Raw genomic sequence first — 288,358 nt, 5'->3', positions numbered from 1 at the left:
TATTAAGAAAATTGAATACGAAATTTTAAACCTCCCCAAATGACTCTCCAGGCTCAGATAGTTTCACTGGAAAATTATACAAAACATTTAAAGAATTAACACCAATTCTACATACACTCTTCCAGAAAATGAAGAGGAGGAACACTTCACAAATCACTTTATGAAGTATTACCTTGATATTAAAACCTGACAAAAAAAAGTACAAAGAAAATTATATACCAATATCCCTCGAGAATATAAACACAAAATCCTTAATAAAATATTAGCAAATAGAATTCTCAATATATAAAAAAAATATATACATTATGACCAAGTGTGGCTTTTTATAGGGATGCAAGGCTGACTTGATATTTGAAATCAATCAATATAATACATCATATTAACAGGATAAAGGAGAAAAATTAGGTATGCATATCAATTATTTCAGAAAACAAATTTGAAAAGTTTGACATCCATTTGTGATAAAAATCCTCAGAAAAACATGAATAGTGGGTAACTTCCTCAACTTGATAAAGTACATCTACATAAAAACTACAGATAACATTATACTCAACAGTAAAAGAAGTGAATGCTTTTATCCAAGGTCAGGAAGGTGAGGATGTCTACTGTCACCATTCTTATTCAACAGAGTGCTAGAAGTTCTAGTTAGTGCAATAAGGCAAGAAAACAAATACAGAAAAGAATAAATAAAACTATCTGTGTTAGCAGATGACATGATTGTCCACACAGAAAATCCCAAAGAATCTTAAAAAAAAAAAAGCCTCCTAAAACTCGTAAATGAGTTAAATGAGTTCACCATGATCACAGGATGTTTCATTAAGCTTCAGGCTCCTCAACTGTTAAATGGGGGCAATAATTCTCATTCCCTGGGATGTCATGAAGGGTGACATGAGATGAGATAAGTCAGGTCCTGGCAGGACAATCTCACAGCACCAGACAGCTGTCACGCTTCACCACTAAAACAAGATGCCCCATTGTTCCCTTGCAGCAACCACACAGCACTTATCTGGTGTTGTCCTACCTTGTAAATTATTTTCTTATTTATCCGAGTTTGACAGTTCTCTTAGGAAAACTGTTTTCATATTCAAAAGCTGAAGGAATTTTGCACATAGTAAGCATTTGGGGCTGCCTTTATGATTGTGCAAGTTGTGCCTGCGTCAGACAGCCTGACCAGGGGGTCTGAAATCCAGCCTGCACTGAAGAGAAGCTGGCACCCACAGAGCTGAATCCACTATGACTGGGGTGGGGGTGGGGTTCTTTGGGTGGTAGGCATTCATTCTCACTTCTCAAGGTATAGGTGAAAGTTCACCTCCCCTCTGCCTACCTCTAAATGACACACGAAGTTATGTGACAATCATTGGTATGTGTGTCTCTCCTAGTGAGATTGAGTTTATTGGGAGCCAGTACTCTGTGTCCATATGGTCAGTTCAGGCACCTGGCACTCAGGAAAGTGTTCTATAATGGTTATGGAATGAATGATGGCTCTTGAAGGAAAGTTCGATAGGGAGGTAGAAAATGTGCAAACTTAGGACAGAGTTACAGATGAAATGCAGGAAGGAGACTAGAAATGGTAGGATCTCTAAGTGGAACCATTATAATGCTAGATTGAACAGAAGGTACAACAGATGTACAAAGCAGAATCTTTGCATCTCTGGATTACTATAGACTGACTGAAGCTTGCTCTATGCTGGGCATAAGACAAGTGAAAAGAACTGACCCTCTCATGGGAAAGGAAGCTGTTTTATAGGCTGCAGGAGCTCATGTTGCACAAAGGCTTTATAGTTTAGAAAAGGAGGAGCTTAGTTTCCAAAATTTTACTACTGGAGGTTCCACCAAATCACAACCTGTTACTCAGTCTCACCCCTCATATGATTCCCATTATTTAGTTTTTTGGTGGAAGTTCTAACAAGCAGTAAAATTGCAGCAAATCAAGAAAAAGAAAAAAAATAAAGCAAAGAGTCTGGATTTCCTATTACAAGGATAGCCAACTTCTGCAAAATGGAGTTTCAGCACTGAGCCTTCTTTCCCAGAGCAGGCATTTTCTTCTTTTTGGAATTCACTAGGTCTTAATTGTTCTCGAGTATAATGGATTAACTTTCTGTGGTACGTAGATTTGAGGAATAAATGATAGGAATTGTGTAAGTGACATGCTAACTTTTAGGTGCCAAAATTTCTTGGTATGTAAATGGGAATGTACAGAAAAAAAGCAGACTACACACACTCAAGGAATCTGTAAATGCAAGTCCTGCCAAAAGCCAGGAGAATTCTGTGAATTTAAAGACTCCATGCCAGGAGCAGAACTTATAATTCCTTGCTCCACATGGTGTTCTCTATACTTTCTAATGCACATAAGAGAAGGGAACTGAGATAGTGACTGGGCCATTTCCTTTCCTAACAATATTTTTTGAAAAAGTGATCCACAAAATACCAATTCTGAGGACCTAATTAGTTTACTTGCAATAAAACTGCAGACCAGGGACAATCTTTTGTCCCTGCTTTTAGCAGTCCAAATGTTTCCTGGTGTTTCACACCCAGAACAGTCTCAACCTTAACACCTAGCCTGGAGCAGAGGTAAATGGGTCAGGTGTAGAAAGATGATTTAAATTCCAGTTTAAGGTTCTTCTACAAGTGCTGTTTTAAACAAGGTCATTGCTCAACTACAACAGTACGATAATGCAAAAATGGCATGTGCGACGGGAAGAAAGCCCAGTGCTTTGAGAAGCAGAAAAAGCAGTTAAACACAAGGCTTTGCGTTTACATTTCAAGGGGGATTAGGGCCTTTTGAGGTCTAATTTTTCTATGCACAAGAGCAACTGAATACTGTCCTATGTGGCTTTATTCTACTTACACCTCTGCAGTAAATGCCTTTTCTGTGAAGCCATCAGGATGTTGGTGGCACTTCCTAAACATATTCTGAGTGAGTTTTAGGACTCCTCAGTGACCTCAAAAGGCAGGCTACCTAGGGGATAGCCAGGCCCTGAGGCAAGAAGGTTGTACATTAACGTTGCTCAGTGCCCATAGGTTGTATCTTTATTAGATTAGATATATTATATGTTACATGGCTGTTAAGCAAATAAATACGCATAAGGAAATGATAATCCAAATAATTACATGACTAGTTTTAACCACCACTCACCACTCAGAGTGATTAGATTTTCTTCTGCCTACGCCAGTGCAAAACCAGCTGCTCTGGCGCTGTCCATGGGTGTAAGGATCCCCTTTACTCTGAAAAGCTAATCAGGAACAAACGGCAAGTAACAGTAACCATGAGAGCCCACAAACATGTCAGAGTGGCTCAGGGGGGTTTCCAAAACGATTTGTTGGTCCTGTGCCTCATACTCGGGTAACAACCCTCCTTCGGCCTTGGGCTCCAGGTGGGGTGGCTGGGGAGAGAGATAGATGAGAGGTGACCCACCGTGGTCCCCGAGCGGGACCTGCTGGCGGACAGAGACGAGCCTGGGGTGTTCAGGAGGACGGAGAAGACAGCCAGGGCTGGGGGCCACGGCGCGCCGGCCCCTGCGCGGCGCCCCCAGCGCAAGTTTCCGCGCACGTGGCCGCGGAGCGGGCCGCGCTCCCCCTCGGCGCGGGCTCGGGGAGCGGCTCCGGCGCGCGGCAGCGGCGGGCGGGGGCGGGCCCGCGAGCAGGGCTGCTGGCCGCTTTCCAGGTCCGCGCACTAATACGGGCGATGAGGCTTCGCGGCTCCAGTCTGACTGACGCCGGCTGGGGCCGCCGCCGCCGCTGCAGCCGCTGTCTCGGTCCCCGCCGCCGCCGCCGGGCCCTGCAGCCGCCGGGCGCGCGCAGCCAGGCCGTGAGTGCGCAGCGCTCGGAGCGGGCTGCCGGGGACCCACCGCGGGGGGCGGGGGGCAGCCAGACCTGGGGAGGGGGGAGGGATGAGTGGCACCGTGGGGACAGGTAAGAGATGCCCTCCCTGGCGCGCGTCGGACGAGTGCGTGCGTGTGTGTGTGCGTGTGCGGCTAAGTTTTTCTTCCACAAGGAAGTCTTTGGGGCTCTTGGTGTGTGGCTTGGTTTATTTGTACTCTCGGTCTCCGGGTTTCTTGGTGGAGCCTGTTTGGATGGGAGTGGGTGGGGTGGGCGAGGAGCCCGAGGGGACAGCTCCGAGGAGTTGGCCGCGCGCCCTCCTCGAGGCCGCACGCTCGGCTGCAGGCACCTGGGACCTGTCAGAGGATGCTTGTCCCACGACCGGGACTCCGGCCGTGCAGGGCTGTGGCCCAGGGTGTGGGCAGGGACGCGCGCTCGCTCTTCGCTCCCGGGTCTGGGCACCACACGGGGGCCGAGTACCGTGGATGGGCCCCGCGGAGACCCGGACCCGGAGCCGAGTAAACGTTTGTTGTGGCCGGAGTGGGGAGAGGACAGTGACAGTAATTGTGACTCAGCTGGTCTCCCTGGCTTTCTGTGTCATAGACTTTTTACTCTGCTACCTTTGAGGCACGCGAAGTGAGGGGGTGGGGTGGAGGAAGAAAGTTAGGAATGCTGTTCTAGTGTCTCTGGGCTAGCGCTTGGTTTGTGTCGGGAGCTGGGATGTTTGTCTTTTTCTTCGCCTGCCATTCGGTGCCAGCTCTCCGCAGAGGGGAGGGGGGCGAGGTGGGGAACAGATACTGGAGACTGACTGACGCCAGCATTGTGATCGGAAGGAGGAGCGCGAGGAAAACATTTTTATGGAGGGCTAATCGCTGACAAGTCTTCCCGTTACTATTCCTTCCTCCTCCCACCCTTGACTGTGTAGAATTGAAATGACACTTTAGAAATATTCTGTTGACTTTGTCTCTGAGCTAGAACTGGCACCCCTGAGAAATAACCTACAAATGATATAAATCTAGTGTTGGAATAAAATTGCATGTAAATTCTTTACCCAGTACAGTGTTTTTAAGAAAATAAGACCTAATAGGAAAATAAGCCCTAGCATGATTTTTCAGAATGACATCCGCTGAACATAAGCCCTACTGCGTCTTTTGGAGCAAAAATTAATGTGAGACCTGGTCTTATTTTCCGGGCAACAGGGTAATTCACAGTTAGATACACACCCTCAGGACACTGTGATTGTTTTTAATGAATCCACCTTAACAAGTACCTTTTCAGTGCCTTGCCTGATTTCTCGCGTGATCTTTTGGAAGTCCTAAGGCATTTAATAATACTACATCCTTGGCCATAACCAAGCGGATCATTTGGGGCATCCTGGGTGAGTGAAATGGTAATATTACAGGCTTATCTTCTGCTTTAGGATTCCTGTCGGTGTGTGGGAATGCCATTGGATGTTTACATTTTAAAAATAGCGATCTATATTTAAAAAGGAAGTAAAAGTAAAACCCAAACATTCTCCTAACTCCAAATGGACAATTAAATAAGTGATTTTTTCCTATGCTTGTAGGAAACCATGAACATGATTTTGGACCGATTTCAAGTTTGTGGTTATCCAAGAAGGACACTGCAGATAAGAAAATGATGTAATAGTTTATAAATACGGAGCATTTTAAATATAATATGACAGAAGTTTCAAATAATAAAAATAACCTAGTGATAATAATTGCCTTAACTGATGGCAAGACAACTGTCTTTTTAACAGACAACCTTCCACCTCTTAATCTATTCTGACACAACCAACTCCCATTTTTATGCTTGACTGGCTATCTTTGTCAGAGTTGTTTTATGGTTTGGCTCTGTGGTTTCAAGCTATGTTTAAGAGAATGCCAACATATTCTTGATCTGAGCAAACTCATTTTTCACCAGCACAGCATTTACTAAACATCAAAGATACAAATAAATTTTAGGTTAAACTTTAGGTTAAACCTTACAATTCTCACGCCTTTGTCATTAATATGACAGTGACAGTCAGCATAAGCTATTGAGCTATTTGACTTTTCTCCCCTTAAAATCTTTTTATTTCACTTATATATCCCCAGTTAATGAATAATCAGAAAATATTCACAAATGTCAACTACTGCATCTCTGATTGCCTAAGACAAGGAATTAGAAAGAAGAGCTTTGTTTTTTTAATGAAACATTGCCAAGGATATCTATAAGTAATAAACAACTGGTAAACTTGTTGATTCTTGTTAATCATGTGGTAGGTTGGAGGAGGAAAAAAAATCTGTCAAGATATTATTTTATAAAGATTAAAATACTTATTTTCAGTTTTACAAATAGTTTTAATTCTGATTAATGAGAGTGCAAATGCCTTTGCCAAAGTGGAGAGATGTGTTTAATAAGTGGTCACTATAGCACTTAGGCAACTAACTGGTTTATATCCGACATTCCTTCTACAATAAATAGAACAGAAATTTCATCACATTCTGCTATAATATGTCCAAAATAATACTTAGCAACAGGATGTATTCTGATTTAAGGGAAGGTAAAGCGTATGAAAACTAAAGAAGTTTTTTTTTTTTTAATTTGCAAAACATACTACATTAAATTATAGAGCTCTAATGAAGCTTAAGGGCCCATTTTCTGTGTACTGCTGCTCGTAACATTTAGAGAGGAATTCAAAACAGGGAAGTGTCCAGAATAAAACAGTAAACATTGAAAGCAAGAATCTCTTCTAATAGTTGTAATTCTAGACTGTTGGATTTATATTTCCTTGGTTACTATTGCTAGTAAGTTGAAAAGTTATTCTAAGTTAAAAAAAAAAAAAGCAAGCAGTAAATTCATAGTAGTTATAACAGTAAGCGTACTTCAGTGATTTTTTTTTTTACAGTTTACCTAGTGACTGTCCACATCATGAATAGGGACAAAACAAAAAACAAATATCACTTGGCAATAAACTAATCTTTTAAAATTAATATTCCTATAAATTCTATCTCTTAAGGAACATATACTAACTAAGGTTGTTGAGATTTCAGATAGTTGTTAGCGTTAGGAGCTGTCATCCCCGTGAAAGCGGGATGTTCACTTTGCCGGTGGACTGTGTCCCGACACTTCCACCCGAGCCAGCCCAGGTACCACATACAGCCTCAGGCTGACCCAGACCACCTTTCCAGGCTTATCTTCCCACTCCTTCCATATTTTATGCTGCAATTAAAATATGAATTATAATTTTCCACGCATATCCTGTCTTTCCTCTCTTCTGCACCTTTACTCGGGCTGAGGCCTAGAGCTAGGCTTTTCCTGCTTCCCTGCCTCTCACCAGAACCTCAGACTCAGCATCTTCCTGGTCTTTTATGGCCCTGGCCAGGGCTGCCTTCCCAGACCTTTCTCTGATGACCCTTATCCCAGGTGTCCTTGGAGCTCCTGTGGCTCTTTGCATTTCCCATTCCTGCCACATCTTGTCTTGTATGAAGTTACTGATGTGCTAATTTATTTCTTCTCCAAAGATGATCCTTTCAAAATCTGTGAAGGAAGGGACCATGTTTCATCTGTCTTTTTGTTCCCTTGATGCTGACCACAGCGCCCTGCCTAGTACTCAGTCAATAAATATTAATTAAATAACACATTTTTTACTGAACCCATGGTCTCTTCTGAAATAAAATCTGTAAAGGAGTTTCCCCCATACAATAGGTCTTAACAGTTCATCTTTCAAGAAGCCAGTGTTGAACTTGAGCTGAGGACTTGCTCAGAGGCTGTGGAGAGCTCGCCCTGAAATCCTTCCAGTCCAGCTGAACCTCCTTCTCCTGAATATTGTGGCTGAGCATTACGGTCAGGGAAGCTTATATGAGACTCTTATTGCATTAGCAATTTTCCATATCAGATTCACTAAATACACAATGGAAACCATTTAGTAAAAAAAAAAAAAAAAAAAACAGATTTTAATGTGATATGGCTACCACAATGAAACTCTAATGTGATTCCACAGAAAATTGCTAACACGATACGGTGACCCCACCCTCCACCAGTAGCCACATAAAAATTGATACTGTTTTTAGTGTATATGTTTCAAATTATGCTCACAAAAGAAAAAGACTGCTACTGAGATGAGCTTCTGTTTTGGTCAGGTTGGAGGTTTAAAGGGTCTTCGTATCAGTCTTGTCAGAAAGCTGAATCTCCCTTGTGTGCCTTGATCATTATATTACCAAACAATACTAAATCACATCTGAAAATGCATCATATTCTGTTAAGTGATTCAGAATTAATAAAATGTAAAAATTATTTTGGTATAAATATCATGCCTATATAATATATTTGATTATACAGTTTTAATTGGGAAGTCCAATCAACTCAGAACCAGTCTTCTCAGAATCTGAGGCTGACACAAAATTTAAATTCAAAACTTGAAATGCATAAATATTAACAAACAAATGATAAACGTGAGTATACAGAACTGTGTCACTTTAGAAGTCATAAACATTAAAAAGATTTTTGGTTCTTTCTTCGTTCCCTAACCCATATTTAATTCAAAGACAAAAATATAACCCATAAAATAAGTGTAAAGGAGTCCTACAAAGTTCTGATTTTTTCCTACAAAAATAATTTTGATTTTCTTTTTTTTCTTTTAAATTAAAGGTTATTGGGTGACAATGGTTAGTAAAGTTACATAGGTTTCAGGTGTACAATTCTGTAAATACATCATCTATATATCACATTGTATGTACACATCCAGAGTCATTTCTCCCTCTATCACCACATATTGGATCCCCTTTACCTTCATCTATCCCTTTTCCCCCTCACCCTATGGTAACCACTAAACTATTGTCTGTGTTTATGAGGTTTTATTTCTTTGTCTTGTTCCTTTGTTGTTTTCAGTTTTATATCCCACATATCAGTGAAATCATATGGTTCTCAACTTTTTCTGTCTGACTTATATCTCTTAGCATAATAATCTCAAGATCCATCATGTTGTCACAAATGGCACTATTTCATCTTTTCTTACCGCCGAATAGTATTCTGTTGTGTATATATACCACAACTTCTTTATCCATTCATCTATCAAAGGACACTTCGTTTGTTTCCATGTCTTGGCCACCATAAAAGCTGCAGTGAACATCGGAGCACATATATCTTTATGGATAAATGTTTTCAGAATTCTTGGGTAGATACCCAGGCGAGGGATTGCTGGGTCATATGGTAATTCTATTCTTAATTTTTTGAGGAACCTCCACACTGCCTTCCAAAGCGGCAGCACCTGTGTGCATTCCCACCAACAGTGTATGAGGGTTCCCTTTTCTCCACAGCCTCTCCAACACTTGTTACTGTTTGTCTTGTTGATGATAGCCATTCTAACTGGTGTGAGGTGGTATCTCATTGTGGTTTTTATTTGCATTTCTCTGATGATTAGTGATGTTGAGCATCTTTTCATATGTCTATTGGCCATCTGTATGTCTTCTTTGGAGAAATGTCTATTCAGGTCCTCTGCTCATTTTTTAATTGGATTGTTTGTTTTGTTGAATGAGTTCCTTATATATTTTGGATGTTAGCCCCTTATCAGAGGTGTTGCTTGCAAAAAAAAAAAAGCCTTTTTATTTTGTTGATGGTTTCTTTGTTGTGCAGAAGCTTTTTAGTTTGATATCCTCCCATTGACTTATTTTAGCTTTTATTTCCCTTGTCTTTGAGGTCAAATTCATAAAATCTTCTTTGAACCCAAGGTCCATAAGTTTAGTACCTATGTTTTCTTATAAGCAGTTTATTGTTTCAGGTCTTACATGTAGGTCTTTGAGCCAATGGAATAGAATTGAAAACCCAGAAATAAACTCACATAAATATGGACAGGTAATTTTCAACAACGGAGCCAAAAACACAATGGAGAAAAGACAGCCTCTTCAATAAATGAGAATTGGAAAGCCACGTGCAAAAGAATGAAACGAGACTGCTATCTGTCACTGTGTACCAAAATTGATTTTCTTTTTTTGGGAGAAATACTAAATATGAAAATCTTTCTCTCTTTTGGTATTCTGATTAGCTGATGTCACTGGTGGGATAATATATGATTTTCCCCTTGCAGAAATTTAATATTTAATATCTGATCACTTTTTCCTTTTTTCAAATTTACCTTTGAGTGGCTATAGCTAGGAAATGTGTATTCCTCAATCATGAAATAGGTGTAGTGCTGTGGTAGTGAAATGCAGTCTTTTATTTACAAACACTTAGATTACCAGAGATGACCATTCATTCCAAAACTTCAGTCCCTAGCTTTCTACCACTGGACAAATAGTCTGGAAATAGCACATGTGCTCTTGGGCTCACCCACATACGGTGATACCATTGGGGATTCCCTGTGAAACAGTTTAGAGAGGGTTTGGAAGTAGTGGGAGTTGAACACTGTGAGGTGAGCCACGTCTTAAACTCGCTGATCCTGAGAGCGTGGCCTGTGCGCCTTCCAATCCCGTGAGTATCTTCTTCCACAGCATAATATTTTTCATTTTTAATCTGTTAAACTGCTTGGAAGATGATCAAATGTATATTTGTTTTGGGGTGTGTATGCATTTGTATGGTTTGATTTCTTTTTACAAAAATGCAATAATTGTGAAATGGGCAGGAGATAGATCTGGAACTGTAGATTGAGGCAGTTTACTGAAAGCCTGAGGATTTTGTCCTAAGTACTTGTGGCCTGTGGAAGGTTTAGAGCAGATTCACAGATATTAGAGCAGATTTCTAAAGGAGGGTTTGATGGGTGATAGAGTTCATCTGAAGTGCTAGGGGTTGCTTTCTGAATTCTTGTGTCTCACTTGAACTGACTTGGCAGTAACACGTTACAGAAAATAACTCAGAAAAAGGATTCACAGATTCCATCAGAGTTTTCCATCTCATGGTAGAATATATGAGACTTCTGTTATTCACACTGCATTACAAATCTATTTATCTAGACTTTTTTCTTTTCTAAGAATCACATGAGAGCATCGGACTTTGGTTGGAGGAGGAAGGAGAAAGAGTAGGTCATTTAAAAGTTTATGCATTTGGGCAATTATGAGGATTCAAGGCACCTAAATTTGGACATGGGGGTACTGCAGAAAGCAGGTTAGTAGATACCAAAAGTAGACACCATGCCTTTGGGTGAAGGTTAGCAGTATTAGAGGCCATATATTTACGAAGAGGTAAGAGTTTCTTAGTGGGCTGGCTAGGGAACATATCAGCACTCAGAACACTGTTTCTACACTATCCAAATCCCACTATCCAAATAACACAGAAATGAGCACAGCTGGTTCCTAAAGTGTGACCAGTAGTGATTAATGATATGAGTGATTATTATTAATGATATGAGTGATTATTAAAAGCCAATGGTTTTCTTTCCCTTGTTGAGGCATTCGTATCATTCTCTCCCTGTTTTCTAGTGGTAGTAGTATTTCATTTTTAGAGCAGAAGCTGGGTCAGATGTTTTTCAAGACAAATCTTTGTGTATATAAGTGCTTCCCTTTGGGCCTATTGGTTATCTATGTGTTTACACAAAGCAGTTATTAGGTATTGGCTGAGTTTGCAAACAATGGCAAGTTGGTGGTTGGTGCTTAAATATTATTTCAAAGGAGTGGCATCTCCATTCTGTTGTCACTGATCTAAATTTATTGCAAATATGTACTTTTAATTATTTTCAAAATATTGATCATGTATTGGGGTTTTGAAATGTTGTGATTTTGCTCTAGAAAGTGGGACCTATCAATTTTGGGGATTTTATATAGGTTATTCATTCAAACATTATTTACTCTGTCCCTGTTGTACCTACACTGTGTATGAGGCCCCAAACCAGGCCCTCGGGACCACAACAAAATGAAGTAACATAACAAAATAAAATCCTGGTCTCCAGGATGTCATAGCCTAATTAGAGAGAGGTCAGGAAAGCGATTATCAGTGTTTACCCAATAATAAGATTTCTTATGTTAAAAAAAAAGTAATCTATTTGGATTTGTCTGTGTTTTTCTTGATTAGAATTCCATTTTTACTGTGTGTGAATTTTGAGTTACTCTTGACAGAGATAAATTAGAATGATACATTTGGGGTGTGGGACTCCAAATAGAGGTGAAACAGAAGGCATAATGGGAATAGAGATTCTTGCCGGACGTCCTTGTGAGAACTTAAGGTTGCTAAGGCCGGGAATTGTATTATTGTGTCTGTCAGGAGGAAGAGCTGTTGATTCTGATTTTCTGCTTTATTCTCTATGGTTCAAGAGTGAGTTTGTGTGGCCCCTCTCGGGGGGAAATCTCCCTAAAGCCGGTTAATAGCAGTTGTAATAGTGTACCTGTCACCTGTCTGGTAATAATGTGTTTAGATTTCTGTCTCCCTCTGTAGACTGTAATATCATAGAGGGAAGGGAACATGTCTTATCTTGAAATACCCAGCACCTAGCATAGTGTCAGGCTCATCATTGATACTTGATGAATTTCGTTTCTTCCTTCAGCTACCCACCTTTCTCTTCCCTAAGGAAGGTTGGTGTTTTATAGGGCAAGGGAGAAGGAAGGAGAAGACATTTAGATTTTAGTCTGGAGAGCTATTACATTTTAAACCATGGTCACAGAGAAATATTAAAAGGTTTGAACAGAAAAAGCACATAATCAAAGGGGTATTTGAAGAAGAGTAACGACAAGTTGAAGTAGTATGATGCTTCAGAATGGCCACATTCACACCTAGGTGGTTGACACACCATCTCCACTGCTTCATGAATGTCTTTGGTGGTGAAAACTCTGAGCTTCCCAAACAGGAGTCCGTAACACGGTTTATTAGTGACTCTTCTCCATCGGTGTATGATCTCCATCCCTCAGGCAGCCTTTGGCCAGGAAACTCAACCTCCCACAACACACACATATCAATACAACTTTAAAAATTGACCACGCACCATTTTTAAGAAAACATTTAAAATGTTATTTGTAATCATTTAACACTGCAATTATTCAAGTACATGTTGGTGGTCTATATCACATCACCTTAAGGAGACAGACGATTAAATGCACAGGAAGGAGGGAATGCATCATGTGAGTCTGCCTTTCAGAGGCATTCATTGTATCACATCAGCAAAGCAATGGGCTTTAGGTCAGAAGTTAGACTAATTACATAGGGCTTAGTAATACAGTGGCTAATGTTATTGATTAAACTGGATTTTACCTTTATTCATGCAATGTTTACTGTACACCAGCCCTGATGTTAGGCAGTACAGACCACTCTGTGCCATGGCCTGGGGCCTTTAGAAGGAGCTTGACATCTCTGGGTAAACAAAGAATAAACACAAGGAGTCGAGTGTGTTGTGAAGGTATATGCTACCGTGTTTCCCCAAAAATAAGACGTAGCTGGACAGTCAGCTCTAATGCATCTTTTTGAGCAAAAATATAAGACTCTGTTTTATATTATATTATATTATATATTAAATTATATGTATATAATATGTATCATATAATGTAATATATATTAAAAACCCAGTCTTATAGTAAAATAATACCAGGTCTTATATTAATGTTTGCTCCAAAAGACGCCTTAGAGCTGATTGTCCGGCTAGGTCTTATTTTCGGGGAAATACGGTAGGTGCTGTGGCAGTCCAGACAGCTGGGGAGAGCTGGTTAATGCTGCTGCCTGGGGGCCACAGGGAAGGTTTCCAGGAAGCTGGCTTCCGGTCTGCCTGCAGGAGAAGCAGGATGTAGCTGGGCAAAGGCCTCCTGGGCAGAGGGGAGGGTGTGCAGGGCAAAGGAGGTGAGATTGATGAGGCTGGGAATGTAGATTGGGGAGGCCACAGACTGCTTTGAAATTGATTTTAAAAGCATCAAATCATACTCCCCATGCTATATACTGTTTCCCCCCCCTATAAATTATACAAATCCATGTGTATAATAGACATTTGGAGAAAAACATTTTAAAGCTCAAATAAAGCACTTTTAATCCCAACCCGTGGAAATAGTGACTGTCCCATTTGGCTGCAGTGTCACAGCAAGGTGTGTGGCTTAGGAATGTGACAGGATCAGCTCTGGATTTGGGATGCCATCGCTTGAGGGGCCCAACAGGGAGGATGCTTTCTGGGGGGGTGGGAGGGCATGGGATCTGGTGAGGGGAAGCACAGTAGTGTGTGCACAGAAAAAGAGCTTTCCTCCCACCTTACTAAGTTCCTCTGGCTGGGCTTATAATCAGACCAATCTGAGACAGATGAACAGGAGAAAAATGTCCAAAATTTATTACGGATGTACATATGGGGTTGCCAGAAGAATGCGGGACCATAGAAGAGGACACATGGGGCAGTTGAGGCTTATATGCCCAGTTCTGAATTAAGGAGAGGGAGGCAGGGGTCTGGGATTTCCAAGGGAAAGTCAGCAATTCACAGGTAGATGAGAAAGAGCAAATGTATAAACAAATTCTCGCTGGGCCACCCAGACAATGAGACACAGAGGGAAGTCCAACAGACGGACTTGCTTGCATCCTCCCTGTCTGCCTCCGGAATTCATATACTCATATGCTGAGCTAAATATGCTAAGGTGAATAGCTCCCTTCCTTTAAGCAGATTTTTCTGTCTGAATCTCTTAGGCAGGTAAACGGGGAAAGTCAAAGGTTCCTTCTGAGTCTTATTTCTTAATAACCAACTTAAAATCAATATCCCAAAAGGCATATATTGGGGTGGCAAACTCTGGTCTGCCCTCAGTGTAGGATACAGCTGCCTGGAGTGGAAGAGAGTCATTGGGGGAGTCTGGGTTGGGACATATCGAAGAAATATGTGGTAGGAGTTGGTGAGTTATTGGAATGCGCGATTGAGGAAGAGAAAGGGATCGAATTTCCATGGGCTGGTTCTGAATCAAGGGTGGCATCATGATCTCTAGCTTGGGCAGGTGGTTAGTGAGTGGAGCTACCAGCAAATAGGGAATGCAGGAAGAAAAAGTGTTTTAAGAAAGCTAATAGGTTCCATTTCTCTCTCTTTTTTAAAAAAATAAGCTTTATTTTTTCAGAGCAGTTTTAGGTTCACAGCAAATAGTGAGTGAAAGATACAGAATTCCCATATACCCCTGCCCCGCCCCACATGCAGAGCCTCCCCCACTGTGGACAACCCCCACCAGAGTGGTCATTTGTCACAATCGGTGAACCTACACGGACACATCATTGTCACCCCAATGTAACATTAGGGCTCACTCTTGGGGTTGTACATTCTATGGGTTTGTACAAATGGATAATGACACTTAGCAGTTTCTCCTGCTCTGACAATCCTCTGTGCTCCACCAGTTCACCCCTCCTTCTCCCCAGCTCCTGGCATAGATTCCATGTCTACATTGGCGCATATTGCATTTCAGGATCCTGGAGTGTGGAAGTCAGTGGTGGTCAAATTTTCATTAACTGTTTTTATTCTAACAACAGGGTCCTGTCATCAGGGAAGCCTTCCCGAGGAAGGCTGAATGAAGAAGCGCCGCTCTGCTGCAAGGTGGCATCTCAGAGGGACGGCCTTGTGCGTTGGCTTCCCCCTGGTGTCCAACTCCTCCCCACCACGCGCTTGTCGCTGTGTCTGAGGCTCTGCCACCTCCGAAATTCTAAGGACACCCTGGAAACTGCATGGTAAGCAAGTCTGGAGCTCAGAGGAAGGGTTGGTAGTTCCCAGATGCAATGACCTTAAACTCTTGTGCTTTTTGAGACCTGGTGTCTGTTTTTTAATAGTGGTTTCTTTTGTTTTTTTGTCTTGTTTGTTTTGGTCCCTTTCCTTGGGGTCAAGCTGCCAGCTTCAATTTTGCTTTGCTATGGTTGCACCTGCTGATAGCATCTCCTCTCCCTTCTCCCAGTTTGCTGCTCTAGTTTGCTACAAACTTGGAATCATATAAACACACTTGTTTAAACTGAATTGAAAACGGTTGTAAGTAGGTGGCGCATGATCTTTTCTGTGCAGACTTGGTAACGTCTGTTTTGGCAGGTGGAACCCTTGTTTTGCTTGTTGGTTGTTTTCAGTTATGTTTTGTACAAATGCAGTTGATGGATAGTCAGATTTTTGTACAGTGATCACGCCATTTCTTTCAGGGTCCAGTTATCCTCTCACCTACTCCCTCTTTCTGTCTGACCCTGAAATTATATAGAAACTGTATAGTATGGGCTCAGAAATTTCTACCCACCAGCTCTACTAGGTGAATACTAGCAGTTAATGCTGATTAGGAAGAAAATAATGCCACAATTTTAATTCCTAGTGAGGTGCTAATATGTGGCAATACTTGAGATACTGTTTTTTTTTTTATGTGAACCTTTAGCCCCCCCCCCCCCTTTTATTTCCTTCTTTGCTTCTGATCTGTTTCTGAGATTATTTTTCTTTTTCCTTTTTTTTTTGGCATCTTTTCTACAATGAGGCATGCAGGAGGAATAAGCAGAAGTAAACCTACTTGTTAATAATAAGAAAAACAATATCCTTACATTAGCTTAGTTTTCAAACTGTTCTTGCACACATCCTCTCGGAATGAAAGGTAGTGATTAGTGTTTCATATTTACACAGTAGAGGAAACAGGATTGAAGTGGTTAATTACTCGAAGGTCACAGTGATGGAGCTAGCATTCAGAGTCACGTCTTCTTCCTCCAAATCCTGTGTTTTATCCATTGCATCATGTTGCCTCTTGTTCATGGAAGCGCTAGTTAAATTGTGGGCCCTTCCAAACTTGAATAATAAAATGTGGGTGGTGTGCAGTATTTCCAAGCATATACTGACAATGCAAAGAATATAGATTGGAATGCTAGAAACGTATGTCATAATCTTCCCAAGGTATTGTTGACATTCTCTTATAACAGTATTATGAGTTGCTCACCCTTAAAATGTTCAATCATGTTCTTAACATGCAGAATAATACATGGAAAAAATATGTAGCATTCGAAGCACCGTAAATGTGACCCAAACAATGAGGCATGTTCTTTAGGTTCCCTCTTTGCTACTCTAATGCCTACTCTGCTTTCCTTTCACTACATTTGGCATAAATAAAATATCAGACAGGCAATGGAATGATTATTCCATCTCCAAAAGAAGTGGTAACAGTAAAAAATGTTATCTCTTTAAAATCTTATCTCTTTAAAAAATAATTCTAGATCTTCACTGTGACTTATGAAATGATGTCTAATGAACATTGGCATTCTAGCTGAAAACAGCTGTATTAGTGGCCAAGGGACGTGTATCTCAGGGATTTAAGTGAACATAGATCGAGTCTCCCCAGTGGCTTATTAAGCAGAAATTCCAGTGACATCAGTTTACCTTAGCACTCAGATCATGAGTACAGGCTACCTACTCTAACTAAGTCTTGTTTTGGGCAAAATATATTACTTTTACTTAGGGTCTTTTGTTTCATGTGAAATTCAGTATTAATATGAAAAGAAACCAAGCTGTTATTGGAGGACTTCTATTTTAAAGTGAGCTTGTGTATATGCTTTATTCACTGATAGGGAGTTTATAAACTTCTGGGCTTTCCAGGACGAAACTCAAGCGATCATTATGTCACTTCCTCCGGGCCACAGTGTACCCAAATCCAGGAATGATGATTAAAAGTATATTTTAAAACGAACTTAAAATATTCTTGTACTTAGTTGTGTATTGTAAGGTAAATTTGTTTAACCCAATATAATTTTTATGTGGTAGATCTATGGTATTCCTATTTCAGGAGGGACCATAAAGTCAATTTTATGAAAGAATGAATTTCAAATTGTGTGTGTACCTTCCAGTGGATTTGAAATCAAAGAGATTCTGGAGTATTAGTAGGTTTTAACACAACTTTAAATATCAGATGTGTTAGTGTGTGAAAAGAAATTTATATTTCTGCTTTCTTTCAGAATGCTCACAGTCATTGAATCTATGGATGTTTGTTAAATTTAATTACTTGCTTTGACTGAAGGAGTTTTGTAGATTGCATTATAAGAATAACTGATTCCAAGAAAGTGAAAATAATATTGATTAATGGTATGTAACATTGCTCTTGGTTGGCTCTGACGTAGAAAATAGGTCTCATTAAAGAAATAATCTTTCTATAGATCATTCCATATTTTTCTCTTTTTCTTAGTGTGGAAGCAAATGTTATTTTTAAAACAGTACTTACCCCTCCCCCCAAACTACCACTGTCAGAGAAAATTGATATGTTTACATGAATCATCATTAAGTGGAAGAAAGGATCTGAAAGGCTGGCAGAAAGCCAGGGATCCCACAAAGCTATGGCCATCCTTCCGTGACTGTGGGCTGTTGAAAAGAGATTAACCTCTGTAACGGGGCCTGGGGTACACGTGAAGATTTTGCAGCATTTTATGTTATCAGGGATTCTAATTTCTTTCAAGCCTTCCATGTACCAGTGGCACATTATTTTCCATCTCAAAATTAGAGTTTTAAAAAACCCTGTAATTTTGGCAGAGGGAGACTGTAAAATCCCTGGAAGGTAGCGATGAAGCAAATTATTATAACATTTGGAATGAGATTTTTCTTTTGTACAATATACATTTAATTTACCATTTTAACCATTTTAAGTGTATAATTTAGGTGCATTAAGTCCATTGACATTGTTGTGCAACCACAACCACTCTCCATCTCCTTCTAGAACCCTTTCATCCTGCCAAATTGTAACTCTGTACCCATTAAACAAAAACTCCTCATTCCCTTTCCTTCCAGTTCCTGGTAATCTTTATTCTCCTTTCTGTCTCTATGGATTTGTTTATTCTAGTTACCTCATGCCGTGTTTCCCCGAAAATAAGACCAAACCGGACCATCAGCTTTAATGTGTCTTTTGGAGCAAACATTAATATAAGACCCAGTCTTATTTTACTATAAGACCAGGTATAATATAATATAGTAAAATATAATATATAATATAATATATAATATAATATAATATAATGCAATATAATATAATATATAATGTAATATAATACCGGGCCTTATATTAATTTTTGCTCCAAAAGATGCATTAGAGCTCCAAAAGATGCATTAGGCTAGGTCTTATTTTCAGGGAAACATGGTATAAGTGGAATCATGCAAAATTTGCTTTTTGTGTTATAAGTCATTTCATTGGCATAGTGTCCTCCAGGTCAGTCATGTTGTAGCACATGTCGGAAGTTCTTCCTTTTTAAGGCTGAATAATATTCCATTGTATGTATATACCACATGTTGCTTATCCATCCGTCCATAGACATTTGGGTTGTTTCCACCTTTTGGCTGTTATTGATACCATGAACACTGGTATACAAGTATCTGAATTTTCAGCTCCTTTGTGTATATACCTAGGAGTGCAATTACTGGTTCATATGATAATTCTACATTTAATTCTTGATAAGCTGCCAAATTGTTTTCTTCAATGGCCGAGCCATTTTACATTTCCACCAATAGTGCACAAAGGGTTTAATTTTTTTCATATCCTTGCCAACATTTGGCAGTTTCTGTCTTGTTGATGATAGCCTTCTTAATGGGTATCTCATTGTGGTGTTGATTTACATTTGCCTGAAGACTAATGATATTGAGCATCTTTTCCTGTGCTTATTGGCCATTTGTATAGCTTCTTTGGAGAAATGTCTGTTCAAGTGCTTTGCCCACTTTTGAATTGGGTTGTTTGTTTTGTTGTTGTTGAGTTGTAGGAGTTCTTTATATATTCTGCATATTAATCCCTTAACAGATATGTGATTTGCATGGAATGTGATTTTTAATGGAAAGTTTCTAAAAAAATTTTGTATCCACATTTTAAGAAAGGAAAATACTGTATTAAAATTGTAATACAATGAATGATGCTAGCGTTCCTTTGATTAATGCCACCTTTTGAGCAAACATCTCACATTGCTATTGTAATTCAATTCAACTTTGAAAAGTAATACATAGATAACATCTCTTAAAATGTGTACTTTTTTTCACACTCCTGGTGTGTATGTGTGTATGTGTGTTCCACCTATTTGTCTATATGACTTTACACATTTAAGAATTAATTTTGTAGCATTTCATAACATATGGTCATGTTAATAAAAGGAGTCAAATATTTTTTAAAAATTCTTTGTTTCTAAAACCCACCAATCTTAGGTCACATTAATTTTAAACAAATCACAGTTAGAGGATATCTAGCCAGCATAAGAGATAACAATCCAGTGTGTTATATAACATTCAGTGACACAGCATTTATTCTGCAAATGAAATTAGAAGGGCCATTTGGTCTTGGTAGCTCTAGAAATTTGAATCATTGAAGAAAAATTAGCTGCCATTCCCCAGTGTCTGTTTTATTCCCCCTCAGTGTCCTCCTCATTTAAAAGCTTTCCTTTGAGTTGAGATTTGTAAAGCAGATAGATTAGATGTAAAAAATTTTTTAATTAGTTCCAGTTCTGCTTTTGACATACTGATATTTTGATAGTGTTATAAATTCAGCAGCAACTCATAACTAAAAAGCAAAGATATTTTAAACAGTGCAAAATTTTTGAACAGGATAAGGACTATAAAGATTTTTAGTCTCATTTATATGTTGTATCTGAAAAAAAAAACAGCTCAGATACAGAGAACGGATTGGTGGGGAGCGTGAGATGTAGGCAAAATGGATGAAGGGGGTCAAAAGATACAAACTTCTAGTTAGAAAAATAACTAAGTCATGGAGATATAGTGTACAGGTGACTATAGTTAATAATACTGTATTTCACATTTGAAAGTTGCTGAAAGAGTAGATCTTAAAAGTTACGATAAGAAAAAACATGTTGTATCTATGTATGATGATGGGTGTTAGCTAGACTTACTGTGGTCATCATTTCCTAATATATACAAATATTGAATCATGTTGTACACCTGAAAGTAACATAATGTTATATGTCAATTATACCTCAATTTAAAAAAACATTTTTTTAGGAATAATAGATTAGAGGAGAGACAGAGTAGGAATAGAGTAGAATGACCAGGAGTCAGTTTCAAGAAATGAAAATCTAGGTCAGGGTTTCTCAGCCTCGACTGTACTGGCATTTGGGGCTGGATAATTCTTTGTTGTGGGGGGTTGTCCTCTGTGTTGTATGATGTTTAGCAGCATCCATGGCTTCTACCCACTAGATACCAGTGGTACCCACTCCCTTCAGCCCAGTTATGGCACCTGAAAATATCTCCAGACATTGCCAAATGACCTGTTGGGGGTGCAAAATCAACCCCTCTTCTCTCATTGAGAACCACTGGTCTCGGGTGATGAGAACCTGAGCTGCCTTCTAACAGAATGGTGATAAAAGGAGGAAAACAAGTGAAATTTTGAGGAAAGGAAGAAATTTCTGATAATTAATATTTAGTAAGCACCTACTATTTCCCAGGCTCCAGCACTAGGTGACATAGTCATTTAACATAAATAATAAGTATTTATTAAATGCCTATTTTATGTGAGGGATTGGAGCTACATCGATGAGTAGAGTCACTGTCCTCAAAGACTTTGTTGTTTAATAGAGGAGACATGTGAACAAACACATCACGAACTAAAGTGAAAATAGTAATGTGTATAAAGTACTGACTGAGAAGACATGCATCTGGCAAGTCACAGGCCTCAGCTAATGCCTGAGCTGGATTTGAAGGATGAATAGCCGTTTGATTCCTGGAGTGTGTTTTGCATTTGAGGTGGTGAATTGACCATGGTTTTTTACTCACTTAATTGAAGACCAAGTTGAGGCAAAGCTTTCTCCAGGCTGTCACCTCTGCCCAGGGAATAAAACTCCCAGATCATATTTAAACCTGAGATGACTTCCTGGTGCAATAGTACATTTTCCCTGAGGAAAATGTACATTTTCCTTGAGTAGAGTGATTAGCACCTGGCAAAATAGTACATTTTCCCTGAGGAAAATAGTACATTTTCCTTGAGTAGAGTGATTAGCACCTGGCAAATCACAGCGCGATGCAATCGTAGTGACAGTTTATATACTTCACATATTGTTTTGAATCATTAGCAGTGCAAGGGGACAAGGAGATACATATCTAACTCCCATAATACATCAAACTCTCTGACAAATGATATCTACAACACCTTGTTGATTTTGAAAAAGTTAAATAAGAGGCATATTTGCATAATTATTCTGGTTAATAGTTTCTTTATTAACCAGTGGGTGTATTGTAATGAAACATAGAAACAGATGGGACCATATGGCTTAATTTGTGGAGTGGCAATGTATTGCTTAACCTCACAGCAGCAGTATTTGCCATTATGTAAGGACAATATAATTATTCAGTGGCAGTTTACATAACATATATGTTCAACAGTAGTGATGCTCTTCATACTTCCTTCATTATTTACGTTTTTAAAATTTTACATTGAAAAAGAAAGTAATGAGCATCAAAAGAAATTGCCAATGCATTTATCTTCAACTACCTCACATGGACTCTAGCTCTGCTTTTTCTTCACTGCTTTCTGTCCCATTAGTAACAATAGTTTTCAGACTTGCTGAGGTCACTACTCAGTTATTTAGTTTGACTACATGTGATAAATGTATTTATTTAAGATTTTGTTCTGAATTTTTTAAAAAAGGTCAGTATGGTACTTTTGCATTGCAAGGTATGTTTTCTGATATGATTGTAAAATTGCATTAACTTATCACCAATAATTATTTACATATACTAAAAGCTGTGGAGACTCTTGAGATAAGATGCAAAAGCTATTTTCCCTCTCAGTTCAGAGAAAATAATTCATTGTTATTCATTCTACTTCATCTTATCTGATGTTCTGTTTTTGAAAAACATAAAATATTTAATGTGATAGTAACTAAATGATTTTTAGTTTTAAGTACATTTGAATGACTAAAGCCTGACTCACATACCAGAATGGCTGCTGCTGCTCATGTGTCCTGCCAGTAATGTTTTGAGAGTCCCTTGGCACTGTAGCCCAGGGCCTAATGCACTCCTCCTTCTGCCATTTGAACTCTTCTCTGATGACAGTTGCTCAACCATGGTACCCTTTTCCTCCCCTCACCTCTTCTCCTCCCACTTCACCCTTACCTCTGAGCTATAGATGACTCTGTGACTCTGTCTTCACAGGAGCCCATTCATTCATTTAGCAAGTATTGAATACCCATTGTCCTCTAGGCCCTGTTCTATGTGCTAGAGTACCGGTGAACAAAATGGACAAAAATCCATGTCCTAGTCAGCCTATGTTGTGACGGGGAAAAGGAGACGATAAACAATAAAAATAATACAATATAAAAATCTTGAAAAGGAAGAACAAATTTGGAAGACTCACACTTCCCAGTTTTAAAACTTACTACAAAGCTACAGTAATCAAAACCGTGAGTTCCTGGCATAAGGATAGGTAGAGATCAATGGGATAGAATTGAAAGTCCAAAACTAAATCCAAACATCTATGGTCATCTGAGTTTTGGCAAAGGTGTTAAGATCATTCAATGAAGAAAGAATAGTGCCTCTTAAACAAATGGTGCTGGGACAACTGGATGGCCACATGCGGTAGAATGAAGTTGAACCCCTACTTCACACAATATACAAAAATTGACTGAAAATGATCAATGACCTAAATATAAACGCTAAAATCATAAAACTTTCAGAAGAAAACGGGTAAAACTTCATAACCTTGGATTTGGCAATGGATTCTTAGGAATGACACAAAAACCATGAGTAACAAAAGAAAAAGTAAATAAATTGGATGTTATCAAAATTAAAACCTTTTGGACATCAAAGAACATTCTCATGAAAGTAAAAAGACAACATACAGAAAAGGGGAAACATTTGCAAATCATATATCTTGCTATCTGTATATTTAGAATATATAAAGAACTCTTACAATGCCAATACAAAAAGACAATGCGATTTGAAAATGGGCAAAGGACTGGAATAGACATTTTTCCAAAGAAGATATACAAATGGCCAACAAGCATATGAAAAGATGCTCAACATCATTAGTCATTAGGAGAACGCCACTTCACCCCCTATAATAAACAAACGAGCAAACAAACAACAGAAAATAACAAGTGTTGGTAAGGATATGGAGAAATCAGAACTCATATATTTCTGTTGAGAATGTAAAATGGTTCAGCTGCTGTGGAAAAGAGCTTGGCAGTTTCTCAAAATGTTAAACATAAAATGACCATGTGACCCAGCAGTTCCATTCCTAGGTATATATACTCAAAAGAATTGAAAAATGGACCCAAACAAACACTTGTGCACAGATGTTCATAGCAGCACTATTCACAATAGCCTGAAGGTGGAAACAGCCCAAATGTTCAAAAGTTGAATTAATTGTATGTATGTATGTATGTATGTATATGAAATGAAATATTAGTCAGTCATAAAAAGGAATGAAATACTGATACATGTTACAATAGGGATGAACCTGGAGAACTTTATACTAAGTGAAGAAGCCAGATACAAAAGGTCACATGCTGTATGATTCCATTTATATGTCCAGAAGAGCTAAATCCATAGAGATAGAATGTATGTGGGTGGTTGCCAGGGATTGAAGAGGGGCAGGAGCAAGGAATAGGCAAAAACTGCTGAATGGGTATGGAGTTTTATTTTGGAGAGGTGGAAATATTTTGGAACTAGATAGAAGTGGTGGTTGCATAGTAAGTGTCCTAAATGCCACGGAATTGTTCACTTTAAAATGGATGATTTCATGTAATGTGTATTTCACCTCAATAATTTTTTTAAGTAAAATATATGATAGGTCAATGATAAGTCCACTGCGGAAAAATAAAACAGAAAAGGGTGGTAGGAATAAGGGGAGTTGCAATTTAAATTAAGGTGTTCAGGGAAGGCTTCATGGTGATGACCCTTGAGTAAACTTGTGAAGAGGAAGGGGGAGGCAGCCATGTACATCCCTGCAGGAAGAGTATTGAAGAAACAGAAACACCCTGAGGTAGTTGCATGTTTAGCATGTCCAAGAGAAAGGAAGGAGGCAATTGTGGCAGAAGTTGAGAGAGTAGAAAGAAGAGAGGTCTAGGGAGATAATGGGCAGATGCTCAAGTGAGGGTCATTCTAATGTGTTACCAGGGTTGAGAAATAGTGGGGTAGGGCCTTGAAGACCATTGGAAGGACTTTGTCTTTTACTTAGAGTGAATAAAACCATTTGAGCAGAGAAAGATCATGAAATGGTTTTATGGTTTAATATGGTCAACCAGTGTAGACAAAGAAGCAAGTGAAAAAGCAGGGAGAGGGGTTACAATGTAATGGCTGTGTGCTGTGTCAGAGGGGTAGTGGATGGGGGGCGGGGGGTTGTCACTGTGTGAGGGATATAAATGATAAATGTCTAACTATTAAAAAAATAAAATAAAAACATGGAAAAAAAGGAATAAAAAAGAAGATAAAAGAAAATTATAAGGAAGAGAAAAAAAATTCAAAAAAATGTTTTTGTTCTGCTCCTGCTTTTGGAATACTATACAGTCTCATCCAAACTATAGTTTCCTTTTCCCCTTAAATGCCCCTAAATTTGTAACTGCATCACTGTAGTTCATCCCTGCCCTCTGAGCTCCAGCTCCATTATCTTACTGCCTACTGCATTCCACTTTTTTCAATTTATTTTATTTTATTTTTTTTTAAAGATTTTTATTAAAATATAGCTAACACACAATATTATATTACTTTCAGAGGCACACCATAGTTACTCAAGAATTATATATCTAAAGAAGTTATCACCATGATAAGTCCAGCAACCATCTGACACCATACTATGCTATCACAATATTTTTTATTATAGTCCATTTTGTACATTACATCCCCATGACTTATTTGTTTTATACCTGGAAATTTGAACCTCTTATTCCCCTTCACATTTTCCCCCACTTTTAAAATTTTTCAATTACGGTTGACATTCAATATTATTTTTTATTAATTTCAGGTAGACAGCATAGTGATTAGACATTTATATAATTTAAGAAGTGATCCCTCTGACTAGTTTAGTACCCACCTGGCACTATACATAGTTATTACCATATTATTGACTATATTCCCTGTGTTTTACTTTACATCCCCATGACTATTTTGTAATTACCAATTTCTACTTCTTAATCCCTTCAACTTTTTCACCTTGCCCCCAACCTCCTCCCATTTATCACCCCAACAAATCTAGTACCCATCTGCACCATACAGTTATTACAGCATTATTGACCATATTCCTTATGCTATACCCTACATCCCCATGTCTACTGTGTAACAACCAATTTGTACTTCTTAATCCCTTCCCATTTTTCACTGACTCCCACCCCACTCCCATCTGGCAACATTCAAAATGTTCTCTGTATCTATGAGTTTGTTTCTGTTCCATTGGTTTATTTTGTTGTTTAGATTCCACATATAAGTGAAATCACATTGCATCTGTCTTTCTCTGTCTGACATACTCCACTCAGCACAATACCCCCAGGTCCATCCATGCTGCCACAGATGACAAGAACACATTCCCTTCCATGGCCGAGCAATATTCCACTGTATATATGTATCTTTATCCATTCCTCCATTGACGGACACCCAGGCTGCCTCCATATCTTGGCCATTGTAAACAATACTACAAAGAACATATGGATGCATATTTCCCCCTGATGCAGTGTTTTGGGTTTCTTCAGTTAAATACCCAGAAGTGGGATTACTGGGACCTTTGTCTCTTGGTATAGCCTTGGTTTTAAAGTCTATTTTGACTTGTGTTAAGTATTCCTACCCCAGCTTTTTTTTTTTCCCCTCATTTCCACTTTTATGAAACATCTTTTTCTATTCCTTTACTTTCCGTCTGTGTGTGTCTTTCAATCTGAAGTGAAGCTCTTGTAAGCAGCATATGTAAGTATCTTATATTGTTATCCATTTGGCCCTCTTATGTCTTTTGAGTGGAGAATTTAATCCATTTACATTGAAAGTAATTGTTAATAGATATGTAGATATTGCCATTTTATTATTCATAATTTTTATCTGTTTTTTTCCATCTTAAAGAAGGCCCTCTAACTTTCCTTGTAATACTGTTTTGGTGATGATGAACTCCTTTAGCTTTTTCTTGTCTGGGAAGCTCTTTATCTGTCCTTCGCTTTTAAATGATAGTCTTGCTAGGTAGAGTAATCTTAGTCATAGATCCTTGCTTTTCATCACGTTGAATATTTTGTGTCAATCCCTTCTGGCCTGCAAAGTGTCTGTTGAGAAATCAGCTGACAATCTTATGGGAGCTCCTTATAAGTTACTAGTTGCCTTTCTCTTCCTGCTTTTAGGATTCTCTCTTTGTCTTTAACTTTTGCCATTCTAATTATAATGCATCTCGATGTGGGCCTGTTTGGGTTCATCTTGTTTGGGACTCTGCGCTTCCTGGACTTGTATGTCTATTTCCTTTGCCAGGCTAGGAAGTTTTCCTCATTATTTCTTCAAATAAGTTCTCATTCCCTTGCTTTCTCTCTTCTTCTGGTACCCCTGTGATGCGAATGTTGTTACACTTGATGTTATCCCAGAGGTCTCTTAAACTACCCTCATTTTTTTGGATTCTTTTTTCTTTTTGCTGTTTTGATTGGGTGTTTTATCTTGTCTGTTATCTTGTCTTCCAAATCGCTGATTCGATCCTCTGCTTCATCTAGTGTGCTGGTAATTTCTTCTAGTGCCTTCTTCATTTCAGTTATTGTATTTTTTACTTCTGACTGGTTCTTTTTTGTGGTTTCTGTGTTCTTTCTTATGCTTGCTATCTTTTTGTTGAAATTCTCATTAAGTTCCTTGAGCATCCTTATAATCACTATTTTGAACTCTGTATCTGGTAGGTTGATTGCCTCCATTTTGTTTAGTTCTTTTGTTGGATTTTTCTCCTGTTCTTTCATTTGGGATGCATTTCTTAGTTTCTTCATTTTGGCTGCCTCTCTGTTTGTCTTTATGTATTAGGTAGATATGCTATGTTCCCCCATCTTGGCTGGGGGTCCTGTGGGGCTCTGTGGCACAGTCTCCCTGGTCAACTGTGCCGGGTGCTCCAGGAATGCCCCCTTTGTGGGTTGTATGTGCCCTCCTATTATAATTGAGCCTTGGTTGCTATTGGCATGTCGGTGAGTGGGACTGACTCAGACTGATGGGCTGTGGGGTTTGGCCATTTCCATAGCTTACAGGCTACTGTGCAGGGGGCTTACCCCACTAAGTGGGATTCACCCCAGTGGGCTCTGGTGCCTGTTGAAACAGCTCTTTGGGAGTGCCACTTGTGGGCTAATTGGGCAGTGTTCTGCAGTGGTCTGAAGCCAACCTCCAAGTGTGTTGGTTCTGGGGCCTCTTGTGAGGGGCTCCAGTGCAGGCCCAGTTCAGCCATTGCCTGTGACTGGCTGGGAGCTAACTGGTAGGAGCTGCAAAGTGATCCATAGTTTTTCATTGCCTCTGCTAACCCTGGAGGCATGTGGCAGAAGTCCACACTGCACACCAAGGAGATCTGCCACCAGTACCAGACCTAGGGTAACTCCAAAAACTACTAGTACACCCTGAGGCCTGCTACCATCTGTCAGCTCCCTTAAGGTTCAGCCACTGATAAAGCCTCGTGAGGTACACAAGTTGGGTAAGGCAGCATCTCAGGGAGTCACTAGGAGGGAAAAGTTGTGGTTACCAGGTTAATGTAAATTCTGTTTTGGTGCCAGTGCTGACCCTGGAGCAACTCAGCAAAAGTCTCAGAGCATACTGAGGCTAGTCATCACCCACCTGGGGTCTGTTGGACTCTGATAATTTTTCAAGAAAGATTGCATGCAGGCAGGGCTGGCTGCTTGAGGAGAAAGTGCTTCCAGCGTTGGGGAAGTTGGGTAGAGCAGGTTCCCAGTGAGTCAGCAGGATGGATCAGCTGAGCTCACCAGACCAATCAGATTCAGATTTGGCCTGTAGGGGCGGGCTTAACACAGGAAAGATGGCACCTGCCTGCTGGCTGCACAGAAGGAGGACCTCACAGGGAAATGGCGATTGTCCTCCAGCTTTCAACCTGAACCAACACCACTTAGTCTGCCTCCCGTATGTCTCTAGCTCCTCCTCCGTTATTGTCCCTTCGCTGGAGCCCAAGGTGAGTGCCTGGGAATGACAGAGTCTGTACGCAGGCCTTTTAAGAGGATGCCAGTGTTTCCCCGCTACCTTGCATCCCACCTGGATGTTCGGAATCCTCACTATTTTTCACAACCAGATGTTGTGGGGGCTCCTCTATCTGGCACCAGTACTCTGCGCTGTGGAGGCCAGTGTGGTTTTCTCGCTCCTCTGGGGGGAACCTGCACGGCCAACATATCTCTCCTGGTTCTCAACCACCACACGGAGTTTAGGGCTTAGCCAGTTCTGTGTCTCTGCCCCTCCTAGCTGTGTCGATGTGGCTTCTTCTTTATGTCCTTGGTTATAAAACTTCTATTCAGCCAGACTTCAGATGGTTCTTCAGGTTGATTGTTCTATAATTTAGTTGTAATTTTAATTTGTTCATGGAAGGAAGCAGGCAGTGTTTACTCCTCTATCTTGGGTTTCTTCTCTGCATTCCACTTTCATGTCATGCTTTCCCCAACCCTCCACCCACCTTACCACCTGAGATTCAGTATATCTAAAATAGATTTCATTGCATTTGTCTTACCCCCAACTTCAGTTCCTCCTGAATTTGCCATTCTAATGACTGGCACACCACCACCGAGGTGCTCAAGAAATTTGGACTTTTTATAGTTTCATGATCCTAGTTGTCAAGATTTTTTTATATTCTAAATTCTATACTTTTTTGTGTAAATTTCAAATTCACCCTGTCAATTTATACAAAAACTACTACTGCGAATTGGTCAAAATGGCATGGAATCTATAGATTGATTTGGGGAGAATGGAAATCTTAACAATATTGAGTCGACAAATTTGTGAACATGATATAACTCTTTTATTTGGTGTTAAATTTATTCCTAAGTGTTTTATGGTATTGTAAATATTTTTATTTATTCGTTTTCCACTTGTTTGCTGCTAGTCAGTGGGAATATAATTGTTTTTGTACTGTTATCTTATATCCTGCAACTTGCTAAATTCACTAGTTTTAACAGGTTTTTTTTGGTATATTCTTTAGGATTTTTTTTGTTATTCTTTCTGTTGTCTGTGAATACAGTTTTATATCTTTTCTATGCTTTATGCTTTTTTTTTTTTTTTTTTTTTTTTTTTGCTTTGCTACAGTAGCTAGGATATTTGGTATAATGATGAACTGGTGAAAGTGGATTTTCTTGCTTTGTTTATAATCTCAGTGGAAAGTATTGAGAATTTCACCACTAATTCTGATGTTAGTTATGGATTTTTGTAGTTAACCCTTTAAAGATTGTTGAAATTTTTCTCCTATTTTAGTTTACTGAGAGTTGATAATATTTGAAAACTCATGAGTGAGTAGTGACTTCTGTCAAGTGCTTTTTCTGTCAAGTGGTATTTCTCTTTTGTTTTGTTAACATGGCAAACATTGATTTATTTGATTTATTTATTTATTTTTAAATGTCTGTAACACCAGTCTTGCATTTCTGTGATAAATCCCACTTGTCATGAGGTAATAACCTGTTTTATACTGCTGGATGTGATTTGCTAATATTTGTTAAGGATATTTACATATGTTTCTGAGTAATTTGTCTATGTTTTCTTTTCTTATGATATCGTTATTAGATTTTTGAATCAGGATTATGCTGGCCTTATTAAATGAGTTGGGAAGTCTTCCTTCTTTCTTGATATTCTGAAGAGTTTTTATATTTTTACTCTCTTAAATGTTTCATAGAATTTGTCAGTGAAGTCATCTGGACTTAGTAATCTCTTCTAGGGCAAGATTTAATTGTGAATTTAATTTCTTTAACAGATGCAAGTTCATATTTTCAACTTTTTTCTCTGTACATCGAAAGATCAACTTCTGTGTTGCATACATCTGTATAACCCACACACTTTTTTTTTTTTTTTTTTTAAGATTTTATTGGGGAAGGGGAACAGGACTTTATTGGGGAACAGTGTGTACTTCCAGGACTTTTTTCCAAGTCAAGTTGTCCTTTCAGTCTTACTTGTGGAGGGTGCCGTTCAGCTTCAAGTTGTTGTCCTTTCAGTCTTAGTTGTGGAGGGCGCAACTCAGCTCCAGGTCCAGTTGCCGTTGCTAGTTGCAGGGGGCACAGCCTACATCCCTTGTGGGAGTTCAACCGGCAACCTTGTGGTTGAGAGGACGTGCTCCAACCAACTGAGCCCTCCGGGAGCTCAGCGGCAGCTCAGCTCAAGGTGCCATGTTCAATGTTAGTTGCAGGGGGCAGAGCCCACCATTCCTTGCGGGATTCGAGGAATTGAACTGGCAACCTTGTGGTTGAGAGCCCGCGCTCCAACCAACAACTGAGCCATCCGGGAGGCAGCTCAGTGCCATGTTCAATCTTAGTTCAAGGGGGCAGAACCCACCATCCCTTACGGGACTCGAGGAATTGAACTGGCACCCTTGTGGTTAAGAGCCCAATGGCCCATGTGGGAATTGAGCCAGCAGCCTTCGGAGTTAGGAACACAGAGCTCTAACCGCCTGAGCCACCAGGCTGGCCCTAACCCACACACTTTTTAAGTCATAGGACATTTCCATTAACTCAGAATGTTCCCATTGATGAACTTTGTATAAATGACTTTCTGTAAGTTGGGGTCTGTATGAATTGAATAATTATAATTGAAAATGCAAGTGTAATATATCTTCTTTTACCCAATCATGTATTAATTTTATTTCATTAACATTTATAAAAAATAGACATTTTTCTGTATTCTACTTTTATTGAAATTAGGTTATCAAATTCTGCATTTTCTTTTTTATTATTCAGGGCAAAGGTTATTTTAGAATTTCCTCTCAAGATATCCCACATTCCTTAAGTTGATGCTAGTTTTCAAATATATGGATATGAACATGTTTTTGATTTCCTATGCAGTGGTAGACTCTTTTGAATGGCAGGTTGGGCTTAAGCAGAAAAAGGCTTTGTCATAATATGGCATATTATGCAGCAGTTGAAAAGAATGAAGTAGATTTATATAATGTTAAAATAGAAAAATACCCTCAAGCAAGTTACAGATTAAGTAAACATCTTTAAAAACTCAAACTAATGCTGTATATATATTTTTTGTGAGGATCTATCTGTGCATGATGAATATGTAGAGTAAAATATCTAAAAGTAAGGCCAAACTTGTAACAGTAGTTATACCAGGAAGTATATGAGGATTTGAGAATTGTGGTTGATGATGAGATGAAATTATCTATAATTTTTAAATTTTTGTAAGAATAATAACTAAATGTAAAACTTACGTATCTAGAACTGTAAAGTGCCCTGACAAACTTAGGGTTTTTTTTTGTTTGTTTGTTTTTGTTTAGCAATTACTCTGAAATTGCTAAAAATCTGTACTAGAAGTGCTCTAAATCTGTTTTTTTTTTTCCTTCAAATTATGGCACAGGAAAGTATTACAAGTGAATTAAAAATGCAACTTGAAACTAAAATTAAAAGTCAAATATTATTGTGGTTACCATAAAACTTTAAAGACAAAATATTTAATAACATGAAAATGCTTATATACCCTTCATTGAAATGGACAAAATATGTTATCTCTATAAACTAATCCTATTTTAAATATATGTTTACTTAGAAAAAAATTTTTTAATTCACATAAATATTAATAGTGATTATGTCTGTGTGGATGAACAGTGGTTATTTGAATCTTCCTTTTTAGGAAATTTTCCTAGCTTTTCTTTTTCTTTTTTTTACATTTTATTTATTTATTTAGACAGTCAGTATTATTTTATATTAATTTCAGGTGGACAGCATAGTGGTTAGACATTTATATAATTTAAGAAGTGATCCCCCTGACTAGTCTAGTACTCACTTGGCACTGTGCATAGTTATTACCATATTATTGACTATATTCTCTATGCTGTACTTTATATCCCCATGACTATTTTGTAACCACCAATTTGTACTTCTTAATCCCTTCACGTGTTTCACATTGCCCCCACATCCCTCCCATGTATCACCCTGATAAATCTAGTACCCATTTGACACAATACATAATTATTACAATATTATTTACTGTATTCCTTATGATATACCCTATATCCCCATGACGACTGTGTAACAGCCAATTTGTACTTAATCCCTTCCCCTTTCTCACTTACCCTAATCACCCCCAGCAGACAACCATCAAAATGTTCTCTGTATCTATGAGTTTGTTGGTTTTGTTTGTTTAGTTTGTTCTTTAGGTTCCACATATAAGCGAAATCACATTGCATCTGTATTTCTCTTGTCTGACTTACTCCACTCAGCGCAGTACCCTCCAGATCCATCCATGCTGCCACAGATGGCAAGAACCCTCTCCCATCCATGTATTCCATTGTGTATATGTACCATCTTTTTTTTTTTTAATTTAAGTTTATTGGGGTGACAATTGTTAGTAAAGTTACATAGATTTCAGGCGTACAATTCTGTAATACATCATCTGTATTTTGTTTCTTAAATTTCTACCTGCTGAGAAATACCACTGTGGTTTTTTGTTTGTTTGTGTGTGTGTGTGTGTGTGTGTGTGTGTGTGTGTGTGTTTTTCTTAGATTTATAATTTGATCAGTTTAAAAATTGTTTTTAAATTTTCAATTACAGTTGACATAAAAATATTAGTTTCAGATGTACAACATAGTGATTAGACATTTATACCACATACAAAGTGATCACTCCGATAAATCCAGTACCCATCTGATACCATGCCTAGTTATTATAATACTACTGACTATATTCTCTATGCTGTACTTTATAACCCGATGACTATTTTGTAACTACCAATTTTTGCCTCTTAATCCCCTCCTCCCTTTAACCATCCGCCCAACTCCTCCAATCCAGCAACCACCAAAATGTTCACTGTATCTATGAGCTTGTTTCTGTTTCGTTTGTTCATTTATCCTGTTTTCTAGATTCCACATATAAGTGAAATCATATAGTATTTATCTTTCTTTGTCTAACTTACTTCACTCAACACAATACCCTCTAGGTTCATCCATGTTGTTGCCAAAAGGCAACATTTCATTCTTTTTTATGGCTGAGTAATACTCCATTTTATATATGTACCACTTCTTCTTTATCCATTCGTCTATCAATGGACACAAAGGTTGCTTTCATATCTTGGCTATTGTATATAATGATGCCGTGAACATAGGGCTGCATATGTCTTTTTGAATTAGTGTTTTGGGTTTCTTTGGCTAAATACCCAGAAGTGGAATTGCTGAGTCATAAGGTAATTCTATTTTTAATTTTTTGAGGAACTGCCATACTGTTTTCCACAGGCTGCACCAATATACAATCCCACCAACAGTGCACAAGGGTTCCCCTTTTTCCACATCCTGACCAGTACTTGTTACTTGTTGATTTGTTGATGATGGCTATTTTGACAAGTGTGAGGTTGTATCTCATTGTGGTTTTAATTTACATTTTTCTGATGATTAATGACATTGAGCATCTTTTCATATGATTATTGGCCATCTGTATGTCCTCATTGGAGAAATGTCTATTCAGGTCCTCTGCCCATTTTAAAATCAGATTGTTTGTTGTTTTGGTGTTGAATTGTATGAGTTTTTTATAGATTTTGGATATTAACCCTTTATCAGAGAGAAATACCAGTTAATTCACAATAGGGACCGTGTTATACATGTCCTCTGAGATTTTTGTTTTAAGTATATTAAAATATTTTATGTAATATTTGACACTTCCAAAAGAATATGTGGTGCATGTATAAAAATTATGATGGGATATTTTAGTAGTTAATATATGACAATATAATATAAGGTGCAACATTACTAATGCCACGTCTTCCTGTTGCGCTATTCATCTGCCTCAAGTATTACTATCTTGAATTTTGTTTTCAGCACCTTAATGTTTAAAATATAATCACATATGTACGTATCTTTATGATATTTAAATTTTTTTAATTGTTTTTACATTTTATAAAAATGTTCATACTCTGTGTAGTCTTCTAGGTTCTACTTTGTTTTTTCATTTAACATTGTGTCTCTAAGATTAATTATTGTTGGCTGGTATAGTTAATATATTTTTATTACTGTATAATAAATTTATATAGTAATTTTGAGATTATTCCATTAGGAGATTATGCCATCATTTATTTATTTATTTATTTATTGTCTAGTTGGTGAATGGATTATTTCCAGTTTTTTACTATTTTGAATAATGCTGCTATGAATACTAGAGTGTCATTAGGGCAGTGCCTTTCAAAGGTTTTTGTTTTAACTATAATCTAACAGGACATATACACAAATATCTGTTTTTCTATTTCTCTCTGTGTCTATCACTTTAAAAACTCCAAGATATATTTAGGCAGTCAATATTATTTTATATTAATTTCAAGTGTATAGCATAGTTATTTATATAACTATGACATTTATATAATTTACACATTTATATAATTTAAGAAGTGATCCTCCTGACTAGACTAGTGCTCACCTGGCACTGTGCATAGTTATTACCATATTCTTGATTATATTCCCTGTGCTTTACTTTACATCCCCATGACTATTTTGTAACCACCAATTTGTACTTCTTAATTCCTACTCTGAGCAGTGACTCTAGTAAAATCTAGTCTATTTTTAAAAATGCTTATAGAAACCCAATAAATTGGTTTCATTAATCATTTCTATCTAAGATTTGAAAACTACTCTAAGATACATACCAGGTTGTGGAATTATTAGGTGTTATGAAATGCTAATTTCAACCTCACAAGATGATGGCAAATTGTTTCCATAGTACTTGATTCACCTGTTCTTACCAATTCTTGTTTTTCACATTCTTACCAAGACTTGCTATTGCAGACAAATTTAGGTTTTCAGCAAGAAGTCTATTAACTTATAAATCAAATGAGGACATATTAATGACTTTTACTTATGTTCTAATTTTATAACTAAAAATGTTTAGTCAAATAAAGTGCCAGGATTTCTAGAAGAAGGAAACCAGAGAACACTGAGTTGTCCTGTATTCTGTTTGAGATCTTGCTTTGGAATGTCTTCACATTTTCTTTGCTTAAAAATACAACTTGTTTATTGTTCTGTTTGCTTTGCTGCTCAAGTGTACGACTATTTTTTTTATATTTGCCAACAGCTTTGTTCAGTTTAAGTGAGTCTTTGACTATTTTAGGATTAAAATATTCTATGCGTTTCGTCATATCTGTGGTGCTAATCAAGGAATCTATAACACAGTTACTGTCTTGAAAAAAGGGACTAAGCACTGGGTATAAGATCCCCTTCCTGTGCCATTTGTTCCAGGTAAAGTATGTGGTAAAAGGGAATTAACCACATTGTGGGTCTAACGGAGCAAGGGTTGTGACCAGAGGATGAGCAGATGGCCAGTGTAGTCTTCCACAGTGGATCAGTTTCTTCAAGAGTAGTAATGACCTTCATAGGCTGGGTGATTGGGTGTACACCTGGCACACAGTAGTTAGGGTCATCCCAATGATTTCAGCAGGATCAATACATTGTATTTCTTTAGCATATTCTGACCTAGGACATCATTCAGGATGTTCGGGACTTGTTTTTACCCAACTGTAATAGTAGTGGGTAATTTTAAATATTTAGGTGCTGTGGCAAAAACTGAGATGTTCCAACCTGATCCCACTCAGCTATGGGGGAGGCAGTCAGTGGACATTTCCAGCAGTTAGCTCTTTCAGGATGTCTCAGCTCCAGGAGACCCTTTATCCTTCCCAGAGCCACCCTACCCTGTGGCTAAGTGAGGCAAGGGTAATAAGGCCAGGCCATTTTGGCCCAAGGTGGGTCAGCTCTGATGGGCAACATTGGCCCAGACTTTGTGCATTCTTCATTACAGTCTGACTTCGCTCACTTTCCAGAGCTTTCAATCCCTAATAAACATCTTGAATCCCAAATTTCACCTCAGTGTTTGCTTCAGAGAACCCAACCTGTGACAGGTGCCCATGGTTTCATGAATATAAGTGTATTTTTCTCATAATAAGACAAGAATTAAAATAGAATATAGGACGATTATCAAATATGACGATGATAGTAAGAAATTAGAATATACATTTATATATTTTGCTTTTTACTTAGGACTTATCCAAGTTTTGAACATCCTTTTGCTTTTTAACTGAAAACACTGTTTCTTTGATCTTCTGCAAAGTATAGGCATCTTCTGGATATTAACATATGACTTTTCTGGAATTGGAATAATTTTCATAAATCAACTAATTTTATTTTTATGATTCTTCTGTATCTGTGCATTTCATTTAAACCAAGTCCTTACTGATCCAATGTCATTTACTTCTACAAAAATTGTAATAATTAAGTCATTCATATTGAAGCCCTCCTGAAAAACTACTAGAATTATAAGAAAAAGTGAATATTCCATCAACGAGAAGGAGTCAAACAAAAGGAGAGACAGATGAACATAATTGGCATGAATTAATATGAAATAATTGTTTGAAAATTAAGTATTAGGAAAATTTGGGGTAAAATGGGGGCATATGTCTTAAGTAATGAATTTGTGAAGAGGTAAATTGGATAGCTATTTGCATTAGTCAGCTAGGACTATAGCAAAGTACCACAGACTGCGTGACATTTATTTCTTAACCATTCTGGAAGCTGGGAGGTCCAAGCTCATTTGGTTCTTGGTGAGAGCCCTCTTCCTGGCTTGCAGAGAGCCTTCTATCTTGTGTCCTCATGTGGCAGAGCTCACGTGTGCAGCTATTGGTCTATCTCAGTCGCAGCTTCGTGCTGCATTATTTTAAAGTTAAGCATCACTGAGAAACTATCTGCTAAGTAAAACTTAAACCTACTGAGAACACAACTGGGTTGTCCTTGATGTCGTATGACACATTTCATTCTAAAAAGCCTGGAATTTTTATGGACAGTGGTGATGTCAGTTTTAAAGCTCAGAGGGTTGGTTAAGTATCGTGTTTCCCCGAAAACAAGACCTAGCTGGACCATCAACTCTAATGCGTCTTTTGGAGCAAAAATTAATATAAGACCCAGTCTTTTATATTATATTATATATTATGTTATACTATACTATACTATACTATACTATACTATACTATACTATACTATATTATATTATATTATATTATATATAAGACCGGGTTTTATATTACAGTAAAGTAAGACAGGGTGTTATATAAATTTTTGCTCCAAAAGATGCATTAGAGCTGATGGCCTGGCTAGGTCTTATTTTTGGGGAAACACGGTATATAAGCAGGCTGTTTGACGGAACGTTTTGGTTGATTTTGTCAAAATGTGGCCTTTTGTAGAGTCATCTGAGGCTTCATAGTAAGAACTTAGTTGCTAGTGGTGGGTCTTGTCATCATTTTTAAGGTTGAGAATGTCTTTCCTGTAGTTTATTTACATTTGCTAGAGCAGTGCCTCTGTATGCTGGTGCATCTCTTGGCTTTTGCTGTGTTTTGTGACTCCTTAGCATGTAGAAATCTCATTAGTCTAGATTCAGTGACTAAATCTACATAGGAAGAATTTTTGTTCTTCACAATGACTGACTTCATTATTCATAGGTGTCCTCCTGGTTAATGGGTGATCAGCCATAACCTTGGAAGGCGCTTTCCTTGTGTCTGTCTGACCTGGGAGGCTCCAACAGGAGGTAAAGTTCCCTCCAATTTAATCTTTGAAGTCAGTGGTACCATCTAGCCTAATCACCCAGCAATGCCATTTTGGTATATATTTCAACAATAGTATCATCATCATTGACAAAAATATTTCCAACCTGATCTGACACTCTGTCATTCTTCAGGGTGTGTGTTTTTCTGGAATGAGACTGTACAGAGCTCATTACCTTGGACAAGCTCATTTTCACTCCTATACAGGTTCAGTTTTAGTTTCTTTTTAGTTTCTGGAATTCTTTCTCAACAGCGAGAATCCACACTGGAGCTCTAAAGAGGTGCTTGCTTGCACAGTGGGAAAGTAGAGTAGCAGTTAGCAGATGCCATATGGAGTGGAAGGAGTAGATGAATTTACAGTGCAGAAATATTTAGACTAATTGGTGTCATTTTCTCAGTTACACCATATCTACATTTTCAGAAAGTTTCACCTGGAGAAAAATATAACAAGTTGGAGCAACGCAAGTTCATGCCTCACAGTCCATCCAGCTGTGGTCTAAGGAACAGGGATACTGTCCTGTGGGTGCCAGCTACTGATTGTGGGTCTCAGAGGGCCTGGTAAAGAAGAAAACCCATTGCTGCTGGGCTGGTCCAGTTTCAGACTCTCTTTGTTTAAAATAAGAATAAAACAAAGCCCAAAATAGTCCCCCAAATATAATTTATTACATTTTTAAGATTCTAAATATTGTGAAGCGGATTAATGGCATTTTGACCTGACTTAGATTCTTTTAATTCCTTAAGTAATGAAGATTTTGAATCTGGGTTGAATCTGGGAAGCTATTGTTCAGTTTTAGCACTCAGCACAGCAGCCAACACACGGTAGAAACACAATCAGTATTTGTTGACTGAGTCAAAGAATGAAGGAAAATGTTGAAAATTACTTCAGGATGGTTCCCCAGAGGATATTTTTAAGGGTTTTTTTTAAAGAAATAATTCCTCCTCCTTACAGTGCATCTAAGCTCAAGTGAAGATAGTAAAATATTTTTAGTGGTCACTGGCAAATGGTCATTCTTCTGAATATTTGCGTTTCTCAGAGGACCAAAGTGGGAAAGAGGAAAAGCGAAGCGTTACGTGTGTTTAGAGGCTGGAGTTATGGAAATTAATAAAAAAAGGTTTTCTTGAGTAAACCCCAAGTATATTACTTGTGTGTTAACATGTGAGAAGTTCTGAATGGAAAATAGGGAAAGTTTTGAAACATACGTTTTTATCCTTTGTGTGGTGTGGTGATGCACTGTTCTTGCTAACATTCCAATTTTGGGCTGACCTGCATTTGTGTGTTTGTTGACTGTGCGTGTGTGTGTATGTGTTGGAGGGGAGCTCGTTTCTATTGTTCCTTAACACTCGTCAGGGTAAGAAAATGACATCCAAGTTGTCCTGAGGTGACTTTACAATAATGAGAAGGTGGAAATATACCTAGTTACCTACAAAATCAACCTTAAAACATCTCTTTTTAAAAAAGAGAAATATCCCTTTTCCAAATTTGAGCTAAGCTGTTCTTCATGGATATTATCTGATATTTGGAACACTACAGCTTATCTGTTTTCTGAAGGACATGCTGGGAACACTTTAAAAAAGTGGTTTATTGACGGCACCTGTAAAATAATACTGTATTGCTTACCAAAAAGCTGGAACGGTTGTAAAATTCTTAAAGTTTTAAGGATGTTTGGTGTTTTGATGGGCCAAGGGTTTATAAGATAAAGTGTCCCCAAACTAATGTGATTTGTTCCACAGTTCGCTAACAATGGTGTTTTTTAGTGTCTAACGAAAACAAGGAGAGAAATGGCCAGAATACATTTTTAAAGTTAGAATTATATTTTAGAATTGGAATGTAAAGTGAGGCCTCCTCATTCTACTAAAGAGTCCAGATGATTTCTGACAAAGAATTAGATCCATCTTTAAAAGCAAAATTTGTAAAGTTTGGCAGTTAACTGTAGCAACTGTATTTGGTAATTCAAGTACTTGGTAAATAATTATTGAACAAAAGGATATTTGTTTTTGAAACAGTTGTACATGTTTTAGATTTTTGTAAGTTAAATCGTACTTTTACATTTATTGTGATTCATTTCGTAAGACAAATAATCACTCCCAAATTTATATTATGGTAAACCCAGATTTTCATAGGTCAGAATTGCTGCGAGTAAGGACACCTCTAAAATGCCTTCCTTGCATAGGATCTGGTTTATTCTTTTTGAGGTTGCTAAGGTACAGAAAGTTTGTTTTTTAAAGGTAACAGTTATTCACCAGTTTATAAACAATTCAGTAAAAATAGATTTCTAAGGGTCTTCAATTTGTAATTGATAAATCATGCATGCTGAAATAGTTGGCCTTGATTCTTATTCTCCTTGAGAATGTAAAATGTTTATCAACACATCAAGATTTACAAATATAGGAGAAAAGAAAGAATTGCACTGTCAGTAATATGAGGATATACATTTCTCTCAAAACGCTCTAACGTAAATAATAAAGTGTGTTAGAAAATTTGGTCTAAATTAAGAATAGGATCTAAGAAACACATAGTCTACTTTGTTACAACCCTGTTTGGGTCCTACTGTGAGTTAAAGGCCTTTTTTATTTCTATTATATTGTTTGTCTGCTGAGTTCTGGCTATATAATTAAAATTTCAGGAGAAGTAAGCTCCTGGTGAATGGGGTGTCTCTGTAAGATGTTTGCTACCTACTGTCTAAGTGGGAATGCAAGACTTATCTTGAGAGTGAAAAAAACGTGGAGCCATATTTGAGAGTAAATCACACTACTTCCTGAACGGATACTTGAAATCCAGTCTTCCTGTAGTTTTAACAAGAGCTGAACCAAGATCTCTGGGTACCTCAGAAAGACTAATCACATGGCATTGCTTCAAATTGTGTTGAGGAATAGTAGGGGGAAAAGTCAATCTTCGTTAATAAAAAGTTTATGCAGAAAGAATTTCAAGTATGATGCAGAATGAGTGCTTAGAAAAACAACAGACAAAGTATTCCCTACTTTTTTGCAGTTCTTCCCTGTCTTCTATTGTGATCTTTCTGACTCTGGAGGTACTTTTCAGTTGACACAAAGTTCACAAAGTACAGAAGTAACATAACATGTCTTCCACCTTCTTCTCTCCCACCACCTTTCCCTTTCCAAAAGCAACTAATGTTGTCAGTTTTTTGTGCACCTTTTCAGAGTTATGAAAGTATTTATCTCCAGCCTCTTCATCTAAGCTATTATATTAAAGCGCTCAAAGGCCAAGTGAATCACTTGTTTCTATAAGGAACATAAGTACTCTGTATTACCATTTCAGAATTTCTTCTGACTTCGTAACTTCCAAGCACTGAGTGGTATGCTCATCACAAAAAATATTTAGAAGTGTTACTTTTTCACCCACTTGAGGGCACTGCCTACTTAGTAGGAATGTGACCAGCTTACAGTTTGAGTTTATTGCAGTGATATATTTGCGACTCAGAGATAAGTGCCCAAGTACCAGTTTGGCTATCCTGCTTCTTTATCCAGCTCTGGTCACCTGTATCATCAAGGAAGAGCCCAGCGGTAAAGGACCCAGGTTTCGGACTCAGCAGTGAGCAATCCTCGTTTTCCAAGAGTAGAGTTACTTTTTCTGAAGCTCCTCTGAGTGGGACCTTAGAGTGGCTTTGTTGTCAGCCATATTGACTGACAGCCATATGGTCCCTGCACAAGCTTGCCTTTTGTTTTCTATCCAGCATTTCAGAACATGCTCCCGCTTTCTCACTCTCTCCCTACTTCCCATCTTTTCTTTGCTCCTCAAATCTCTCACTCTCCCTCCCCACAGTCTTACTCAAATTTCTCGAGCTATAATCTTTAAGAGGGAATACTCTCATCTTCCTGTGACCAGATGGACAAAGCTACCTGTATGAGTATCTGCCCTCATTCTCTCCTCTTCCCTTCTGTGGTTGCCCTTCCTCTCTCTATCTTTTGCAACATGAATCTTTCCTTTTTACTGAATAATTCATCTTTATCTGTAAGATGCTTTCTAGAAGCCTCCATCTTAAAACAACAAAACTAAACCATGCTCCACTGATCCCCCTTCCACAGCAGCTCCCGCCCCTATTGGTCTCCCATGGTCTCACCTGTACTTTACATACAATGTCTTCCACTTGGGTCTCCCTACTTGTCGCTCACACCACCCTTTCTCCACAGAAGCAGTCAGTGGGATTGTTTTAAAATATGTCAAATCATTTAACTTGTTTTTGCTTTTAAAACCCATTCAAAGGCTCCCCTCTACACTTAAAATAAAATCCATTTTCCACATTTTGCCTGCAAGGTCCAGTGTGAACTGCCTCCAGCCCAACCCTCCTGCCTCACCTCCAGCTACTCACCTCCTTGCCTACTTCCTTGGCCATACAGGCTTTTCTTCGGTTACCAAAAAGCACCAAATTCTCCCCATCCCTATGCCACCCTCTTAGAACTTTTGCCTGGCATTCTCATTCTACAGCTTCCGAAGGGGCTGGCACGTTCTCTTCCTGCTGGTTTAATTGTTACCTCCTCAATGAGTTCTTCACCAGCAGGTCCAAGGAGGTCCTTCACCCCTGCTTGTCTCTATCCCAATGCCATGTTTGTTTACTGCCTACTACTCCATAGTTTGTTAACATTTGCTTGTTTAAGACTCTGAGGGCAAGGACTATGTCTGTTTTGCTCACCACTAGGTAGTACCTGGCACATAGTATGTGTTCCTGGTACCTTTGTTGAACGAGTGAGTGAATGCTGTCTCATAAGCGAGGCCTAGCTTGGGTTAATCCGTTCCGTTAGAACAGAGAGCCAGTCCTTCAGTTGGGCTGCACGCCCCTTTAGAATCACAACATTTTGGAGATTGAAGAGACATTGCAGGGCTTCTATCCCACTTCTGCCATGTATGTCCCTCCCCCCATCGTCCTGCACTTCCGTATCGCTCAGACCCAGGCTTGAGTTCAGGGGCTCTCTTGCTCTCAGTCTCAGCATGACAGGGAGGCAGCCATTACTCCTGTCTTCTCATCTCCTTTGGGAGCAGGAGTATGGCGCAGTGGCTGAGGCTGTGGGTCTGGAGCCAGAGAGCTGGGGTCTGAGTCCTGTCACTGCCACTTACTAGTTATGTGATCTTGGGCAACTTATTTAACTTCATTGTGCCTCACTTTCCTCACATATAGAGTTAATCACCGTACAGAGTTGTTGCGATGATTCAGTGAGTGAATGCAAGTAAAACATTTACCACAGTAATGCTCAATCCATGTTAGCCGTAAGCCTTTCCTATCTCTACTTTGTTTTTCATTATCTCCATTAACTCTAGTCTTTAAAAAAAAATGTATTGTAGTAAAATATACATATCAAAATGTATCATCTTAACCATTTCAAGTATATAGTTCGGTGGTATTAAATACCAGGGGTGCCAAAAAATGTGTATAATCTTTAAGAGGTGTTATCTATGTATTACTTTTTGAAGTTGAATTGAATTACGTAGCAATGTGTAATATGATGTTCACTCAAAAGATAGCGTTAATCAAATGAATTCTAGTGTCATTCATTGTATTACAATTTTAATATGATTTTTTCCTTTCTTAAAATTTGTATGCATTTTCTTGGCACCCTCTGTATATTCATAATGTTGTGCAACATCATAATGTTCGCAATCAGCCCCACCACCCATCTCTATAGTTTTTTGCATTTTGTAAAACTAAAATACTATACCCATTAAACAATAACCCACCATCCCCGTCCCCAGCCCCTTGCAACCAGCATTCTACTTTCTGTCTTTTTGAATCTGGCTACCCAAGGTAGCTCAAATAAGTGGAATCATACAGCATTTGTCCTTTTGTGACTGACTTACTTTACTTCTCATAATGTCTTCAAGGTCCGTTCGTATTATAGTAGGTCTCAGAATTTCCTTACTTTTTAAGGCTGAATAATATCCCATTGTATGTATACATTACATTTGTTTATCCAGCATTCAGTGATGGACATTTGCATTGTTTCTACCATTTGGCTGTTGTGAATAATACTATGAACAGTGATGTACAAATATCTGTTCAAGTCTCTGCTTTCAGTTTTTTTTGGGTATGTACCCAGAAGTGGAATTGCTGGATCACACAGAAATTCTATTACTAGTTTTTGAGGAGCTGCCATCCTGCACCATGCTGCTGCACATACAGCAGCTGCACCATTTTATGTTTCCACCAACAGTGCACAAGGGTTCCAGTTTCTCTACATCCTTGCCAACATCTTTTTATTTTCTGTTTGTTTTTATAGTAGCCATCCTAATAGATGTGAGGTGGTATTTCGTTGTAGTTATGATTTGCACTCCCCTAATTATTAGTGATACTGAGCATCTTTTCATGTGCTTATTGGTCATTTGTATATTTTCTTTGGTGAAATGTCTATTCAAGTACTTTGCCCATTTTTAAATCAGGTTGTTTGGTTTTTTGTTATTCAGTTTCAGGTCTCCCCGTATTCTGGATATTAAACTCTTATCAGACATATTATTTGCAAATACCTTCTCCCATTCTGTGGGTTGCCTTTTTTACTCGGTTATAGTGTATTTTTATTTTTGTTGTTGTTGGGGAATATTGGTGAACAGTGTGTTTTTCCAGGACCCATCAGCTCCAAGTAAAGTCATTCTTTTCTTTCTTTCTTTCTTTCTTTCTTTCTTTCTTTCTTTCTTTCTTTCTTTCTTTCTTTCTTTCTTTCTTTCTTTCTTTCAAAGATTTTATTGGGGGAGGGGAACAGGACTTTACTGGGGAACAGTGTATACTTCCAGGACTTTTTTCCAAGTCAAGTTGTTGTCCTTTCAGTCTTAGTTGTAGGGGGCGCAGCCCACCATCCCTTGCGGGAGTCGAACCGGCAACCTTGTGGTTGAGACGACTTGCTCCAACCAACTGAGCCATCTGGGAGCTCAGCGGCAGCTCAACTCAAGGTGCTGTGTTCAATCTTAGTTGCAGGGGGTGGAGCCCACCATCCCTTGCGGGACTTGAGGAGTCGAACTGGCAACCTTGTGGTTGAGAGCCCACTGGCCCATGTGGGAATCGAACCGTCAGCCTTCGGAGTATGGAGTATGGAGCTCTAACCTCCTGAGCCACCAGGCCGGCCTAAAGTCATTGTTTTCAATCTAGTTGTGGAGGTTACAGCTCACTGGCCTATGTAGGAATCGAACTGGCGACCTTGGTGTTATGAGCACTGCGCGCTAGCCCACTGAGCCAACCAGCCGCCCTATAGTGTCTTTTGTTGAGCAAATTTTTAAAAATTTCATGACGTTCACTTTGTGTATTTTTTTCTTTTGTTACCTGTGCCTTTGTTGTCATGTCTGAGAAATCACTACCAAATGCAATCTCATGAAGTTTTGCCCTACGTTTTCTTCTAAGAGTTTTATAGTTTTAGGTCTTACATTTAAGTCTTTGATGCATTTTTGAGTTGATTTTTGTATATGGTGTTAGATAAGGGTCCAACTTCGTTCTTTTGCATGTGGCTATCCAATTTTCTCAGCACCATTTGTTGAAAAAATTGTCCTTTTCCCCATTGAATGATCTTGGTACCCTGTCAGAAATCATTTGACCATCTATGTGAGAGTTTATTCCTGGGCTCTCTATTCTATTCCATTGGTCTAGATGTCTGTCTTTATGCCAGCAACACATTGTTTTGACTACTGTAGCTTGGTAGTAAGTTTTGAAATCAGGAAGTGTCAGTCCTCCTGCTTTGTTCTTATTTTTCAAGGTTGTTATGGCTATTCACGGTCTCTTGAGATTCCATATGAATTTTAGGCTGAGTTTTCTATTTCTGTAAAAGGCTTCCTGGGGATTTTGGTCAGGATTACGCTGAATCTGTAGATCACTTTAGGTATTGACATCTTAACAATATTGTCTTGTAATCCAGCAACATGGGATGTGTCTCCATTTATTTATGTCTTATTGCTTTCACCAATGTTTTCTAGTTTTCATTGTAGAAGTCTCTCACCTTTTTGGTTAATTCCTAAATATTTTTGTTTTTTGATGCTATTGTAAATGGTATTGTTTCTGTAATCTCCTTTTCAGATTGTTCATGGTTAATGCATAGAAATGTAACTGATTTTTGTGTGTTGACTGTATGCTTCTACTTTGCTGACTCTGGTTATTTGTTCTAACAGTGTTTCTTTTTGGTTGGACTTATTAGGGTTTTCTACATATAAGATCATATAATCTACAAACAGAGATAACTTCCCTTATTTCTTTCCAATTTTATGCCTTTTATTTGTATTTCTTGCCTAATTGTTCTGGCTAGAATGTCAGTGTTATGTTGAATATAAGTGGCAAAAGTGGGCATCTTAGCCTCGTTCCTAATCTTAGAGGAAAAGCTTTCAGTGTATCACCGTGGAATATGATGTTTCCTGTGGATTTTTCACAGATGGCTTTTATTATGGGTGATAGTTTCCTTTCATTCCTAGTTTATTGAGTGTTTATCCTGAAAGGGTGTTGAATGTTGTCAAATGCTTTTTCTGCATCAATTGAGATGACAATGTGTTTTTGGATTTTTTCCCCCTTCATTCTGTTAATGTGGTCTATTACATTGATTTTTGTAAGTTGAACCATCTTTACATTCCAGGACAAATCCCAGTTGGTGATGGTGAATAACTTTAATATGCTGTTGAATTCAACTTGTTAGCATTTTCTTGAGTATTTTTACATCAATGTTCATAAGGGATATTGGTCTATAGTTTTCTTACAGTGCTTTTGTTTGGCTTTGATTTCAGGGTAATGCTGGCCTTGTAGAATGAGTTAGGAAATGTTCCCTCTTCTTCAATTTTCTGGAAAAGTTTGAGGATTGGTATCAATTCTTCTTTAAATGTTTGGTAGAATTTCCCTATGAAGCCATCAGGTCATGGGCTTTTCTTTGTTGGGTGATTTTTGATTACTTATTCAATCTCCTTACTAGTTATAAATCTGTTAAGATAGTCTATTTCTTTATTATTAAGTCTTAGTAGGTTTTGTGTTTCTACGAATTTGTCCATTTTGTCTAGGTTATCCAATGTGTTGGTGTATAGTTGTTCATAGTACTCTCTTACAACCTTTTTATTTCTGTAGAATCGGTAGTAATTTTGCCACCTTCATTTCTGATTTGAGTCATTTGAGTTTTTTTCTTAGTCTGTCTAGCAAAAAGTGTGACAATTTTGTTGATCTTTTCAGAGAACCAACTCTGGGTTTCATTGATATTTTTTCTGTTCTGTTTTATTTATCTCTGCTCTAATTTTTATTATTTCCTTCCTTCTGATAGCTTTGGGTTTAGTTTGTTCTTTATTTTCTAGTTACTTACTTGTAAAGGTAAGTTTTTGATTTGAAGTCTTTCTTATTTTTTAATGTAAGTGGTTATAGCTATAAATTTCTCCCTTAACACTGCTTTTGCTGCATCTCATAAGTTTTGGTATGGTGTATTTTCTTTTTCATTTATCTCCAAGTGTTTTTTTTATTTCTCTTGTCATTTCTTCTGTGAGCTATTGCTTGTTTAAGAGTATATTGTTTAATTTCCGCAAATTTGCAAATTTTCCAGTTTTATTTCTGTTGTTGATTTCTAACTTCATCCTGTTGTGGTTGGAGAAGATACTTTGTACAAAACCTATCTTTTTAAGCCTTTTGATACTTGGGCGGCAAGATGGCTCAGTTGGTTAGAGTGCGAGCTCTTAACAACGAGGCTACTGGTTCAATTCCCACATGGGATGGTGGGCTGTGCCCCCTGAAACTAAAAATTAAAAACAGCGACTGGACTTGGAGCTGAGCTGTGCCCTCCACAACTAGATTGAAGGACAATGACTTGGAGCTAATGGGCTCTGGAGAAACACACTGTTCCCCAATATTCCCCAATACAAATTTAAAAATATAACTAACTAACTAAATAAATAAATTTATTGAGACTTAAGTTTGTGGCGTAACATATGGTCTACCCCAGAAAATGTCTCATGTGCACTTGAAATGATGTGTGTGCTATTGTTGTTGGGTAAAATGTTCTGTGTATGTCTATTAGAAATAGTTGTTTCATTGTGTTGTTTAAGTTTTCCATTTCCTTACTTGTCTTCTGTCTGTTCTATATATTATTGAGAGTGGGATATTGAAGTCTCCAATTCTTATGGTAGTGCTGTCTCTCCCTTCAGTTCTATCAGTTTTGCTTCATATATGTTTGCCAGTCTGAAGTGCGTAAATGTTTATAATTGTTATATATTCTTGCTGTATTGAGGTTTTAATTAATACATAATGTTCTTTATGTGTTGTAACCTTTTTTTGACAGTCTATTTTGTCTGATACTAGTATAATCACCCTGCCCTTTTTTGGTTGCTGTTTGCATGGAATATCTTTTCCATACTTCCATTTTCAGTCTATTTGTGTCTTTGGCTCTAAAGTGAGTCTCTTGTTGACAAAATATAGTTGGATCATGGGCTTTTACCCATTCTGCCAATCTCTGTCTATTATTTGGAGAGTTTAATCCATTTAGGTTTAAAATAATTAATGATAAGGAGGGACTTCTGCCATTTTGCTGTTTGTTTTATATGTACCTGATAGCTTTTGTCCCTTATTTCCTGCACTGTTGTCTTCTTTTGTTTTCTAGGTGAGGAGACAGATTCCTGGTGCTTTAATCTCTGCTATCTTACCAGAATCCACTGACTCTAGTTCTTTTTTTACAGCACTCGTCCAATAACTGATTTAGTCAGTTTTAATAGTCATCTATTCTTTGGTTTCTTCAGCTTGTTCTCCTTCTCTCTGTCACTTTCTCCTTTTTTTCTTCTTTCTAATTCAGTGGGTTTTTAAAAAAAAAAATCTTTTGGAGGTAACAGATTCTTTTAAGAATTTGAAAAAAAAATAATCTATGAATTATCTCGCTAGAAAAATCCATATATGCATAATCACCAAAATAAGCAGATAATTCAGAGGTCCATAGATGCCCTGATATCTCACCGTGTCCTTCTTGACTGGAGTCCCTATTAAAAGATGCATCTCTGTCATCTTTCTTTGTCACTATGGGCAGAAGACAGCAACCCTGTCACAAGATGCTCACTAGGAGACTGGTGAATGCGAACTGTCCTCTCTGAATACAGCCAGAAAAGCCTCTTTCCCAGAATATGAAATCATGCTACCATTTTCATGTTTATCCAGCTGCATGCCACTAAACTCATACATGTTTGAGGTAGTTATTTATACCTTACAATACAAACTTGTGATTGCTACTCATTTGGAATATGTAGGGATAACAGACTAGTTTAAGTGAGAACAATTTGAATTAATTAAATGTGTGTGTGTGTGTGTGTGTGTGTGTGTGTGTAAGCCTGGTTTCCTTTCAAGAAACCAGTATAGCAATAAAAAATAATACATATGTATGTATATGCCAGTAGTGATAATAACAGTCAACTATTTTCTAGATGGACATTCTTTCTTTGGGATCTCTTTTTACACTTTAAAAACACTTATTATTGTCATATTAATTATTGGTGTACAAAAGTGTTGCGAAAGTCAAGGAAACAATCTGGTCCTTTAAGGGAATTAAGTGTTTGTTTGGCAAGTGTTCCTTTCAAATTCTAAATTTGGTTAGTAAACTAAGTTTTATAGAGGCAATTGTAGCATTAACAGCAGCTGAGAGAGTCATGCAATCCCATGTGGCAGGTACAGCCAACAACCATGAGTCATGGAACCATTGCCCAGACAGACCCTCACAGTGAAGCTCAGCCCCTCTTGATCTGCAGATGAGGAAATAAGGTGGCCCAGAGAGACCACATGACTTGCTGAAGATCACACAGTTGATTTATAACAGGGATTCATACTTTTACTATAAAAGTGAGAATTTAACCATAAAAGATAATCAGAAAATTCTCCTAGTCCACCAAGTTAGTTTATTTTTTAACTGATTTAAGTCCCTCCAAGTACAGCGCAGTTGTCATTCCGGAATTCTCCCAGAACCCCCTGCATTGGCTGAGGACTCCTCCTAGACCACCGCCTGCATCTCTCTTCCATAGCTCTTGCTATATATTTTGTTTCGTTCTATTTTTGTACTTGTATAGGAATGGAGTAACTACAAGCAATATCAACATCCCTTCCTCCTATTTTTGCTACAGTTGAGTTTTAATGATCTCTGAGAGTGCTTTTTTTAAATTATTATGGTGAGCCTGGGCAGTGGTGTTTTCAGGATGTCATGGTAGGTTAAAGCATATAGTCTATGGGCGTTTAACTTATCTGACAGTGGAAAGCTGTCTGAGCCAGGCTGATACTACTGAACAAACTTGGGCGGGGTGGGGCCTGCACAGTTGATGGCAGAGTGATGGCCAGCTGGAGGTGAACAAGCACCCTTTGTTCTAGTAGCTAAAACATAGGAATGAGAATGGAATCACCTTTATGAACCTTAAACTGCTCCCTAGGCCAAATAGGGACTACTAACACACATAAGAACCTGAAACCTTAGTGATAGTGAGATTCCATCTTTGATTCATTTATTTTCTCTATTTAAACTATTATCAAACCTACAAACCAGAGTAGAGAATAATATTTTGAACATCTGTGTACCCACCAGTCATCTTTATTGTTATTTTCTATTCTCTTCCTTCCCTACCCAGAGGCCACTATTACGAATTTGGTGTCTGTTACTCTGAGATTCTACATTTGACTCCTTGGGGCTCCCTCCTGTGTATGGGGACAAGAGCTGTGTCTTGTGGCAATAAAATCATAGTTTTGGAGCCATTGTGAAACTTACAAAGATTTGAAATGTGGCAGTGAGATCAGACTGCAGAGCCAAAGTTTCTCAGACCCTGGATTCTTGACTACAGTTGACCCTTGAGTAAAATGGGTTTGAATTGCGCAGGTCCATATATCCATAGATATGTGGATATTGACTTTTTTCAATAAATACCTGTACTGTTTTCAATCTGTGGTTGGAAGTTCTCTGATTCATAAGGCCAACCGTATGTATTGATGTATACCATTTTTTTAGGTAGGGGACTTGATCATTCGTGGATTTTGGTATCCGTGTGGGGGTTGGAATGTCTTGGAACCAATTGCCCGTGGATACTGAGGGTTATTAAGTTTTTAGGAATCAAGATTTGTTTATAGATTTTTTGACTGGGGATGGGGGTTGGTGCCCCTGATCCCCTTGTTGTTCAAAGGTAAACTGTAGTTGGGATTTCTTCAAGGGACAGAGGGATGGCGGCCTCTGAAAGTCACTCATCGAGGTGAACCTCAAACAGACACAGTTTGAGGAACTGTATGGGTTAGGGTAGTGCTTTTCAAACTTTTTTTGGTTGTAACTCCTAATAATAAATAAATTTTGCATTGTGACCTTGACACATGCACATGTATACACACACAGAATATATAACTTCCGAATAAAAAGTTTTAATGAAATAATAGTTATTGTTTCTTTGTTAGTTACACTGCCATATAGTGTATTTTGTTATTTTTACAAAAGCATTGTCTTCCGATAAATCAATTTGCATAGCTATGAAACAACAACAAACTCTAGAGAACTGTTCTTTGTTTCTTGGAGCCAAAGTTTTTAAAAGGTATATTTAGTTTAACATTGCTGAACATTTTAATAAAAAGCCCTTTTCTACCACGGATCTAAGCTTGAAGATTTATGCTACAATTTACTAATAACAAATCCCATGTAAAACTAAGCAGAATTCAAAGCGCTGTTGGAATTTAGATGATTCTGTGTCATGCTACTTCTCCTCTTTAAGGCTCCCAACCCTCTGCAACCATTGCTTTGAGGCAGCCTGTCTAGATTAAGTAAACAGAACTTGAACACAGTGACTTAGCTATACTTTATTAATTCGTGGTTGTTAAGCCACAAAATCAACCTTTCCAAATAAAACTGAGTGTAAGTCAAACTGCCAAGTAAAAAAGAACAGCTATCAAGCCCTCAACTCTCCTTTTCACCATAGTTTACCTTTATGTAATGCTAAATGAAATGACGTGTTGCTTCATATGTATTAAATGTCATCAATTTTTGTGTACCCAGGCTGTCCTCCTCCTCGCATCAGGTGCCTGGTCTTGATCAATGTAGCAGGGGTGCATATAACACCTTTGTTCAAAGACGTTTATATAATTGGACTCAGAAAGATACAGTTTTTGCCTCTAGGGAAGCATAGGAGGAAATTATGTTTAATGTATATTAAACAAGCAGTAGTTGGAGATTATGAGCTAGACTGATTGCAAGATATGAAAAGGAGTCAGCTTGCTTCCAAATGTTAGCAACAGCCACTTTAAACATTAATAAGGTAGCTGGTTTCTAAAATCTGGGAAGAGAGGATTTTGTTTAAGCCAACTATTTTCACAAAAGAGGAAGTGCAGTTCTACCTGAGGAAATTTAAATGGGACTGTTGAATAACTAGGAAAGAATGTCTCTTTGGGACGAGAGGGCAAAGAAGAGTTCAGTGGATTTTCAGGCAGAATAACAAATGTGACAGCAGTACTTTCTGTGTACGCATTTATGTATGTGACTTTGTGTAACTTCTGCAAAAGAAGTTCTTAAACTTTGGTCTTACGACCTCTCCCCACTTTTAAGAATTACTGAGCATTCCGAAGAACCTTTGCTTATGTGGCTTATATCTATCAATTTTTATGATTTTAGGAACTAAGACTGAGAAATATAAAAATATTTCTTGATTCATTAAAAAAAATAATAAACCCATTATATACTAACAGGAACATATTTTTCTTTAAAAAGCTGTATTTTTCAAAAAATTCAGTGAGAAGAGTTATTGTTTTCTGTCTTTGCAAATTTCTTTGATGCCTGGTTTGATAGATGGCACTTGGATTCTCATACTCACTCCTGCATACAATCTATTGTGATATGTTGTTGGGTTGAAGTACATGAGGAAAATCTAGCACACACAGATAAGTAGTTGAGAAAGAGAGGAACTTGCAGCCCCTATGAAAGGGACTCCAGGACTCCAGGCGTCCTTGGGTCACACATTGAGAACCGCTATCCTATAAAGTAGTTTGGAAGAACATATGAGTGGTGAGATCATTAGCGATCCTAATTTTTTTTCATTTATATGTATTTTCTACAATGAAGATGGATTACTTATGCAAACTATAAATGAGAGAGGAAAAAGCATGAGTATGTTGAGGAAAGATTTTGGAGGCCTTAGAGACAGAGGCAGAGAAATTTGTATTTGGGAAACCAAGGAGACACTGTAATTTCTTAAATAGGAGAATGACCTGTTAAAAGTTGTATTTGGGAGTAAATAGATTAGAATTGGAAGAGAGAAGCTACTTTAGAGGTTGTTGCAGTAATCTAGGTTAGTGGAGAGGTGGGCCGTACCTCAGATATTGGTGGAAATGGAAAGTCTCAAAATCTGAAAGAAATTTTGAAAGCAGAAACACTAAGACTTGGGTCTAGGGAATAAAGGAGAGGGAAGAGTTTTCAAGTCTAAAACACTTGAAGAATATTTTCTCCCTTAGGTTCAACTGTAACCTTTTCTGAAAATTATCCTGAGTAAGCTGATTGAAGTCTTGTCTTGTGTTTCAGAGCTGGCCAGTCCATTCCAGGGCTTAGGAGAAAGTCAGCACGCTTCCCACCTCAAGACAGTCACGGTTACTACCAGAAGAAAAGGGGGACCTATGACATCCCTGGAGAGTTACCTGCCGCTCATTTCCCATAAGCCCTGCAGGCAGTGAAGGGCTGTCTGTCCAGTCGCTGTGTGTAGTGGACGCCTGCTGTCCACCTCTTATGCACTCCAGCACCCCCATCAGCTCCCTCTTCTCCTTCACCAGCCCAGCAGTGAAGAGACTGCTAGGCTGGAAGCAAGGAGATGAAGAGGAAAAGTGGGCGGAGAAGGCAGTAGACTCTCTAGTGAAGAAGCTAAAGAAGAAGAAAGGAGCCATGGACGAGCTGGAGAGGGCCCTGAGCTGTCCAGGGCAGCCCAGCAAATGTGTTACGATTCCCCGGTCCCTGGACGGGCGGCTGCAGGTATCCCACCGCAAGGGTTTGCCTCACGTTATTTATTGCCGAGTGTGGCGTTGGCCTGACCTCCAGTCTCACCATGAGTTGAAGCCCCTGGAATGCTGTGAGTTCCCCTTCGGCTCCAAGCAGAAAGAGGTGTGCATTAACCCCTACCACTACCGCCGGGTGGAGACACCAGGTGAGTTTTCTTCGCGATATCACGGTTTATTGTAAAAGTTAACAAGGTATGTCCCAGTTGATGGAGAGTCATGGGGTACAAGCAAGACAAGCACGCCTCCCCAGAGAGAGAGGGGTGGGGAGGGGAGGTTCAATGTTTAGGGTCTAATCCCAAATTCTATAGTCAGAAAAATCTGGAAAGAAGAATTTTCATTTCCGTATACTTGCAAGGTCTGTGTGATTTTTGAAAACTTCAGTTTTATTTTGATGTGTTTGGGAGTCATCATCATCATCATGCTTTTCCAGTTCTGGGGCCTTTGAAGGTCTCAATGTGGCCTCATATGATTAACTGTGAACAGTCAGCATCCTCCTCCCTGACTCCTCTCCCTCAACTCCACTGAACTGAGCTGAACTAAAATAGACAAGGTTTCTTGGCTGTCACTTTCCCCAAGCTCAGGTAAATGGAAGCATCTCATTTTTGGGTCTGAAAACAGCCTGTGAAAGAGTTGCTGGAAAGCCTCCGAGGACTGAAAGCAATGGAGGTTGGAGGACGATTGGTCATTGTTCTTCAATGTGGCTTTAAATATAGGAAAGTAACGCCCTAAAACTCTTCACGTTCCCAGGTGCATAAGCATGTGCAGACAGACATACAGTTCCCCCAGCCTCCCCTTTGGAGAAGTCTGGTATTGATCTTCATTCCTTCACACTGGCTGTATGTAGCAGTTTGATTGCATTTCTCTTTGGATGGTGTGTTGCTGCGGCTGTAGGGATGCAGTTGTTATTGGAGCTTCCCTGGTTGACCATCGGCCTCATTCCAGGAGACCTAAGGGCCAACCGGAGCTAGGGAAATGGCCACGTCCACTGAGACGGTTCTAAGGAAACAGCTGTGGTAGGAGTGCAGGCTGTGGTAGGAGTGCAGCCTGCCGCAGGGCTCCAGGCTTCAGTTAACCTTCCAGCAGGGCTTCGTGCCCGCCTATGACAGGCTTAGCGGGGCAACTTTTCAGGCTCCCATGTAGCCATCGTGTTGTAAAACTGTTGTCTAGGAAGTCACCTGCCAGGGTGTGAGTGCCTCTCAGTTACTTCATCCCGGGATTGAGTCCCTGTGCGAAACTGTGATGAGAAAGCCCCACTTTCCTGGTGAATCTGATACATTTTCCCCAGATTGTGTAGGTCTTTGCTTTCTTCCCTTCTTTCCTGCTTCTCTCTGGGCAGTCTTTCATACTTAAAAAAAAAAGAAAAAAGTCTTTAGTGTCTGAGTTTATGACAGAAACGACTTGATTCTTTCGTTGTTGTAAAGATTTGAGTTCTATTAAGCATTCAAAAAAAAAAAAATACACCGAACGAAAAAAGTGTTCATTAAGAAATCACATCTCTCTTCCTGAGTAGTAACGTGGTAAAAAGTATCTTGTAAAATGTATCTGAGTTTCCCTTTGAACACCTGAAAACCTAATTGTAAAGGATTATTTGATATTTTAGTTTTTCAAACTATGTAAGATTCTTTTAGGAATGATAGTGTAAATGTTTTTATGTATGGCAGGTAGATTTCATATCATTATATTTTAGGTTTGGGTTCCCAAAATGAAAGATGGGTAAAGATTGTATTTTTAAGATAATATTTAAGCCACACAGGTTTTTAAATTCCTAACTTGACTTTTTTAATAGAAAAATGAATTTTATGTGTAACTTTTTTGGCCATGTTTAAAGTAAATACCAGGGGTACCCAAAAATATGTATACACATGACTTGTATTCATCTTTACTTGTTGGCATATATTGAGTATTAAAATTTTAATAAGGTTTTCCTTTCTTAAAAATGCACATACATTTTTTTGGCACCCTCTGTATTTTGAGAACAATGAAGACGTCAATGTTAAGCAAGTCTGCTGGGTCCCCAGTTATTGTAAAGCTTATGTTTTGCCTGTGAAATCTCTCACGTTTTGACCTCGCATTTTAGGAACATGGAAGCGGCATTCTGATTTTCTTTTTACCCACAACCACTTAAGTAATATATTTCAGTCCTTCTCAAACTATCTGTGAAGGACCAGCTTTATTTTTTAAATCTCCAATCCTTCAAAAATTGATACTTTTACTAGGCAAATGAAATTTTAAAAAGACTTGCAAAATACATTTCTTTTTTTGTTATTAATTTCAACAGATATAAAATTACGCTGTCAAATTTCTGTTAAAGTTTCTAACCATTAATTCTCAGTTTCAATACTTGTACTGTCATAGACTGGCACCCAACAGTTGGTGAAGTGTCACCTGTCTTCAGGACACTCTGTGTGATACAGGTCTGGTAGAAGCTGTGCACAAATGTTTTTGTGGCACATAATGGTTTCACTCCACGTGACTGAAGGTGATATCAGGAGTGTAATTTCTCATTTATGCAAAATCCTCATATTCTATCAAAACCACATGATATTTGAGAAATACAGAAGCTTTCTTCAGCTCTGTCTTTCACCCACACATATACGCAGTAACTCCTTCCACTATTTTCCCCTATGTAACACTTATCTATTAAGGTAGTGTGGTTTTTAAAAGGAGGCATACAACTGAATAAATGTCTGTAAGCTCACTGAGTCATATCTGCAAGCAGCAGGTGAGATGTGGAAACAGAATTTAGTAATTAGGGGTAGTTACTCCTATAGATTAAATGCCTGTGTCCTCCCAAAATACATGTGTTGAAAACCTAATGCCTAAGGTGATGTTATTAGGAGGCGGGGCCTTTGGGAGGTGATTAGGTCATTAGGCCAGACCCTTATGAATGGGATTAGTGTCCTTACAAAGAGACCCCATAGGGCTGCCTGGCCCATCCACCATCCACCGTCCACCATGTGAGGACACAGTGAGAAGATGGGAATCTTCAACCCGGATGAGGGCTCCCACCAAAACCCCACCATGCATCACCCTCACCTCAGGCTTCCCAGCATCCAGGACTGTGAGAAACACATTCCTGTTGTTTATAAGCTACCCAGTCTCAGGTGTTTCTGTTATGGCAGCCCAAATGGACTAAGATAGCTATGTTTCTAGCAAAAGGATTTAAAAGTATGATCAGTGCAGATCTAAGGTAACTGAGTCAGTCTGGCCAAATTACTACCAGGAAGATACCATCAGTTTTCTTTACAAATACTCATTGCCTTTGGTTTTACCCAGATGGTAAAAATATATTATTATCAACTTTGTCTCAATAACGAAAAACATATTCTTTCCCTTCTTTGGTGCCTCAGTTCTGCAGAATGCAGAAGAAATAGAAGTCTGCATTCAGGAGGGTGTGCAGCATCATGTTTATCAGTGGTAGGAATACACTGTAGCTATCTCATATCAAAACTGAAGACACAGAGATTATTCAAATTCCTGTTCATCCAAAAAAAGGAAAATGATTGTTTATTTGAACTTTATTAACATTGTGATGAAGTGTTATTGAAAAGAAGCCATGTATCATTTACAGTCAGCCCCTCACTTTCAGACTATTCATGAGGCAACTCATCTTTTTATTCCTGCATATTCATAGGATACATAAAAGGAAATTCAGAGGCTTATTGTCCAGGTCAGTTTTGCATGTTGAGTGTTTATTCTCTAACGTCATAGGCAGTATATTCTTAAAGGAGGAAGAAATCATTTGTTTCTCTGCTACTCTCCCTTGTCGTGGTTTTGTTTGAAACTTTTCATTTACCTGTTTTGAGTTTATTTTCTACATGTAGAACTGAAAATTTTTGCTTGTTAAGAAAGAGACAACTGTATTATGGTAGGTAAATGGTAGACTTTGTGGTTGATATTATTGTTGTCTGTTTATTATTGCTGTCTGTTTACTTCATAACTTTTTATGAAATTTTTTTATCAGTACTTGCATGTGTTAAGAAATCAATAGTGTGATTGAAAACAAGAGCTACCTTATCCGTCTCCAGGAACAACCTCTTTTAATTATTCTTGCTTTGTCCTTGTCCTAGTTCCCTTTATTATTACTAAAAATCACGGAGGTAACTCTAGATAATATGCTTGTACATCCATTTCCAAATTTATATCACCTTTAGATAATTTCATTGACTAACATAAAAGATGAGGATTTAGCTAATTTATATTGCTTTCTTCCTCTTCTCAAACCTTAATATTTGTATTTTGGCTTATAGTTTATATTATTTTTTGGCAATTCTATTGGTCTCCATTGTGGGATTTGGGGATAAGAATTATTTTCCCTTAGAAGAGCACTGGTCCATTGCATTCTAGCTTCCAGCATTGGTGATGGAAAGTCGTAAGTCTGTTCGATTCTCATTTCTTTGTAGGTGACTTTGAGGTGATCCGCTGGGAGCCTTTAGAATATTCCAGTTGTCCTGATGTTTGAAATTCAAGATGGTATGACTAGGTTTGGATCTTCTTTCATTAATTGGATTGTGCACTCTGGCTCTCTTCAATCTGATGACATAGATCCTTCTATAGTTCTGGGAAATATTCTTCAGCTATTTCTTTGATCACTTCCTCCTCCTGTTTTCTTTGCATCTCTGTCTGCACTTACATTCGTCATAGGTTGCACCTCAACAACACTTATGGAATACCTTCTTTCCGCCAGGCATTGTGACACATTAGAAGAGAGTAGAAGCTACGAATGTCTGGACAATGCTTGACCTTGAGAAGCGCATCGATTCCTAAGTTTTTGTATAGAATTATGATCCAGAAAACTCGTGTTCTTTTTAAACTGTGAAACCCAGAAGGAACACAATAAAATGAACAGGCTTTATTTATACGTTCTCTATTACTGCTTACCTTTTATTTATTCACTTTTATTATTCCTCACTGTTTATCTTTTACTTAATAATCTTTAGTTGCCTTTAAATCTTTCTGGTAAAGACAGGTAGAATGTTTTTGCTTTTTGCTTTTTTTTTTGTAAGGAGGGCGCAGCTTACAGTGGCCCATGCGGGGATTAAACCAGCAACCTTCGTGTTATCAGCACCATGCTCTAACCAACTGAGCTAACCAGCTACCCCAAAGAATATTTTTGCTTTAGCAATATTACTGAGCCAAAAATTTAGTTTGGTCATCTAAATAATTCATCATGGTATCTGAAGGAAAAATATTTTGGGCATCACTTAGGGTTTTATTGAAACCTATTTTGCCTTTAAAAAAACCTAAACACTTTATTGGCAGAATCAAAGGAAGACGTGAGCTATTAGGTCATCAGAAAGGTATAGGGCAGCTCTGGTAATTTCTGTGGTAGGAATGAATAGGCACTTTCTCATTAGAGTGCTGACATCAGAATGCTTCTCCTGTAAGTTTTTTGTTAATTGTGACATTCTGCTTAAGATTCAGGCTGCAAGGACTGAAACCATTGTCTTAGCTTCATACATAAGCTCACTTTTTGGGAAGAGATGGTAAGACCTTAATTGACCATTTCACAATCAGCGCAAAGAATGGTGAAGCCGCACGTCCCAAAGGAAAAAGGGAGTTTTATCATCGAAAATGGACAGACAAAACCCAGCAAGTTTCCACTGTTTTATGCCAACGAGCCAACATTCACAGCTAACCTGCTCTTCCCTTTCTCGTTCTAGTGCTGCCACCTGTACTGGTGCCAAGACACAGCGAATATAACCCTCAGCTCAGCCTTCTGGCCAAGTTCCGCAGTGCCTCCCTCCACAGTGAGCCACTCATGCCGCACAACGCCACCTACCCTGATTCTTTCCAGCAGCCTCCGTGCTCTGCCTTCCCTCCCTCACCAGGGCAAGCGTTCCCGCAGTCCCCGTGCACAGCCAGCTACCCTCATTCCCCAGGAAGCCCTTCTGCGCCAGAGAGCCCCTATCAGCACTCAGGTCAGTACGAGCTGTCGGCCCACGTGGAACACAGCACAGTTATCTATGGTGTGACCATCATGATTAGGAACACTGTACCTTACGTTCATATAGGGCTTTAGAGTTCACGCGGCAAGCTCCTGTGGTCCCCTGGACCCTGCCCAGCCTGAGATGAACAGGGCTAGACCCACTCTGGAGCCGTGCTCTGGAGCCCCATGTCTTTGCTTTGCTTTCTGGTTCTGATCCTCTAGAAGCTCTCAAAAACGAAATGGATTTGAACAGCATCCATCCTGGGAATTTCCAGGGATTTTTTTTTTTTTTAAAGGCAGTAGCAATACTATTATATAAAAGACTTCTCTAAGCCGAGCAGGAAGATGTGGCCCGAGAGCAAGCAGTGTGAAGGATCAATGCGAGGCCTTTTCTTTGGCTGCCTCTTTCAACAATCAAAGGGAGCCCCTACCAACCAAAGATGTGTGCGTGTGTGTCCGTGGGGCAGAGGGAGGCCCCAGCTCCAGCCTGTGCGTTCCCCGTTTTCGCTATGGGAAGCCAGCACGGCTTCTTGAGGGTAGACCTAGACAATCCAGACTTGCTGAACTGAAAAAGTGTGTGGAAGGGAGAGGGCGAACCAAGCCCATTGTGATAAATGCATGGAACACCACACGTATAAAGTGGATATAAGTTAGAGAATGAAAAAAAGATTCTGTGTACCTCATGGGGGTGAGATAAAGAATATCCTGAGCTATCAGGTTCCTGAAAGCATGCAGACATGCATTTGGTGATCTGCCTCATTCATTTCTTCATATAGTCACTTGTTTAACAGATATTCATTGAACTCTCACTACATGCAAGCATTGCCTTAGGGTGCTGAAAGGAAAATTAAAAGATTAATAAAAATCGTCCCTGTCCTCAATTCGTAAAATGTGGGAAGACAAAGAAGGAGGTGCCCCTTTCTTTTAGAGTTAATTCAGTTCTTCCTTTTGCCCCCTCAGCAGTACATCTACTACTTTACATATACATCTACTGTTAAACTTACCACACTATTATGTAATTTCTTGTGTCTGCTTTCTCCATTCAGCTGTCAGTTGTCTTCTCTTGTATGTCTAGCACAGAGCCTAAAATGCGGAAGGTGCTCATTAGGTGATTACACAGGCATTTGGAACTTGGGAGTAGAGCTCAGAGTCATAGATACAGGTTTTATTGAGTCAGTAAGTAATGACTGGTCACCTGCTAAGTGTCAGGCGCTGTACTAGTGCTCAAGGTACAGTGATGATCGATTCCAGCAGTGGTCTCTGACCTTCCAGAGGCCATGACTATTGAGAACAATCATAAATAACAAAGTGTGATAAAGGCTGTAGCAGTCCAGGCTATTCATTATAAGGACTTGAACTCAAGAAGGGATGTGGGGATGGAAAGAAGGCGTTGAATTTGAGAAGGTAGAATTATCAGGACTTGATGTGGGATGAAGGCTGAGATGTGGCCCAGGGGTCGTTCATACAGAGCGGAGGAGATGGTTGAAATCTTCCAAGTGGCCGAACTCACTGAGAAAGGGACACAATAGAGAACTCATTTGAGGACAGAGCCCTAGTTAAGGGACAGGAGGATAATTATGTCGCACAATACATACAGAGGGTGCCAAAAAAATGTATACACATTTGTAGAAAGGAAAAAACTGTATTAAAGTTATGCTGATGGTAACCACTTTGAGCATCTCTTGTAATTGCAGAAGTAAAACGTGACTTGTAGTCATCTTTTGTTATCAGTATATCTTGAGTATTACAATTTTAATACAGTTTTTTCCTTTCTTAAAATGTATATACATTTTTTTGGCACCCTCTGTATTTACTTAAAACACATTTGTGCTATGAAGATTTTCTGTACTGACGTTGTGTTCCTGACTGGTTAAACTAACAGGTTGGTGGCTTTCTTCCCTCTCCCCTCCCATGAAAGACAGATCCCATCACTATGCAGAAGTTGGTTAGTTTCTCATGGTGGGAACAGCCCTTTTAATTCCAAAGAAAATAATTCTTCTCTGAATGATTAACAGCAAAATTCCAACCTGAATAACAGATCTATGGACAAAAAGGACTAGAAGGAACTTTTGAGTTTAACTGGTTCAGCGTCTTAACCTTTTTAAAACAACTTTATTGAAATATAATCCACATGTCATGCAATTCATCCATTTAAAGTGTGCAATTCCATGGCTTTTCGTGTATGATATTACATTTATAAAGTTGTGGTAAAATATACATCACACAAAATTTGCCATTTTAATCTTTTTTAAGTGTACCATCCTTTAAGTACATTCACAGTGTTAGGCAACCATCGCCACTATCTATTTCCAATTTCTTTTCATCACCCCAGAGACTCTACCCATTAAGCAATAGCTCCCCATTCCCTGCCTCCTTCCAGCCCCTGGTAACCTCTAACCCACTTTCTGTCTCTATGAATCTGCCTCTTCTAAGGCACCTCATGGAAATGGAATCATACCATATTTGTGCTCTTGTGTCTGGCTTATTTAACTTAGCACAGTGTTTTCCCAGTTCATCCATGTTGGAACACTTATCAGTTACTTCATTTTTTTAACTGCACAATATTCCATTACATGGATATACCACATTTAAAAAAATCTATTTATTAGTTTATGGATATGTGTGTTGTTTCCACCTTTTGGCTACTGTGAGTAATGCTGCTATGAACATTGATGTGCAAGTACCTGAGTCCCTGCTTCTAATTCCTTTGGGAATATGCCTGGGAGTTGAACTGCTGGATCATATAGTAACTCTGTATTCAGACCCTTCATTTTACAGATAGATTTACTCCAGGACCTGCAATAGGATCACCTTGCTTTATATCTTTTTCACCAGGGTTATAGTTCATTTTCTCACATGGAAATGCCTTATCCATGCTTATGAGGTGTGGTCAGCGGACCAGCTCAGTGCCTGTTAAAACATACTGGCTACATCCAACCCCTGATCTATAGACTCAGCATTTCTGGGGGTGAGGCTAGGAATCTGCATTTTTCACAAGTTCCGCTGGCGATTTTTATGCACACTTGAGTGTGAGAACTACTTGAATGGACAAGTCAACAAAGGCAGACTGATTCAAGCTTTTATGCTGTTGAAGTCCACTGCTAATATGATGAGGCCAAACTGACATTAGGAATGTATACAGAAAGAATCAGTTCTTCTGAGGTCCTCACTAAAGAGCTTTCCTTCTGCCTCAGGAGTTTTTATTGTGTTACGAATTCATTTCTGATAAGATATTATGTACTTGAATACATGCCATTTTTCTAACCATGATCACTATCTAATCATACAACTGAGATCTGGGGAGAAGAGCCCTGCTCAGCATGCCTTGGGCTCAAGGTTATAACCAGGTTTCAGCTGTTCTGTATTTTGGGGGCACGTTTTCAACCATCTCAGAGACAGAACATCCCTGTGGCCATTGTATTATACAGTCCATGGCAACAGAGGAACTGAAAATTCAGCTCATTTCAAAGAAGGTTTAGCTTTCTCTGTTTTGAAAGCCAGATGACAGACTCTTCTGCTCTTGAGAAAAGCTAGGAGAAGAGCTCCTAGATTTGAAAATCTTATCCTGAAGCCATTTGAACTCAATAATAATTTATAAGTCACAGGGAAAACTAATCAACCCTTTAGTGAGGAGCTTAGGACAACCCACTTCTCCTGTAGGACACTCTATGTCACTTCATAATACTTACTTATTATGTTACTGGTCTCTAGCAAAAACACTGTCCACCAAACCCAGGAGTTTAATGGCCAAAAAGATTGGATCAGAGTGTCTTTGTGTAGTTTTATCAGTTTGACATGCCTTTGTTTTACTGCTTTCTTTTAGTTGACACACCACCCCCGCCTTATCATGCCACAGAAGCCCCAGGGACCCAGAATGGCCGACCTGTAGCAGCCACAGCTGATAGTCATTTAGTGCTATCAATGCATAATGGAGGTAACTTTGCAGAAGAACAGCTAAATGTAGCTATTTTCCAAGAGTATTTCCTATTACCCTGAAACAAAACAAATCAAAACCAAACCGAAACAAAATGTGCTAGCCTGCTCTTTCGCAAGCGTTTTAAGGGACAGACAGCATGGCTTTGCATTTTAACTCCAGCATTCCTCAGTACCGTAGAGTAAATGTTTTATCATCCTGGTAACTAGAATACGTTAATTTTTTGTTTTAACCTAACATTTAGAATTTTGTAGTTCTTGATGTTTCGTGTGGAACTGAATTATTTAAGAAGTTAGCGATGTTGTCCCACTTGTGTTTTCACTGTCGATTTAGAGGGGTGTCTTTCATTTGGCTTGTAGGGGAAGCTCTTCGAAATAGATGTAAACAGGGTCTTTACGAAATATTATTTGTATCTGACAACAGGCTAGAAAAATACTGCTTCACTTTAATGTTCATACAAACCATGTGGCAATTCATATAAATGCAGATTTTGATCCAGTCGATCTGGGGCTGGGAAGAAGCTGCGTTCCTGACAAGCTCCCAGCGATGCATGGCTGCAGTTCCAGGAACCACACCGAGTGGGGGTGGGGGTCCAGAGGGGTTTACAGTATACTTAAAGTATCCCAGAGTGAATTCTTTCATAAGTTAAGAGCCTTTTGTCAATCAAATAACCCCCTAATTTGTTTTCTAAATTTGTATTTTGTGCATAAAGGAACACATGGGTGAGTCAGTAGGTTCTTAGAAAACGGTACTTTTGCTACAAGGATTCAGTTTGGCACAGTGGCAGTAATATTCTAGCTTTCACGTGGAGAGGTGAGGTGACCTGCCAACTTCCTTTTATCTGTGGTTCCTTTAGGGGTGATGAAGTGTACACAGATCTGTTCATAGCATTGTTTGCCCGACCCCCTCAATACTCATAAATTTATAGATGTACAAACTCTACATATATAGGGTGAGTCACTAGGCCTGTGGCCTCTATCAAAGGGGCGTTACCCGGATAAGCTCACCACAAAGTTTCCACGAAAGTAACAGCTTTGAAATGATGGCAAAGCAGCGAACTTGGTCTTGCAGCCAACTTCCTGCTTAACAGCATTAATCTAAGTGTCCCGATGCAATCAGGAGATGCGCAGCCCAGGCCCGACGGTAGTGATGTGCTGTCTGGTTCGTTCTCTTGCAGACTTCCGGCCGGTTTGCTACGAGGAGCCGCAGCACTGGTGCTCAGTCGCCTACTACGAACTGAATAACCGAGTTGGGGAGACGTTCCAGGCTTCCTCCCGAAGTGTGCTTATAGATGGATTCACAGACCCTTCAAATAACAGGAACAGATTCTGTCTTGGACTTCTTTCTAATGTAAACAGAAACTCAACAATAGAAAATACCAGGAGACACATAGGAAAGGGTAAAAGAAATATGTAATTTCTCTATATGTTCTTCTAAGCTAAAACCTGGAAATAGAAAGAAGCCATGTATTGGCACGTAAGCTAGTGGGATGACCGCAAGGCTGGTGAGCTGGGGAACCATGCTGGGTTACTGCTGGAGAACGCCCATGGGCTTCCAGCAGCTTAGCTTTTTAACGCTGAGATGGCATCTTCTGTGGGGTGACGTGGGTGGGTATTATGAAGACAAACAAGGTGATAAATATGAATGCAGGATGCAGTTATTGAATCAGCACAATATGAATGATTTTTGAGTTGCCTAAAGATAAGATAACTTCTGAAGAAGAGGCGTTCTGGCTGGCTGATTATTTACATAAGGTAGTGTTACCTTTGGAGACTTAGAAGCTAGGGAGTCCTGAATTATTTATGTTTGGAAGCGATTGGGGTTCTCCTGTGTTCAGGCATTGTTACAACAGCCCAGTGGGCACAGGCCTCACTGGGGTCTGGCCAGTGACGCTTTTGAAGCCTCTCTTACCGGTGTGATCGATGGTACTAAATCCCAGCTGACTGTGAGGCCTGGTTGAGGACCTTTAAATCATTTTATTTTAGAATAGTTGGTAGTGCCTGAGTGACCGCTGGTTGTCCACTATCATGTCAGATTGCTCCGGAATCACAGGTGTAAAGAACCTTCTGAGTCATTTGATCTTTTCCGTCCCCATCCAGCACCTGGGGAAGGAAGCCACACAAGACTTTTCTTTCAAATTTCCAGAGAAGACTTATTATTTCACTTGATGATTCATTCTAATATCTTTCCCAGCGTACCTCCTAAGTGTCTCCTGTTGTAGTTAACCTACAAGCCGTTGATTAGAAACAGGTTGAGTTCATTCATGGATGTTGACTCAATGGTGGCAGTTACTGTATGCTCCCACAGTGGCTTTGAGGTGAGTTACGAGAAACCTTGGCAGTGAAATGATAAATGAAAAATAGAAAATCAGAAACTAGGGGTGAAGGGGAGGAGAAGAATACAAGTGTGTCATCTGTGAGGGTTAGCATTGTGATTATGATTAAAATGTCACTCTGGGTTTTCTGACAGGGAGATCAGAAAACGGACACTCAATCTGTGATGTAATTTTTATGCCAAAGGGGGAAACATAGCTGTTCTTCATAGGAAATAATACTTTTACTTTGAATTTTTAAACAAATTTCTCAGGTGTGGTTTTACTTTCAAATGTTTTTTTGTGGTTTGTTTTTTTGTTTTTGTTTTTTTGTTTTTGGATAAGGATCTTCAAGTGCAATCTAAAGGCAGAGCATTAAAATGTAATGTCGTGGAGCTGTAGGGGGCTTGCAAGTTGGTCTATGTATTAGACGTCTGCTGATGATGCCACTTGGTCCAAGGATAGAATTGAATATTGAAGGAGTGTTGAATACATTCTAGGAAGCTTTCTGCAAATAGCTTGTTCTGGGTGCTCCTGACACAGGCATGGAGAATGGGTGTTTTGTGTTACTGGCTGAGAGCTAATCCACAGAGTTAAGAAACCACAGGAGGAAGAGCTTAAGAAAGCTTAACCAAATGCTCACCTGGATGGAAGGGGACTCCATCCTCACGTGGTCCCCACGACAAAGCCACAGTTTTCTCAGAAAGCTGCTTTGGAATGGCTTTAATGTGAGAAAAAAGGTTTTTTTTAGAGGAACTACAAGCCATACCATAAAGCATGGCAAAAAAAAAAAAAAAAAAAAAAAAAATGTTGGCTTGGAATGTTTTCTAAAGCAAGAACTCAGTCTTCTGTGAGGTCAGGGGACTGGTTTTCAGGTGCTCCTATGGATGATTTGGTTCAAAGCAGCATGGCTTCCAGCCTGAATAAGTTTATCTAGGAGTGCATTGCATCAATGCACTCCCAGATCAGGGAATAAATCAACTTGCTCTGTGGAGTTCATTAATAGAGATGCTTAGATTTCAGAGACACACGCTCATCACGTGATAATTTATTGAGCATCTACTTTTAGCCAGATTGTTGTGCCCCTAGGGATGCAGCAGTGGGAGTAAAACAAATTGAAAGCAAAACCATAAAAAAAAAAGACGAAAAATTCCTGCCTTCATGGATTATATATACAAAGGAAGGACAAACAAGAAATAATAGTATAATATGTCAAATCATAGCGTTTAGAGAAAAACAAAGGAGGGGAAGAGAAGAGGGAGGGTATGTAATAATTTAGGACAGAATAGCCAGCGAAGTCCTTCCTAAGAAGGTGACACGTGAGCAGGGAGCTAAAGAGGGAATGAGCAGTGCAGATATTTGGAGGAAAGTTCTCCAAGCAAAGGGAACAGCAGGTGCAAAGTCCCTGCAGCCTTCCTGCATACCAAGGGACAGCAGGACAGCCATGGTGATGGGACAGCGAGAGTAAGGAGTGGCGGAGTCCTAGAGGAGGAAGCAGAACGAGATCCTGTCTGTTTTGAGTGCTTTTGCTCTGACTCTCTGAAATGGGAAGAAAGATTAAGTTGAAGTGTTTATAGATCTGAGTTTTCACTTTAAAAGGATCTCCTGGCTGCTCTATTAACATTAAACTATTGGAGGGGGGCAAGGGTGGATGGTTTCTACCAAAAATAAATAAATAAAAAATTTTTTTTTAGCGCTAATGATGAGCCATTTCTCCCCTTGATGGTTTTCAATGAGCTTTGAGGCTACTTCCAGTATGTGTTTCTTGCCTCTTAAGTTAACTCCGATGGCTGGTCCTCCTAAGGAAGTTAATGCCACCACCCTCACAGCAGAGCATGTACTTTGAGCTGTATTTTCTCTAGCGGTGATGGTTTACGCTGACTCACTCACCCAAGGCTCTTTCACCCCACTTTCCATCTAATAATAGGACACCACACTGTGAGACGGTGGGGCTAGTACAAAGCATGTATTTGTAGCCTTGCAGCAGTTAGCTGGTGCAAAGGGAATTGAACCTATTACTGTGACCTCACTAGCAAAGTCTTTTAAATTGCCTTTAGCAAGTTAGTGCTAGCATACCAGAGGCTACCACTTAAATATCAGCGGCGATACCCCAAAGAACCTGGAACGCTGCATTCTAATATAAAGTCTATCGTATTCTTCTCTGAAGACCAGGCAAACCACTCGAACTCTTTCAAAGGACTGCTAGCTACCCCCACTGATTACCTCGTCTGTGTGAGGGATCCTGGTGTGCACTTGCATCTATTATTTTTATAGTCACCTTACAAGTTAGGTTTTCTTAGTCCCATTTCACAGATGTGAAAATTGAAGCTCAGAGTTCAGTAGCTGAAACATGGCCACACAAGTGATGCCAGGAATTTGCACCCTCCGCTCTGTCTCCCAGGCCCAGTTGCTCCCCTATGCGGGAGGGGAGGGCCCCTCCTGCCTTTTTGTTTTGGCCCCCCTCAGTATTGTTTGAAGAGCTCAATGTTCTGGCATGGAAGGAAAACACCCATCATATGCCACAGCAGTGGTGTGTCACAGTCCGCTTTGAGATATTGAAATGAGGCCCTACTAATAATAAAGGGCTTGAAGTTTATAATGATTTACTTTAAAAATGTAAATCAGAGATGATTTTATGTTTTCCTTAAAAAATATAGTCTAGAAAAGGAGTACTGCGCTGAGAGTTAGAATAATAAGGATCTTTATAGAAAAAAGAACTACTGACATAACAATACCGAGATGTGACTGCACAAAATAAAGCAAAGGTCATTTCCTGATGGTTTGGGAATGATGCAAGAGCCAGGCTAGGTCATGGGAGTGTAATACTTGCCTGCTTTTTTAGAGGGGCTTTTAGGATGGCCCTCATTTCCAAACAATTAGGAAAACCGCAGTTTCGTGTCGTTTTGAATTGACTGCATGAGCAGTGATATGCTCTTAAGATAACTGAGGTAGGATTGTGTTTCTTTGAAAGGCATGACTTAATATAATCAATAGTGCAGTCATCTCTGAGCACCTATGATCTGTGCTGTGACTGAAGTGAGCTCCTCTTACTAAGCCTGGAACAGAGTCTGGGTATGAAAATGACACTTGAGCAAGACGGGCACATTTTTCTTTTGCGGGTGTAGACAGGTTACACTTATCCTGTTAGATGTTCATTCTTCCCCTAGTTAGTGGGAGAAAGTCAGTAGTTATGATCATTTCTGAGGTATTAGCCCCAGTTATTGAATTCACTGAGGCAAACCAAAACCTTCCTGAAAAATCATCACATGTTTCAAATCATTGAATTGTTTTGGGGGTTAGTCTTTCACCTTGTTATGAATCTTTATTTTCTTGCCTATCTCAAGTTCTGTATAATTCCAATAATTCTTCCTGTTTTATGAAAGTAATTATCCAGGGGCCAGGCTTTGGTTTGTCAGTTCCTTGAAAAGAGGGTTTGCACTTCCTCAAGGTGATATTGCATTGCTTCCTTTCCCAATAGATTTAGGTTCTGTGTGTCAAAATGCTCTTTCTGAGCTACCTTGGAACATGTGTAAGGCTTCTCATTCTTAAAAAAAGCAAATCCTAAAGAAACTTTCAATATAATAGAATGTCATACTATTGCAGTCATTAAACTTGATGTTGCAGAATACTTAATATCATGAGAAAATGTTCACAATGTGTTAATAAATGAAAAAAATGAAAAGATCCTGTAGAGTATGATCCTAATTTTGCTTAAATGCACATAAAAAAAGGAAGATAGATAACAAATGTTAGCTTTGATTATTTCTGGGCTGTGGATTTGTGGCTGCTTTTTATTTTCAGTGTCTGCATTTTTCTAAACTTTCTCTAGTGGGCTTTCATGCTCAGGTGAGGATGGGGTGGGCGGGGGTGTGTGAGAGCTGTCCTATTGGCCGCAGCCCAGCCCCCCCCGCAAAGTCGCTGAGGTGTGAGTGGCACAGGTGGGGCACTCAGTGTAGGTCATTTGGGCCTAAACTCGCTTGTGCATCACATTGGCCGTAGAGGCTTAAATGTTTTTAAGTACAGATTTGGGGGACCCACAAAAGGGCATACAAAGGGGCGGCTTTGTATGAATTCGGAGCCCCTTTGTTAAAAGAAGTTACTGCCACCTGCTGGAGAAGTTTTGTAATAATCAACGTTTGCAAACCTAGGAAGACAGGTACACCCTGGCGGTGTGCGTGCGCAGCGGTAGAGACAGCCCTGTGAAGGGCCCACCTACATCCCCTGAACCAAAGCCCTGGTGTGCATCTGGAAATCTGTACTTTTATTTACTTTTTATTGATTGATTAAAACATTTTTTATTTTGGAAAATTTCAAATATACACAAAAGCACAATGTCGTGTAATGAATCTTCATATTATCATCTCCAGCTTCAGTAATGAGTCACGTTCTGTGCCATGCTTTTCCTCTATCCTCCATAATATTTCTACGAGAGTATTTTAAAGGCCATCTCAAACTTCCTACCCTTTCTCCCATATATTTGAGTACATGTCTACTTACATAAAGAATTTCTGAAAATATCATTACACACAGAAATACGCACTTTTGTAAACCTCCAGATGATCCTGATAATTAGCCAGATTTTAAAATAGTTGTGCAGAAAAGAGGGCAAGGGGCAGGTCCGTTGCAAGGTCCAGGGAAGGTGTTGAGTTGGTGCAAGTAAGTTTAGGGTGTTTTCTAAGGAGAGGGGAAAGGCCTCAGTCTGAGTGGGCGGTGGGGTAAAGAAATCTGCTTTCTGCAGTGCTATTTTTCCCTCGCTCCCAGTCAGGACGGGATCCATTCACATTCCTTCCACTTTGGGACACTGATTTCCTCCTCTGACTCTTAGTAGATTCCAGAGCATCGGAACCCTCCCAGCAGCCTAATTAACCTGCCCGCCTCCCAGTTTCCGCTCTGTCATTTAAGGCAAGGGGACTAAAAGGGAGCACACTTGCAGCCAGACACAGCAGATCCAAATCCAACCAAGATGTGTCCGGTCCTAATTACGCACAATACAGGACCCCCAAGTCCCTAATCTCAGGACAGGTGGCTGGCAGTCACACACAAAAGGAAAGCTCAGATAAAGTAAGATGCGTCCCAAGAAGAGAGGTAGTCCAAGGTGCGGTTAGAACTTGCCTGAAGACTACACTGCCTCGGTTCTCTTCGTCATCTCAGATAGCACTTGCTTTGGTCATTTATCCTTACTGCTACTGATCTCTATGGCGACCTAGAATCTAATACTGGGGGTGCCAAAAAGTGTTACACATTTTAAGAGATGTTATCTATGTGTTACTTTTCGAAGTTGAATTGAATTACAGTAGCAACGTGTGTGTGACGTTTGCTCAAAAGATGGTGTTAATCAAAAGAACGCTAACGTCATTCATTGTATTACAACTTTAATAGTATTTTTCCTTTCTTAAAATATGTATACATTTTTTTTGGCACTCTCTGTACATATGGTTTAAAGCCACCATTTTGGCCTATCATATGACTACAAATAAAATCACTTGCCTACTTGACCCTTTTTTTAGATGCTGCTGTCTCTAGCCAAAGCCTGCCTCCTTCCCATTTGGGTTGAATTCTATCCTTATCCTGGTACTCAGAGCCCGCCCAGGTTTCCACATGCTCATCCCCTTGGCTCTGTCCCTCTGCTGGTTCAGGATGCTAGGCTACCACCTACTTCCCAGGCTCCTCTCTGCTTTGTTATTCTGCCAACTGTGCTATGGTTTCCGATAAGACTAACAGGATTGAAAATCATTCCCTAAATAAAGACTGGTCAGATAAGAAATCTTATCTATTCTACTTAATAGGTTTGGGAGGATTATATATTTGAAGGTCATTCAAATCAAATACACACTAAACACTTAGCAGCCCCACTGTCTGGCTGTTTCACTCCCTGCTGCTACCCGGCTTTTGAAACATCACAAGCACCACAGAGGCAGGCCCTCCCCTGGGAGTTCACAGGGTTTCGTGGTACCCCTTCCTCACCTCTAACATGTCAGTCCCGCCAAGTAACTCTGTCCCAGCCAATGAGGACCATCCTTCTGCCTACCCCTCAGGGCCTGGGCCATGGGTATCAGACCCCAGGCCATTCAGGGAGAGTGAATAATGGAAATGAGAAAGGAAAGGGAGAGGCTGAGAGAAGGGCAGGAGACCTCTGATCTGGGAAGGGAGGCAGAAACCTTGGCCTGAGTATCAAGAGCTGTGCTTTACCTATATGGCTCTAGATCAATTTCTTCCAAGTGATGTGATTGGAATACATAATCCTGAAAATTATTCTTTTCTAAAATTGTATTAAGGGAAAGAAGTTGGGAATGGGAAACAAAAACGGTGGCAGGTAGTCACATAAAATGCCTCCAGTGCTACTTAGAACCTGACAAGAAAACTGAGCGGCTATCTCAGCAATGGCTCCTAAATGCAAACTTATGCAAATTTGGGTCTCAGAACCCCAGAGGTCTATAAATTCTATTTAACATTTTGTATTTTCATTTTGAGGAGATCCAAAATATATCACTGGATGTATATTCCGGTTCATTTCTACGAACACCTTGTAACTGCAGGGTGATTGTATTTACAATCATGTTGACAACAAGTAGTGGCGAATTTTGCTTCCGCTAAAAGGTTGGAGGGAAACTATTCTGGTGTTTAATACTCACTGGACTAGAACTTCTTCATTTTATCTAACCCCAGTCCCTTGCTATAAATTTCTGTTGAATCTCAAACCCAGACATTTGGAGGGAAAGAATCAACTCAAATTTAATTTGGAATAAAAGTAGTGTGAGCAGCAGCGTTCTCAGGATGCTCATTTTTGCCTTTTAACTCCAAGAATGTGAGATGAAGTAACAAGCTACATTTTGATTGTCTATATCTGAAAATGTGGCAAGAATTTCATTGTTCATAAATAAAAAAAAGGCATATGTCTGTGATCTATATTAGTAGGTGATAAGCTTTAAAATGAATTAGGTCTCTTTGAGGTATTTATTGAGAAGTGGATTTATAATTGTTGGCAAAATAAAATTTAAACTTCATTGTTTCCTCTGAAGTGAGTTTAGTATATACACATAAGTAGCATTTTCTACCTATGTCCAGTATTAATCTTTTTATTTATATATATGTCTGAAGGACTATTTGATGTTTTCTGCATCATGTGTTTATTTTGTATCTGCTGTTATGAGCTCTTGCTTTTAGAATGAATGAGCGTGAGATTGAGAAAGTAATGGAAGGAGTAGTACATATATGAGAGCCCACTTATTTGTTCTTGGCAACGATTGTAAACATGGGTTGCAATCTACTCTTAAATGGACTCATGGAAAAAACACAGATTATAATGAAAATGAGTCAGCATTTGGGTCACACATCCTACTATTCTATTGGTGATCATTAAAATTAACCTCACAGTTGATAGTCACATCTTTTGTGGTTACAGAGGTCAGTTAGAAGAGAATGGTGTTGCATCTGAGCTAAAGGTGGTGCTGGTGTTTGAAGACTGTTTTTGCCTCATAGGTGTGCATTTATATTACGTCGGGGGAGAGGTTTATGCCGAGTGTGTGAGTGACAGCAGCATCTTTGTTCAGAGCCGGAACTGCAACTATCAACATGGCTTCCACCCAGCCACAGTCTGCAAGATCCCCAGTGGCTGCAGCCTCAAGGTCTTCAACAACCAGCTCTTTGCTCAGCTACTTGCTCAGTCAGTTCACCATGGATTTGAAGTCGTCTATGAGCTAACTAAGATGTGCACTATCCGGATGAGTTTTGTTAAGGTAAGGAGTGCTTGTCCCAGATTGTAAGACGCAAAATGGAAAACAAAACCAAAAGCACTCTTTGGTAGATGTTGCAGTTATACAGCCAGTTCAGGTAGACAACAATTTTTTTTGCAAGTCTATGTAATTGTCTTTAGGAAGAGCTTCTCTATGAGTATGAGTTCTCCTGGTTAGCAATTATTAGAAAATTCTTAAGCATAATACTTTTGGAGGAAAAGCAAGTTAAGGTAGTGACCTGATTTTTTTTTTTAATGCATAAGATAAAGTGACACTCATACTTTTATTTTGACATTCAGTATTACTTTATGTTAATTTCAGGTGCACAGCATAGTGGTTCGACATTTATATAATTTATATAATTTGCAAAGTGATCCCCCTGACTAGTCTAGTACACACCTGGCACTATACATAGTTATTACATTATTGACTATATTCCCTAGGCTTTACTTTACATCCACATGACGATTTTATAACTACCAATTTGTATTTTTTAATTCCGTCACTTTTTTCACTCTGTTCCTCAATCCCCTTTCACTTATCACCCCAATAAATCTAGTGCACATCTGATACCATACATTGTTATTATAGTATTATTGACTATATTCCTTATGCTATAACCTACATTCCCCAAGACTACTAATTAACAACCAATTTGTACTTCTCAATTCCTTCCCTTTTCTCACCCACCCCAATGCCCCAATGCATCTGGCAACCATCAAAATGTTCTCTGCATGTATAAGTTTGTTTCTGTTTTGTTTGTTTATTTATTTTGTTTTTTAGATTCCATTTATAAGTGAAATCATATGACATTTGTCTTCCTCTGTCTGACTTACTACACTCAGTACAATACCCTCTAGGTCCATCATGTGGCAATGGCAAGATTTCTTTTTTTTTTTTTTTTTGGCTGAGTAATATTTCATTGTATATATGTACCATCTCTTCTTTGTTCATTGATCTATTCAGGGACACCCAGGTTGCCTTCATATCTTGGCTATTGTACATAATGCTTCAGTGAACATATGGTTGAGCACATCCCCTTGATGTAGCATTTTGGGTTTCTTCAGACAAACACCTAGAAGTGGGATGACTGGGTCCTTCTTTGTCTCTTGTTATAGCCTTTGTTTTGAAGCCTATTTTGTTTGAGATAAGTATTGCTACCCCAGATTTTTTGTTTGTTTTCATTTTCATGAAATATCTTTTTCCATCCCTTTACTTTCAGGCTGTGTGTGTCTTTAGATCTGAAGTGAGTCTCTTGTAGGTAGCATATGTAAGGGTTTTGTTGTCTTATCCATTCAACCACTCTGTTGATTGGAGCATTTAATCCATTTACATTTAAAGTAATCGTTGATAGTTATATAGTTATTGCCATTTTATTAGTCATAATATTGATTTTTTTTTTCATCTTAAAGAAGTCCCTCTAACATTTCTTGTAATACTGGTTTGGTGGTGATGAACCCCTTTAGCTTTTTCTTGTCTGGGAAGCTCTTTATTGGTCCTTTGATTTTAAATGATAGCTTTCCTGGATCTTGGTTATAGATCTTCGCTTTTCATCACTTTGAATATTTTGTGCCAATCCCTCCTGGCCTGCAAAGTTTCTGTTGAGAAATAACTGACAGTCTTATGGGAGCTCCCTTGTAGGTAACTAACTGCTTTTCTATTGCTCCTTTGAAGATTCTCTCTTTTTATTTAACCTTTTGCATTTTAATTATGATGTATCTTGGTGTGGGTTTCTTTGGGTTCATCTTGTTTGGGACTCTGTGCTTCCTGGGTTTGAATATCTATTTCCTTTGCCAAGTTATGGAAGTTTTTTGTCAGTATTTCTTCAAATAGCTTTTCAATTCCTTGCTGTCTCTCTTCTCCTAGTATGCCTATTATGCGAATGTTGGTACGCTTGATGTTGTTCCAGAAGCCCCTTAAACTGTCCTAATTTTTTTGGATTCCTTGTTGTTTTTGGTGTTCTGTTTGGGTGTTTTCTGCTACCTTATCATCTAAATCATTGCTTCATTGATCCTCTGCTTCATCTAATCTGTTGATTCCCTCTAATATATTCTTCATTTCCATTGTTGTATTCTTTATTTCTGACTGGTTCTTTTTTATGTTTCCTATCTCTTTGTTTAAGTTCTCACTGAGATCATGAAGTATCCTTATAACCAGTGTTTTGAACTCTGCATCTGGTAGATTGCTTGTCTACATTTTCTTTAGTTCTTTTTTTGGAGCTTTGTGCTGTTCTTTTATTTAGGACATGTTTCTTTGTCTCCCCATTTGGCTGCTTCTCTGTGTTTGTTCGTATATATTAGGTAGAGTTGCTATGTTTCCTGGTCTTAGTAGAGTGGCCTTATAGAGTCGGTGTTCTGTGAGGTCCAGTGGCAGTCTTCCTGGTCCCAGAGCTGGGTGCTCCAAGTGTTTCCCTTGTGTGGGTTGTGTGTGTCCTTCTGTTATAGTTGAGCCTTGATTGCCATTTGCAAGTCAATAGGAGGGATTGACCCTTAGGCTCATTGGTTGTGAGAACGGGCAGTGACTACAGTGGAGTTGATGTGGTGTGGGGGCTGACCCTACAGAGCAAGGTTCGCTTTAGCAGGGCTCTGGTGCCAACCCAGTCTGCTGTTTGGGTATGTCGTCCTTGAAGATAGGTAGGTGATGCTCCAACTCAGTTGGAAGCTGGCTATGGGGTATGCCAGCCCCAGAGCCTCTTGGGAGGAGACCCACTGCATTTCAAGTTCAGCCACAGCCTGTGCCCTGCCTGGGGCCACCCACAATGAGCCATAAGCAATCCACAGATGGCCACCGCCTGCACTGTGCTTAGAGGGGCCTCAAGAGGCCAAACCATGAACCAATGCTGGCTGTCACTAGTGCCAGTCTTAAGGCTGCTCAGCCAGAGGTACAGGACGTGCTGAAGCTGGATGCTGCTTGTTTGGGTTTTGTGAAACTTTGAGAGATTTTATGAAAGTCTGCAGCATGAGCCAATGCAGGCTGTTTGTACAGAAAAACCACTGGAAACAGCTTGGGTTTGCCCAAAAGTTGGGTGGGGCAAGGTCTCAGAATCACCAGGGTGGGGTGAACGAACAGTATTAGCTAGGTTGATGGAGATTCAGATATGGTGGTCATCTGTTACTGCACATCGGGAAAGGAGAGGGCTCAACAAAAAAACAATGGCTTCCGCAAGCTCCTCCGTCTGGGAGAAAGCTGCTCCCTCAGCCTCACCCTGACGCCAGACAACTCAGTTTTCCCCCTGTATGTCTCTGTTGCCTCTCTAGTTGTTGCCCTAACATTGGAGCTTAGATCCAGTGATTCCATCGGTGGGTAAGTCTGTGTATTGTCCCTTTAAGAGGAGCGCCTGGGAGTACAGCCACCCTCTGTCTCACTCAGCCACAATCTCCACTGGTTTTCATAGCCAGAAGTTATGGGGACTTCTCTTCCCGAAATTGAAACACTGGGCTGGGTCGCCTGGTGTGGAGCTGGACCCCTTACTCCACCAGAGGGGATCTCTGCAGCTGAGATATCCCTCTCAATTTTTAATGGTCACACACAGGTATGGGACCAGCCCATTTTGCATCTCTGCCCCTCCTCCCAGTCTAGAGGTGGCTTCTTCTGTATGTCCTTAGTTGTAGGGCTTTGGGTCAGATAGCTTCAGGTGATTCTCAATGATGATTGTTCTGTAGTTTAGTTATAATTTTGATGTGGTCATGAAAGGATGTAAGAATAGCATTAACCTACTCCACTATCTTAATGACAGTAATACTTTTAAAGGACTTGATGCTACAGAGATTTTTCTATCCCTCAAATTGCGGAGAACTGTCATTCAATAAATGTCAGTGTACTTGCCTGAACGAAATTAGATATTCTTACACTTAGAAAGCATACAGGTAAATGGAGGAGATAATATTTATAAATAAGCTACAAAAAAGAATTGACTCTAATATAAGATACTATAAATTAAGTGCTGTCATAAAAGTCTAAACAAATTAGGATAGAAACATTATGTTGGGTATGATTAATTCTGAAAGAGCACTGATGTTCTGTTTGTGAATATTTATTGAATTTCTCAAGTTAGATCTTGTTTAAGTTGATGTGAATGTTGGAGCACTGAGGAAGTTACAACTGGATTTGCACATTGAAGCTAAAGGCCTCAGTTTCATTATCTGCTATTTCATCTCTTGCAAAGTGACTGCAAGTAATTCTAATATTTCAAAGTCTTAGTTTATTTATCAAACTATCTGGGCATAAGTGACACAGTTTTCACATTGTCACATATCCATCCAAGGAATCGCTATGGCTTGTAGATTTTTTCAAAGTAAAACTTATTAGTCCTTTAAATTTACCATGAAAAATCATTGTCCTATTTTTCATACTCAAATTATGTTTTTATTGTACTTATAATTTTAGTAATTATTTAAAAAAATATTCAAGAATACAGTTTCCAATTTAATAAATAGCTTCTTGAAACTGTTTCTCCCTCATGATGACAAAACAGTTTTATTCAAATTTACTGGTAAGCTTTAAAAAGCATTTTTACATTGTAAAACAATTAACAAATACCTGGAATTTTTTTCAAATGTTCTGATACCTTAGAGCCAGCAGAGGGCATTAAATTGCCATTACTGAGCCATCATTTGACTTGTACAGTTATTTTTTTCCAGGTCTGTGTTTTTAAAATTAGAATGAAATGCCAACATCTCAGAGATAATAATTTCACTATAATATATGGTTGCATAGAAATCTGATTTTCCTAAAACCAACTAGATATATTGATCAGATGTACAACATTTAAATCATAAATCTGGACAATTCACAGAAAACAAACTACTAGGAATATTGTAGGGACTTTTTGAAAACTAAATCCTTAGCAAATATAACTACAGGTGATCAGTTAAAAGAAATTTAAAAGTTATCATCACATGAAAAGAAATGTGTAACTATAGGAGGTACTATAGTTTAGTTTAGGTACTATCTTAACTAAACTTACTGTGGTAATAATCACTTTGCTATATGTACCGGGGGCGCCAAATAAAATGTATACACATTTTAGGAGATGTTATCTATGCTTAAGCAGTAGTTTGCCATAATCAGAAGTGTCTGGATGCTGATTGTTACCACTATGAGCACCTCTTGTAATTGCAGAAGTGAAACGTGACTTGTATTCATCTTTTGTTATCAGTATATACTGAGTATTACAATTAATGCAGTTTTTTCCTTTCTTAAAATGTGTATACATTTTTTGGCACCCTCTGTATACACACACACACACACACACATACATGCACACAGAGGGTGCCAAAAAAATGTGTATACATTTTAAGAAAACTGTATTAAAATTATAAGAGGTGCTCAAAGTGGTTATCATCAGCGTCCAGATACTCTGATTATGGCGAACTCTACTGCTTGAGCAACGTTGATCAAAGTGTCCACTTGTATACATTTTTTGGCACCCCTGGTGTATCAAATCATTATGTGGCATATCTAAAACTGATACGTTATATGTTAATGAAAAGACAGTACAGATGAAAAGAGTATAAAATGTCTTATTAATAATTTCATATTGATTACATGTTAATATAACACTTTGACTATATTGGGTTGAGTAAAACAAATTATTAGAACTTTTGAAAATAAAAATAAATTATAGATGACTAAACAGCAGTGGCTACTACTGTGGGGTAATGGACTAGTTCATCTTTAGGGTCTCTTTCAGCTCTAATTTTTACTAATTCTAGGATTCATTCAGTCAGTCAACAAGTATTTATTGAACACCTACCATGTACCAGGCCAGGCGCCACTCTAGGCATTGGAATACGTCAATGGTTACTTAAAGACCTCTGCCCTCGGGGAATCTGTATTCTAGGAGGGAGAGAGACAATAAACAAGTTATAATAAAGAGGTTGAATGGAAAGAGAAAATGTAGAGCAGGGTAAAGGGAAGTGGAGTGCTGGGTGGGGGTAGATTGCAGGTTTTAAAATGTGGGCAGGGGAGTCCTCATTGAGGTGACACATCAGCAAAGACTCGCAGGAGATCGGGCGGTAGTCATAGAGATATCTGAGGGGAGAGCAGTAGATGCACAGGGGAGAGCAAGCCCTACAGCGAGAGGCAAGAGCATGCCTGGGAATTTGTAGCAGTTTAGAAGCCACTGTCACTGGCACACCGTGAAGGTGGGGATGTGATCACAGCAGTAGCAACGAACCAGGTCAGTGCTTTGTCAGCCACTGCCAGGGTTTGGGCTTTTACTCTAAAGAGAAGGGGAACTATTGCAGGGACTTGAGCAGAGGATTTTCATGATCTGACTTAGGATTTTAAAGGATCACTCTGGTTGCTGTGTGGAGAACAGATATTATGCAGGCAAGGTTGGAAGTGGAGAGACCAGTGGGAAGACTGTTGCAATAGTCAGATGAGATGACGGTTGTTCCCACTAGGAGAGTTCCGGTAGAAGCTGTGAGAAGGGGAAGCGTTCTGGATTGTGAAGGTAGATTTGATGTGGGGTATGAGGAAAAGAGAGGAGTTAGATGAATTTGCCTTCAACCAAGATGGAGAAGATGCAGGTAGATGAGGTTTTGATACAAGATTAAAAGTCAGTTTTAGTGAGAATAACTTTGAGATGTCTGTCACACATCCGAGCGGAGATGCTGAGTAGGCAGTTAGATGTGTTAGTCCGGACTTGGGGAGAGAGGGCTGGGTGGAGATGTAAATTTAGGAATTGTCAGCGCACGGACAGTATTGAACTCCAGGAGCCTGGATGCGATCACCAACAGTTTGAATTTAAACAGAGACGATAAGGGATTCTAGGGTGGAGCCCTGGGACACTTCAACATTAACAGATGGTGGAGAAGGGAAGGAACCAGTGCGGATGACGCTTTGAGGGTATTTGCTAGAAAGGGAATCAAAGGCATAGGGCAGTAATCTGTGGGGGCAGCAGGGTCACGAGAAGTATGTTGGAGATGGGAGATATGTATTTCAGCATGTTTGTACATTGATGGGAATGATCCAATAGAAAGCAAAAGATTGCCTGAAAGAACAGAGCGATTTTCTGGAATGCTGTCTCCAGTGCACAAGTGGATGGACTGGCTTATTTGGAAACAGAGAGTCTATGGTAAGAGACGGAAAGACCAAGTCTGTGGGTGCAGGCACTATGGAAATTCTCTTGTGATTATTTTATTTCTCTAATTAAAATAGGAAAGAAGATTGTCTGTTGTAAGCAGGCTGGGGGAGTAGGTGAGGTAGTCATTTGGGGCGGGGAGGGGGCAGAATGGGAGAGCGAAGGGACTGGGGGAGTAAGGTACACTTTCCAGGTGGCATCAAAGGTTCCTGGCCAGGAATGTAAAGTGTGATCAGGTAGCATTATTGTTTGAAATCAAATTTTTAAATAACTCCACAGAGAACCAGTGTTCCCAGTAACAAAACTAATTTGCTTGACTGGATCTAGCTTCATTTTTAAAATAACTTTTCATTGATGTGTAACGTATAGAGGAAAATGTACATTTGTTTGTTTACTGCCTCTCCTATGAATGGTAATAAATGGGAAATTGCCAAAAGTGAGCCAGAAAGCGAGAGGAGAAGCAAGCTTTGTTAATCAATCCTGAATAATCAAGACCACCTTCCAGTTCTCTTTTTACAGTTTTCAGATCCATCCGTGGTCTGTAGTAACATTTTGTGCAAAACACTGTCTTCAGCATTAAGTGGGTGAATGTAAGGTCAAGTTTCTTTCCTTGTGGAAGGGAATATGATTTGGCAGTGTTTCTGACGTGACTGGAGCCCAGACTACCTCTAGATCCATGTATTTAGTTGTGGACCCAGAGGGAAGGCATCTTAGAGTGTCTGGTTCATACAAAAGATGCCATGTACTTACAGGAAGGTGGAGTTCATATTCTTTCATGAGTCTTGGGAACTGTTCTGGTGCGTGGGCTCTGTGTCCACTAAGCTCTGTCTCGCGCCTCTGGAAGCTGGCTGGAAAGTCTGGCACAATCACTCTTGGCTCCACTCTTGCTTTTCAGGGTTGGGGAGCTGAGTATCATCGCCAGGATGTCACAAGCACACCCTGCTGGATTGAGATTCATCTTCACGGCCCACTGCAGTGGTTGGACAAAGTTCTGACTCAGATGGGCTCTCCACACAACCCGATTTCTTCAGTGTCTTAATAGTCATGTCTTAATCCACATTTCCGTAGGATAGACGCTATTGCAGGCAGTGGCTTGTATCATTTCAGATTTGCAACTAAGTGATGTGTCTAAGTACATGTGTAAATACATCTAATATATACTATTCATCTATTTTATCACCATTTGTTTTGTGCTTTCCAGTTAACCTGATGTCAGTACAATGCGATTAGAAAAGCAGGTTTTTCGTGCCTATGACGTAAGAAGCAGTAGCTTCTTTTGTTAGAAGAAACATGAAAGGCAACTGTGTCAACAGTATTTGAGGGTGTCAGCAGAATGAAAGGCAGCGTTAGTCAGCCATGTCATTATAAGGCATATTGTGTGGCTGACCAGAAAAACATGAAAACTGTTTATATAGCAAAAATCAGGTACTAGCAGCACTAGAGCAAATAACACTTGTAGGTAAAACAAAGCAATCAAACCCATATAATTTAAATGATCTCACTTTTAGTGCTATTGGCAAGAAAAAAAAATCAAGCTTACACAATCAATTATGTGAGATAAGCCATATAAGCTTTATTTTCTTTCTGAAGTTGAAATAACTCTAGCTGGACTATTGTGCTGATATTAACGGTACCTTTTAAACAGACTTAAACTGTGAAGCTGAAGTCATGTTGCCTCATACCTTCCACTGTAAAAAAAAAAAAATTCTGATTTTAATGTGGCAAGATAAATATGAAAATAGCATGAAATGAGTTATATTCCCAACTCGCAAGATGAGACCAGAACTTAGCCCAGGAATCTCCCAGGGACTCCTGCTTCCCACATGGGAAACCAGGCCTGTTTTCCTGGTTACTCCTGTGGGCAGTCCTGCAGACTTCTGAGTCCCCACAGTGAGCTCTGAGCCCACGTGTGTTAAGTCCCGTGTGGGGAAGAAGCAGGTAAAATCAGAGGGTTGGACAAAAAGAATCAGATGTTTACTTATGTCTTCTCACATTCCCACATTAAAAGTCTCCTGGTGAGGGCCCCCTTTTGCCATATTTTCCTCACCATATTTGTTGGCAAATAGTAATGATTTATAGGTTGCTAAAACAGTAGTGATGACTTTTGAGAAAAGATACACTGTTAGGATCAAATTTATGAATTATTTAACTTAGTGTCTCTGTTGAATAAATTATCTACTGGTCAAATCTTGTAGCCTCTTAATAAAGCTTAAGTCTCATACCTGGAAATAACTTCCCAAGTAAAGTGATACTAATTTCATAATCTCTATAATTTCTGGGGAACAGTGGTACTGACTAATAGCACATTTAAAAATACACAATGTTAAAAACCTGTTCTTCTTTACCCTTGGATGATAAAGAGAAGACAATCCCCCAAATTTATAGGTAATCTCATGTATGTATATATAATTCCCACCCATAAAACACAGTATTGCTTGGAAAAATATTTCACACCCTCTTAAAAGTGTATAATTTAAGAAGGTAATTATGCTTGTAACAGAAGGTACTTCAGTAATTCAAGAGGTTTCTTCATTTATACATTCTGTCTCAACTCTTTCTAGCATTAGTGCACATAGTAGTTGTTTCCCATTAAATTGTATTCAAGGTAGAAATGATCATATGAAAAAGATATATGAGTGAGCTACTACTGTCACATGTTGTAATGACTAGTGTTATCTAATAGAAACTTTCATATATACAACAGAAAATAATTATTACATTTCACATGAAAACTAAGTGACCCATTTAGTGTTTAGAAAACCCTGTAGTTTATTGGTTCATCAACTATGTATTGTGCACTCGTATGTGCCAGGTACAGTGATAGGTACTGTGCAATCCAGTGTAGAGAGACAACCTCAGCCCTCTGGTGCTGAGAGTCTTAGAGTAAAGCTGCTTGTGTAGACATCTTCATGTTTCAGAACTTGTATAACGAAACAAAGTACGTGATCTTTCCTTAGCTCGAAACATATATAATTGACTTCTTAATTATCTGTATCTTGAAATTTATTTCCCTTCTCTTCTGAGCAATCAGGTAATGGGTGAAAACTTCCTTGGATAAATGCTACTTTTCTTCTGGATTGTCCTAAAGTTGTTTTTCTTCCTCCCCTTGCTTCTATTTTCCAATGATTCTCCATCTCCCCTTTTCTTGGAAAAGGCATTAATGTGGTGAGTCTTCCTCATGCGAGTATCGTTCCAGGAGAGAGCAGCAAGGACACGTGGTTTCTGCTGCAGAGATCAAACACAGATTTCTTGATCAAAATTATTCTCTGGTAATCTTCCACCTTTACAGAATTAATCAGAACTGGTTGTTTATAAATGACATTTAAAAAATAGGATTTTCATCGAGTGTTGCGAAACCAGGACAAAATATTCCAGTAGACCTGAATTATTTCTTTGAAAAATAAATGATTAAAATGGTACATACGCATCATCATCAGTCATGTCTCACCAAAAGCCTTTATTATTATGATATGTATGAAATTCAGAGGTTTTGGAATTGATGAGAAGTTAACCCTTCGGTCATTGTAACATAGTCACATTTTAATCAGCCTTTTTTTTTTTTTTTTTAATTTTTGCTGGTAAGAGATGTCAAAGTTGTAGTGCAGTATTTATTCCCATTCATTCCTTGATGTAGACTATCCAAAAAAACAACAACAAAGTAATGGCATTCTTCTGTAGGATAACTAGCAAAATGGACGTGCTGAGCCATTCAATCCATCAGCGATGCCAAACATGTTCAAGGTCGCCACAGACAAGGGTTGTACAATAGAGAATCATAACGTTTTGGCTGCTCTCAAGGCCCAGGACATTGATCCTGTTGTGCAAGCCTGTTTTTTATTTTTTCTTCTTAAAAAATTGAGATGTGAAAGTTTTAGTTAGATGATATTTTAGTATCTGCCAGTGCTTTGGAACTATAAAGATGTCATTGTTGTACACATTCACTTTAGGGTTTCTGTGTGTTGACACTCAGTATAAATCAGGAAAAGCTGGGCTACAACCTAGCATTTAGAATCCCCCTTTCTTTGTCTTCTGAGGAACTGAATATCCCATAACAACACAAGCATTTTATAAATATCACTTCCCTGACTTTCAGCACCTGCTTAACTTTAATGTGTCCTGAATATTTGCTGTGTATATTCAGTAAATAAAGCAAAATATAACATGCATTCCAAATTTTGTCTTTTTGTGTTATAATTTAACAGCTGAATTGTATGGCAAGATTAGGTGATCTGGCAAATGTTAAGCGTAAGTTCAAATTAGTGTAAAACAAAACAAAAAACAAACTACTTCTATTTAAGTAATGCCTTTGATGATAATACCTAGGCTTCAACTATCCATCAAATGCACAGTTACCTGATTGTTTATAATAAAGATACTGTACCTGTATGTCTTTTGGCTCATTGTTCCCTGTGAACATCATAGCAGGATTCATTGCATGTGGGTCCTTAGGATGATCTTAAGCCATCTCATTTTGAAAATAGAATGTTTTTAAAGTCCAACATGCTATAGAGAAATTAGGTAATGGTTTTATTTTATTTTTTTAATTTATTTTTTTTTAAGTTTTTTTTTGTTGTTGTTGTTGTTTTTTAATATTTTATTGGGGAAGGGGAACAGGACTTTATTGGGGAACAGTGTGCACTTCCAGGACTTTTCTCCAAGTCAAGTTGTTGTCCTTTCAATCTTAGTTGTGGAGGGTTCTGTTCAGCTTCAAGTTGTTGTTCTTTCAGTCTTAGTTGTGGAGGGCGCAGCTCAGCTCCAGGTCCAGTTGCCGTTGCTAGTTGCAGGGAGCGCAGCCCACCATTCTTTGCGGGAGTCGAACCAGCAACCTTGTGGTTGAGAGGACACGCTCCAACCAACAACTGAGCCATCCGGGAGCTCAGCGGCAGCTCAGCTCAAGGTGCCGTGTTCAATTTTAGTTGCAGGGGGCGCTGCACACCATCCCTTGCGGGAGTCGAGGAATTGAACTGGCAACCTTGTGGTTGAGAGCCTTCACTCCAACCAACAACTGAACCATCTGGGAGGCAGCTCAGCTCAAGGTGCCGTGTTCAATCTTAGTTGCAGGGGGCAGAGCCCACCATCCCTTGTGGGACTCGAGGAATTGAACTGGCATCCTTGTGGTTGAGAGCCCACTGGTCCATGTGGGAATCGAACCGGCAGCCTTCAGAGTTAGGAGCATGGAGCTCTAACCGCCTGAGCCACCGGGCCGGCCCCCGGTAATGGTTTTAAATTAAACATCTTGGGATAGCTGTTGTTAAATGTAGAATATTTAAGATATTTAGCTGTAATTTTACAGAGGATATGCGTAGAAGTATTAAATAATGCTGCAGTGTACAGGAAAGAATGAACAATTTTATTGTAAACATCTGTATGTTGCTATATATTACCTATTAGAAAGATGCTAAAGAAGGCTAGTGAGGAAAAACTAAGATGAAATCCAGGAGGATCTCTCAAAACATACATTCTTAATTACCTCCATTTAAATTTCCTTCCTGTCCTAAAATAGAGGGAAATATATGTAACAACTATTTTGAGAAAATAGCCATCTCATTAATTGATCAAGGTTTTTCCTTTGTGTGTGTTTTTTTTTTTTAAAGAAATGGAGCCCTTAATTCAAAAGAAATATTTTGTGGAATTCCAAAGCATAAGCAAAAGAAAGAGTCATATGCTGAGTCACATATACATAGGAATTAAGAGACCTCCAGTTTAGGCCCTAAGTTCATGGAGAGCAGTGCTTGTGTCTTGTTTGTTTTTGCATCTCCTATGGTTCTTGTATCTACTATTTGGTATTGGCATTTCAAACACTAACTAGTACTTAGTTTTAATGTATCATGATACAGACATAAAACATTTTCCTTAAACATAAGTCCATTTTAGAGAAGGAGTATTTTCATCATCTTAGAAACTTCCACACATTCGCTTATCAGATGGGTCTTATGCATCAGTTACTACTGGGTAAGCACTGAAGATAACAATGACAACAGTTTCTGCCTTAAGCTTACGAGTTTGTGGGAAAGGTGAACAAGTAGACCAATAAAGGTCAGTGTGCTATCAGTTTGACAGGCTGCTGGGGGATCAAGGAATGACATCTCCATCTGGCCCTTGGTGGGTACCCAGGAAGGCTTTATGGTTGAGCTGACTTGCCTGCCTTCCCATCAGTTGCCTTAGCAAGTCATTGCAGACATTCCTAAACTAGTTAGATGCCTATTCTCTGTGTTCCCTTCATAAGCTGTGCTCATCAATGGTTAGTTATGAATTCCTTCACCATATTGTTTGCTTGTCCATCTCCCTTCCAGGCTGGGAGCTCTTGAAAGGGCAAGGGTTGTATCTATTCATGTTCACTTTCCAGTAATTATTTAAAAAAGCATTTGGATTCACATTGTAAAGGCAGTAATGGAAACAAATTCTCCTTTTTAAAAATCAGCAAGTATTTAATTCCTCCTCTTCAAAATAAAAATAATTGCAAGTCTCCAATTTCATGGTCAGTGGTGACCATGCTGCAGCTGATGGAGATGAGAGAAGCATGCTTATGATTTAGTTTGGAAATACAGTTCACCCTTGAACAACACAGGGGTTAAGGTCACCAATCCCTGGACAGTCAAAAATCTGCATATAAATTTTGACTCGCCCAAAACTTAACTACTAAGAGCCGTCTATTGACCAGAAGCCTTACCAATAGCAAACAGTTGATTAGCACATATTTTGCATATGTATTATATATACTATTCTTATAGTACAGTAAACTAGAGAAAAGAAAATATTATTAAGAAAATTATACGGGAGTGACATCAGCATGATGGCCAAGTGAGAAGACTCCTTTATTTCTCCTCTTAAATCTACAAGGTGGACAACTACAACACAGTAAAGGATTCCTTGCTCAACACATAAACATGCCCGAGAGATCCATACATAGGTGCATGTTCGGCACCTGCCGCAGCACCAGGTAGCACGGTAGCTAGCGGTGGAGAAGTCTGGCTGCAACCCTCACACCGGCCTGGAGAGTAGGAGCATCAGAGGCAGTTTCTCTTTGGGAAAAGGCAACTCCCTTCCCTCTTCACCATTGCAGCAGAGCCCTGTAGACTGGTGTGTCACTCTAAACAGCACAGCGATGCCGACGGCCATCGGTGGCAGGGGGCCAGAGCTGTGAAATCATGAATTTGCCTTCCTTGCCCTGCCCACCCCCACAAAGCTGGATAGAGGTAGTGCGGACACCGCCAGCAACACACAGCGGGGCCATGAACAAGGAGGCAATGCTGGGAGCTTGCAAAACCAGTTCTCCACCACCTGCCACATTCCCCCACTATGGAGGTGATGCCCAGTAACTAAGGCAAACTGGTCACAGAGGGGACACCAAACACCCCAGTGGGCATATGGCATTTTCCTCAACAGAAGTGAAGCCTTTTCATCATCATCCCAGAGGCACAAATAGCACTGGGTAGAAAAAATAAAAACTTGTGCTATACCACCATCTACTGGAAAACAAAAGAAAGTACCCTACCTATCAACTTGTTGAATTGCTAAGAGCAGAACAATTAAAAAGAGTTCACTACCTCAAATGTAGTAAGAGTTCACTACATTAAAAAGAGCAACATAATGCTCAGAGAACCTATCCATCAAATACCATGAACAACCAAGGTAACATGGAAACACAGATAGATAATTAAAAGTCTCCAGAAACCAAACTGAAAGTCATGGACAACTGCAATTTAAATGACAGAGAATTTAAGATTGTGGTTATGAAGAAATGCAATGAGATTCAAGAAAATTCATAAAGGTTATTCAATGAACTCAGGAACAAAATTCATGAACAAAAGGAGTATTTTACCTAAGAGATGAAACTATAAAAAAGAACCAAGCAGAAATTCTGGAGCTGAAGAATTTAATAAATGAGGTGAGGAATACATTAGAAAGCACTGGAACAGGAGCAAACCAGATAGAAAAGAGAATAGTGGGCATGAAAATAGAAACCTAGAAGTCATCCAGGAGGAAGAAGAGTGAGAACAAAGAGTTAAAAAAAGGAAAGAGAACTCTATGAGAACGATCTGACTACATTAGAAAGAGCAACATAAGGATAATGGGTATACCAGAAGGAGAAGAGAAGAAAGACACAGACAGCCTATTCAAAGAAATAATTGATGAGTGTCCCAAACCTCTGGAAAGAACTGGACTTTAGAATACAAGAAGTTAACAGAACACCTAATAATCTCAATACAAAAAGGACTTCTCCAAGACAAATTTTATTAAAACAGTCATATCCAGACTGTAACCTACAAAGGAAACCCCATTAGGTAACCATCAGATTTTTAAATAGATGCATTATAAGCCAAGAGAGAGTGGAAAGAAATATTCAAAATACTGAAAGAGGGAAGGTCAGCACAGGATAATACATGCAGCAAAATTATCCATTAGATAGGAAGGACAAATAAGTCTTTCCCAGAAAAACAAAAGCTGAGAGAATTTACCACCACAAGACCTGTATTACAAGAAGTGTCGAAAGGAGCTCTTCTACCACAAACAAAAATATAAAAGTATATAGAACTTGGAATAAGATGACTAACAGACAGAAGTAGGTAATTGCAACTCTGCTTCGGAATAGGATATTAAACAATTATGTAATGGTGAAAGGTGAATAAGGCATTAAAATAACTATAGCTACTGCAATTTGATAATAATGCAAACATAAAAAGAAATATTTGTGACAATAAAAGCATAAGGGGAGGAAGAAAAGGACTGAATGTGTACAGGTGAATGAAGATAAGATGCAATCAGAAGAAAAAGGACTAATGTGTGTATGAGACATTTTACACAAACCTAATGGTAACCACAAAACAAAAACCCAGAGCTGAGACATGAAACATAATAAAAGGGGAAACCGAGAGAAAAAATCATAGAAAACCCCCAAATTAAAACAGACAGAAACACAAGGGAAAAGAAGCAATAGAGACACAGAGCAATCATCAAACAAAAGATAAAATGGCTGTTGTAAGTCCTAATATATTAATGATCACCCTAAACGTAAATGAACTGAACTTACCAATCAAAAGGCACAGAGTAGTGGGATGGATTAAAAAACAAGGACCAATTATGTGTTGCCTGCAGGAGACTCATCTCAGCTCCAAAGACAAGAAGATGATACTGCAAGCAAATGGCATCCAGAGAAAAGATGGTGTAGCAGTCCTTATCAGACAGTAGATTTCAAGATAAAAATGGTAATAAGAGACAAAGATGGACATTTTATGATAGAGGAGACAGCTCATCAAGAAGACAAAACATTTATCAATATATATGCAAGCAAACTGGGAGCACCAAAATGTATAAAGCAAATACTAACAGATCTACAGGAAGAAATGGACAAAAATGCAATTATAATAGAAGATGTGAATGCCTTGCTCACAGCAATGGAAAGAGCATTTAGAAAGAAAGCCAACAGAAAACACCAGCTTTAAATGACACATTAGTACAAATGGACTTAATTGATAATTATAGAATTTTCCACCCGAAAACAACAGAATACCCATTCTTCTGAAGTGCACACAGAACATTCTCAAGGATAGACCATATGTTGGAGCACAAAACTAGCCTCAACAAATTTAAGATGATTTAAATCATACCAAGCACATTTTTTTTTTTACCACCACAGTATGAAACCGGAAATTAAATAGAAGTAAACTGGAAAAACCACAAATATGCAGAGATTAAACAACATGCTACTGAACAACTACGGGGTAAAAGAAGAAATAAGAGATCAAAAGACACATACAGACAAATGAAAATGAAAACACGACATACCAAAATATTTGGGATGCAGCAAAAGCACTAAGTACTTTTCAAAATAATAAGAGGGAAGTTTATAGCGTTACAAACCTAACTAAAGAAACAAGAAAAATGTCACATAAACAATGTAACATTACACCTTAAAGAACTAGAAGACGTACAAATGAAGCCCTAAGTCAGTAGAAGGAAGGAAATAATAAAAATCAGAGTGGAAATAAATGAAATAGAGAAGAAAAAGACAATAGGAAAATAATGAAATAGAGCAGGTTCTTTCAGAAGATAAACAAAATTGACCAACTTCTGGCTAAACTCACTAAGGAGAGAAGAGAGAAGACTCAAATAAATACAATCAGAAATGAAAGAGAAGTTACAACTGACACCACAGAAATACAAAGGATTATACAAGAATACTATGAAAGGCTACAGGCCACCAAATTCTATAACCTAGATGAAACGGACAAATTCTTAGAAGCACACAGCCTCCTAGTCTGAATCATTAAGAACTGGAAAACCTAAATAGACTAATCACCAGCAAGGAAGTTGAAACAGTAATAAAAAACCTTCCCCAAAACAAAAGTCAAGGACCAGATGGCTTGACTGGTAAATTCTATCAAATATTCAAAAAAGATTTAATACCAATCCTTCTCAACTTCTTCCCAAAAAGGAGTCACCTATAGACATTCAGCGGCACAGCAGCAGTAGCAAAGATAGCTTTGACAGTTAAACAGTTAAAATTGTTTTATTCTGAGCACTTACTTATTTTCAAAATGTGAATTTTAGCAAAGACGAAGCATAAGGAATATGATGTTGCAACACCAAGTTAACAAGGACGATAAAAAAGACTCCAATTCTGAAAGTTTATCTCTGCATGATCATTGATGGCTCCAATATTTGCATGCATCTGATAAAAATGTTTAGCATGGCCTCAGAATTATTCAGTGATCTGAAAAAATGATGTTAAATGGAGTAAATATAATGAAAGTTATATTCAGTTTGGCTTTTAAGCCAAAAATTACTCACACCTGCAATATGTTATTTGGAGATAATGCTTGCAAATGACAGGCTAACTTCTCTCATCATTTAGAAAGAAAACAACCTTAAAATTTCCAAAAATAACCCACTGCTGTTTAATGAAGAGAAGTCTGTGGAGAGAGAGAGACTCAGGAGCAGAGAGAGAGACTCAGGAGCAGCGGTCAGAAGACTTTTTTCTATGAAGGGTGAGATAGAAAATAATTGCAGCTTTGCAAGCCCTGTGGCCACTGCAGTACAAATGCAGCCACACAACATGGAAGCAGACAAGTATAGCTGTGTGCTGATAAAATTTTTGGACACCAAAATTTGAATTTTCATGTAATTTTAACATGTCATGAAATATTTTTCTTTTGCTTCCCCCCACCCACCCAACCATTTAAGAATGTAAAAATGATTCTTAGCCTGTGGCATCTCCCCTGGGGAGTGGAGCCCTAGTTTGCCAAGCCCTGCTCTGGAGGCAGAGAGGCCATCTTGAATGTTCCAATTGCAGCCATGCTCCCATCTCAATGCAGCCTCATAAGACACCCCAAGCCTAACTGCCAGAAACCCTCAGCTAAGTTCAGCCAACCCACAAGATTGTAAGCAAACAAAAAGGTGGTTATTTTAAGCCACCATGCTGTGTGTGTCTCAGTTTTAAGTTCTCATTGCCTTCAGGATGGACACTTTCCAATTGCTAACAAAGCAGGAAGTGTTCAAGAAAGTGAGATGTTTGATGGACTTTATGCCTCATTTAAAGACAGCAAATGTTGAGGACTAGTGAGCAAAGGGCAATTTGATTGTTGCTGGCACTAAAGTAGTGAACGAGAAATAGAAGAGACAGAGGAACATGAGGAAAAGAGAAGGCTCCCAGGTATAAGGAATGCTTGGCTCTTTTCAGACAGCATATCCCTGGCTACAAGAGTCCACTGACTAGCACGGAAGTCCAGTGTACATGCCACGAAGGCTTTGCAAGTATAATAGGAGCCTGGAAACAAGGGTCTCTGAACACTACCCTGCGAAAAGCAAACTTGAGTTTCCATCCTAGCAAAAAACTTTTTCTGATCTTAGAAAAATATTGCTCTAAGATTCAGGTATCCTCATTTTCTGAAAGGAAACAATGCTGTCACAATCACCCTCAGCACCCCCACAGATGAGTCTGCTCAAATGATGGAGAAGTGCAGGTATGTATGTGTTTTATGATTACATTACAATAATAGTAATAAATTTTGTGCAAATATTTAATATTAATTAATATATTACTATTAATATATCCTGCTTCTTATTAGATTTTTTGAAAGGCAACCGGTATAAAATCTTATTAGTGCTGACAGTGGTCTCCAATTTGAGGACAGTAAATGATACCAGGTACAATTATTAGAGAGGAAAACAAACAGAAAATCTCACTAGTCATAACTTCTCAACTTCTCCTCTGGTAGTTTTCCTTAGCCCTCTGTTTTTGTTTTCCTGCTGCATATACTTGTGGGTCCTCTAAGCCCAAACTACAAATAGCTCATAAAAATCAGCATCTGTGCTTAGTGAATACACCTTCAGAAAGGCTGCATGCATTTCTGTTTTACTAGGGTAAAGCTGTGAAGAGGAAAGATATATTTATTTTGCTGCAATAGATAATAAGGTTCATCTCCAATGCTTTAGAATAGCACAAATGATTATAATGGGGGATGGAGAAAAATATGTCAAAGATAATACGGTAAGTGACCCATGTCCTGATTAGATGAAATCAACTCACCTAATTATTAAACATGCATATATTTGCTCTGTTTTAAAACCGTTGGTAATTTTAAACTCAGTAAACTCAGTATATTAATCATCTTTTTTCTATAGCGAGACAAGTCTCTTATTAAACAAATGACAGTTTGGCCCATTTTCAAATAATCTGCTATCTGAACACAGGTCCTAATGTAGTACAATTCAACAGCATCTGTTGTCATAATGTTCATTTTTATAGCTAAAGAAAGTTAAAACCTGAGGGAGTAATGATAAAAAAGAATACTAAAATTTCCATGTCACTTAGGTACACAAAAGAAATTAGGACTATTTGAGAATATCCATATTAATTATATGTTCTAATTTTAGAAAAAGAAACAGGAAATTATAAATCAATAATCATTGGAAAGATCCCCAGTTGAGACCTTTTAAACCAACACTGGAAACACAGAAGCAATTAAAGAAATGCTAAGACATGTTGAAATATAGAAAAATTAAAAACTTCTACGGCAAAAGATACCATGAAAAAAAGTAAATAGACCCATTTTAGATTTAGAAAACAATGAACAAAAATGACATAGGGTTTTTATAATATTCACCAGTCTTTTGCAGATTGCATAGAAAAAGGGAACCTAATGAAAAAATAGACAAAAGGCAATTCACAGAAGAGCAATCTAAATAACCAACAAGCATATAAAAAGGTGCTCAGATTTACCAGTACTCGGGGAAATGCTAATAAATATAACAACTAGCAGTATATATCTATTAAAAAGTCAAAAGTTAAAAAAAACAAAAACAAAAAAAACTCCTATCGCTGGCAAACATATGAGGAAAAGAAATTCTCCATTGCTGCTGGTGGACATGTGAAGTGGTACAGCTTTTTGAGGAAAGGAACATAGCGATACCTATTTTAAAAAGGAAGCCTGTATCTATATATCTGCCTCCACCCAGCGAGTCCCATTTCTGAGAATCTAGCCGAAGGCCACAGAACTACCAGTTCACACTGGTACATAAAGACACATTACAAGGCTGTTTGCCATAGTGTTGTTCATAGTGGCAGAGACCTGGACACCAAGGGAATCCCTGCCAACTGTGGAATGTTTGACTGTGATGGTCCATTCACACCGTGACTCTGCAGCCATCTAAAGGAATGAATCAGAGCTACACAAGTGACTCACGGGGCTTCTACACAGCACTGATGCGTAAGAAAGCAATACACTGACATGTGGTATAACATGCTCACAAGTAACAATGACAGTTGCAAAATGTGTATATGTGTTTATATAAAATTACATGAACATGGAAAAAATAAGGAAGAATGCATGCTGGATAGCTGACATAGGTTACCTAGAAGTTAGGCAGTGCATGGAAGACATATGGTGGGAGAACCGAAACAAAGAATAAAAGGGGGAACTAACCTAAACAAACACCCCTCAGTAGATATGAGGTCGGACAGTTAAGTTCACAAACTTGTTGCAATGATGTTCCTAACTTTTTTTGATACCAGAGGGATTATTCATTATGAATTTGTACCAACTGGACAAACAGTTAACCAAGTTTACTATTTGGAAGTGCTGAAAAGGCTGCGTGAAAAAGTTAGACAACCTGAACTTTTCTCCAACAATTCATGGCTCTTGCATCATGACAATGCACCAGCTCACAGGGCACTGTCTGTGACGGAGTTTTTAGCCAGTAAACAAATAACTGGATTGGAACACCCTCCCAACTCACCTGATCTAGCCCCTAATGACTTCTTTCTTTACCAAAAGATAAAGGAAATATTGAAAGGAAGGCATTTTGATGACATCAGGACATCAAGGGTAATATGATGACTGCTCTGATGGCCATGCCAGAAAGAGTTCCAAAATTGCTTTGAAGGGTGGACTAGGCACTGGTGTCGGTGCATAGCTTCCCAAGGGGAGTACTTGGAAGGTGACCGTAGTGATATTCAGCAATGAGGTTTGGAGCACTTTTCCTAGGTTGAGTTCGCTAACTTAATTGTCTGATATTGTATCGTTATATAAAATTATATACATGTGTGCATGAAGAAAGTTGAAAAAATTAGCATTTACTGAAGTGCCTACTGTGCTCAGAACTATATGCTTAAAGGTGTCAGCTTCCACTTCAGCAGCAACATCCTACTGTGGCAAAAGCATCATTTATGGAGACAGAAGATTTAGGTTCAAATCTTGGCTCTGCCTCTAACAGCAACACCTGTTTTATAAATCACTTCTCTGAGTTTCTTTCCTCATCCAGAAACAGGGACACTAATACTTGCCTGGCCGTGTTTTGAGGTTCAAATGAATGAGTACATAGGAAAATGCTTTCTAAAGGAACATAATTACGGTTGGTTTAAATAAACTTTTGTATTTTAAAACACTCCAAACCTCAAGGCTTAATACACAAAGGATTTCTTCTTACGGCCCAATGATGCTGTGGCCATAGTCAAATGAAAGCTCACGTTCAAAGTGCACTGGCCTTACCATGATCACTCACAGGGACCAGCTTACAACCGTGTACGGGAAGTAACAGCAATCAGAGGCCTGGATTCAAGGCCAGTAGCTGTGCCATCCTGAGCAAACGACTTCACCTCTGCGCGCTGCCTCCCTCTGTTCCTATCAAATAGTAAGTGTGGTGTGAACTCGTACACTATGGGATTGTTGTGAAGACCAAGTATGTGTGTATGCAGAACTGTTTTGAAAGTTATAAAGTGCTAGAAAATTGGTATCATTTTGTCATGTTGTCTTTAGATTACACTTTCTTCACACACCTCCAGTAGAGAAGTAAATATTTTGGGCCTCAGAATAGGTGATAAGAAACTCCAGAAAGGAATCGCACTGTAAGTTAAGTGCTACGTATATGGAAATAAAGATTCATTAGTAAAAACATATTTCTTCCCATAAACTGAAATAGAAAGCAAAGGAAAAAGCATAAACTATCTACTCTTCTCAATTTGTAACAAGATTTCAATTTGTAGTAAGGAAAACATTTTTGAAAAGGTCATATATGCATGGTAAAAATTCAACCAGTACAAAGAATTATTTTGATAAAAGATGGTCTCCCAACCACTGAGCTCCCCGTGTTCCTAACCCATGCGACCAGTGCCCCAATTTTCCTTTTTGGAAGCAACTTTCAATTTAGTATACAAGCATGTATGCATGTACTTTATATATAATTTTTGATAACATTAGTTATGATCCTTTGTATTTGCCTATTTATAAGTAAGTCTTGAACTATAGTCCACTTATAATTTTTGGCCAATAATGCCTTTGATGGATACTTCATTTGAGGGCCACCTGGTTGTCTCCTTTTTCTTCAGGGTAGTTTGGATTAACTACTCCTGAGGCAAAACATCTTGTAAATAGTTTTCTTTCTTTCCTTTTCCATTTTTTATCACTTTTTAGCAAGTTTTTGCAATACTCTAGAGCTGCTGGTTGATAAGCTGAAGCAAAATCTCTGGGTTTCTCCCTGAAGTGAGCCATTCCAGAGTGATTTTTTCTGTCATTAAATCCAACAGGCTTGTTTATTTACTCCCTCCAAATCACACTCATAAGTGTAAGCCTCGGAATAGTTTTATAACTGAGAATTTCAAAGAGTTTGATTTACATGCTGTTGTAGAGTTTAATAAAGATTGGGGCAGTCGCTAATTCATTGTAATGAGAACCATTAGTTTTCTAGCTCAAATATATCATGCTCTCTCATCCTCCCTACACTTGCTCTGTCTACAGTGCCTTCAAAAGCTCCATGCCATTAGCCTCATTTCTTTTCTACTAGAACTCCATCTTCTCTTACTGAAAGTACTCTCTCAAATGCATCCTAACTTCCTCATTCTCTTCTGCCACTAATGAATCTGAGATCAAGCTTGCAATCTACCTTTTCTACTACTATGGCTGGTTGAGCCCTGTGAAATAGTGTCACATAACTGCAGCTTGTCATTATAGAGTCCTGGTTTCCAGAAGGCCAGATCTTTAATGCCACTCGCCAATCCTTTTACCTATAGTATTATTTAGGAACAGGTTTCTCTGGATGTAACAGGGACATCATTGTAACTATGGCAGACACAAAATATTTCTCTCTCTCTCTCTCACACACACACACACACAAAGTAGTCCAAAAACAGGGGGTCCCAGGCTACGATGGTGGCTCTGCTCCCTGAGGCCATCCAAGCACACAGGATCCTTCTATCTCATCCCACTTTCCCCAGTGAACTACCTTCATTTGGCCTACAGATGATCTGCTGCTTTGACCTACTCCAAGCTGAAGGATGAAGGAAGAGGGGAAATAAGGTGTCTGTTCCCTTTTTCAGGGCATCAGCTGGAAGGTGCACACATCATTTCTGCTCACGTCCCATTGGTTACAACCTACTCTTGTGGCCACACCCAGCTGCAAGGGCAGCTGACAAATAATCCTACCTAAATTTTTAAAAAATTGAAATAAAAAATATATACTGAAAAGTGCAAAAATCAGAAATGTATAGCTTTCTGAATTTTCATTAACAGAACACACATTCAGAACAGCATCCAGTCCAAGAACAGTATTACAGAACCCCACAATCCTCCTTCTAGGCTCTACACCCTTCCAAGGGTGACCACTCCTCTGTGTTCTAACAACAAGTTTCACCTGCTTTTGTACTTTATCTAAATACAATCACCCACAAATCATTTGTCTCTGGATTCTCTGGCATGCTCTTATGTGAGAATCAGCTATACTCTTGTGCAGCTGTGTTCCCAACCAAAAATCCTATTACTATGAAAGAAGAGAAAAATGGTATTAGGGGACTATTAGCCAGTTACTAGCTACTAGTTATTTGTCTTATTGACTTTAGTGTATCTTCCTAATTGTTCCCTTTTTCTTGAAGCCTTTTATTATTGACTCCCCCACTCCGTATCAGCAGATAACTTGCTGGAAAATGGAATCTGAGAATTCCTTTCTGTTCTTATTACTATAAATACACAGCATCTATACTTACGATCCCTCCTTTCCTCTCACCTCACGTGAACTAGCACAGCATCACTTCTGCCATATTCTGTGAAAGCAGTCACAGGGCCTGCCCAGATTCAAGGGGATAGAAAACAAAATCCAGTTCTTAATTGGCCACATTGCCTAAGAGCATGTGGGGTGTGAGACTCTTTTGTGGCCATCTTTGGAAAGTGCAGTCTACCACACCTAGTTTGAAAGCATTTCGACAGCTATTTAATACAAAAAGTATCATATACAGAGCTATGAGAAATTATAATAAATTGTGGTTTTAAGCCACTAAATTTTGGGATGAATTATTATGCAGCAGTAACTGTTAAGCTAGGTGTACCGGTTACCTACTGTCTCAAGAATGCCACGTAACAAACCACCCCAAAACTCTGGCTTACAATCATGAGCACCTAATATTGCTCACAAGTCCACCAGTCAGCTGGGTGGTTCTGCCAATCTGGCTAGGCCTGGATGATGCCAGTTGGGATCAAATTGTATTTACATACAGTCAGCTGGCAGGCTGGCTGGGGGATAGCTAGTCTATCTTGGCTTCATTCACATGTCTGGCTGTTTACTGGGTACTGGCTGGTGCAACAGAGGTGACTGGGCCACATCCAACAGGCTAGGCTGGGCTGGGCTTGTTACCATGGTGGCAGGGTGGAGTTCTAAAAGAACAAGTTGGAAGTGTTCAAAACCTTTGGAAGTCTACCCAGAACCTGCATATTATTTCCTCTGTATTCTATTGGCCAAAATAAGTCACATGGTCGTCCTCCAGATATAAGAGGTAGGTAAATAAATTCAACCTCTTGGTGGGAGGAACGACAAAGACACATTGCAAAAGTCATGAATACATAGAGGGATAAAAAATTGGGGACATACTGCAATAAATTTACCCCAAATAAATAAAACCTTATTGTTTTATTGATGTATAAAAATTCAATCTCTTTTAATTCAGCTCTCACTGGCCTATTACTTTCCCTCCTTTCCTATTCCTCCCCTTCCATTTGAAGAAGCACAGTTGATATTTTTTGCCATAAAAGTTAATTTACACTTTAGGGATTCATAAAGCTCCTAACACCGTAAGAGAACAAATAACAGTTAATAACAAATGTAAATGAATTCCTCTGCATCCAGTGTGAAGCAACTACAGAATAGAATAAATAACCAAACAATTCAAAGGTCAACAACTTGACTTTAATGAATAATTTTGGTAAATGCATTTTTGCACACATCTGAAGGTATAAATGTATTTACATAATAATACACATCTGTATAAAATACACATAAAAATGAACAAAAAGATTCTCTTAAGTACTTCTTAGGAACAGCTGTGACTAAGTTTAACTCGACATGTGTTTCAGAGCTTAAATACCAAGAAACTAACAAATTTTTGCAGTTAAATTTGTGACACATACATTTATTATCCTAACATTGGAAATACTTTGATTTGTTACTTTTATTGGTAGGCTTGACTCTTAAAAGTTTTCCTAGGAGAAAATAAAAGACAAAAATATCCATTAAGATTATCCATTATTCTTTGAACATTACTTAGGAATATCATCATCTTAAAATAGCTCAATTTTGACAAACTGTTGGAGTGATAGTCTTACATTTGGGATCTCTTTTTGAAGAAGAAATGAATATTAAAAAAATAATTTTGTCCTGGCAGTGGTGGGATGAGATACACTGTACTGTTCACAAATTCAACACACAAGAGTGTCTGCTTTCAAAGCGATCAACACTAACGGGTAACATGAAGCAGAGAAGCCAACTTTAGGAGATGCATTCATCCCGGTGTACCTAGTTAATCCCTTTCTCAGATTTTACCAGCACATCTCTGAAGAGATGCACACCCTCATTTCACAGATATTTAGCAATTTACCTTTCCCTATAGATATAAAGTATGCTTACCTCTTCGACAGCTCCAGTCTTAACTGCAAGGAAAGGTTATTAGGAGAACCCAATTCTAAGGGTCCCAACTACATTTTACTGAAGTAGCTATCAGTGTTTCTTAAGAGGAATGTTACTGACATTGTAAGATAATTCTTAGTTGTGTGGGACCATTCCAGAAACTGCAGAAATTTAGTGTTCCTGGCCATTCAGTAAAAGCCAGCAGTTTTCATGGTCACGGTGACAACCAAAAAACATACATTTCCAACTATCCCAACATGAGAACCACTGCGCTACATGATCCAAGATTAATATCTATGAACTTCGTGACTTCCACAGAAAGTAACTGCTTCATTACCTTCAGTAACAATGACTGAAGAACACTTTGTTTAAAATACATTGTAATTAAATGATATTTTGGAAAGATAAGCTGATTTCTTCAAATTCGTGATCTGAAAGGACCAGACGCACAAAGTGCAATACTTACGTATTTATCCCCAAATGCACACATACATTTACAGAAAAATGTTTATGTTCTACTGGCATATCTTGGCCCACTTATCTTTAGTATAAAAATATGTTCATTTACTACAATAAAATAAAAAACCATGTAGTTCTTCTTAATAAATTCCCTCAAACTGATGTTCCTGGAAACTGCTGCTGTCTTTGCTCCAAAACTTGCTGATTTAATAGTTGTTGTTGTTTCTGTAAAAACTGCACCACTTCCGGACTTCTTAGCAATGACTTAAAAAGAAAAAAAAAACCACAAATGTATTTATTAATAGCATTATTCTTAGGGGATTAGATTGTACTCATGCTATGAAATTACTCTGAAGTGTCCCTAACACAAGACACAGTATGCTTAGAAAACAAAACATGTCTAAACTGAATTTAAATCTGATGCACTGCGATTAAGTTGTTAACTAATAAAATTGGATGCCATACATCAGTATACTAGAACACCAAAATAATGGGTGAAATCTGATCATCCCGGTGACTTTGAACACAAAGGAAATGCTTTATGCTATATGCCAGTATACATACTCTCTATGAAACATAAGAGCAAACAGCCAAGAATAGCAATGGCCCAGGATTACAGAAAGATAAAAAAGGAAATGAAAATAGCAGTTAAATGGCACTTTGAGAATACATTTAAGACTAGTACTAGAACTCAAGTTTTTCTCATTAGCCTACTAAGTCTTTCTGAAGAAATTAAAAATTGTGTGTGTGTGTGTGTGTGTGTACATAGGTACTTTACCAAAATTTCAGAAAAGAATACAACTGCTTTAAAATCACCAATGCCTTTTTTGTACACGTATCATTTTTAAATATAGTTGTAATTATATAACAAATGTAATAGACTATGGGTAATATGTTTTCTGTTACAATAATATACATATAAAAATTGATGAAGAAAAAAACTGGCTCCAAGAAATTTAAAAAGATAAACTGGATAAAATGGAAATACTGTCATTAAATACTGATTTTAAAGTTTAACATTATATAATAGCATAGTATATTTTCTAGCTATTTAATAGTTTTGTTTAAAACTTATTTATAAAAATTGCCCAACATTCTATTAAGTCATCTTAACTGTTATGAAAATTGTTTCTTCAGCAATTTATTTTATATAACAAAAATAAAAACCATATTAACCATCGTTCTTTTAAATTTGTTACAAATATTTTTCCTATATGCTATTATTTTTTTAATCCTATATGTTATTTTGAAGTATGCATTTTTATTTTTACCATTTTTGACTTTAAGATTCATTTTTATGTAGTCAAATTTACGATATTTTCTTTGAAATTCTGTCTATTACTCTTATTTATTTTTTTAATTTTTATTTTTTAATTACAGTTGACATTCTATATTATATTAGTTTCAGATATACAGTATAGTAGTTAGATCCTTATATAATTCACGAAGTGATTCCCTTATAAGTCTAGTACCCACCTGGCACCATACATAGTTGTTACAATATTATGGACTATATTCCTTATGCTGTACTTTATATCCCCATGACTAATTTGTACTTTTTGTCTATTTTTTTAAATTACAAATTTCTCATTCCAGATTTTTTAGATAAAATCCTAAGTCTATTTTTTTAATTTTAAAAATCTTTACCAGTAATTTATTTTGATGTATAGGGTGGCATAACAAGCTAAATTTTTTTTGTCCTCAAATTATTACCCAATTATTCTAGTATTTACTAAAATAGTCTTCCTTTCCTGAGTTCTGATATCAAATTTATAATAGAGATCCTTATTCAATACTGGTCTAATTATACCTCAATACCATTAAAGCATTATTTCACAAACCCCAAAATTCAGTACAATGAGAGTCTGTTTTAAAAATCTCATCTTGCTCAGACACAGTGAAGATACAGTATTAAAAGTGTTCCTGCTCATATAGTCTCGGGAGAGCATTAGGAGATTCCAGAGAGTATTGGCAGAGGCACAATTCAATTCTGATGGCCAGTTTAACAAAAAAACTAAATAGTTCCATTTAAACAAACAACTTTTGTTAATAGATTTGTAACTACTTTTCAGATACTTACCAGTCTTTTTTGGTTTAACACTTGTTCTAAAAGAGTAGGTTTTGCAGGACGATCGCCAAAAGATCCAGTTCTTTGTTTTACAATGGAGAGTATGTTATCTGCACTTTCCTGGGATAAATAAAAATGCAAATAGGATTAAGAGTTAACATAACACAATAATCCATCACTATAACCATTTCAGTGATGTAATGAACAGGTCTTTGCTTCTCTTTCTTCTTGTCCAGTCCATATGGGGCTTTGGGAAAGTCCCTCATTAAGCCATAGGCAAAGTGTTGAGTTAATTTTATGTGACACTCTTCCCTCTCCCTCCAGGATTTCCAACCTAGGATCTTCAGTTTCTTGCAGAGTCTTAAAATCAGTAGTGAGGCAGAGGTGATGGTGGTGGGGAGCAAACACGGTATGCAAAATTAAATACCTACATATGTGCATTTTTCTGGGAAAAAGGTTCGTTGGGTTTCATAAAACTCTCAAAGGAGTCCTTTTACGCTAAACGGATTAAGACTCAATGGGATAATAAGGAATGAGAAGTCACTCAGAACCTAATCAGTGTGAACTAAATGTGACATGTTGGTGACTGCAGATGTTAGAAATATTTAGAGCATTACATTTGTAGACAATTACGAAGTCTAAAATTTGAGCAATGAGGCACCTGTTCAAATCCAGCTGAAAACTAAGAAATTTAGACTTTCAAAATACATGCTAGGTAGGACAGCTTTCAGGTTTAAAAATTACCGTATTTAGCAGTGTATTATGCGCACCTTTTTGCCCAAATTTGTGAGGGAAAAATAAGGATGTGCATTATGCATTGGTTGTACTAATTCTGTATCTATTAGGTTGGTGCAAAAGTAATTGCGGTTTAAAAGGTTAAAAATAATTGCAAAAACCGCAATTACTTTTGCACCAACCTAATATATAAATTTTTTAATTCTTTTACTTATGATTATGAGTGAAAAGTGTAGGCCCAGAAATCAATAATGATATCCATATGCAAAATAATACCCTGGGATACAATAATCTGTTTTGTTGAACTTACAACGAACTTGCTAAGACGAAGAGTTCTTGGCCTTCTACGATGTGTAAATATCAAATTTGTTACCAGTACATAAAATTTCTTGTACCTTGTACCTGTTCTTGTGTTTTGTAATTATTTGTTATATAAAATTTCTTGTACTATAATGTTTAAAAAATGCTAAAATTCCTTTATAATACAAAAAAGAAGTACCTAAATGTAAACAAAATTTGAATTAAAAAACTAAAACGAAAGTCTTTTTTCCCTGAAAGTTTGGGCTAAAAACGTGGGTGCGCATTATGCACAGGAGCGCATTATAAACAATGTTTAAAAAACGATGAACATGGCAAAATATGGTATTTTCTGGATCACTTTGAACAAAATTCAATTTTTCTCTGCACTGAAAGATTATAGCTTTTATTAAAAGGAGAGAAACACACAAGATGAAACATCTGCTTATCAAACACCATTAATAACGACAATAATGGCTAAGGCTTATTATTGACTTTCATTATCTGCTGGACATTGTGTGAACACTTAATATGGAATACTTCACATATTCACAGTAACATTATGAATGGGTATTTTAATATCCATTTTACAGATAAAGAAGCTGAAGCTTAAAGAGTTAAATAACCTGTTCAAGGCCACACAGCCAACAAATGATAGAATGGAAATTTGCAGTCAGAAGTCTACTGCAGAGTACTGGCTTCAACACAGTTCAAATCAAACAATCTAAAAGTCTTCTGAGGCTTACACCCCATTATTATTCAGTTCTTTCACAAAAGGGTACTGAGAATAGGGTACTAAGAATAGGGATACTGAGAACAAGGTATTGAGTACAGGAGTACCGAGAACAGGGGACTAAGCATGGGTTTACTGAGAATAGGGTTCTACACACAGGGTATTAAGTATAAGGGTACTGGGAACTGGGTACTAAGAACTGGGATACTCAAAACAGGATACTGAAATAGGGTAGTGAAAACAGAGACTACCATCTCCAAAGTACTAATTTCATCTAGGTTCCTAAGTCTTTTTACCTGCTCCTTTTGAAGTGACACCTCTGACCTGTAACATCATTTTCACTGAAATTTATTCATCTCTCACGAGGGTGCAACAGAACTGTTAAGGCTTTGCACACGTTTGTATAAACTTTAATTTAGGACAAGCACGCACTAACTCTCAGCCTCCAGTCCAGCCACAGCAACCTGGCCCATCTGGCGGCCGGTGGGCAGGGACTGGAAATGCTGTTGGAACAAGAGTGGGGTTTCTTCTTCCACCTCTCACTCCCCAAGACCCCAGCTAAGGTCTGATACCTCCAGTTTGACGTTTCCCACGCTGCCAGCCGGAGCGGTCCCGCCGCAGTTCAGAGCCTGATCGCTTTTCTTCTTTTTGTACTTGTCTTTGTACATCTTATTGCGGTGCTTCTTGCACATCCACGGCTTGCGCTGCTTGGCCACCTGGCTCGTGGTTTCGCTGCAGCCCTCGTAGGTGCAGGTCTTGCTCATGGCGCCCCCACCGCTGCCCCGTCTCCGGGCTCCCCCGCTGCTGCCCTCGCCCCCGGAATGGGTCTCTTCGTCCTCCAAGTCCTCCAAACTAGCTGTGCTCTCGCCTCCCCCCGGGGGGTCCGAGGTGTCCAGCAGGTCGGCCTCGTCCTCCCCCACCTCCTCCTCGCCATCGCCCGCCACTTCACACAGGTATCTAACCGGCTTGCCCGCTCCGGCGCTGCAGCCCAGGGCCGGCGCTTGCCTCAGGACGCCGTCGGCAGCAGCCTCGTCCTGCCCCCCACAGGGGTGCATCACCAGCAGGGTGAACTGCGAGGCCGGGGCCGGGACGTGGGCTGGAGCCAGGGCTGGGCCCGGAGCAGCGGCCGGGGCCCCGGGGCAGAGCGCGCCGCTGGCGGCGCCCGGCCCCGCCCCCTCGACGACACCCTGCACCTCCGTGCTGCTGAGACCTGGCGGGGGTCCACGACCCCAGCTTTTCAGTATTCGCCAGGCTCAACGGAACTTCGCAAATCAATGATCCAAAACGCGCGAGAGGTAAAAGTGCCGGCTCCCTGAAAGCCCCGCGACTGCGCCTGCGCGGCCGCCACAGACTGCGCGGTAGCGTCTTTACGCCTAGTGCCTGTCAGGGAACCCGGCGTCTCCAAGGGGCGGGGCTGCGCGTCCCCCCGCGGGATTGACTGCGCAAGTGCGGGTCCTGTGACCTCTGAGGTAAGTCTTAAATAAGTTTTTCATTAAATGCAGTGAAAATGTCTGAAAAGGAACATTGACTGACAAAAGTTTAAAAAACAATCAACGAGCTATCATTTCTACCAATTGTGCAATTGCAGGTTACTAAATCTTGAGTTAACCAAATTCCAGGAGGGTCCTAGAGGTCCTGCCATGTCCTGGACACAGCTGTCAAGATGATGTTCTCTTCTCGTTTATTCCTTCCTCCTGACCTAGTCGGTTTCCCGTTTCACCTATTGGAAAGGAAAGCAGTGACTGTCCAACGAATGATACATCCATACATATGATGGTGTTTGGGTAGATCACCACATTTTACAGAGAGGCACAGTGGAAGGGATAAGTTTTGGAATTAGACACACCTGGGTGGCACTGTCCTGTGTGACAGGGCTAGTTAGTGACAGCCTCTCACAGCTTCAGTTTTTTCATTGGTAAAACGGAGAGTCAGTGGGGTGTTAGAGCTGAGTGATGAGAGCCAGCTGTTAAAATTTCAGGAATTTAATGAGCTGGAAGTTAAACACTGCCATTATGAAAAGTTAAATTATATAAACTTACAATTTAATTGTTAAAAATATCCAAATTCATCATTTTCTGATTGTTTTATTATGTTTTACTATTAGCTGTGCTTATAAGATTATGTCTAATGTATCTGTATGTGGAAACACTGTTTAGTGTGTGATACTGCACAACTCTTCCCAACTCTGCATTCAGTGATGTCACGTTGGTAGCTTGAAACCAGCCACAGAAGGTGTATTTACACCACGGAAATTGTCAAATGCTACAAAGCAGAGCTTTACTTATTGTTGTTTGCAGACTTAAGAAAGTAATAGAAAGATGTTAGTGAAGATTAAACTTAAAACGTTTCATGTCTGTGGCTGTCACATTATCAGTAGCCTCCCAAGTTGAAGAAATATTCTTTCAGTTTTTCAAAACTATCATAATTTCAACAAAGAAGTTGCTTACATCACTGAAGAACGAGTGAAGCTCTGGCATAAATCTTCATTGTTTCAGTTTGTCTTGTTGTAAACAAAAATATCAGCCAAAATTCATGTCAGAACTATACTCTTTCTCAGTAATATAAGCAAGTTCTTTGCTGATTTGGATGGAAATCCAGAATTTATTTATAGTGTGAATTTTTGATACTATTGTTTGTTAAATAATTATAAAAACTGATAGTGGATTTTTCAAGGAATAGCAGGTCACACTGAAGAACGGGTAAGTAGAATTTACAATAAAGAGTTTTTTGTATTTTCTCATTATTTGTCAGTTGTATGCTGAACGTTCTAATCTTTTTTAAAAAATTTACCAGCATACCAATGAAGGCAGTACTGTTTAAATCCTAGCACAAATTCCTATTACAGTGTTCAGTAAATTATAGCAGGGTGGTCTTTTTTTTAAGTTTTATTGAGATGTAATTTATATACCATGAAATCCACTCATAGAAAGTGGATTTTTAGTAAATTTATAAATTTGTGCAACCATCACCACAATCCAGTGTTAGAACATTTCCATCACCCTATGAAAGAACCTTCCTGTCAGTTCTTCATCAATCTCTTCTTTTGCCAGCCCCAGGGAACGACTAATCTACTTGCTGTCACTGCAGATTTGCCTTTTCTGGACATTTCATGTAAATGTAATCTCACAATATGTAGTTTTTTGCACGTGGTTTCTTTCACTTAACATAATGTTTTTGACATTCATCCACTTTGTTGATTGTATCAGTAATTTGTTCCTTTTTATTGCTGAATAGTATTTCACTGTATTGTTTATGCATTCGCTAATGGATGGACATTTGGATTATTTCCAACAATGTTCCATAGTGGCAACAGGTGTTCTTATCCAGTGCTTAACCCATAATGGGCCCTCAGAATATTTCCTGAGTGAATATATTAACAAATGAATCAGGGTGAAAGGAGCCTGGATGGATGCAAGACTTTGGGGTTCTAGACCTGGCTTTGTCTCTAAGTATCAGTGCACCTGACCAGGTGGGTACCAGGACTCTCTGGGCCTTAGTTTATTGACTATCAAAGGATCAAGTTGGTCTAAATGATCTGTAAGCTCTTTTCAAAGTTTAGAATGTAATATACTGTAATGACCTTTTACTGTGCTTTGTCCCACCCCTTGGGATGTTGATTCAGTTGGTTTGGCGTGGGGCCAGGCATGCAGAATTTTAAAAAGATCTCCAGGTAATTCTAATATGTAATCAGGGCTGAGAACCATTGAATTATCTGTTATAGCTAAAATGTAACCTAGCAGACTTACATATACAGCTACCCTAGCTCAATAATTTATAAACATAGTGCGTTTGTCACCAACCAGTAAGATTTCGCATATATGCTATTTTTTAGATGGTAGAAACTCTGATTGTAGTCAAAGCAAATTTTTAGCATTATTACTACTGTCGTCATTTCATGTAAATTTCATCCATTTGAATCTTCTTTGAAGACTTATTAGTAAGATGAGGCATTGTGTAAATTCTGTGTGGGCTTCCTCAGTTCCTCTGCTTATCTCATTACTAACTCCCTATGGCCATGCACATTTCTTCCTCTATGTTTTGTAATCGATGCTTATTTATTATCAAAAAAAGTCCAGTTAAGTTAAGGAAACAGTGAGATGAAGAAGTGCTTGTTTTCTTTTGATGATGTTTGGTTTATGTGGGCCTTTATGGTGGCAAGGAAGAGAGTCCTATTAAAGGGACTCAGACTCTGGGGAGTGAGTTGGGATATTGCGGTGAAGTGATAGAACTGGAACCAGAAAGGCATCAGAACCAAGGCAGCGCTAGGGCCTGGCTACTCTCTCCACCTTTCTCTCAAGTCATTTGCTTCTCTCTCTGGACAATTTCCCTCTTTCTACCATCCTTCTTCACATCCATCAGGACTTTCGCCTGCATGCGGCTTTCTGGTGGTCTCTGTGATCTCCAGATGTACACACTTTTCTCTGCAGTTTTCTATGCTGTGGGGGCTGACCCATCCCAGGACTCCCATAGTGGCTGGCTTCCCACTGGGTCTGGCTAATGAGTAGGTTACCAGAGGACAAGAGGAGAGTGAGAAGTTAGAGTATTTCTTCCCTCTCCCTGGCTCTGCTTCTCATCTCTGGCAGTATCTATATCCCTGCAAGTCTACAGCTCCTGCTGAGGGAGCCTCTTATACATTTCCAGTAACACTGGGCTCCAGCAACATGATTTCTGCCTCCTGTCCCTTCAAGCACAGGGTAGTAATGGCTTTTGGTACTACTCTGGGTGACCTCACCATCCCTTGTTTGTTCTCTTAACCCTGCCTACACTTATGCAAATAGTCCCTGATTAAATTTCCTTTGAGCCATCTGTCTTCTGTTTCCTGCTAGGACTCTGAATGATATAGTGGCCATCAATGGGTTTCAAGTTCTGCAAATCCTTAGGACCTTTTGGTTTCAAATCCCACTACTGACTGGTTGCATTTCTTCGGGGTTCCCAATTCAGATCCCCAGGATTTGTTTTTCTAAGTTGTTCTTATTGCTGGGCTGGTGAGAGATCACTGGAATGGCCATGGATAGTCTATATCACATTAGGGGTAAGGTGTCCATTCCTGAGCCAGTCAGTGGTTGGAGGTGCAATCCTTCATAGAGAACTTGGTTGCCATGGAGCGGTGACCTGCAGTTTCCCTTGAAAGGGAATGTAGGCCCACAAGAACCAAAGAACTGTAGTACTGCTTTATTCCTCCTTTCTCAATGTTAATGTAATTTAACTCTGACTTGAACTTCTGCTTTTGCTAAAGAAAATGATGCACGGTTAATTTTTTATGTGATTCTTAATTCAAATAAAATTATTTTAAGCCTAGAACCAGAGGTCCTCAACTTTTTTCCTTTTTCAAACTCTTTAGAACATTTCCCCTTCTCTAGCTTATTTTTTTCTTCCTTTCTCATTTTCAGTCAATAATATTATGCTTCTCTGAAAAGTAAAATATGCTGTGTGTCAGGGTTGAGAAAAGCAACCATTCTAATTTTCTTTTTAAATCACCATAGGTATTCTTTCAAATTATAAAACCTGATGTTCACTGAGTATCAATTCTCACCAAAACAGAACTTTATCATCGTTGTTACAACATAGTAGAGTGCTCTTAAAATCTGTTATAACCCTCGTTTACATCCAAGAAAACTTGTATAGAAATAAATCTTAGGCCTTGGATTTTCTTTTATTACTTCAGAAGAAAATAAACTACCTAACTGCACTACGTATTATAAATATGTGATCTTGATTGGTTGATTGATTGATTGATGATTCTTGCCTGAATGAATCTCTGCTGTGGTCACTGAAAAAGATAGTTTTCAGTTCTACATTTCCTCTATATCTATGAGTTGGTATTTTACTGTAAAGAAGAACTCTCCCTTTTACTCTATATGTTTATGTATTTATTGCTTATTTATTTATTATCGGTGTAGATTCATGGATTTCTATTTTATTTAGTGGATTACATTCCATTACTTACCTTATTGATGTTGCTGCTCAAATTATTCTAGATGTGGCCGGTAGTTATCCTGCAAGCTGGCTTCCGTGTCCTTTTGTGCACTTCTTACGTCAGGTACAAGACGCTATTACAGACTCCTACCTTCCCAGCCCCGGTCCTGGAATCACCCTTTTCTCATTTTTCCAAGAATTTTTGGTTCCTTTTAATGGGTAATTATATCTACAAACCAAGACTTCAGTACCAGACGTGCTCATTGCTGCTAGGCACTTTCAGCTGATAAAGATAAAGGGAGAAAAAAATACGTATATACCGGGGGTGCCAAAAAAACATATACAAGTGGACACTTTGGGCAACATTGCTCAAGCGGCAGTCCGCCGTAATCAGAAGTGTCTGCACGCTGATGGTAACCACTCTGAGCACCTCTTGTAATTGCAGAAGTCAAACGTGACTTGTATCTTTACTTATTGGTATATATTGAGTATTACAATTTTAATACAGTTTTCCTTTCTTAAAATACATTTTTTGGTACCCTTTGTATCTGTACACAAATACATATTTATGTATATTTATCCATATCTACCAATTATCTATCTGTCTATCTGACCATGAGTTCGTACTAATTACTGATAACTTCAGTTTGAGTTCTACCCCCCAGGAGTCTTCCTTGCCTTCTGCCATTCCACATTAGTATTTTCTTTCTTCCCAATGAGAACCCTGTTCATCTATGATAAATTTATTCATAATAATTTATATTACATGTTACATTTTATATTAGTATTTTATTTAATCAAAGTTTGTTTTTTTTAAATAATTTATTCTACACTTCCAGAAAAGTGAAAGGTATATTAAGAAAATTAAAAAAAACATAGAGTTTATTTTTGAGCCCATATGTGTATTTCTTACACATATCAGATCATAGATAATACATGACTATGGCAAAAAAAAAACAGACTGCGCTAAGATTTTTAGATATTCTGTTTGAATTTCATTTAGACGAACCAAGAGATAACCTTTGAAAGAGGATTTCAAAGAGACGTTGGGTACATAACACTTTTATATTTATGTTATCAGTGCAAGGGCAGAGTACTTTCAGGGGACAGAATATTCCTAGATATTAGTGCCTGATGTTTTGACTTTAGCCAGAGCTTGAGTGCCTATGTTTTTTATCTTTCATATCCTAAATTATCCTTGAATATAGCCTAACACAAATGTCACAAAATGTATTGCCCGTGTGTTACCGTAATAGAATACAGAATAACAGGGAAATACTCCTCCGGTTCTTTTTGTTTGTTTTTTTACAGCAAAGAGAGTTCTTCTGTCACCACATGACATGTATTCATAAATGTTGTGATGTTATCAGATACCCACACTACCAAGCTGAATCCTCATTTGCATACAAGCAGGGGAACTTTCCCTAAAAAAATACTTCTAAGTATCAGACAAATTTGGTCTCCGACAAATCGCGTGACTAGAAGAACAATGAGAAGCAGGATTTGATCCACAGGAACGCAGAGCTGGGTCGGTTTGCTATGGCAGTAAGAGTCTGGGTTCCGCCGAGAAACAGGTTACCTTCTCATCCTTTGCAAGTTATGAGAGGCTAAAGGGAGACATGGAAAGTTCCTGGAAGCTTCATGATTGAGTTTATTCAAATTGTTTTCCTAATCAAGATGTTTTAAGATTAGCTGAAATGATGCATTACACCCTATCCGTTTGCAGCAACATTAATTTTTCCAGATATGGGAGATCTATAAAAGTATGAGTATGTTACTTTACCAAAGATCCACTCTAGTAAATAATATTTACTAGATATTACAAACTAGATATAACAAACAAACGAACGAACGAACAAACAACAAGGCTTCTAACGGTAGAGTAAGGATAGTTCTGGTAGCACAATGTATGAAGAAATATTTGTTTTCAGCCACCTCAGTCTGTGCAACCCCGTGGCCTTAAGCTATATTTTGGAACCAGTTTAACATGACCACTTCGTCAAGGGAATCTGAGGGGACTTCAAAGGCCATATGATATAGAATAGGGAACCAGGGAAAGATGCACATCATAGATACATAAAACAGGCACTTCACCTGCAGATGTACTTACTGTTTGAAGTACTGCTAGGTTTGTGCCTAAGAACACAAGCATTCTGGCAAATTCTATTCTCTACAATTCCCATCTAAGAAGGAAAAAAATAAACATGATACATTTATAATTCTATATGCCATATTCCTAACAAGAGAGGACTTCTGTGTGACTGGTGTGGGTGAGAACCAAATCTTGTACGTACTTATAATTTCACACATTTGATGCCTAGAATAATTTTCCACAGATTGGTTTCTGGCTTCATATATTTAAAGCCCTTTTTATCCTCCACTATTTTCTGCTGAGAGCCGTAGGACATGTCCATACTATGATCTGACCTCTGACCTCTGGCCCTACACTGTCTTGTCATGATGCCCAATGAGTCAGCATAGTAGGCAGTAGGAACATTCCTGAAAACGGTTGCTAAAAACACAGTGATGAAGGGAGCGGAAGCTGAAGAACAAAATCTTACCTGGGGGTTGTTGCGATAATCTGCTGTTCGGCCCTTCATGTGCATGTGCTGGCTTTCCTTCTGGAGGGGCTTCCGTGAATTCTGTTCCCCTGACTTTGGCAATGCCATTTGCTAAGCATCTTTCTTCTTGTGAATCATCGTACCTCAGCTGACAGTCCTCCTGCACGAAGTCCTGTCAAGCCCAGCCACCTTGCCCTACCCGGGATGGAAGAGTAGCTGGCTCCTGCTGTCCCTACCTTTTCACCCTGTTATCAAGACAGCTTCAGCCCATCTCTCACCTTTAGACGTTTTTTAGGAAGAAACAGGTAACAGTCCCATCATCCCCTGAACTCTAAGGTATGTGTGTGCAATTTCTCTGAAATGTTCTTTCTAAGCTCTCCACATTTATCTTGAAAGATGCAAGAAGAGAAATGCACCATTCACCTGCAACTCCCTTCAAGGAAACCCTCTCCATATTTCTACTTTTTTCACTCTCAACTTCTCTTATATGAAGATTGGGCTGGTGGTCAGGGGTGGGTTTCAGGTTCCAGAACCTGTTTGGGGCCATCCAGGTGTGGTACCTGGCACCTAAGTGTGAGGATTTAACACCTTGTTGTTCTCATTTTTGGGGCTCACTGGGAACTGTGAGACAACAGGAGGGGAAGTAGTTATTTTTGTAATTTTGGAAATCATAGCTTGTGCCACTTAGATTGTCCATATACAGATAACCCCTGTATAACACGGTTGTTAGGTTCCTAAAAATGCTGTGTTATGCGAATCCATGTTATATGAAACAAAGAACTACTGTGTTTCCCCAGAAATAAGACCTAGACAAACAATCAACTCTAATGCATCTTTTGGAGCAAAAATTAATATAAGACCTGGTATTATATTATATTATATTATATTATATTATATTATATTATATTATATTATATTATACCTGGTCTTATATAAGACCCGGTCTTATTTTACTCCAAAAGACGCATTACAGCTGATTGTCCGGCTAGGTCTTATTTTTGGGGAAACACAGTAGTATGTACAAGAAATGGGGTTAGCTTCCAAAAATTAAAAAAAACACTACTATTATATTTTTATAATTAAGAGAAATATCTTTATTAAAACAATTTTCACCAAAAGTGTAACATATTAATATGTATTAAATAATGTTTTCTTTGTTATCACTGCTAAGCACCATTAACCAAGGGCATTTTCTTTTTGACAAGATATATAAATCCTCTGAACTTAACACTGCATGAACAAAATGGATTTAAAATGCTAATAAATTTTTAAATTCTGCAGTCAAATCTGATACAACATCCACACTCAGATGAAAAAGTTCAAATGAGATATATTTTGCTCTTAAAAGCTCTTATTATGTTTTGTGTTGTTCAGGGATTTCTCTAATTCTCAAGCTGTATTCTAGGATGCTGTGTTGGATGAGGGTTTCCCTCAATTCTTGAATCATGTTAGAGCAAAACCGTGTTATAGAAATGCCGTGCTATACGGGGTTACCTGTATCCATATTTTTCATAATCTACTGTTACTGTCTCATCCCTGCCATTTCTCATGCTCTGCTGCTAAGATACCCTGATTTCCAAGTCTGGTTTGTGTACAATTCACCACCACCACATTTCCAGTCCCTTCAGTTAAGGTCACTGTCACAGTTATCACATTCATGCAGACAGCACTTCATGATATGCACCAAAGGAGGGAGGTAATAGTTTGGGACCGTACTGAATTTGGATGTAATAAAAATGTAATAACAATATTTTAGGTTCCTCATTTCCACCGAAGAGTTCTTATCTGCTGAGCCTGGAACCTCTACCACAAGGAGACTCATTTCTTCATTAGTTACATAGTGGAGGACTTCCGGAAGAGGACCTTTGTCTATTTTAGACACGACCGTTTAGGAAGATCTGCTATGACATATATGCAGAGGGCAATGACTATGAGGATTCCAAAAGGAAAGCTAAGAGTATGAAGCTGGATTGGAGAAACAGAACAAATTAACTGGGAGTAGGGACCTCCTGACTGAAAATAATGGACTTCATGTGGAAGTAGACGTGACCAAGAAAATGTCTGAAATGCAATATTGTGAAAGCTCCCAGGAGACCTGAGCCTTAGAGGATGACCTTGCACAGACAAACATGGTTCAAGGTTAATTACAGAAATATGTCTGGAAGCTGGAGACAAACAAATGATGACTCGGAAACAGCACAACGTGCCGTAATCATTACTCTGGAAGAGAGAAATGGAAGTCGGAATTGAGCCATTGAAAGAAATGCCTTCCTGGAGACCGTGCTTAAAGAGGAGAGTCTCCTGGAATCCATCCAGCATCTGAAGGGCATTGGCCCTGCAACCCCTAAGACAAAACGATGGATGCTGACTCCATGCCATTCCATGGACCTGCTTACAGTCTGAATACAGCTCACGTGTCCCTGTGAGGTACGGGAAACATCTTTATCCTGTGGACCGGAGAGTCTGTCTCCCAAAATGATTTGCTGTGAAAAGTCAGGCACTAAAAACCTAACTTTCATTCTTTTGAAAATTTGGGTAGGGTCAGTCTCCAGGCTAGCAAATGTCATAGCCTCCTGCTAGGGGAGCAAGGACAGAGACGACAGAGGCAAACAGCTAAGCAGCACCAGCATAATGTTGGATGATGAATGGCTGGTAAATACCTACATTTGGGAAACTATATTTAAATACTTGCTCACCATTGCTGGTGATCTTGGTCATTGAGGATATAGTCAAGATGTTGCTTGCTTTGCATCATCACCCTTTCCTCTTTTTATACTAGTCTTTTAAAATTATAATACTTTGAGGAAAATAGCAGTCACCATCTTTAGTTCTGTGGTTTGTGGAGCAAGCCAATAATTGGTGGCCGGCTCCTGAGACCTTTGCTGTTTTTCCTCTTGAAGAGAATTTTGTCACCCTTGACTCTCACTGCTGTGGTGTGTGCAGTGAGGCAGTAAGCCACCAATTTTGTGTGGGAATAAGCCACCAATTTTGTGTGGGAATTTGCATGTTGTCAATCATGTGGCCAGAATCTGAGTCATCCCAAGAGTCCCCACAAGCCGGGGGAGGCTCTTTGATGTCCAGTAACTCCTTACATATGTCGCAGCCCATCTTATTGGCTGACTTTGTCCTTTAAAGTGCTCGAATGCAGCAAACATTTCTTCTAGAATGAAATCTCCAGTGCTTTACTGATATCTTCAGATCGGCATATGCTTCATTCATCTCTAGAACTTTAGTGAACTTCTTAGATGGTGGGAGAGTACCTCTATACTAACCAGAAAGGCTTGACCTGCCTCTACATGAGGTTATTTTAGGTTTGCTAGTCCGAGCCTGGTTGACTTTTAGGGAAGAGTTCGTGTTGATCAGGGTCAGTGAAAGGCTACTTATTCCATGGGCTGTTTGACTCGCCTTGTGTGGGACAACTTCAGCTTTGTCTCATGAGTGCTTTCTAAACCCAGGGAACAGGACCTTCTTCAAAACATATTGAATAACTCAAGAAGTCACACAAATAAATCTAAAAGACAAGGAACACTGTTGTTGGAAGTGCTTTCGCAAATAAGGGTGAAAAACACATGGGTTTTTACATCATGCATATTATGTATATTCACCATTGCTGTTTAGGAACTATTATCTCACATATTCAGAGAAGAGGAAAAAGAATATACTAACTTCAGGGCTATATCCTCTGGAAGAACAACAAAAATATCTTTGAGAATATAACTTAAATTGCTACTGAAATTCAGCAGAAGATTTCAGTCAAGATGCTAAGTTTTATTACCCAAGTATCAATAACAGAAGTCCTTCATTTTTCCAAAAAAAAAAAAAAAAAAAAATGGGAAAAGTAATTGTCAAATAGTTTCTAGCTGGACAATAACTCCATGCTGGTGTTTAATACCATATACTTGTACCTATTCATACATGTGTATTTTCTCAATATGGTAAAAATTATTTTGTATTTTTCTTTAACAAAGCAACTCACTCCTGTTAACTCTTTGCCTGTCCCATCTTGCCAGCTCACAAGCCCGTTTCTGCTAACTCTTTACTTGTCTCATCAATCCAAATTTTTCAGATGGGATAGTGAGTGACATGGTTATATAAGAGCATATCCTTATATTTAGGAGATTTATGCTTTAGAATTTAGAGGTAAAGTGGCATATCTACATTTCACTTTGAAATATTTTAGCCAAAATATACATACATATAGGAAGCACTTATGGCAAACTACTTATACTTCTTGAATCTAGGTAGTGGGGATATGAGTGTTTGTTGTCCTAGTCTTTTAATTTTTCTGTATATTTAAAAACATACATATTAATATACCTAATATAAATTAAAATATTTATGCATTGAATAAAAAGAAGGACCTTTTTTCACATAATGGCTTGAAAGACAATAGCTCATTGCTTTGCAATATTTCAAATTTGGTATTTATTTTTCATTGATTACATAAAAATTTCCAATAATTAACATCAGTTTGCTAAGAGGCCCTTACTGGATCATGTATAAGTCTGGGAGCTGAAAGCGCTGGAAGGTCAGGAGAAGGGGTCTTAGTGGAGCTCAGAACAGCTTCTATTAATCAAAACTTGTGCTGAATTATTTTAAATATAGCTATGACTTTCCCAGTGCATACAGACTGAAGATCAGCCTTAATTATAAATATTCTCTCCTAGTCTGGTTTCCTTTTTACTTTGTTAATGGTGCATTTGAGACACTTATTTTGGCTTTGGTGTATAAAAGCTTTTATATTTAATGACATCAAATGTATCCATCTTCTCCTTTATAATCAGTGCCTTTTCTATCTTGGTTAAGGAATCTTTTGCTAAACAAAATATTTCCTTCTAAAATGTATGGTAATGCTCTTTGTTTTTATATCTTTCATCCATGTAAAATTTATTTTTCTTTTTATGAGGTAGGGATTTAATTTTATCCTTTACCATGTAGATATGCTAACTCTGCCACTTATTATCAGTATGTCCTTGTACAGGTTACTGAGCCTCTGTACCAATGTCCTCGTCAATGAAATGAGATTGATAATCGTCTTTACCTCATAAATGATTAAAGAGATTAAATAAAATATTAAAATATTAGGTGTAAAATATCTATAACAGTGTCTGCTGCAAAATGACCACCCTATGATTATCAGCTAATAAACATAGCCACTAGTTGAGCACCATTTATTGACTCGCCCATACTTCATCTATTAATTGGACATGTCTCATGTTACATATATGTGGGTTTCATTTCTAGGCTCTCTGTTCTGTTTCTCGATATACCAGGGGTGCCAAAAAATTATATGCACATTTTAAGAGATGTTATCTATGCTCAAGCAGTAGTTCACTGTAATCAGAAGTGTCTGGACACTGATGGGAACCACTTTGAGCACCTCTTGTAATTGCAGAAGTCAAACGTGACTTGTATTCATCTTTTGTTATCGGTATATATTGAGTATTACAATTCGTACAGTTTTCTTTCTTTCTTAAAATGTGTATACATTTTTTTGGCACCCTCTGTATTTAGTTTTCTTTCTTTCTTAAAATGTGTATACATTTTTTTGGCACCCTCTGTATTTCTCTCTTTTCAGCAATATTTAAAGGTTTGATTGCCAAAATTTTATAGTAATTCTTGATATCTGCTCGAGTGAATGCCCCCTAAACAGTATTCAAAATTGCCTGGACCTTCTACTCTTATGTATGAATTTTATATCAGATTGTTGATTTCTGTGAAAATTACTGTTGGAGTTTTGATGAGAGTTGCACTGAGTCTACAAGTTATTTCAGGGAAAATTTTCATCTTTATGATGTTGATTCTTCTTATAAATAAACATAATATATTGCTCTATTTTTAAAAAAATTCACAAAAGTCCATAATGTGAGCCAAATCTTAAAAAAAATTTAAAAATCTTGTAGAACTATCTTATTTGGACAAGACATTAAAACTCTTCATTGAAATTTGATAGGTTATGGATAATCTGTTATTAAAGGATTACTTTTAAACACTCATTGATCGGTGTTTTATTTATGATTCTTAGTAATTATGTGTTGCTGAGCGATAATGAAATGACTTTAAAAACATTTGGTGCTTCTTTTTAAAATTGGCTCTAAAGTGAACTACATTACTGATGTGCCATCTGTTAATAAAAAATGATATTGGAAAAGTGTTCTTTTGTTTTAAGTAATATTGAGGGTTTCAAATATTGACAGTTCTTTTTATTCATTGTCAGTAATTTTGAAAATAACATTTTCTCTGTAACTTTTTCTGTCCTTGCAAACTTGACATACGCAATTGTTAAAGCCTCTGTATCATACAGGATGCTTTCATCTCTTGTAACAAGGATTTATATACATTATGCAGTTAATTTCAACGTCTGTAAACTTATTTTACATTGACTTGTGTTTTATTATTAGTTTTAGGTGTACAAAACAACATAATTACACATTTACACCCCTCACAAAGTGATAACCCCACCAAGAACTTTTGTAAACTTTTAAAAGCAACATTGCAATGGAATAAAGTATTTAATGTGATCTCTTTTCGTTGTCTGTAGTAATCTCATACATCTGATGAGATTAACTTTCTTCAGTATTGTGTGGCATAGCATATTCCTTGGTCATTTATGTTGTTCTATGATAATGAGATCTCCTTCTACATAGAACATTGTCAAACATTCCAGTGACAGTGTTATAGCATTTAGTATCCTTTAAATATCAGAAATATATATGTATCTTTTCCAATTTGATCAACATATTCCTTTGTAAAATATTCACTTAATCTTTATAGGTTCCTTGGGTTAATTAGAAAAAAAATGCATTGGCAGAGTAGGCACATTGGTGACTGTTCATTGTACAAAAAGCCATAAAACCCAATTTCAAGTATTTAACTGAATATTTGCCCACATTTTAAATTTATGTTTAATATTTTGAAATAAGTGCTAAATAAGGAAATTTGCACATTTACTTAGCATCACCATGATTCCAGAGCTACAAATACAGACTGATACGGTTGTGTTGTTTTGGTGACTCAACTACTACCCACAGTGCTACCCTTGGTGACCTGAAACCAGAACAACTTGGTATAGTTCTGGCAAAAAACAAGTACATTCTTTCTTCAGTTCATATGGTAGTGTATTCCTGTGAATTCAATATATATTAATACTGTGCAATCACACTTTTGGTTATATATAAACCAGACTTTGAATCTGAACTCATAATTATAAATAAGTTTTTCACGTACATGAAAGTCCAGTGCAACATTAGAAAGTTGAATGTGATGCCTACGCAGTGTTTTTCTTTTTTGTGCATGTCTGTGTACATGTTGCAAGGTGTCTAGCATCCCTGGCACAACCCACTGATAGTTTATAGTGCTCCTCCAACCCCCAATCTTGTGACAACCAAAAATGCCTCCTAAGGGCGTATATCACATCTTTTGAGAACCACTGGCTGGCTTAGTATTTAATAAGAGGTGACAAATAGTTAATAAGAGGTGGCTTAGTATTTAATAAGAGGCTTAGTATTTAATAAGAAGTGACAAATAGTTAAGAAAAATAAAATATTAAAAGTGCTATGAATGCATGGGTGATTCTACCCAGATGACTTAAGAGCTTCATAGAAGAAGTGATACTTAAAGTGGAACTTTGCAAGATCCATGTGGACTAAGATAAAAGGGCATGTCAGATAGATGGAATATGTGATAAAGTTTATAATGCTCAGAGGCCTGAAAATAATGATATACAGCTGGAACCCAGAATGCAGAGGTGGGTTTTATCAAGAAACAATTCAGGGAGGTACGTAGAAACCAAGCATTGGAAAGGCTTCTCTTCCAAGCTAAAGAGCATGGGCTTTTTTATATGTGTGGAGTTTTGAGTAATGTAGTAACACAATCCGATTTGCTTCTTACAAATGAGTGGATTAGAGGGGGATAGAATGAGAGGCAAGAAAATCAATTGCTTTTAATATAGACTCTATTAGCAATTTTAAGAATCTACCTTTTAATAATTTCCTGGACCCTAGCCCTGTCAAGAATGTTGTATCAATGTACTCTTTTTTGTCTCTCAGATTTTGTATTAGTCTGCTAGTGTTACGATAACAAAATATTACGGACTAGCTGGCTTATACAACAGAAAATTATTTCTTACAAATTTGGAGGCTGGGAAGTCCAAGATCAAGGTGCCAGCAAGGTAGATTTCGATCTGAGGCCTTCTTTTTTCTTTTTCTTTTTTTGACTCGTTTTTTAATATTTTTTTTATTTTTAAATTGCAGTTGATATACAATATTATATTAGTTTCAGGTGTACAACATAGTGATTAGACATTTACTTAACTTATGAAATAACCCCAATAAATCCAGTACCCATCGGACACCATATATAGTTATTACAATATTATTGACTATATTCCCCATGCTGTACCTTACATCCCCATGACTATTTTGTGACTACCAATTTATACTTCTTAATCCCTTCCCCCTTCGACCCAACCTCCCAGCCCTGCCCCACAATCCTGCAACCATCTGTATCTGTGAGCTTGTTTCTGTTTTATTTGTTCATTTATCCTGTTCTCTAGAGTCCACATATAAATGAACTCATATGGTATTTGTCTTTCTCTGTCTGACTTACTCCACTCAGCTCAATATCCTCTAGATCCATCTATGTTGTTTCAAATGGCAAAATTTCATTCCTTTTTATGCCTAAATGATTTCATTATATATACGTACCACCTCTTCTTTTTCCATTCATCCATTGATAGGTACCCAGGCTGCCTCCACATCTTGGCTATTGTAAATAATGCTGCAATGAACATGAGGATGGACATGTCCCTTCGAAGTAGTGTTTTGGGTTTCTTCAGATAAATACTCAGAAGTGGGATTATTGGGTCTTTCTTTGTCTCTTATTATAGCCTTTGTTTTAAAGTCCATTTTGTCTGGTATAAGCATTGCTATTCCAGCCTTTTTTGCAATTTCCATTTTCATGAAATAACTTTTTCCATCCCTCTACTTGTTTGGGACTCTGCACTTCCTGGGCTTGAATATCCATTTGCTTTGCCAAGTTAGGGAAGTTTTTTGCCAATATTTCAGCAAGCAGGTTTTCAGTTCCTTGCTGTCTCTCTTCTCCTTCTGGTAGCCCTATGATGCAAATTTTGGTATGCTTGATGTTGTCCTAGAGGCCTCTTAAACTATCCTCATTTTTTTGGGATTCTTTTTTTTCTTTTTGCTGTTCTGATTTGGTGTTTTCTGCTACCTTATCTTCTAAGTCGCTGGTTTGATCCTCTGCTTCATCTAATTTGTTGATTCCTTTTAATGTATTTATTTCAGTTATTGTATTCTTTATTTCTGACTGGTTCTTTTTTATGTTTTCTATCTCTTAAAGTTCTCACTGAGATAATTGAGCATCCTTATAACCAGTGTTTTGAACTCTGCATCTGGTAGATTGCTTGCCTCCATTTTGTTTAGTTCTTTTTTGGAAGCTTTGTTCTGTTCTTTCATTGGCACATGTTTCTTTGTCTCCCTATTTTGGCTGCCTCCCTGTGTTTGTTTCTGTGTATTAGGTAGTGCTGCTATGTCTCTGGGTCATAGGAGAGTGGCCTATGTAGTAGGTGTCCTGTGGGGCTCAGTGGCACAGTCTTCTTCGTCCCCTGAGCTGTGCACTTCAGGTGTGTCCCTTGTGTGGGTTGTGTGTGCCCTCCTCTTGTAGTTGAGCCTTGGTTGCTGTTTGCATGTCATGGGGGCAGGGGTTAGGAATTGACCTTCAGGCTGATTGGTTGTGAGGACTAGCAGTGACTACAGTGGAGGAGCTGTTGTGCAGAGGCTGACCCTACAGAACAAGATTCGCTTTAGTGGGGCCCTGGTGCCTGTTCAGTCTGCCCTTTTGGTGTGTCGCCCTTGGAGGCAGCTGGTTGGTGCTCCAGCTAGGTCCAGTGTTGGACACTGAGCGTGCCGACCCCAGGGCCTCCTGGGAGGGGCCCCGCTGTGGGTCAAGTTTAGCCACAGCCTGTGCCCTGCCAAGGACTACTGGGCATGAGCCACAAAGCAATCCACAGATGGCAACCACTGTTCTGGGCTTGGAGGTGCCTGAGAGAGGCCAAGCTGTGAACAGAGACCAGCTGTCCTTAAGGCTGCTCAGCAAAAGGTATGGGACATGCCAAAGCCAGATGCTGCTTATTGGGAATTTGTGAACCTTTGAGAGATTTTAGGAGAGTTGTAGCATGAGCCAAGACAGACTGTTTTTATGGAAAAGCAACTGGAAGCAGCCTGGGTGGGTCTGCAAGTGGCATGGGACAGGGGTCTCAGGGAATCACCAGGCAGGGTGAACAGTGTTCGCCAAGTTAAAGTTCTTGGTGCCTATTCCATTGTTTGTGGCTATTTCTGCTCACCACTTAGGAATTCTAGTTTTATACATTTTTGGATTATGAATTCATGTTTGAAGAGGTAGGCTTTATTCTAGGAAATCTGGGTTGTGTTTTCAAGAAGACTTAAACTTGCTTTGTCCAGGTGTTCTGAGTTTCTACCCATCAATGACCACTTTAAGCTCTTGTCTTGGGGGTTCTCCAATTACACAGGTAGTAGGTATTTGAATCCTAAATCCCATGAAGGCAGGTTTAAGATTGTGACTTCACACAAAAGGTATTTCCCCCATTTTGGAGCCTAGATTAAGACATACAAATTTCCATGTCATATTCCATTGTTGATGGGCAGTCTTTTCCCACCTTTTTTGAGGATATTACCCTTTGATAGCTTTACATTTCTATGAAATCTCAATTGTATCTCCCACATTCTGCAATGCATTGGTCTGAAGCCTTATTTTTCTGCTCCCTGCATTGGCACAACCCAAACTTTTTGGTTGCTGAGACTGGTGACATCTCAAGGGAGTTGTAGCTTCTGCTTCCTTTTGGGGGTCTTTGAAGGTTTCTCTTATTTTTTTGGAAGGTCAGTTATACATTTAAAAGAGTAGTAGCTATGTTTTATCTAGCATAGATGGATGTTTATATTGAAATTTTAAAAAAGGAAATCTAGTCCACTATGTTGATGGAAGTACAGGTTTCTCTTATCTCTTTGATTGTTATTTCTGTTTGATCATTTCTGGCTTTTGTCAATATGTACTAGTTAGAAGTTCATCTCTACTCTCATCTTGTTCATATCAATAATCTTCTCTTTTATCACTGTTATCTCATCATTTTCCTCTGTATTCTGAGCGATCTTCTTGACTTTGTTTTGCTCATAACTTATTTAATTTTCTGCAGTGTAAATGCCAAACTATATTATCCCAAAAGTGGATGTAATCAAAATACTTTATTCCGATCTTCTGATTATTTCCCATGGCTTCCTGCTCCATTTTCAGAGAGGATGTGTTCTCTATATGTTGAGAACACCAAGCAGGCCTTGACCAAATGTGTATCTTTTCCTCTAGAGAATCATTTCTGTAGGTGTTGTAGGTGTGCCTCTTCCATTGAATTTTCAGGATACTAATCCCTTTCCCTCCAGTCCTAGAATATTTTTATAGGACTATTTGTTTGCTAATAGATGATGTGGATTGTATTTAAATCTTCTCCTTCTCCTTCTTCTTCTCCTTCTCCTTCTCCTTCTCCTTTTGTATTTAAGATTTTTTGTGAGCCCTTAGTTGCTGACAGATTTCCTCTTTCAAATCTACACCAGGTGATCAGGTTGATGTGTATAAATCCTGGTGCCTGACACACACTTATTTATGTTAATATGAAGAATTGAAATGCATTCTTTTCCTGAACCACTTGCTATATTCTAGAACCATGCTAGAATGTCAGAGGTAGGACCTTATTAGAGTTTTTATTTGATAAACATTTGCCTACAACAGTGGTTCCCAAAGTGAGATCTCTGTACCAGCAGCAGCCATATCACAGGGAACTTGTTAGAACTGCAAATTCTCTGGAGAATTAGTAAATAGCTCTGGGGGTGGGACCCACTAATCTATGTTTTAATCAGCCGTCCAGGGAATTGTTACACATGCTGAAGTTTGAGAACCCCTGGCCTGCACCACTCTTCCTGTGGCAACTAAATCCAAGATGGAACCCTGAGGGAGTCTGCCATTGCTTCCTGGCTGGGTCACTGCTGGTTTAACAAACAAAAGCTTGCAGAAAGAGCAAAGGTTTGGGGACTGGAGGTTGAGGTTGGAGGCTGGCTTAGAAGACACACTATGGAGGTTGCTGCATGTTTTTCTGGTCAGTGAAATCCCTGTATCCCAGAAGTAGGGACAGATGATGGAGATAATCCAAAGTCTTTTCTTGCCATTCTGTCTTTGATGTTCCATTGCAGAGTGCCAGGCACATCTAGAAATTCATCAATTAATTCACTTATTAATAAGTATTTATTGAGTATCTATTGTATGCCAACTATTGTGGGGAATTGAGGATGCAACAATAAACAACAAACATGTCATCATAGAACGTAAATTTTAGCAAAAGAGGCATGTATCTGGGAAAGGCCTTGTGTAAAGAATATAGGAAGAACTATTCCAACCAAATAATAAGACCAACAATCCAATTAAAAGTAGGCAAAATATTTGAACAGACACTTCATGAAAGAAGATACAGGAATGACCATTAAGCACATGGAAAGATGCTCAATATCACCAGTCATCAGAGAAATGTAAATTAAAATCACAGGGGATAACACTCACTCCCATTAGCATGGCTAAACTTAAAAAGACAGATAATACCAAGTATTGGCAAGGATGTGAAGTAACTACAACATTCTGATGGTAGTGTTGCATTTACTTCGTCCTTAAAGTGAAGTAACTTGCTGGTGGGAATGCAAAATGGTACAGGCACTCTGGAACCATTTTGTAATTTCTTATAATGTTAAACATACACTTCCCACACAACTCAGTAAATCCATTCTTGTGTGTCTATATGAGAGAAAAATGGAAACATAGGGCCACATAAATACTTGTACGTGAATGTTCATAGTGGCATTATTCATACTAGTCCCGCACTGATAACAATCCGAGTGTCTATCAGCTGGTGAATGGATAAACAGAATGTGGTACATACATAAAATGGAATACTACTTTGCAGTAAAAAGCAGTGAACTACCAATGCATGTCACATCGATGAATCTCAAAACTATCATGCTAAGTAAAAGAAGCCAGACACAAATGCTATGCACTGTATGATTTTACTTGTATAAAATGCTAGAATAGGCAAAACCATAATGACAGAAAGTAGATCAATGGTTGTCTGGGGCCAGAGATGGGGAAGAGGATTGGATACAAAAGGACATGAAAGATTTTGGAGGAATGATGGAAATGTTCTATATTTTTGATATCGAAGTGGTTATATGACTATACATTTGCCCAAAGCCAATGAGCTATACTCTTAAAATGGAGGTATTTTGTTTATTATAAATTAAACTCTAGTGAAACTAATTGCACATATATTTGTATATATTTTTAATTATTATACATATTTCCTAATTTAAAAAAAGGATGGGTAAGCACATCATTTTGGAAAATGTCCAAATTTATGGGGCATGAAAAGGAAGTAAGTTAGAATAGAGAGGGGGGAACAAAGATAATGCAGTAGCATGGAAATTAAGGGGGAAAAGAAACTGCAGAATGAGAAGGGAGTCAATAGAGAGCTATAGAGAGGTCACTGGAAAGGATTTAACAACCTGGACACCAGGCAAGAGCAGGTTGTTTTCTTTTCTCTGAAATCTCTGCCTATAAGAACTATATAAGCAGAGAGGAGATGGTGGCCGTTCTGGGCATGCAAGGAAAGCCTGTTTGAGGATAAAGCTACATGCAGGGCTAAAGAGGCAGAGACAGAGTCCAGAGTCCATAGTCTGAATTCCTGAATCCAATCTGCCAAATGTGCCTCTTGATTTTTCATCTTTGTGAGCCAGTGAAGTCCATTTGTGTCTCAGCTCCTTTGAGTTAGGTTCTCATCACTCAAATACAGTGGCGTCCAGATGAGTACGTACTTTGACTCCCTTTTTAATGTCATTCATGTCTTTAGGTGAAGGCTCAAGTGTGTGTAGTGAGGGCTAGGAATTAGGACTATAACTGATAAGGGTGTTTCCATTTCTCTGACAATTTCCCAAGATTCCTCGATTTCCCAAGCCCATACTCTGTAACAGCAGTTTCTGTCCATAAGGCGAAGGCCACCTTAACTCTTTGGACAAACTCTTCATGCTAAAATTTATATCATTTTAACTAGATTTTTTTTTAAATCACCCTTAAAAAAAGTTAATGGGTCACATGTTGAGAGTATTAAAATAGAAAGAATCTCTTTGAAAAAGCATGGGTTTGCACTGCAGAAAGCAAACCAACACAATAATTTCGGGTATCTAGATGTTCCAAATATGAAATAATTTGAAAATTCAGGAAGTTTCAGTGTGCAATCTTTATTTTTTGAGGGGTAGAGATGCTTGTAGTTTCCGGACAGTTTATTTTGTTTCCTATCTTGATTGTTGATATCTCCTTGTCCTGCCAAAAGATTTGCTGGAGGAGAAATGAGATGATCCTTTCAAGGATCTGAGGCCTCCTTACAACCTGAGCCAGGTGTACATGAGAGCTGTGGGATTTTGACAGAAACCCAGATGTGAGCAGGCGAGAGCAGGTGGGGAGAGCTGAAAGGAGTTGAGAACAGTCTCTGCTAATCCCAGGCACTGAGGTCGGAACAGCGACCTATTGCAGAGGAGAGAGGAGGCAGCATGCTTAAAAATTCAGACTGTTAACTACAGAGATTATCTTCCTCCAAGAAGTGCAACACCAGAAAACATGAAGGGTGAACATTCGGTTCTGGTTGATAATATGCATCAATAAAAAGTTGGCCTTAAGTGGAGGCCTAAACGGGCTTCCGTGTCATGTCAGAGTTCACCCCCTCAGGAGTCAGGGGGCTCTGTGTGTGCCATTCTTATTTTCCGCAGGTTCTCATTCATTTAGAATATGGTCCACATATGGCAGACAAGAATAGGCTCAAACTAAATTAAAATGTCTAGGAGACAACCGCCTGATTGAAAAGGTATGATTCATAGCTACAGCAGCATGAATATTCCTATTTTATTGTGTTTTCTGGTCACTTTTTCCAGGGGGAGAAGCATCCATCTTAATGACCAGATCATGAGGCTTTTTGCATTTTATAATAGGAGAGTAAGGATGCACTCTCTCAACAACTTTCATGTGTATGTGATTATTCTACAGCGCAACAAGATTGTTCCTCCTTCTTTTCTAGACCAATCAGATATGTCTGGGTTACATCAGCATTTGGAAATCTATGCTCCATACTCTCCACACATACTGAGAAGCCTCAACTTGCCCTGAGGCAGTTTTTGTTTTTTAAAGCCAGATAGTTTGCTGCATATTAAGAAATGAAACATATTAGAAATGATAGAATTAGAAAATTATCATACTTTAATTACTCATGTAATAATTGACTCAGGCAAGAATCATCATTGGATACTGAAACTATTGGGAGAAAAGGTGTTAGAAAACAAAATATTCGAGTCTCAAAAATATCATCCTACCATTTTTTAAAACTGGTGAGGTATGATTGACATACCAAAAGCTGTACATATTGTATATACACAACTTAATGAGTTTGGAGATAAATATATAGTCCTGCAATCATCACCAAAATCTATGCCATAAAAATATCCATTACCTCCAAAAATTTCCTCCCACCCTCTACTCATTATTATTTTTCGTATGTGTGCATGATAAGAACACATAACATAAGCTCTACCCTCTTAGTAAATGTTTACGAACACAATACAGTATTGGTGGCTGCAGGCTCTGTGCTGTACAGTTGATCTCTAGGACTGTTTGTCCTGCCTAACTGGAACTTTGTACCCTTTGCCCAGCACCTCCCCGGACTTCCTCCTCTTCCCAGCCTCTGGTAACCACCATTCCTACTCTGAGCTTGAGTTTGACAATGTCCTACGTACCTTCTGAGGTAATTTTTTAACTTAATATGTTCCTACAAGGATTTTCATCTTTAATCAAGCACTATGTTAATACCATCATCTCAAAATACTGTGTTGAATTATTTAAAATGTTCAAATTGAACCCTTTAAAAGGAAGTTTAAAAAAAAAAAATGGTGCACCCACTGTGGAAAACAGTTTTGCCTTTCCTCAAACCCAGAGGGTTGTTGTGAGGATGAAGTGAATTAATAAAAGTATAATGGCTGTAGCTATATTTACTACACAGCCAATATTCAATACACATTACAAATATTTCTCTCAAATAAATGCAAATCATATGGAAGTTGCTCTAAGAGTAATGTCTCCTTGTGCCGTTATCTATGCAATTCATCTTATGTTAATGATTTCTCACATAAAGGTGTTTCTAAAGACATTTGCATTTTCTGACAGTTTTGTGTCTGTGTTTTTGGACCTATGATTCACAAATATGAATAAGGCGTGCTCTAAGCAATTCAGATAAAATTCCTTTCTTTGAATGGAATCAACATTCCTTTGTAATTCTGTTCAGATTATAAAATAGTAATGGAGTTGACTTTTCCTCACAAATGTAAAAACTTGCTACCATTCAAAAGTTATTCATGTATTCAGGTTTTTGGAGTTGGAAGGAACTTTAGAATGGCATAACAGGTTTCAGAATAGCAAGACATGGAAAAAGTTCAGTTCTTACTCAATGATGCCACATTGTCACCATCAAAAATTAGAGGCTAGGGGCCGACCCGGTGGCTCAAGCAGTTAGAGCTCCATGCTCCTAACTCCGAAGGCTGCCGGTTCGATTCCCACATGGGCCAGTGGGCTCTCAACCACAAGGTTGCCAGTTCGAGTCCTCGAGTCCTGCAAGGGACGGTGGGTAGCGCCCCCTGCAACTAAAATTGAACACAGCACCTTGAGCTGAGCTGCAGCTGAGCTCCCGGCTGGCTCAGTTGGTTGGAGCGCGTCCTCTCAACCACAAGGTTGCCTGCCGGTTTCGACTCCCGCAAGGGATGGTGGGCTGTGTCCCCTGAAACTAGCAACGGTAACTGGACCTGGAGCTGAGCTGCACCCTCCACAACTAAGACTGAAAGGACAGCAACTTGACTTGGAAAAAAGTCCTGGAAGTACACACTGTTCCCCAATAAAGTCCTGTTCCCCTTCCCCAATAAAATCTTTTTTTTAAAAAAGTTAGAAGCTAAAGATATATAAGATTTTTCTATCGCTACAGGAAGTTTTCTATCTATCCCACTCAATAAATAAAATTTATTTACTGGGAATTTATGACTTAAAATTTTAGTTTACACAATACAGCTGAGTAGACTACCTGAGAAGAAATTCTGGGATTGTTACACGGAGCTGTGGTTTTATGTCTTTCTATACCTGTTATAAATAATAAAAGCAAAGGAAAGTATCAGCTGTAACATGTGCTGGGGAGTGTGTTCTCTTCTATGAATATCCAAACTACTCTATTTGGACCTTTGTTGCTCCACTTACCATATTCCATAACACGGAGTTTTATTATTTCAAAAGCACTTTGACATATCTCTTGTAATTGCCATAAAACTCTTCTGAAGTGTATATTATGTATCTCCATTGGATGGCTGAGAAAATTGAGGTAATCAGGTTAGGTATCTTGTGCAAAACCATAAAATAACTAAATGGCATAGACTAGGGCTCACTCCTAGGACTTCTTACTCCATCTCCAGAGCTCTATTTCCCCATTGCTTCTCAGGTGTCATTGCCCTTTTATACTAAGGACATTCTGATATGTTCCCTTTAGCATCAAGCTCAGTGCTTTGCCCAGGCAAATATACCTAATACATATGAAGGTATGGATGAAGGAAGGGAGATAGTGGAGGAGACTATTGAGGATTCTGGAAGAAAGGAGATTGATTAGAAAAAGCAATTGGGACTCTAAGTATAGTGAGAACTCTTTCTTTTTGCACTGAAATAAGAAAAATTTGGAATGAAGGAAAAAAGCAAGCAGCCCCTCTCATGATGACATCTCATCTAGCCATCCTCTCAGCCATCCACGGTCTTCCCCCTCCCCCTCTCCACTCCTGTCCTTTACTGCTCCTTGACTTCTGAGCATCGAGATGGGATACCTGATTTGTTTTCCACAGACATCAAAGAAGCCAAGTTTGCAAATGAAAACCAGTTTTATAAAAAGGTGCCATGATAGTGATTCAAGGGGAAAAATAGTACCCCTAAGTCGATAGAAAGATGTGCAAATGCTGAGACAGACTCTTTGTCTCCATACCATCCTAAGGACAAAACTCTCAATTGCTAAATCTCACTTCTCCTTCTAACCATTTGCTCTGAGGAAGCATTGAAACTCAGCCAGGAAGCTAGGAAGTGCAACCATCCCTCCCACCCCATCCTGATCCAGTAATCGCATAGGATGCCAGGTCCATTCGGACACCCAAACAACCTGGGCCTGAGTTGGGAGGTTGAGGCCAGTGAATTCCATCCTTGCTTCCTGTCAAGTTCCTGCATGTCTCATCCCCATCACCTATCACCTCTTCTATCCATACCCTCTACTCTTCAGCTCAGAGTCTTACCCATCTCTGCCTCTCCCACTTTAATGGCCCACAGCCCTTCTGACTGGGTCCTTGGGAATTATGGTCTATTTTAATGAACACCCTCTGCTTCTTCAACATCATAGCACATTCTCTTCACCCTTCTTTCCTACAAGATGCCATATCTTTTCAGCTCCAATGAGGATGACTTATTTTCCCATAATCAATACTTCAGGCCTGCTGGTGGTGGGGAGACGGGGTTGATTAGCATAAGCCGGGCTCCCCATTTGGTGATTCCTATTATTTTACCCTTCCCCTCATGTCCTCTTTTAACACTTAGGCAACGTGACCACACTACGCTCTATCCCTCCTCCTTACTCTTTTTGTGGGCCAGTTGTCTCCAACACCCACTGGAGACTTTGGCACCTTATTCATCTACTCCCAACTCCACAAACAGCCATCCTGGGATATTTCAACTATCTCGTTTTATGTTGTGACCTTGACTTTATTGAGTTTTATTTTCTTTCCACTTCGGTGCCCTACTTCTTAGGCATCCCCCTCTCCCCACTGGATTTTAACATCATTTGAATTTTCTGTTTCAAATTTCTTCAACTCCAATACTCCATGTACTCTATTAACCTGCCCTCAGTTAGTTTCCCAATGACTTCTTTTTTTTTTAATTTTTATTGTGAATATTGGGGAACAGTGTGTTTCTCCAGGGCCCATCAGCTCCAAGTCGTTGTCCTTCAACCTAGTTGTGGAGGGTGCAGCTCAGCTCCAAGTCCAGTTGCCGTTTTTACTCTTTAGTTGTAGGGGGTGCAGCCCACCATCCCATGCGGGAATTGAACCAGTAACCTTGTTGTTAAAAGCTCATACTCTAACCAACTGAGCCATCTGGCTGGCCCCCCACCCCCAATGACTTCTTTCTTTTTTTCCATCTTTTTTTTTTAAATTAAAGTTTATTGGGGTGACAATTGTTAGTAAAGTTACATAGATTTCAGGTGTACACTTCTGTATTACATCATCTATAAATCCCATTGTGTGTTCACCACCCAAAGTCAGTTTTCCTTCCATCACCATATATTTGATCCCCTTTACCCTCATCTACCACCCCCTTCCCCACTTACCCTCTGGTAACCACTGAACTATTGTCTGTGTCCTTGAATTTTTGTTTCTCATTTGTTTGTCTTGTTCTTTTGTTGTTTTTGGTTTATATACCACATATCAGTGAAATCATATGGTTCTCTGCTTTTTCTGTCTGACTTATTTCGCTTAGCATTATAATCTCAAGATCCATCCATGTTGTCACAAATGGTCCTATTTCATCTTTTCTTACCGCCGAATAGTATTCCGTTGTGTATATATACCACAACTTCTTTATCCATTCATGTATCGAAGGACATTTTGGTTGTTTCCATGTCTTGGCCACCGTAAATAAAGCTGCAATGAACATTGGAGCACACGTGTCTTTATGTATAAATGTTTTCAGATTTTCTGGGTAGATATCCAGGAGAGGGATTGCTGGGTCATATGGTAATTCTATTCGTAATTTTTTGATGAACCTCCACACTGCCTTCCATAGTGGCTGCACCAGTCTGCATTCCCACCAACAGTGTATGAGGGTTCCTTTTTCTCCACAGCCTCTCCAACGCTTGTTACTATTTGTCTTGTTGATGATCGCCATTCTGACTGGTGTTAGGTGATATCTCATTGTGGTTTTTATTGGCATTTCTCTAATGATTAGTGATGTTGAGCATTTTTTCATATGTCTATTTGCAATTTGTATGTCCTCTTTGGAGAAATGTCTCTTCAGGTACTCTGCCCATTTTTCAATTGGGTTGTTTGTTTTCTTGTTGTTGAGTTGCATGAGTTCCTTGTATACTTTGGATATTAGCCCCTTATCGGAGGCACTGTTTGTAAAAATTTTCTCCCATTCAGTTGGTTGCCTCTTTATTTTGTCAATGGTTTCTTTTGCCGTGCAGAAGCTTTTAAGTTTGATATAGTCCCATTCATTTATTTTAGCTTATACTTCCTTTGCCTTTGGAGTCAAATTCATAAAATGCTCTTTGAACCCAAGGTCCATAAGTTTAGTACCTATGTTTTCTTCTATGCAGTTTATTGTTTCAGTTCTTGTGTTTAAGTCTTTGATCCATTTTGAATTAATTTTGGTACATAGTGATAGACAGCAGTCCAGTTTCATTCTTGTGCACGTGGCTATCCAATTCTGCCAGCACCATTTATTGAAGAGGGTGTCTTTTCTCCATTGTATGTTTTTGGCTTCTTTGTCAAAAATTGTCTGTCCATATTTATGTGGTTTTATTTCTGGGTTCTCAATTCTATTCCATTGGTCTATGTGTCTGTTTTTCTGCCAATACCATGCTGTTTTGATTATTGTAGCCCTGTAGTACAAGCTAAAGTCAGGGAGTGTGATACCTCCAGCATTGCTCTTTTTTCTTAGGATTGCTTTGACTATTAGGGGTCTTTTGTGGATCCAAACAAATCTGATGATTTTTCGTTTTATTTCTTTAAAAAATGCCCTCAATGACTTCTTAATTACTAAATTCAAAGGATTCTTTCCAATCCTTCATTTACTGGTCTTCTCTGTTGAATGTGAATTTCTTCTTGAAACTCCTTTCTCCTGTATTACTTATTTGTACTACTTACCAAGCCAGGGGCCTACCTTCTTTTATTCTGGGTTTTTATGATGAACTTTAAATAGTTTTCATATCATAAGTTTGATATTTTATCCAAATGTTTACAGACTTTTTTTTCACATTATAATACTTTATATTTTGCAGTAAACAATGCTATATGGAATAAAGAAGAAATAAATATATTAAGAAATATTTAATACAGCCAAGTTAGTTCTCTATTTAAACAAAAACATAAACAGAAACCCAGTGTATAAAACCAAGAAACAAGTGGCTGTCCTGGGTGAAACCCAAATCTCAGTTTCCCCACCTCCACGGGTACCCAGGGTGAGGTTCTCAGAGGGCAGTGGAAAGCTGACCTAGTGGAAAGGGTGCTAAGCCAGAGGGCAAGAGTGGTAGTCTGATCTCTGCATCTTAACTCTGCTCTCCTGTTGCCTGACCCAGGAAGTATAAGTAACACTGCTTTCCCCCTCTACTTTGTAGGGTATTGGAGGAGTTTAAAAAGCATATTTGAATAACTACTTTATGAAGAAAAATAACTCAGAAAACTTAAGGCTAAAAGTAATGCCTTATTAATTAGAAATATAGATGGGAATTTTTTTCCCCAAGTGTGTTACCCTTTGGAAAAATACCATGTTTCCCCAAAAATAAGATCTAATCTGAAAATAAACCCTAGCATGATTTTTCAGGATGACATCCCCTGAACATAATCCCTAATGCATCTTTTGGAGCAAAAATTAATATAAGACCAAGTCTTATTTTCAGGGAAACACAGTAGGAAAATAAGGAAATAAATTACTCTTTATGCATTTGGTAAATAAAGGAACTTCAGGAGTTAAGAATACATAACCCAGGTTTCATGAGTACCAGGTGGAATTATGTGCAAAATTTCATCTGTTTATACAGTTTGGTAGGGAAGGGATTTATATTTTATCAGATTATTTAAGGAATTTGTGACCATAAAAAAAGGTTAAGAAGCACTGTCTTAGAAACAGAGACCCTCTCCTTCTTTCCTTCTCCCCACACCCTCACCCTCTTTGAGGTGACGGGCACCCTCTGCTTCTAGTCTGCGTTCCCGTAACACTGTGTATACTGCTTATCATGGGTGCTATCTCCCCATTCCTCCTGTGAAATAAGTGAACTTGTACACAGCACTTTTAATACGAGGTACTTACTAAGACAGGAAAGCAACTAATACAGTGTAGAAATTAGCATTAAAGACAATTAGCATTTAAACAGAAGCTTTTCAGCTACATCTCCAATTAGCCAGAAAATGCAATAACTAAGGCCATTTATTGCCTAAGTAGTTTCCACGTTAAATTTTGTATTAAGTCATAACATATTTTATACTTGTTCTGTTAAAAGCTATATGACTTAATCTCTGATTTTGATATATAAAAATAAATATTCACAATTTTGTGGAACAGCATTAATTTTTTAAAAATAAAGGTTGAACCAGCATTAAGCATGATGTCAATTTTTTTTTTAATGGGAAGAAGACGATATGGAAATATGGATGCAAGGATCAATTTTAAACTTGCCTTCATCCTTTCATTCATTTGCTACAGGGAAGCTGCCAAGAGATTTGCACCTGGAGAACACATAATTCTGTGATTCTCATACGTTCTCCCAGCACACTGATGCCCCCCTTAGAGGAACCCTGAAAGTATGTGCACAGCCCAAGGCTTTGTGGTCTTCAGGGCAGCTTCACGTGGACATCAGTAATGGAGGTAGGTAGTGTTTCTCTGCATTTTATTGGTACAGGGTGAGTAGGATGGAGGATACATTTTTTTATAAGTCTTTGATAAATTAGGAAATTGTACATTTCCATTCTTAAATGCCTTTAATGACAACCACACTGACGAGAATGGCACAACACTCATGTTCCATTGCATTGCAATGGATCCAACTTGTTTGGTGACTGGTTATAAGGAAAATCAAGGCCGTAGTTAGGGCCTTATGAATATCTTATTTGATCCATTATGTTTCATGTCCCTAACTCCCATGGTGGTTCCTTCATCCTCTGATGGTACTGGTAAGTGTTTCAGGAATTGGCTGTAGGTTTTAATCCTTACTCTGATTCTATAAATGTGTGTAATAAACACTTGAGAACTGCTCTCAGCATCCTATTCATTAAAAAATGAATATAGCACATACAAGCTGTTGACTGTCTTTCCTTTTAAAGCGTAAAATCTTACCTGCTTTTAAATGCCAGTTGATAAATGGGGTATGCTTGAAGTTACATTCTTCAGGGTGTTATCTCATCAAGTAATGCAGCACTATTTGGCTTCTCCTGACCTTAGTGCAGAAGAAATGGATCATTATTTTGTGAAAGAAATGTAATGGGAATAAGGCTGTACCATTTTCTACTTCAGTGCTTGCCTAGAGCTTGCTCTGTGATTATACTTAAAATATTATGGAAAGGGCTAAAACCTGGACTTTCCGCCCTCTCTAGTGGCCATTCTATTCCTTGTTATGCTTTATATGTTGTTCTCCGTCTGCCCAATGTTATAACCTTGTAGTCTGAGGTCTAACAATAGCTTGATAAAGGAGTCCTCTCAATTGAAGCCTTCAGATTTTTTAAGAAACTGCTCTGCTGTAAGGAAAATGAAGTCTCTTTACTCCGTGATTGCTGTATTTTCCTTCCTATACTTACTGAAAAAGTGGTGCACAATCTATATAACATATCTGGCTGATTTGTAAAGCAATTGTCGCCAAATTACATTCTGTCCTACTCTTCCCACAATTGTATGGTTACGTGTGATTTGCTAGGATTCTCAACAAATGAGAAAAGTTCCAGGAATGGAACAGGGGAATAATCTGTTTTGAAATGTAAAATTTAAACCTTCTTTGGAGTATAGCCAAGGAAGAAAGAAAGACAAGAGAATATGTAGTTCTTAATCATAATGAACCTCATTTCAGTATATTTCCTTGCAATCTGGAATCAACATTTCTACATGTGCTTGAGAGGAAGTGTAATCAGGTACTTGTAAGTCTATATTAGATGTGACAATTAGCTTAAACTTTCCTTGTGTTAGCAAGAGGAGAGGGGGTATGATGCAGTGGAAGGAATGGTGGACCAAAGTTTTAGGCTCTTTTTAACTATTCAAGATTGGACCAGTCACTTAAAATCAATTAATTGATTGACTCATTCATTCATTCATTCATTCTTCATTCGTTCATACATTCAGTAGATATCTATTTTGCACCAACAGTGTGCTATGACCTGGAGTCCTCATCTGTGATAACACTGAGGTAATATGTGATAACACTGTTTACAGTTGAATGTCATTGATTTTGAATCATATGATGAAAACAAAATTGAGAGAAATAAAAGTATTTTTTAAAAGTATTGGCTACTGTAATGTGGTTTCATAAAAGATACATAATATTATTTATAAGAAAATATTAATCTAGAGTACAATTTTTAAAAACTATTGATTTCTGAGGTGATAGTTCTTTCTTTGGAAGTTAGACATATTCACAGCAGAGCAATTCACATAGGCGATACTAGGTGATAGTTTCTGAAGCTGTGATGGTTTAGCTTCTTTTACTCCAGTGACAGATACCCAGTCAGAAACCATCTGGACTGACACAGGAAATTGATTTCTATCCCTGGAATCCTAATTTAACTAAGGGGATAACAATGTGGATCCAGAAGATTTGAAAATTTAATTCAGGAGTCTCAGTTGAAGCTTATCAGGTTATATAGAGGTAACAGCAGTGACCGTTTGGGAGAAAAATATTCCAGAATATACTCTGCCCCATTCCACTACTCTTGGGTAGGGTTTGACCTCATATCTCATCCCCAAATGAGGTGGAGTTGTTCACTGACTTAATAAATACATTGGACAAAAAACAGTAGTCTACTGATCATTCAAGGAACTACTTACTGTTACATTTTTGTTTGATTTGAGCACCAGTGATTGTTTGTTGAACAGTATTCTGGCACAGAGAGGATAAAAATCTGTTTTAAATGGCTCCTGTTCTGACGTTCATAATTATGAAAAATAAGGCTCCAGAGCAGGTTTTGAAACTACCCCCAAAAACCAGCCGGAGTGCCAGCGAGCCCCACCCGAAGAGACGTGAATGTAAAGACAGGCTCATGGGAAGTGGGACTGGTCCCAGCATCTGTTCACCTCCAAAGGATGTCCGCATGTGGTCTTGCTCAAAGGACAGTGCAGGAGGCAGAGCAGCAGCTGTGAAGCAATCGGAAGGAAAGATCAGGCCTGCTTTGGGAGGACAGTGCCTCCCTCACCCCGCCCCCCAGAGCAAGTCAAGTAACAGAGTGGATTATGAAATGTTCTCATGTCAACTATTCCCTTCCTTTCACAGCAACCCCACATCATAGACCCAGTGGGTTTTATTAATCTTTCTTTTACTGAGGAATAAATTGAACTTCCAATTAAGTAGCTGTTAAATGTACACAGCTAATAAGCATCAGGGGACGGGCTTGCAGTCAGGCCTTCTGAATTCTAAATTTCACAGTCAATTGGTTGCCTAACTTCCTCTCACTCAACACTCAGCTCAGAGATGTTAGACATAGAAGCGGCAGCTTTGGGGAGGAGAGGAGGTATGTGATCAGAAGCTAATTTCCCACAGTAGAGAATTAGTTACCGATGGTGGGTGATTTGGTCTTGGTAACAATGCATTGGAATGGTACAAATACATCTCTGAAATGAATAATCCGCACCCCCGTTAACATACCTCTTCTTCTACAAAGAGCTTAGTTGGTAGCACTTTTAATCTAATCAGAGCTATGCTAACGATCCCTTTTGGGAAAGGAGCTCAGCCTAGACATCAGTATATTCAAAAGAAATGACAAGATACCAAAGACTTGACATTGAACAAATTAACCATGTGGGCATTTTTAAAATGGAGTTTGAAGCAATAGAAATGTCCTCCTCCTCACACTGCATCATTTTAGAGTATGGGAAGATGCTTGTCAAAATTTCTAAGCTTTATGGTGGGAGGTGTAAAATCAATGTACAGACAGACAGCTAGAAATTCTGAATAGGATAGAACAAAAGAACATATTATAATGAACATGTTGACAGGAAGATGTATCAGACAACATAATACATCCTTTTTTATATCAAATTTCTACAGTCTTTATAATGTGTGCTTATATTTTCTGTTTCTTTAGCTTAGGAGTTGGCAGAATCGATTTTGTCTTAAAAATGTAGATGTGCAATCACAACTTTTTGTCTAGTGTGTTGTGTTAAACATCCCAGGACTCAGAATATACCCATACTATTCAAATTAATACCAAATTTGCCCATTTTAGTAAGACCCCTAAATTTGTGGCTCATTCTTTTCTCAGATTTCTCATATTGACAAATAACTTTACTAGGTGCTCAAAGGTCTGTCTCTAATCTCTCTCTTATAAGGATACATTTAACGTGTTTTATAAAGATGTGATGGCATTTAATGCCCACCTGGATGATGTAGGATAACCTCCACGGCTCAAGATCCTTAATTTAATCACATCTGTAAAACCCTTTTTTCCAGGTAAGGTAACATTCACAGGTCCCATGGATTAGGACTTGGATATCTTCTAGGAAGCCATTTTTCAACCCACCACACATCGTTGAGTGAGTGTTCTTAAAAGCCACAAGTGATGTTTTCAACTAGAAATATTTTGGTTTGCCTCAGAATTGGTAATATAGAGAGGACTAATCTTAAATCAAAGATCATACCTAATTCAGTGTTCTGTTCAGTACCTAGTATAGAGATACAGGGTCAGTCAAACCAGCCCAGGCACTGCCTGTGTATTCAGAGCACAATCAAATCCAACCTGCTTCTCTCAGTGCAATTGGTCTGCATTATCCCTGGATCAGGACATACTCATTCTGTAACTCTGGGGGCCATCTTTCTAAGCCACAGTGAATCAAATTTTTTGATACATTTAATTAATACAATTAATTATTTTTTAAGAAAAAGTGTTCTGATTTTACTTTATTTTGTTTAAAAATTTTTTAAAAATTTTGTCAATTGTCAAGTATATTGATTTATTCATTAAATATTTATAGCATGCTCAGTACTATGATGATTTTAAGTGATCAAAAATGAATCTTATATATATAAAGCTTTTATGTTGATAAATTCAAGCAAGTTCTATCACCAAACAACACTGCAAAGTAAAGTCTTTAGGGTACAGTCATATTTTTCAAAAACAATTTAACCTTTAGGTATCTAGAGATTTTATACTTATGTGACTGTATATATATACCATGTTTTCCCGAAAATAAAACCTAACTGGAAAATAAGCCCTAGCATGATTTTTCAGGATGACATCCCCTGAACATAAGCCTTAATGCATCTTTTGGAGCAAAAATTAATATAAAACCCAGTCTGATGTTCAGGGAAACATGATGTGTATATGAATCATATATATATATATATATATGCCAGGGGTGCCAAAAAAATGTATATATTGAGTATTACAATTTTTTTTTTTTTTGTAGTTGCTCAATACAGTGACATTTTTAATATGCAAAAACCTCTAAATGTTCTAAATAGCAATTAATAAAAGATTACTTCTTAAGGACCGGGACATGCATTTTTATCTTTTTATGGTGATAACAGAAACACTATGAATGTAAGTGGGTATAAATATATGTGTGTATAATAGTAACTTCAAATATACTACTTATATGGCAAGATAACTCAACTTTTCTTTTTTTTTTTTTTCATTTGTTTGCTTTTTTTAATTTTTTTTATTTATTTATTTTTTTAATTAGTTTCAGGTGCACAAGACAAAGCAAAACTTAGACGTTTATCATTTATATCCCTCACTCTGTGTGAACCCCCCTCCCCCATCCACTATCCCTCTGTACGTTCCCAAAACCTCTCACCTTCCCCTTATCCCCACCCGCCTGCCCCTCTAGCAACCCTCTGTTTTTCCTCCATGTTTCCAAAACTGTTTCTGATTAGTTCATTCACTTATTCTTTTCTTTAGATTCCGCATATAAGTGAGATCATATGGTATTTGTCTTTCTCTTTCTGACTTATTTCACTTAACATAATGTTCTCTAGGTCCATCCATGTTGTTGCAAATGGTAAGATTTCTTTCTTCTTTATGGCTGCGGAGTATTACAATTTTAATACAGTTTTCCTTTCTTAAAATGTGTATACATTTTTTGGCACCCTTTGTGTGTGTGTGTATGTATGTATGTATACATATGTATGTGTATATAGATAGATAGATAGATAGATAGATAGATAGATAGATAGATAGATAGATAGAGAAAATATAATTTTAATATAAAGCATTATATTGCATAAGGCCAAATCTGACAGATTTCTCCAAGAAGGCAGGCCTTATTTTAGACTCTAGTTCTCAGTTTTTCAGGCTTTCAAAATACGTGGGAGTGGTGTTATTTTTGAGAAGGGAAGTACACCATTTATGTGGTCACACCAAACAGACGGTTACTTTCTCCATGCATAAATGTAGCCTTGATTCTAATTGCCATAATCCATATGATAATAAGTTAGGACATGTTTTAAATTTCACTTTGGGACTATATTAAACTGAAGGGGTAAACAAAAGCGACTGGATGAGGAAGTAAAATGTAAACTTCCTAGTTTATGATTTCAGAAAATTATTGCGGTCTTTTTCTTCCCTCTTAATAATTGGCAGTTTAACACACAATCTTTCCGTTGTGCTTGAGCAGAGAAGCACGAAACTCCATTAGCAGTTCAGTAGTGGTGTTGACAGTGGTGAAGTCGCTTGGTGCTGCGTGAGTGCAGGGGTGGAGCGGGTTAGGATTTGCAGGCTTCATGCGAGCTCGGAGTCACGCATCGTTGGTGAAATTCAATTACATAGAGCAATATCCAGTTCCTAAATCCTGACCCCGATACCTATCCGGACCCGTCCTGCTTCATAAAGCATGCTTGTACCACTCGACAAATGGTCTGATGTTTATCTGGAATCGTTATTTTTCCTTTCTCTTAAAAAAACATTTCTACAACACTGGAAAAATCAGCTTCTCGCTAATTAGAGTCCTCAAGTGTGAAGAAAGAGAATCTAGTAGTAGTAGAAAAGTAGAATCATAGAAGAATGACTCACCAGTGGGTAGAAGAATGTGTGTATAGATTTTATGCAGTAGGATGTTTATATGTCAAATATAGTGAAAAATAAAAATGAAACTTTCTCTTTACCATAAATGGGTAGGGTTTTGGCCAGTTCCTTGGTTATTTAAATAGACTGCAAAATATAGCACATGGAAAAGCATAGCAGAGTGTTCTTGCACATTCTGTTGACATTAAACCCCTCCCTTCCCCATGCCCATCCCTTCTGTTAGGTGAAAACTTCATTCATCCATCCATCCGTTTCTTCAGCAAACATTTGTACAGTACCTGCCATGTAGAAGGCGCCTGAGAGACAAGTGAACAGTCACGAAAACTGTGGCAACTTTGACCAGATGGGGGTGGTGGCTGGGGGTGGGAGTGACGTCACTCAGGCCAGGGGGAGGCTGCGGGAGGAGAAGCCATTCCCAGGCAAGTAGGTGGCTCCTGCAGGGGGAGGACGGACCAGTGCCTTCTGGGCTTACCTGGGGACAATGAAGGGAAAAAGCTGCAGATTCAGTCAGGAGCCAGATTTTACCAGCCCAAATCAGGAGTTTGTGTTATATCCTTAAAATGCCCTAAACTGTTTTAAACTGCTGACAGACTGTAAATAGGGAAGTGGTAGAATTGATTTCCCCTAAGGAGTTAGAGCTAAGAAGGGATTCACGTGCCTTTCCTGTCAGAGGTGGAGAGGGAACCATATTCCCCCCTCAAGGTGCGATAAGAAAAAAAGGTGCCACATGTTTTGGAAAACACTTCTTATTAGATCCCCTTCTTGGAGTTTCTCTATTTATAATAGAATATTAAGGCAAAATGAAAAGCTGGTAGCAAACAAACCACTTTAATTTTCTTTCAGCCAGGGCCTTTCAAACTTTTTTATTCCAGATCTTCTTTTGCTTGTATCATCTATTAACATTCTTCGTAATTCTCAAAGGGTAGAGTTTGGAAACGATTGGCCAGTGTAACTCTGTGCTGTATAGAAAGAGAATCAGGACTGTCCTCGTCAGGTCAGGAAAATATTAACCAGCACTTGCTAGGCATATGTTGGGAGAAACGTACGTTGTTTTATTATTAAATATTAAATATGTCATAAGGCTTTTATTTCCTTGGAAACAACTCTCTTTTCCACTTACAACCCTCCCCATCCCCATAAAGATTACCATGAAAACTAAAGAATTGCAATATAAAGAAAAGGCAAATACCATTGTATTCTTCTCTGATAACTGGATTTTATGCTTATTTTCACAAGTGAATTAGCTAATACTGTAGATGAGTTTGGGTAATCTGCTGATAATAAATCTCAGCATTAGCTCCGCTAAAACTGAAAGGATAGCAGAAGGGTGCTTGTTGCTTTTCAACCGTATACACTGACCAGTGCTTTCTAACTAGATTGTCTCTTTTTTAGCAACTTATTTGAAAACAAATGCAATGTTCCTATTTTCTTTAGGATCTAAATATTACTTATGTTTTACAATTGGTTCTTCTTTGCTCTTACATTTTTTTGAGTGAACATGGAAACTTTTATTTACATTTTTTTTAAGTAAAATTGTTTAGTCTTTTTTGTAATTCTTGAGATTTAACTAATGTTACCCAAAAAGTAACATTCGGGGGAAGAAAATCCTAATTTTATGAAACATTATTTTCGTCTTGGTATATAGCAGTGCATGTTATTTAGGCTCAATAATATGGTGTACATTTGGTTTAGAAGAAAACATTTAGGATTTTATTTGGTTCTTTGATACTGAAAGTTAGTACTGAAAAGGACCTCAGAGAACATTAATTCTGAGCAAATGAAGCGAATTGTGAAAAAGGTGGTAAATCCTCAGGTCAAGTAAGGATGATTCTTCCTATGTCCCTCTCCTCTTCCTTGCTCTTTCAAGATCTCCCATTTCTGTTGAAGTTTTGCCCTCTTCCATTCTTCCTAGTGGGATGAAGAGAGCGGGAGCGCTTTCCTCCACTTTGCCATTGCCTATCACGGCTGTTGGGAAATAGCTAGAGAAGAGCTTGAGACAGCAGTAGAAAGGGACAGTCTCCATCCACTCTGTTCTTGTAAGTCTAAGTGATTTTAGCACAAATTTCAGGGGAGAAACATGAAGAGACTAGTCTAAGTTTAAACTCTGCCACTAACTAATCATGTGCCAAGCATGTGAGATGGGGTTCTAGTGAGATGGGGTTTCACTTCTGTAACTAAACAATTTTACAGCCTATTTTTGTTAATTTTCCTTCAAAATTAATTTAATGGGTGCCTAACTTTGTTCTTTTATTTATCCATTTAAGAAATATTTATGAAACATCTACTATGTGCCAGGCATTGTTGAAAGGTTCTGGGGTATAGATATGAGTTACTTTCTAATGAGGAAACTGGAATAATGTAAAACAAGGATTCTTCCACCCCATATTCCCATTACATATTATTTCCTCTCTGTGCTTTTACATTTTGTATCCTAGCAAGCAGGGCTACTGACATAAATTTTTTTTGTAAAAGAAAATGTGGTAATATCAATATAAAAGTGTACTGTCAGGATATCTTTTATTTAATGTAAGAATTTCTATAACTTCTATATCTGGAGATTAGCATGCTTGCTTTAAATATGAAATAATGTTGCTGGTTTTTCAGTGTTTATCCACTGCTAACCCACAGATTCTAACAGAAGCTTTTTTTTTTTTTTTAATTGGGGAATATTGGGGAACAGTGTGTTTCTCCAGGGCCCATCAGCTCCAAGTCGTTGTCCTTCAGTCTAGTTGTGGAGGGCGCAGCTCAGCTCCAAGTTCATTTGCCTTTTTCAATCTGTAGTTGCAGGGGGCGCAGCCCACCATCCCCTGCAGTAATTGAACTGGCAACCTTGTTGTCGAGAACTTGCGCTCTAACAGAGCCATCCGTCCGCCCCTCCAGAAGCTCAGTGGCTGCTCATTGTCTTCAATCTAGCTGTGGAGGGCGCAGCTCACTGGCCCAAGTGGGAATCGAATCGGCAGCCTGTTGTTCAGAGCTCATGCTCTAACCAACTGAGCCATCTGACCTCCCCTAACAGCAGCCTTTTGATGTTTCTTATTCTTTGTAGATTTATCATCATACATATTAAATATTATCTATCTTCTAGGAGATCTTTAATAAAAGGACACATTATCTTTGATTTTTGCCCTAGGCATAGAATGATAGTTGAAAGCACTATAGGGTTTTACATTTCATTTAAATTTCTTTTAGAAGAATTACCCCATATAGCATATGTCACTGTTGATAACATTTAATTCCAAATATTTCAATTAAAATAAGGTCCCAAACACAGACTTTGGGGGAAGAAACCTGAGCGGGCAAAGTTTACTTATTGTAATTCGTCATAATTAAGCTAATTGTTGCTCAGCAAACGAAGACCATTATTTCATTGAGCCTGACTCATTCCTGGGTGGTGTTAGGCACGTGGGGAGACTTTTGCCTGAACGTAGCTCCTTTTGCGTGCTTGGGAAAGGTGGCACAGATTCTCCTACCACATTCGTTGATGCGTGCTTATAAGTTATCAGAAGTTCCACTTAGCACCTGCCAATTTAGCAGCTGCAGTGAAGTTGAAAACACTGTGGGAACAGAATCTGGGAAGATGGTGAAAGGCAGGATAGATACTGAGAAAAATCTCCATGTTCTAGGAGAATAAATTGCTGGTATCTCCCAGCGATTGCTGGTGCCCATTATTTGTATCCTTCAAAGAGTTACACAGGAAATATACCTCCATCTCTTAATTCCAAGACAGATTTCCTGTCCTTCCTTTCTTCCTTCTGTGGATAACGAAATTTCTATCATATACCCTTGCTCTCTTCTGCCTATTTTTACTTCACATAAGGTCTTCAAGGTTCATTCATACTACAGCATTTCTCAGAATTTCCTTCCCTTTCAAGGCTGAATAATATTCCACTGTATGTATACATCACATGTGTTTACATATTCATCTGTCAATGGACATTTAGGATGTTTTTACCTTTTGGCTATTGTAAATAATGCTACTATGAACATTGGGGTACAAATATCAATTCAAACCCCTGTTTTCATTTTTAATAGGTATGTACCTAGAAGTAGAATTGCTGGATCACATGATAATTCTATATTTAACTTTTTGAGACACCTCCATACTCTTTTCCACCATGGCTGCACCATTTTATATTCCCACCACAATGTTTAAGGGTTCCAATTTCTCCATATGCTTACCAACACCTGTTATTTTCTTTCTTTCTTTTTTATAATAGTCATCCTAATGGGTATGAAGTGGTATCTCATTGTGGTTTGATTTACATTTCCATAATGACTAGTGATATTGAGCGTCTTTTCATCTACTTATTGATTATTTGTATATCTTCTTTGGAGAAATGTTTATCCAAGTACTTTACCCATTTTTAAATTGGGTTGTCTGCTTTGTTGTTGTTGAGTTGCAAGAGTATTTAAAAATATATCCTGGATATTAATCTGTTATCAGATACATAATTTGCAAATATATTTTTCATTCTGTAGTTTGTCTTTCCACTCTTTTGATAGTGTCCTTTGATGCACAAAAGTTTGTAATTTTGAAGTCCAATTTATCTATTTTTTCCTTTCTTGCCTCTGTGTTTGATGTCATATTCAAGAAATCAATGCTCAAAATAGCCACATACTCTTAATTGATGTATATTTATTTCTTATATATGTGAATTATATACCAAACAGAAACAAATTGAAATTTAAAAAGGATGAGACAAAAATGAAATAAGCAATTATATTTTTTAAAATTATCATTGCAAACACGTGATTGAATATGCACATGTTTTTGAAAAACATGATTTTAAGTTCTAGTTCTAAAAATTCTGTTTCTTTTCATAATTGGTTCTAATGCTGGTCATAGTGGAAAAGATACCTCACAAAGATACATATATTCGAATTGTAGATGTGCATTGTTCATTGTGCCTGCTAGATTGTGCTGCTGGTTTTTCAATTCCATTCACCAATTATGCAATGATTTTTGTTGGAAAGTACCTATCAGATGTCCATCTTTCCTGAAATCAATCAGTTGTTTATGCAAAGTCATAAAAATGTCCTGAATTTTGTGTATTTTTATAAATAGGTTTAGATTTACTGAAATTACACATATGAACAATTTAAACACCATTCAATAAAATAATATTGAATGTCAACTGTAACTGAAAATATTTAAAAAAACAAAAACATTTGAAATATGTATTTTTCACTTTTAAAAAGTGAGCACGTAATTATTATAGGTGGCATACATTGTTTTCAGTTCTATGATTATATAATGATGGAAATAATTTCAAACATCCATTTTTCAGAATATTCTCCCCAGAGTATATTTCTTTCAAAAAGAAGTTATTTTCTCATTATCAAAATCAAAATGATCAAAATGACAGCTTTACTTTAAAGGAAGTGATTAAGGGTATTTATGTCTTTGAAAATATCTTCCAAACATCTTATCCTGACAGCCACTTGTCATCTCAGAAAAAGCACATTTGGAGCATGATGTTCTGTATAATAAAGATGTATAATACTTTGATATTTAACAAATCCTTTATGTATATTGCCACAATAGCCAAAAAACCCTTCTGTGTCGTTAACAAGATTACCGTGGTTATTCCCCATGTCATTACAAAGCATTGTGAAAGAGAGTACTATAATTTAAAGGTCTTGGCTTCATGGAAAGTTAACTGCATTTTTGACATCTCTAGCACTTGGCACACTTCTGGCTTCAACATCTTGATTATAAATTATGCAGTGCAGGATTTCATATGAGGAAAGATCTCTGTGACTTTATCCCAGAATATTTTTTATTTCACTTAAAGTAGCCATTCCACTAAGCACAATGTTTTTCATAAATCATTGTTTTTATTAAAGAAGTTACTGCTGAGAATATATCTTCTTTGGTACATGTTTTCCTTTAGTCGTTTATGAGAAAATGAGTTATTTTTGTGTTTTTCTTTTGAGCCAGACTAATAATAAGTGTCTCTCCAACAATATGTGGCTTTTTGTCTTTTAAATCTTTCAGTATTAAGCAAGCTCAAAAGAGGCTTCTAAACATTCTCATTAATTTTAGTGATGTTTTGTGACGTACTAGATTGACTATGGTCCGACTTCTCTCATGGTGTGGTTGGGAGTTCACCACAACCAGATGCAGACATATGATGCTGGGAAGAAAGTGGGCAGCTTGGACACCTGTCAATAGGTCTGCTTGGTTTACCAAAAGATGAGTGTAGGTGATGACATTGAAAATGTTGGCAGAAGTCAGAAGTAAGGTTTTCTTTAGGTAGAATAAGCAATGAAATGAGACTTAGCCTAGATTCTTTACTAAGCAGAATCCTAGGCAAGGATTAGATGGTAATGCTTTCCTGGGAAGGGTAATTGTCAGGGCAGGGAGACAGGGAAAGAGAAATGATCCAGGAAAGATGGGAGGTAACACAAGGTCTTACCTTATGGAGTTGGCCATTGCCTCAAGAAGAAACATGAAACATCCCAAGTAAGCTGTACAGAGAAACTGCCTCAAAGCAGCCTATCAGAAGGCGAATGGAGAGGGCATTCATCTGCTAGCCCTCCCTTCTCTTGTCTCCCATTGAACAGAGTTTACTCACGGAGTATTAACTCCCCTGTGCTTCTGATTGCATCACCTGGCACCTTCCTGCGAGCCAGATGCCATGCCTGGTAGTGTGGCACGTTACTGGAGTCTGGAGGAAGAGGAGTAGCAGAGATTCCAGGTTTCTCGGTCAGCAGGACTGCATGGGCCTACGTGGAACTGGTCATGGTGGCAGTTGTTGAGACAGAACAAATGACACAGGGCCTATTGACAGGTGAGGCTGAGACAGTGTGAGGCAGTACATGAGGTGTGCTCAATACAGACAATCTCTTGTGCACTTTACATTTGCTGTGACATTCCATGACTTGTGGCTCCCTTAATACAATACAGGGCTTCCACTGTTGTGAGAACAAGTTGCCCTCGCTGCTTCCCCAGAGGGAAGGAACAAGTCAATCAGTCACAGGGTCCCTTTCAAGATGGTGACAAGTTGTGATTTCCAGAAACACTAAGGCAAGTGGGTTAGTGTAATAAGCTACAATCTCTGTATTGGGCCTGGTCCTGAGGCTTTAATTGATATTTATTATTTTACTTCTTTATCAAACATTCTATATTTACCTCACCTTCCACCAACCTTTGGCTGGCCTTAGTTGCTTTGCTGGAGAAGTGACCCAGAACTTCAAGTGGCCTGATCCTTTATTTGCTCTGTGCTTTTTAGGTCCTGGTTGCTACAGTTTCCCATGAACCATTATCAATAGGCATGGCAATACTGAGAGAGACCTAGTGAATCCCCTGGGTTTCAGACATTATCCCCATCACTCCATTATTTCAATCAGACAGTAAATCATTTTCTGGCCTATTGGACTATTGGTATGAAAGTCCCAAGGTGGTCAGGTGGTAGTTAAAAACTTTATGTTCAGTGGAACTCTTATTATATACACTGGCAGAACTGTTCCTTCCCTGGGAACGAAGACCTCTAATTGGGCAAGATGTTAGATTGCAGGGAATAGTAGCACAAATACTATCCATGGACTCCTGTTTTTGATGGTAAGGGAGGTACTTCTACTTTACTTGGTTCCTAGACCCACACATTCTTACTGTTGGAGGCATAGGATCAGCTGTTGATTTGGCACTTATGTTTATTTCTTCTTGGAAGACAACATCCAAACCCTGCAAGGTGTTGAACGCATAGCCGAGTCTCCAGAAGGCTGTTTATCATTCTATTGGTCTGGCTGCTTCTACATGGGGGAATGGGGGGTACCTGGTACTATATCAATGAGTCCCCTGGTGACAGCCCACGTTTGCACCTCCTTTGCTGTAAAAAAAGGCCCCATGTTAGAGTGAACATGTTAGTGTGGAATACATGTTGAAGGATAAAGCATTCTGTCAGTCCTTTGTTGGTGATGTAGATAGAGGCACTGTAGGCAGGAAAGGCAACCCAACATCCAAAATGTGTTTCACTTTTGGTATGGATGATAATTATTGTCCCCTCCAATGTGGAAAACATCAGATATAATGGACTTGCCATTTGGTAGGGTGTTAGATGACACCTCAAATGATGGTATTGTGTTCAGGGCATAGCTTCAGTCCCTGCTGCTAGCACACTGGCCACTCAGAAGTAGCTGTAGCTCAGCTGACCATGATGACAAGAGCCCTTGTCATTAGGACCATGCATGTTCTTCATCCCTGATATCCTGGCCACTCTGTTCACTGGCCAGTTGTACAGGCCCTGGGCTGGTCAAGGAGACTATTCAGGGTCATCTTATCAGACCGTCTTTCAAAGTCACCCACAAATGGGGCTATAATGTGGCAATAGTCCATTTCTAGTTGCACCAGAATAGCACTCTGATGCATCTGTGACCATTCCTGTCTTTTCTTCTTTTGAGAGTTCATCAATGGAAATTCGTGGGTTGAAGGAGAGACATGACTGTGGTAGAAGTAGGAGGTGTGGCAGTCTAGACTAGCAGTTAATGATAATTTACTCATAATTTTGGACCTGCTGCAGCCCCATCCCAAATGTGCCCCTCCCATCATGCAGTGGATTGCTGCTATTTCTATCCAACAGTATGATTTGCTCTATCTGAGAACATGCTGTGCTATAGAGAGGCCACACTTCCTTCTGTCTGTCCCAGTGATTGATCATAGCAGTGATATTAAAGCAGATCTAGTCCTAGGAGGCAGGGGACTCCTCTAACAGAAAATTTTTACCTTGAGGACTTCCCAATGGCCCTGCCAAAATTTCCTTAGGACTGCACTGCATTCTGAGATGCTTCCATCCAAACTTCCTTCCATCTTCTCTCCTTCAATCAGGATCAGAAACGTATTGCATGTCTAGTTGCATCTTGGCATTTGCTTCTCAGAGGACCTGTACTAACATGTGGTGGAGGGAGTCAGAAGCTCCAGGCCTTGGCTTCACACAGAAGATCTCCATAGGCATGCATCGAGATGTTTGAGGTGGCTGTGGGTGAGGCAAGGCCTGGGACACAGGGAGGATGAAAGATCTAAGGAGATGCATAACACATTCGATATAGAGAGGTTTCAACAACAGATTGAAACTTGCAACTTTAGCCGACCACTCTGGCGGTAGTAAAATGCATGGACCTGAAGGGAGCAAATGTAATGACAGGGAGGCTGGTTAGGAGAAGATATTCCATACACTACAGCAGTGACATTGAGAATGGAGAGAAGGGGACAGGTAAGATAGAGGGACATCCACAGGACTTAATGCTATTGAGGGTAAACATTGGGGAGAGAGAGGAGATAAAAATAAGTTCTTGTTTCCTGTTTAGAATAACTAAGAGAAATAAGACACACAGAAGGAAAAACTTTTTTTTTTTTTTTTTAATGAAACCTTTCTGGTCATGTTGAGTGTGAGGTATCTATTTAAAATCTGTATCAACTGTGGGATGTATAGATTTGAAGCTCAGGAGCTGAGGAGTTTGAATAGCAGATACAGACTTTGGAATTCTTAGCCTCAAGGGGAAGCTGTGAGCAAGGATGAAATTGCCCAGGCAGGGTGTGAAGAGAAGGGCCTCATGAGGAAAGTCTGGGGCTCACCAATGTTTAATGGGAGGATTGATGAAGAGGAGACGAGGGAGAGTGGAACTGAGATGCAGCAGGAGAACTGGAATCTTAGAAGCCGAAGGAGTAGAGAAACTCAGGAGAAGAGGGAGTCATCAGTGGTGTTGGGTGCACTAGAGGGTCAAACAAGGGGAGGCCTGACGCAGAGCCCCTGTGTTGCTGTTAGTGATCTTACCAAGAGGAATTTCATAGCTGAGTCCAGGCAGAAGCCGAATTATAATGGGTTTGAGGATGAAAGGGAAGGATCAAAGGGAAGTCATGGAATTGTGCTACTCTTTCAGTGAGTTGAATGTGAAGCGAATAGGCAGAATTCAAAGGGACATTTTGAAGTAATTCCTTTTTTAAAACCCAGAGATATGTGTCTGTGTATAGGCCGCTGGGAAAGAGCCAACAGAAAGGGAGAGGTGGAAGTTACAGGAGAGAGGAGGGTGAGACTCAGTTTCCAATAGTTTCTGTCTGTTTAATGAGAGTTTCTTAGATGAAAAGACAGAGAAAAAGGAATTTCTTCTGAATGAGCTTCTCGATGTAAAGAAGCCAATAAGTGACTGTCAGGGACTAGTCTTCGGCTCCCAGAGGATCCTGTACCCCTGTGAAGACCGTGGCAATGGCTGACTCAGATGGAGCCTTCATAGCCTCTGCTGAGCATAAATGAACTAATCAGGCTGAATCCTCAAACTCATCCATACAACAATTCCTGCAACAATCTGACCTTATTTCCATCCTAGTCTTAGTGCCAGAATTGCAAACAATTGGACGTTTTATTAATCAAGAAAAAGTATATCCAAAACTCACTGTAAGGAAAGCTTTAGTCTAATCTCCCCTGTGTCACATTTCATTATGACAGATGTGTCCTCATTTCCAGTTCTTATTTATATAACATGCAGTCATATTTCATTACAGATAATTAATCTTAAAAACGTTAGCTTTTAAAACTCAAGTTTTGAGTTTCCCATTCATCCATCAGCATGTTAAGGAAAAATATGCCCCCCGCCCAATTAGGTTCTGTGTCTGATTTTATTTCTGTTCAAGCTCTTTGTCCTTCTCCTGTTTTCCAATGGAGAGGAAGCACGGAGGTGCTCAGAGGAGCCATTGTTCCAGCATTCTAAAACTGTTGGTGTTCTTTTCTATGAAGATAATAATTGAATAACTAAATTTAATGAAAGGCCCCTGAAATACCAGGAAACAGATTTTCTGTGGAGTCTGAGAATACCCCTATTAACAAAAAAAATTTTAAAGTCAACAGGAAATATCTTGGATTTTTTTTTTGCCAGCTTGGCTGTTTATTCAATGAGAAGCACTTAAAAATTAAGTTATTGCATAGCGACAAAACTATGATGCATGGGGAACTTGCTGTGAAAGAACACATTGCAAAATGAAAATTAAATACTATAAACTTGTCTTGAACATTTTCTAAGATATTTTGCTTAACAAATATATACTGGAAGGGTCTTAGCTAATATATCTTTGATGATGCTCTTTTGGTAAGGCTCTAAGGAATTGCAGTAACAGTAAAATGCTGTACTATTTTAGTGGGAAGTTCTTCCCCAATGGTGGGGTTAGAAATGTGTGTGGGTCATTGAGTATTTGTTGGATAAGTGGTTCAACTGACTTAAATTTCTGCAGATGTAGTCATTTACAGATATTCCTATTCAGAAAATTTTCTTTTTATGAAAACAATATTAGGGATATTAATGTATAGGGATCTACATTAAAAACTATAGGAAGGAAAAAATGAAAATGTTCAAAACACATGTAATTTAAGTTGCAGAAGGAGAAAAAATGTAAGAAAGGTAATGCTTGATGCAATAATGGCTGATTATTTCCAAGAATTATTGAAAGGCATCAATCTTCACATGTAAGAATAATAAAAATTTGCAAGTACAATAAATAAAATAAATCTATGTTTAGACATATCATAATGTATGAAGACCTTAAAAGTAGGAAGAGATAAAAAGCAAGTCACCTATACATGAATTACTCTTAGGTTCTCAACTTCTAATGAGCCCCAGGATCACCTGAAACACTAATCCATTAGCATGTAGAAGTGGCCCTGCCACTTCAAAGTTCTGATTTAATTGGTTTAGGATGGGGTCTACATTTTTTAATAAGCTCCATAGACTACACTATTGGGTGGCACTATTTATTAGTGTGAGAGTTGACTTCTCATTATCAACAATGGAAGCCCTAAGATGGAAAATAATATTTTCAAAATGTTGAAAGAAAAGAATTGTCTATCTGATAGTATATCTAGTTAAAATTTCATTTAAGAATGAAGGCAAAATGAAGACATTTTCAATGATAGTTTATTACCAACAAATCCTCATTAAAGGAGCTTCTAAAGGACTTACTTTAGGAAGAAGAAAAAAGAAATTAAAGATGTGTTGGAGATGCAAGAAGGAATGAGGAGCAAAGGTTAACACATGGGTAAATCTAAAATGTTGAGTCAATGAAAAAATATTTAGTTTTGCAGGTAAAAACAATTAAGGTATTTCCAGACAATAAAAAGCTGAAGGAGTGCATCACCACCAAATCAGTATTACAAGAAATGTTAGCGGGACTGCTTTAAGTAGAAGAAAAAATATATATATGTGAATAAGAAAATTTCGCAAAGAAAAAAATTCTCACTGACAATGGCAAACAATTAAAAGCACTGGATTAAAAAAAAAAAAGGAAAATAAAAGCAGTGGATCAACCAACACTAAAGCTAGTACAAAGGTTAAAAGGCAAAAGTAGGAAGATTTACAATAGTAAATTAAGGGATACACACAAACTCACACACAAAAGAAGTAAAAAGTAATGACAAAAACATAAACATGGAAAGGATAAGTAAAAATGGTACTGGTTTTAGAATGTATTTGAGCTTAAGTGGCCATCAACTTAAAATAGACTGCTGTAAACATAGCTTGGTATATATGAAGCACATGGTAACCACAAACCAAAAATCTACAAGAGATATCCAAGAAATAAAGAGAATGGAATCCATACACAACACTACTGAAAGTCATCAACATACAAGAGACGAGAACAAGAGAACAGGAAAAGAACAGAGAACTACAAAAACAATCAGAAAACAATTAATAAATGGAAACTACAGACCTATCAATAATTACTTTAAATGTAAATGGATTAAATGCTTCAATCAAAAGGCTAATGGATAGAGAAGATGTGGTACATATGTACAATGCAATACTACTCAGCCATAAAAAAGAATGAATCTTACCATTTGCAACATGGATGGACCTAGAGGGTATTATGCTAAGTGAAATAAGTTAGACGGAGAAAGACAAATGCCATATGTCGTGCAGGAGACCCTGCTCACTGCACCATTTGCTGTGCAGGGAGGCCTGCAGGGTCTCTGCTCCCGCTCCCCACATAAGAACGCAGGACATGGTGAGGCCAAAAAAGAACACCCACGGAGCCATAGATAGGGGAGTCATACCACTATTTTCTCGCTGGTGGCTGGGTTGGAGAAACAGGAAACAGGAGCCACACAATTCTCAACTCTCACTGCTCCGCTTGCAGGTTCAGCCACCATCTTCTTGCTAGCCCCCATTTTTCTTGCTAGTGTAGCCACAGCAGTCATACTAGTGGCCAATGGCTCCCTGGTTACAGCTGACGGCCAACTAGCCACAGCTGATGGCCATCCAATCACAGTTGATGGCCATTTACTACCTGAGCCAGCACCTCTCTATGTGAGGCCGAGAGCCTGGAAACTACTTTCTGGGGCTCTGCCCCCACACCATATGATTTCACTTATATGTAGACTCTAAAGACCAAAATAAACAAACAAAACAGAAACAGACTCAGATACAGAGAACAAACTGATGGTTGCCAGAGGGGAGAGGGGTTGGAGGGATGGGTGAAAAAGGTGAAGGGATTAAGAAGTACAAATTGGTAGTTACAAAATAGTCATGGAGGTGTAAAGTACAGCATAGAGAATATAGTCAATAATATTGTAATAATTATGTATGAGGGATCACTTCGTAAGTTATAAAAATGTCTAAACACTATGCTGTACACCTGAAATTAGTATAATATTGAATGTCAAATGTAATTGAAAAATTTTAAACTTAAAAATATTTTAAAAATTAAGATAGAATTAGAAATGGGGTAAAAATATCTGGTGAATAGAGTGATTTTAGTTAAAGCTTTCTAAGATCTTTTATTTGTTAGAGGAGAGTAGGGATACTAACTTTCATTTAAAATTGTATACAAATATTGTTATTGAGGGTTATCAGTAAAAGAGCAAATAAAATAAAACAAAAATACAGTGAATAACTTTCAAAATTTCAGAAGGAAATTAGGTAAATTTAAAAAATGGAACCAATCGAAAGATGAGGGAAGAGAAAATATAAAACTAGTAGGACAAACAGAAAACACAAAATAGGACAATAGAAATATTTTCAAGTATATAGTAATAAAAATAGATGTAAACCTGTCAGTTAAAAGAGACTGTCAAATTAGATTTAAAAATAAATCGGGGCGGCCGGATGGCTCAGTTGGTTAGAGCATGAGCTTTTAACAAGGTTACCAGTTCAAATTCCGCATGGGATTGTGGGCTGCAACCCCTGCAACTAAGATTGAAAACTGCCACTGGACATGGAGCTGAGCTGCGCCCTCCACAACTAGATTGAAGGACAACGACTTGATTTGGAGCTGATGGGCCCTGGAAAAACACACTGTTCCCCAATATTCCCCAATAAAAAATTGTTTTAAAAAAATAAAATATAAATCAGGATTTTCACTGGGGGCTGCAGCTGGGATCGACCCTGCAGCCTGCACGGCAGCAGTCGTGGTGGGGAGAGCAGCCCCACTACCAGCAGCCATGCTGGGGTCAAACTGCGATTTTACTCATGACAGGAAAGTGTCCCAGGTCTGCAGATACTTCTAGGCAGGCTTTTGCTTTCACGGAGATCGATGCATCTGTCAGGACCCACAGCCCCTAGTCACCTTGCATCGTGCCGCCACCTCGCCAGGGCCCTCGCTGGGGCTGACCCACAGGGGTTTCGTGCCCACCTGTCTGCCCTTTGGGGCTGTGGGTTGGGGCTGGGCCTGGGCCTGCTGAGGCTGGCCAGTGAGGGCTAGGAGGTTGGTGGCAGTTCTTGGAAGTCCCTGTCTCCATCATCTGCTGACAGCAATCATATCCACTTCCTGGGGTCTCAGCTCAAACCACACCATGCCCAGGGGCTCATGGGCCCACTTCAGAGCCTGGACCTCAAGAGGAAGCAGGACAGTCAGGACGTCCTGTGTGGCATCTGCATGGATAAAGTGTGAGACAAGCCAGAGACTGAGTGGATTTCAGCATCCTGCCCAACTGCACCCATGCCAACTGCCTGGGCGGCCTATGCACCCTGCGGAAGAGCCTACAGGACTTCCTGCTGGATGTCATTAAGGCCTGTCCCCAGTGCTATGTCCATTCCAGCTGCATCAGCCCCCACAAATTCTGGGTGCGCAAGGGGCTGAGAAGGAGCAAGTCATCAGGAACTTCAGGGCTTGAATCAGCGATTCGATTTCCGTTCTTCATGCAGGGGAATGGCTGCTGCCCCTCTAAGTTTGACTGCATTTACCAGCACCAGCTCCCAGCCAAGGCCCTGAGCTCTGGCCCTACCTGGCCCAAGACTGTGCAGCTGGCCTTCTTAGGGGGCAACTAGTGGGAGGACAAAGAGTTCTTCACACACTGTGCCCTAGCTGTAGGTTCAGAACTCCTACTGGATCCCAACTATTTTTACCACAGCTTCCTGCCCTCAGGATCAACATGTGGGGTGGGGCTGAGGGGCAGGGATTGCTAGATGGTAGGTCTTTTCTCTTTTGGGCTTGGTGAAGGATGAAAGTAACTAGCCCTCCACCCCCATGAACTGCAGCAGTGACACATGGGGCTGGGTGGCAGGCTCTCAAGAAAGAGGAAGGATTCTCATTCCCTTCACAGAGGCTTGGTTTTTAACTTTGCTCTTTTGTAGGATTCTGAAAGAAAACCAATAAAATGCACTTAAGCCATCAAAACAAAAACAAAAAAGTTCTAGGCTGTTAATTAGAGACATATCTGAAAATAGTAGGATCACAAAAGATAAAAGAATGGAAGACATATTAAGTGTGTTAGTTTCTTAGGTAACAAATGATCACAAACTACGTGATTTAAAACAACATAAAGTTATTCTCTCGCAGTTCTGTGGGCCAGAAGTCCAAAATCGAATGTCAGCAGGGTTAGTTCCTTCTTCAGGCTTTGAGGGGAAATCTGTTCCAGGCCTCTCCTGGCTCCTGGTGACTGCCGGCAATTCTTGGCATTTCATGGCTTGTAGACACATCACTCCAATCTCTGCCTCCACCTTCACGTTGCCCTCCCCCATGTCTCTGTGTCAAATCTCCCTCTCCTTTCTCTTATAAGGACACTGGTGTCCTTGGATTTAAGTTCTACCCTAAATCCAGGGTGATCTTACCCTGAGAGCCTTACTTGATTATAATAGCAAAGAGACTATGTCCAAAGGTCACAGACACAAGTAAGAGGGATTAGGCCTAGGTAGTTATATCCTTTGGGGGGACACTATTCAATGCACCACAGTCCATACTCTGGCTCCCCCAAATCATATCTGTCCCATGTGCAAAATACATTCATTTTATTCCAACATCCCCCAAAATATAACTCACCTCAGCATCAGCTCTAAATCCAAAATCTCATCTACATATTGTCAACTCAACTCAAAAAGAGGCAAATCTCATCATCTGAATTATCTAACTCAGGTAAAGCTGACACTCAAGCATATGATCCATCTTGAGTCAAAATTCCTCTCCATCTGTGGACCTGTTCACAGAAAACATATTGTCTATTTCCAAAATACAGTGGTGGGACAGGCATAAGACATTTCCCCAATTCAAAATAGAGAAATTGGAAGGAATAAACGGGTCACTGGTCCCAAGCATGTTTAAATCCCAGGAAGGCAAATTCCATTAGGTTTTAGGCCTGAGAATACCTTCTGTGGCTCAAGATCCAATTTCTGGTCCCACAGAAACTTCATGAACCGCTGCTTCTCTGTCTTCTGTATCTGTATTAAAATTTTACCCACCAACTAAATATTAGACCCAAAGTGTTTTATAAGTAATTTTCACCGCATTCAAGGAATAGATAATTCAAGATATGGATAACTTCATGGTATGAAAAAAGAGAAGAAATTCCTTAAATACTTATGGAACTAGTAAAAACTTGATACTGAATCCAGAAATTATAAAAGTTATAGACCAATCTTATTCATGAACATAAATGTGAAGGTTCTTAGTAAAATAAGATCAAATAGAATAATGCAATGTACGTATATAAAAGTTATACCTAGTAACTAAGTTTATACCATCCTTGCAGGTTTTGCAAGGATGTTTCTATATAAGAAAATATATTATTATAATTCACCATATTAAGATTGGTGAAAACATTATCATATCAATAAATTTTTAAAATGCATAAAGCTTAACATATTTTCAAACCAAATATCCTAGCAAACTAGGAATGGAAAGGAATTTCATTTACCTGATCAAATATATCTACTAAAAACCTATAGCAAATGTCACCTTTACTGGTAAACCATTAGAAACTTCTCGTTTAAAATCAGGGTGGGACAAGGATGCTATAACAGCATCTTTTCAACAGTGAATGAGGTCCATGAGTACATAAGAAAAGAAAAAATTATATAAAAGATATAAAGATAAGAGAGAATAAAGTTGCAATTACTCCTAATGATTGTCTACATTAATGAAGAGAAAGTCAAGGCACAGAGTTATAATTAATAAGGGAAAGCTGTAAGCTCATTGGGTAGACATATATAATGAACACATATATTCTTTTTTTTTTTATTAAATTTATTGAGGTGACAATTGTTAGTAAAATTACATAGATTTCAGGTGTACAATTCTGTATTACATCATCTATAAATCCCATTGTGTGTTCATCACCCAGAGTCAGTTCTCCTTCCATCACCATATATTCGATCCCCCTTACCCTCATCTCCCACCCCCCACCCCCCACCCCCCTTACCCTCTGGCAACACATATATTCAATACAAAAATAAATTGTATTCTATACACCAAAAATAATATTTTTTTCCAAAATAATATATTTTTTAAATGGTTGAGTAAAATATGTCATTTAAAATAACTACAAAATATGAAGAGTTAGAAGTAACTCAGATAAAACATGATCATGACCTTAGAATGTTTGTGCTAAGTTATAGTGTACTGGCTTATGCAAAAGGATTTATAGTATCTAATTCATAATTGTGTAATTATCTCCTAAGTACTTTAAGATTGATTGTCTATCCAAATAACATTTTCTCCACGTCAGGAATTGTGCCTTCTACTTGTCACACAATACTATTCAGTGATGTGCAATAAATACACTACATAATGTGCCAGACATTAAAAAAAATGAAGTGATTATTTTGAGATGTTTCCAGCATATTAATCTAATTGAGTTTGTGCATGTATGGTAAAAAATAATGGAACAAAAACAGTGTTTTGGGCACAATCTTTCTATTACATTATTCAAGAATTATTTGGAAAGATAGCCATACCTCTGCATACCACTCAAAGCTATCTGGAAAAAAAAAAGGTTAATATAAATACATCAGTTAACATACCATGTTTCCCCGAAAATAAGACCTAGCCGGACAATCATCTCTAATGCATCTTTTGGAGCAAAAATTAATATAAGACCTGGTCTTATTTTACTGTAAGACCAGGTCTTATATAATATATAATATAGTATAGTATAGTATAATATAATATAATATAATATAATATAATATAATATAATATAATATAATATAGTACCGGGTCTTATATTAATTTTTGCTCCAAAAGATGCATTACAGCTGATTGTCTGGCTAGGTCTTATTTTGGGGGAAACAGGGTAGATGTAGAGTCCAGATCAGCAAGTAGACCAAACACTTGCACCAAATACTATTGGAAGCCCACCTGGAATAGACAACAACAGCACCCCTTCCCCCAACTCTCCCACCTATAACCTTTAATAATAGATTTTTGGGATAACCTCTAGACTTTTTATAAGTTCTGAAGCCTTGGGATGGATCTCTTTCATAGTTCCATTTCTTCATTAAACCAAGTTTGGGGAACAGAGGTTATATTTTAAAAAATCGCACTTCTTCAACTGATAATGGGCAATTAGTGGTTTTGGTTTCTGTTTGAGTTTTGCTAAGCTGTTCTCCAGTCATCTCAAGTAGAATTTAAAATTTTATGAAGGTGACAAGTGAGATAATTAATCACTTTAGTTTGCTGTGAATGCTGTGGGTTGTATTTGGAAATGTAAAGATTAATAGTCTAGAGAAAAGAAGTGAGATTTATTTTCCTCTTGTGGTCCTCTCCTGGTTTCCATGGGATTTTGAAATTTTCTTGGAGTGGGTGGATCAGATGTTTTGGGGTTCTCTCCCAGACCTGCGTGCGGTGTTCAATTCTTCTGTTCTTGGTGTTGACCTAACAGCCGCGATATGTTGAACGTATTTGACTGCCATACCGTGAGAGTGGACAAAAGGCATCTTTGTCTGAGGTTAGTACCTGTGGCTCTTTGGGAGAACAACAGTCTGTGCTTGAGAACGGCTGCAGCCCTGTAGTGCCCAGCAGGTCCTTGCCAGCTCGGGGCCTGGCGAGGCAGATGGGCTTTGAAGGCACAGCAACCCTCAAACTGGCAAAGTGACCCCGCCAGGCTGGGCCTCTCCCAGGAAGAGGCTGTGTTGGGAAGGGGCTGAGGGGCTTGGCCATTTACTCCTAACTAACACATTCTTGCTCTTTGTTCCCTCTCCCTCAACCTCCACTGCAACACGAACTTTTGAATTGCTTTTCATTCCTATTTACCTTATAGAGCAAAAAGAACATAGCTTATATTTCCTTTACTCAAAATCTGAGGCTATTTGGAAAGCAAATAAATAGTCTGAGTGGCCTCCTGGGTAATTTGAATAAAACTTAGTGCCTGAGAGATTCTTTCAAATGGAAATGAAAAATTGTTATTCACTCATGATCAGTTTCCATTTTCATTTTCATTTTCATTTTAATTACTGAGCTTTCTTTCTCTAAAATCAAGTCTCTAAAACAGACCTTAATTATTCACTTTTAACTGTAGGAACATTTATTACTGAAAGAGCAGCTAGCAGTGCAGAGTAGATTTTATTTTGTTTATATTTTAAACAGTTAGTCTGAAATATTTCTTCCAATGGGAATATTTTGTACAAAAAAAAAAAAAATCCGCTAGAACAAAAGGTAAACAGCTGGAAAAACAAAGTTTTAAAGTGAATCTATAAGAGGAAGATGCCTAAATCTTTTGAAATCTTTAGTGGCATGATCCCCATTGAGTAAGTGAATCAAATTAACATAATTAAATAGAAACGATCTTTGCATTCATACAGCATCTTAGTTTTCCAAGATCTCTTTTTGCCTTATCCCTTAAATAAATGTTTCCTCTAAGGTAAGTACTCTTAAGCCTATCTCGTCTTTTAAGAATTCATCTAACCCTTTTTATGTGCTTCCCTAGAAATGATTTTCTTTGTCAAATGAGCCTTTTTTGGATCTATAGACTTAAATTACAGAACTGTATCTACTCTAAGGTGTAAAATAATCATCATTTTCTCTTTAGTTCTCTCTATCCTGGTTTATAAAGTTTAGAAATTATCATTTCTGGAAATCTTTAAAAGTAGGAGAGATCTTTATCTCTTATTCTTGGTTTTAATGTGATTTGAGAAAGAGAAGTATAAGAGATAGACACAAAAGTGTCTGGAAAAGAGATAATGAAAATTAGTTATAGAGATCTCATCCCAAGTGTTGGTGATATCTGTAGGTGGAAGTGTCCCATAGGCAGACAGAAATTAGAACCGTAGCTTGGTAGAGAGGTCAAGACGTTCATATGGGACTAATCCACAGAAGAATGACTGTTAAAATTGTGAAAGTGAAATATTCAATAAAAGAGATGAGGACCAAGGACATATCTAGAGTGAAGGAGGAGGAGGAGAGACTCCTGTGACAGTTAGGATGTGTGTGAAAAGGTAGGAGGAAGACGAGGGAATTCTGTTGTGCTGAACTGGAGCGGAACGTTTCAAGAACTAGCAAAGGTCAACTATGTCGAATGGAACCTGAAAATAAGACACTGCACTTGGTATTTATTAGGCCATATTTAAGCCGGGAGCAGAAACCTTCTTATCTTAAAAACCATCTTGTCTTGCTTTGTACCTTGTACCTGCTGGCTTGTATTTGCCTTAGGTCTGGAGAAGCCGCCTGGAATATAGAAACCATCTTATCCTGTCTTGCTTTGTACTTTGTACCTGCTGGCTTGTGTTTGTCTCCTTGGGGCTTATGATCAGCAAGCAGGCCAGACTGCAACCTGGGGGCTCGAATGTGGAACCACAGGGCTTGGTCATGCCCTGAAACCCTTTGTTGCTAGAAACAATGCAACGAAAACCCACAGAAGCATTGAAGGGGGAACAGCCTCATTTACCTGCTCCTGTAACACTCCATACCCCTTTTGGCTCAGAGAAGTTATGGTCTTTTCTAGCCTGCAGCTCACACACGCCAAATAAATTCTAATAGACCAATTTTGGTCTCCTGGAGCCGTGCTAACAGGGATCTTGATTTTTCTGTTGTTGTTGTTAGATAGCCTTGAGAGAACTGGAGTAAGAGTGAAAAAGATGAAGAAGGCAGCTACAAAGCCCTGTGGAGAAATGCCTTAATAACAAAATAGAGGCAGTCTGAATATATTGCTCCCTGGAATTGTTGGGTATGAAATGTTAGAGATGTGATGTTAACTAGAAAGGCCCTGAGGTCAAGTTATTTATGGTAGGGGCATCTGTGGCTGTTTAGGAACAGACTGGAAGACCCCAAGAGAGAGAAAAGGGTGAATATAATTGTACAAGAAGAACTCAGAAAACAAAGTACCTGAACAGGCAAAAATGGGATCCTCCTAAGTAAACCATAGAAACTCAAACCTTAGGAATTAAGAAACTTCATTTTTTCATTAGAGCATTAGAACCAAAGAACTCATAGGTGATGGGCTTGGTTTTCTCATTAAGGAAGAGGAGGAAATTAATTCTGGCAGGAAGATATCTTATTAGACCTCCTAATAGGTGGGAAGTGAGTACAAGAAAAGCAATAAGAAAGAGGTGAAATGTGCGTAGTATCATATGGTTAGCTATTTTATAACCAACAATCATCAGTGATTTGCTCATAGTGAGTAGAATGTACTGCTAACTCTTCATTATCATTTCTCCACAGCCCCTTCTGACTTCCTTCTTTGACATTTTGTTATACCTCAAGATTATCTATCACTTATCCGGTAGACAAGGATGAGAGAAAGAACATTCAAGAAAAGGAATTAGTATTCACTAAAACAGAGTTGATAAACTAAAGCAAATAGGCCAGAGTGACTGAAATACAGGGTACTGGGTTGGGTGAATGATTGGAGGTGAGGACAGAAAAATAACCTGAGGGTGCAATTGGAAGGGAAGGGCCATACTGAAGGGCTTGGATGTGATTCTTAATGGGGAACTCAGGTAGATTTCCCTCCTCTGGGTACAATATTGATGGTGATGACGCATGACAAGGTAGGCTTCCTTAGGAGCTTGGGTGATGACTGTTGGGCACGGGAGTTTCTCAATGTAGAGGTGGGGGAGAGGTAAGGTAAGAACTGCCAGCAACTAAGGACCACTCTCTCTACCTCAAAACTATTAGGCTTGTTTTCCGGAGGAATCTTGCTCCTTGGAACCACGGACCATGAGGTCTGTCACTTCATTGCTGTAGTGAAATTAACACCAACAAACAAGCTTAGCAAAGTGGTCACTGTCAGGTCCTGTATCAAAAGGGAAGGAATGGGTGACATTGTTAAAGGCACAGGAGATAATTTCATCTTCAGCGTTGCCCAGGATTCTCTTGAGGGGCCCTCCAACACCTGCACCACCAAATTCTTGATGTCATTGTGTTTAGCAGGTTTTCTAGATAGCAGGTCAGATCCATAACAGAGTCTTGGCAGTGCCACTGGCTGCAAAGATGATACTCCGGGCGGCGCCATGACCGTCAGCCATGGTTTGCCAGAGGGGCCACCTGCAGTCTCAGAGTGGCACCGATGTTATGGACTGTGATTGTGAGTTCCTCCATGATGTGAACATTTCACGGATGAGCTTGGGCAGGAGAGCCAGGTGGTCGGTGGTTTAGATGGCGTTGCTGACAGTCTTGGGAGAGTTCTCATGTTTCTCATGATCCACTCCCTTTGCACTCAAGGTGGAGTCAGCAGAAGGGGCAGCGATGAGGACTTTTGTAGCTTCACCTTCAAGTGAACCTTAGCTTTTGTGAAGACAGTGAGGACAACAGGGGACTCCACACCAACATCACCCCCATTTAATGTTGTGGGGGGGAGAGGCCTAAGAGAGATTTTTGGTTCAGTATGCACAGGACATAACTAATTTGTTCCGTGAAGTTAGTGCTGATGATGACTTGATTCGTATGTGATGGACGAAGAGGAGAGTTTGCCTAGGGGCGCAGGTATGGAGTTGGGCATGTGGCTGAGGCATAAATGTACAGGCTATCACTTGGGAAGGTTTGTCTGGCCAAGCCTCTTCTAGGAAAATAGTTCAAGGGCCTCACAAGAAGCTCAAGTTCACATCAGGATAGGCCTATGGAAACTGAGAGCGCCAGCCAGAACCAGGTCACCCACCATTCCAACTCTGCTGACTTACAACCGTTTCTTATGCCTGGTCCAATTCCTCCCCAAACCAGCTTATCCCCAACCAAAAAGCCTGATTCAACAAGGAGGACCCCTGCCCCATATGCATTATGCACTGGGAATTGTAGCTGTATGCCTTGATCTTTTCTGGTCATTGCTTAGCTGAAAACGAACATTTCTCAATAGCAACCTGATTATTATTTAGGTAAGTAAGTGCTGTTCTTGAGAATTTAAAGAAGTGTAAATGGTGGAGGTGACTACCCTCTCCATGGGCTGTCTCACAAAATAAAGATCGCATAATGAGGGTCTGACCAATAGATTATAATTCATATATTTGATGAAGAAATAAAGATTTATGTCTATTGAGTTTCATGGCTATGTGGCTCTACCACTGTCCTCATTATTCTTTTGATAGTATGAGTTCCCATACTGTCCTTTTGTTTTAAGTTTAAAAAACGTAGTCTAACATTTTCTCAGTTTTGAAATCAGATTGATTCTGAAGGAGCTTTGTTAGGTTGCAATAAGATTTGCACTTTATACCCTAAGTTGGATAAGAAGTGATACAGAAAAAGAACATCTTCACATCTAGTCATTAAAAAATTTAGTCTTGGGCTTAATCTTTGTAAACAGGTTCCCCAGTACAACACCTAAATACTACCCAAAGTTTAGATAAAACAAAATATGTCTGACAGTTAAGTTCATGAACTCATCCTAGAAAAAGTGCACATACTCATTGCTGAATATCACTAAGGTCACCTTTGAAGTACTCCCCTTGGGAAGCTATGCACCGACACCAACACCTAGTCCATCCTTTAAAGCAATTTTGGAACTCTTTTTCTGGAATGGCCATCAGAGCTTTTGTGGTATTACCCTTGATGTCCTGAATGTCATCCAAATGTCTTCCTTTCAATATTTCCTTTATCTTCAGGTAAAGAAAGAAGTCATTGGGGGCCAGATCAGGTGAGTAGGGAGGGTGTTCCAATACAGTTATTTGTTTACTGGCTAAGAACTCCCTCACAGACAGTGCCGTGTGAGCTGGTGCATTGCCATCATGCAAGAGCCATGGATTGTTGGCAAAAAGTTCCGGTCGTCTAACTTTCTCCCACAGCCTTTTCAGCACTTCCAAATAGTAAACTTGGTTAACTGTTTGCCCAGTTGGTACAAATTCATAATGAATAATCCCGTTGATATCAAAAAGGTTAGCAACATCGTTGCAACAAACTTTGTGAACTTAATTGTCAGTCCTCATATGATTTTGATCAGGCATAATGCATCAGTAAAATGTCAGTTTGTATTATTTTTAAGTGATATTGGAAATGCATAATGACTGGTAAATTGCCCTTCATTAAAAAAAAAATCACAGAATAAAGTCCTCTCTGTAAGTCCTCTCTAAGTATTTATTTCCGCATTTGTATACTTTTGATGAACTTATCAACCACACTTACGTTTTCTGAGGGAAGGTAAGCAGCTTCATAGAAAGAAACAAACTATAAACCAATTCAACTTCGCTAATAGCCAAAATTCCCTTTTGCATTTTTCTGATTGCTCTTTGAGTTTCATAGCTATGTGGCTCTACCACTTTCCCCATCCCATCAGCCTTTATTTATTGAAGATTTGGGAGCTAACTCACAGGAGTCATGACTTTGAAAACTCCTGCAGTAATCAGAGACAACATTAACATTCTGGTGAGCAATGCATCAAGTTTCAACTTGACTTCCTTAACTCACAAAACTTAACTTCCATTACATGAGGAAGCCATCCTCAACCTCATTCTCACTAAGAACGTCTTAATTTCCGATATAAACATGTCTTCCCACAGTTTCTGAGTCATCCGACTTTCACCCACCATGACCTACTGATTTCTCTGTTCCCTCCAGCTCCTCTTCCCCTCATTGCTTTCCTCCCTTCCCTGGCTCAAAATATCTCTCCAACTATTTTGTCTGGGCCTTATTTCCTCTAGTGGTATCAGCCTTCCAAGTCCTGACCTTGGCTACATGTAAAACTACCTTTTCTGCCCCATGGCTATGTACTGAATATTGCTGGAGGAAATCACAGGTTGCTGTTACTACATACTTTTGGTCCCCACAACACAGTGAGACCCTCAAAGCAATCCTTTGGTCCTTCACGAGGGTTCATCATCTCACTTTCTTAACAGGGATTATTCATTTTTCCTGAAGTCCCAACTTTCCTGCTGACATCATCTTTCTCAGCAGATGACATTGTGTCATGTTTCACAGTGAAAAACTAAAGCTTTCAGGCAGGAATATCTCCGCTCTTACTCCCCAGGGTCTGTATTTCTCCTCACTGTACCACCTGGCTGACATATACAATAAGAACTCAACTAGACGTAACGGGATTATGTTAAACTGAAGCCAAGCTGGGGTCATTATCTCAGGATGTTGGGAAATATCTTTTTGCAGTTGCTTTTGTTTGGTTTTACAGCAACAAGCTTTCCATCTCACAGATAATGTGGAAAGGCCCCTTACTAGGCACAGTGAACCCAATAACATCGTTATCAGTGTCTCATTCATGTTTTATAGATGTCAATGGAAGGAGTGAATTAGGTACATGAATGAACGAATGTGGGAAACAATTCCTGAAGTGAATTAATAAATGAAGATTAATTAATTTATTTATTAATAATTAATATAAGAAAAGTTTTCTGCCCAGAAGGAGCTTAAAATCTAATTCAGAAACATCTGAACAAGGCATTATATAATAGAGGTTTGAACTGTGTGGAATGGAAAATTAAAGATAAGGTAACATACAAGAAGGAGCTAATTATATAGTACAGGCAGGATAACAGAGATGGAAAGTTTGTTTAATTTATTTTTTGTTTTTCTTTCTAATGCAAGAGAGATCACAGCCCCAGCATTGCGTGTTCTATGTTCTCAGTAAAGAAAGAAAACGAGAACATTCTTCATATTGCTGGAGGGTAGGAGAGTTGGCACAAGATTTAAGGCAACATAGAAAGAAAAAGGGAATCATTTCTAGGTAGTAGGGCCAAAGGAAAACCATAAATAAAGGCAATGGGCGGTGGAGAGCAGTGAAAATTGCGTTTGTGGAATGACAAGAAGACCAGTTTAAGTGGCACACAGTTACTTGATAAAGCTGGGCAGAGAAATTTCAACTTATGGGCTAGTTTGTTAGAAATGTATTAATACTATTGGGAACCACGTTGAAGCGAATCCTATCATGGTGCACTCAGATTAGAAGAAACACACTTTTGCTTATGATGCTATGCTAGGTGCGTAGAAAATAAGTCATTCACTTTTGTCCAGTTGTTGGTAAAGAGTCAGTGTCCTTACTAGTTATTCAACCAACTTCCAGACTGCCTGCCAGATGAAAACTAATGCCCTAGATGTTTGGGGAGGTATAAAGATGTATTTAAAAAATCTCATTGTGGGGGAGGGAAGGAATGCATAAGCAGCTTGTAACACAAGCACCTGATTTATAAGTATTTCATGCTTATATGTGATCACCACCAGGGGGTGAATTACCGGGGAGGGAGAAATGCTTCCACCAGAGCCAGTCAAAGGAAAACTCGCTGATCTGTTTTCCAGAGTCAGGGAAGGTAGTAAAAGTCTCTCCTTTTGCCTGTGGTAGGTTTAAATATGTTTCTAACATTAATTGTATTTCCCCATGGAAATAGCTCTATAAATAATGGTTAGGTTTTGCAGTATAATTCCAAAAGCATATATTTTAACTAATCCTTGATATAGTTAGAAAAAAACAAAGCCATCATTTACATATATATACATATATATACATATATATGTGTGTGTACATATACATATAATTTATAATTTTTATGGAAAAGTTCCCAAGTACAGACTTTCATAACTCAACCCATTTGTATCAGTGACTGCCTATTATTTTAAGGCATGCAATAAATGTCAAAGGAACAGAGCTATGTATTCACTTTGAATACTATTCTATCTTCTGAAATGTAGAATTACTTATTGAAAAACACTGAGGATTTACCAATAGGTTCAAGATAACCTATTTTCCCTTTTATGAAAGAATAAGCATTTCAGCTTTATTTTTTCAGGTTGATAAAAAGAGACCAGCCTCCCCTCCTTCACCACCATCCCCAAGCACTTGATCACCATTGTTTGGGAATAAATTATGGAAGTCCCAGGTCAGGTGAAAACTGAGCTGTGCTGTGCTTATCAAACAGCTTCAGGTTCTGCAAATACCCTCTGTACTGCAAACACAAAGGCATGTTCATTGTACACTAACTTTTTCAGCCTGATTTGCTCCCATGTCACAGTTAGAAATTCTTGTCATTAACATTATCTTCAAATGGGAAAGACATACACTACCGTGTTTCCCCGAAAAGAAGACCTAGCTGGACCATCAGCTCTAAAGGTCTTTTGGAGCAAAAATTAGTCTTATATTAATTTTTGCTCCAAAAGACGCATTAGAGCTGATGGTCCGGGTAGGTCCTCTTTTCGGGGAAACACGGTATTAGCAAGGTCCTTTACTCACTTGGTGTCAGTGCTCTGACATCACAGTCAAGCGTGACCAGGGTTCTTGGCACTCCTTCCCCCTGGAGACCCAGCCCCTTTCAGATTTCAAGATCAGTTGGATGCCTGCTACACCCTCTGCATTTAAATAGCATTTTGTCCCTAGTTAGGCTAATCGAAAAAATGTACTTCTTACCCATCCAACATTTAAGACCAAATTTTTCCTTCAGTGAACCTTCAGTAGGGAACATCATACATACAAAAGCCTAATGTAGTTGACTACATTCTGGGGCCCCATATGAAGGATTATAAAATGGGATGCAGGCAGGGCCTCCAGGGGTCAGGTAGCCTTCTGAAGTTATATCAGTGTTGTGTAAAAATGCCTTTTTGTGGAAGAGTGACCAGAGTTTCACTAGATTCTGAGGTGGGTGACTCCAAAAAGTTTAATAACCACGAATCTAACATCCCCTATTTCTCTTCTTTTTGTTTTTCTCATGGATTTGACATCTAATTAAGAGTATCAACTCCAGGATTAGGAACACAGGAGTTGAAAGCCTGGTTTTTTACTGTGTAATTGGGCAAGTTTCTTAATTTCTTTATCACCTGGTTTTCTCACTTGTTAAATAGGGTGATAACTAATTCCAACCCACAGGACAGATGGGGTGTTAAATGAGATATAACTGGTTCCTAAAATGGAGACTGCCTCAGAATCACCAGAGGGCTTGTTAAACAGGTATTACTGGTCACACCTCCAGAGTTTCTGATTCAGTAAGTCAAGGATGGGGCCTGGGAATTTGCATATCTAACAAGTTCCCAGATGATGCTGAGCAGCTGGTCCAAGGACCACAATCTGAGAACCACAGCTTGCCTCCTGAAACACTCGTGGAAACCTGGCCTTTGTGATTTATTTGCTTGTTTCTTTGCCCATTACCTTGCTTACCAGGGTGGATCCTTCTACAGTCGTCCCCCCTTATCCATGGAGGATAAGTTCCAAGACCCCCAGTGAGTATTTGAAACCACGGATAGTACCAAACCCTATATATACTATGTTTTTTCCTATATGTATATACCTATGATAAGATGAAATTTATAAATTAGTCACAGTAAGAGATTAACAATAACTGATAATAAAATAGAATAATATTCTGTAATAAAAGTTATGTGAATGTGATGTCTCTGTCTCTTTCTATTAGGTTGTTGCAAAAGTAATTGCAGTTTAAAAGAGCAAAAATAATTGCAAAAACCACAATTATCTTTGCACCAACCTAATAACAGACCTGATAACCAAGACGGCTACTAAGTGACTCACAGGCGGGGAGCATATACAGCATGGATACAGAGATGCTGGACAAAGGGGTGATTCGTTTCCTGCGTGGGATGGAGCCGGTCAGCACGAGATTTCATCACGCTGCTCAGAACAGCATCCAATTTAAAACTTACAAATTGTTCATTTCTGGAATTTTCCATTTGATATTTTCTGACCGAGGTTGACCACAGGAACAGGAAATCACAGAAAGCAAAACTGCAGATAAGGGGAAGTTGCTGTAGCACTCTGTTGTGCAAACCTTCATTTCAGCGTCCAGGATCTAACGTTCGGCTCAGGCCTTGCATGCTGGTATGCCTGCTGGGTGCCATCCAGCCCCAGGAGTTAGGAAGAGGATGGGGTGAACAGTTTTAGAAGAACACTAGCTAGTAGAAATATAATGCATGACATATGTAATTAAAAAATTTCGAGGAGCCACATTAAAAAAAAGAAACAGGTAAAACTAATTTTAACAATGTATTTCATTTGATCTAATATATCATCGGATGATAGGATATTATTATATTAACATGTAATCGTGATATATTTTACTGTTTTTGTACTAAGTCTTAGAAATCTGATGTGTATTTTAGATTCACAGCACATCTCAGGTCAGACTAGCCCCATGTCAGCTGCTCAGCAGCACGTGTGACTCATGGCGACCATGCTGGATGGCACAGTGTCAGAGGACTTGTGAGTGGGCAAGAACTGGACTGTCCTGCATGTGTTCTCAGAGTGAAAAACTCCCCGGAAGTCCTAGGTTCTTTAAAAAAAAATATTTCATTTTTAAATTAGTTAACATTAAATATTATTTTATATTAGTTTCAGGTGAACAGCACAGTGGTTATACATTTATATAATTTATGATGTGATCCCCTCGATAAGTCTAGTACCCACCTGGCACCATACATAGTTGTTACAATATTACTGACTATATTCCCTATACTGTACTTTATATCCCTGTGACTACTTTGTAACTGCCAATTGGCACTTTTTACTGCCTTCACTTTTTTCACGTATCCCCCCAAGTCCCTTCCTATCTGGCAACCATCAGTTTGTTCTCTGTATCTACAAGTTTGTTTTTGTTTTCTTTGTTCATTTATTTTGTTCTTTAGATTCCACATATAAGTGCAATGATATGGTATTTGCCTTTCTCTGTCTGACTTATTTCACTCAGCATACTACCCTCTAGACCCATCCGTGTTGTTGCAAATGGTAAGAGTTCATTCTTTTTATGGCCAAGTAATATTCCATTGTATATATGTACCACCTCTTCTTTATACAATCGTCTATTGATGGGCCCTTGAGTTGCTTCCATAACTTGGCTATTGTAAATAGTGCTGCAATGAACATAGTGCTGCATAGATCTTTTCGAATCAGTACTAGGTTCTTTATGCTATAGATTCTTCTCTCACAAGGATGGCACAACCTCTCAAAAGGCCATGTGTCTTTTGAAAGTTGAGGGCCTCTGGCTGAAATGTTTTTTAGAAATGTGCATGTTTTACCAGTAAAAGAAAGCATCCTCAGATATCTGTTATAATGCCCCGAAAATATTCACATTTCCAAAATTAGGCTTTTCATTCCTGAAATTAAACTCAAAGCAACCCTGTTGATTCTGATATTGTAGTCAAGTCTAGGAGTGGTGAATTAGCTGCTTTTAATTCTTCCTGGAGAGAGTCTGGGAGACCGTTTTGAATACCCATCGCCAGGCAAATTGCCACATCAGTAAATTAGTCACCATCTTCCAATACAGCTTTACCCCAGATGGCGGCCTCTAGTGGTCATACCTAGGAAGGCGGTGCCTGGGATGAGAAAGCCTGCTTATCCGGGACAATTTCTGAAGTAGATGTGGTCGAGTACTTTAATGAAAATACTCAGTCTCAATTCACGTTTCCTATTTAGACAACACTGAAACTTCTTTTAGCCAGTGATTCTCATTTCTGCTCAAGTAGTCCCTAACCCATGGTATGTTACTTTTATAAACACTTCAAGTTAAAAATCATTTCATTTTGTCTCGCCACAGCCAAGTTTTTAAGATTCATAACAGAATAGCTCTACTTTCGAGGTTTTTTAGTCTCACTGGAATCCCTTTTGAACATGTGAATATAGTTCAGAGATCTATTTCATAGACTTCTATAGACAATATTTTAATGTCAGATGTTCTGGTTTTGCTATGGAATCACAGAAGTTGTGTCATTAGCTTAGAATAAGACATAACATGAGATGTGCATCTAGTTTTCTCTACTGGAAACTCTGACACATGGTTGATGAAGGACACATGGTATTTTTCAGACACATGGTTGATGAAGGAAGAACAGTATTAGATTGAACCCTCCGAAAGTACTACAAAAATAGAGAATATTGACGATTTCATGTAAATAATCACAACTGCAGAGGACGGTATTTTTCTCTTCTGTTTGTCTCTCATGCCATTTAAACTTGAGTGGTAAGGAAAAAAAGTAAAACTTATGATTTTCAAATGTGTACTGTTTTCAGTGGAAAAGAAATAGAGCAGACTGTTTTAGAGCTATAGGTCTCAATCGTGGCCGCCCATTAAAGTCAGCTCTGTGCTGGACAGAACCTATGGTGACCCCCACTGAGTCATAGAACATGGCAAAGGTGATGGGATAACACTCCTTCATGAGGTTACCTTTTATAGCCAAAGTGATACATCACTCCCATGACTGCATTATGTTATATAAGACTCTGTCTTAACAGATTGAAGCACAGATCTCTCAGCTGACATCTGAGCTGCATTTCTATTTTTCTTTGATTAGAAGAGTAACTATTTAACTATTTTTGAATATAAAGATATTCTGGAATCTTCTTTTACAAGTGGTATTTTAAAATCTCAAAGACACTTTGCCAAATGCAGTAGATACAGTCCTGAAAAGTTTTACATAAATTAAAATTTTGTAAATCAAATCACAAATGTCAATTTTCATGTATTGGAATTGCAGTGTTATTTTAATTTTTAAATGAACTTTAATTAGGAGGACTACTAACTTAGCCACTCTGCTCGTTAAGTATTAATCTCTTATTTTCTGGCTGCTTCTTAATAAAGCTCTTCAGTTAAATGGCAGTCTACTATTTTAGTTGTAAACAAATATTTTAATCTACCTAAAGGGATGTTATCTAAAATAATCCTTGCATAATCTTTTGGTTCAGCCAAGAGCTCTTTATAATGGGAATTAAATCCTGTATTTCATTTGCTTTGTGGTTTGGATGTCAAAATATTAGGTTTGTATACGTAATCACTTTGCTCAGAAACATTTAATGGTACCAAGATTGACTAGATTTGCCTAGATTTATCCTACTTCTAAATCCCACTACTTTCCTGTAGACCCTCCCACTCAACCAATGTCCACATGTTCCCCAGAATTTGTTGTGCACACGATTATATTCCTCCAGCCAGGGATACTTTCCCCATCTTCTTTGGAACAAATCCTATTGTTCCTTCTAGATCCATCTTCATCCCAGCTATTCTTTTGTTACTGATAATGACCATTTCAGTTTCAGGTTGGATTTTCCCTCCTTTAACCTTGCAAAGTCCTCAGGTATGCCACCTTGAAGTGCTTTTTAGATGTGTGCTCGTGTCATTAATTAAGTTACTCCACGAATACTTACTGAGGCCCCACTATGTACCAGGCACTGTGTTAGAGCTGAGGGTATGGTGGTGAACGAGACCATTTGCCCTCATGGAATTTGCAGGCTAACTGGGGAAAAATATCATTAAATAACATCAGCCAGAAATAAATATCACAAATATCTGATCACAATTATGACAGATACAACGAAGGAATGCACAGAAATACAAACTAGAAATGAGGGAGCTAGTCTTAGAGAGACAAGGAATAAACCCCCCCCCCCCACCAGTATTTCCTCCCACACACACACACACACATCCACTCTGGTAAAGAGGTTAAGAGGTATTTAAGATGAGAATTAATGATTGGTTGGGCTACTGAATGTATAAACCATGGCCAGGCCAGAGGCTCAGAGGCAGAAAGGTGTGAGGCAGCCTGAGTGATAGGAAGTTGCAAACTCCTTGAGGCACAGCCCATCCTTTTACCACTAGCACATTGATGTTAGTGAGTTACACCAGCATTTCTTGATCTGAGAATCAGGATATAATTTTCCATCCTGGTCATTTTTCAATCCTGGAAATAGAAGACAATTTGTGACAGTGTTTCTCAACTCATCCTGTCATCTCTTGACCAGCCACTCTTCAGCTGAAAGCATAGCAAAGGAGTTGCAGGAGAATCCAAGCCCAAAGTAATTACCTCACGTGTAAAAGCCTAACTATGGTATATAAATAGATTTTTTAAAATGGGTTTAAGAGAAGAAAGCACACTATTTGTAAATGGCTACCAAACAGGATATATTTTCTAGATTCACCAAACTTGAACAACAGCGTCATTTTAAAAGGATGTGGGGAGAAAGTACTTTTGGAGATGCACAGTACGTCCTACTGATAGTGATTATGCTAGAAAAGATAACCCACATTTACTTGTAAGTATTTTCCAAGGCCATCTATAGGAATAGGTAGTGTTCAAGACAAAACCATGACTTGCCAAAGTACTACTGCTATATACTTACTGCCATTAGAATTTATTTACTCTTTGAAGAAATCACTTAAATTCTTTACACTGAGTTGGCTCAGAGAAAGAAATTATGGCAAATTTTACAATAGAGTTTGCACTCAGTCACCCATATTGCACTAGACTTCCTGACATGTTTGTTAAACCCTTTGAGATCTACTCTGGGCAGTTAAATAAGAATCCTTCACTATCTCAAAGCAAAGCATCACTTTCTCTTGCCATTGTCAACGAGGTTCACGCAGGCAAGAAGTCGATTTGATTTTTTTGTGCTTTCTCAGAAAGAATTCCTAATTTATGTTGAAAACTATAATTGGATCTCTTAGATGGTTTTGCTCATGGAGAGGGAACCCTTAAATGGATCCAAACAAGAGCTTTGTCTTGGGGCCTGTGAGTTCTGAGAAACTCAAGAAGGCTTCAGCCGTCATAACCAGAGTGATAATGAATGGCTGTAAGGTTCTCTCCTTCTCTTTGACACATTGAGTCTTCTTTGATTCCTCTCCCTCCCTTAGCAGGTCCTGTTGATTCTTTCTCTAAAATACATCTCACATCTATCCACTGCTTCCACCTAAGTCCAGGCCTCCATCAACTCTTGTTTGGATTATTATAATAACCTCTCAGCTTGTCTCTCCATGTCCACTCTAGTCCACGTGTAATACCTTTTCCAGAGTAGCAAGAGGTTCCTGAATGCCTACCAAAGCACAATTCCTATTTCACACCTTGGATGCATTTTCCTTTTACTTTGAATCAATTCTAAGGCTGTAAATCCTAATAAAACTTAACTGTCGACATGGTCTGGCTCTGGCCTCTCTCTCTAACTTCATTTTGTGTCAGTCTCTCCTTTGGCAGCAAATTGGAGCCTTGGAAGTGTTCTTTCTATTCCTCAAATATGCTAAGCTCTTTCAACACTCCCATACGCTGTTCCCTCTGCTGGGAACCCTGTTCCCCTATGCCTGGCTGGCTCCCTTCAATGTTTGAGATGGCCTTAATGTTTCCTCCTCAATGAAGACTTTCTTGACATTCTGTCCAAAATACAACTCCAACCAATTTATAGATTTTGTCTGTTCATATTTATTTTTGGTTTGTCTCCCATTAGAATATAAGCTCCATGTGGGCAGACACATGTCTAGTTTGCTTACCTTTATATTTCTATAACACAGGGCCCCACATAGTAAACCTTTCATTATTTGTTAAATGGCTGTGAGAGTAAGTAAGCGAATAGCACAGAAATCCTCTGTCAGGTTTTCACACAGAGGCAGAGCGTCAGATGCTTACCTCTGAGAAACTGCCAGGACCTGCCTGCCTGTAAGTATCTATCCCATTACATCTGTTACGGTTCTGTTGTCCCTTTCACAGAACTGGAAATGCTTCTTTGTCAGCATTACTTCTCTTCAAAGGCATTGCCTTTGGGAGGTCACTGTTAAAAAGCAAAATGAGGGGTGGCTGGTTAGCTCAGTTGGTTAGAGTGTGGTGCTCTTAACAACAAGGTTGCCGGTTCGATCCCCACATGGGCCACTGTGAGCTGCAACTAGATTGAAACACTACTTGACTTGGAGCTGATGGGTCCTGGAAACACACATTTAAAATAAATTAAAGTTTAAAAAAAAAAAAAAAGGCAAAATGGTCTCTGAAGAGGTGTGATCTTACATGATGAGTTCCTTTATCTTTCTCCAATTGCCTATTAGCAGAGGTTAAGTTAGTTTATTGAGCTAGCTAACTTGTTTCTTTGGAAAGCCCAGAGTGTCTAGGCCAAGAATATCCCTGCAGGACAGGTGAACTCTGTGAGAGGGAGTGGAAGAACAGGACTGGGCCTGGGAGGAATGAAAAGCTTGCCCAGGGAGAGTTTGGTAAGGATTAACATACTGAAAAAGGACCACACATTTCTCCAGATTCACATCTGAGCTTGAGACAGCCCGATTCACCAATCCTCCCATCTGTGATTGGAATGTGACTAGGAAACTCCCTTTGACGTTTCAGAAATGGCTTTACCTTCAATCTGCCTCTCCTGAGAAGAATCCTGAAGTTCTTTCTCCTAGGGAGACAAAGAACCAACACGTACTTAGCCTTACCCCGCTGTCCTCTCTCAATGACTGGCCATGCTAAAAACGATGACGTAGAGGGAATTTTAACCTAGGCTTCTGGTTTTCCTGCTTTGGACGGAAAATGAGGTCTTAAAGCAGAAGAGCAGGAGTCTTCCTTAATTACTTTTTGGCTTTTAAGTGTTCAGTGACCTCAGCCATTTCTATCAGTGCTAACGTTCTCTACTTCCAGATACACTTCCCTTCTTCTACTGCCTCTTCTCTCAGGAAGAAAAAAAAATCTCCTAAGAATGAAATGAAAGGAGTTGGAAATGGGAATAAGGTTAGAGTCAGGGGACTTGGAAGGGAACATTCTAATGAAGGCTGGGATGATGATTTACACACATGTAGCTGAAGCTGTTTAAAGCTTGGTTAGAATATATTCAGTGAAAGATATACATTTTGTGGGTGGCCAGGATAAAGAGTTAGAAGTCAAGGCCCTCAACCTTTGACACTCTAACTGGGGCCACTCCACCGGACATTTCATCCTTGACGTCTCCCAGCAGGGAAACTGCCCTGAAGAAGATTCTCTGTAATGGACCTCAGCCCTAACTTTAAATTCAGGTGCACAGGGCGTCTGAAATTTCCTTTGTCCTGTGTGTCACATCTGTTTCAGTGACTTTAACAAATCTCCTTCTGATTTCCCAGAGACCAGATGATACTGGGAGAATAGGGTGCCTGGACGGTAACCCCTGGTGCCCAAGGTCTGGTACACAGCCTTGTGGTTTTCCGCTCTGCAATTTATGCCATTGGGCCCTGCTGAAAACCAGAGGATGGACTCCTGGCTCATCCCAGGTCTACCATTTCCTGTTTCCCTCCTCTGTGAAAATCTGTCCATTCGGCATTTTGCTCTTCCTTATTAGGTTGGCCTAGAACAGCTGGAAACTCCCTGGACTGTTGTTCCCTTGGTTCCCAAGGAAATGAAGCTACAGAGGCCCCACTGGGGCCTAGATGGCCAGCTCTGCAGAGGTCTGCCTCTACCTGGGCGGTGGCCTGGAGGTCCGTGCTGGGACGCACGTGCCCGTCTCCAACACACAGAATTTCCACAGAATTCTCCTAAGGAAAACCAGACAAACCTTGGCATTCCTCTGACTAGCATGCTAGCCTGAGTACACAGATGGTGACAGTTTTGGTGTGCTGCCTTTAAGGAATGTACTCAGGCAAGAACAGGAATATGAAGTATTAATTTTCCAATTTTCTTACTTACTCCACTCTGTGCACGATTTCCTTCATGCTTCAAGCCACCATTCCCACTGCCCTTTGTTTTGCCCTGTCACTCAAATACCCCATTCTGTGTTCTTTAAATTCCAGTCTCTGTTTTCCTCCTGAATATAATTTTGTGTTTTTTCCTTGACTCTGTATTCACATATAACTCTTGGCATAAACTCAATCTAATTCTACCTTGTTTGCTTAATATTATCCATTCCCTTTTGATAAATTGTCTTTAAGCTATTGTATTTTTCATTGTTTTATTTTCCATTTTATTTTGTAAGCAGGAAGAAGAGGTAATACAACATTTGAAGGGACTGCCAAAAGTATACTTTATATCGTGAACTAAGACAGGATGGGAGTGGGGGAAATAGCATTTCATGTTACTATCAGCTTATAAGGACAGGTTTAGGGCTTTTAAAAATCTCTAAGCCTACCTTCCTGTAACTTAGAAAAAGCCCATGCTCAAGTTCTCGCCTTTCCCTTCAGGATAACAGCGAGCCCAGTCCCGGTGACAGCTCAGGAGAATGGCCAGAAATTAATATTGCTGTGTAGACTGAATCAGACACTAGATGAGGAACGTTACTCTGTGATTGAACCTATAATGCAACATGGCTTTTTACAGTTTGTGTAAAATGTGCATAATATAGACGGAGGAAAACATGGGTGGAAAGCTGTGCCTCATGAAGGGCTTTTCAGTACAAAAACATAAAGTTTAACCCAAGAAAATCCTTAAAAATAATTGGCTCTCACTACAAACTCACAGAGCAAGGTTCAACTAAGGATCCATAATTCACATTAGAATTTGAAATATGCCACATGGGCTTCATAAAGACTCAAAACTTGAATAATTCCACAAAGCAGGACTTTGATATGTTTAGCTTAGTGTGTAAGTCATTGTAGTAAAAAAAGAAAAAAAATCTTTATTGCACCCTTACTGCATGTCAACCCTGGCGCTGAGCTCTGGGTATACAAAGATGTGTAAGACCGAGTTCTAGGCGGAAGATAGACGTGTCAGCAAATAATGACAGTGCACAGGGTGCTAAGGGCTTTGGGAGGTGTAGGAAGGAGCAACGAATTGTACGTGGGGGTGAAAGAGAACTTCTAAGAGGAAGTGACATTTAAGCTAAATTTTGGAAGATAAGTAAAATTTCGTCAGGTATATGAAGTAGATGAGGGCTATTCCAAGCCCAGGGAACAGAGGCACAGAAACACAAAAAAGTTTGGGATGGCAGGACTTCAGAGCACGTGTGAGGGAGGGGAGAAGCAGACTAGAGCAGGAGGTAAGGATGGAAAGGGGCCAGGTCATAAAGGGTCTTATTGTTCTTCCAAAAGAATCCAAACTTGATCTCTCAGATAATGGGATTCACCAATCAGGAGACTGACACCTCTAGACACATTTTAGAAATGGCACTAAGAGTAGGCTCCACGGGAAAAGAGCAAGACTGAAGGCATGGAAACTAACTGGAAGAATGTTGTAATAGTCCAGGATAGAGATGATAGGGACACAGGTTAAGCAATGGAATGGGCAGGAAAAGAAAATAAAATAGTGGGAAGGTTTTTAAGAAACGAACGAATGGACAGCTTGGTGATTGATTAGATAAAAAATATAAGAAAGAAGGAGGAGTCTAGAATGGCATTTTTATCTATCTGAGTCAGGACTCTAATTCATTTTTGATGTAATTCTGCATCCCTGTGTGGGGGAGGAAAAATATTTTCTTTCTATCCTTCTAAGATCTTCTGGCTGATGTAATAATCAAATTGACTTGAGACAGATTAACAGGGAAAAAATGTATAAATATTATGTATGTACATCCAGGGGCTCCATAAAAATATGAGACCTGAGGACAGACTGGGCAGTTGAGGCTTCTATGTCTTCTGGAGCTAAGGAGAAGGGGTAGAGGGTTTGGGACTTCAAAGGGCAGGAAGGCAATTCACATGGAGATGGAAAAGCAAATGTCAACAAATGTTGCTGGGCCACCTTTAACAATGAGACACAGAGAAGACTTTGATTAAATGGGTCTTGCTAGATTCCTACCTGTCTATCACACACTAGTTCATAATAAACTACAGTTATCGATGACTGGCTGCCTTTCTGGAGCAGGTCTCTATCTAAATTCTTTTAGGGAGTTCACGGGAGGGGGAAGGTCAAAGTTTTTTCCTGAGTCTTCTCTTAAAACTAACCAGGATAAATATCTCAAAAGGCATATTTTGGGGTGGCAAACTCTGCTTCCCCTTATCTGTTTCTGCCAATCCTTTGTTAGATTATTCAGTTAACATATATTGAGGGTCTGTTATGTACCAGGTGTCACATTAAACACCAAGGATACAAATTTAATTTTTCAACAAATATTTCATAGACACCTGCTTTATATCAGGCACTGTTCTAGATTCTCGGAATCCAACAGTGGACAAAACAGACAAAATCTGTTGAGACAAGTAGAAAATAAAAACCAAAACAACAAAAATAAAAACAACTCTCAAATGGAGGAATAAAAGGGTTCTTTTTACTAACTTGGCGGCAGGAGGGAAGAAAGCTTCTAAAGCAGCTTCTTCAAAGTGGCGAAGCAGCGACAGGGTTTTATAGTGTTATTTGAAGGAGTCAGTCTGAGAACAGGTAATGGAAATTTTGACCAATCCCCCCCTCCCCCCCAAAAAAAACCCAGCAAAGTTTCAAGCATTCTGGGATTCAAAACAGGATATTAGAGATATGGATGGGCATGAGCAAGAATAAAAGAATCCAGCAGCTTCCCTGACAAAGCTACAAGTGCTTATTTCTTAGCAGAATGGAAAAGTCATTGGGAGACCAAGGAAATTCAAGATACTCAGAAAAATACAGGCTTTCAAATTGTTTCCCTCATGCAGTTCGCCTCTCATGGGGAAATAGGTAATGAGTACATTATGACAGTATCAGTAAGTAAATTATATAGCATATTAGAAAGTGATAAGGGTTATGGAAGGAAATATAAAAGCAGGAAATGATAATAGGGGACATAATGTGTGTGTGTGTGTGTGTGTGTGTGTGTGTGTGTGTGTGTCACACACATACATGTGTTATTTTAAATGGGATGGTTGGAACTGCAGAACCAGCTCCAACCAGTCCTATCCTGTTTCTAACAAGATACTGAGTTACTTTTCAGAGACAGCAGACCAATACCGCCAGTCATGCAGCTGAAGCATGTGCGGAGGAGAGAATTTTGATCCCTAGTCACACCTAGAACCAAAGTCTTGTCACCCCCACGGCCGCAAAGGGCCAGGACGTGACAGGAGCTTGAGCACCGGAACTCTCAGAAGCAAAGGGTCCTTGTCCAGGAAGAGCCGGTGCTGAAGCCCCTCACCATGTCTTACCATAAATGGTCGAATTCCAAAATCCCTCCAACTGAAACCTCCTAGGCCACGCTTCCACATACCAGCCTGTTCCCCGAGCCCCTTTAGACTCTCCCCTGACCCTGGATCTGGGAGACAGTTTTAACACTCATCTCCTGTCTCCTTGCAGGTTGACTGTGCAATAAAAGCCTTTCTTTTTTCAGAAGCCAGTGTCATAGTGTTGGCTTCTATGCAGGTTGGGCAGCGAGCCCTTGCTGGGTAACAGTCGGGAAGGACCCACTGAGATGGTGACAGATGCAAATAAGAAAGTGTGCCCGTGTTCCAGGAACTCAGTCTCCCGGAGGAGTCAGACAAGTGTAGTACATTCCTAGTTAGGGGACACCTGGAGTGGTATGGGCACTGGGAATGACGTCTGAAGTAAAGAATTCAGTCACGTGACAGATGTGTGCCGCATAGGACAGCAAACAGTTTGTTAGTAAAAGAGAGTGCACTCCAAGACGCGGAGAGGGCTGACCCAAGAGAGGGAAGCAGCCTCTCCTTACATTGTGTGAGGGTTTTTATCTCTATGGCAGGGGTGTCCAAACTACGGCCAACTGCGGCCCATGATCCATTGTTAACTGGCTGTCGTGCAGGGCAGCCTGCGGGGTCTCTGCTCCTGCTCCCCATACAAGAACGCAGGATATGGTGAGGCCAAAAAGGAACACCGACGGAGCCATAGGTAGGGGAGTCATACCACTTTATTCTCTCTGGCGGCACTATACTCTCACTGGAGGCTGGATACACACTGTCCGCAAACCGCCATCCACACTTGCCAGCCCAGCCGCCATCTCCTTGCTAGCCCCATCCTTCTTCTCTTTTTTTTTTCCTTCCTTAGCCACAGCAGTTATATTAGTGGCCAATGGCTCACTGGTTACAGCTGACGGCCAACTAGCCACAGCTGATGGCCATGCAATCACAGTTGGCCATTTACTACCTGAACCAACACCTTTCTATGTGAGGCCGAGAGCCTGGAAACTTCTCTCTGGGGCTCCGCCCCCACACTCCACCCCTACAGGCTCTCGCCTCACAATCTACGCGACAAGCGTCTTCCGCGAGGGGACCTGTGCGAGGAGCCTGGGGGTGAATGCAATATCCTGGACACAGCCAGGCTCTCTGGGCACAGCCAGGGTTTCTCAGGGCACCACCAGTGCTTCTGGGCATGGCCAGACTTCCTGGACTTCTTAGGGTACCACCTGTCTTCCCGGACACAGCCAGGGTTTCTCAGGGCACCACCAGTACTCCTGGGCACTGCCAGACTTCCTGGACTTCTTAGGGTACCACCTGTCTTCCCGGACACAGCCAGGGTTTCTCAGGGCACCACCAGTACTCCTGGGCACAGCCAGACTTCCTGGACTTCTTAGGGTACCACTAGTTTCCCCGGGCACAGATAGGGTTTCTCAGGGCACCACCAGTACTCCTGGGCACAGCCAGACTTCCTGGACTTCTTAGGGTACCACTAGTTTCCCCGGGCACAGCTAGGGTTTCTCAGGGCACCACCAGTACTCCTGGGCACAGCCAGACTTCCTGGACTTCTTAGGGTACCACTAGTTTCCCCGGGCACAGCTAGGATTTCTCAGGGCACTGCCACTTTCTCTGGGAACAGCCACACTTCCTGGACACAGCCAGGGCTCTCAGGGCACTGCCACTCTCTCTGGGAACAGCCCGACTTCCTGGGCACAGCCAGGGTAACTTCAGGGCTCAGCCAGACTTCCTGGACTCAGCCAGGGCTCTCAGGGCACTGCCACTCTCTCTGGGAACAGCCCGACTTCCTGGGCACAGCCAGGGTATCTTCAGGGCTCAGCCAGACTTCCTGGACTCAGCCAGGGCTCTCAGGGCACTGCCACTCTCTCTGTGCCTCTCAGGGTACCCTGCTGGAACAACAGCGACTCACAATCAAGGTGCTTACATATTCTCAATGGTGGCCAGTCAAGAGACAAAAGCAAATATCCCCCAGTTCCACTAACAACAGTTCCCAAACAAACAGTCAAGCAGTCCATTAAATTAGGGATGGAAGGCAATTCCCCATAGTCCATAGTCATTCACCAGGGCTGTCCTGGGGGTGAGGGATGACCTTGACCTCACCCTCATCTCCCACGGAGGACTCAGCAAGCATTACCTCCTGGGACTATAAGTCCTGCATCCGGGCTGCCTGAGCAGGAACTTCCCCGGCCCACAGGGCTGCAACGACCTTTGCTTTCTCCGGCCTGTGCTGGTTGGGGAACCGTCCACATCTTTCCACCTCTCCACGGGGCTCCATCTCTCCAGCAGCTGCATGGCTTTTCCTGTGCTGGTGGGAGAACCGTCCACGTCCTCCCACCCCTCCACGGGGGTCCAGCTCTCCGGCAGCTGCTCCTCCTGGTCTTCCTCAGACTGAGTGTTCATACACACAAACTGCTCCACCGTCCTTTGGAGAGCTTTGGCCGGCACCATATCCTGCCGACTACGCCATGTGTCGTGCGGGAGACCCTGCTCGCTGCGCCATTTGTCGTGCAGGGCAGCCTGCGGGGTCTCTGCTCCTGCTCCCCATACAAGAACGCAGGATATGGTGAGGCCAAAAAGGAACACCGACGGAGCCATAGGTAGGGGAGTCATACCACTTTATTCTCTCTGGCGGCACTATACTCTCACTGGAGGCTGGATACACACTGTCCGCAAACCGCCATCCACACTTGCCAGCCCAGCCGCCATCTCCTTGCTAGCCCCATCCTTCTTCTCTTTTTTTTTTCCTTCCTTAGCCACAGCAGTTATATTAGTGGCCAATGGCTCACTGGTTACAGCTGACGGCCAACTAGCCACAGCTGATGGCCATGCAATCACAGTTGGCCATTTACTACCTGAACCAACACCTTTCTATGTGAGGCCGAGAGCCTGGAAACTTCTCTCTGGGGCTCCGCCCCCACACTGGCCCACAGCAAATTCCAAAAATATATTTAGTTTACTTAAATAAACCAGGTGAGGCAATACGTACTTCACCTCGAGTGAGTGGCCGGCTGTGTATTTTACCGCATATGGCCCTTGGTGAAAAATGTTGAAAAAAGTTTGGACACCCCTGCTCTATGGGTAGAATTGTCTCCCCCAGTTTCTCTCTATTATCTTTCCCTCTCCCTGCTGAGGTGTCCTCCTCCCTGGTTCTCAAGGTTGTTTCTCACGGCATAACAATAAACCTGTTAATTTCCCATGATTTACTTGAGAACTTCATTAAAAATGGTTCAGTATGTTCTGATAAGCGGGATGGTTTCTCTCCCTCTCCAGCATTTTTCCTTCTTCTAACGACATATCTTGTTTTCAATATTCTGCTGAGTCAGCAAGGTGTTTGTGCCCTAAGTGAGGGCAGCTGCCCAGGGCTCCTAACCGGGGCTAATTCCTCCTTCTCCTGCTTATTTCTACCTTCCTAACTTCCCTATCAGTATGGGAGCTCATGCACTGGGAACCAAACCCAGTTAGGAAGTGGGGACAGTGCAGGAAAGCACCTCAGATGAAGTGCCACATTAGCTATAACCTGAAAGTTGAGTTAGAGTGAGCTGAGTAAGACAAAGATAAAAAGGGTTTTGGTCCAGGAAAAAGGAGCATCATATGCGAAAGTATAAAGAGATGATGGTTTTAGGAGAAAATTCTGAGGTGTCCTAAATTAAGGTACAGAAGGCCAGAGGGTAGAAGGAAGAGACCACGAGAGGTTAATCAGTTAACAAAGTCAGGGCAAAACGAACCAAAGACTGCTCACATTCCTGAGTGTATGTTGAAACTTTGACTTAACCTTCAGGTGGTTATTTCTGCCATTATCTAAAAGGGAATAGGCAGGTGAACCTCAGGAGCTTCTGCTTCTTACTTACGCGTGGACTTTCTGGACTGTTGCCCACAACCAATCCCAAGGAGAAAGCACTTCTTCCTCACGGACTCTGCACCTATCCCAGAGCTCTGCTTCACCTCCTCCCACCCCCTTTGTCTATAGCCCATGTAATTCTTTCAAAATGACTTGCATCTTTCTTCCTCCTACTTGATTTATGAAAAAAGCCTGTCACCTCCAGGACGGTGCACATGTTTGTCCTGTCTGCCTAGCCCTGCTGCTGGTGGTTTAGACAGCACGCCCCAGGACCTGGTCCTCTCTGGCTAGCATATGGCTCAATAAATCCTTTCTTCTAGAAGAGTTCTCACCCGTAAAAGTTTTCTATTTAACAGAACTTCCAGGGAACTTCCAGTAGCTTAGTATTAGGGTGAAGAGGTAACAGGGAGAAGAAAGGAAGGGCTGGGTAATGGATAGACTGGAATATCACAACAGGGAACCCGGATTCAGACTGAAGGCAACGTGTGTGTGTGTGTGTGTGTGTGTGTGTGTGTGTGTGTGCTGTTTTGTATACCTGCATGTGTGTATGTGTGTGTGATCACTGAAAATTTTTCAGGACTAGAAGAATTTTAAGTAAATAAAGATTGGATTTGTTTTTAGATAGATCAGTCATGAGAAAGATGGCGTAGAGCAGACTAGGGAGGAGACAAATCCTACAATTGAGTTAGAGAGGCCAATTTAGAGGTCATTAGTATTATAAATTCAGGCAAGAAATGAGGAATGCCTGAAAAAGTTGGAGGCACAGGTAACAGAGGTAATAGGAGGCAAATCCAGGAGCTATTTAGATGGCTTCTGTTGATGGCTCAGACTCTTAGGCCTTCAACTCTGTCTCCCCATCCATTCCCTCAGCTGCTTGAGTCTAGAAGCTCAAACAAACTCTTCCACCTCAAAACATCAGTCTGCCTGCATGAATTGGTCTGTCCATCTTAGTTGTTATTCAAGCCACTGCTCAGGAACCAGGCCTGTAGTTTAGGGGGTAATTCACTCCACGAGCACCGGCTGTGCTGGGTGTTGTCCTAAGGGCCACAGAGATGGGTGAGACACTGTGCTCACCCTCTGCAAGCTGAGTGGGGGCGGGAGGCAGACAACCAGACTGAGAAACTCCACAAAGTACATTATGGCAAAGGCATAAGAGACCGAGTAATGGAAAGTAGGTGCTCCCTAAACAAGTGTGACTTCAAGGAATCCAAAAGATGCTGTTGGAATAGGAAGAAGAGATGCCAAACTCTGCTTGGGGAGCCAGAGAAGGCTTCACAGAGAGAAAGACATCTGAGCTGGGTCAGGAAGGACGACTGTGCGGTTGCCAGGGAGCGCAGGGACAGCATGCAATGAAGACATGCAAAGTCAGCTGTGAAATTATTTTTCTTTTTGGAAATCTAGCTTAGGTCCACAGCTCTACTCTGTTACCTAAATTCAGCCTTTTGATTAGGCAGGAAGGAAATGATTTCATTCTGAAGGCAGAGACGCAAATAATCCCAGAAAACCAAAAATAAAAATGCTATTTATTTCTGGTTCTTCTGTTAATATATAATTAACGTTTAGACGAAAAATCCAGCGGGAAGTTAATTCTAATATCTGAAATGATTGAAGAAATGGACTGAGGAGTCTAGGAAAAGCCTGGATCTCCTTTAAGCTTATAATGAGCAGGACTTTAAGGGTTAAACCAAGAGTCCCAAGTTCTATTTCTTTCCATGTCAGCTGTCAGCCGTGTCTCTCCTGAATAAGTCAAAGATATTAAAACAGACACTAGGTGTAAGTAGCCCTGAAAAGGTGCCTTTCGAAGTCATGGAACGTCTTTCAGGCACGTGAGCGCATGAACGTAGCCCAGGCTAGCAGATGACTGAAGGTTAGGGTTTCCACAGCCGTAAGCTCCCACATCATTGCTTCTCTTTAGCTTTCTTTATCACTTAAAATACCGCACAGATTCCACACCAACTGCACACATCTGAGAGAGCAGTGAAAACCTGCCAGAGGCAAACATTAAATTTGGTTAACACTGAATGAAGTTATAGAAGCTCCTTTCTGACTCAGTCCGTTATCGATTTGCATTTGCTAAAGATGTAATGTGAGAACTGGGTTTGTAGAAAGAATATTAGTATCTGTTTCTCCAGTTGCTGATATTGAACCAGAGATAAAGCACGGTGGCCTCAGAGCTAAAGCATAGGTTCATACTCTATAACCAAGGGCTCATTAAGTGTTTACGTCACTACTTGCTTTGCCCTTCCCTAGGTTATATAGAGAATACAGAAACACCTTTAAGATATATTTCCAAAGGGGCCCCAACAAACAAAGAACAATTAAGTATACCCTGCCCCTCCCAAATATCATCTAGTTTTGACTTTGTCTGCCACTGGCTGAAAGACTACCCAACAGGGACTGGAAGAGTTGGAGATCTCTCTGGAAAGAGCAGAGCTCTCCCTGGCCCTGGACCGATGGAGAAGGCGCTAGGAGGGGGTTTGAGGGGGAGGGAAGGCATTCCAAGTGGTAGGGGGAAGGGGGCGGGATAGGACAGGCATGGAGGCAGAGATGAGAACGTCCCTGTACAGGAAGGAGCGGGTTCTGTCCATGAGGAACCTCGGAGCCCAGGAGTGCCAACAAGCAGGAATGGAGCCAAATTCCAAAGGTTTTCAAAGCTGCACAAAGGAGGTACGCTTGATGCAAAAAGCAGGAGGAGCCATTGTAGGTTCTTGAACAAGGCCTCCAAATGGTATGTAATGTTTGTGTTTGGAAGATTTATCTGGCAGTGTAGTAGAGACTAGATTAGGCACAAGACAAAACTTTGGGAATTGTAGCATTTTCCCAAGTTATTGCAGTTATTCACTTCCAGTTGGCCATGTCATGACAACCGAAATGAGGAGGAAAGGAAATTATTTTATCACCTCTTATTATCCAAATATTGTCCGATTAGGAAGCTAGCAAAATAGCTAAACAAGCTTATCCGTTGAACAATTTGGGAAATGTCACGATTCTCCCGTGTTCACAACCTGTAGGAACCGAAGCGTCATTTGAAAATGGCTGGCTTTGCATGCCTGTTAGTGGAAGCCGAGACAGGGAGCAATATTATATTTCAACTGGAATATAGAAACCAGTGTGTGTGGACATGCAGACTTTCTAAATCAGAGAAGAAAACTCACATCCAGAGGGAAATGAGATGTCTGGAGTTTCTGTGACAGAGAGAGATGCCTGGTGCAGAACCTGCTCTCCTCTGGGGGCCGGGCTTACAGGGCTGCCTTGCATGGCTCTTGATGCAAATGGTAAAGATAAACCTTCTAAGTGATATGTAAATTTTCCACACATTCGCTTTTTTTTTTTTTTTTTTTTAGTGTAGCCATAGGATGTATGGCCTATTTTTAAAAGATTTATATTTTAAAAAGAGTTTCTTAGCATTTTCTCTCTTTTCTTCCTATGGTTTCTATCCTCACCTATTGGATTAAGTTTCTACATTTCATTTTTATTGTTATGCATCACTCCGTTTATTTATCATGAATGTATCTTGCGTTATAGCGACAGGAGAATCTTCACCACATTTGAAAATAACCTAATTTCTTTTTTTTTTCAATTAAAGTTTATGGGGGTGACAATTGTTAGTAAAGTTACATATGTTTCAGGTGTACAATTCCCGTAATACATCATCTATATCTCACATTGTGTGTTCACCACCCAGAGTCAGTTCTCTTTCCATCACCATGTATTAGACCCTGTTTATCCTCTTCTAGAGCCATTATTTTTTACATACAATTTTCTGTGAAATTAAGGAACACTGATGAGCTACATTTTGATAATGCCCTGAATTTAACTTCATTCACTTCATCCACAGCACTGGAGTGTCCCCTGTACTCTGAGCAGCATGTTCAGTGCTGGTGATTCCAGCTTGAAGAAGTGGCCCTACTCTTGTCCAGGGCCGATCTCAACCATCTGCACTCTGGATCTCCTTTCCTCCCACCTTATCTGGAATCCTTTAAATATCAATGAATTAAACCATTCACTCAGTCATTCGACAAACATTTCTGAGACTCTACACAGCCCTCTGCCAGGTCTGGAGGTAAAGGGGTAAAAAGAGAACCCCAGACCTGCCATGTTAGATGGAGTTTGCCATCCAGTGGGATGGCACTGTCTCCTCTTTGCTCCATCTTCTACCTGTCCACTGCACTGGACTTCTGCTCAGCCCCACACAACTGGGTCCTCCCGCACTAAAAGTACAGGGCAGTGCAGCCCTCCTTTGACACCTGCTTCTCCGTTGTGGCCTTTAGTCCACAACACTGTCCTCCTGCTCCTTCCCTTGCATTTCAGACAACTCCTTCTTCTTCTTTTTCGTGGACTTCCTTTATGTGCCTCTCAAGCAGTGCTGTTTTTTTTTTTTGTTTTTTTTTACCCCAAACTACAGTGCTCCGCCTTTTCTCTTCCAGATTTGTACTTAATCCCCAGGGCTCTCATTCATGCCTCAGCCCCTGGCCTTCCCCTGAACCCCAGACCCATATTTTCAAGCGTCCAAAGGACCTCCTCTCAGGGACGTCTTACAAAGATGTCAAACTGAGGATCTCTGAATTCATTATGTCTAACCATGCCAACCAAACCTTCTTCCTGCCTTTCTCAGTTGATGATTTCATCACAGACAGAGATAATAATCCTAACTACATGCCGTACTACATGCAGTTATTGTGAAGACGAAATGAAATTATATGTAACATTTTACAAAGTGCTTGACACATAACAGACATTCTGTGTGTGTGTGTGTGTGTGTGTGTGTGTGCGCGCACGCGTGCGTATGTTTTAACTTTTATTTATTTTAAGTGTGTTTTTCCAGGACCCATCAGCTCCAAGTCAAGTAGTTGTTTCAATCTAGTTGTGGAGGGCACAGCTCATAGTGGCCCATGTGGGGATCAAACCAGCAACCCTGGTGTTACAAGCATTGCGCTCTAACCAACTGAGCTAACCGGCCACCCCTGTTTCTTCTCTTCTGTTTTTCTTTCTCCTTCTCCTCTTCTCCCCAACCAGACTGTAAGCAGTCTGATGACAGGGTGTGTGACTTCCTTATTTTCGATAAGGAGTAATTGTTTAGTGAACCACAGAACCTATCTGACAGGGAGCTGAAATATGCAGACCCTCTGAATCTGTATTTAGGAAACTTTGAAGCTGCCTGCCTTTCAGGTTTCTGTGTTCTTACTGTCAGGATAAACTCAATACAATGATTGCAGTAAATAATCAATAAGAGTTTCACAGTGTGTTTTCACACACATTAGGAACAGACAACCTATCCAACCTATCTTAATGCATTCAGAACACAATCTGCAGCCCACATTTCTAAAATTCGCCACAGTTCTCCATCTGCACATCGTGTGAGCCAAAGGCGTTCATGTCCTTAATTTTAATGGAGTCTTACATTTTTATCAAATTTGCATTACATCGGATGCCAAGGTATAAATTATTTTTGGTAAAATACCATCTTTATCCTGTGGGGGGAAATCAGAGCACTGAGTACTAATCGCACACTTCCTTCATGAGGAATTATTTGTTATAGCTTAGCATTCTCCATGACAATGCAGCCAAGCATGGTTGAATTGTGATCTTGCCCTGAAAAAAATACCCAACAAAGTTGATAGCTACCTGAAGCTTATAAGCAGGTACCCTCTGATTATGCAGAGATCTGTGTAATGTTTTTCTAATATAATTGTTGTGTGGTGTGTAGTGACTAATTGTATTCAGTGCTTGGAGCAAAAAGATCCACTCGTTTAAAAAGGCAGGTTGCAAGCTGCTGAGTCACAGAGCTTCCTTTGACAAAGAGGAAGCTGGTCCAAAAGAGCATTAGTGACAACTGGGGACACACACAGTCCACAGCACGGGCACAGAGTGGAATGTATCATACTTCTCTAGGCTCAAGACAAGCAAAAAGGAGCAGTCTACAGATCAGAAAGTACAAATACTGAAAGAGGCTACATTGAGCTTTATGCGGTTAAATGACTTGGAAAACCATTTAAACTAAGATTCCGCCCTCCCTCACCCCTCCCCCACCCCCGTTTTCACTTGGGTTATGGGTATTGTGTAGTTTGTAAACAAACATTTAAAAGTGAATTTTATTTGGTTTGTTACTCTAAACGAATTTTGTATGGAAATCTTGATGTGCATAAGGAAAACTTAATTCTATTTTTCTTAGATCATCATGCGTGGGGTCTTTACAGAGGATACTTCATGTGCTGGGCCCTGGACTGTGAGGATAACTCGCAGCTTTGCATGCAAGCGGCTCCACCTCACGTGTGAGGGGAGACCGATGAATCAACACAGTGATGAGTGCTGCGTATTCCACCAACAGGGGGCAGTATGAAACCCATAGGAGACACCTAACCCCACCTGGGAGGGTCATGGAAGACCCCTGGAGGAACTGACATCAAAGTGAGAAGCTAAAGGATACGTATGATCTAGCCAGGCATTAGGGATGGGGAGAGGAATTGGTGTTTCTAGACAAAAAGAGCAGCATATGCAGAGATGTGATGGTTGTGGGTGGGTGGAGGGGGGAGAGAGAGAGATTGAGAGAGAGATTGCAAGTCCTTTCTTCCATATTGGGGTGGGTGGAGCATGTGGGTGGGATTGAGTAGGAAGATAGAGCAGGCTGGGATAGTGGTAAGAGATGGAACACGGGCAGTGCCTGAGGCCTTATGACTAGTACTGGAAAGATTTTATCTTTGTTCTAAGTTCAATGGAAAGCCACTGAAGGATGAGCAATGATGAGTCAGAATTTAATTTTCTTAAGATTGTTTTGGCTGCAAATTGGAGAGTGGATTTGAGGGGAATGAGAGTGGATATCAGACAGGTTAAGGATGGGGTTACGTGGCCTGAGGTAGAACAATGGTGTTAGGGAGAAGTGGGCAAATTCAAGAGGTCTTTGGAAGTCTGATGGTCAGGATTGTGTGACTGTTGGTATATAGGTCAGGCAGTAGGAAGAGTCAAGCATGATGGGTACAAGCAGGTTGGGGGAATCGGGGGAGAGATGAGGAATTTTGGTTTCGGCGTGCTGAGTTTGGGGCAGGAGGTAGTTGGATGGTAGGTCAGCTCAGAGTCATCAGCATAAAGATGGAAATGACTCAATGGGAGTGGAGGTGATTGTGTGGAATGAAAAGAAAAGAAGACCAAGGACAATTATGTGAGAAACACTAACATTTAAAAGAAGAGTCAAGAAAAAAGATGCAGAGAAAGAGAATGAAAAGCTGTGGATAGAGGAATTCCAGGGGAGTCTTAAAAGCAAGGGGAAAAGAATTTTGAAGAGAGGATGTTCAACAGTGTGTCAAATCCTGCAGGAAGTTCAGACAAGGAAAGGAAGGAGATGTGTCCACTGGATTTAATGACAAAGAAGTTGGTGGTGACCATACAATGATTTCAGTCAGGGGTGTGTGTGTGTGTGTGTGTGTGTGTGTGTGTGTGTGTGTGTATGTGTGTGTATATAGGTTGCGGAATGAATGAATGGAAGCAGGGAAGCGGAGGCAGCTCTTTCATAAAGTGTAGATGACAAGGGGAGGAGATAGAGTGAAAGCTGCTTTGGGCAATTTGCACTGGCTAACTTAAGTGCTCTCCTAAAGACCAGCATTTATGGAATAGATAGTTTCCCTCCATAACTGCTCTGCCTGTACCTGGCAACCTTGGCTTCCCCTCACTTCTTAAGCCCTGTTCCCAAGGTCTTGACATCCTTACTACTTGTTCTCTCTTCCAACTTAAGTTAGAACCAGACAGTTCCATCCAGAGAACAGAGTGAATTATAAGGAAATGAACACCTTTAAAAATGCTACTCTTCATACATGATGACATTCTTTGACTAAATTTTTGTGTCAATTTGAGATACTGAATGTGGCATTAATGCAGGAAGAAAGAGTGGTATCAAGATTAGAATGAAATGTGACTATATTTTAGTTGTAGTTTGGAACAGGGATAGTACTAAGAGTAAGAAAAAGTCATGCAATCACCAAAGCAAATCGGATCATTCTAAATGTTGCTTTGAAAAAATTATATCAGATGGTGAGCTCTGTCACAAATGACTGGATCGTGCATATTGATTTCATAAATCCATTTCCTCCTTCAATACTTTCTCATGCCAGTGTAATTGAAAATCAAATCTTAGAGTAACTTAAGGAGATTGGAGTTATAAATGTCTCCAGGACCTTAGCTTTGCTGGGATTATAAATCAGAAGAGTTTGAAGGAGCCCAGGGTGCAGAAGAACAAGACGGCAGGTGTCAGTAATTCTGAGCAGAGGGCAGACAAGTCCCTAAGTGAGAGGGCTGTGCATTCCTGGGAAAAGTTGAAGAAGTGAGTGGAATCTCAGGAGAAGAGAAAAGTTTGGGGTTAATGAAGGACAGCATTAGAAGGAAGGGGGAGAAAGAATGTAGTGGAACACGTTATTCTCACAAGTTGGAGGGAGCCCAAAGCAGCAGGCAGCAAAATCTCTAAAGGGGAAAAAGAATTCAGGCAGAACTGTGGATTTCATCCAGCCTTATAAACAGTGCAGGATAAATTGTCTGCAGGACCACTGAAGCGAAGGGTACAAATAAGCCTGACACATTTCGATATTTATATGAAACAGCTGATAGAGAGATGCAATAGTACAGACAGAAAGAGAGATTTAAAGTCTCAAAGATGCCAGACTTCCTGAACCGAATAAGATCCTCTCCTGTTCAGGCATTTATTGGGTTCTTCAGCTTATTACTACTTGCAACATGTCCTCATGAACAGTCTCATGGCGTATGGTATGTCCTGCTTTATCAAACTACTTCTCAATTCAAAAACTGAGTGAGGCAAGCTGTGGTCACATTTCTCCCAGTCTGACTTCTTTCTCTCACTTTTCTAAGCAAAGGAATATTTGTGACAGCTTCCATGATGAAAAAGGCACATAGAAAGATCCTGAGAGGGCCTTCGATTCAAGATGCTCCCATAGGGCCAGCCTGGTGACTCAGGTGGTTGGAGCGCCATGCTCCTAACCCCGAGGTCGCAGGTTCGATTCCCACGTGGGCCAGTGAGCTGCGCCCTCTACAGCTAAGATTGTGAAAAAGGCTCTCCCTGGAGCTGAGGAGCCGGAGGTTGGCATGAGCAGCCGGAGGTTTGAACCCTAGTGGCGGGAGGAGAGGTGCAAGAAGGGGAAAAAAGATAAAAGATTCTCCCATCCATGTTTCAGATGGAGAGCGGATCACAGGTTTAAGGGTTCTAATGCTGTTCTTCTTCTAGAAGAAGAGGGAGTTTGTTCCCGCACGGTTGGTCTGTCTTTCACTCCCTCATTCATTCTACAAACATTACTAGGCCATCCCATGTGCCAAGAACTGGGGAAAAATAAGACTTTAAAGTTTGCAGGGCTTTTGTGTATATTATTATTCTAACTTAAAAATAAACTCACGGAGGATACTAAGTGCTCCCCTGCGGATGAGCATTTAGTAGCCATCCCCAGCCCACACCCGATGTGGCATATATGGCCTGACTGTCTAAGTCCAGGCGGGCTGGGACCATCTCCCACCCGTCTCGGGAACAGCCCTAACTAGCAATTCTGTCACTGTGGGGCCACCAGCCGGAGCTCACCCTCAGATCCTTAGGTGGAGGTAAATGTGGTAAAGTGGAGAGGGGGAGCAGCCTTCTCATGCAGGGCCACTAGTCCTTGATTTTGGATTTCAGGTCTCTTTCCACCCTGTAAAAGTACCCCAGAGGGTTGAGTTACAGGCTCTGAGATGCTGGTCAGACACCAGGAATTAAGATGCTGCACCCACAGTGGAGGACTGAGACACTCTGGAAGGTGGTCCTGTGCCGACCTGACGACAGGCCTGCACGATCGGTGTCAGTGACACGTGATGCTGTGAGATTCCTCACCCAGGCTCACTCCCCTCAGACTCCCACGGCTTGGGACCTGCTGTTGCTCCTGGAATGTCTTCTTCAGTGCCTGTCCACTTGGCCAACGGCTGGCTCAAACATCTTCCGCTTGGGAACAGGCTTCTTTCTCTGTGCATCTGCTGTACCTTATACTGACCTCCATGATAGCTAATGTCACAGCCAGTATGTTCTAATAGCAGTTTGTTCTCACTTCCAGCCATTTGGCCGAGGCTGGGTTGACACCAAAGTGTGCATTCATTTCTATTAAGTGTAAAAAATCACCAAACATTTGGAATTGGACAGCCAAAGCAAATGGTTAATATCATTTTTAAGTTGACAACCTGTTCTCATGCATACATCCTCTGTGTCAGTAAGCAGGATACGCAGACCACCTCAGTACATGGAAGACAGAGGATGAAGGCGTCTGTTCCATGTGTGAGGATCATTTTCTTTTTTCACCCCAGGTAAATCTGTGAAAGCTGTGTTTTGATTTGTGGTTTTATTTTGGTTAATTCTCTGTGATTGAAATAATGGAGGTTCATTAACTATTTTTACACTGTAATCTTCAGATGATCATCCTTTGGGAATTTTTTTATTTTAGGGAAGGATGGCACACAAAAAAAGATGCTCTTTGCACCTCAAATAGCATCTTCTCAGAGAGGTCTCCCTTTCCACTTGTCTAAACTTTTTGTTACACTCAATTTTTTTTAATCCCCTTTCCGTACTTTACTTTTTCTCCTCTGTACTTTAATTATCCAACCTACTACATATTTTACTTATCTTGTTACTGTCTGTCTCTTCCACTAGAATGTAAACTTTTAGAAGGATTTTTATCCGGTTTGCTTACTACTGTGTCGTGCAGGAGACCCTGCTCGCTCCACCATTTGTCGTGCGGGGCGGCCTGCGGGGCCTCTAGTCCTGCTCCTCACATAAGAACGCAGGATATGATGAGGCCAAAAAGGAACACCCACGGAGCCATAGGTAGGGGAGTCATACCACCATAGTCTCACTGGTGGCACTATAGTCTCACTAGAGGCTGGAGCCACACGACCTGCAACCTGCTGTCCACTTCTCTGCCTGCCAACTCACTGACTCACCAACCAGCACAGCCCAGGCAGTTATATCAGTGGCTAATTGGCTAACTGGTTACAGTTGACAGCCAACTAGCCACAGCTGATGGCCAACTAGCCACAGCTGATGTCCATCTACTACCCGAGCCAGCACCTTTCTATGTGAGGCCGAGAGCCTGGAAACTGCTCTCTGGGACTCTGTTCCCACAACTGAACCCCAAACAGCCAACAACAATGGCATACAGTAGGTGGTCAATAAATATTTGCTAAACGAATGAACAGCCTTTCTTGGCACCGAAATGAATCTGCCCCACAGCGGGGAGGGGCTCCATGTGCTTCTTATGTGCGTCACCCACGCTCCCAGGCTGCCCATGGAACTGAGACATCCCGTGTCCACACCCGGAAGCAGGGCCCTCGCTCAGGGTTCACACTTCAATGTGGGGCGTGGCAATGAGAAAGGAGGCTATGTGGGACCTGTATCCATAGTTAAGTAAGAGCAATAGCTTATGCTCTTTGCTCCATTTTTGACAAGTACATGTTATACCAGCCTGGGACATATTACAAAGTTTAATATTTGGTTATATATGTATTCCTCAACCTATCTTTGTGAGTAAACGTTTTCCCAAATATATCTATTTAAAATGACTATTTCTGAATGAAGGGAAGGGAGGAACAAAGCACAATAGTTAAGTCCTATAACTTAGAGCCTGATTTTTTTGGGTCGGAGCCCTGATTCTGCCGCTCACTCGCTTTATGACCACCTGTAAAATGGGAATAATAGTGCCTGTCTCATGGAGTGCTATGAATGAACACACAAAGTGCTTAAGAGTGCCTGACACACAATAACAACTATGGAAGTGTGGGGACAGAGCCCCAGAGAGCAGTTTCCAGGCTCTCGGCCTCACATGGAAAGGTGCTGTCTTGGATAGTAGATGGCAGTCAGCTGTGACTAGTTGGCCATCAGCTGTAACTAGTTAGCCACTGGCCACTGATATAACTGCCATGACTGAGCTAGCAAGCATGGATTGAAGTTAGCAAATGGGTTGGTTGGCAGGCAGAGAAGTGGACGGCAGATTGCGGATCGTGTGGCTCCTGCTTCCTGTGTCTCCTGCTTCCTGTGTCTCCATTCCAGCCGCCAGTGAGAATATAGTGGTATGACGCCCTGTTTATGGTTCCGTTGGTGTTCCTTTCTGGCCTCACTATATTCTGCGTTCTTGTGCAGGGAGCAGGAGCTGAGTCCCTGCATGACAGAAGTGTTGGCAATTAACATTATTTATCATTATTATTATTCCTCCTTGAATAATCGTCTTGAGCTAAACCAGTTTGCTTTTATTAACCTGTTTCCCCGAAAATAAGACCTAGCCAGACAATCAACTCTAATGTGTCTTTTGTAACAAAAATTAATATAAGACCCAGTCTTATTTTACTATAAGATCCAGTCTTATTTTACTATAAGACTGGGTTTTATCTAACATAAGACTGGGTCTTATATTAATTTTTGCTCCAAAAGACGTATTAGAGTTCATTGTCTGGCTAGGTCTTATTTTTGGGGAAACATGGTACTAGTAGCATGTTTACTTAATGTTATTATAACTGATATTATAGTAGGAGAATCTGGCATTTTATTAACCAGAATGCCCTCTGGACTGGCAGTTATGCATATAGAGCAAAATAAGATGTTTATAATGATAAGTCTAGAACACTGGAAGATCTTGAATTAACTTCTGAATTATCAAAATTATTACAGCGTCAGGGTTGAGTGGATTTTATTGTAAAGAAACATAAACAACTTTTTTAAAATGTGGAAATCCAAAGCAGTAAGATGCAGAAGTCCTTTAATACGTTTACATTCTTGAAAGCTCGGGATAACTAGTGCACAGACTACTCTAAGTCTAAAGACATGAAGAGAGTTTTTGAGAACCAATAGTATTCTGTGCAGCTCTACAGCACGTCCTGTAGGCCAGAGGTGCTGGCCAATTGTGCAAACTCTGCATGATCTGGGCAAATATACAGAGGCCTGGATGTTGCCTGATTTCTCCAGCACCGTCTCATCTCAGCCCGACCCTCCTCATGTCATTTCAAGTTTGACTGTAATCCCCAAACCTTCTAGCATATTCATTATGCATCACGAATCAGAAGGTGCTCACCAGCAATCTTTGTTCTGATATGTCTCTCCACCATTATTACCTGTGTGATGACCTGATTTTGTTACCAACAGCTGCAGTCCTTGGGAATGGGATTGGCAAGAAGTTGAAGCAGAACAGTAAGGGCCAAATAAATGAGATTAAGCTCAGGGTGTGAAAGAAAAAAAGAATGGAAGAGGAATTAAATTCATGAAAGTGGGATGAGTAGATCATAGGCAGAAAAAATGGGAAAATTTGAACTTTCAGGAGCCAAAGGTTCTAAATGATGTTTGCTTGATGTTTGCATATACAGTATTAACTCACCATGTGTTAAGCAGCGTGGTGTCAGATGGTTTATGTACAATTTATTTAATCCTCAAACCTGTAAGGAAGTTACCGTTCTCTCCATGTTACTAAGACCTGGAGGCTCAGAGAGGTTGCCTAAGGTCACAGAACTAATATTTATGGCTGAGGGATTTGAACAAAGCTCAGTCTGAATCCAAACCCTGTGTTCTGTGGTGTCTAGAACTGGTTAAACAGGGCAGGCAGATAACCAAGGAGAAACTATCCAGAAATGTCATGATTCACAAGAGGTACAATCATAAGGCATAAGCCATATAGTGCCTAAAGAATAGCTTTTTTGGAAATGGAATTTTAAAAGTAGCAAAATTTTAAATGCTATAACTTTGCTGCAGCATTAGAATTTTATTGGAACATTAGTCACACATTATGTTAAAAATACTGGAGTAAGAGTACACAGACTAAAAATGATTGAAAGACTTTAAACAAGGGATAAATGGGACAAGTAAGGAGAGGAAAGGAGGGAAATTTTAGAAAGGTGTGTGTGTGTGTGTGTGAGAGAGAGAGAGAAAGAGAGAGAGAGAGAGAGGTGTGTGTGTGTGTGAGTATGAGTGTGTGTGTGGTGGAAAGGAGTGGAGGAGGGAGGGAGTTGTGTGGTAACAGTCATCTAAGCTAAGACCGTTTCCATGGCTAGAAGATGAACAGATATTTGTAGCAGGGAGAACAACTCTCCACCCACTCCCTTACCTCACCCAGGGTGGATCTGAATAGGACTTTTTGTCCACCTCTATTTTCTACAAAGCAGCTAATTTTTCTTCAACATCAATTCAATTAAACTTCTCTGCTTAAAATCCTTCAATCGAATGCCACCTCACTCATAGTAAAACCCAAACTATGACTCTAACCTACAAGGCTCTATTTAATTTTCCCCTGCCACCTCTCCAGCTTCAACTCTGCCTCCAGCACTCTTGACTCCCCTGCTCACACAGCCAAGACCCATCCTTGCCACCGGGTCTTTGCACATGCTATTTCTTTGAGAGAATACTCTTCCCAACATGTGTCAATACTTACGTATGATCGTGCCAGAAGAGCCCTCTCTGACCACCATATCTTAAGTGAGTTTCCCTTGTTGTTTCTCATTTCACCATTTTATTCTCTTCACAGTGCTAATTGCAGCTGTAATCATGCACATGGTTTGTTCATTTGTTTTTATGTGTATCTTCTTCACTGGATTATAAGCTTCCTGAGGGCAGGGACTATATCTGTTTGCTATATCTAGTGACAAGGGACTTATTTACTTAATAGATGCCTGATTACAATAGTGTCTCCTTACAGTTTTCAGGGTGGCACATGCCCTACCTCAGAATGTACCTGATCTAAGACAAAGAAAAGCAGTCAGTACTTGCGATGGTTTGATGAGGTCTCTGGATAGTCAGATGTGACCACAGGGGTCAGTGAGCTCTGTTGCAGTAAGAAGACTTACTAGGAATTGTCTCTTGTAAAACGTAGAGGTTTAGGTATGGTTTTGAAGTAGAGGGATGAACCAGGGGGGGACTAGAGTGCTTTGCTCATCACTGAAGGCAGGGTTCCATTGAGGTAAGGGGACATTGAAAATTGAGGGGTTATCTTTGAATATTGAAGATTTCTGTTCTTGTGTTGTCTGCTGTTTTTGTTCCTGTTGTTTGTATAGAAGAGAGCGTATGCCTGTGAGTTTCTGTGTATGTGAATGAGCACGCACGCACGTCGGATTTTAACAGCGGCCCACCCTCTAGATAACCAGGAAGAAAGAGAAACACAGTTGTCCTCTCACAAATGGAGAGACTGTAGAGAACTGGGCCCGGGACTGTTTTGCTGCAGCCTTCTCCCCACAACCCACCCAAACTCACCCCTTCCACAATCACCCTTGGGCGAGTCCATCCTGAATAACTCAGGCTCTGGGAAACGTGGAACTGAAGGCTTGAGTCCTGTGTGTTGTACTAATTGAGACAGATCCTGGAGGACTTTCTAAAGGAAAGTGGGACCTGCCATTGGTTTGAAGTGGGAGCCTCTCTGAAGGGGAAAGCCAGACCTTAGGCAGGGCAGCAAGTCTGGAAACTGGCACTGCTTCTGACAGTGTTTCATTTTCCAAGCATCCTGGTGCTTCTTCTGATCAGGGAAGTGTGGGACTCACTGCCCCGAGGGAGGTCACTCTTAGCAGGGAGGGAGAGGCTGACATTTGGGTCACACCTTATTGACCCTGCTTCAGAGAGGACGTGAAGAAAAAGAGTGATGGAGAAGCCTCCTTAGGAGAGGCTGAAAACAACAAAAGAACCAGGCTTTCAACGGACTCTACTTCTTTATTGATAAACCAGCCTTCTAACCTTTCTGAACTTCTTAAACAACACAAATTCATCTCAAGTTGTACAATCTGTTATCCTGGCAAGTTTTTAATGACAAGCCCTATTTTACATCTTTGACTGTTGCTCCTAATTCTTCTACTTAACCTTGAGAGCGAGAACCATCACGGAGGAGGTGTGCCTGCATCCTTTCTTTTTTTTCAGTTTTATTTTCAGAAGCCTTTATATCTCTTCCAGAGGAGGGTATAAAATTACCTCTTAGAACAGATAATACTCAGATTGTCCTGTTGTGTGGCAAACTTGTTCCTTTATTTTTAAAAATCATTTCATCCCCGTCCTTTCTTCCTCAGTAACCAAAATAGCACAATAGCAATCAAAGAGAAAAGGTGATAATATAGATACTTCTGAAATCCTGTTTTACTTTCACACAACTTTTAATTGGGAGTATGTGAATAGATGTGTATATATATTCTGAGAACGTGTCGCATGTGTGTACACACACACACATTCAGAGAAGGCTGATAATTATCTAAAATAGCAGATTTTCTAGTCCAGCGTTTATGCTACATAACAACACTCCAACACACTGCCATGTTTTAAATGGCAGCCGTGGTAAAATTTTCACTAATTATACATTTTAGGGCAGTGACCATCTGCAGGTCTTGTGGTGTTTGGGGACAGTTCTGATATAGAAATAGTTCAGTGTGGTCTGATTTAAGTACGACGTGTGGGTTAAGAAAAAGAAACCTGATCTTCATTACCGGTCATCAGCTCCTGTAGTACTTTAGAACGACAGAGACAAACCCTCTAAAAATGGTGGATTCTTTATCCCATTCCAGTTACTGGCTAGTGCTGCCATGAGTCCAAAGGGCGTGTTGGAGCCCCACGCTTAAGACCAGCAAGTGTTCTGAACAAGACGATCGGTTGCTGTGGGAAGTCAGGGCCATGTTGACGCACTGGGTTCCGTAGGCTGAACAAGTTTATGTTCATAGTGTTTATGCTGTGGGCCATTTCTTCTTCAAATTAAATTAAAATTCTTACTCGTGAGAAGCTGTAGTTTGTTTGCTGTTTTATTTTTAGGGGCAGCTTGACTTCCTCCACACTCCATGTGTGTGCTTATGTGTGCGCCTCCAGGACGAAGCCCGTGCAGACGTGCGTGGCTGACCACAGTACAGCAGCTCCCAGGAGCACGAAGCGCCCAGAAGCTACACAACTTAAGTCTTTATAATTTTTTAATACAAACCCATATCTTGGAATCTAGATGCAGAGTATTATGGTAACGTACAACAACACTTCTCAGAGACATTCGTGGAGTGTATGATAACATGTACATTAGCAATGGAGTCTCTAAGTTTTGCAACCTAATGAGAGGGAACAAACACTTGACATTCTCAGAGCCTTAATTCTGCACTAAACTTAGAAAGACTATGAAACTGAATTAGGGAACATACACGACTGCCAGGAGTGATTACTGTATAAAGCACAACTGAATCAGTATTTTCCATATGCTCAATTCTCACTGATGGAACTAGGTATAGAATAAAAACTTGGTGTCTCCTCTGGTACTTCTCTTAGTAATAGTAACAGCAATTACCACAAAGAATTCCACAACTCTAGGGCATTATGACTATAACATAAGTAGGAAAAAACCTCACGACGAAGTATTACATTACAAACTGCATAATTAAAAGTTAAACTTTTCTAAAACTTTTCCCGATACAACTTAATTCATCAGTAAATGTAGTTCTCATTAGTTAACGTGAAATTAAATAAAACATTTTGCATATTTTTGCCTCCAATTTTAGGAATGTTATACATTAAATCTATGTTATGCAATGTTCTACAGTGACTCTTTTTTTAAAATTTGGTGTTTCCTCTTTATCTTTTAAATATGGAAAATACCTTCTGAAGAGCTCAGACTTACTTTTGCCAGTTTCTGCTGGCTCAGTTGGTTTCACAGTTTTGTAAGAAAAACAAAAGGCAGAGTCGATATACAGCACCCACTCTGAGGCCCTCCTCAGACTCTGCCTCAGGTCCGACAGAATGGAATGAACTGATCCACCTTGAAGAAGCCTTAGCTCCGGATTTGGCAAGTGGTTTGTGTGAAATTCTATACATGCGTTTTGCGTGCACCTCTGTCAGCATCAGCTTCTACATTCACAAGTGAATGGAAAAAGAAATCATGGGTGAAGGAGACGGAGAAACAGGTCTAATTGGTTGGCAAAAACAAAAGGGTCATTTCTTTCATGAGGCAACTGCTTCATGTAACACTTCTCATGAGGGAAAACCTCAGCTGCTGCAGCATTTAAGGAGTCTTCTATTTTCATCACGTCGAAAGGTTTGAAAAAGTGGACCTTTGAGAGGAAATACTACAGACTTCCAAATTAGTGAAGGAACTCCCAGCGTCGCTTGGATACTCTGGGTAGGAGGAACTAGAGGAGATGATATTTTTGAGCCTCTGGAGGGCAATGATTAAAAGCAGAAGCAGAAATGCTAAAAGGCTGAGGAATATGGACACATAGATGTAGACATTTGACAGGTGGCCTGAGGATGGGTCCACCGACGTGGACAGGGATGTGGGAAAGAGCTCAAGGAAAGTTCCATTCTCCACATTTCCCGAAAAAACAGACGAAGAGTCGGGTTCAGACATCTTTATGAGAGTCCAAGAATGAGTGAGTATATTACAAGTCAAAGTTTCACAAAGAGGCTACACAGGACAGAATCAGCATGTTTTTTCCATGATAGCTTCAGCAAAAATTTCAGGCAGTTAAATCAGTCCAACAAAACTTGGTTTTCAAAGGTAGCAGGGGATCAGGTTTCCACTGATGCTGCAACAACAACAACAAAAAGCAACTGAGTGTGTTATTTAGAACATATTACATTTAAATCTAATTGCCAGTCTACAAGAAGGCTTAATTATAACACCTACAAAGGAGGGAAAAGAATGAAATAACTTCCCCAGGAACAATGTTTGTGTCTTTATAGTACAAATGATGATATAAAAAATGAACTTTTAATTTTATCTCCGTAGTACCATGGGTTCCAGGTTTCTCCAAGGAACTAAAGATAACAAAAAAGGAAAATACATTTCTAATGTGCTCCATCTGCTGCTATTTCAACAGATGCTTCATGTGGATGCTCTGAGAATAGGACCCAAAAAGTTTGCTCCTAACCTCCCTCCTCCAGAAAATTAAGTGCACGTTTTCCAGCCCACTAGCACAATGCGACCAGTATTTGCCTCTAGCCCACGTTGGAGAATCACAGCTCAGGTAACGTTGCTTTTTGCTGAATATTTACAATGGGATAGGTAGATAGATAGAAATGAGCAGAAGGAGAAATTCAGCCCCAGTTAGAAAGCCACTTGCTGTAGCTCCTAACTGGGTCAAGACCCCAGCAGCTGCCCAGCAGGACACCAGCTTACACAGACTTCTCAATCAAAGAGCTGTGTTGTTAGAAGTGGGGGTGTGTGGGGGGCGGAGGGAGGGAGACACAACTTGTTTGTCAGGATCATCAGTACCTCATGAGCCCAACAGGATTCCAGGTTTCACACAACCCTAAGGGATGTGTTTACATATACCCCCAAATCAAGGGGATGTATTTATACATGCCCCCAAATCAAAGGGGTGTGTTTACTGAGGCCCCTAAATCAAAGAAATGCATCACTAAATGCCAGAGGACCAGGCACCTCTGAGATAAGAGAAAGGAGAGGGGGAGGCAATTCTACCCATAGAAATAAAAGCCTTCACACCAGGGCTGCTTCCCTCTCTTGGGTCAGCCTGCTCCGTGTCTCAGAGTGTACTTTCTTTTACTAACAAACTTCTGCTCTTCATGCTCCACAAATTTCTGTCGCTTGATTGAAGTCTTTCCTTCAAGAAGGCAAGAGCCGAGGTTATCAACATCATTTTCCCGGTTAACATTTATAATTTGCTGATTTGTTCATACAAATGTATCTTCTTGAGATCAGGGGCCATTTCTATTTATTTTTTGTCTTTTAGATCTACCTACATACTTTGTTCTCTATACTTTCGGCACTGATTACGAAACTTTAGATTACCTCAGAAAGAACAAAGGTTGGATTCCCTCTGAGTGGTAGAAACTGAGGACTGGGTTTGCTTTCAAAACTCTTAAGTTTTAGACCTGGATTCTCCTTTATTTTTGGGAAGTCGGGTAAATTGCCAACATTTTCGAAGGTTCACTTTCCTCATTTGTAAAATGTATGGCACCTGCCCCATCTCCTCCCTGTGTTATCTCTCGACGGGGAGCAAAGAAATGCTTGTCACTCTTCACCTCCTCCTGTGGCCCCTATGAGGTAGCAAAGTAGACTGTGCCCGGCAAGTAGTAAGTAGGTCACAGCATGACTCCTCAGGCTCCAGGTGTGGGTGCAGCATGTCCCAGATAACCTCTCCTCCAGGACTGGAGACGTCACAACAGTTTCTGAAGGGGCCTCTAGCCCACTAAGTCCTTGGGGGGGTGGGGGCAGAAGGGGGAGGGAAGCAGCTGGGGGAGGATGATCCCTCCGGTGGATGAGCCTCTTTCAAGTCCAGAAAAGATGCTCTTTCTAGCTCTCTTTTTAGCATTAGACCACTGTGTTGTAAATTTCTAAATCTCCTCGCATCACAGGTAGTGAAATGCTAATACGAAAACATCCTTCTGCTCTGCCCTGGCTTTCTTTTCCCTAAACTCTGCCCTGCATATTACCTTGAAAACTTGCCTTTCCCTTCCGCTCTCCAAATTGAATTAAGTGGCTGATTCTTTGAGGGCCTGAGCTGACCGGCACTAACGCTCCCTAGAAAGGTGGGGACACTTCTGAGAGGGCTGTCCCTGTCAGGTGTCACTCAGGCTAATGATCTTAGTGAGCCCCTCTGAGTAGACCACAGTGTCTTAGTATGTACTTCACGAAATAATTTGATTTCTACTGCTCAAATTTGCTTTGCCTGGTGATTTTTATTTCATTACGATGCTGCAGGCTCCTAACAATCCTTTGAAAAGAGAGAGAATCACAGTGGAATTGCAAGTGTTACACTGATTTGGCAATACTTTGCCTTTTTCCAGCACGTAAATCCTTTAGGGAAAAGCATGTTTACCTTTAGGGAAAACAGAGTCTCAGAGGCAGCACGATGTATTGGAAAGAAAACTAGGTAGAAATATTGAAAAATGAATCGGTAGAAATATTCCAGATGTTCTGGTAAAACCTCCTAGATCTAGCTGAGGAAACTGAGAAAGATGCTCGTTGATTTGACAAAAGTAACAGATCAAATTAGTAGATAAGCCAGGACTGGGCTTCTTCACCTCTTATACCATCTGGTCTCCATTTTCCTGTAGTTTTTGGTAGTAAGAATTTTGCATCCTCTTTTTCTAGCATAGGCAAAGAAAAAAAGGTAGGGATGGAGCATTTTGTGTGTCTCGCATACAAATTATTTTGTAAGGCAGGTAGGGCAGGAATTATTATTCCCATTTTGCAGATGTGGACACTGAGCTACAAAGATGTTGGGATTTACTCAGGGTACACAGCTGGACAATGACAGAGAAGTGACTAGAACCCATGCCTGAACTGTGTTCTTAGTTTTCTCAACTCTGGTTGAGAAAAATGAGTCTTGGGTAATTAGTTCCTACCTGCCATTTACTTTGGACAAGCTTACAATTTAGTCTTGATATTTCAGTTTTCCCATTTGTAAAATGATACTCATATCTCCTACCTCTCCAGGAGGTCCTGAGTTAAGATGTGATAACGTTTCCATAATCATACTTAGAAAACTGTAGAAGACAATCCCAAGTAAAGTACTAGGAGACAGTTCTTTCTGAGTACCTAGGGAGACTAGAGGACTTCCAAGTCTCTGCAAGTGCTACAGTTCTGACACATGCAGGTCATAGATTCAGCTGCAGTTGGCTGATTTTTCTAAAGCCACATTCAATACCCAAATGTGTATCATTTTCTGGGGGTGGGCTGGATGCACAGGTGATGTCACTGGAGGATCAGCCATTCAGCGGCAGAGCTCACAGTTGGCTACCAGACCACTTGTTAAAACAAAGATACCTCTTTAAAGTGTAAATGTTCTGAGAGCACTTATACATCCCGGAATGATTGCCTTCTTTCACACAGAAAGCCTACTGTGCACCGGATGTCTGCAGGACAGTTTACAGGAAATGAGGCTAAGAAGATTTGGGGAAAGCATCTGATCTTTCTTCCAAGTGGCCTTGGAAAAATGGTAGAAATGAATAAACGAAACCTTGCTTCTTTATTTGACATTTCACAATTAAATGTCTTCTCCTTTAAATACCCCCTCCATATTTCGGATTTAATATCATTTCCAGAATGCTTCTTAATTTAATACGACAGATACACAAACTTCATCTCAATGTTCTGCTGCAAAACAATAGTTACATGTACTGTTAGAGATAATTTTAATTTGACAACATTGATTCTCATTTTCTTATTGAAGTTTTAAAAATTGACAAATCTTTCTCTCTGGTGAATGTTTTGACAGTCTATGTGTAATGCTCAGGACCAACGGAATTGTACGTGTTTAGGCCTCGTGACTGTGTGAATGAGGCTGCAGGTAGCACTGTGGACAGGAACGCAAACAGGTGTGCTTTAAGATGATGCTTCTTGGACTCTTTTCCCCAAACACTGTGTGTTTCTGTTCTTTAAAGAAGACAGAGAGTTCGTCTTAAATGCACAGGCTCAATCTGTCTCACGGCAGCACCAGCAGACTCTCATTTCAGGTGGCACCTGAAGGCACGTGAAGATGGTGATGCTCTCATTCCAAGCCGTTCTCAGAAAGTGATTTTTGAGAAAGGATAATGAGACAGCTGGACACAATACTATACATGGAGACCTGTGGAAATGTTTTGGTTCATGGTCAGCCAGCTTTCCCTTTGTCTCTTGGAATAAACAACTGTGCTGTGGAGAAATCTACAAAAGGCAATCACCTACTAAAGCAAGGAAGAATGGGCTTGTAATCTCACCATGAGCCCCGTGGGGTGGGGAGATGGAGGGACAGTACAGATAAGGCAGACCTGGCAGTCTCTGGTTCCGTGTCACTCAGCGCCATGCCTCGGGTGACTTCTCCAAAAGAATGGAAGCATGCTTTCCCGTGGGGTGATCATAAGAATTGTAAAGTTTTTGAAGAACAAAAACATACTCTGAGCGTGTACCTTCCTGCCTAGTAAAAGGAAGAGCTGACAGGCCCATATCTCGAAATCCTATCTCAGAAGCATCCCAAGTGCCCTGCAGCCTGTCTGTGGGTGAGACTTGAGCCCCGGCCTCCACTTCTGCAATAGATGAGTGTGTAAAACAGCCTACAGTCGGCCTCAAATCTAGCACAGCAATTTCTGAGTTTCTGACCCATAAACAAATATGTTTCTATGTGAATAACAATGATTTGAAAGGTTTTTTTTGTTGTGGAAAACTGGGACAAGCTGCTTTTTTCTTGAGCAGACATTATTTAAAGAGGACTAAAGAGTACACTAGCTGTTAGATGGGAATAAACATTTTATCTTCAAGCCCTGCTGTGTCAATCATTCTCCAAAAGATGATCTTTCCACACAATTAGGAACGATTTGATAAAATATTAACAAGACATGGTAAAATGTTTTTTCCAGTCAACAAATATAAAATTTGGTATTATAATATAATGAATAATTTTGATGATATTCATATATTGGCTCTCTTTCTCTATAGAATACATAGAAACTACCATTTTCAGAATCTAGAAGCGACCTTATCATATCTGAGCAAAACAGTTTTTATTCTGTTTAGAAAATAGCATGTTTTATATAAGACCTCAATGCATTCCTTTACAATTTCATGATTATCTTCTCCCTGAATGCTTTCTCTTTGCCGAGTGGCTTTTGGGTCCTGCTAGATGAGAGAAGGTCGGTGCTGACAATACACACTTCTACCCACTCTTCTCAAAATGTAAATCTTCACTTACAAACACTTACCTTCAGGCTTGCAATAAAGAAAATCAAGTTTATTATCTTACCTGCGGTGCTATCCTTATTTAAAGCTGATTCAGCCCTCCATATATTTGTTCATTCAAGAACTGCTTTTACTTAACAAAATAACACTTTGGGAGAGTAGCCATTTGTGTGAAAATGAGTAGAATTTCATTATGAGTCCTTGTATCAGCCCAATAAAAAACCAAAATGAAGTAAGGAAATAAACTGAGCCCATCTGCTATCAAATAATAAATTAGAGGACCATCTTCTGAGAAGAAATGTGGAGAGGTAGAGATTCTGAATAATGCAATGGAATTCATGGACCTGGACTAGATGATGTACGGCAAAAGATTTAAATTAACAGTCCGCCTTACCCACTGTTCAAATGAATGATCAGAAAATACAGTCAGAGCTTTTCCATAGTACTTTGGTGAAAATTAAAGAAATGACAAAGTAACACCTTGGCCTCGGTGATTTATTTTAAAATCAGTTTCTTAGGGAAGGTCATTAGGTTGCTTTAGATTCAGTCCAATCTCTGCTGTCTGTAACTCAGTGATGACTTTTATCTGTCTGAATTAGCCTTAGGCCCAGCAAAATATTTCCTCAGGGGGAAAAAAAAATGCTCAGAATACTTTTATGTTAGACAAATTATTTTGTCCTAATTCTTTAAATATCAGTTACCCATACAAGGCATAATTCACAGAATATTGAGACTACCGTCCTTCTATAAAACAGTATAGACTGAGTGAAGTTAAGAAAACATACAAGAACGTATTTCAAAAGGGGATAGGAACATAACTGTTTTGATCATCTATCTTGTATAGCCTCAAAAGTAATTATAGATATGAGTTCCCTTGCATTTATTTGGCCTGTTTTCCTGGAAAAATCAAACTACTGTATTATTCCTAGTAAATTTTTGTTATATTTATATTCCATGTGAAGATTTTATGTCCAAATCTCTGCCTTAGTAAGAATAATTATTTTTAAATGATAGTCTCTTAGAATGAGATAGTTTAAGTGGATCATTTTCCAGATGAAAAGGTGAAATATGAAACTACTTCTAGGGATAGCATTTTCACGATTCTTACTGTTGTTCAGAAAATACCCAGGAGGGTTCTGTCCTGTACTTTGGGGAGACTGGACCCATCTTGGCAACACAATTAGCCTAAATCAAAACAAGAAAAGTAGTAACTTGAAGGTTGAAGGAATCCTGAACTGGTGAAGAAGTAGCCGAACAATAAAAGCCACTTTTAGGGAGCAGGAGAAAAGGTCATTGGCTAAACACTTGATTTAAAGAAAAAGCAAATGGCCAGAGAAATAATGACTTGAACATCATAGGCAAGTGTGAAGTGACTCAGTGGGAAGAAAGAAGGGAAGAAGCAAGACCTGCCTTTCAAGATGTCACAGTATTTTTAATGAGGGCTTTCAGGTTCAATTCTCTCCCTCCACTCAGCTCTGATCTTTTCCAATGTTTTAGAAGTGTATGAAGAAAAACACTTTTAATTGTTAAAGTAGCTAGCATTGCTTAGATTATAGGTTAGTATACAAAATGGCTTGCTTATTTTTAATCAGATCATACATGTTTTTAAAAATGCTCATTAAACCATGCTCTGGTAGAAGAATGGAATGGTATCTTCTTTTCTATTGTGCCTTATTCTGTCTCTACAGTTAAAATAATTTGTATCTAATATTTTTTTTTGTCCAATCAGGCAATGCTCATAACAGTCTCCGTATAGAGTATGATATTTGGAAAGAGTTTGTTCTGGTAAACTTAATTTTGTGAGTGTCATAGTATTTTCTTTTTTTTTTTTTTAAACCTTTACAGGAAGACAAAGGGTGTCTCCATTCCACTGTCTCAGGCTTCAGGGGCCTTTGGGTGCTTCTAAAACTGCTCTAAGGGAACGGGGAAGAGCCTGGAAATTTGGTTTCTCTATAACCATTTGATGAAATCCACTCTAAATGTAAGTAGATTCCTCAAAAATAGGCACCATGGGCCACTAATGCCACTCAGTATAATCAGAGGGAAATGTGAGATTGTATCACTCCCTACCAATGCCACTCTTTCTTTTCTTTTTGTTTCTACTGCTCTCTCCCCCTTTAAGTACATATATTCCTCAGTTCATGGCTTATTGTCATCATTGGTCCCTCTTTCTCTCCATTCCTCATTCCATTTTCTTCCATCTCCCATAGGCATCAAAGCTAATGTGTTTAATGAGGACCTCTCTGTTTGTACATGTTTGTGTAAATATTTATTGTTGTTTTGTATTTTGTACATTTTCTTGTAAATTCTCATCTGTCTCATAAAATTTCAACTTACAAGAATGGGGATATGGTAAATATTTCATTCACTCTGTAAGTTAAACACCAAACTTCATTTCCACTTAAAATATCCTGATAATTAAGGCATAGGGAAGAGAGAAATGTAAATTATCATTTGTATCCAATTCTCTATTTTTGTACATAAGAATATTGCAAAGACTAATAACCATTTTCTATCCATAAAATCACATGTACAGGTACACAATTTGAAAATGAGTGATGACATAGGTTGTCTGAAAAGAACTTCAGTATTAGCAAGTTCATTAAGCAAATCACTATATCACTGTTGACAACTGTAATCATGTATTTGTTTAAACTAAGATACTTTATATCATATTCCTGAAAAATAGATTGGAATATGACAAGTATGTATAAATTGTGAAGTCTTGCATTTCCCAGCAGGGACTCAAGCTCACGGAGACTTCTACATGATGTCATTTTTAATCAAGGCATAGCATTTACTTGAATTAATGAACCATCTTCCCTCGAGTACAAATAGAACCTTAGTTGATTACACAGTGTGTAAATTGCCCATCCCTTCTGGATATTAGCCCAGTATTTAGCATAATATATACATAAGAATTTTGCTAAATCAGTTCGCTCATTCTTCCAGTCCTCTATGGCTGATAGTCAAAGTATGATGATGCTTTTCACAGTAAAATGGGTATTTAAAAAGAATAATGCTTAGTAATTGGCAGTTTAGCAGACAAAGCTTTGGATACATCAAGTTTGGGCCATTTTACATTATTTAGCAGTCAGCTGAATACTTAGGAAAAAAAGTAAGATGCAGATTTCAAGATTTATCCCCTAATGCAATGCAAAATCCTTGGGTCAGTTAAAAGAAAAAAAATAGCTTTATTATAAATGTCATTATTAGGACAAGTGGGGAAATTTGAATATAGACTGCACATTATATAATCGTATTATATCAATATTAATATTGATATAATATCAATATAATATCGTGTGATATAGGAGAATGTTCTTATTATTAGGAAATGCATGTTGAAGTTTGTAGACATAAAGTGTCATAATATCAGCAACTAATCCTTAAATAGTTCAGCCAAAATGAAAAAAAAAAAGTACAGTAGTTCCCCCTTATCCTCAGGGGATACGTTCCAAGACGTTCAGTGGATGCCTGGAACCACAGATAGTAGCAAACAATGTATGTATTATGGTTTTTCCTATACATACAAACATGCATACATACATACATGCATACATACATACATAGCTTTGCACTTAAAGGAAGTACTTTATGGCTTCCCTTTGGCATATATGAATTGCCATCATCACTACTCTTGCACTTTGGGGCCATTATTAAGTAAAATAAGGGTTATTTAATCACAAGCACTGCAATAACCAAGACGGCTATGAAGTGACTAATGGGCAGGCAATGTGTACAGCGTGAAAATGCTGGACAAAGGGGTCATTCGCATCCCAGGTGGGACAAAGCAGAAAGGTGCGAGATTTCATCATGCTATTCAGAATGGTGTGTACTTTAAAACTTACGAATTATTTATTTCTGGAATTTTCCATTTACTATTTTCAGACTGCAGTTGACTATGGGTAACTGAAACCATGGAAAGCAAAACTGCGGATGATGGGGGACTACTGTACACACACATACAGACACATAAAGAAAGATGAAGCAAATGCGTCAAAATGTTTACAATTGGTCAGTCTACTTAAAGGATATATTGCTGCTGTCCATTGTTATTCTTACACCTGTTCAGTAGTTTTGGAATTTCTCAACAGACAAGTTGGGGAAAAATTATTTATCCCCAAGGATATTAGAAAATATGCTTGGTATACTATGCAGTTAGTAAGCCAAAATATTAGAAGCTTCTAAAGAAATACAAGGCTAGAAGCATGATTTTTGTGTCCAATGGGCATTGGACAAGTTCAAATATTTGCTGCCACCATCAGCTCATCATGCCCACTGGGTACTGGAGGTGAAGCATCAGAGGATGAGTTAGAAGAAGTGTAATATGCCCGGGAAACTGGATCTATGGTGGGGGGAGGGCAGCCTGAATACCTCATTCACGACTTCATGCCTGCCTTCACCCACTGGTCTGAATCTCCCCCTGGACCTCTAGAATCATGGAACCCAGTGATGTTCATCTGGAATCCTCAGTCACCTTCAGAGGCAGCCAAGGACATTACTCCTACAGCTTAAATACCCTGTCAAAGGTAAGGGCTTTGGAGGCATCTTGAGTCAAGAGAGGACTTTTCTTTCTTTCTGTTTTTAAACTGAGGTTTAATTGATATATAACATTATATTAGTTTCAGGTTAAATAGGTTCTGATACCAATTCCAATATTAGGGGGAGGTTGTCCACATCAACAAGTAATTCTCGGGACATCAGCTGGGTGTCTGAGGATTCAACTCAGTTCTGACACTATCTATCTGGAGAGAACATCCGATTCCACGGATTAAGGGCCCAGTCCTACAAGATGGTTTCCCAACCCCCAATTCAGATACCAGTCGAAAGCCCAGGTCAGAGGTTCCCAAACCTCCTCCACAGGTTTGATTAATTTGTTAGAGTGGCTTATATAACTCAGAGAAATATGTTATAAAAGGATATAACTTACGAACAGCCAGATGGACAAGATGCATAGGGTAAAGCATGGGGAAAGGGTGTGGAAGCTTCCATGCCCTCTCCAGGTGTGACACTCTCACAGTACCTACATGTATTTACCAACCTCTCAGAACCCTGTCCTTTTGGGGTTTTATGGAGGCTTCATTACATAGGTATAATTTATTAATTCATTCGTCAGAGATTGATTTAACCTCCAGCCCCTCTCTGCTCCCTGGAGGTCCAGGGGTGGGACTGAAAGTTCCAATCCTCTGATCACAAGGTTGGTTCCCCTGGCAACCAGTCCCCATCCTTAGGTGGTCCAAAAGTCACCCCATTAACATAACAAAAAATATCTTTATGGCTTTCATCACAGTTCTAGGGTTTTAAGAACTCTGTGCCAGAAATAAGGACAAGACCAAGTATATCGAGGGTGCCCAAAAAATGTACACATGACTTGTATTCATCTTTTGTTATTGGTATATATTGAGTATTATGATGTTAATACAGTTTTTTCCTTTCTTAAAATGTGTATACATTTTTTGGCACCCTCTGTATATTTATTATAAATCACAGTATCACACAGGTGTACAACATAATGATTTGATAGTTATATATATTGCAAATGATCACCATAATAAGTTTAGTTAACATCAATCACCACATCATTACATTGTTTTTCTTGTGATGAGAACTTTTAAGAACTACTCTCTTGGCCACTTTGAAATATATAATACAGTATTATAAACTATAGTTACCATGCTATACCTTACATCCCCAGGACTTATTTTATACAGAACTGAAAGTTTGTACCTTTTGACTACCTTCACTCATTTCCTCATCTCCCCTCTTCCCCAGCTCTGGCAGCCACCATTCTGTTCTCTGTATCTATGAGTTTGGGTTTTTTGTTTTGGTTGTTTTTTAGATTCCACATGTAAGTGAGGTCTGTCTGACTTATATCACATAGCATAATGCCCTCAGGTGCCAGAGAGAGTAGTTTTCTAATGAGGACTAATGAGTAAGTGGACTCGTGGGAAGTGGGAAGTTCACCGAGAGCCCACTACAGCCAGTGAGGTCCAGGTTCCATGCAAGAACTGGAGGAACAATAGCAGCCAATAAGCTAAGCACAGTGGGAGACTTTATTTAGCAAGTGTCAAATAAACTTCAAACAGCAAGTTCTGAAGATCAAAGAACTCACACTCCTTACAGCTCTTAAACTAGCAATCTCTTCCCGGATCACCCTCCTTTCAGTGAATCCGCTAGTGTGGCAAGAGGCCAAACCTGATCACAGGTACTCCCTTACAGTCCAGGGTCATGATCTTCTGAAATAGAGGCCAATAAACAATTTAGAAATTGAATATAGTCATTGCAAAATGAAGCTGCCAATAAAAAAATAGGGAGCATTGATAGGAACAGTGCTTTTTGCCAGGCATCACCAAGCATATGCCTGAGGATATAGGTAGGTACCTTGAACCGATGAGTATCAGATGAGTCAGATTTAGACAGAGGTTATGTAAAACATCAGTCCTACAAGGAGACAAAGTGCTCTCCCATGGCTCTCAAGTTACTCGTTTACCGGGATTTCCAGATACACCAGTAAGGGCAGGAGACAGAAAAGAGGAAGCTGTGTCAGGAAAGCAGGCTCCGTGTGGTGTTTTCCTTGGTCCTGATAATCCTGGATGTGAACAGGCAGCAGAGACTGCCTTAATGCGCGCGCTCTCTCTCTCTCTCTCTCTCTCTCTCTCTCTCTCTCTCTCTCCAATGAACTCAGAAGTCTGGCTAACAAAGACAATATCTACATGTTCCTTGTAACATAGAACAAAATGATATGGCAGGCTATCAAGTGTGGGAGGAAATCAAGTCCTCGGCAGCCTGTTGTCATTTTAGATAATGAATCAAGACCAGAATCTGTCAAAAACAATATGGAAGCAATAAACAAGTGTAGACTCAAATTCTCCAGAATGTGTTTCAACTTAAAAATGCAAGGAGGCGAAACTGAAAAATAAGGAGGAATTATTTGTAGAAAATAAGACTACCACACTGGTGACCTATATAAGATAGTTATACATTCTTTTAAAAATGTAAGTAAATTTGGTTTCATTCAAGGGAATCATGAGTATCTTATATATAAGATTTAACTGACCTTGACTTTGCCCTATATCAAGGCCAAGCTCTTTACCCTACCCTCTAGGTTGTACTTTCTATGTTTTTTATTCAAAAATTGTAGAAATAGCCTTAGTCAGAAATGCATGTTCACATGTTTCTCACTGCTCTTATATCTAGTTTTAGTTATTTTTTATTTCAATGATGTCAGCTGGGATATAGGGGGCACACTATACCAGAAGAGTGGTGGGAAGTAGAGGGGTGCGCAAGAGGGTGGTGGGAGTATCCCCAAGTCATTGTGGCATGGGAATATGTCTTCAGAACTCAATAGGCAGGGGAGGTAGACCCGGGATGCTTGTGTAGGAGACAGAATGTCCAGCAAACCAGTGGGGAAATAACAACATGAATGATAGCCGCCAGTATTTATTAAATAAAAGCACATACTAGTTCAGTATGTGTGTTTGTGTAGGTGTGCAGGCATGGCATATGTGTACAAGTATTTTCTCTAATCTCTAATAACTTCTTTAAGGTAGTTATTATTATCCTTCACTTTTCTTTAACAGATGAGAAAATTAATGCTCAGAGAATTTAAAAGTTTGCCCAAGTTAGAGGTAGGGCTGGAATTCAAATCTATATCTCTTTGTCTCCAAATTCTATGCTTTTTATATTCCTTTTCTCTGGGGAGGCATAGGGTAAAAGAGGGATAATTTTGAGTCTTGTGGTCATCAGTTCTGTTCCTGTGTTTCTGCTGTTCCTTCCTCCTGCAGGCAGGTTGTAGGGATTGCATGTTCCCACCCCCTCTGAATTTAGAGTAGCTATATGACTTGTGTTGGCCAATGAAATGTGGGGAAAGTGACATGCGTTACTTTTGGGTAAAAATGTAGGACCCGGTGTGAGATTTGCCATGTCCCTTCCCTCTGCTGGAGGAACTGTGTAAGTACAGGGCAGCTTCTGTCATCCCATTCCTGGGTGACCATGCTTTCATCCCTTGCTGGCCGTATTAATACTTAGTGTGAAGAGTGAATAACCTTTTGTTGTTTTAAACCACAGAGATTTCTGGCTTATTTGTTATTGTGTGTGTATACCCCTACTGACTGACATAAGATCTTGTGACAGCAGAGGTTCTGATGGGTATTCAAGACATTGACTGTAATGAAGTCAAACTCTGAGTGTAACTGAGCATTGCATGAATTGTATACGTAACATTTTAAAAGCACTTATTGTAATGATGGGAAAGAAGGTTGTACAGGATGTTTTGGTTAGCTTTAATTGCATACGAGAGAGGGATTCAAACGTGTGAGAGTTGGCTACTGGCATAGCAAAATCATATTCCCTAACAAGCTGGAGCATGATGAGGTGCTGCTATATAAGGACAGTCCTGACCAGCGGTCACTTAAACATGCACAAATGGTCCCAAGAGAGAATAGGTGAGAACTGATAAAGATATTAAGACTAACTCATGAACCTGATGGAAAAAACAACTCATTACACAAGTAATGGGACAGTGGTATTGCCTTTGGTTAAGAAAAACTATATACTCTGGTATATTTAATTCTTCATTCAACAAATACTTGCAATTACACATTATGAACAGGAAGGTGATCAAATATTATTATATGCATGAGTCTAATTAATATATAATTTTTATAGTGACCATCTTCAGTAAGAAATCTAAAATATTATCTGTCTTATATGTTCCTTATTATCTGGCCACATGCTGGGTTTCCAGTCTCCTTTTTCCCATTGTTCCTAAGATTGGTGTTCCAAGCATGTCAAACTGTTTTCAATTCCCCAAAGTTTAAAAAAATACTTATGTTTAATCTTTATATTTGTACACGTCTTCTCCCAAACTCTACCCCAAATCCAATTTGTTCATTCGTAAAGACTACTCATGCCATCCCTCCTGTCTCATGTAATTATTTACTCACAAAATAAAGTCCCGCCTAATTTCTCTACACAAATTTTTGGCTCCTTCCTCTGCATTCTCATGATAATTTCTACATCTTTATACACTAACATTTCTCACAGCTTTATTAGACTAATTGTATTTGTTTACTTGTTAGTCTGCTTTGATAGACTGTGAACTCCCAGAATAGAGAACTAACATTTCACTTATCTTTATATCCATGAACCAGCACAGTGTCTGGTATAAAGATGCTCAATTAGTACTTGTCGGATGGTTCCATGAATGAAAGGGTATAAGAAAGATGAAACTTGAAGCTTCTTGGAAAGGTAATCCATATTTGTTCTATTTTTAGATGAATGAAAATATTTATTGAACAAATTAATGATCTTGTATAAAATCATATCGATGACTCAAAGGGTAAGTACTCAATAGTAAAGAACATTGAGGAACAATCCCTAAATTTTATAAATATTTTAGTTATGGCAATAAAATGGATAGTTCCAGGTTTCAGAGGAAACTCGGATCATACTTTTCATCAAGCAATCGTGTTTTGTTCAACAGTATTCAACAAAAATTTTATTTAGTCAAGTGTCCACTGGGATAATTGAAAAAAAGATGGAGGAATATGCTATAAATATTGAAATATACTACTGTGAATATAGCTGGGGGGATTGTAACAAATGTATATTGAAGAGCACAATAAAACTCAAAAGAGTTTACCATAGTAAGTCAATGAAGATCTGACTGAATGTGAAATAGATGCATCGTTTTTAATTTAAAGTGTTCTTTAAGTCAAACTTCATGATAATCCCACCATTTGAAAGTTACCAAGTACCCTATTATCACAACCCTTAGCACTGCGCTCATTTTTGGAGATAAAAAGGAGTGAAGGACAATGGCTGCTTCCTGATCATGGTAGGGGAAGCTATTATTATTTACTACATTCAGGAACGTTATATGCCATGGTACTCTGTTAATCACTTTATCTCAAGGTTAAACCTACCCTGCTCTCCAAAAACAAAACAAAACAAAACAAATGAAAAATCAACACCAAAGTTCAATAAAAACTCAGCACAGAAAGAGAAATGTTTACATTTTTATAAAATTTTCAATTGAACTACAAAGCCCCACATTAGAGGTCATTGTTACTTAAAGTAGCCACTTGGCTTCTTTAGGAATATGTGGTTATGAGTCTTTGTGGGAGGAGAAACTTGCAAAGCACTGCTTCCTTCTTCAACAAGAAGGTCTTGCTATAAAAAAGAGCTAAACTAAAAAGTGTGCTTAGTACCTTAATTTGATTTATACTCTGGCTCAAGTTCCATATCTCATGGTGAATGAGTAATTAACAATTCAAAGGCTGGCACTGGTGCATGGACCACACTTTGAATGGCATTTTATCTAGATCATAACCATGGTGATGTGAGCAGTGATGTCCTAAGCAGTATTGTGCTAGGAAACTAATCCAGACCTCAGCTTCTTAGGGAAATAGGAAGAATGAAAACACATGGGCACAAAAGAAGCAAGTATTTTCTCTTCTCATTCATTGTGGAACTAACTGAAAACATCTATGGTGTATCTACTTTATTCCTTCTTTCCTCTTGGTCTCTATCAATATTAACTTTTCTTTTTTAAAAAAGAAATCAATACCAAAAAATAAAAAACAAAACAAAACCAAACAAGCAAGAACAATAAAAAGAAAACATTTTTCATAGAATTGGAAAGTTGGAAATCCTTAAAAATCAGGAAACTTAGGTCTCCAGAAGTTAAGTAAATTTTGAAGGTCATTGTTTATATTCCTTCTGGAAAAGGATGGCAGAAGGAGACAGCTGGCTACAGAAACCACTAATTGGGAATGCAAGACCCCTTTTCCAATTCCAAATCCACTCTATACTCAGAGCTGAGCTGGGTGGCCAACAAGAGGACATCAGATGAAAACAAATCATTCGGTTTCTTTTGTTACCCATAGGTTAATTCATCATATGAATCAAAATATGAACCATGCAGAGTTCAATGGACATATTTGAGGCCCAAACTGACAGGGATAATAAAGAGATAAAGGGACAGAATGAAGGACCTTGGAAATTCATTCAGTTGAACCAGAACAACTTTGTTGTTAAGGAGTCTTTCTGAAGGTCTAAAAATTCCATCAGTCAATCAGTATTCCACTGTCAATCTTAAAAGCACAATGTCCTTAATCTAGCACTTGACTCATGGAAGCAGAGGTCAACAAGCTCAAGAAGAATTTTCTTATGAGAAATTGTTAGAATGACAGGTTGTCCAGGCATATGAAAGAGGGTATTGGCAAATATATATATTTCTTGACCTGGGTTCCATTTACATGGGTGTGTTCAAATTGAACACGTAAGTCATAAAATATGACTTGTGTACCTTTCTATATAAATGTTAAACATCAATAAAAGCACTTCTTTTTAAGGGTAAAAAGTCATGTGGGTAATGTCTCCTACTTGTTGAATGAAGTATTTGAGTTCTTCCCTTTTTACTCAAAAAAATATGGTGCTGTAGGCTAACAATGTAAATAATAAATTTTGAGAATTTATCCCGTGGGGAAAAAAATCAGGCAAGTTGAAAAGATGTATGCACAAAGATGTATTCTGTAACTGAACATTGGAGCTACCAAGATGTCCATGAGTCAAGGACTGGTTAAATAAATGATGACAGTCATACAAGGTGGGTTCTGATGTGGTAAAAAGGAGTGTATTTTCTAACATGGAGACATGCTGGGCATGTATGGCTAAGTCAAAAAGTAAGCTTCAGAACTGTGCATAGTATGACTCCATTTCTGTAAGACAACAACTATTAGCATTGCTGCTATTATACTACTATGCACGCATGCACAATGTTAGAAGCATGCAAAAGCAAAACAAAATAGAACGAAACAAAACCAAGCTAAACTAAACAAAACCAAGCTAAACTAAACTAAACAAGAGGTCATGCACCAAGCTGCTAACATGTTTTTGTTAGTGGGAATGTTCATATTCTATTTCGTGCATGTCTGTATTTGAATTTTGATACAAAGAACATGTATTGTTTTATAATCAGGAAAAACAATAAAGGTAATTTCATTAATAGAAATAAAATTTAATTATAGCATATGCAGTGAAAATGCAACTGGTGTTTAAGCTTAGAACTCTTCCTCTACCTCTTTACCCCTTCCCTCCTTTTTCTGTGCTGTATATACTTAATGCAATCTTCTGAAATGGTTCATTCATATGCACCTTTTCTTTCAAAGTTTAAGACTCTCAAGCTGAGGCCCAAAAGTCCATCGGCCCAATAGGGCTTAATTGCTCTTTGAGAGACAGTGTATTTTACAAGACGCTGTGAATGTTCTAGTTAAGAAATGACAAGCGTGGCCCTCTCTGCTATCATCCTGGTCACAGGAAAACTGAAAGTGAGTAAGAACCAAACCAGTTTAATTGGCAACAGTTGATAGATTACCAGGCACTTCTAACCGGCACCAGGCTACCACGGGAAATTAATCTGAAAAGCTGCTATTTTGGCTTCCCCTGGGGAGCAAGTATAGGTTGAATGTTCTCTGAATAAACTGCCTTAGTGTCTTAACTGTGGTTTAAGTCATCTTCCTAAATTTGAAAGAGGTTCTTACAGCCGTCTATTTTGTTGTTTCCCATCAAAAATTGTATTCAAGTTTATTATCTGAAGTTAGCCCTTTTACCAACTATTACAGGCTTACAGTTTCCAGACCCTTTCACTATTGTCTATAATAATCTCAGCATCAACAATCAAGTCTATAATATAAATTGTAAATCTGGGCCAACTGATTTTCCATCTTAATATAGCTTAATAGATGAAAATTTAAAAGTTAGGAACTCAGGAAATACACTAACAGTTCCTGTTCCTGACCTAAATTTAGAACTTTGAAATATTGGCACTATTTTGGCTGGTTTGTGCCATTTCATGCTTAGAGATACTGTTAAATTGTGTATAGTTACTTGACTCAGAATCTCCATTTTTTTGTTGTTCTTACCAAAACTTAGTATAGACTAAACAATGACTATTTCCTGGTTCCAACTGTGAACATGAGCAAGTCTATAAAAATTAAGCCTGTGATGTTTTATATTAACATAGTAATGTAATAATACAATATACTCCACATATATCTATTTGAAGAAAATGGCATTTTTCTGCAACACTACTTTTCGGCTTCTAGTTTCATTTAACACATGTTTACTGAACAGTCCATGAGTGCCAGAAGCCAGGCAAGAGGGACCTACACAGAGTCTGACGTCCAGGGACTGTTAGAAATGTATTTTTCCAGGTTATTAAATAACTATTTTAAAAGCCCAAATGAGCAAAACACAAAAATTAGGCCATAATTTTACTTCTGCTTCTCCCTAATAACTAGTTACATGTATAAAAATGCTTACATAAACTCTACAAAGTTAAAAAAAAATCAGGTCTTAAAATGCCAGTTCAGGAAGAAGAGTAAGCCCAGAGAGGAAGGGATATTATCAAATGGGTTGAGAGTTGATCTGGAATAGAGGCCAAATCAGAGAATTTTGCTTGTGATGGGTTCATTTTTCATTCTTAGAATAAACATACGACTGCAAGTTTACGTAATGATTAATATGATTAATCATTCTCACCAATCACCTCTGTCATCCTTCCTCTTTCCTCTGCCCTCATTAAAAAAGAGGAAAAAAAAGGAACTGGAGAAACCTGTAAATAAAGGCTCTGATGGATTTGATGCCACATTACTTAGCTCTTAACCCTTGACAATCCTGTGCGCACCATCCAGTATATTCTGTTGAACAGAACTAACTTACGGCAGGGAGAATGGAATTAATATTACATTACACGAACGTTCTTTAATGAGAGCCACAATGTATTAAGCTTTTCAAAGCATTTATCTTATGTAGAGAAATAAAAAACAATAAATAAATAAGGCAAATAAATAATAAACCTCAAACACAAAAATGGAATATCCCATCCATTTTTGGGGAACTCAGTATTCCCAGAGTACTTCCGGCGTTGGCACGTGGTTCCCCATCCTCACAATGCCCAGTAGCATTTGAAGGTGACTAGGACATGGGGTGTCAGTGCAACTCGATTGCAAGGCAGTCTCACTAACGCACACTTCAGAAAGCCACCTTCAGTAAATGTTAGTTACCTGCTGATTATAAAGTGTACTTGTGTGATGGTGGGGGTGGGGGACAAGTATTGCTATACTTACTAGCAATATGAGGCATTTTTGTCACGAAATACTGAGAGGGTGCCAAAAAAAATGTATACATATTTTAAGAAAGGAAAACTGTATTAAAATTGTAATAACTATAAACTGATTTAAAAAAGATGAATACAGGTCACGTTTGACTTCTGCAATTACAAGAGGTGGTCAAAGTGGTTACCATCAGCGTCCAGACACTTCTGATTATGGCGAACTACTGCTTGAGGAACGCTGACCAAAGTGTCCACTTGTATACATTTTTTTTTTTTTTTTTTTTTTTTTTGGCTCTCCCGGTATATTTAACCTCTAGGAGCTGGATCACAAATAAGCTGAAACACTCAGACTAGCTGCATAATTTAAGCTAATATTATCTTTTTTTTTTTTTAAAGGAGGGTGCATTGAGCTGCAAGACTGCATTAAGAGGTACATCTTAGAAGAAATGAGTGTATCACTTAGCTTGCCTCTTTTCCTGTTGATAAGCTGTTGCCTGACAGTCAACCTGGAAACTCTGAAGTGCCCCGTACTCCAGGACAAACATCTTGGGGAGCCTCCGGTCCAGTGGCTGCGCCCAAGACGGAGCAGCTGCGAGGCTCCGGCCCTTTGCACGGGCGGTGTGGACCCAACCGAACGCTATGGTTTGAGATGTCCAGAGCCCTCCGAGTCCATTAATACCACAAAGAACCACCTAAGTAAGTACTTAACCACTTTAGCAGAACAGTTTCCGCAGGAATTTTCACCGGCAGAGGAAATGAAGGACATTAACAAAGAGACCCTATCTCTGCAGTCTGACACCAAACCCCGACCAAGCCCGGCGGGCCCCAGGCATCTCGCGGCGGAAAGCGCGCAGGTACGGACGCAAACCTGGTTCTCAGCAAGAGGTTTCTGTGAATGAATGGGTCCTTCTGCACCCCGGAGAAGGGCACATCACACACCTCCCACCTAAATCAGACCTGCAACAATTTGCCCATAATCCACGCACCTCGACAGGAAACGCAGGATTCCAGCGTCTCATCATACCCGGGGAAAGGGGAAGGAAGCTGGTGCGGTTTCCCACTAGGTTTTCCGGGAACTCGGGAAGTCACCGCTGGCGCCCCTGTCTCGCCGATCGGAGCCCAACGGGAGCTAAAGCTCCAGGTAAAACTTCCTCGGATTTGGAGCCACCGAAAACAGGTGAAGAGACTCACGCGAGCACCGTAAGGGGTAAAGCGGACAGACTGTGTGTGCGTGGAGAGTCCCCAGGCAGGGACCGATGACCCTGGAAATCCAGATAGACGTAAAACAAACACAAGAATGACCACACACACCACAAAGGGAGAACACAATGCACCGAGAAACACCTTCTGCAAAGTGTAGAACGGTCCAGGCTTGCACGGAGAAATCAATCTGTGCAGCGGCGGATGCGAGGGCAGATCTTCCCGATTCCGTATGTCCGGGACAGAAACGGGTCATTCTGGGGCCAAGAGCATTGCGCAGCCCCGCGAAGTCATCCCGAGAATCGGGAGAGCTAGGCTGCGGAGGCTGCTGGGGGCCGTAAGGACAAGGGGGCCGTAAGGACAAGCGGCCCGCCGCAAAGGGCACAGATTCAGAGTGTCCAGGAGCTGGAGAGTCTGGGAGGAGACTCCGGAAGGACCGGAGCCCCTGGGACCCGAGGCCGCCCCAAGCGAGGAGCCAGGGCGCCCCCCGCAGAAGGCGAGCCCACCTTCAGCGCTCCACGCCCCGCGCGTCCCCGGCTCCTCAGTCCTCTGCCTCCCCTCGCGGGCGGCGTCGGGAGCCCTTCACTGACCTGGGGATCGGGACCCGCCGACTTCCCCGGGCCTGGCTGAGCTCCTCGCGGACGCCCCTTGTCTCGGCAATCAGAGCCCGCGAAGCCGTCCGCAGGAATGTGGGGCTCGCCACTGGGGCGCACCAGCAGCTGGGACACGCTCGCTGCAGCCGGCACAGCGGGAATGAGCGCGGAGCCGCCTAGTCCGCGGGACAGCGCGTCTTCCCTCCGCCCCTACCTCCTGCACAACCAATGGAGGCGAGCTGGGCCCACTCCCCGCCGCCCCCGCAGCAGCCCCGCTCCCACTAGGGAGGAGCTTGCGCCAACATTGGAAAATCCTGGGGGACGAGGAGGCGTTAGCGCGGGGAGCCCCATCTGGGGAAGGCAGGTGGGGTGCCCTTAACTTTTGTGTGTAGCGGGGTAGGATGGGGAAGTGCAGTTTCTTTGGGGCCTGGGGGACCTCTCTCTGCAGGCGAAAACATCTACTTTATGACAAGTTTCTTCCTCTCTTACATCTTTTAGGAGTCCCGCGCAGGGCCCACTCCAAACCGCCAGCCCCGTGCATCACAGCGAGCCCAGCTCTGAGCCGCGTGGGGGCATCTCCGTCAGCGCTTTTCTTTCTCCTCTGAACCCTCTGCCAGATCATCACCTGAGTTGAACAGAATCGCAGTTGCTTTCACTGCCTGGGAGACGGGCAATCATACAAGTCTCTGCTGGGTAACCGACTTAGACATTGATAGATCTTCAGAGAAGTCTGGAAAGGTTACCAATGAGCCCTGTGACCTTCACCCAGCGACTCTGGATTCCTGTTTTTCCGTTGGAAAGTGAGAGGCTTGGATCATTTGATGTCTGAAGTCTCTTCCACTCTGCCATTCACCAATCCCGTTGGCTCTCTGGCCTATGTGGCTGCGAAGGGCTGAGCCCGGATGAGGCGCTGGTATGGGTCCCTTTCCCCCAGCCCCTGCTCCAACCTGCCCGGATGCATTCAGCCTGAAACCGCCCAGCTGTGGCCAGGAAAGTAAATCATGCAAATCAACATAGAAGGATGCTGCCCAAGTCTTAGTGACCATTAAATTTGCACAAGTAGTGCCACCTACCAGCTCCTGAAATCATGTTAGTTGTGCCCATGTTCAGTGGTTCTCCAGGTGGAGACACACGGGTGCATGTGGCTTAACTCTGAGACCCCCTTGGTAAGTGAGCAAAAGCTCTATATCGCCCCCTTCCTTCTCCAGAGGAGTTGTGGGAGTGTTTTAATCTTATCCATATGAATCTTTCTGTGTCTGATCTCAAATGCAGGTGGAATGAAATGAATTGTCAAGAGGGCAGATTCAGAGACCTGCTTCCCTCCCAACACGCTTGCATTTGCATGCTAAATTTCACCAGTTCACATGCCACGTTCATGAGTTTTGTTACATCCATCCACTGCCTGCTCTATTATGTGCCTAATGTTTTACCTTAGATTTTTATTTAGCCTCATCTTAAGCAGTAATAGCCATGAAAGCCTTGATGTGTTATATACCAGTTGTATTTCAATACAAAATAAGTAATAGGTAATCTGTAGGGTTTTTTTTTTTTTTTTACATTTCCTAAGTTTAGTTTCCTAGGGCTGCTGTAACAATTTACCACACAAACTGCTACAAAATTGATATGAGACAAAGCTTCTTTTGTCTTTATTTTTAAAAATTTCATATACAGGTGATCTAGAGAGTTAATTACCCAATTTACTTCCATAGGAAGTCTTCAAAAGTAGATCAGGCACCATTTAAGATCTTGGGAGTTTGCAGGCACAGTTTGGAGACATAGTTCTAGCTTCTAGTGAGCATGAACACCCCACCTTCCCTCCCCCACCCCCATCTTTTTCTGTCTTACTCAGGGAGAGATGGAGTATTAAAAAAAAATGTGGACTTTGGAATCAGATGGAGAGCCATTAGATTTTGTTGCTGTCACTTATCTGTGTGACTGAATCCAATCACTCTAGCACTCTGGGCCTCATTTTCCTTATCTATAAAATGGACATAACAGTGTCCACCTTATTAGATTGTTGTCAGGGATAAATTCATGTGTGCACTGCTTCCCAGTAGTTGTCTTTTATGTAGTAAGTGCTTAAAATTATTATTTCCATCTTGCCTTCCTTGCTGCTATCAAAGCAACATTCAGAATTACTTTTCCCCTCTCTAATTTTTTTCTAGGTTATCACGAAACTTATGTTTGTGTAGTACTCCCTGGACTAATTCTGTGCTCCTGTTCCTTGATGCCTTCAATTCCGCCCCCCTTTTGATATTCCTTTCCCAAACTCCATCCTCTCTCTCATGTTGCAATCTCTCTTCTTTCAAACAGTTCTCACATTCCATCTGCCAATTTCAGAGATCTGTGTCCTGTAAAGGAACTGAGATAACGCCGAGAAGAGTGTAAGTCATAAAACTTCTTACTTCTTTTGCTCGTGCACGATGCGTCAATAAGTCCTTTCTGTTTGTTTGTTTAATTCATGGTCTCCCCAGAAGCATGGCGAAATTTATGTTATCTAATACTATGGAAAAATTCCTGGACCACAAGTCCTACTAAGTTCAACAGACATTTTTGGAGCATCTGCTATATGCCAAACAGTGCGCCCAGGCACTAGGGAGATAAAAATAAAGAAAAGTCTCTGCCCTAAACAGTCCAACCAGGCATACAGACGTATATACCTACTTTGCATATAAATGTTCTGTGTGGCTTCAAACAAATAGTGCACATGAAAGAATTACCTGTACTTTTTTTTTTTTTTTTAAGGAGGGCACAGCTCACAGTGGCCCATGTGGGGATCAAACAGGCAACGTTGGTGTTGTCAGCACCACGCTGTAACTAACTGAGCTAACAGGCCACCCCTACCTGTACTTTTTTGGTTAGGAGATTGTCTTAGACTCCAATCAAAATGGCCAGCCTGCCTACAGTCCCCTGCTGAGTGAAGGAGTCAGGTTTTGCTCTCCTGAGCAGAGCTCAATGGCTCAGGATGGCCTTGTAATCCAAGGTCAGCCACGCCTGCATTATGTAATGGACATCTGCTCATCATCTAGCCCTCTTACTGTATTGGAGGAATTCTCCACTGGTTGAGGTCATGGCGGGAGGCAGAGCCCATTTCCCATTGACGAAGCCCAAAAGGCCATATAGGTATATTCTTTCCTCCCCTCCTTATCTTTACCCCAATCCCCATTGAAGCTAGGGTGACAGCATGTGGCCTAGCCTTGACCAATCAAATACACCTTCCTTAGACCTGGAATTAAGGCTTGGTCATACAAGAAAGCTGAGAGGAGAAGAGCTCTTTGTGGCAGGGATTGCAACAACGTCCAGTTTCCAGGACCAGTAGGGGCAGGGGGACAAGCATTGATACCTGGTGTGTTAGTGCCCAGGTACCTATTATAATTTATAGCTCCTACTGTTCAGTGGTGGCAATAGTGTTCTCTCTCTCTGCTAAGTTGGAGGTATGATTTGGCTGTGACACTGGCTGCTCAGTTTCCCTTAGTTGCTGTTCATTTTCTGAACAGCATTTGTCTGATCCAATAGCCTTCCGATAAATTCCTTTTTTGCTAAACAAACCAAATTAATTCCTAGCAACTAAGAATACTTTGGCTGTGGCCTAGTGTAAAGGCTCTATTTCAACAAGAAGAGTGCTAATTAATTGATCCAGTAACTTCTCCTAGGACATTCAAAATGGAGATATTTGAGTGGGTCAATTAGAATCCAGAACAGAAGCTAAAAACACACATGTGGGGACTGTGACACAGCAGGGGCTGTGTGTAGGCTGAAATTGGGAGTGAGCAGAAGTTATGAATAAGCAAAAGTTATGAGTTAGCAGAAATCAAAATATATGCAGAGGAGAGGAAGAGGTGGTTGGCTGACAGCAGCAAGGACGCAGAAGCCAAGAAGAACTGCATTCCCATGATGACGAGGGAATGGATAAACCCCTGCTCTCCAGGGGATTCCAAACTAATCTATTCCCTAGGTAAGCCTTGAATTTCAAAGTATTTTCCAATTTCCAAACTGCAAGTCCATTTCTATGAAGCTGCTTAACCCTGGCTATTCTTGGGTTCCTTTGAAATTCCAGTTGCTCTCATTTCAATGTATATCCTTATAATAACTCTCCTATTATTTGAGGTAGCCAAGATAAGAGTATTCTGTATGACCAAAGGGTCCCAAAGATTGCAGGGATGATATGGCTAGGACCCAAGAAACAGCTGTCAGGTAGAATGTCTCGGAAGTAACTGACATGCCTCTCCAAAGATGTCCTTTCTTTCCCTATCGAACTTGAAATTCCCCACAGTAGAACCTTCTTCTTGGTTGGAAAATTGATGGTTTATAAGAAGCCCCTGTTTAAGATGTGCTCTATTTTCTGGAGGGAAAGAAGAGTCCGAGGTGTTTTTCTCTACATTAGCCATTAGGACTTGAGCAGATCATATGAGTTTGTTCTTAACTTTGAACTTTTGGAGGTCTGATACTTAAGGGATGAGCTAGTTATAGGGCACAGAAATTGGGCACAGAGGTGGGGACAGTGGAGAGCAAATAATAGAAAATAGCAGAGAGAAGTTCCTGGGACATTCTAAGGGACTGTCATATGGAATGTTCCCATGAGGGAAGGTTCTGGTGGGCAGCCAATGTAAGGGGGTGCCAGGGGCCAGTGGGGCCAAAAAGGAGGCCATGCAGCAAAGTGGACACCAACACCAAACATCCTCACTTCACAGTCTGCCTCCTGCCAGCTCCAGGGTATAGTCTGGAATACTTTCCATTATCCTTCAGCTCTTATAGGAAATGAGGCTGGGCCAGAAGAGGATGATGACCATCGTATCTGCCCACTGTGAGATTGTGCTTGGAAGTCATGCCAGCATTACTTGTGCCTTAGGGTTACTTGCATGAATTCATCGCCTTCGTTTTATCTCCTGAAACATCTAGTGCCCTTTTATTGCTTGGGAAAAAGGAAATGTCGATATGTCTTCCTAACCAGTGAATGGTACGCAATGTAGAAAAAAAGTGATTTTGTTAATGAGACTTGACACAGGAAAGAACAAATTTACACATGCTGCTGTGTTTGAAGGGAGAGAAGATGCACTGAGGCTGCTTTAATGAAAGCAAAAGTCTAACGTTATCCCGAAAGAGCTTTATTTATTTTCCAAAAGTCTAGAATGTACCGAGGGTTTTTTTTTGTGTGTTTTATTTTTTCCCCCTAAGAATAGTGAATAGAGTGTTCTTGGAATAGCAGCCACATCAGGATGCAGGTAGGAGAAAAATATTAATGCCATGGATACATCTTTTCACAGGGTACACGCCTCAGCTGCTGGGCGCTTCACTGGCCTGTCAGCGGTGTTTGTGGGGCCAAATGACTTACCGTGGGTTATAAATCATGATGAGCAATGTGCAGAGCAGATGGGGAGTTTAATGCATCCTCCACATCTCTATCTTGTGACTGGCTGAAGTCCATGTGCAATTTTGAAAAGGATGTTTGAAAAGAATATTCATCATTTTAAATTGCTCTGTGGGAGTTTTGCAGTTCATCACGTGTGACTTAGGTACTTCTCAAAGACAGGTTTTCCTTGACACGGTTTACAGTTTCCTCACAGCAAAAGAGCCACTTGGGTTATGTATTAGGATAGAAAAACTAACTGGAGGAATTAGCAAGAAATGGATGGGGGAGGTTTGGGGGAGCTAAAGCAGTGTGAAATATTTAGGCTGAATTTAGGCTGAATTCTACCCTATAATGTCTGGCGCTGGGAATTCCAGTGTCTGGTAATAAGCTTTGCTATCCATTCCTCAGTGTGACCCTCAAAGACTGTTGGGAACATCTATTCAGAGATAAGCTTTCAGATAACTAAAATATTTTTGCTGTTGTGGAAAAACAGTTTAAAACCCAGCAGCAGAATAGTTTAACAATACAAGAGTTGATCATCTGTAAGAAAATGGAAGACTGTTACTGAAATGGTACTGAGCCAAACACGTCTGCTATATTCTTTGCCTTATTTTGCGGCTTTGTACGAAGGGCTACTCATCAGCAATGTTGCATGAATGGCACTGACTGTCAAGTGGGGAGTCGGTGTGCAGGCACTACTCCCCAGACACCAGGTGAAGACGAAGCAACAATCAGTAGCCTGGGAAAATACGCATCTTGAGCAAATGTGCGCTGAAGTCAAGAAAAGAAGAAAGCAGAATTGACCTTGATTCTTCCAGTACAGTAAACGTGAGCAGAGTATTACGTGTGCAGAATAAGAAAGCACGAGACTGTCGCAGACCCAGCAGAGGCAGGGGAGGGCCCAGCAGCAGACCCAGTAGGGTTACTATTGCAGAGTGAAATGTTTTTCATAAGTTAAACATGTCTTTTAGAAAAACTCAGGAAAGTATAGCTATGCAAAGTACATATAATGGAAATGCTTTGGGAAATGGTGCTATACAAACTATAACTATCGTCGTTTTACTTCTGGTGTTGATGTACAGGCAGGTATGGAGACAACATTTTCCCCAAATAGCGCCTTGCCGTCCAAACTGCACAAACACATTTGGTTAGTCAGCACATCATGTATTCAGCCCTTCCCTTGTGCCAGGAACTTGGATGCAGTCGTGAACAAGATGGACCAGAGCAGGAGGAGACTTGGTTATCTTGAAGGTGAGAAAGCAGGCCTCCCAGATCCTAGTACTTTCCTGTTCCCCCACCCAAAAGTATGCAAACTCTCCCATCTTGCCTTTTCTCTTGTTTTCTCCCTTTAAAAAACAAAACAAAAATAAACCAAAAAGCCGCCACAAGTTTTATTTCCCATCTTTTTGCTCTTGTTCTCTTTGTTTTCCTTTTCCAACTTCACCAGGAACTTCCACTTCACCTTCCTCCAATCCTCTAAACCAGTGGTGCTACAGCTTTTCACAATTGGTCCCCACTTCCCTCCTTATGCATCTGAGAGTTCATCGCTCCAGTGGTCTTCAAAGTACAGGAAGACATGCCAAGGGAAGATTTGTGCAAAAGAGAACTTTAAGGAAACCCTCAACCTTTATGTTGATTATTTTTCTTAAATTGATCCTTCTGAGAGCTCATAGGCATTGATAATATCTTTTCTCTAACTGCACATGAGAAAGGCATATACCTCACGGATTCCAAATCTTAATATGGTATATTCAACTAGACTGTAAAACCTCAGGCTTCCAAATAAGTAATACAGCAAAATACTGATTTGGGGAAATTAAAAAAATAATTAATTAAAACCCTTAAGGTTTTCCTGGTTTCCCTGTCTTATTTATGTATTTTATGTATTTTGGTTAAGGAGAAACACGGTCTTATAAACAATATGTTTGACCCATGTGAGGATGTTTTGAATGCACACATCAGGTAGAATGGTGTGGTGGGATTAATAACAATTTTTGTTTCATGCCTTTGCCTCTTTTATCTTCGGTCTGTTATCAATGAATAAAAATACATCAGTGTGGGAACAAAACAAAGAAATGCTGAACGTTAAAAATGTTTTTAATATATTTAGATGTTTTTAACTTTAGTTGTTCAAGATACTTATCTCCAGTCCTTTTTTTTGAGAATTAAATTTTTTAAATTTTAATACAATTTTAGATTTACAGAAAAATTTCAGATAGTATAGGGTTCATACCTCACACCTCACATTATTATGGTATATTGGTCACAGTAATGAATCAGTATTGATGCAATATTATTAACTAAAATCCATATTTTATTCAGATTTTCTTTGTTTTTACCTTGCACTCTCTTCCTGTTCCAGGATCCCACATTACATTTAGTCATCATGTCTCCTTAGTCTTCTATTGGCTATGACAGTTTCTCCAACTTTCTTGGTTTTGATGGTCAGGTATTTTGCAGACTATCTCTCAGTTGGGATTTGTCTGATATTTTTCTCATGCTAAGACTAGAATTATAGGTTTTGGGGAGGAAGACTAAAGAGGTAAAGTGCTATATTCATCCCAGGACATCCATGACTTCCCACTGAAGATGCTGACCTTGGTCATGGCTGAGGAAGTGGTTTTCAGTTTTCTCCCTGGAAAGCTACTCTTTCCCCCCATCTCCCTACCCCCGGATGTTATTAGTTGAAATGACAAGAACCTTTGAACTGTTCAAGTAGAATAGGTTCATGATGTTGATTCTTATCAGTGTCAATGGAATGCTTTTCAAGATATTAAAGGTAAAAAAAAATTATGTGATGTATGCTCATGTGCATTATTCAATAAGATAGTTAAAATAAGTTTTTACCAAATCATGAAATATATATTCCAATTACTGTTAATACTCATCTCATTTCACCTTACAAAGTGTTTAATAATTTCTACCTCCTATTAAAAAATAATACTATATGTTGGCTGCTGCACTGGTGAGGTTTTAGTAATATATATCTTTTTCCTTAATAAATTCGGAGGAAAGGTCTGAATGTATATTGAAGATCACCATGTCTGACAAGTTTAATGGCGTTATTTCTGATTTTATATTAACTCTTCTTTAAACATTCCAAAAGGTTGAAAACAAAGCTAGATGCCATGTCTACAATTCACCTACCAAAGTAGAGACATGTGTTTTTATAATATGCCTCATGTCATAAAAAACTTACCATTTCAGCTGGCCATTACACTGCATTATTACCAAATAAGTATTGAGAAACAATGTGTTATTATTATCTCATTTTTATTCTAACTGATTAGAAAGTACACGAAATAATTATATTAATTCTACATCATTTATATCTTATCTGTAGAAGCAAGTAACCTAGTTGACAAAATGTATTCTGTAATTTTTTTCTCATCATCAATAATCATCTCATTATTTTAATAGTATACTCAAAATACATATATGACACAATTCTTAAGTGAAGACAACCTCTTTTTGAATACAACTAAGTCTGATATTGCTGCTTGATTTGACACTGAGTACTGGCTTTATCAGTTGGATTGCATGGAAGACTTTTCCAGATATTGAAACAGCTAAATCTACAGCTTAGAAGAACTGATGAAACTATATTAAAAACATGTGATTAGAAGGGGAAATGAATTAAAGGGTATAGGGGATCTCCCTGTCTTATAACTGCAAGTGAATCTACAATTATCTCAAAATAAGAAGTTTAATTTTTAAAAATGTGATTAGATTGCATTTCATTAAACATACTATATTGACAAAGGTGTAATGAAAATAATAATATTCACTTTTCTACATTTCTTTCTGAGTACATTGAATTAAACAAAGTGCTCCAAATAAAAGAAAAGCAAGTATAATTTTGTTTTACATTCAGATAAGTCTTAATAAGCTTTTTTGTAAACTTCTAAGAAATTGAGAAAATAAATTATTCTAATAATCAAATAAATTTCTTTGCAAGTTAGAGGTTTCCAATTCTTTGTTTTCAATAAATTGAGTTGTCAGCTCATAAGTTATTAATGTATTTCTTATGATAGATTATTATGTGGCTTTGGCTTTCGACTCAAAAGGAGTTCAGAGAGTTGAGTGACATCGCTATAAAACTCTTGCATTTCTATGTACTTAGTTGTGAGGAAAATGTTCTCAGCACTTATGTAACAATGGAAAATAAGAATATAATTTATGCTCAATATTTTCTGTAACTTAATCTAGACATAAATAACATTCGCTTATGTATGAAATAAATGATTGAAAAAAATATCCTCATTTACCTTATTAAGGGAAGAACTTTCAATAAAATGTTAGTTTGTTATCAAATTTTAAAATATATTTATATTTTCATAAAAAGTTTTAATATGTGAGCATTATTTTAGTCAATTGTATATTAATAACTATAATAGTAACAATCTAGAAGAAAAAATTTAACACTCATGACTTTAAGCTCACAGAAAATATAAAAATTACATTAAACTTTATATATATATATATATATATATATATATATATATATATATATGTCTTTTGCAGAGAAATGTGTGAAGGTGATAAATAAAAAACTTGTGAGTACAAAAATATATTATAAAATTCAGTTGTCAGGGAAAGTAAGTAGACTGGAAGTACAGATTCAAATAGAAAGGAAAATATGTAAGATTTCAAATTAAGAAGCACTTTTAAATGTATTTTTAAATGGATAATGGGGGTATCAAATTTATATGGTATTAAAATCCATTGGTTACTGCTCTAGGCTGAATGTTTGTGTCGCCTTAATATTCATAACTTGAAACGTAATCCTTCTTGTAATGGCATTTGGAATGGGGCCTTTTAGCAGTGGTTAGGTCATGAGGATAGAGCTCTCATGAGTGGGATTAGTGCCCTTATATAAGAGACCCCATGTCTTGGCTAACCGAAATGTCCATTGATAGACAATGGGATAAAGAAACTGGTACATTTATACAATGGAGTATTACTTGGCCATAAAAAAGAATGAAATCTTACCATTTACAACAATATGGATGGACCTTGAGAATATTATGCTAAGTGAAATAAATCAGACTGAGAAAGATAAATACCACATGATCCCACTTATACGTGAAATCTAAAGAACAGATGAGCAAACAAAACAGAAATAGACTCAGAGATATAGAAAAGAAAACTGTTGGTTGCTAGATGGGAGTGGGGAGGGGATTGAGGAGAAGGTGAAGGGATTAGAAACTGCAAATTAGTAGACATAATATAGTCATGGGAATATGAAGTACAGAATGGGGAATAGAATCAGCAATGTTGTAAAGATTAAGTAGGTGCCAGATGGGCACTGGACTTGTCAGGGGGATCACTTCATAGATTGTGTAGATGCCTGACCACTGCACTGTACACCTGAAGCTGCAGAAGAATAATATTGTATGTCAACTATAATTAAATATATGTATAGTCACAGGATGTGGAGTACAGCATAAGGAAGACAGTCAAGGGTATTGTAACAGTTACATAAAATGTCAGAGGGGTAGTAACCTAGGGGAAGGAGGTTATCACTTTGTAAGGGGTGTAAATGTCTAACTATTATATTGCTTTGTACACCTGAAACTAATCCTAAAAAAGGAGACCCCAGAGAGCTCTCTCGTCCCTCCCCCTGACGACACCGTAAGAAGACTGTCTGTGAATCAGGAAGCAGGCTCTCGACAGACACCAAATCTACCAGTGCCTTGATCTTCCGGTGACTTCCTAACTTCCAGAACTGTGAGAAATAAATTTCTGTTGCTTATAAGCTATCTAGTTGCTTATAATGCTACAGAGCATCCTGTTAGCACTCCTAAAGTACTAAAACAGTTACGGTTTTTTAAAAGTGACATATCAGAATGTACTATATATCAAAAAGTACATCACATTTAAATGTGTAATGAGAAATTTAAATGTTACCTTAAAAATGTGTGGAGGGTTGATAGTTTTTCAAAACGATTTTTAGGGAATATACAAGTAAAAGGGTTTGAAGTCTATGTGACACTGTAATCACTCCCTTTCAAACACCTTAAGGACTTTTGTCCCTCTCTGCTGTCATTGCATGCATCAGGTATAAGTCCAGTCCTGGTTAAACCCAACTATCTACTGATTGCATACCTGTACTCAAGTAGCTCAGTGTTGCTGTAGAGAAACATATGACCACGCTGACTGGTTTCACGTTCAATCTCCGATTACAACACTCAGAAGGGTACGCCACGCTGCCTCGCTCTCCAACTAGTCTGGCGAGCTCAAGTTCTCACTTCCAAACAACTGTTTCACACTTTCTTTTTTCCTTTCAAAATTCTTACACCACTTCCTCCACATCTCAACTAACAATTTATAACTTTACCTCATCCATCCTTGAGAAACTAGTGGAATTAAAACAAGAACTTCCTCCTCTTCCCTCCAGGAACCTGCAGTTACTTGCACCCATGCTTTGCCTCCGCTCTTACTACTGTGGGAGAAGGTGTTCCTGTGGGAGTCCCACGCTTCCTCGTGTGCTCTGGATCCCAGCCTCTCTCAGCTTCTGAGGACATTGTCCGTGCAGTTGTTGCTTCTCACCTGTATCCTCAAGGATATCCCTTTATATAACATCATTCCCATCAGCTTAATAACCTGCTTGCATATATCCTGTCTTTAAAAACCAGCCCTTCTTATCCTATCTTATATCCCTCCTGTCCTCCCATCTCTCTACTTTCCTTCATACTTAAACCTCTGAAATGAGCTGTCTGTAGTTAGTTTCACTTCCTTACCTTACGTCCTCGAGCCATTCCACTCCAAGTAGACTTCCTTCACATTACTTCATGGAGACTTATTTCATTGAGGACAATAATGGTTTCCATACTGCCAAGTTCAACGACCACATTACATTTCTGTTCTTATCTAATTGATCCATTGATCACTTCTTCCTTCTAGAAGAGTTTATCTTTTTTTTTGTAATTAAAGTTTACTGGGGTGACAATTGTTAGTAAAGTTTAGAAGAGTTTATCTTGGTGCCCCTGACACTACACTCTCCTGGTTTTCCTCACAGTTCATCAGCCACGCCTTCTCAATCTCCTTTGTCTTTCTTCTGCTCATCTTGACCTGTAAATTTGGAGTTCTCCCTGAATTAGTTCCTCTTCTCTACCAACAGACACCTTTTTTGGTGACTTTATCTTGTGGATAAAATATAAGTTTTATGTTAATGATTCTCTAATTTATAGATCAAATTTGATTTCTCTCCAGAAAGGCCTACTTGGCATCTTCATTTTTATATGCAATAGGTATCTTCAGTCTAACTTGGTCAACATAGCAAGTTACCCCCCAACTCTATACCTGCATTCTGTCCTGTATTCACAGGCTCAGTTAATGGCAGGAATATCCAGCCAGTTCTTAAGCCAAACTTGAACACTTACCCTTGATACCTCTGTTTTTATTACTTACATCTAATTCATCCAAAAAAAAACCAAAAACCCATCTTCTATGTCTTCAGAATATATCCATACTGATTCTTTTAATGTGCTGAGAGTTGCTTTGTGGCCTAATAATTGGCCAATTTTTGAAAATGTTTCATAGGTATTTAAGAAGAATGTGTATTCTCACTGGTGGGATGTCCATGAGATCAAGCTTGTTAATTGTGTTTCAAATAAAATCTTCTATACTCTTAATAATTTTTGTCTTGATTAGTTTTTTAGAGAGGAGTCTTAAAATCCTCTACTGTAATGGTGGATTGTCTTGTGGTAAATCTGGTAATTTTAGCTTTTGTATATTTGAGACCATATTGTCAGGTGCATAGAAATTTAGAATTGACTATCATCTGGTGAATTTTAACTTTTTATTATTTTATAATATTTCTTTATTTCTAATTTCTAAATAATAATTTTGCCTTAAGGTATTTTCTGTGATGCTAATATATCTACAGCAAGATTAGCTTAATACAATTCCTCCCATCCTTTTACTTTGAAGGTTTCTATATCCTTATATTTTAGATATTATTCTTGTAACACCTCTTGTCTAGTTGATAATCTTTGCTTTGCAGCTGGTGAGTTTAATACACTTTCATTTAACATGATTATTTATGTATTTGGAATTATTTCTATCATATCAAGTGTGTGTGTTTAATATCATTTTTCTCCCTTTCGTGACTTCTTTTGGAATGATTTTCTAAAATGATGTTTTTCCCCATTACTTTTGGAAAGTATACTCTCAATTTCTATTCTCTTGGATGTTACTCTTAAAATTTTAAACTGTATATTTGAAAGTCTAAAATTATTCAATATCTTTACCTTTATTTTAAATATCTTAGATAACTTGAGCTTGATTCTACCCTATCTTATATTTAAACTTTTTTCCTTTTATTTTTAACTCAGTTTAGATATTTCTTCATCGTTCCATGCAGTCAATTTTTAGTTTTACTCACATGTTTACCAATTTCTTTGTTCATAATTCTTTCTTCCATTTCAGTTTTTCTTTTTAGAGACAGTCTTTTTTTTTTTTTTTTTTTTTTTTAAATTATGAGTGTATGGGTTCTATTGCATCTTTCAAAAAGATATGTTGAAATCCTAACCCCTAGTAACTGAGAATATGACCTTATTTGCAAATAGGTTTGTTGCAATGTAATTAAGATTTAAGTTAAGATGAAGTCACATTGGAGTAGGGTACTCCAGTAGGGTAGGCCCTTAATCCTATAGGGCTGGTGTCCATATAAGAAGAGACACACAGAGAGACACACAGAGAGAAAGCCATGTGAAGGTAAAGGCAGAGATTAGAGTGATGTGTCTTCTAGACAAGGAATGCCAAAGATTGCTGGAAACACCAGAAGCTAAGAGAAAGGCATGGAACTGTCTCCCCTAAAGATTCTGATCCCTGAAAAAAGCCATTCCTTGGAATTTCATTGGGAAAAATGGATAGAAACAGTGCAAACTGAAGACAATTCATGTAATAGAGTGGTAAGCAAAGTTATTCTGCAAATGGCCAAATGCTGCCTATTTTAAGCTTTTCAGGTCCTACGCCATGCAGTTTCTGTGACAACTCTTCAACTCTGCTATTTTAGCCCCAAACAGCCAGAGACAGTATGTAAACAGATAGACCTGGCCATATTACAATAAAACTTTATGAAAGCAGGGAGTGAGCCAGATTTAGCTAACTCTTGATGTAATTCATGGTCTATGAGCCACAAGAAGCCAGATGTTGTATTGAGCAGCAGTTGAATCTTAAAATTACCTAAAGAGAATCCTGATTTTACATTGTCAAGATCCAGACATTTGGCCTGATGTTTGAAATCTTTTGGTGTTCTCACAACATGGCAGTTGGCTTCCCCCAGGTTCTGAGAGAGAACAAGGAGAAAACCACCACACCTTTATGGTAAATCACACATTGTCACTTTTGTCATTTTCTAATTTCATACTAGAAGTGAGTCATTAAGTCTGGCCTTCAGAATACAACTTTTGAGGGAAGGATTGTCAGAGAATCTATGGACATATTTTAAAGCCACTACCAGTCAGTGGTGACATGTTGTTTTGGCTGACAGGTGTTAAGAAATCCCAGCGTCACACAGATAGTTACTTGGAAAGGGGAGTATTTCAGTAGCCTTTTCGGATAGTTGTGGCTAGTCTTAAATATGACACCAAATGGTAGTTTCCTAAGGTGAGTTGCTGAGTGAAATGTGAAACCATGTCAATGAACTTTCCAAATTCTGTTACATTAAAATGTATTAGTCTATCTTGTACCTTGAATAGATGTTTTACCCGCATATGATTTTGTAACATTTAGAATATTGAGCCACTGTGTCATGCAGATGGTTCATTATACAATATAAATATTATGTGTTAATATCACTATTAATCTCCTCAGGAGTCTTTGAGTATTGGAAAGCTGTCAAGCTTACACCATTTTTCTAAAATTCTAATTTCATCTTCAAAGCTTGAATTTTTTCATTGGCAACCAGACTGTCAGTTGCCTTCTTTAAATTGATCGTCTTCTCTCAGTTTATTGTTGAGAAAATGTCTGGCAAATACCCAAGTCTTCATAAACATGGTTCTTCATTGATTCAAGTAAGGATAGTATTCTCTGAAAAAAATGCTAGTTCAGATCACAAGTCAAACAATCTTGCAAGTGCTTCTCCTTGAGACAACTACCATAGCTCAGTTTGCAGTAGTAGTGCTTTTTGCATACTCGTACTTCCCATTTCATGAAGCAGAATATTAAGAAGATGTATACTCAAGGAATGATATTTAATACAATTAGTAATTTGTATCGCTTCATAATGCAAATTTTAAAGTGAAACTCTTCTCTGGCTTTTTTTTTTCTGCCAGTGAGTGGCAGTGAAGTACAGTGTACATTATACTAGTGCAATGATTTACCATTAAGCAAGTACACATACTAGTACAGTGTGGGGCCACAGCCTTCATTTGTGCTAAGCTGCCAATAGTTTTACCCACCATTGCTTTTGCACCATCAGTGCAAAACAACACAATGAAAAAGGCAAATAACATTTTCGTGTTAATATAAAAGTAGTTTTGAGTTTTTGATACTTTGAAAGTATATCAGAGACCCTTAGAGGTTTATGGCCTCTGCTTGAATGGAGTAGTGCTGTCCGAAGGCATTGATTAGTAGCCAGTTTCTCCTGAGAAAGTCCATTAATCTTCTCACACGCTTTAATTTTGACCTTTATCTCCCCGTCTCAATTTCCTCCCCTCCTCTTGTTACCCCCCATCCCCGCCCCAACCAATGCCTTTACCTATTAGACTGACAGCAATTGTACTTTTTTCTTGAGAGAGACTGTCTTCTGACTTTTTAAGTTTTGTAGAGAATTTTAGAAAAATATTTATTTTAAATATTGAAACTTTATTTCATGCAGATGATAGAAGTTATTTTAAAATAATTTATTTTAAAAAACAACATACTCCTCTCTACAGTGAGGACTACCATATCCTTTTATTTAAAGTTGGAGAATTTTCTACAGGAGATGTTAGTAAGTCATGAAATTAAAAGTGGGAGAAAATTTTTCCTAATTGGGTGCTGACCATTTATTTATGTGCTTAGTCCACCTCTTGCAGGATGATTGACAAGTATCAGTGGATCAAAAGTGAGTCCATGTTCAAGCAGTGACGCATTACCTCAGCAGATACATGATATCTCAGCAGATATTTCAGTGCGTAGGCTATGTGGTGATCACAAGCTCCTGTAATTCTTTGATATCTTTTTTTCTCATACTGGCTTGAGTCTCTGTGCCACATTATCTGTCATGGTGTGCACTTGCTGCTGGATTTTCTCAATGTCACTGAGCTGAGATTTTGCTGAGCAGTTTCAGGGTACGTCAAATCTTTTCCCTTGACTTTTACTTGATGCTTCTGAACATGGTGCAGAGCCTGTAGGAGTCCCTAGTTTAGTAGTAAGATTGGAATTAACATCTGCTTGGTCACTGTTCTTGCACTGGCCCTCCTATTATAAAGGTTCATGCTGCCACATCTAAATTTGGGCTCTCATTTTTCTCTGAAGCTCAGTGATAATTTCTGCAGACCGTTTGTCTACATTCACACAAATTACATCTGGGCATTTGGTGAAGCTAATGACTCTCAGTTAGAAAATGTCAATTAAAAAGATTCTTTGAAACACATTTTCTTTGCAAAGAAATCCTTTCTCCTATTAGACGGAGCAGATTCAGGTTTTGTAGGGCCTGAAACTTAAATGATTTGGGGATCCCTCTAAGGAAAAAGAAGTTACAAAAGAGATCTTAGTTAAAATGAGAAAATAAATCACAACAAATTGTGGAAAGCTTCAACAAATTGAAGATTCAGAGATCTCTTTAGGCATCGTACTAGAAATGAGTACATAAGAATGCTTCCTGATTAGAACGTGGCTTGCTCGCTCCCCTCGGACACTATATCTCAGGTGTGGCATTTATAGCTTGGTGCAAGGGCGGGGCCCTGAAGGGTCAGCTTCTTTAGCTTCATTGTAAACCCATCTCTCCATTGGGAGGACTCTATATTCGAGTCAAGGTCACCTCTCAAATCCTGCTGTAGAGCACAGCTGTTTTTCAAGTGACCTCCTATCATGCAAAGTAGGAACTTGAGATGCGTTGAAGTGACAAAGACATGTTTCATCAAACTGTGTCATACTTTAAATGACATTTATTTATTCTAAAATTAAATTGTATTTTACATTATTGACATGGAAAACTCCCAAAAGGCACCAAATACTGTTTTTGTCTATAGAAAGGTTATAGCTGTTTCTAAAAGAAGATGCGACAAATTTCACAAACACAATTCATGACTTCCATTAATTTTTAAAGAGGTCTACTGCTCAGGAAGGCAATTTGAGAGGCAAAATTTTAATGAGCTCTACTGGAGAGTAGGTAATTCATTATTCCAAATATCATATTTATTATAGTAATAGATTAACATGCTAAAAAAAAAAGGGCAAGTCCCCATGCATATGTTTTATAGTGAAAGTAAAACCCTTGGAAGCTTGAAATTAGAATGGTGTTAGTTAAAAAAATAGTAGAGATCCTTAAGAATGATCTTTTAAAATATGCAGCAATGTGGTATGTTTGAAATGATTTTCTTCTTTCCATCTGCCAAGATTATTTAGTGATATCCTCTCTTTTCCAGTGTATAACTGACTTCAGTAAATGCATATGGAGTAATACAAACATTGGAAAGACGGTCTACAGAAAATTTCGTGAGAAAAATTACATTTTATAAATACTAGTGGTAATAGATTAGCCATTCATAAAGAGTGAACACGTCTATAATCCATTATCTTTTGTAACATCAGCACAATACATGTGGCTTTTAGCGTATGGTTCTCATTACTAGGATAGAACTAGAACATTCCAGTTATATGACCATTGAATCAACCATTTATTTATTTTATTTATGGGTTATAAAAGATCATTACAAATATCTCATTAATTGAGTGATTCTTCAGTTTGACTCTGCAATGGTTTGACTCAGAGATGGCTGAAATCTCTACATTTATTTCTTAATAAAGTATGTTAAGAGATATACATACTTTCTAATTCAACATAGATAATGACAGAATAATAAGGCACAGACTTGAAAAAGGATTATAGTTCATCTGAGTATCCTTGTGCCTCCAGATCTTAAATTTTCTAGATAATATATATGTTTTTAAAGTTTATAGAATATTTTGTATCTCACTCAATAATATTCATTAAAAGAATATATGTTATATTTAACATAAATTACAATGCTGTGGTTTAATTAAATTCTACAAGTATTTATTGAGTATCTACTAAAGTCAATTTTATGCTAGGCCATGACAGAAGTCAGGAGGGTTACAAATTGAAAGACTGGGCTAGATCTGTCTGAAGGAGAAAGATGCACCCTATTGAAACAATTAGGCATACTGGCCATTCATTTGTCAATCTTTCTGGTCCCAACCATAAGTTCTAAAGGAGGAGAGCTGAGAAGATAAAGTTCAGTGTGAAATGGATTCATCTGGGAAAGGTTTACAAAGAGGTGGGACTTGTCTAATGACATTAAAGAGGGTTTATATTTGGGTAGACGGAGAGTAAAGGAAAGCAACATTTTAAATGGAAAGAACAGTGTGGGCAAAAATGTGGAGAAAACTTTTATTATCTATTTTATTAGGAGAGATAAAAAAAGATTGTTCCTTTTGTACTGGAAAATTATTGACAATTCCTTCAGTCTTCTTTTTTCCAAGTTAAATAATCAATAATCCCAAACTTCTGAACTCTTATTCTACATCCTCGGCCTTTTCTGAGGCTCTCCAAGCTCTCTGCATCTCTCACGAGCCATGTGGCCTAGTGGGTGAAGCCTCAATTAGGGATTCAGAATTTTGACTTCTACTTATTCTTCCAACAATGTGGTTTTGGCCAGGCCCTTACTGAACCTCAGTTTCCATATTTAATTTAAGTCACTGGACTATGGTCTCTTTATTTCTTTCCATCTCAAAATTCTGGAGCTTAAATTGTAAAGCTATTATTCAATGTCAGGTTGTAGCCATGTGGAATCACATTAAAGGGTGAATTTCCAATCTTCTTCATCCTGTATTTGTCTTTAGTCATTCTAATATCATAATTACTTTTAGAAACCCAGAGCCCAGAGGAAAAAATCTAGCATCTACATAGAAACTGGGTTTCCTTGTCCTAGATTTTATTAATGAAAACGCCATTTGTATAAAATGACCTTAAGTAGCACTCACCCTAAGTATGGAGTAAATTTGTTTTTGTTGTAAGGATAATGAAAATTGCTTTTGTATAAAGGATTTAAGCTTATTATAAAGAATTTAAGCTATGACGAAAGTGAAAAAAAAAAAAGAAAAAAATTACATCACCCAGAATAACCATTATCATAGTAGGTGAGCATTGTCCCAAACTTAAGGAAGTATTTTAGAATACATGATATAGATATATAGCTACCAAAGATAGTTATAATGTAAAAGAACTTTATTAACATATTAGTAGTTCTTTTCACGATGGAGAGCTATGTTTTTTAAAAAAACATACTTTATCTCCCTATTCTATTTCCTGCATGGCCAAGCTTCCTGAAGGAATCCACACCCAAGAATCCCTCTCCTCACGACCTTGGAACCTGAGTTTGCCTCTGTCGTTGAAACTGAAGCTGCCCAGGTGAACAATGACATCTCAGTTAACAGAGTCAATGGCAACGTTTCAGTTCTATGTTTAGTTTGACTTCTGGCTAGCATTCTTTTTCTTCTCAGCTTTCCTGCGATATAACTGACATATAACATTGTGTAAGTTTAAGGTATGCAATGTGATCATTTGATTCTTGCATTTTTTTGCAATATGATTACCAGAGTAAAGTGAGTCAACACAGCCATCCCCTCACATGATTACTCTCTTTTTGTTGTTATGGTGAGAAATTTTAAGATCCACTCGGCAAATTTCAAGTATACACTACAATATTATGAACTATAGTCACCATGCTGTACATTAGATCCTCAGAACTGAAACTTTGTACACTTTGACCAGCATCTCCTCATTCCCCTCACCCCACATACCCTGGCAACAATCAATCTGATCTTTGTTTCTATGAGTTCGGCTTTTTTAGATACTATATTAAGTGAGATCATATAGTGTTTGTCTCTCACTGTCTGACTCATTTCCCTTAGCATAATGACTTCAGATTTCATCCATGTTGTCACAAATACAGGATTTCCTTCTTTCTTATGGCTGAATAATATCCCCCCCACCCCGACCCTGTGTGTGTAACATTTTCTTTATCCATTCATTTGTTGACGGGCGTTTAGGTGGTTTCCATGTCTTGGCTATTGTGGATAATGCTGTAGTGAACATGGGGGTGCAGATATGTCAAGATACTGATTTCATTTCCTTTGGATATGTACCCAGAAGTGGGATTGCTGGGTCACACGATAGTTCTATTTTTTTTATTTTTTGAGGAAACTTCATACTGTTCTCCATAGTGGCTGCATCAGTTTACATCCCCACCAACAGTGCACAAGCGCTCCCTTTTCTCCACATCCTCACCAGCACTTGTTATTCTTGTCTTTTTGATAACAGTCATCTTAACAAGAGTGAGGTGATAGATATCTCACTGTGGTTTTGACTTGCATTTCCCTGATGAGTAGCTATGTTGAGCACTTTTTCATTTACCTGTTGGCCAGTTGTATGTCTTCTTTAGAAAAATGTTTATGTAGGTCCTTTGCCTACTTTAAAATTGGAGTTTTTTTACTGTTGAGTTGTTTGAGTTCCTTGTCTATTTTGGATATTAACCCATTAAAAGATATAAGGTTTGCAAATATTTTCTCCCATTTTATAGGTTTTCTGTTCATTTTGTCGATTGTTTCATTTGCCGCGCAGAAGCTTTTTAGTTTGATGTAGTCCTACTTGTTTATTTTTGCTTTTGTAGCTTGTGCTTTTGGTGTCATATTTAAAAAAATCATTGCTATTATTAATGTCAAAGATCTTTGCCCCTATGTTTTGTCCTAAAAGTTTTACAATTTCATGCCTTATGTTTAAATCTTTAATCCATATCAGGTTAATTTTGTGAGTGGTGTAAGATAGGGGCCCACTTTCCTTTCTGTTTTATGTTTGTGTGTTAATTGATATGTTAACCTCCCCTCAATTTTATTAAGATGTAATTGACATACCACAATGTATTAGCTTAAGGTGTACAATATGATGATTTGATAGATATATTAGGTTGGTGCAAAAGTAATTGTGGTGTTTGCAATTATTTTTAACCTTTTAAACTGCAATTACTTTTGGAACCAACCTAATATATATTGTGAAATGATGACAACAATAAGTCTGGTTAACATCTATCACCTCCCATAGTTACAAATGTTTTTGTTGTGATGAGAACTTTTAAGATCTACTCTCTTAGCAACTTTCAAATATACAAATACAGTGTTGTTAACTATAGTCACCATGCTATACATTACTTCCCCAGGACTTATTCATCTTATAACCAGAAATTTGTATCTTTTGAACACCTTCACCCATTTTTCCCCACCCAGTTTCATTGTTTTGAAAGTGGATATCCAGTTTTCCAAAAGTCATTTATTGAAGAGACTATACTTCCTCACTGAGTATTCTTGTCTCCCTTGAAAAATATTAGTTGACTATATTTGCTTGGGTTTCTTTCTGGGCTCTTAATTCTGTTTCATTGGTCTATGTGTCTGTTTTAATGCCAATATCATGCTAATTTGATTACTATAGGTTTGTAGTATACTTTGAAATCAGCAAGTGTGATATCACCAGCTTTGTTTTTTTCATCAAGATTGCTTTGGCTGTTTGGGGTCTTTGGTGGTGCTTTCATATGAATTTTAGGGTTGCTTTTTCTCTTTCTGTGAACTATTGGAATTTTTATAAGTATTGCATTCAATCTATAGATGGTTTTGTGGACATTTTAATAATATTAACTCTTTTGATCCATTAATAGAAGATATGTCTTCCCATTTATTTGTGTCTTTTTCAAGTTCTTTTATCAGTGTCTTAGATCTTAGTTTTTAGTGTATAGATCTTTCACTTCCTTGGTTAAATTTATTCCTAAGTATCTTACTGTTTTTAATGCCCCTGTGTATGGGATTGTTTTCTTTATTTCTTTTTCAGATACTTCATTATTAGTGTATAAAAATACAACTGATTTTTTTGTTGTTGTTGACTTTGTATTCTTCATTTGTTTATTAATTCTAATTTGGTGGAGTCTTTAGGATTTTTTATAGATAAGATCATGTCATCTACAAACAGAGACAATTTCTGATTTGAATGTATTTTCTGTCTTGTTTTTGGCGAGACTGTTGATTAAAGCATGGCTGAATGGATTTAAAAAAATACAATACACACTATATGCTGACTACAAGAGATTTACTTCAGCTTTAAGGACACACATAGGCTCAAAATGAAAGGATAGAAAATGATATTCCACACAAATGTAAACCAAAAGGGAGCAGGGGTAGCTATACTCATATTATACTGATATAAAGATAAAAGAGATTTTAAGTCAAAAACTAAAAAAAAAAAAAAAAAAGTCAGTATATAATTAAAAAGGGGCTAATTCATTAAGAGTATAAAACAATTGTAAAAATACATGCACTCATCACTGTAGTATTTAATATGTTAAGCAAATACTAGCAGATCTGAAGGGAGAAATAGACAACAACACAATAATAGTAGGAGACTTTAATTCCCTGCTTGTAACAATGGATAGATCATACAGAGAGAAAATCAGTAAGGCAACATTGGACTTGAACTAAACTTTCAACCAAATGGATGTAACAGATATACAGAACATTCCATCCAACAGCATTAGAATATACATTCTTCTCAAGTGCACATGGAATATTATCCAGGGTAAATCATATGTTAGGTCAGAAAATAAGTCTTAACAAATATTAAAAATGTGAAGTCATACCAAGTATCTTTTCTAACAACAATGGTATTAACTAGAAATCAATAACAGAAAAACTGGAAAATTCATAAATATGTGGAAATTAAATTATACACTCCTGAACAACCAATGGGCCAAAGAAGAAATGAAAAGGAAAATAAAAAATATCTTGAAACAGATAAAAATGGAAACACAACATACAAAGCTTATGGCATGCAGCAAAAGCAGTGCTAAGAGGGGAGTTTATAGTAATAAATGCCTACATTAAGAAAAAGATCTTAAGCAAACTATCAAATTACATACCTTAACGAACTAGAAACAGAAAAATAAACTAAGCCCAAAGTTAGCAGAAGGAAGGAGATAGCAAAGATCAGAGCAGAAATAAATAACATGGAGAATAGAAAAACAATAGAAAAGATCAATGAAACTAAGAGTTGGTTTTTTATAAAGATAAACAAAATTGAAAAACCTTTAGCTAAACTTACGAAGAAAAAGAAAGAAGACTGAAATAAATAAAATTATAAATTAAAGAGGAAATATTACAACAGATACCCAGAAATAAGAGACTACTGGGAACAACTATATGCCAATAAATCAGACAACCTAGAACAATGGATAAATTCCTAGATACACACAGCCTACCAAGACTGAATCATGAAGAAATAGAAAATATGAACAGACTAATAATGAATAAAGAGATTGAATCAATAATCAAAAACATTCCAGCAACGAAAAGCCCAAGACCAGATGGCTTTACTAGTGAATTCTTCCAAATATTGAAAGAAGATTTAATGTAAATCATTTTGAAACTTTTCCAAAAAAAAAAAAAATTAAGAGGAGGGAACACTTCCCAATGCGTTTTATGAAGCCAGCATTACCCGGATTCCAAAGCCATTTAAGGGGAAAAAACCAATAGAAAAGAAAATTATATGCCAATATCCTTGATGAGTATAGATGCAAAAATTCTCAACAAAGTACTGGCTAGCATTCTGCAGACCACAGCCTCCTTCTTAGAATTCCGTCCTTTTCGTGATCCCGTCTACCTTTGTCCATCCCTTTAATGCTGGCAGACCCAGGGGCTCTCCGCTTGGTATTAGTGTCTTCTCAATCTGTATACTCTCTCTGGGTGTGTATGAGTAAGTGGAGGCCATTCAAATCGCATGATTTAAGCTAACACTACTCAGATTATGACCCTAAAATCTTTATTTATATCCCTGACCTATGTCCTAAATTAAATTTCCCTTGTAGAACTGTCTGATGTCCCCTAGGCACTTGCAAGTCAAAATGTTCCAAACTGAATTCATCATGTCCACTTTCAAGCCTGCGTTCCCCCTGTTTAGATGAGCTTTATAACTGAAATCATATTTATTAAGACATGAGCTGGGTATTGGTAATCATTTATTGGTAATCACTTATTTCCACTATGTTCTATGTTATGCCCTATATTTCAGGGACCGGAAATCTGGGAGTTACAGGTAGAGTTATGGATGCAATTGATATTCTATCAAAGAAATACACTTGCGTGCATTGGGAGGGGAAAGAGAACCGTTCTCCCCGCAGCAGCAGTGGTGGCTGACAAATGGCTCTAGGCAGGCAAGAGTTTTGCAGTGACTGGGCTCGACATTTCACTGCCAGTCACCAGTTTGGGAGTGACACGGCACCTGTGACATTGACAGCTGTTTCTTGCAGCCTCCTGGCAGCAACACCAGCTTCCTGACCTCCAGATCATAGTTGCAATGGTGTGCTTAAAAGTCCAGTGACCCTGACAGTCATTCCTCTAGTCTTTGCAATTATTTTGCAGGCATCTTGTTTCCTGTATGAAATACTTTGTGCTTGATAAACCTTGTGTGGTTTCTCTTTCCTGAACTAAACCTTGAGTGACATAGGTCTTGTTTTATTCCAGGTCCTATTTTGTTTACTCTTTTCTTACGTTTTCTTATTCCATTCTCATTTAAAATTTTTAAGAAAAACTATTCTCATTTTATAGATGAAGAAACTGAGGTTTAAGAAATTAACATGACTTTTCCGCTGCCGCTAAGAGGTGGATCCAAGGGAAAAATTTTTCTCAGCAGCCAAAGCTTGTAGTCGCTCTTTCTTTTCTACCTCTACTACCTCTGAAATATCAAAATTAAGGCAGCAAGACATAAATCCAAAAACCTTCATAGATTTCTTCCTTTCCCTCTCCAATCCCCTCTCTCCTGTTTTCAGACACTAACCCTGTTGACTTTCTCTATGAGATTTCTTCTGATTCCATCCCTTCTAAATCCCATTCCACTGCTTTCGTTTGGGCCCTAATTATCTTTCTCCTGGATTATTGTAGTTTAGTTTCCTAACTAGAATGCCGGCCTCCATTCTAATCGTATTTAATCCATCTTTCACGTTCCTGTGTAGAGTTAGAGTTTTAAAACAAAACTGATGTTACTCCTCTGCCTAAAATCCTTCGGTGGCTCTCCACGCCCTTGGCTGATGTCCAAACCTCTCAGCCAATGACAGTAGCCATTGTGTTCCATCCCCTGCAGGTCACTCCTGCCTCACCTGCTGCACATCTACCTTCTCTTAGCCCCCAACCCACACTGCATTCTCCTTGTCTGTCTCACCTAGGGGAGAGGCAGCATCTTCTTTATCTTCGTACCCATCTTTGAGCCTAACACAATGCCTGGTACCTAATAGAGCCCAATAAATATTTACTGAAAATACTGGATGGATGAAGGAAAAACTTACCATTGTTGGAAACCAAATAATGTTTCAGACTTTTGTCAAAACTCCTGGAAGAAGCTGAAAGAAATTTACCTTAGGTTAGAAACTATAATGATGTCATTATAATAATGGGAGAATCAAAGGTACCCTGGCTTAGTCCACCAAAGCTTGTTCTGGTTAATTTCTTAGATAAGGCACTCTGGCTTTCTACATTTTTAAGCTTTATTTTTTCTCTAACTAATGATCTATAAAGTACCTTAAATATTACATTGCAGAGGAGTACATTTGTACAGTACTGGATGCAGATTTTTCTCTGACCACATCTCTTCTTACTGAATCATTCTTCAAGATGTTGTCTCTGTCTTTTACTTCCTTTCCCCCCATTGTACAGCAGTAAGGAAAATGAAATTACATATTTGCTGCAAAACACAAGCCAATTATATATATGCTCCATCAAAATAAATGTCAACCCTCCCTTCCTTAACCTTGGATAACACACAGTCTTGCAACCCGTTAAAGTAAATATTTGTTTAACAGGTGGGACGTTTGGAAGTAGAGAAGGTCCAAACAATGAAGCCAAATTATTGCTTGAAATGGGATAAATGTACTGTATAGAGGAACCATGAGTCAAAGTCACAAAGATATTTCCTACCATGGTTCCTGTTCCGGGCATGGATGCTGGAGTCGGGTGCCCAGCCTTGATTCCTGTTTCTACCACCTACTGACTGCATTACCTTGGTAAGTTAGTTAACTTCCTCAAGTTCCAGTTTTCTCGTCTGTAAAATCACAGTCCTTCCTCATAGGGTTGTTGTGAAGATTAAATGTGACATAATGCAAATATAGTGCTCAGCACAGTAGCTAATAAAATAAAGGGTCTACAAATCTTAGCTATTATTATTGTTTTTACTTGAGCTTCTATCTGTTAGCATTGTATTTTACTGTGATTAATAAAGATCCACAATAGATGTGGTTTCAATAAGATAGAAGCTTGTTTGTCTTTCACATAAAGGTCCCCAAGTGGACAGCCCAGAGCAGGTCCTTAAGGGACTCAGGGACCCAGGCTCCTTCCAGTTCACTCCTCTGCCATTCCTAAGCTGTGACCCTCAGCTTCACCATTCAAGATGGTGCCAAGAGCCCCAGCCAAGTTCTCAGCAGCAGGATAGAGGAAGGGATAAAGAAAAAAGAGCAAATGGTGACATATCTTTCTTGCTGTCTTTTAAGGAAGCATCTCTGGAGATCCCTGAGGCATTTTTGTCAATAATATATGAAGGACTGACTTTGATGATTATACAACCCCATTTCAAACTTTTAATTTTTAAAGCATCAGAAAAGTTTATTCTACAGTCTATGGTGGCTCACTATGATCATGGAATCTTTTTCTGTTATATTTCAACAATGCTGATGAACTAAAGCATAGAATGGTATTACTAAATAGAATATCACTCAGTGTTTTGCATAAAGCTGCCTTTGAAGCAGCATTGTCTCAGTGTTTCAGATGTACATGAATTGTTCAGATTTTAAACTCTGCATTCTAAAATATGATTTTCCTTCCCCTTTCTGAGCAAGTGTCAAGTTAAACCCATAGGGCGAGGTTTACATTGTACCTGATTGTATAACAAATGCTTCCATCAAGAGTGCTCTGGGCAGAAGTGGCCAGAAGGGAGTGTGACAGAAAAACAAGATGATGTGGCAGGAAGATTAGTTTTGCTCCAGGATTCACATGAATAATAGATGCCATGTAATGCAGAATAAAACAATGGTAAAAACTTTAAAAACTCACTGAAATGATAGCACCTCCAGGTCCCGCGTCATGCCAGGTATGCACAGTGGATGAATTGCTGCCATAGGAAGTCTGAAATGTGGCTCCCGTGCTCCCCCTCCTCTGTTAAATGACTGTTATTTGGCAGCTATTCATTAGCACAAGCAGTATGTAAGGCAGTAATTGGAGTGTAATATCTCTTGGTCTACGGTATGTTATCTTTTATAACTGATCAAAATGGTATATCTAGGAGCATCTTATTCAATATTTCTAATTATAAAAAAGCTTCTGTGGATTCTAGTGCTGCCTTCCCATGGCAATGAGTAGATCACAGTCTTACACAGTTAATGCAGAATTAGGTATGTTGGCAAACTAAATGCAAGTTTGTTAACAGCATAACTGGGCTAATTTTGAGAAGCAAATATATTAGTATTAAATGTAAGTACTAAATATGAGCCCTAGTATTGACTAGGATTTAGGAACACAGAATACTTATTGTAAAAAGGACAGAATCATGTTCGTGGCTTGAGATGTTTCTTTTAGATCAGTTCTCCTAGATGCTGTAAGAAGTGGGTCGACGGCCGTTGAAAGGATAGTGGCTTTCTGAACATGGACTCTCTACCCCTTTGGTTCATTTGAAGCAAAACAGGAAATGAACATTGGTTTGTCTTTAATATTCAGTGAGTACAAACGGGCTTCTTTTGAGTACCTAATATTACAAACTATATAATTTATAAATAATATTTAACTGTGACAGACACTTTCAGTTGCCTATTAAATATTTCCGTACTTCCTCTTTGCTGCCAGAACTTGGGTTTTATCAAAGGTAAGAACATTTGCCTAAGTACATGCCTCCAAAACCTCTTTTACAGTTAGAAGTGTGTTTTAGTTGTGGCCGATGAAACAAAAAATGAAAGCATTTGCTCTCCTGATAAAATGGAAAGATGCAGCTAGCATTATTCTTTCCCATTCTGTCTTCCTCCTTCCTTGAAGGTGTGGGGTAAGAAAAAATAAATTTTCTTTTATCCTTCTAAATTCTTCTGTCTGGTCTAATCATCAAATCAACATGAGACAAAGTAGAAATAGATTCAGAGATACAGAGGAAAAACTGATGACTGCTAGATGGAAGGGGGTTTGGGGAATGGAGGAGAAGGTGAAGGGATTAGAAAGTACAAATTGGTCATCACAAAATAGTCACAGGGATGTGAAATACAGTATGTGGAATATAATCAGTAATGCTGTATAGATTATGTAGGGTGCCAGATGGGCACTGGACTTATCAGGGAGAACACGTCATAGACTGTGTAGATGCCTGACCACTGTGCTGCACACCTGAAAATTATGTAGAATAATAGCAAATATTAACTATAATTATATATTCATGATATGTAAAGTACAGCATAAGGAATATAGTCAATGGTATTGTAACAGCTATATACAAAGTCAGCAAGGTAGTAAACTAGGAAGGGAGTTATCATTTTGAGAGGGGGTATGAATGTCTAATCATTATGTTGTGTTATACACCTGAAACTAACATAAAAAAAGAAAGGAAAAGAAAAAAGTTACCATGAGACAGATTAATGGGAGAAAATGACCAAATTTATTATGTGTGTACATGCAGGGGTTCCTTAAGACTATGGGACCTGAGGACACATTGGGGAGTTGAGGGTTATGTGCCGTTCTGGACTAAGAGAGAGAGGCAGGGATCTGGAACTTCAGAGGGAAACTAGGCAATTCACAGGTAGATGAAAAAGAGCAAACATTTGATAAACAAATCCTTGCCAAGGGCCATCTAGAAACAATGGGACACAGAAGGAAGTCCAACAAACAGATTTTGCTTAGTTTCTCCCTGTCTGCCACATTTAGCTTATATTATGCTAAAGTGATAGCTCCCTTTCTTTAAGCAGATTTTTCTATCTGAATTCCTTTAGGCAGCCAAGGAGGGCGGGGTGGGGTGGAGGCTCAAAGGTTCTTTCTGAGGCTCTTGTTTCTTAAAAATAACCAGCTTAAAATACATAATAAATATACCAAAAGGCATATTTTGGGGTGGCAAACGCTACTTCCCCTCAAATGCATGATGTCTGGAGTTGCAGCAACTGTCTTGCAGCCTTGAGGTGGAATTCATGAGATAAAAGCCTAGAAGATAGCTATTTCTGATTGTGATGTCTCTAAGTGCTGACAATGCCAGCAGCCTATCCTCTCCAAACTTCTCATGGGTGAATCCTGCTTATTTAAGTCACTGGAATTGGGTTCTTTATTACTTACAGGCAAATGCATGCCTAAACCCAAGCCGCTATAGAGTCTTTTGCTAATTGGCATTGCCATAAGAATAATGTAGGCTAATTGATCATATTAAGTAAGGATTTATTTCTGGGCTCTCTATTCTATTCCATTGATCTATATATCTGTTTTTATGCCAGTACCATACTGTTTTGATTATTGTAGCTTTGTAGTATAGTTTTACATCAGGGAGCATGATATCTCATGCTTAGTTGTTTCTCAAGATTTCTTTAGCTATTCAGGGTCATTTGTGGTTCCACATAAATTGTAGGATTAGTTGTTATAATTCTGAGAAGAATGCCATTGGTATTTTAACAGGAATTGCATTGAGTCTATATATTGCTTCAGGCAGTAAGGATATTTTAATGACATTAATCTTTACAATCCATAAGCAAGGTATATCTTTCCATTTATTTGTATCTTCTTTGATGCCTTACACTTTTCAGAGTACAGGTTATTCAACTCTTTGGTTAAATTTATTCCTAGGGATTTTATGCTTATCAATGCACTTGTAAATGGGATTGCTTTCTTAATTTCTCCTTTTGATCATTCATCATTGGTGTATAGAAAAGCAACAGATTTCTGTACATTGATTCTGTATCCTGAAACTTTACTAAGTTCATGTTCATCAAGGATGTTGACCTGTAATTTTCTTTTTTTGTAATGTCTTTGTCTGGTCTTGGTATCAGGGTAATGCTAGCTTCATAGAATGAGTTTGGAAACATTCGTTTTGATAAGGGGTTAATATCCAAAGTGCATAAGGAACTCATACAACTTAACACCAATCCTCTACCTCCTCCCCCACAAAAATCCAATAAAAAAATGAGCAGAGGACCTAAATAGACATATCACATCTTCATGTATATAGAATATTATAATGGAATATTATAGGATTATATATATATCGGCCATAAAAAAATGAATGAAATCTTGCCATTTGTGATAACATGGATGGACCTAGAGGGTATTATTCTAAGTGAAATAAGTCAGACAGAAAAAGACAAATACAGTATGATTTCACTTCTATGTTGAATCTAAACAAAACAAAACAAATGAATAAACAAAACAAAATAGAAAGAGACCTATAAATAAAAAGAACAAGCTGATGGTTGCCAAAAGGCATAGGGGTAGGAGGTTGGGGAAAAAAAATGGTGAAAGGACCAAAAAAAAAGTTATAGAAGAAATTAACTTCCAGCTCTGATGATTAAAGAGTGCAAGCATGAGTATTAAGAGAAGAATAAAAACCAGACTTTTTAAAAAGAAAGTATATCTAAGAGCCCCGACCACGAAGATACAGGATCTACAAACATTAGATTCAAAAACTGGTGGAAAGATAAGTAAGCTACAGAGGTTTTTTTGGTTTCTTTGATTTTATTTGATTCCGATATTTCCTACATCTGATTATGGTCAAACTGCCAAGGTTTGTCAAGCATACAGGAAATAATCAAATTGTAAAAACCAATAAACAAAAAAGACTCAGACTGGCTGATTCTGCCTCTGCCACATATAAGCCTTGGAAAATGTTACATATAGTCATGTGGAACCTCCATTTCCACATCTAGGAAGTGGGGTTATAACAGTATTTCCCTCCTTGGCTGACCTTGGAAGTCAAGACGACAGAGGATGTCTTGCACAAGGTCCGGCATGTCATGCGTGGCTGTTATCAGTGTTGCTCTAACCCAGACATCGTTTCTGATTTACAGTGTCAGAGATCAGGCTGTGCTGTTATCCTGTCCCTGTTAAGACAGGATAACCCTGTGTACTCTGAAATCCAAATACAAGGCTGGGGCCTTTGTGAAAAGGCAAGGTGTTTCATAAGAGGTACCCAACCATAGCCTCTGAAAATAATCATACCTAGTATGAATCGAATGCTTACCGTGTTCCAGCTCGCCTCATGCATATTACTGCATTGAATCCTCCCAGCCACCCTGGAGCTAAGTCACTTTACTGAGACACAGAAGGATGAAGTCATTCAGCTGGGACATGACAGAGGTTGGAACCCAGGAAGGGCTTGGGATATAAACATCTGGGATGTGAAATATTCACTTCTTCCAGAGCACAGGGCCCAGCACATAGTATGCAATCAAGAAAAAGCATGTGTTGACTACTTGGGCATTTAAGCAGGCACTAGAATGTGGATGCCTTAAGAACAGAGAGATTGTCTTATGTCACTAGTGTTGAGGGTACCTGACTCAATGTAAGTGCTCTGCAGACATTTGTTGAGTTGGATGCTTACCCCAATTGAAGGTGGGGGAAATGCTGGGGTTGGTTTTAAGTTATGCCCTTTGAGATCATTCTATCTCTAGTGGCCTGGAAATCCATCAACTTGGAGCAAGCAATGAGGACTAGTGTCCCATTTGTGCAAGATTGGAATAAATTTGAAATATAATAGTAATTACTTCTAGGAAAATAATAATGTAGAGTTGATATTTCAGTGACTCATGAATAAGTTAAAAGGAAGACACAAACCTTTTTTTTAAAGATGGGCTGATAGGGTGTATTCAGAATTCTGGGAGTTATATTTATGCTGGTTATTCTCCATTTATGGCTCTGAAATCCACTGTGTGCCCTTCTCAACCCTCCTCCATGTCCTGGGAGGCTGACCTTATGAACTGCATCTCCTGACCCTTTGGATTCTGTTTGGTTTCAACCAGTGGGAAGCACCAGGAGGCGGTGGGAGATTGTGGGTGTGTAACAGGGAATATCTCAATTCAACAACTAGAGTTTCCTTTTTAGAATAACTATTTTGTGTTCCCGAGTCTAATGAGTAGGACTTGGTGCTGATGTTTATTTATTTTTTATTTTTTTGAATTTTATTGGGGAATATTGGGGAACAGTGTGTTTCTCCAGGGCCCAACAGCTCCAAGTCATTGTCCTTCAATCTACTTGTGGAGGGCTCAGCTCACTGGCCCATGTGGGAATCGAACCGGCAACCCTGTTGTTCAGAGCTTGTGCTCTAACCAACTGAGACATCGGCTGCCCCCCCGGTACTGATGTTTAATACTAACATATTTGCTTCTCAAAGTTAGCCCAATTATGTCATTAACTTGAACTTGTGTTTAGTTCCCAAACATACCTAATTCTGCATCAACTGTGTAACAATATGATCTACAGACTGCTGTGCAAAGGCAGCAGTACTAGGGCTTGGTGATCTGAATTAGCAGAGGTTTAAAATCGAAGAGCAGTATTCAACAGATTGTGAATAAGTGGTGGGAGAGAGGTTGGTCTGTGCCTTCCTGGGCCCTTCTCAGTGCTGAGAACTTGTCTGGCGGCATCTGGTTGCCTCCACTGCACCCCTTCCTGCAGGCTCTTCCACAGCCTCATTCCCACTGGGTTCCTTAAATGTCTAACTTTTTCTTGCCCCTCTAGGTCTAAGGTGGTAACCACTTTTCCTGTGGCTAGTTTTCAGGGGTGTCTACATCTTTGTCAGTTTCTTATCCTGGCCCACATTTTTCTGAAAGTTCATTGAACCACCTGAGGAGTTGGATTCTATTTTCTGCCAGAACTCTGTCTGACACAGTATACTTACACCTGGATTTCTAAAATCGATGCTCACTTACTCAATGAAAACCATCAAATATCTTTTTAAAAATTGAATTGGGCATGTGACCTGGAATTTTTATTTTATTTTATTTGTGTGGCTATGTAAGCAATGTAATTTATTAATACAAATTTACTCATTAGGAGTGACTTTTATATTGGTTAATTTATTTGTATTCCATTATCTTTCTATGGCGATAATGAACAGTCAAAGAAATTTCAAACTCTATTGCAACTGCAAAGATATGTTGCCTGGAGTTAAGTATTCTGATCTAATACAACATTTTCAAAGCATTTTATAATTATTTCTAAATTAATCCTAACAAACTTTCTATGAACAGGGTCAATATTATTATAATCCTTATTTTGGAAGCATACTGGTTTCTGAACTAGGAAGAATGATCTACCCCAGGTTATACCACGTGCCAGTTAAATGAGGGTTAGAACACAGGAGTTCCTCGTTCTTGCCCTTGAGGTTACTGCTTTAGCTTCTCACCTGAAAGTAGTGCACCATCTAACTTTTGGGTGGGGCATGTTGCATATTTTCCTTACTGACAGCAATCCACCATATTTAGTGCATGTTTGTTGGCTGTTTCTGATTGCTCTGTTAAATGCCACGGGGTCATTCCATGTACCACGGAGCCCACCGCTAGACAGCTAGACAGAGATGTCTGAGGCAGGAGTGGAATTTTCTAAGACTTCTGTCAGACTATACTCTGTAAGAGAGAAGTGTCCAAGGAATGGCTGAAAAGCCAAATAGTTCCCACATGTCAGGCCAATTGATTGCCCAGTCTAATCTATTTTAGTAAAAACCTTTAGAATTGTTTCGAAAGGCAACAAACCCAATTAGCCCACATGCAGACATTGGTAGGATTAATTACTTGACGACTTACCTGTTGGTAGGGAATTTAAAGTTTTTTAAACATGGAAAGGCTGAGATCACTTGCCACATGTCGGATACTTGTCATGAAAGGAAGACTCGTTAGGAGATTCTATTCTGTGATCTGTACCTGTCATGGTCATTGCAGGATGTGCTAAAGTTAAGCTTTCTTTACCGTCCTGCCTTTGACCACTGCTGGTTTTTGTCAAAAGTGGAGCTCACAGTCTTCTCCACAAATTGCTCCTTTTCCTGAATTTCCTATGCTCATATCTGTTCTGTTGCCCATACATCTGGGAGTTATTTTAAACTTTTTCTTCATCTGTATGTATCTTTGTGGGAACAGAGCCAGGAGTGCAATTTCCAGGCTCTTGGCCTCATGTGGAAATGTGCTGGCTTGGGTAGTAAATGGCCATCAGCTGTGGCTAGTTGGCCGTCAGCTGTAACCAGTGAGCCATTGGCCACTAATATAACTGCCGTGGCTACTCTAGGAGCGGATGGTGGCTGGCAAGCACGGATTGCAGTTAGTAAGGGGTTGGTTGGTTGGTTGCTGGTTGGCAAAGAAGCAGCTGGCAGACTGCAGATCATGTGGCTTCTGCTTCCTGTGTCTCCAACCCAGCCGCCAATGAGACTATAGTGTTATGACTCCCCTATCTATGGCTCTGGTGGGGTTCCTTTTTGACCTCGCCATACCCTGCATTCTTGTGCGGGGAGCAGGAGCAGAGACCCTGTATGACACATGGCACAGCGAGCAGGGTGCGGTGCCGGTTAAAGCTTTCCGAAGGGCGGTGGAACAGTTTGTGCGTATGAACGAACACTCAGTCTCAGGAAGACCAGGAGGAGCAGCTGCTGGAGAGCTGGACCCCCATGGAGGGGTGGGAAGATGTGGACGGTTCTCCCACCAGCACAGGACGGAGAAAGCAAGGGACATTGCGGCCCTGTGGGCTGGATAGTGCTTGCTGAGGCAGCCTGGATGCAGGACTTCCAGGAGGAAACACTTGCTGAGTCCTCCGTGGGAGATGCTGGTGAGGTCAAAGTCGTCCCTCACCCCCAGGTTGGGGAGGACTTGGAGGCTTCGCCCTGCAGAGAGGGCACACATTGAGGCCAACGCACAGCCTGACGAATAACTGTGGACTATAGGGAATTGCCTTCCATCCCTAATATAATGGACCGCTTAACTGTTTGCTTGGGAACGCACCACCATGCAGTGGAACTGGCGGATGTTTACATCCTGGGTCTTGACCGGCTGCTATGGAGAATATGTAAGCACCTTGACTGTGAGCCATTATTGTTCCAGCACAGTACCCTGAGAGGCCCTGACTGTGCCCAGGAAGACTGGCTGTGCCCAGAAGGACTGGCTGTGCCCAGAAAGACTGGTGGTACCCTGAGAAACTCTGGTTGTGCCCAGGAAGTCTGGCTTTGCCCAGAGAGAGTAGCAGTGCCCTGAGAACCCTGGCTGTGCCCAGGGAGACTGGTGGTACCCTAAGAAGACCAGGAAGTCTGGCTGTGCCCAGAAGTACTGGTGGTGCCCTGAGAAACCCTGGCTGTGCCCAGAGAGCCTGGCTATGTCCAGGATATTGTATTCACCTCCAGGGTCCTCGCACAGGGCCCCTTGCGGAAGATGCTTGTCGCGTAGATTGTGAGGCGAGACCCTGGAGGGTTAGAGTTTGGAGACAGAGCTAGGAGTGCAGTTTCCAGGCTCTCAGCCTCATAGGGAAAGGTGCTGGCTTGGGTAGTAAATGGCCATCAGCTGTGGCTAGTTGGCCGTCAGCTGTAACCAGTGAGCCATTGGCCACTAATATAACTGCCGTGGCTACTCTAGGAGCGGATGGTGGCTGGCAAGCGCGGATTGCAGTTAGCAAGGGGTTGGTTGGTTGGTTGTTGGTTGTCAGAGAAGCCGCCGACAGATTTCAGATCATGTGGCTCCTGCTTCCTGTGTCTCCAACCCAGCTGCCAATGAGACTATAGTGGTATGACTCCCCTATCTATGGCTCTGGTGGTGTTCCTTTTTGGCCTCGCAATATCCTGCGTTCTTGTGCGGGGAGTGGGAGCAGAGACCCTGCATGACAATCTTAGACAGCGAACCAGGGAAAAGGTTTTTATGGGTTCTTTTCCTTCTCATTTTCCTTTCTTAACCTGCCTGAGGTCAGTGAAACTGTGGGTTCTGGAGAATCGCAGAGAACTATCTAGGACAATAAGATCACAATTTCCTGAGAGAGTCACAGATTTGGATGTTACGAATCATGCATTATCCTTCTGCCACTTGTGTTACTTCCTCACTCACTAAGGGCCACTGTTCCCCAGGGACCCTTCTACAGCCTTCGTGTTTTCTTACTGTCTTCTTCCTCTGGGAAACTTCTCTCACGTGGATGCATTTTGCTGCCACCTGTGCTGTGATGAATGTAGCACATCCCTCTGCTGAGCGACAAACCCAGGGGCCTAATTGTGAAATGGGCATCTCCATTTGGACGTCCGACAGGCAATTCAAACTCAGACTGTTTGACTCATATTGCCTCCCCGTCTGGTCCTCATCCTGTACTCCCCGTCCTGATGAAGGGCACCTCCGTCCTCTGGTTTACCTACGTCAGAAGTCATCTAGGAATTGTCACAGTTTCCTCCCTCTCATTTTCAGCCCTCCACACTGTCTCTCAGGGACTGCAATCCGTTTTGTCCTTTCTGTCACAGCTGCCACTGCTTATTCTTCTTGCAGGGTTAGTGTGATAGTCTCCCAATTAGTTCTCTCCCTCCCCCTCCTCCCCAGGTCCCATTTCAATTCATCTTTCACACTGCTGTCATTCTACTCATGCCATGCTCCGCTTAGAACCCATCGTTGAATACCCAGCAAACTCCTTATCTTAATCCACACTCTCTTGATCATCTGGCCGCTCTGGCGGCGTCTCCTGCTACACTTCCACACGTGTGTGCCCTTCATGAGCAACCCGAACGTGCCCTGCTGTTTCTCTTTTTCTGTCATTTCACATTTGACATTTCTTTGCTTCATATTTCCTCCCCTCCCTTTAAATGCAGCAAGCTCCGACTCATCCTTCAAAACTCAGCTCAGTATCACTGCCTCCAGGAACTGGTTCTTGGAACCCTGATTGGTGTTGAGACCCAGGCATCCACCCACAACTCCCTGGAGGTGCCTCTATCCTGGCAGTTATCACACCGCTCTGTGGGGATTATGTGCTTCTCTCTCTGTTAACTAGGTTTCATCTGAGGGCATTCACAGTATCATTTAAAACATGTAATTTCAAAAGAAATTCATTTCAATTTTTATCAAAGTTTTATGCATGCATTCTTTTAAAAGTCAAATATTTCTTCAATGCTTATTATGAAGAAAGAAGTAGAAAATTTCTAAGCCCCTATCCTCTAGTCCCTGTTCATTCCAGTCTCTCCCTACCCTTTCCATCTCCTTCTACCTTAGCAGGTAAACAATTTGATCCCTTAGCTGTTCTTTTTTGTGTAGTTACTCTTAAATCTCTAAGTAATATGCCTACACTTCTATTTCTTGATTTTTACATTTTATGTTTTCTCTTATTGACTTTCCTCTCTGGGAGATAAGGATTTGGCTCTTCTCCCCTCAAACTACTTCTCCTGCCCTCATCTTCCCCAAATAGTTACATCCTATTTTTTAACTTCATCTTCCTGAAGACTTGCCCTCTCTTGTCCGATTCCAGACTGGACTGGTTTCTCACTAGGCTGTCCTGGCTCTGGCCCCTCCCTTACAAGTACTCTGGGGGTTCCCTTTATCTTGTTCCAAGCTGTTTCCTGGAATCCCTGTTGTTTACTGCCCACCTCTTCTTTTTTTTTTTTTTTTGTCTTTTCCATTATTTTGGAGGACTATGTTCTTCAATTGTTTCCTGAGAAAGGGCACATGGTAATACAATATTGTAGACCATCACTTGATTCAAGTTTTGTAAGGTATAGAATTCTGGATGGAAATGTTTTCTCCTTAATTTTTGAAGGCATGCATTACTATCTTCCAGCTCCCAGTGTTCTTGTTAAGAAATCGGATGTCAGTATGAGTCCCATTTTTTGTACGTTTCCTGTTCTTTTTTATTTTTCTGGAAGCCATTGGAATTTTCTCTTTGAGCCCAATATTTTGAAATTTCACAACGCTATGTCTTGGTTTGTATCTATCTTAATCCATTGTGAGTGACAAATAATCTGGAAATTCATATTCTTGTGGGATATTATTTTGATTTTGTTCATTCTGTTCCTCACTTCTGGAAGTTTGATTATTTGGATGGACTCTTGTTTTATCCTTTTTTCCTAGCTTCCTTCTCTTGATTTTGCCCTATTTCTTGGAAAGTTTCATAATTATATTTTCCATCCCTAATGTCAACTTTTCATTCCTACCATCATTTTAATTTTTAAAAGCTCTTTCTTCATTTATAATTTCCTTTTAGTTCTCTGAATGTTTCTTTCTGTTCTTATTTCACTGTTGTAATCTCTTATGTCACTGAGGATATTAATCACAAGTTTTCTTTTTAAAGCTATGTTCTTCTTGCATTGCTCCTATTTCTTCTGAGCACCTTCTTCCCTCTAGTGTTTTTTTTTTTTTTTTTTTTTGCGTTAAACCTCATATCTAGCAATCCTTGGCCGGCTGGTCACATTTAAGAATGAGCCTATCCAGCTGTTGGTTGAAGTTTTAAATACAAGGTCAGGATTTGTACCCTGTTGACATTTACTCCAGGGTTATCTGCCTGGCCTGTTTCACTGTGGACCCCCAATTCTCCCTTGGCCTGGTCAGATCCTCCCCCCAGAACTATCTTCCATTCTCCTGACTGGGGGACATGGACCTGGCTCCCAGTGGTCTAGAAGGCCTGTGGGATGTGACCTGGGAGACGGTCTCACCATTCTGTGTACTTTCACCCAAGTCCTGTTTTCACTATGGTCACTCACCACATGGTCACTCAGCTGTATGTGTCCTCAGCCCAGAATATTCTAGTCATACTCTGCAGAGTGTAAGTCTTTAATCTTTGGCCAGGCTGTTTTTTAAATACTCATTTAACCAGTCTTGCTGTTTTTAGCCTCACTTTTACTCATCCTTTTAAAGGTGACTGGTGCCACTAATTCCTGACCTGTTCTGGTTTGTGTTGGGCAAATCACATGCTTCTTAGTTTCCGCTTCTGCTAGTGTAGATTTCAACTACGTATCTCTGGTCTAAAATGTCAGCTACTTATCCTTCACTTGCTTTTTATCTTCTGCATTTTCATGACTTTGCTCAGCTCTAGTTCTTTTTGCCCTTGTAGTTTGTCTTTAGGTGTCATTGGGTGGGAATTAAAGAGGGAGCAGACATGATGTCTGTGTTAAATTTCACTTCTTTAGCCAGGGTAGCCCTCAGTGTTCTATTCCCCAGGTCCAGACCTTTAGGAGACATGGGGTAAAAGTTTATTGGATAAATAAGTGAAAGCTACTTAGAGAGGAAGCGTCAGGTTACATGTACATTCCCTGCTTAGCTTTGTGTTCTGTTTCCCGGAGAAAATGCGAAAGGTGAAAGTGAAACTATGTCTGTCAAGGGCATACAGTATTCCTGGGCTTTTGGTGATGAATCTGTGTCTTAGGCCTATCTTGAAAAGTTTGCGTTGTCTCTGAAAGTGGGCAGTGCTAGCTGTTGAGAAGTCCATTCTCCTTATATCAGTGATTTAATCTTGGAACTAGAATTTAGATGTCTTCTAAATTCAGCCCTTGGCTCTTGAGACTAGGTCAGTCTGCAAAATACCAGGATAGTGGGTGTGAATTTCCTCTATAACTTTGAGTGTAAAAATGTCACACTCTTTTAAAATCCTAAATCAAGATTATCTTCTTCAAACCCCCATCCTACCAGGTTACCATGAAATTTCATCTCAGTCATAATGGACACCTCCTTCCTTTATGTCTAGGTAGACAGAGGGCTTCAGCTTTTAGAAAAGAGCCTCTTTCACTCCTCACTGGACTGTGTCCAAGCCCATGTGGTCCCAGAGGGTGGGCAGCTCTGCTGCTCTGGGCCAAGATCGAGCACTGGTTCTCCACCGCCACAGCAGCAAGCGTAGCATCTATAGCATTACTGACCCACCCCTTAGATGTTCTGCCACCGGTTAGTGTCTCAGCAACGGAGTGGAAGGACTTGCCACCCCTGCCCTTCAATTTCCGTCCCCAGTATAAGAGCAGAAGGAGCTCATAGAATCTCCTTTAAGTCTCTCTGCTTCCAACGACATGGCCCCCATCCTCTCCTCCTCCCAGTCTGTTGTGCACGACCTCCGGTATTGTCGAAACACGGTGCTGGTCTTCAGATAGAGGAGGGAGGAGAGTCCGGGTTTTTTCCTATTGACTGACCAGTACTCTCAGGGATGATTAAAACCCACCTATGAAACCCTTCCAGCTGCATTAACCAACTTACTTTTCTTCTTAAGGTAGAACTGACCAGTGTCCTTCCTCCTATGCTGAGAGATGCATCTTACAGAAAGATTTCTGTAATTTTTCTTTTGCTCTTTTTAGACTAAATTCTAGCCAGGTGCTGGGAAGGAAATACTGAAGGAGATATTGACTAAAGAAGTCAGATTTAACACAGGCATTTAGCTGGTGAGGGCTGAAAGTCATACAATTACCACTCAGCTTCTTTTCATTCTTTATAGGGCAAAGTTTTCTTTCTAGATTAAATTCCTTTTTTTTTAATCATTGTAATCACAGGGATAAAGAAATGTAAATATTAGCTTTGAGCAGTGGCTCCAGACCTTGGCTACTGGAATTACATAGGGAGTCTATAAAAGCCTAATGCCTGGGGCCCACCCCCAGAAACTCTGATTCAATTAGCCTGGGGCGCAGCCTGGGTGTTCGACTGTTAAAAGCTTCTCATTTTATTCAAATGTGCAGCAAAGGTTGATAATCACCTCCTTACAGTATATTAAAGCTGGCATATGTAAAAATAGATGGCTTATTCTACCTTATATAAATTGGCAAATCAGTAGTTAAAATTTAGGGGATGAGCGTTTAATCCCAATACAAATTCTGGGCACATAAGTGCATTTATAATATTTTGTAGTTTGTTTTGTTGTATGAATACAGAGACCATAACCCCTGGCATGCCAGAAAAGAATTGTATGGGAAGAGTTTAGAAGCAGTTAGGAAGTTTGTCGTGCAGGGTGCCAGGCGGGGTCTCAGCTCCCGCTCCCCACATAACGCAGGACACATAACGCGAGGCCAAAAAGGAACACCCACGGAGCCATAAGTAAGGGAGTCATATCACTATATTCTTGCTGGCAGCTGGGTTGGAGACACAGGAGGCAGGAGACACACTGTCCGCAGTCCTAACTGCAATCCGCTTTCCTTCTTGCTAGCCCCCATTTTTGCTGCTAGAGTAGCCACGGCAGTTATATTAATGGCCAATGGCTCACTGGTTACAGCTGACGGCCAACTAGCCACAGCTGATGGCCATACAATCACAGTTGATGGCCATTTACTACCCGAGCCAGCACCTTACCACGTGAGGCCGAGAGCCTGGAAACTGCACTTTGGGGCTCTGTCCCCACAAAGTTATTTTCCTGTTATGCATTACTCCAGAATTTTCTTCACCCTTGCCAGTTTTCAAGACAATGTTTGGCTTCCCCAAATGCTTATTTCCCCAGGGTTCGAATTCAGCTCTCATCTATCACAGACTTCCTGGAGAAGGCTGATGAAGTGCAGATTTTCTGGGGAGGAAACAAAAGCCAAAAGTGCTCCTGGTGGAGAGGCACGGGACCTGAAGTGTATCTCCATCAAGTGCTGACTAACCGGCTTCAACTCGTCCCTCTTCTTTCTCTAAATTCGCCCCTAACACTGCTTTTGGTTTGCTAAAGTTTTGTTCACCGATTTCATCCACAGTGATCTAAGGGTACATTCAGTGTCTCTGCATCCAGTTCTCAAACATAAACCGAAGTCCTAAAGTAATTTTAATGAACTTGTGCTCTATTAGCTATTATTTCGATCATGAAGTCCTGGCCCAATAGGAATTTTCACTTGAAAAAATAGTGATTTCGTTGATCACTGTTGTATAAGTAGGGCTTGACCACACTCAAAACTGTAAAAAGAGTCACCCCGGGGAGACTGCTGACTAAAATTTGTGGAACTGGATTTATCAGAGGAGCGTAGTAGGAAGCATAGACTATCTCGGCACTGAGTCGGGAGACCAGAGCTGCTGCTGCTTCTGGAGTGCAGCCCTGGGTCCCTCATTTATGGAACCGTTTCTTCATACATAAAATAGAGTTCATGGTATTTTTCCTGCCTGTCTTCCAAGGTTGTTGTAAAGATTTTTTTTTTAAGTACCTCATGTTCACTAGGATGTAGGGCCAACTTCATTCTGCCAGTGCTTTTGAGTAGATATTTAATTTAGATCAGTGGTATTCAAACTTTAGTCTGCGTCAGAATCACCTGGATGGCTTGTTAAAAGTTTGCTGGGGCCCATCCCTAAAGTTTCTGATTCATTAGATGTGGGGCAGACCCCCAAATTTGCATTTCTAATAAGTTCCCAGGCGATGCTGATGGAGGCCACTTTGAGAACTACTACTCTAGAGCTTGTGCCCACGTAGGCAAGGCACAGAAAACCCTAGTGTTATGGGCTAACTCCCCGCCCCTGCCAAATCTGTATGTTGAAGCCTTTACCCCAAATGTGACTATATTTGGCGGTAGGGATATTTAAGGAGCTAATTAGGGCTCAATGAGGCACTAGTGGATTGGGGGCCTAATCCAATAGGACTGGTGTGCGTATAAGAAGAGAGAACGATACCAGGGGAGCACTCTCAGAGAGAAAAGGCCATGTGAGAACACAGAAAGGAGGTGGTCACCCGGAAGGCAAGGAGAGAGGCCTCAGGAGAAACCAACCTTGCTGGCACCTTGATTTTGGACTTTCAGCCTCCAGAACTCAGAAAATCAATTCCTGTTCTTTCAGCCACCTAGTCCATGGTATTTCATTATGGCGGCAACCCTAAAAGACTCATAAACCTAGTTAACAAAATTTTTGGTTACTTGATGGTGTCTTTTTCTTTTCCTTTCTGCTTTCATCTCTTTCACCTTCCCCATGGCTGACAACACTGATCTAAACTTTTGTCTTCATCTGCTTCTCCCTGACTTTTTTGCCTTGGTTTCCATCCTCTTCTGTGCATTTACAGCCTCTTGACTGGGTCTCTGTGCCTTTGGCTGCTCTCTGGTGACCCATAACCCCGTGCTGCCTTTGAGTTTCTCTGGAAAGCCACCTGCCCTGTGGGTGGCACACGATGCACCCCCAGGCCTATATTCTCCCTTCTAACTCCCCCTTGCCCCGTCAAAAGTTATTCATTTTCTGTACACATCTGAAATCCACTAGGGGACAGGACTAAACTGGATGGTCTAATTTAAGCTAAAGTGTTAATAGCTGATAATATGTTACCCCACTTGGAACTCCAGATTAGTCGCTTTGTTTCTCACTTCTTGGGGGCCAGACCCTGGGATAATTACTGGGTGCGTATTGTTGAATGAAATATACATTATCCCTGCTTTCGTGGAGCTTACCATTCTGAAGAATGAGGAGAATGAATTTCAGAAAGTGGATGTGGGGACAGAACCCCAAAAAGCTGTTTCCAGGCTCTCGGCCTCACATAGACAGGTGCTGGCTCAGGTAGTAAATGGCCATCAACTGTGATTGCATGGCCATCAGCTGTGGCTACTTGGCCGTCAGCTGTAACCAGTGAGCCATTGGCCACTAATATAACTGCTGTGGCTACGCTAGCAAAAAAAAAAAAAAAAAAGGGGGCTAGCAAGAAGATGGTGGCTGGGCTGGCGGGGGCGGATTGCAGAGAGGCGATGCCGCCAGCGAGAATATAGTGGTATGACTCCCCCATCTATGGCTCCGTGGGTGTTCCCTTTTGGCCTCACCATATCCTGTGTTCTTATGTGGGGAGCGGGACGGGAGACCCCTCTGGATGCCCTGCAGGTCTCCCTACATGACAAATGGCGCAGCGAGCAGGGTCTCCCGCAGGACAGTGGAATAGAGCCAGTAGGTGGGGAAGATGCCCCTTTGGTCCCTTTAAGTATTAGGAGGAAGAAAGCTGATGCCTACAGCTGGGGGTCCTTGAGTCTCCTGCCCCATGTGCCTACCAGGGCCAGTTCTGCCACCTTTTCTAGAGCTCTGCTCTCAGCAAAGGCTGCTATTGTTGGGCGAAATTATTGGGCTTCCAATCCTAGGGCCTTGAAAAAAAAGTATTAGTAAACATTTGAGTGTTTACCATGTGCTTGGGTCTGTTTTAAGAACCTTACCTATATTAGCCCATGAGATAGGGACTGTCATCCCATTCTATGGATGAGAAAACTGAGACACAGATGGGCTACATAATCAGCTCATGGTGACACAACTATTAAAGTAGGGGGATGGAGTTTGAATGTGAAAGGACGTTATGCGCAATGACTGTAGGCCCTCTCCTGGGCATCCTGTCATTTCCCTGGATATGTTCCCTGTTCATGGTGGGTTGTGGAAACTGTAGAAGACATACATGTGTTTTAGTAATCATTTTAGGGAAAGACATTGTATTTTTGCTTTTCAAAATCTGTTGCATCAGTTATTTACTTATAATGAGTAAAATGGATATACTCATATACTAGTATTTTAAGAATGCAGGTACAGGCATAGCTCGTTTGATTGCGCTTCACCTTATTATACTTCACAGGTGTTACATAGTTTACAAACTGAAGGCAACACTCTCTACCAGTAAAAAGATTACGACTTGGTTTTATAGCAAGATTTGCTTTATTAGGGTGGTCTGGGACCAAACCCACAGTATCTCCAAGGTGCGCCTATGTGTAACGTCACATCACTGCAAGAACACTCATGGCAGCCTGTCTGCTCGTAATTGGGCTTCTTTCACTTTTGAATCACCGGATCATAAGTGAAATCTCCCCATCAAAATGCGTCAGCGCTCCTAGCAAACACAGGCTAATCCTAAAGAATTACTGGTTTACACAATGTCTCGGTGACGTAAGTGAAATGTTGAGATAGTTTTATAAGCACACAGCACAATTACCTGAGGGAACTGAATACAAATAAAATACTAAGGTCATATTTATTTTTTGAAAAAACCACTATAGGCTAGAGAGCAGATGACAGGCCCAGAGATTTTTGAGTCAGGTAATATAAGAAGAAAATGTGGGTGGCTTTGGGAGATAACACCGGGTCTCATTTATTGCTTTTAACTGCAGTCTTACTAACTCTTAAGCAATGGGTTCCTAACACAGGCATACACCAGACTCACCTGGAAATCTCTTAAAAATCCTTCTGCTCAGGTTAATCCCCAGATCAACGATATCAGAATCTGTGGTGGGTGGGACCCAGGCATCAGTATTTTTTAAAGCTGTCCAGACCATTCCAATGTGCAGCCAAGGTTGAGAACCACTTGAGAGACTGAGGACCAGAGACAAAACAGCAATACCTTCCTTCTTGCAAGTGTTGAGGAAATATTAATGAGCATCCTGACATTTGCCTGATCTCTATCATCTGGGACATTCTGCGGTAATTTATACAACGAGTAATTTAATTAACATGAAAAGTAAAACGCACTGTGAACACCTTGGTCACAAATAAACTGACTATAGACAGCTCATGGTGAGACAGTAGATTCTGACATTTTGCAAGAGATATAGAATTAACTACATGATGAAGGTTTAATAAAACCCTAATTGAATCAAGGTTTTGTTACCTGGTAAGTGCAATGAATACAAATGGGATAGGCAAGATGGAAATTTGATTACTGAGGAAAATTCCAAAAGTGGAGAGTGTGGAAAGGTTACTCATAATCTGTTCATTTAAGGAGATATTTTTAGGATTGTGGCAATAATCTATCAACCACTTCACCCAGGGATTTAGTTTTAGGGTAAATCATATCATCTTTTAGATATGACCTAAATATTTAATGAAAAAAATAGTTTTGTAGCCAAAAAAGCAATTTCTTTCGAGTGTTACCTTAGGAACTGATGCTATCTTGTACGTCAGCAATATAACCAAAAAAGAATAAAAATAGCATTCAAGATCCAGTCAGAAATATTATTTCTTAGACTTTCTGAACAATAATTACAGAGTTCTCCCACTTTTCCTTTCCTTTATATACTCACCTCTTTTTCTTAATGAGTTTGCCAGCTTCTGGAATACATATGTGTAATGGTTAGGGGAGAACTGTAGAATTAGATAACCTGGATGCCATTTCTTTCCCCGTCTGGTTCGCTTCATGACTTTGTGCAATTGCATCTTTGTGCCACTTTCCTCAGCTGTGAAGTGGGCTCGCTAGAAGTCCCTGCCCCGTAGAGTTGTTGTGAGAAGAAATGAGCTGTCTGTGGGATTCTTAGACTGGAGCCTCACATCATAAGCACCGTGTGCAGTCACCCTGCGATCACACGACAGAGACTGATTTATGGAACCACACACTTTTCTCTCTCTCCTGCCTTTTGGCTGCCTTCAGGCCATTTCACTGCTAATTAGCACCTCCATCTTATCATGAGTGACAGAAATAAAGGAAGAAAATCAAGACAGTCAATTTTGGTGCTAATTGCCACCTAGTTAAAAAAATAAAAAGGCTGAAGCCATTAGTGAAAATGAGATTGGGAGCTGTCTATAGATTCAGTTATCTGTGATTTTTCCCCAGACCCTGCAATTCTCTTCCTACATGCCCTTGACATGGATAATTGAAGGTTGGCTATCCACATAGCCTCCTTGGGCCACCTCATCAACTCATGGCCTGACAGCGACCTCTCTGCTGATGGTTACCAAACGTAGGCCCTCAGTTTACTCATTTTTCAGGATGTGGCTCAGCAGTCATTTTCTACAGAAAGTTTCACTGAACATCAGGGAGCTAGGTGTCTGTCCTCAGGGCCTACCTCAATTTAATCACTTATCATATATCACAATTACCAATTTATGTGCCCCCTCCCATGAAAAAAAACATGCTTTGTCTTATTCATCTTTGTACCCCCACTCCTTGCACCATGCCTGACATAAAGCAGATGCTCAGTAAGTATTTCTGAACCATTAAAGGATTTTAGGGTTGCTTGATCGATCAAAACTGTCTATTGAAGTTTCCGTAAATGTTTAAATGGTTTTAGGGCTCTTAGAAATGTAGGTCAGGGTTTAGCGATCGCAATATCAACAGTAGTACAGTTTCTTGAAAATAGTCCATGAATTAAAATGATGGGCTAGATAGGTTTTGTTGTGTTTTTTTTAAGCTAAAAATGATAATCATAGAATTTCAGTTGGAACAGTAAAGATTGAATCTATGGCTGTTGCTTAAAAAAAGCAAAGAGGCCTACTATGGTCTTCCAGCTCATTTTATTTGAAGGAGCTTAGGAAGCTAGCACCACTGGAAAAGAAAAGGCAAGGGAAGACACTGAATGAGATTCTGTTAGGTAAAAGACTTTAAGAAAAGTGTACGTAACGGATGTGTTCTTTTTACTTTATTTTTGTTTTCTTCCCCACTGAGTCGGCACTGCTGCTGGGAGGGGACAAGCACTTGAATAGAGCAAAGCTTTCGAAGGCAGACAGTTCTAGGTTCAAAGTCAAGCTCTGTGATTTGTCAGCTCTGTGACCATGACTTCTCTGAGCCTCAGTTTCTTCACCTGTTACATGAAGATAATAATGCCCCCCTTTTCTGTTTTTTTTTTTTTAGTATTTTAGAGGAGATTAAATGTCATAGAACAGCCACACAATAAAGAGTAACTTAACACTTCTCATGTTTATTTAGATAATACATGCTCATTATAGATGATTTAGAAAAAAGAAAAGAGAAAAGCATAATGAAGTCATTAAAAACACATTTCTATCCCCTAATGAAGCCACCTGGAGATGGTTGGATAGATGAGTGTGGAGTCCAGGAGAGAGAGAGGTCTGGGTTGGCTGGATAAACAAATTGGGAATCCTCAGCAGATACATGGGGATTGAAGCGGAGGGAGTTGATGATTTAACCCAGGTGTGGAATGGGAAGAAAAGAAAGCCTAGGACGTAGCCCTAGGATGAGCCATGTGGGTAAAAGAATTTGTACAAACCCCAGACCTCATAAAAGTCTGCCCTCAATACAGCTAGATGATGAGAATGTACCACCACGATGGAAGGGAACAGAATTAACTCTAAACGAGTTACTTTCCCCATCCTTGGTCTTCCTTTTAGTATCTTTTCCTTCTCTCAGTGGGAAATGCCTTCCCTTAAAAGCATTCCATCGCCGCCGCAGGGGCCATAGGTGCTGGGTAGGTTGGGCTCTGCACAATCTGATGAGATTGCCACTCAGGAGAAAGAGGTTCCTTTTCTAATTACATAAAGGCACTATGTAATTAGAAATGCCATTACATAATAGCTGGCAGTGACCCATGGTTCTCTTACCTTCTTCCCACAGTCAAAGCTTGGTGGATCCAGTATAATTTTTCATATGTGTTGATCAAACCTGATTTATCCTAGAGTACTACCTTAGTCGACATAGATCCACATTAAGACTTGTATTTGATGGTTTTCTTGATGAGCACTTCCAGGGAATCCCATCAATATTGAATTCTGTATTGTGCTCCAGAGGATGAAAGACGATGCCTACTCAGTTTGCCTTGAAAGAAGTCTTAATATTTGAATGCAGCTTTGGGATGGGCCTGTCTTAGACGGTGGGCTCCAGAACCCTCAACCCCATTTTTGTGCTCAGGGGAAGGCAAGGCCATAGCAACCACACTAGTTGCCCACCTGACAACCCTCTTCATTCTTCCTAGCAGAATTCAGACTTTGCTCAGATTTTTGCCGCTCTCTGAGTGGCGTTTGCTTCCTGGGAGGTGAGTCCCATCACTAGCCCAAGAGCAGTAATATTTCTTGCCAGTGATGGGCCGAGGCTTGGTACCGTGATACTCAAGTGGGGGAGTTGCACGGGCAGCTTCTGGGAAATTCTCCTTCTCAGTGGTGAAAACAAAACCTAGGGAGGGAAGGGTCTTCTTTCTGTCTCTGGATGTTGTCATAAGGATGGGCCACCTGAAGCCCGTGGCTGATTGACTGGGGATGGTCATGACCTTGTTTAGATCGTTGTGTTCTGAGATCACATCCTGTCATCTGAGATTATAAATTCAGTATTGTTTAAGCTGGTTAGGTGGTGATTTTCTGTTACCTGTAGCCAAAAGCATTCCAAATGATAAGGGAATCAGTGAACCACCTGAATCTCATTGTCATCTATCGATAGCCCCTACTCCCTTAGCTGAGAAGGCCAGAGGGCGCTGTTGTCATATTTGATCTGCTTACCCACCAGTGCAGAAACCAGGTCCTGGGCCCACCCACACGCCACTGTCCTATACCCTGTTCTAAGTACCTCATTGAAGCTTATGCTATTTTACTATTATATCAATAAAAATTTAATTTATATTAACATAACCCCCAACCTCAGCACATTCCCGAGGCTTTCTTCTGTGATAAGTGTAATTTGGAAGATGACCTCATTTCCTTTAAATCTTGGGATCTTTATAGTAATGGTAACAAAGCTAAATAGTAATTTAATATTCATGGGAACAGTATGGGGGTATTTTTTATGCCACCTATTTTACAGATGAGGTAAGTAAGTCTTCGAGAGGTTAAATAATTTGCTTAAGAGTATACAGCCAGCAAATTGTGAATCCAGGATTTGATGCCAGGTCTTCTCACTGAAAAATCCCAACCTGTCATTTAATTGTTCAGTCAATCAATTGAAATAATTTTTCTTTATTATTACAACCTTGATTAGGAAGTTTCTTGCAATTTGATACCAGGACATTAAAGTAGCACATGTATTTCTTTAGCTGTTGGCTTGTTAATGTATGTATTTAATTATATGGTTAAAGTTTGAGGTCAGCTTATAGGAAACACCTAAATTAATCTGAGATATTAACCAATGTTTTTCCCTTTTTTGTCATCCTTATAACTCCTTTGCTTCTTCCCTAAATCTAGGGGAGTAACCATATTTCTATTCCCACTGTCTTTAGAAGGTAAGCAAATGCAGCCAGAGTATGAACACTATTGCTTATGTTTAAACTTCAAATTATAAAGTTTTATAATCCTATGGTGTAAATAATAATCAAAATAACAAGTCTTTCTATTCTGAACTTTGTGAAAGATGCAAGTTTTATTGAAACTGAGCACCTTGAAAGAGAGTGACGGTAGAGTGTACACCATGACCAAGAGTAGGATGTAATGTATGAGGATGTGACAGCGGCCTCCTATTCTTAAAGAGGTAAGTGTTCAACCAACAGATAGGGCAGGAGAATTCAGGGGACAAAGCTAGGGTTTAAATGCTGGTGAGTTCCTGAAACTGAACAAGACTGGGTTTACATCCCAGAAAACAGTCAATATATTTAGAAAATTTGTAGAAATATTTATTCCCAGTTAGCCATAGTGGCCAAAGAAAATTAGCAGAAAGTCTTTCATGGGATGTATGAGTTCAGGCAATGTATGTTTTAGAGATATTGAAATAATAGCTTTGCTAAGGCAGTAAATTGTCAGATGTAAAAAACTAATGTGAATGTGAGCCAGACCACCAAGTAGAACTTGCTAGAAGGATTTATATGAAAGTATTTCACACTACAAAAACCTTCACCCCCAATGAAGATATAAAAGAGTTGGTCTGTTGGAAACACAGTGGGGTTTGTTTTTAATACATTTTCTTTGGAGAGAGTTGTGGCATGAATCCTATTCCCCCATCACAGAGAGGGAAGTGTTTATATTTTAATTGCAAATCAAGGGGAAGGGACCACAGGGGATCTTTTGCAGACCTTGGTATGTGTTTCTTGAAATTAGAAGAACGTGGTATACTGGTGACAAACTCCCTTCTGAGATCTAAAGGTAAGCGATGGGTTGGTTAGCTGATGACAACTGAGCTGAAGAAGAGGTGACTGCCAAAGGGATGACCTGGCCTCCAAGTTTGTCAGAGAAACAGAAACATGAGTATTTTCCACGATCCATCATGGGTTAAGTTCTCTCTAATATGGATTCTTGGAGAAGTTAAAGGACTTCCATGGACAGTAGCGAGAGGCAGACTGCTAGATGCCCAGGAGTTATGGATGAGCAGGAACGGAGTGTACCACTGTCATTAAGGAAAGTGCAGATGGCAAATCTCCAGTGAATGGGGGTAGATGGGGTCCGAGAACCACAAAAGCATCCCAAAGGAATGCATCTCCTTGAAACATCAGCCAGACTCAAAATGTAAGGCCGGGTAAGATAGCACCAGTGAAAAAGGACATTCCTGCTCCGCTAATCTTCCTTCCCTCTACCCTCAGAGGGGTCTGAAATAGTAGTTAGAAAACAAGAAGAAGACAGTGACACCTTTCTCTCTCCAGAAAATGATTCAGCTGCAGGGAGGGGAAACAGTTGTTACTTGAATGAAAAGCTTTGGTGAATGTCTGAATGTGAATTTTCTAATTTCGGCTTTGAAACTTTGTTTTGCCCCTTGGAGGGATTGCAGGACTTTCTGGTTATTAAAAGTAACCAGAAAGTTATGAGACTGCTAAAGTTTTCATCCAGAGAAAGGGAAAGAAAACCATCTCCGCTGAATAAAATTAAAGTAACAGAGCAGAATTAAGTTGCTTTGTGATTCTATCCTCCAAGACATACTCGCGTGAAGTACAGGGTTATGTGGAACTTCCTGATGACCCAGACGGGCTCAGTCAATAGTAAAATGTATTTCCGAGTAACTGAGAATATTAACTGGGTATAGATGGCAATTCTATAAACTAATTAAAGGGAGTGGACCATCTTCTCACAATAATGTCTATGATTTTGTAACAGTTGATACTAACTTGTTTGTTTTTCAGACCATAGTGAGTGGACCTTTTTTCTTTTGACACCATTCCATATTATCATGTTATTGGACCTTTCTTTCTCTCTAGGAGGGGCACAATATTACACATAATTCTATTTTCTTAGAAAATGGAAATATTCTTAAAGAAATCTTTCATTGTTTTTTCTTGCAATACAATACTGACAATAAACACTTCCTTAATCTGCCATATATATTAATTTACCAAAAGCATTCCAGTCTTCTAACTTTCAGTCACTTGTTGACCATCAGATTTCATGATGCTGACAATTCCTTTGTTCACCATCATCATAAGCCTTCCTATGAAAATTAGGGTTCAAATGGGAAGGTTTTAGATTTGGGTAGAGCTAGTAAGAAATGGTCCATTGTAAGCTTTATTGTGTCAAACCAAAGAGGCCATAGCCTGATGACTAGATGTTTCTAAATTAACCGGATAAACTATGCTGTATTTTTGCAGTAACCTTGTTTTCTGAAGTCTCATTTCTCAGTAATTCTTGAGTATTTGTTTTATAGTCTTTGGAGAAAATCTAGGCCTTCCTCAATTCCTGTTCAGCCAGATCTCAGGACAGAGATAAGTAGATGTACCACTTTGTTGAAGTTTTCAGTAAGGGAGGGGGCACGTATCTACTTGTGGGTGTCTGATGATTTCAAGTGAAACAGAAATTACTTCGGCTTGTCTCTTTTTTCCATTACCCTCTCTTTTCTCCATTCATGCATATAGTTTATAATTGGCTGTATAATTAAATAATTCATAATGAACCTAATTCTTATCTTCACTAAATGAAATTTTATTAACATTAAAGATTACTGGAGCAGTCTCTCATGTCAAATCATTGTACTGATAAAAAAAAACCACACATTAATTACCACCGGATTTGCAATTCTAACTTAAGTACTAAGAGACAGAGGCACAGAATGTGGAGGAAAGTGACAGAGCAAATTAGAGCATGATGTCAGGGAATACAGAAGATGAGCCTGGAGCAACCTGTAGTGTCAGAAAGGAAGGAAGGAAGGAGGAAGGAAGAAAGAAAAAAACACACAGTGATGGGATATGTAAAGAGACACAGGAGCCAACTGAAAGAGCTCCCAATGGGCAAAGCTAGAACAATTTGAGAAACAAAATAGTGTTGGGTGATAGCACAAAGTGAAAAATAAATATACATGAGTCCTTACTGATATATGTGGTAAATAAATAAATAAGTAGGAGAGAAGAGACACAGCTTCTGTGCATAAGAATCTAAATGATTTCTGTAGATACTCTATCCTCAAGGAGGTGGATCATAACTCCCCACTCCTTAAGTATAGATTTCACATAGTGACTTCCTTCCAAACAATGTCGTCTGGGAAGGGGAGAAAAGAAACATTCCTTTGTTTGTAGAGAAAGTGACAGACCCTACCTCAGTCAAGTTGTCAAGGTCAACACCAACAGTGATAAGTCATGTGATTTTTGAGTACTTTCTTATTTTCACACCTTTGAGTTGCTATGGTGAAATGGCAGTTTTAGCTCCATGACTCCCTCTAAAACAGTGTTAGCCAGATTAATGGATACTCAGATACGGTATCTACCTGCATCTGTAGGCTGGGAGGGGGGAAGTCAACAGAACAACAATGGCTTCTGCCAGCTCCTCTGTCTGGCAGAAAACTGCCCCTCCAGCCCTTGCCCTGCAGCCAGACAATTCAGTTCCTCCCTGTCTGCCCCTGGCACCTTTCGAGCTGCTGCCTCAGTGCTGGAGCTCACAGCAAGTGAATCTGTCAGTAAGTCTGTGCACGGGCCCTTTAAGAGGAGCGCCTGGGACTCCAGGTGCCCTTCGTCTCACTCAGCCACAATCTTTGCTGGTTTTCACGGCCGAAAGTTATGGGAACTTCTCTCCCAGGCACTGATACCCTGAGCTGGGGAGCCTGGTGTGGGATTGGAACCCCTTGCTCTTCAGGGGGTGACCTATGCAGCAGAGATAGCCCTCCCAATTTGTAACTGCCACACGTGAGTATGGAGACCAACCTGTGCTGGGTTTCAGAAGCTGAGTGTTCTTTTTCTGTCTTTTCTGTCAGTGATCTGGAAGAAGCAAGGTTAAAGAAGAGAGGTTTTAGCAGAAGGAGACTTTGAGGGAGACCTCACCAAAAAGCAATTGGCAATACATGGGCTACCACTGGAGCCCCATGGCAAAGCCTGTCCAACTGCAGCTGTCCATCTCCCACCAGCCTCTGCACAGATTCAGTAAGTCACTGAGCCACAGGGTTCTTTTCCAGGAAAGCTTAATAGGATAATCCTAAAAATGAGTTATGTGGACTATAAGACTGGGAAACACTACGGTTTACTACTTATCTCCCCCTCACTCCTTGCAACCAGTCAAAATATCCATCTCCATATTAAAGTCTCTAAGAGAAGTGGAGGGGAAATAAGGAAATGTCATTCATAGGGTGCACAGTTTCAGGTATGCAAGATGAATGCGTTTGGGGGACCTAATGTGTAGCATGGTGATGCTAATTAACAACACTATTGTATACTTGAAAATTGAAAGATTTCAGAATAGATCTTAAATCTTCTCAACACACGCACACACAGAGGACACATAGAGGTGGTAGATAAGTTATTTAGCTTGACTGTTGTCATCTTTCATAATGTATACATATATTAAGTTGTACACCTTAAATATATATAAATTTTATATGTCAAAGCTATCTCAATAAAACTGTTAAAAAATAAAGTCTCTAAGAAATGGTACAGTAAATAGAACTATTTAAATTTATGAATCCACCATTACTTAAACTTATTTGGCCTTGGAATACCTCTTCTTCCTAGTACCCCTTTTTTCCTTCTGTTGAATAGTGTTTGGTGGATTTCAGTTTGGGAAAACGTCTCTTAAAAAGGCAAAGCTATAAGCAGCTGTATTTGCTGTAACATAGATTTGGAAAGACTATACCTGCTGGTATCAGACAGGAAGAATTCCGTGCTGGGTATTTACTAGCTGTTACCTTGATCCAGTTGTTACTCTGAGTCTTATTTTCCTCATCTATGAAATGGAATAAGTGAAAGGAGAATACCCTCTTTGCAATGTTGTTTCTAAAAATTAGAGGTATCCATCAAGCACCTAATATATGCTTGATATGTACGTGCTGCTGAATAAAAGGAGTGACTGTCATGACTGGCTTGACTGAGCTCAATTACACTTTCATATACAGGAAGGTTTAAATTCTTTAAATTAGAAATTAAAGGCAAGTTTTCATGAAGTAGTAATTTTAAAAAGTTAAACTAAGAAAAATATTTGGATTCTGTCTTCAAATCTTGCTTTAGTTGTATCTTAGAAACAATTAAAATATAGTTTGTACACTGCATATAAGTTGTAATTACGATGTCGTGTTTTATTTGAATTTATAGCAACATTGAATGGGACCATTTTTTTCTGTTTTCTTGGAATTTTGATTGAAGTCTTACACCTGAGAAAATAGGAAAAAGATGCCTCCACATTCTAGAGAGAAGTGCTGACACACTTAGGCCAGAACTACTCAAAGATATCAGATCTGAAATCATCAAACCCATCCCTCACCTCCAGCCACAATCAGCGTGTGTAAGAGAAGATGGCCCTCAAGGAAACAGCTGTTGGCCTAGTGGGGTTAGTGAGGCAATTCCAACCCTCCAAGCGGAGGTATGGGTCTGAAAGACATGCTCACCAAGATTGGGGGTGTCTGCCAGGAGAGACATTTGGCCTCTCCCTCCTGGCCTTATACTCACTGAGCTGCAGACACTCCCGGGCTCACCAGATGCACTAACATGGAGGAAGTGGAGTACAGAGGGAGGGTGACATAGGTTTACCATAGGCTGAGGACATATGTGAATATAGAGACTGGTGACTGCTTTCTGTCTGTAATACTCTGAAGGTAGAAGGACAGGTAGAGAAGCTCATTAACCTACCAACATAGGGCGAGGAGAGAGCTAGGCCCTTCCCATTTTTTGTGGGAAGACACAGGTTCCTCAAGCACCAGGAGAATATGGCAGTTGCAGAAGGTCACCAGGCTGGAGTTGTCGTGAAGAGACTTTGCTCAAAGAGCTGACTGATGAGCCGAGCAACTGCAGCCCTGAGAAGGGTAGGGGAGGACTACCAGGGGCTGGAGCCCAAGAGAGAAAGAGGTCCCAAATGGTTTGCTGTAGAGCTCATCGTCCATGTCAAGGAATGAGGATGTCCTGGAAGCATGGACAGGGGGAGGGCTCCAAACAACTCTAAATAACGCCGTGACACAACCAGCCTTTGCATGCCTGCTAGATGGGAGGGTATAACAGCCAAGTAGCACCAGCTAGGAAAGAGCACCAGTGACATGAACCTTTGCATACCTTCCTCTAATCCTGCTCCCTTTCTCTAATTTGAGGGAGCCAGAGATTAGATGGAGAGAAAGGACTAAAGCCATTATATCAACTCTTTCCCACTGCAGGGTTCTGAGCCAAGGGTGAGCCCTGAGCTGGTGTGGTGGAGGGGAGAAGCTACAAGCTGGCTATGAGCGTCAAGTTTTGATACAAGATAGGGTCAGAACTTTTTATATCCAAAAGTCAGTCAGGTGTTAAATAAAACTGTGGGGGTTCTTTGTTTTTTGTTTTTTTTTTAAAAGTAGCTGGAAGTGATGGGAAATCTATGGGCTCTACATGACTATCATCAAGGTTAGAGAGAGGAAATCTGAGAGTGAAAATGTGAAAGTCATTTGTGGTTTTACCCCATTGATTAAACCCATTTTAAAAGCCAGTAATTGTAATTTTAAAGTAGACAATTGTAATAGAAAAGACTTTATTGACAGATAGGCCTTTGAAATGATTCTGTTGTCCCCTCTCAGATAAGTAGGCCCAGGGACTGATAAATTGAAGAGTTTATGCTTCAATTTAAACGCAGAGCCTGCATGGAGTTCTTCTAGAAGACAAGCTTTGCAAATCTGACTTGATAGCAATGTGATATCAGTTGTAGAGTTGTGAAGACAGATTTCAGGAAAAGAAGCATGACATTTTCTGGAATATATATGTTTTGAAAAGGACCTAGCACTTAAGTATTCCCTATATACCTGGCAATCTGGCTCTTTGATTGGCATGGCACTTTATCTCATTTAATCTTTCCTACAACCATAGGAAGTAATTATTCATACACTCATTTTGCTGATGAGGAAATTGAGCTTCAGGAATGTTCTGGAATTTTTCCAAACTCATCTGATTTATAAATGTACTCGATTCAAAAGCCCTTCTGTTTCTACCACATTGCATTACCAAAACTTATGAAAAAGAATATAAATCTTACTATATCTAGCTTCACGAGAAACTGACTAGTAACATGTAGCTTAGAGCCACAGCAGGTCTCATTATTAAGAAACATAAAAAGGGAGATGGGTGTTCCCTGAAGGAAAGAAAAGGGACAACCAAAAGCAGTATGAACTTCAGATAGTATTAGAGGACCGCTAGCAGTATCTAGAGAGAGATTTCTCTCCACCAGATCAAACAGAGCTGGACATGATGAAGTGGGAACATGGAAAGGTGTAGGCAGGGCTCACAAACAACCAAGTAACGGGAACAGAAAAGTCACCTGGGAGCGGGGGTGCCATTGCAACGGGCACAGTTCCGAGGGCAAGCACCTCGAGGAAGCTGCTGCAGGAGCCCCAGCGGCCCGCGGGCACACCAGTGGGCAGGCTTTGTGGTTTCTCTACCTGTCAGTGGGTGTGCCCACCTCTCCTTGTCCGGGTTGACCTCAGAATGACCTCAGACTGAGGATCAAGGAAGAAGGTTTGGGAAGCTCAAAGACAGGCTGTCTCAGCGTGGACAAGCTTTCCAGGCTGTTGCCACTCCCAATTGCTCCCTTGTGAAACCCGCCCACGTCGGGGAGGTCACCTGAGCTCCCCTTATGCAGAGACTGAGGAGCAAACTTTTCCAAATGAAATTTAAAGAGTGTTCGTCTCTAAACTGTCCCTGCTCATGCAAATGAGTATCTCCAAAAAACCGATGGGTTTCGTTTTGGTTTGCTTTTTTCAGTGCCACAGGCAACTCCCCTCTGCAACTGCATATAAACAGGCCCTCCTGCCCTCCTTCCATGCCCATTCCTGGAGAACTGACAATTTTGAGCTCAATTTAAAGATCCTCATGCTTGGAGAGTAGAGTCAGGGGGCAGGGAGTGGCCTAAAGCCAATCTCAGAAATTCTCAGAAAAAGCCTCACGGAAAGCCTCTGCTGGCTCCTCTTCCTCTGTGGCCTCGTCTCCTTAGCAATCTTCCTTGTGCTCACACCTCTGACAGACAAGCTCACCACAAAACAGAACCCTGGTTCTTTCTCTGATGATGCCCCAGGTGCCCCCTCCCTGTCCTGCTCTGAGTTGTGTCTGGTGAAGGGAAACCCATACATGTGACCACGCGAGAAGACCAGCACAAACTGTGGCCTCGGACAAGGGCCGGGTTTCCTTGTTGCCACTCGTTAGTCTTGGGTGCTTTGTTTTCTTTCCTCTGAACCAAACTGTGACCATTGAAGGCAGAGATCTCATGTTGTCAAGGAAAGAGCACAGGCTTGAACGTACAAACCAGGGTTCAGATCTTGCTTTGTGTAGTCTGGGGCAAATTACAGAAACTCCACCACCTTCAGTTTCCTCATCTGTACAACACTTCACTGCAGCTTTGGTTTTGCAGTTGAGCTGCTTTAATAATTCAATAAGATAATGTCTGCAAAGTGCTTAATAATAACCCTGGTGTGTGATATACACTCAATAAATAGTCCCTTCCTTCCTCCAACCTCGTAGGTCAGTGTTTACCTGCAGTTTGGGCCCCTGGGGTGAGGAGGAGCCAGCCACACCCGTGTGCCCACACTTCAGGGCACCTCCTCTCATTCCGCTTCCTTCACGCTTTCCTGGTCTGTGCAACAAAGTCCTTTCTGCTGAGTCAATAGCAGGATAGAGATGGCAACAGGAAGTCTGTTCTTTTGCAAGTGCCACTGCCACCCATTTTCGTTCTTCCTGACACCCAAGCAAACAACCTATGTTTCTGACATATGACTTGTCAGAGCAGGCTGTGACTGTGTGGCTTCTTAAGAGAACATTCCCTTGAAAAATTCCTTCAGTAGAAACGAACTGTATGCATCACTAATGAGTTTCTGAGATTTCCTTCCAAGCCTCAGGTACACCAGCAAAGCTCAGCAAAAGGTTGTGGCCCCCTGTGCTGCCAGATGATGGTACCCCATTGTCTGCAAAAGGCCTTTAAGTTCTGTACACAAAGGACATTTGTTATGGGATTTCTTTTGTTAAGGTGATGATGTAATATCATCATATACTATGGTGATATAATATGATATCTTGCATGATTATACATATGATATAAACAAAATAAAGTGTCGTTGGGTACTATTTTGAAATACTAATTGTTACATTCTTCTTCTATTTCTTTTACTTAAAGCCCTTAAGCAGGCTCTAAGTAAAAAGCCTGTCTAAGATCATCTACTTACAAAAGTAAGGCCGAGGCTCCTTGCCCCACAAGGTCAGAAAAATCTCCATTGCAAGCAAAGGGTCACAGTTTTTGACTTTGAGTTCCAAATTAGGTGCATAAAATTCAAAGCCAAAACAATAAATCAAAAGCCCAAGTCTTCTGATTTGTAAGAGTTGAACTTCATTTAATTTTTTTTTCAAAAAACAAAACAAAAAAATAGCTGGAGAATTAGAGATTTTCCACCACGACTCGAGAGCAGAGAGCTGGTATTTTCCTCCCAAGGACCCTGCCCAGGCGAGACCCAAACCAAGGGCCCAGTCTCACCCTCGATAAAAGAGTAAACCAGAAATCACGCCCATTGGGGTTATTGGCAACGGGAACAGCAGGGCATAGCCTGACACCCAAGTCCAGGTGAGGCGTGAAGACCGAGGACGCCCCTGGATCTCTCGCTCATCCATTCAGCAGACATTTATAAGGCAGTCCGCTGAGTGTCAAGACTGTGTTTGGGATACAGCAGGGACCAAAGATGTCTGCCCTGGGGGCCTTGTGAACTAAAATGCATTCAGTCATAGGTACTAGAGATAGTTTTGTCACCCCTAACTTTGTGAAACGGGATTGGATATTTCAACTGCCATAGCGAAGTGGTGCACAATCCTGAAAGCTTTTTTAAGCAAGTCCTGTTTTTCTAATTTTATAGGCAAGAAAAAGATGAAGAACTCTAATGACCAAGCATGGCCATCAACTGGGAGCTTGTTAGAAGTGCAAGTTCTCAGCCCCTTCCCAGATCTAGTGAATTGGGAACTCTGGGGGTGAGGCTGGGGATCTGTTAACAAGCCCTCCAGCTGATCCTGCACTCATTAAGGTTTGAGAACTACTGCTGTGATAGATAAGGCTCACTCATGAGACTAGTTAATTTGTCCAATGAGCATTTACTCTGCCTAAGACCTGGGTTGGCGTGGGGGATGGGAAGGCAGACAAGACAACTTCCCAGCAGTCAGGTGGTTGCTCACAGACCTGGACAGTCATTACAATGTGACAGAGGTGTGCTCAGGTATGGGGGAGCCCAAAGGAGCTGAGACCTAGCTCTTCCCCACGTGCTTCCTTGCAGTAGAGGGCAGTGAGGGCTGGAAACGATAAGGCTGCTCCTTCCTGCGGTTCAAGAGTCCTGAGAAGAAGTTTCCTCTATTCAAGGCAGAGTTGCCCTGGCTGTAGAGCAGGGTTCCCACACCACACGGTGCTGCGGAAACATGGGGAGAGCTTATAAACATAAGCTCCTGATCTCATAGATTCAGTGTCAGTGGAAATCTGTAATTTTTAACAAGCTCCCCAGGTGATTTTTATGCACACTGAAGTTTCTTCTAAGAAATGAAGAATTAATCAGTCTGTGAACTCTTCTGTCCCACTTCCCATTGGTGTGCTCATTGAACTATGAGAACTAGCAATACTTTGCTCCAGTTGTCCAGAGTCATTCCTCTCCCACAACTAATCTTCTGTGAGGCAAACCTGGGGGATGGGATAGGGGGTGTTGTTTACCTGGGAGTAATTAATTGCTCAGGGCATAGGAAGCTCACCATGTAGTTAAACTATCACTGTAATGATTACAACACTCACTTAGCAAACATTATTTGAATACCAGCAGTTCACAATTACTTTCCCCTCACCTACTTTGGCCAATGAGAGTGCCCAGACATGACCTTTGCCTGTCACTGAAAGCAGCTGTAGAGGCTACTGCATTTAAAAGCTGCCTCCCACCACTGTGTCTTAGATAATGGCCTCTCCTCGAGCCTAGATTCCAGAATGAGAAGACATGTGGCACCAAGCCTAGCAGAGCCCAGCTGACCTGCCGACAGTATATAACATGAACAAGAAATAAGTATTTGTGGTTGTAAACTATTGAGATTTTGAGCTTGTTTATCCTGCACCATTGTCTACAGAAAGCAGACTAAACACCTACTCTGTGCTTGGCACTATACTGGGGGGAACGAGACTATCTCTTATCTTTTCCCATCCCATTCTGTCCTGTCCTATGCTATCCTATCCTACTCTTTCATCCATTCCCTAGCTTATTCCAGAAAGGATTTCTTTTGGCCTTTATATGTAATATATATTAGAATGCAATAAGGTACTTAAAAAGCAGATGATAAAGAAAAGGGAAAAAGAGGTCAAGGAATATGACATAAAAATGTATTATCTGTGCTTGCATGGTGGACACAAATTTGATTCTAATCATCTAGAAGCCAATTCATAAGAGGCCTCACTAGTTTCATAATTCACAGAGCCCATAATATTAAATGCTAACCAGCTGCTTCAGAGGCACAGCTATGTCTGATCATAAAACAACATAGAAATTACTCTGAAAGTCCATGGGATTTAAGCCATTAAAATGTGCTCTTGGTGTTGTACTTTAACATTTTCTTTTTCTAATATACTATATAACTCCTCACCTTGATTCTGTTTAATTTCAAAGAGAAAAGTGAGGAGAAAAGAATTCTCTCTCTCTCTCTTTCTCTCTCTCTCTCTCTTTCTCTCTAGAAGAGGGTGGAAAAGATACAGTGTGATAAATCTATAAAGCATTCTTTTTGAGTGTAGTGCTTCACTTGGCTCACATTGAATTGTATTT

At 39.5% G+C, this 288,358-nt stretch overlaps 3 protein-coding genes, 2 long non-coding RNA genes and 1 pseudogene across 17 annotated transcripts; 4 read left to right on the top strand and 2 right to left on the bottom strand.

Moving 5' to 3' along the window:
- The first annotated feature begins 3,602 nt into the window (after positions 1-3,602).
- On the top strand, positions 3,603-85,617 carry SMAD9 (SMAD family member 9). Of its 3 annotated transcripts, none has more exons than XM_074330010.2 (8): positions 3,603-3,808; positions 15,196-15,390; positions 53,771-54,383; positions 59,901-60,158; positions 63,990-64,100; positions 65,278-65,499; positions 73,891-74,147; positions 82,127-85,617. In XM_074330010.2, the coding sequence occupies exons 3-8, from the start codon at positions 53,972-53,974 to the stop codon at positions 82,268-82,270; spliced, it is 1,404 nt and encodes a 467-aa protein (XP_074186111.1). In that variant the 5' UTR covers positions 3,603-3,808; positions 15,196-15,390; positions 53,771-53,971; the 3' UTR covers positions 82,271-85,617. The 3 variants fall into 3 exon arrangements, with proteins under 3 accessions (XP_074186111.1, XP_088649686.1, XP_088649685.1); XM_088793559.1 differs by lacking the exon at positions 3,603-3,808 and adding an exon at positions 4,636-5,197 and having other exon boundaries at positions 53,773-54,383; XM_088793560.1 differs by lacking the exon at positions 63,990-64,100 and having other exon boundaries at positions 3,605-3,808; positions 53,773-54,383.
- A 14,261-nt stretch (positions 85,618-99,878) lies between these two features.
- Positions 99,879-106,259, bottom strand: RFXAP (regulatory factor X associated protein). The gene is made up of 3 exons (XM_019736615.3): positions 105,482-106,259; positions 103,157-103,264; positions 99,879-101,340 (listed from the first exon to the last, which is right to left on the bottom strand). The coding sequence occupies exons 1-3, from the start codon at positions 105,962-105,964 to the stop codon at positions 101,230-101,232; spliced, it is 702 nt and encodes a 233-aa protein (XP_019592174.1). The 5' UTR covers positions 105,965-106,259; the 3' UTR covers positions 99,879-101,229.
- A 2-nt stretch (positions 106,260-106,261) lies between these two features.
- Positions 106,262-235,886, top strand: LOC148755078 (uncharacterized). 8 transcript variants are annotated; one of them, XR_016019400.1, is made up of 9 exons: positions 106,262-106,378; positions 136,034-136,195; positions 205,490-205,636; positions 212,134-212,269; positions 214,727-214,820; positions 224,807-226,567; positions 226,702-227,369; positions 228,517-228,587; positions 232,743-235,886. It is a non-coding gene; the product is annotated as an uncharacterized LOC148755078 (long non-coding RNA). The 8 variants fall into 8 exon arrangements; XR_016019397.1 differs by having other exon boundaries at positions 232,636-235,886; XR_016019396.1 differs by having other exon boundaries at positions 231,468-235,886.
- On the top strand, positions 106,385-119,907 carry LOC148755080 (uncharacterized). The gene is made up of 2 exons (XR_016019403.1): positions 106,385-113,691; positions 115,143-119,907. It is a non-coding gene; the product is annotated as an uncharacterized LOC148755080 (long non-coding RNA).
- Positions 157,064-157,797, top strand: LOC148755079 (E3 ubiquitin-protein ligase makorin-2-like; annotated as a pseudogene).
- On the bottom strand, positions 202,348-226,825 carry SERTM1 (serine rich and transmembrane domain containing 1). Of its 4 annotated transcripts, none has more exons than XM_088793349.1 (3): positions 226,693-226,825; positions 225,397-225,672; positions 205,013-205,195 (listed from the first exon to the last, which is right to left on the bottom strand). In XM_088793349.1, the coding sequence occupies exons 1-3, from the start codon at positions 226,823-226,825 to the stop codon at positions 205,179-205,181; spliced, it is 426 nt and encodes a 141-aa protein (XP_088649475.1). In that variant the 3' UTR covers positions 205,013-205,178. The 4 variants fall into 4 exon arrangements, with proteins under 4 accessions (XP_019592161.1, XP_074186114.1, XP_088649475.1 ...); XM_088793350.1 differs by lacking the exon at positions 226,693-226,825 and adding an exon at positions 225,755-225,866; XM_019736602.3 differs by lacking the exons at positions 225,397-225,672; positions 226,693-226,825 and adding an exon at positions 226,201-226,340 and having other exon boundaries at positions 202,348-205,195.
- Positions 235,887-288,358: the final 52,472 nt, after the last annotated feature.

The sequence above is a fragment of the Rhinolophus sinicus genome, chromosome 16 (assembly GCF_057876585.1).
Source record: "Rhinolophus sinicus isolate RSI-liver-muscle chromosome 16, RSI-T2T, whole genome shotgun sequence".
Classification (NCBI taxonomy): domain Eukaryota; kingdom Metazoa; phylum Chordata; class Mammalia; order Chiroptera; family Rhinolophidae; genus Rhinolophus; species Rhinolophus sinicus.
Note: the sequence above shows the minus strand (reverse complement) of the source record. Positions and strands in the feature narration are given on the sequence as shown.

Bases quoted from the DNA above. Each gene is read 5' to 3' on its own strand.
- SMAD9 (XM_074330010.2), top strand. From the start codon at position 53,972: ATGCACTCCAGCACCCCCATCAGCTCCCTCTTCTCCTTCACCAGCCCA. The intron at 64,101-65,277 runs GTAACTTTGCAG...GTTCTCTTGCAG, and splicing joins GCTATCAATGCATAATGGAG to ACTTCCGGCCGGTTTGCTAC. The intron at 74,148-82,126 runs GTAAGGAGTGCT...CTTGCTTTTCAG, and splicing joins TCCGGATGAGTTTTGTTAAG to GGTTGGGGAGCTGAGTATCA.
- RFXAP (XM_019736615.3), bottom strand. From the start codon at position 105,964: ATGCACCCCTGTGGGGGGCAGGACGAGGCTGCTGCCGACGGCGTCCTG. The intron at 103,265-105,481 runs GTATCAGACCTT...TATTTATCCCAG, and splicing joins TGGGAAACGTCAAACTGGAG to GAAAGTGCAGATAACATACT. The intron at 101,341-103,156 runs GTAAGTATCTGA...TTTCTTTTTAAG, and splicing joins TGTTAAACCAAAAAAGACTG to TCATTGCTAAGAAGTCCGGA.
- SERTM1 (XM_088793349.1), bottom strand. From the start codon at position 226,825: ATGATCTGGCAGAGGGTTCAGAGGAGAAAGAAAAGCGCTGACGGAGAT. The intron at 225,673-226,692 runs GTAAGAGAGGAA...CTGGATTTCCAG, and splicing joins GCGCGGGACTCCTAAAAGAT to GGTCATCGGTCCCTGCCTGG.